At 36.9% G+C, this 288,358-nt stretch overlaps 2 protein-coding genes across 3 annotated transcripts; one reads left to right on the top strand and one right to left on the bottom strand.

The window, feature by feature from the left end:
* Nucleotides 1–63,718: 63,718 nt before the first annotated feature.
* Nucleotides 63,719–190,818, bottom strand: GPATCH2 (G-patch domain containing 2). 2 transcript variants are annotated; one of them, XM_087776946.1, is made up of 11 exons: nt 190,567–190,764; nt 181,712–182,425; nt 176,364–176,425; nt 168,129–168,311; nt 167,614–167,640; nt 166,928–167,007; nt 103,203–103,267; nt 100,408–100,447; nt 97,323–97,393; nt 80,092–80,174; nt 63,719–67,487 (listed from the first exon to the last, which is right to left on the bottom strand). In XM_087776946.1, exons 1-11 carry the CDS (start codon nt 190,620–190,622, stop codon nt 67,318–67,320), a joined length of 1,551 nt encoding a protein of 516 aa, XP_087633072.1. In that variant the 5' UTR covers nt 190,623–190,764; the 3' UTR covers nt 63,719–67,317. The 2 variants fall into 2 exon arrangements, with proteins under 2 accessions (XP_087633072.1, XP_009471216.1); XM_009472941.2 differs by lacking the exon at nt 167,614–167,640 and having other exon boundaries at nt 190,567–190,818.
* A 254-nt stretch (nt 190,819–191,072) lies between these two features.
* SPATA17 (spermatogenesis associated 17) lies at nt 191,073–284,232 on the top strand. The gene is made up of 10 exons (XM_087776136.1): nt 191,073–191,146; nt 197,709–197,798; nt 199,876–199,957; nt 205,947–205,997; nt 211,539–211,642; nt 230,426–230,549; nt 249,341–249,544; nt 254,474–254,625; nt 263,471–263,606; nt 283,951–284,232. Exons 1-10 carry the CDS (start codon nt 191,079–191,081, stop codon nt 284,029–284,031), a joined length of 1,092 nt encoding a protein of 363 aa, XP_087632262.1. The 5' UTR covers nt 191,073–191,078; the 3' UTR covers nt 284,032–284,232.
* The last annotated feature ends 4,126 nt before the right edge of the window (nt 284,233–288,358 follow it).

Raw genomic sequence — 288,358 nt, 5'->3', positions numbered from 1 at the left:
GTTACCATTCTTTTCCACGCTGGAAGAATGCTTTATGCACAAATATGTGTAAAGTCTACTGCAATCTGCTGAACTTGTCATTTTTAGCAATTACATTTCTCATTTTATAGTTGTGAAGACAATTTAAAGAGCATGCGATTGTTTTAGAAACTTCTTTCTCAGAGTTGTAGACCCTCGCCCCAATGCGAATGTCAAGGAACATATGATTTGGTGAAAGCAACCATCTGAAACAGCCCCGACCTAAAAAAAAAATCTGGAGTTTGAGATAAGGAGGAAGGTCTTACTTCTTTCTACAGCTTTGGAAGATAAAATTCAGAATCTTAGATAAAAGGTCAAATTAATCTTTTACTCATATGCCTGTCAAAACCATAATTCAGTATCAACAAAGCCAGATTCAACTTTTCTATGAAGTCTTATTACAAGTAAGTGGATGTTATTTTCAACACAAATATTTTTGCACAATCCAAAGAACATTGTAACTATTGCAGACCTGATTTTGAGGTCACACGGAGGCAATTAATCATTTATTCCACTGGACTTCTTAGAATTACAGTGAGACAAATGGGCTCATCAGAATTTACAGCCCCTTAGCTGCAATAAATAAAAGATATATTCAAATCTGCGAGCACTTCCCTATTACTTAATCTTTCATTTTCATTTCCCCCAAAACTTTACCCAAATAGAAATTAAAGCACTGTGGCTGAAACTGAGAGGTTCATGAGTCCATAAAAAGCGCAAGACTAATGTTCTCTACGTGATGGCAAATTACACTTCTTTGTGCGCATTACAATACTTTTACAAGAGTTGCTATGTAAAAAGAAAATACTGATGATCATTTAACACAGTAAGAATTCACTTAAATGAACTGCCAGAAGAACAGAACTCTTAAAATAATTGATTTTTCCCCACATCAGATGAAAAATGCATAACACTGTACAATGAAGTCCGTTTGAGGTAAAGTCATTTTCTGTCCATTAAAAGAAACATAAAATACATTGGGGTACTTAATTAAAAGTCTTAGAAGAACTGATTTGCACACCATAAATTTACAAAACACACACAAATTTAAGTAAAATACCTTAATTAATGCTTTTGCCAAATCTATGGGGCCTCCCAAATATTTTATGTGTTACATACATAAATGTTAAAATGTAAACGCATGTAAAATACATGTGTTATGTATTACACTTAGAAGAATACCACCGTCTCTAAAAAATAAATTCATAACAGTTGCTGCCTCAGTGTTTCTGCCAGCATGCTGATGCCTTACATTTGCTGAATGTATGGAGTGATTTGAAAATGACAGCTATCTCATGACAGGCAATACCAGCAGACAGCCTTTGAAAAAAATCTATACTGACCTCACCTCCATCCAACACCTATTGACAGTTGTCACTCAAACTGTGATATCACATAAACACTTTCCGATCTGCGGCTTAAGTTTCCATAGAAGGGCAAAATCCTGTTAACTTCTGACCCACCTCTCAGACATCCTTTCTGTTGTATTCATGTTTGCAAACCGCTGACAGGTTTTTCGAGGCAGAGCATGTACAGCTTGTGCAACACCCACACTTCCTGCCCTCTAAGTTTCTCTTAAACCCTAGTCAGAAACCTGTTGCTAATTGAAGGTAAAGAAATTTGCACCTGAAAAAGACACAGAGCAATCTAGAGAAAAACCTAGAATATTGTTTGAATGTATTCTATGAAAGACCCATGGCATTTTTTCTATGTGGTCTCTTCCACCTTCTGTTATAGGTGGATCGGTTTTCCCTGTTACCTGTGTCCTTTTATTTCAATACTGTGGATACTCCAAAATCCTGTGATGAAATAATGATGAACCACAAACCCACATTGTGGATATCACCCAGATTATAAAGAGAGATGAGAAAGCATAAAATCATCTATGATTAGGAAACTTAGGACCTCCATATGAAGGCAGCAGGGAATGAAGCGTTCTCAATGTTATGAAAAGAATGATTTATAGCTGCAGCAAAGAAAAAAATGTCCAGATATCATAGCTGTTGGTATAATATTGTAATGAGAGGTTTCAGAGACACGGAGTATGGATGCATGTTTATAACCACATCTATCTGCCCCTATGCAAAACTTTTGGCCATTTATAACAACTAAGGAAAGGCGTACTTCAGTCTCTGTCAAACCTTTAAAGGAAATAGTATCAGTTTCTCTCTCCAGCACTTCAGTAACAACTGCTTAAGGCTCAATATTTCAACAAATCTACTGATAATGCGGACAGGGTTATACTCAAAGACTATAATGCCTTAATCTAGCCTTTCTTATATACCTTCTCCACCCTAAAAGAATACATCTTACTTGAACTGAAAGAGATGGATCTCTTGGGCTGCATACAAAGTATACCTCTGGATGGTCATTTCTTTGACATTGCTCCCCAGCATAAGTTGTGGATATATTTTCACATTTTGCATTCTGAGACTAAATACAAAATACAGAGGAACAACAAGGAACTTCAGCCAGGTTTCTGAAGTAAACAGAAACTTAGCTTTGTAGCTGAACTTTTGTAACGCTTGTAATTCACAGGAACTGAGAAATAAGATCTGGTCATTGTGAAACTGCAGTAGATATGGATCTAGAATGAAAGGCTGTCCTATAAAATTAGACAGAGTTTGGAGATATGGATTTATTCTTAAGGATATATTCCTTCCTGGATGTCAGGTGCCATTTGTCACACCCTGGATTTTGCTGTCCATCAGGATATAGGTGAAAAAAAAATTTAAACTGCTTCATAGCTCAAGGAATTTAGTCAAGAGACATTTTTATACAATAGAGAAAGAAGTCACTATCCATTAGCAAAGAATAAAAAAGCCAGGCAAATCTATATTAGTGTGCATATGTACAGTGGCAGGATGCACAACACCACATTTCTTGAAGAAGCACTGTTGCAGGGTATGCTGCATCACCACTAAAAATATCCCATACTTTTGGCCTGCCTAGTTTGATGCAAGGATGCAGAAATGCTTTTTGATTGCAATGGGGCTAGAGAAAGACATAATAGCAACTTCTGAATCTTTATGTACGTTTAGTTCATTAATTCAATTAGTTTGCTCTACTTTCAGGTTTGAAATTGTATCAAAGATGTAAAACAATCTCTTTCCAGGCTCTGGTCCTGAAATTGATATCACATGGCCAGACTGCTGTGTCCGCACTGAGCCCCGTGGACTTCGCCATGGCTCCAGGCAGAGCCTCGTCAGTTTGCTTACAGGCTGCCGACCACAAGATCAGAGCTCAAGTTCACTGCCATTACGGAGAGGTGCCATTAAAGAAAACACACACAAGTTTTTCTCCCCTTTGCTCCTAGAATAGCTTAGAAAGAGGGAGAACAGCTGCACGATGAGCCTGTCATAACATCCACTGACCCCTTACTGAGGATCACACCTGACCTTGGGCCACCACCTGCTGCTGGCTCCAGAAAGACACATTTCTTTCTTCTCCTTCCACCCAGAGGGCCTCCCACAGCTAGAAGTGAGAAACTGGTGCCAGTGCACTGCTGTTTTATTGCAAGTATTCATGTGCGCTGGGGGACCAAGATCATCTGAACTCATTTCATCTGTGAACTTTTGCATCCATCATGTCAGGCTGGTTTGCACTCCCCTAAATTCAGCCAGTCTGAGATGCAAGTATTTGTGTGACTGGAAACACGAACCCGTGGAAGTGCAATGGCCCTTAAAGTTTAACAAGAAAAATAATCTTGCCATTTATCTATTTTAAGGATACTCTGGAGCCCTGTGCTGGTTGATTAGTACAACCTTCCTGAAATGTTGACGCTGAGCCACTAAAAAAAAAAAAAAAAACACAACCCAAAAAACTGATGGCTGTAATGACAAACCTGCTTCATAAGCTATCTGTTGGCCCAACAGTAGCAACTCTGGATTCTCTGGGTTGATGGTTACTACCACACGGCACGTCCCAAAAATGTGCAGAGAAAGCAGGGATATAACCGAGGTTGTCTAGTGCCATTTGGTGTAAAGGGAGGTCTCTTACCAGTGTGTGCATATTGTCTTCTGACACAGAATTGTGTTTTTCCCACTCATAAGAGTCACACACATAAGAGTGTGTCTCACACATAAGAGTCATGAACTACAGGCAGTAATGTACTGATGCTTAAAGATTAATTTCTAATTTCCTTTATACATGCACAAACTTTTATTTTATATATACATAAATAAGAAAAACACACACACTTATATAAATATACATAAAAACTATATAAAATATGGGACTTTTTCCAGGAAGTCACCACATTCTGAGTGATTAGTTACAAGAAAGTAGACATAGAACATATCCTATTCCTATTTTCCCTTCCCACCCAGTCTGGTCCTGTTAATTTAACTTAATTCAGTGATGATTATGGATGCAAATCTGACAGTGTATAAAAATCAAAATTAGGAAGCAAATAGTAATGGTTGGGTTGGTACCAACATCAGATGGTGCCTTTAGCATCACATCCAATTCGCGATCCGAGAGGACTACCTCTGCTGGGAGAGGCATTCATGGTCATCTTTGAAAATAGGATGATGATTCTCACTATCAGGGAATTTATCTGCTAAAAGTATACTAAGAACTGAAGTAGCTCCTTCCTCTGTATTGCAGGAGCCAGACATGAAATTAGGAGGATGTGGTGATGTTAGGCCAGGTGCTGCATGACTCCACAAACTTCTTACTCAGTTTTATACAGCAGGGACACACTTTGTGGGAATTAAAGATCTTGGTACGTCTAGTGGAAAGAGAGTGAGGGTGTACATGAGTGATGTTTCCTAACACATCATTGTTAGTAGACACCAGGGAGACAAAAAGAGTTACTTAAGCTGGAGGACAGTGTTCATATATTAAGAAATTGGTGTTGGGCTAAAAATAAATTTAGTCTGGAAACTGGAACTAAGTTTCTGAGACTCAGAGATCTAGGAGTCCTGAGCTTTCTTCCAGTAACAGGGCAAGCAATCCAGTTTTCTTTTCACCTCAGAGTGGGGTTACATTATATTTTTAAACAGAACAATATGAAATAAGTGCCTGCAATAGTACAGGCATTGCTTCAAAAGCCAAGAGCTTTCTTCTAACCCTATATCCCTATAAAGGGAGAAGAAGGAAGAGTGTAAAATAGTGCACAGGTATGAGTTACCACAAGGAAACATGATTCTTGTTAAATGACTTGACAAGAATATTGTGGTTTGGGAGACAGAAGGGCAGCAAGGGGAAGGGTTGTTGAGGGTCACATTGCTTTGCAGTCCAGGGCATGTGGTGCCCTCAAGCTTTATGAACACTTACTACCACAGGGTCTATTATCTGCCAGGCACCACTGAAGCCTGAATTATTGTATTTCAATAAAAATTGCAGCTTTGGTACTTAACCCAATAACTAGATTGTTGCATTGCCTTCTCACATTGAATTGGCATCAGCAAAGAAATGGAAAGCAAGATGACTACCTCCATCCTCCCCCCTCGGTAGAGACGCGTATATGGCAGCTCTGTGCTCAGACAGGCCAGAGACAGACTAAGTTCAACTGATGATGAACGCTGCCTAAGAACGTAAAACCACAAACCACAGAAATCTCCATGCTACACACAAAGTATAAAACGCAGCCTGATTGTAGCTATAGTGAAGACATAATATCAGGGGGAAGGGAGAGAAGAGTTAATGAGCCCCCAGAAATTAAAAAAAAAACACCTCTGTAAAGTAACAACATGTTGTAAAATCCTAGGAAAAAAAGGGAAAAAAAAAGCCTAAACCATGCCGCTTACAAATGCCTCTATGAATGTAAACTCATTACTCATTTATATATGAAGTGAAAAATATTAAGATAAATGATGCTATTTACTGGCATGATGCACCTAACATCAAAACAGATGTGTATTTTTAATGTTGGGTGCATTAAACACATTATCCGACTTTCAAAATACAATAAGTGATTTATGTTAGAGGTTGAATATGCCCAAGCAGCAACTAAAAACGTAACAGAAAAAAAAAATCAGAGCAGATCAGCACAACTAAGAGTCAAAGTCAGTAAGAAAGCTCAGAATTAACCAGAAAACTGGAAGCTATAGCTTGAATAAATCCTTGCTTTTGGATATCTTACGCAAAATCAATTTTTGTTTGTAATTGTTAGCAATGTTTTCCAGGATTTAATCTGTGGTCCTGCTATGCAGAGACGCAAACATCTTTGCTAACCAAGAAAAAAAAATGTTTACAGTGTTTGTACTTTGTCAGAGCATCCAGCACAAGAGTATATTTCCTGAACAATGCATTAGCCAAGACCTCTGGAACTAAGCAGAGAGTTTTGTAACCTAAGATTTTCCATATGAAAACCAAAGCAAAATAACCATCCCCTCACAACATGTCCCAAAGAGGATGTGCATTTCTCCCATGAACGGGAGCAAAGACGACAACCAGGCTTTTTAAAAAGGCTTCCTCAAATTCGACTACAAGAAAAAGAGAAAAAAAAAAATCTCCAGCCATTCTACTTACCTTAATAATCTTGTGAAAATAAAGGCTTGTCATGACTCAATTAAGACGGCCTAGGCACAAGGGGTTATCTTTGGTGTGATGGCTCACTGAAGAGACTAGAAGAGTGCTTTGATTAGAAACTCACCTGCCTGCTGCAGGGCAGCTCCACCCTGGATGTCTCAATTTGATCAGAAGGTCCTTCCTTGCTTGTTAAACAGCACAAACTTACATTTAACGTGCAGCACCTGATCAGGATAAAGAAAGCAGATTGAAGTTTTCATATGCTTATCTCCCAATCAATGTTGAAGAATCTCAAGTGATTTCATTGGCACAACCCTAATTTAGAGCCACCTGACAGCCAGACCAGTTAGCTGGTACGCACACTGTATGCTAAAAATACAGATGGCCAGGGCCTGCATTTAATGTATGGGCAGAGAGTACCCTTAAGGGTGAGCTCCCTCCCCCTGCGAGGAGCAGGCTGGGAGCGGAGCGGTGGGTCTGCTGAGCTCTGCCGCAGGGTTATGCTGGTTGTTATGGGGATAATGGCTGCAGGGTGGGAGGTCTCCACGCCTGCCTTCTGAGAACTGGGTAGGGAAAGGAATTAGCTTGGAAAGGGCTTAGCCACTGTTTGTATACCCTGTTAGGGGCATTTAGATAAAAAGGGATGGGTTTTAAAACAAACTAGGGGACTCTGGTGTACTGTGGGGATTTAGGGAAAGCTCATCGTGACATATAGTAATAGAACCATCATCTTCCACACACAAGAGTGGTCCTGAGTTTACAAACTCTGGGCTCAGTGATATTAAAAATCTGGGTTTGTTTTTAAGATGTAAAGCCATAAGGCTGCCAATATTCAGGAAACAGTTCCAAGAGCAATTTGCTTCATTAGCCATGGATCTGAGGCCCCCTCTGAGAACATATCATCACCTCAGGAGTAAGGAGAGGCAGGCTGGGTGAAAGCATAGGAATGCTCACCAGCTGGACCACCAAAACACGCAGCAGGTGGCTGGGAAGTAGCTTGCTGAAGGTACAGCTGCTTGGCTCTGCCAAATGTGAAGAGCTGGCCCCAGGAAGGCATGCTGGAAAAAGGCCCCTGCAGGAGGGCAGCGCTCTGTGAGGGAGAGCTTATAAGCACTAGCCAGTCCTCGGCAGCTAGGGTAGGTGTTAGGCTCTTCCTGGAGCAGCTGAGGGTCCATGAGGTAACCCAGGAGCGCACTGCCTACCAGGCACGTGTTTTTGGAGAAATGCCTCCTCTTCTTGCTTCAGGTGGGGAGTAAATAAATTACTTCAGCCCCATATGATGCAATATACTTCCTACTAAGTATTCAATCCCTCACACCTGTTAGGAGGTAGGGTATGAGCTAGCTTCCCCTCGTGCTCTCCTTTTGCCTCGATTGAAGGAGAGTGCCTGTGAGCGGAGCTGTGGTTTGTGCAGCACTGCCTGGTGCTCGAGGACTGTTTCCTTTGTGCAGCTGAAGCAGGTCTTAAAAAGTTGCATTTCTTTTGTGGTGTGTTACAGTGCTGCACTCTCTGGTCCCAGAGACTGCAGGAGGTGTGAGAATTTGGATAACCTCGAGATGCAAGTGACCTCTCTCTGGCCTGGCTCAGGTGCTGATACTCACAGGTATTTGTCTCCCACTGCTCCTTCGCAGCAGAAATCCTTCTTTTCATCACAGTATGCCTAACACTGAAGGCATGGCAGGGAGCACGAGTGAGCACACAAACCTTTGCTGTCCCATAGAATAGGAAACAGATTCAGTTTTATTTCAGTTCTTCTGGGAATCATAGAAGCAGTTGTGAACCGGGAAGACTTGCTGCTCCTGAGGCTGCTTTTAGCTGAAAGGAAACAGTGTCTCAGTCGCTGCTTTCATAAACCCACTGACCAGTGTAGGATCTGGAATTAGAGCCAGACTGGTGAAACACTGGTCAATAAGGTTAAGCACAACTTTTGTACAACTCAGAAAAAAAGACGTCTGATTGTGTCCTCGTGAGCATGTTTATGCATGCTCCCAACTGTCCCTTTCAGCTCAATTCTCACACAAAACCATGAGGGGACAAACCAAAACAAAATTATTCTAGCTACTCTCCCTTCAGATTTTGAAAGGTGATTTTATGAGTGTCCTTTCTAATTATAAACACCTGGAGGGCAATCAGATGTGGGAGTGTTGGAGACCACATGAAATCTTTGGTGGTTCCACAGGATCAAGAAAGTCTGCGATAAACTTACAGGAGACAAGACTAGGTAGCGTTATTCGTCGATGTGGCTGCTCAGTGTCAGTTGAATAGAATCACAGAAACATTTAGGTTGGAAAAGACCTTTAAGAGCATCGTGTCCAACCGTAAACCTAACACTGCCAAGTCCATCATTAAACCATATCTGTAAGCGCCACATTTACACATCTTTTAAATACCTCCAGGGATGGTGACTCAACCACTTCCCTGGGCAGCCTGTGCCAGTGCTTGATAATCCTTTCAGCGAAGAAATTTTTCCTATAGGTGTAGAAGAACTTAGTCCATCTTTATGGCCAGCTTTTAATAGCTGCCATTCACTCTGCTGGGGTCAGCAAAGATGATGTGTTGTTAAAATGTGTTAACATCCAGCTTAATCTTTTCTATCCAAATATGTATAAAAACCATTTTTCTTGTAACATTCTAAACTCATTGTTTTCTCTTAAAGATCAGGCTGCGAGTTATATTGCTATAGGCAGACCTTGGGGTAGGCAGAGGCATTGTTAGCAGGGTATTCTGAAATTCTGTTGATGGGGGGAAAAAACACCCCAACAAACCCTTAAAATTACTTGACAGCATTCAGACATCATTGTAAGATGCACCTCTTTAAGCAGACCTTTGAAAACCTGTCTATTATCCCTTAATATTTGGGCCAGGCCTTGCAGAGCAGGTGAAGCCCTGAAAAATTCACTTTCCATGCAGGAAGATTTGTCAGACTTCTAAGTCAAATACTTTACATTGCCAAGCATAGTGAGCCAGGTCATGCAGAAATATGTAATGGATGAGCTAGATGTAACATACATTTTACAGAATTTTGTGTACAACTGGCTTTTGATTTGCTCTGTGTTAAGAAGTTTCATTCTCCTGCAATTTTACAACTGACATGAATACAATTTTTAAACTGATTCATTCTCCCATCCTTCCCCATAACATTCATGAACAATGTTTTCCTCATTTCAGATTTCACCTCCTATTTCACCCTCAGTCCTACAAAAAAGTCTGTAGGCACTAGACTTTCAGGACACATTATATATGCCAGAGAAGAGAATGAAACTACACATGTATCTGCATAAATGTTGTAAGGATCACAAATATTCACTAAAAACATAAAATGCAAAGGACAAATTAGTGCTAACCTTGAATTCTTTGAATTTCTTACTACAATTGAAATGTTGACTGTTGTAAACTTTTGTTACTCTTATTCAGAGTATTTATTTCTATTAAAGTCTTTCTGTGTGTGCTATGGAATAAAACCCACCCCTAACCTTAACAACATTTAAATAGCCTTAGCTGGGTGTGCAGATTCACATCTCAGTGGGGAACAGGGTGAAACATGGAAAATTTCCATTTTTGCAGCTGCTACTAGCTGACATGGCAGTAAGGCAGATTGCTATGAGGACAGTGGTACATCTGCTTCCCTGTTTATGGCAATGAACCAGACTCGCTCCATAGTTCCAGCTTCCTTGTGCTGCTCACATAGTGCAAAGGGATGCTAATAAGTCCACAAGTACCTCATAAAGAATTAACGTTTTGGAGGGAAAAAAAAACCCCAACACTCACCTAAGCATGCCAGACTGGAGTTCCCTTCCTGTGGCTCCTTCTCTTATTCATATTACACGATGAAGGGTAAATTTTGTGAATGGTGGTGCACTGCTACAACAATCCACTAATGGCCTACTCCAAAATTACAGTTTAGCACAACTTGGTAATTACTGTTATCCACAGGAGGGAGTGAAATGCCTTTAAAACGGCTCCTGAGAATATACTGAAGGGAGCCCTTGTGCAGGAAAGAATTTAACCCCAAAGCTTTGAAAATGAAAAAGACAAAACCTTTGATCTTGATCATTTGCTACGGCCTGAGCTTACAGCTCAGGGCAGAAACATTGGCCTCTGATGTCTTCAGAGCCTGGGATGGCTGCATGCCAAGCAAGACCTCTGCAGTCCAAGCATAAGGACGGCTCTAAATAACACCGGCTACCAACAACCCACAGGGCAGGAGGGCAAGAACTAAGAATGAAGTGGGGCAAGCAGTACCATTGCTATGAGTCTTATTTTGGCAGCAAAGAGAGATGCTGATTTTGTGAATGCCATCTCTAAGTTGTCTCTCAAACTAATGTAATCCTCTTGTTTCCTGCTGCACCAGTTTTAAGGTCGCTTTGTCTTCTGGGGAAGTATAAAGCTGCTGTAGTTCCATAGGGGAAAATATTGGCTATTCCTCTTAGAGAAAAGCTTGACTGTCTGAGATGCTGTAGAAAGGAACATGAATCTCAGTAACCCTCTGAAAGTGCAGTATACACAAATAATCTTTGTGCCTGCAATTCTCTCCTGGCCTGGATGCTAAGGCAATTTTTAATGAGGATTTGGCTCTGAGTGTGTGCTTCCATGAAACGCTTACAATCTTCTTTTCCAGCCCCACAATAATACTTACGTGCACGCAAATAATAAAGTCCTGTGTACAAATATGCAGAGCCACATGCCAATTCTTCAGCTTTCCAGCCCTTCGAAGGGCTCCAGCAGCACGGCATTAGAGAGGGGGCAGGAGGGGAGCTAAGACGCTGACACCCAGAGCAAGGAGCAGAGAAGAGCATATTGCACTGCTTTGTCAGGTCGGATCTTTACTCTGGCACTGAAGCGAGAGCTATAGACTGACAGAAAGTGTTTATTACCCGGACAGCAAGAAGACAACAGTGAAAGGATCAAGGCCAGTTAAAGCAGGATACAGCTGTCCCCAGAGAACTTGATCCCGGCCAATGGGCTTTGGTAAGGAACAGTTCACATGCGATAGCTGTGTTTCGCCGTGGACGACTGCCTAAATCCCAGCTTAAAGTAGTTAAGTGCTCCACTCCCCCTCACATGCTGATATGTCAGGAGAGGGGAATGTAAAAATAACTAAAAATTAGGTTTTATCTGTTTCTTTTAAAGGTTTCTCCTTACGAGAAGAAATATATGGAGGAATGGATGAACATCACGTCTTTGCTTCCTTAAGGTTTGAACAAGATTTTGGGAGATGGTGGGAGGAGAAAAAGGCATGCTGGAATGAGGAAGAGAGGGAAACTACAACATGTAGATCTTTCATTCTAAAATTAAGATGTCTAATAATAAGAGGAGTACCAAGAGATCATGCAACATTTCAATAAATAAATGTCATTCACTGACTTCTCAAAAATTGGCATTATCCTTAAGAAGAAATGTGTAATAACAAATAATTAAGGTAACACTACAAGCTTTTTCTCTACTTACAAGAAAAATAAAATGATAGAATGCTTCTATGCAGGAAAATACAACCTTGAAAAATGAGTGTTTGTCTCTTGAGGAGTTGCAAAATGTGAATGAAGAGGATCTGGAAGTGGAAGTGTCCATCCACACCAACAGAACGGACCATCACGGGGATAAAGCTACCTTGAAGGGTCCAAAAGGCAACTGACTGTGTGCAGCTCAGTCATTCATTGGTGCAAAGTCTTTGTGACCAGAAAGCCCTTTGACATTAGCAATTCTACTGGGCAGTGACAGTGACATCAAGTGGATACATTAGTGAATTAAACAACTGAGTTACTCTGATAGAGGAGATACTGTATTTTAATAATGATTCATCTGAAAAGTGCTTATACCATAAGACAGATTGAAAAGTTACCTGCCCTTTGAGAGACGTTTTGTGTTCATGTGTACAGCATCCTCTCCCTGCCTCTTCATATGGAGAGTAACTCCCACTTCATTTATCTGAACAGGGGAATGTGGAAATTTTCCAAGGAGGTTGAGGAACGAGTAAAAAAAAACCTAGAAGCTTCATCTTTCCAGATACAAATAGCAACAGTTAATGAATGCAGAATTAGTTTGGGAAAACTCAGATGCATAAAATAAGGCTGCCCCAGGCTGTTTTAACTTCTTCACAACAATGCTGTAGTAGCTATTTAGTTATCCAGTAATGCCAAGCAACTGCTGACGACTTTATTATCCACAAAGTATGCATGCACGCACCCCAAATGAGTCCACGGCAAATGTACTCGCATCATTAAATTTAGAGTAAGGCACCAAAGCATTTTTAAAACACATTGGAACTCTTTAGTGAAAAGGCTTTTTTCTTCCCTATGTGGGTAAAAATATTCAAATGCAAAACCTTCGGCATAGCTTTATTCTAAGAAAAAAACATGCCATTTTCACCATGAAAGTGGTGGCAGGGTCTCTTTCATCTTCATCTGCCAACACCCCTGTTCCAACCACATACTCCCCTGTGGCAATACTCCCATTTCAGCGTAAGTGCCTGCCACTCACTGGGACTTTTCTTTATTAGGACGTTTTATTAGAGGATTTGTAGTGCTTAATCAGCACTGCTGGAGTAGCGTCTTGCAAGTAAAATCCACAGCGATGGTCAAGTATGTAGTGGACTTTGTGGAACACCCACAGTCTCTTTTGGGAGTTAAAAACAGGCTTGCATTTTGTCTTGACTTTTCATCACTGTAAGCTCTCTCACTATGAGGGAAAACTAGCTGTTTTAAACCTAGATTAGCTGGTGACACAAGTGTTGATGACATGGCCCAAGAAAAGCTAGTCCAGATGTCAGTAAAACTTCTTTTCGAACCACCTACAGGTTGCCCCGTGTAACTAGGGCGGTTCCCAACTTTGCTCATCCGAAAAATTTTGGATGAGAGCACACAGAAAAGGAGATGAGAGGATCAAAGAAGGCAGGCCCTTATCTCTTGTTTTGTTCAGGGCCATGAAGGCTCTCTCCCTCAGCTTTCATCCTTGGAAACAGCATTCCCTCAGACTGCACTTTTGCTGTGAAAGAACAAATGTCTGTCTTTGCCCATCTCTATACGAGCACCTCAGTGTATATCGCCTGTCTCCTCAGAGGCCTGGCTTGCTCACTGAAGAGGTGCCCAGCCTTTGCTGAAGCAAACAGGCTATACTGAAAATCAGTAGTAGAGCTAAACATAGTAATACCCTCTCTGTGCTTCAGCTTCCAAGACCAATCATCTTCTGCTCTCCAATAAATGCCAAGAGAAAATTATAAATATATTTTTAAAAAACACCTTTATAACTTATTGCCAGTGTAACTTTGCTGTAGATGCGTAAGTGAAAGTGGGAGTTAATTTCCTTCATCAGTTCAGAATAAACTTCAGAGGAGCTTACAGTAGCTCTTATCTTACTGTTGACCAGTACTTTGTAAGGGAATTATTTTAGAAAGGGTATGGAGAAAAATAGAATACAAATACTGCTGTAAGTAAATCTGAGATTGCTTGCCTTCGAAACACTTTAGGTTTCGGGGGGGGGGGGGAGAAAAAAAGAGGAGAAACTCTCTATTTTCAATTGTAAAACTGTAAACCACTTACTCGAATGCTTTAAAGACCACTGCTAAATTTTCCCCTAATCAAATCTAGATGAACAAGCTTTCTTCCCTACAAAACCACTGTAATGTACTCAGGCAAGTAAAATGTTGAAAAGACAAAACATTTGTATAGTTTCAGTATAACTGAAGAATAATTAGTATGTAGGTAAATACTAATTCCAAAGAGTGTGCTAATGCAATGCAAACTTGCATGATATCTGCATTTTGTAGTACAGATTTCATGTCAATGTCAAAGAAAGAATAATGCCTAACAATTAGAGTTTGTGATGCTGTCACTAGGAGGAAAGGATTTCATTGCATGTCTACAGGGATTGTCTTATGAGGCCATTTGGATGCAAGATTGTGATGGCAAAACTATTCCACTGTATGTCTAGACCCTATGACTATTGCATTACAATGCTGTTGGGTTGCTGGGGCATAAAGATTTTACTATAATCATTCTGAAGCTAATATGTCCAAATAGGATGATCTCAGTGTAGCTTGTTTTCCCAATAAATTTAAAGAAAAAAAAAAAGATTAAAAGAATTGAAAATCCAGAACCAATATTGAAGATTGTTAAGGTTTGAGAAGAGCACTCCACTTTAGTAAGTGCATAAGCTCAGACTCTTCCATATTATTATAGCACCAAGTGGTTCATGAGACTATAGGATGTGATGCATACAGTTGGAGTGGAGTATCCTAATTTGTGAGCTATTCTAAATCTTCCATTTTGAGATGTTTTGGCATTTGAACTTAGGTAGCTCTACTATTTCCAGAGCTCCTGGAGGGAATACCATACATATTCTTGAAATTCTTCTCAGATGTCAAATGTTTAATCATTTCTGTTAGCTGCTTTAATGCTCTATTCATATAGGGTTAAAGTTGACTGATGGGGTTGCATACCCTTTCAGCATATCCAATAAATCTGTATTTACATTTTTAAAGATAAAAAATGTGAAGTTAAAGTACGTATCATCCCTGCCTTAAAGCCTTAACTCTGCCCCTAGACTTCAGAGCAGTACAGCTAATGGGAATGTGTATGTACGCTGCAGCCACGGCATGTGTCTGACATACCATCCCCTTGGCAACCCCTTGTCTCATTTATCTTCTTGAATGCTCAGCTAACCTTCTCTATGTTATAGGCAGCTGCTCTGATTGGCACAGATGTTAATTAAACTAGGTAGTAACAGTAGACACACTGAAAAGGCAGCCCTTGGAGCTAAAAGAGATCCTAGTCTCCCCCACCACCCCACTGCCATGCTCAGTTTTGCGCGTTGTGCAAGGAGTGAAGCAAGATAATCTTACCCATGTTGCTGAGATTTGTAACAGTCTATAACATACCTGATGATGGCAGAAGTAGGGACAGGGCAGGCATCAACTGGTGGCAACAGATAGCAAATGGAGGGTACCGTAGAGTGGGAGACGCAGATGAAACATTGTTAATCTGATGGTCACTCATCCTGACCTAAATTCAATTTCTGTTTTCCCTGCCCATGGTTAGCAATTTTCTTTTTCCTCATTTGTGCACTGCATCCTGTGATGTTCCATGTTGTCAAGTTGGTTGAGTATTTTTCAGGGTGAAATATGATATGAAGATAAAGACAGCATTAAAAATGCAAGAAATAGGCTAATACATACTTCAACTCTATTTGCTTTTGTTAAATTTTGCAACTGATATACTGAAAGGGTTTAAAGCATTTCTTTCCTTAAACTTTTCACGGTGGCTTTCCTTGTTACTCAAGAAAATCACAGCTACAAGGTGGTCGTAACTGCAAGAAGGTCGAATCAGGAAGTTTTGTTTGAAAATCCCATTGCCATTCTGCTATAACGCTCATTCACAGAATGCTGCAAAGGGCAGGACAAACTCCCAGGACTGTGCTGATACTTGAGTCTAGTTGGACAGTACTTTTTTAAGCCATACACTTACTTCAACATCAATAGGTCCCTGTCCAATGCTCTGATCTGTAGTAGAGCACCAGTCTTCCTGCATGTATCCAAATGGGTGCCTCTGCTGGGCCACCTTGCATCCAGCTGTGTTGCAGATAGCACCTGAAGCTTGAATTCTGAAAATTCTGGCTGCCTCAGAAAGCCAATGAAGATTAGGTACTGGATAAGAGTGAACAAAACCAGGTATGTCAGTTTAGGATTCCATCCATCACTGAATTTCAAACATTCATGGCAAAGAGAAAAGAAAGAATAATTATTGGGTGTCACCTATCTCTTTGAAGATGCCATGAGAATTCCTTCCTCAAATGGTTCAGAACACCATTTTTACTTCAGATCTGAATAAGCACAAAGTTTTTCAGAACTGAGAAAATTTGTGGATTGTGCATTTCATTAAAAATGGTTTGATATGAGAGAGGGAATGTATTTGATGTAATTTTCACTAACTGCTTTAGATTCACTGGGTTCCAGATAAGGTTAAAAGTAAGATCAGAAATTGGCCTGTTGTTGATGTTTAAACAGATAGTCCAAGTTTGAGAGTGTCCAGACCAGACCTGTCTGCAACCAAAGCTGTATACTGCTTTGTGAGCAATGAACAAAGATTCTCTGTACTCGTAGGTAAGAAATTACCTGCTGGTGACTCTGCAGCCGCTGTTCAGCCTTCCTTCTCATCAGTCCTCTCACACTGTTCTGTGGGGCACCAGAGCTCCAGAAGTGCTCTCTTTCCTATGATGTGCAACCTGAATATTTAAGGCTGTTAAATAGGCTCAGAGGATGTTACCAGGCTCAAGTCATTACCCCTCTCCCCAGCCAACATGCTGCTTAAGAACTTTATGCTCTGTTTGCCTTAATCCTCCTTGCTGGTGCAGTTAGATGTGGTGTGCTTCCCCTTTCCTTCTCACACCAGTCGTAATTTCAAACACATCAGAATATGACCCAGTTTTATTGTAACGGTGCACTGTTTGCTGCACACAGAGGAGGTAGGAAGCTCCGTTAAGCTTCCCATCTTTTTGAATCATAGGAATCATATGGTTAGTCTCACACATCATGTGCCAAGCTCATATGAACTGCACTTCTGTCAAAGTAGAGAAACACTAGCGCCATTACAGTTTTTAAAGTAAAATCTTGGGCTTTGTCTGCCATTGGAGAGCCTGCTCCTGAAGTACAAACATTATATGGGTAGAACTGAATATCACATTCTTCTATTTCCAAAAATTAACAAAAATCTTTCTATCCACCTGAAACACTGCTTTGCCAAGACATTTCTGACGAATAGCCATGCTCCTATACTATTAACTCTGTTTAGTGCTATCACCATACACTTTCTATAGCTGGTAAAACTGTTCAGTTTAATCTCATGGTTTCACATTCTGCAAACAGAATGCAGAAGAAAAAAGGAAGACATTGTCTAGGAGGTGAAGTAAACACCGAAGCCCAGGCAGTACATATCAGAACTTCATCATTAATAAGGTTTCAGCTCCATTTGTAAAGAGCTTAGATCACTTACCCCTATTCAGTTGCCAGAGTACCTCAATGTTCTTGTATTAAATATAATATATGTACAGATATATATTATTTTATTTTCCTGAGTGGGTTCCAAAACCAGACCATCAACTCTGACTAAGAAGTACTTGTTAATACCCCCATCATATGACAGCTTTTGGTTGAAATATTTGCATGCCATATGGTTCAGAGTGCCTTCTTTTTTCCAGGCAACAGCTAAAAATTTTACTACATTATTAAGAAATTTTAATCATTGTTAAAAGGTTCCCTAATGACTATAATAAAGGACAATATTTTATTGATGTCAGCAACTAGCAGTTGACTTATACAGTACTAATTTTAATCTTCTGGTTTGCTGCGTTCTTCTTATATAGCTTTGCTTGAATTCTTAGAGCAAAATCTTCTGATGCATCTCAGCTGTGACATAATAGGTTTACTAATCGTGTTAAAGAAGTTAGTGCTGAAGTTAGTTAATGAAGTAAGTGCTGCCTCTCTAGTGCATGTTCAATTTTTCATGCTCTTTTCATGGTCATCTTCATTTATGTTGGGATGGCTGTCTATGAAGCTGTCCAAAAGCTCCCCTAGGCTGGAAACCCAAAGTCTCATTGTTCATGCCACAGTTGTTTTTCCAAATCATCAGCAGAAGGCCCAAAATCTGATTCACAGGTAAAGACGACATTCCAGGCTTAGATGCCCAGTCTGTCTGATCATCATCTACTTTGGTAACAGAAATTCAAGCATCACTTTGTTACCATCTGATGCTCTTGCCTTAATATCTGTAGAAGTGCCCATGATGATGTATCAGGACATCCTGGAAGGTTACAAGGAGAAAGACAGACAGTCTTTGAAAAACTGCAAAAAGGTAGAATGAAGTAAACTATTTGCTCCTGAATACGCCCACACCATACAGAAATGTGATGTGGCTGGGGTTCTGATGTATTTACATTTCTGATTTACTGTATGACCTTGGGCAAGTCACTCATCCTTTTTGTGCCTTTGTTTCTGTATCTGCATTACAGAAATAATAATTACATTTTCTGCTTCACATGGTTCTTCTCAGGCTTATTTAGTGTTATCAATACACTATGCTTCACAAAATAGTGGAATTATAACAAATATGGCAATCTAGAATGACCATTGAGAATAACAAATTCAGAACCAGTTCTTATAGGAGTTCTTATTTCTGCCCCCATGATCCCAGACATCTATCTGATAGAAAAAACTCTTAAAGAGTTGTATTATCAGTGAAAGGCAGTACTATCAAAGCCCCAGGGCTGCTCTGGCCTCTAAATGCTATTGCAAGAACATAAAGGTGAAACAGATGCATGGCTGGAGCAACCCTCATTAACTGCGCAAGAGGGAATTAACAGTTAGGGAGAAAGCCTAATGCATTCACTGGCTCCCGTGGCTGGGCTGGTTGTTGCACAGCAGAGCTCAGCCCATTTAAAATTACACTGCCCTCTCACATTACTTCTTGCAGAATGCTGAAATCCCGTTAGTTTTGATTACTTCGTTGCTTTCCCTGGTCGAAACCATGTTTGGAGCCATGTCTTGCACATGGAAAGTGAAAGACGGAAAGGACTTAGGCATGAAGATTTCTTTCACAGAAGTCCAGCAGTTTCTTGCAGCTTATTAGCAGACCTCCCAGGTCCTTGCAGAGACTAGGAGACCGCAAATTAACAGGAGCAATTAATTCATTGCACACAAGCTGCTGGACTCAATCTGGGGGGACAGAGAGGATGACAATCCACGAGGTCAGAATTGAGCCTTGATGAACCTTTCTGGCCTGAAACCCAGTGACTATTCAATTAGGCATGAGACCTTGTGTGCCAAAAGGCCTTTTGCCACAGCCTCCGGTGCCGAAGCTCGGCGTTGCTCCGTGCAGCACTTTGTGCCAAGCCAGACCTTTCCCTGGAAGTCTGGACCTTCATTAAATGCCGGGCAGTTGGGCTGCTCTGGATCTCAGCCCTGAAATGAGGGCAAGCAAGTGACAGCCCAGCACAACTGCAGCCGCTCTTCACTTCAGTCTTGCCTTTAAGGGCATTTTGGTTTGTCGTCTTAAATTACAATAAAATTGCAGTCGGCTGGGTAAATCCAAAGGCCTGCGCTGTTCTTCGCTGGCTTCTGCCATTCACAGAGTTTTCTCTCATTGAATCTCATACACACCCATGGTTATTAAAAATGCTTAAACGCTATATTGTTTGACTGAAGGGGGAGGGAATTTTGTGGGTTTTTTTAAAAAAAAGCTAATTTTTTATATCCATGAGCTCTTTAACCTGCCTCCCAAATCTCCTTCAAAATGATCCCTTTTTAAGTCATTAATTTTCCATGAGAAGATGCTAACACCAGGACAGTGCAAAAATAAATATCAGAAAAGAGCAAGCAAAAGGGAATGTGTCACATACTGACTACAGGGAAACAGTGCAAAACATCTAATCACAGCAGTGCCAGGAAACTTGAACCTGTCCAAAAGGATCCAGTGCTCTCAATGTTTAATTGCTGTTGATGGCTGCTGGTCACTCATGCATGACAATGTGTGTGTCACGCTGCTTCCTGCCTATGTTCATTCCTGTCAGCCTTCACTCCAGGTGATGAGTACTGCTTCTCTGACCAGGGGAGAGAGAGACAGAGAGAGGAATAAAAAGAGCCCTCACAGGCACAAAGCAACATGTACCCAAATAACCCAAGCCACAGGAACAGAGCACCAAAAATGGACAGCAAAGGCCAGCTTTTATCAACCTCTCTACCCCTCTTCATTTACGCTAAAAAAAAAGCGTAGCATCTGCGACCGACAGTATTCCAACTGGCAAGACTCAAGTCTCCTGTTTGCTTGATTATATGTTTGAACACATGCTTGGGGCTGCACGGAGCAATTTGAATTACAATTGGGTAGCAATGAACATTATTGGTTTTGGTGAACTGGAGCTTTAAAAACCTCCTCCTTGAGCTAATAAGAAAGAGATAGTGGGAAAAGTAAGAGATATGACTTAAAAGGTCTAGAAATTGTATAACAGCTTTCCAACATTTTCTTAAAGTGACTGTTTAATGGTTTATGTATCTGGGCCCAGATTCAGCAAAGCACTTAAGCATGCATTTAACTTTAAGTACGTGAATGATCTCATCCTTATTCAGCAAAACCCTTAAATAAATGCTTAATTTTAAGCCTATGCTTAGCTGCTTTGCTGTAGTGGGGCCTCATCACACACTTCTGCATCCTGTTATGTCTGTAATAGGAGTGCTCCTCTTTTACCTCCCCCATCATTGTCTTCTTTTCAAAATAAAGATCATTATTCCACGATTGTTTAACTTCATTCTGCTTTGGGCAAAACTGTTGACTGAGAGTCAATACATTTCTTAAACATCCAGGACGTATCTGGTCATTCACATTCCACTTCAGATCCATCTGCCCTCAAAGTCAAGGGGAGTCCTGCCACTGTCTTCAGTGGGAGCCAGGTCGGCCTCTTGGTCGATACCGTGCCCTGAATCTGTTGCAGTAATACATGAATTGAGTTGTGTAAGAATGGGAAAGCCAGTGTCGTGGGGAGATTTTTCTGCAACAAAAGCACAGTAACAAGGCTTTAGCTGTTTTAAAATTGATCCGACTTCAGCTGCAGTCAGGATGCTTTGAGGAAGGAACTAAAGCATCATTTCTGGACCACCACATTTTAAGTAATTAGGAGATAGAATATTACATTATTTTTGATGATGTAATTGTTATATGTCCATTTTGTTATTCTGTCTGTGTACTGCCTTCATTCATCTCTCCAATAAGTTGGAAATGAAGGTAGAATACAAAGCAGGGAAAAGAGGCTGTTTCTCACAACATTTCAGGCTCATTTGAAGATGTTCTTATTGCAATTACCACCCTTTCCCCTCTCCATATACAGACACACCCCAGTGAGAGTCAGGAAGGCAGTTCAATTTCATTGATGTTAAGGATGATGATGAGAATCATGTTTAAGTGATAGTACACAGATACACATTGAGAAATGTCGTCTGGGGGCTCAGGCCACTTCATCTTTCCTGAATCAGGTTTTGCTAGCTTTAATATTTGGAACAGCTTGACTTCCTCTTACATCACTGAGGAGAGTCTATGGGATTTTAAATTATTATTATTTTTAAATTATTACTATTTTTAAATTATTATTATTTTTTTTAATTATTATTATTTTTAAATTATTATCACTACTACTACTGCTACTACTACTACTAGATATGGACTAAGAGAGTAATAGGTGCACAAGGAAGAATAACTGTACTCCATTTATGTTATTTAACATATGTGCTCATTCTTTTTTACCATAGATTGAAAAATAGTAGCAAAATAACTCTGTAAAGAAGTCCTGAGGTACATTCAAGTGTCACATTATCTGTGTTCAAAAGTGCCATGGAAGGAAAATAAAAACATAAATAAGTAGTTTTGCAAGAACAGAACTAATGAAGCCCTGGTTCCTACTGCTTTGTGTCTCATAATTAATTGTGAACTACAGTTGAAGCTTTTCCCATGGGTGGGGCACATATGGTCTATCTCTCACACTCTCTGAGAAATACATAGATAGATATACTGTGTGGATTCTTTATGGTTAATAATGCATGAACTCACTCTGCAGTCTTGTCGTTAGGCAGTGTCCTTATCAGGTGTCTCTTCTTCACCATCCTCCTCCATCCATCTATCTATCCATCCTTCCAACAAAAAGTAGTGTTTGGTTTTTTTTTTTAATCTTAAAGATTTCTGTTTTGTCAAATTTGTCTGAAATCATCAAATAGATTAAAACTTGATTAGTTTAAAATACATACATGCATATACACAAACATGCAAACTGTGTGACTGAATAAGCCCTACATCTTTACAAAAGATGGCTCCAAACTGTATGCAATGCCTGTAAGCATTTCTTTTCATAACATTGAAAGGCAAAGGGAAAATACTACCATGTAATACTAATAATAAAATAATTTTTAGGCATCTACTGGTATAAAAAAGAAGTCACAAAAAAGAAGTCACCAAAACTCATGAGAACTCCAATTTAGATAAGCCAAATGCCCTCACAAGGGGCTGACAAGCTCACTGCCAGTGTGGGAATATATCATGGAAGTTTCGTCTATGAAGTTCAGGTTTTGAATGCATTATGGATTCTGAAGAAAAGCTCAGCCCACAGTAGTGGACATGCTAGCACTGAAGAACTTTGTCATACATCCGTCCTTTTCTTTCTCGTCCACAAGGATACTAATGATTTAAAGCATTATAATGCATTGTTCCTAGTTATGGTGATTTTTAGAAAACGGGGACTGTGAAAACAGGATTATCGAAGCATTGGAAACTTAGAACCAGTTTTGAAGTTCAGGCTATGTAATGACTGTGTGTAGAGAAGGACGCAGCAAATCGCTTGGAACTTGGCCCCGAATAAGATAGCCAGAAAAGCTCATGTAAAATTAATAAGCAGCCTTTCTTTTAATTTTAAATGCAGCCAAAGCCCAAATGTTGGAATAAATACGTTCGGTATACAGACAAAATTTTCATAAATCAGCCATGCTTATCCATAGCCTTTGTACTTTGTAACCATTAGCCATACACCCTATTGAACATAATGTTTCCTAAGATCCCTGGTGGCTTCAGTATAAATCTGAATTCTGTGATTCTACTGTCAAGTTTAAATTACAGATCTGACCACAAACTCATTAGAAAATGTACTGCTCTATTCTGTGCTTTGCCTTTCTTGACTTCAGATTTTTACAAAAAAATTGCTGTTTGCTCTTGCAAAAGAGTGGTCTCTATGATGTGGCAACGTGCCAAATTTATTTTAGGAAGTGTCGAAAAAAAGGAAATATCTTAATCTAATCCATAACTCTAACGTAAATTGAATGTTTGATGTTATATATTTATAACAATTACACCCCTCATTTATTTATATATATTTTATGTAAAGGATGAAAGCTTAATTCTCTTAAATACCTGGGGCAAGTATAATCTGTTCAGAGGAAAGCGTAGTATGGCCAGACAAAATGATAGCTCTCTCACACTGCTCTGTCATTGCAACTAAGACCTGACATGAAAGCCTTAAGGGTGTGGTAAAAAGGACTGCCCTCCAGTGTGCTGAAAGGAAACTTCAGCATCCTTGCTCATTCGGTTTTTGTATAAAAACTGACAGATGTGTCAAAGGTGTGATAGTTTTGTGAATAAGTAATAAGTCCTGACAAGTTGGACCTTATCATTCCCTTCAGCCTAAGGTGAGGAAGGAGCCTGGGGTAATAGCGGGGGCAACTGAAAAGCCCAGGATGGGACTTGCGGGATGGCTCGCCTCGTTCGTCTGTGCTCCTGCTGGTACAAAATGGATTTCAACGACAAATCTGATCAAATTCATCCCCGGTGTAATTTCAGAGAGGTCAGTGGTGTTACACCAGGGAAAGCATTGGTCCCTGGTGTTTATTTAGGGAAGACAACAGAGGCTTTGGAATAAGAGCAGTGCACTGAGCCATAAGCTTTCTTACCCTCAGCAGAGCGGTATGGATACTTTACAAGAAAGGCAGTGGTTATCAGGATAACGTATAAGGACTTTGTCAAAACCTGTGTTTCAGCATGGCTCACAGAGGCAGGAAGGTGCAATTAGCGCACTCAGCCACTGTGCCCCTTAGATGCCTTGCCCAACGCTGCCAGATCTACCTGAAATCTCTTTCCAAACAAAACCAAAAAACCAAACCAAGATTCTTCTCTTTGCAAAGGGATATTGGGATCATATTACAAGAGATTTACATTCAAGTGGAAGAAAAAAAAAATGTAATATATTTATGGGTGAAGCGAAAGGTTTGCCTTTCTGCAGGGATAGCAAAGCTTAAATTTAAAATACATACACTTGCAAAGATCACCAGTGCAATATGAAACATGCATGAGAGATTTTTGAAAGCAGGAATTCCACACGGAAGGGAGCATATCCAACTGGGAACGCAGAAATATTTTTACTTTTGTACCAACAAATAATATGCCCTCAGTATATGATTTTCATAAAAAGTTTTCATCAGAAGGAAATAAAACAATATGGAAATGACAACATCTGAGATACTTAAGTAACATGATTATCTCTCAGACTTGAAAAAAACATGTTTGGGAAATTATAATGCTACTTAGTAGGTTCACTTATCTATATATTTTTCCACTCAGATATGCAATAAATCAGGAAAATCTAATGTAATATTCCAGATAATGGGAAAAAGAAAAAAAGAAGATCGTGTTAACATATTGTTATTATACATGCAACCTGTGTAGGCCATATAGACAAAGGGTGAGAGAAAAGGATAGGGCATAAGCCATGTGCTGGGCAACGGCAGGCAGATGGCACTGAATTTGCAGGTGATGGATAGAAGGAAGACACACAGCCTCAGGGACAGAGGAAAATGGGGATATGTGGAAAGCAAAAAAATGCAGAAGCATGAGGGGGGACTGCAGGAATGGCATGGCAGTGAAGGACATCCGTGACAGAAGTCAGGAGAAGGTCAGAAGCAAGATCCAGACATCACAGGGAAAAATGTAGAGCCCGTTTTCCTGAATGCAGAGCAGCTGGAAATGGGGCCTGGCGAGGGGGTGGGGGTACAGAAGAGACGTGATGGGGCACAGAGATCTGAAATACCCCTCAACGAGGCCAGATGAATGCCGGCACACAGGTTTGGGCTGGGGGTAACAGCCTGTTCCACATTTCCCAGACTTGCTCTAACTACTGGACCCCCCCATCTTTATTTTTTAAATTGCTTCAGTGCTGTCTTCTCTTGTTTTTTTCTCCTAAGGCCTGAAATGTGATGCCTGCTATGAACACTCTCTTCTTTTGACATTTTCACTCCCTGATAATGCTGCAAGCTAGCCTTGAATTTTAAAGAGTGGCATGCCTGCACACACTCAAGCACTCCCACTCTGAGGCTGTCATTCTCATCAAACATCTGGAAGTCTGTTTGCCAAAGTGCTGCCGCCAAATGCTACTGCCTCATCCAGGCAGAACTGTGCTTCCCCTACAGGGTAAGCAAGAAGAGCTCGAGAGCAGATTTACAGCTGTTGATGTGGCAGCACTGAAGTCTTGCCCTGCTGCTCAGAGCTCCTTATTTATGGTTTTAGCCCTCAGAGGAGTTTGGTTAGAGAATGGATTGGATATGGACATCCAAAGCCTTCTTGCAGCCTGAAGAATCGTTCCTTTTCCTTTTATTTCTAACTTCTTTACTATCCAGACCTTCATAACTCTGGCCAAACACAGATGGCTGTAATTCCCTCAGACTCTGAAGACAGCATCAGTCTTGGTACTGAGACTTTGCTATGTGAAGTGCCACAAGATTTCATCTTTTCAGCCCAGCGGAAGAAGAGATGGAGGATCAGACTTCAAGGCATCTAAGTGCCTAAATCCCATCCCCACTCTAAAAAACTCCCTGCCCTGAAGGAAATCCTGTGTATTTCAGGCAGGACATATGAAACACTTACTAAATACTGTCTTGTCTTAGTTCAGGTCATAAGAATAAGTGATTATTCTGTCCTGTTCCCCTGCCCTTCTCCCACCAAAAAATTCACTAGGGAAATGGAGGGTGGGTGAGGAGGAGGAGACATTAAGGCTCTGAGGTAAAAGAGTGAGGAAAGATCTGTGTGGAAAAGAGAGAGAAATGGAATTTATTCAGTCCAAAAAGACATTTCTATTCAGTTCCAGATAGTGAGTGGAAAAGCAGAGGAAGAGCAACGGGAAATGAACAGAACCAAGGCAAGATAACGACAAGCCACCTGCAGAGGCAAAGAACAGTAAATGGAAAGAAAAAAGCCTTTCATGAACTTCCCATATCATCAGGGTCACCATCCAGGGATCCCAATGCAAAACCCAGTCACAGCTGTTACCCTCCTAGCCGAAATAACTTAATAGCAAATTTACATCCTGGCTAAGATATTCAGCATGTTGGTGTACAAATCAGAAATACCTCATTTCTAAAGGATTTTCCCCCAAAGGAGTAAAGCTTGCACACCAGGACGCAGGGAGGCATTTGATCGCACAGTGTGGAAGAGGGAACTGACTATTCTGTCCCTATTAGGACAGCTGGAAGTTACAGTAAATGGGCTATTGAGAACAATGTGTTGGAGCCAATGGAAAGGCAACTTCCAAACGCTTCAATTTAAAGGTCTCTCAGCTATGGAAAATTATTGCCATGGGGCTTTGTTTTAGGTCAGGGCACTAGGGAAAGAGCATTTAGAAAGCATGACAGTCCATTTAGCAAGCATCCCTCAGCCACAGGCACAGATTCCTTCAACAAATGCTCGGTTGTGTGTGCGTGTAATCTTCATCCAACTTGTAGAAAAAACACTACCAAAAGGTGAGGACTTTTTCAGTGATGTTTGAATGGAAAAGCTCCACACAGGCATCTTCTGGTAGGAAAAAAGGTTCAGAATAAGAAGGAGCTATTGGCGACTGCTGTGCTGTTTTATGGCTCGTAGGTCAGCCTTTCTGAACACACTATTGAGAACTAGAGTGCCTTTAGTCTTGATGATGGTAAAAATGAAACACGGTACATTAACAGTATTATCTCAATTGCTGAACAGGTAGAATAAAATGAAGGCATTTAGACCTTTTTCCTACAAACCTTTATAAATTGCTTTAGTACTCCAGTTATGCTTTTCTCTTTAAGAAAAAGCATGAACAAAACCAGCCACCCAAATGACCCTAAAGAAGTTGAAAAAGCAGAGAATGCATCAATATCTTGTTTGAATTTGGACAGTCGCATGGTCTGCCTTAAGCATCAACATCTAAACAGAAGGAGGCTAAAGCTATAATTTTTTGTAAGGTCCAAGAAGAAACGCAGCCCTGACTACTGTTCACTATGGTTCACGTGAATGGAGGCATCATTTCAAGGAAGGCTGAATAACTCATTGCAGGCGTAGAGAACCACTGGCACGGAGAAAGGGTACCCCTGTACTTGTGACATAATTAATGCATTTGAAAGGGTCAAAAGTAAAACTCAAGAAAAAAGAGGTGAAGGGAAACATTGTTACATTTTGCTTTTTCAACCTTGTCTATCACTGCTTATTTATGCCCTTGCAAAGAGAAGGAGGAGTGAAGTCAAAAATTAGTGAGTAAATTGGCTGATTTAGCACTCGCTGAGTTTACGTTTGTTGTCCTGCATCATCCTGCATTTTACATCTTGCTTTCTAATATCACACACATCCCATCACATATGTCCTGCCTCAAATTTCACATGTGTGTCTGTGTCTGGAGATTCAGGGTAGCGTCCCAGGTGTCAAAATGCCATCTCCTTTTAAGCTCTAGAATGAATCACTTTGGATGCTTGATTACCCAAGAGCAGAGAGACTTATATGGGAATTAGTTGCCCTCAGCAGATGATCGGCTTATTCTACAAGTCTTATAATTTTATCTTGCTTAGGAAGAATAGGATTTAGGGAGAGTCTGAGTCATTCTAACAGAACACATAATCATGCCTGTTTTATAATTGTGAGAGTAGGCTTGTTATATTCATTAGCTATCTCAGTTGGCAGGAACACTGTTTATAAAGAAGTCTGAAGACTACCTGAGGCAGCTTAGGCTTTTGAACACAAAAGAACAGCAGTTTTGAGGTACTAAAGAATTAATGGTTTATTTCCCAGTCTTCTTCCCACGTGTCAAATGTATTCTATTGTAGTGTGTGAATGTAGCATGTATGAAGTATAGCTCTCCTGGGAAGAGAAGCAATGAAGACTTACCAGCACACTGGTTCTGAGGTACAGCAGCCAGGGATGTAGAAGAAAGTTTGGTCAAGCGTAATAAATCAAATCTGCAAATATATGAAATAGTCAACAGAGGTTTTAAGCAAAAAATATCATTTATGTCCCCAAATTAGTCTTTACAGAGTAAATAAAATAGGGTGATGAACGGCTTCATTCCCAAAATGAAATGGATATGCATTAACCCACCTTTTAGACATTCTTTATAAGCAGAGATCTAGTGGATACAAAGACATGAGTAGCAGGTTAGAAAGATCTTTATTTGCATCTTGCAGTGGTTCAGTTGTTTCTCTGTTACCTGGAGAACATAAAAGTCTCATTCATTCCTTATGAAAAAGATTTCACACAGTCTACAGACAATGGTGATTTGGGTCTATTGCAGCTTGCATGGAGGGCTATCTGCTACCTTTTGTTTAGGGATCCTCTCGTGTAATCATAAACTGATTCATGTGCCAAAACTTAATCTGCATTAGGACCAGGGTGCAGATTCACCACTTGCAGGTTAGAATCCTCTGTCCCTCTTCTCTTTTATGATTTTTTTTCCTAGAATGACGTTTTAAGAGGATTCCACCATTTGTCATCGCTACTTTTTTCCAGACTAGCTAGCCTCTTTATTTTTATGTGCTTATGTGTTAAGGTGGTGAGAGCAGATCTGGTTTTTATTATATTTGCTTTTTTTCTGCTGCACACCTGTCCTGGTTTCAGCTGGGATAGAGTTAATTTTCTTCCTAATAGCTGGTATAGTGCTGTGTTTTGGATTTAGGATGAGAATAATGTTGGTAACACACTGATGTTTTAGTTGTTGCTAGGTAGTGTTTACACTAGACAAGAACTTTTCAGCTTCCCATGCTCTGCCAGGTGCACAAGAAGCTGGGAGAGGGCACAGCCAAGATAGTGGATCCAAACTGGCCAAAGGGCTATTCCATACCATAGGAGGTCATTCTCAATATATAAACTGGGGGCAGCTGGTCGGGGGGCAGTGATTGCTTCTCAGGGACAGGCTAGGCATTGGTTGGTGGGTGGTGAGTGGTTGCATCACGTGTTTTTTCCTGGGTTTTGTTCCTCTCTTTTTTTTTTTTTTTTTTCTTCCTTTCTACTACTACTACTACTACTACTACTAATTTTTATTTATTTATTTATTTAGTATTGTTCGTTCTTTTGCCCTTCCGATTCTCTCCCCCATCCCACTGCGGAGGGGAGGGTGAGCGAGTGGCTGTGTGGTGCTTAGTTCCCGGCTGGGGTTAAACCACGACAACACCCTTTGCCTACTTTGACAGAAGTAAGACGTCAAGGAAAAAAAAATCAAAATAGTAACAAAAAGGAAGAAAAGATTGAATGCAACAAAATTATACTTTTAATCAGCTTTGTTCTAATTTCAGCTTGCCCGACAGTTTTTGATATGCAAAAGAGTATCCTTCATATTGATTTAATGAAAATGGCCATTTTGCTGAGAGTGTGTGTATATATCATCCAGTCAAGATCTGAATATGCCCAACTGAGGTTTTTTGAGCTCAGTATGCCCTCTGGTTTGTTTCCCACTGTTTTTAAAATTATAGCAACTAAATCTGTTACTTTTGCCAATTCAAACATCATCCATTTTTTCTCATAGCCAAGTCATTTGTTTCAGCTTTAAGTTACTTCTCTTAAGGCATTTCTCTGAAGGTATTTCTTTTGCTCTCTCTTCAGCCTGTACCCACACATATTCATCCAATATATCATACAAACTGGTCTGCTTTGAACCTCCCCTTTTGTCAGCCACAACACTGTGGAAGGCAGTGATTTGTGGGCTTGGAGCAGCAGAGACAATACATGCCTGGGTCACTAGTAATTAAGGAATGTCAGTGGTCAAGAAGGAGAAAATTCAGCTCAAGCCAAACTGAAGCATTCAGATATTTTACTGCTGCATCCTTTTAGGCCTCTCTCAGCTTATAAATATTAATTTAAAGACTACCAACAAGGACAGTAAACGGATTTAGGCATAAAACTTCCTGTCAGCAATGATTTGTGCCCAATAAAAGGAGAGCCGGATAGAGAAAGCCTGCTTCACTAAGTTTATGATAGACAGTGAAAGACTGCCATCAAAATAAAAAGGCTTTCACTATGTAGTCTGCTGTATTGTGATCTTTTATCCTAACGAGCATCATACGGGTAGTGCATTGTTTTCTTCCCTAAGCACATTTGACTCACTAAGGGAAAGGTCTGGGGCAGGACCAACACCGGCAGTGGGTTCTGTACAGTCAGCTTCATGGGAAGGGAACTTCTACATTGGTGGCGCCTTGTACTGAACTTTAGGATGGAAGAAGTTGACGAAAGGTCATCTGTTTCTCCCTCAATGCCCAACCTGAAAGCAGAAAAGAAGTCAGTAAGCTCTGCATAGTCTATAAGAGCGTGTCTTTAAAAGGTGACTACATTAATGACCTTCTCCTGGTATCCTTTCTGTAACAGTGCAGGATACATTCACTCTAAACTATAACCTGTTTCATCCTTCGATAGAAAATAGCATAAATTTTGTTTCTTTTCTTCATTTCTCTGAAAAGCCTAGTTTCTTTTTCTTTGATGGGTAAGCAATGCTGTTGCTGACTGACATGATCATGAAAAGCTGAATACCAGATAAATATAAATGAAACATAAAATTTTAAATTAATTCAACTGAACACTTTATCCATACTTAAGTAATCAAGCTCAGATACAGCAGTTCAAGCTTTCTGCAAGTTTAGCCTTGGTCTCTGCGATAGACACTTGGCTCATGTTCTGTCTCTGTAGCTGGATCTGCGAGCGGACAGGCACCGCACATCTGACAGCTGTATATAATGTTTGGCCAATTTATTTACCCCCACACTCCATTTACGGCTAGAACTGCATTGGACATTGTTACATGGTGGCAGTAGCTGTATCTTTCTAGTTTGCCTTGTTCATCTCAGGTTTGCGGCTCTAATGTTTTAGGAAGGCCAATTAAAGGATATCAATTTCTCCATAAATATGTAAATCTCTAGTGGTCTCAGTAAGTCATGATGATTATTTGTTTGCCTGGAGACTGTGGGGAGAAGTCGTGCACAAAATGGCTGGCCCCATTTTGGAAAAAAGGTCTTTCTGTGAAGGGCCTTCCTCCTACAGGAGCCGATATCTGCGGCTCTTCAGTAGGCAGTCAAGGCTTGACCCATGGAGGATCACTGGAGAGAAAGCACCGTTTGTGAAAACCTTCTGAGTGGAGGGCAGTGGGAGAAGGAAAAGGAAACATATATGTGGGGAAATACCCTTACGAAAAAATGCTGAAAGACAGATCTATGCTTTGTCAATGGAATTAACATGAAGCAGGGGCCCTTAGAGAGGATCATTCTGAAAAGAAATGAAAAATACATAAAACTTCGTTTAATTTATGGAATTTATAGGCTGCTGACCAGTAAGTATAAAGTTCTGTTCCCCTGGTCCTCACTATCACTCATGTATTACTTGTCAGTAAATGTGGTGCACTCAGAACATAACAGCTACGGTAATATTTCTGTTCCCACTGCAGCTTTACTACACCCATGAAACTCTGTAATCTTTAAATTCCCTCACTGTTAACATCTGCTGAAACATTATTGGTCCCAGCATAGCCAAGCTGCTCTGAAATTACATTTAGCAGAGTAGTTAATGCTAACAGTATAATTCTAGAAGCAACCATGTTTTAAAAAGGCTTTATAACTGGCGCCGTGGCTGTGCTTCCCTTTGCTTTCACTCCTTCCCCACTTCTCTGCTTTTTTGTCATTATCTCATCTGCAGGCCAGAATTCATGTTTAAAGAGCATTTTGTTTTCTGTTTAGAATAAAACGTTGTAATTTTGTTTCTTGGCCCAGACTGCCAAAACAAACTTCTGAAAACACTTTTTATTGTCCTGGGAAAAAATGTAGTTACATCAAATTTTAAGAGTCCAAGGGGTTGAAGTTGGAAATTGATAAAGCTTTAATAAAATTAGTATCTTCTATCGCCCATATAGGATGCTTTTCATGACTTAACATATAAGCAAAAATAAACTGGCTGCCATTATTAATGACGATACCTCAATATATTCATTTGCAGCTCATAAAGAGCTCATGTGTTCAGAGCTTTGCTTTTATAAGGGAATGTTGGACAGAGGGCCTTTAACTTAATCACTGAATGTTGTAAACATGTAAATATTACTCCAAAAATTAAAATGCAAACACAGTAGAGTTTTTAGAGTATTTGCAATTCTGCTATGGGTTTTTTAAAATTCCATATAATATAGTATATTTTAAAATATCTATGTATGGCCACATAATGCCATATATGAAGCTTTATTCACAGACACTCAGCAAAATAACCACATTTCTTAGAAAAAATAATTTATATGTGTTTTTCTAAAAAAATACACTGAAAACTTCCACTTTTATTCCAGTGAATGAAAAAAGCCCCACCATTCAGCAGTTAACCCTTCAGCTAGCAATCCTGCTAGCTCTCTTTCAAAAAGCAGCCTTGAAACACACACATTCTAGAGCTGAAAGCTTACTATTGTTAAATGTTTATGTTGCTATTAGATTCTGTAAGAGTTGTGTATTTAGAATATTACCCTAAATCTAAAAACTATGCTAATTAAAAAAAAAAGTATCAAGAATTTCTGTTCACAAAATACTGAACCGTATAGTTTGCAACTTTGAAGAATAATTATTGTATTATCTAGCATTGCACAAGGAGAGATGGACTGCTAAATACGTTAAATTTAACTGGTTCCTGATTCATGAGCAGCAGTAAATGACATCTGTGCCAGATGGCAGTCAGCATTTGTGCATCAATACTCTGATTTTCTCTTCTCACGTCCCATCTAGTCTCCGTTAGTATTTGCTGCTTAAGTGGCAGTGTCCGTCGGGAGATCATTTAATGTAGGTTAAAGCCATGCCAGTGAAGGAGTTTCCTAGGAACACCTTGCAAGTTTTTAATGCTGTTCCAGGAACAACAGTGCTATATTCAAGACAATTTATTGAATATTCCCCAGTCTGGTTTTGTACTTCCTCCCACACGTCTCTTCTAGAGACACATTTTCAAGAGAGATCATTTTTGTTATTGTCTTCTTGTTTTAAATGTGATAGCGCGTCCTTTCAGCAAATGAGTAAACTAATGATTTCTTCATGACTATTAAAGCAAGTATAATGCAGTATGATGCTATTTGAAGCAACATGAAATAATTTCTTTTGAAACTTTGCAATGAAGTGGTGTCCAGGGCAATCTTGTTTGAGGTGTGGGTCACTTCCTTTCCATCTGCCAGGCCCATGTCTGAACTGGCTGCTACTACTACCACTTGCCAGGAGAGACTCCAAATGAGATGAACAATACGGTTTTCCCTGTAAGAGGGAGTTGCAGAGCCTTTGAAAGAAAAAGTTAGGAGCTGTTTTATGCACCATTATCATCACGCATCAGTCTCAGAGTACATCATGGGGCAGTATTTTAGAAACTTTTTAATGTGGCTCTTTGGAATCAGAATTTGAATGCATTTTTCCCCCCTCTCTTCCCCTGTCATTACAGAAGCTGACACAAAACTGGGTAGAAAAAGCCGTTTTAATACAACCATTTGGAAATTTCCACCTCCTTCATCTGGAAACCTGTAAAAGCTGCAGAATTTTTGAAAAGCACCAGTGCTAGCTAATTAACTTTTAACATTCTTGCTTTAATTAAAACAGAACCTGGGGCCAAGCCATTTTGGCTGGCAAGTTGCTTTTGGAAAACTAAAATTCAGATGACAATTATTTCTTTGGTCAATGCCAGCTCTGGGTAGGAATCTGAATTTTGCTATTTCTGAATTGCACTCGCGTAACAAAGTATGATTTTGAACAATACCGTATTTTAAATCTTACTACTTTTGTCAAAAATACATTATTGGAATACTTGCCTCAGTCTCAAAACTGAGGCACAACTAGTCTGGGATCTTTTTAGAAGAAGCCATACAGCTCGTAGGTCAAATTCCAGCTGAGTCTGTAGCATGGTATCAATAAAGGTGGTGATATCTTCTGTGTTGTACTATATAATAGGTGTCTCTTTCCTGACATGCTTAAAAAACCCTACAAAAGTAATTCTGAAACAGCTCTAGAGATAATTGGCACTTGCTGAGGGATGTCATACCTGCATCATTTATCATAATACTAAAACTGGTACTTAGCTGTACAGAGCACTTTCATGCTTGCTTTTTTTCAAAGTGCTGTACAAATATTTGTTAATTCCATTACTTACTGATTATAATAATTATGACCTGACTTTAATGATCAACACATGCACAATGTTCTTCTCATTTATTTTCTGTATAACTGAATATCTTAAGAGCCAACATTGCCATGAGCTGCCTTTCAGAAAGGGAACAGCAGTTTCCTTAGGTCCTAGAAGTCACCCAGCCTTTGGCCACCTTCCCCACCAGAGAGACGACTTCAGGTGTGTCGTCTTTCTTGTTGCACTGCTCCATCACCGCATGGCCTGGGCAGGGGGGAGGCAGTTCACCAGCTCACAATTATGATCGTCTAGACTGCCTAGGGCCCGAGCTAAATCTAACTGGCTTATATATTGGAAGCAGCGTAACAGTGCTAGTTATGGTAAAACCACGCTGTATCTACTTTTCAGGCTGTAAGGACTGAATTAAGGTTGTATAAGCTATAAATCACAGATGGATCTTGGAGTCCTGACTATAAATAGTAATGGCCCTCTTTTAAGCAATGCATGAGACTAAAATAATAATAGAATATAAAAGAATACAATAAATACACAATCCAATATACAATAAATATATAATACAGAATATATAAAACATATAAAAATATAAAATAAAAGATAAAAATCCAGGCCCTTATGGGCAGAGGAGGAGAGCATGCAGTACTGGACTTATACTTCTGTATGCTTCCCCAAGCTTGACTGTCTCAGCCTCTTCCCCTACAGACTGTCCTTTTCCCTATCCTGCTCTTCTCTGCTTTTGATTCTTTCTCTCAGTCCCATTCTCCTCACATCATCAGGTCCAGCATTACATCCTAGTTTTTGCTTCACACCCCTGAAGAGCCCTGAAGCAAATGTGTCATAAATTCAGAGACAGCCCTTTGCTTACTGATTAGATTTACTGGATTTCCCACTCCATGCTCTCACTTTTTGGATAACACTTTTGGAGCATATGACTTTTTACCTAAACTGTAGAGGAAGATGAGATGTTCATGCTGAATTAGATTAAATTCTGGCAGCCACGGTCTTAAAAGTTAAACACTGCAATGCCAAACTAGCACTGTTTCTAGTTCCTCGTCCAAACCATATGTTTTCCTCTAATTGGATTAAATTATTTTTAGTCATTTGGAGATTGTATGTATATATAATTTCAACCTCAAAGAAAATATGTAGCATGGTTCATTTCAGCACATATGTAATTTTGAGGGATTTCTTTACAACTGGAAAATCTAATTACAAGGAAGGCTACAAGCTCATCCTGGAAGGCACTAGTCAACAACACTGCCATATCTACTGAACAACACTACAAGATAGCACTGAGACTATCAGCCTTGATAAACCCTAAGTCATCATCACTGGGTTTTGAATTTACAGGCTACGTTCACGAGTAGGGATATTAATAATAGCTTCCTTTCTTTGCACTTGCAGACATAGGAACTTAGCACTGAATCCAGTTAAATCCCTCTACCCCCTCAAAACCCAAACCCAAATGCCCCCTAATCTCTTCTTCCTCCTTTCAAAAAAGCTTCTTAAAAAACTCCTCACAGTCGAAATCAGCGTGGGGAAGGAAGAACAGGAAAAAAGCTCTTGAATCCAGCCAGTTATTATAGTGCTCATACTATTCCCGTCAGTCAGATCTTCCTACTCTGAGGCTAATAAGGACCATAGCTCTCATACAAAGACGTCAGGAAAAGAAGAGTCCCAGATCCACACCATGTCCCACCAGTGATTCAGCCACATATCCTTCCGGACCTTCTGCCCATGCGCTGATCGGCACTGAGGATTTACAGCTGATGAGCTGATGCTCTGAGGTGGTGATGCTGCAGTTAAACCTGGCATTATTCTGATGCTCCTCCTCCCACACTGCGAATGAAAAGTGTAGCTCAAGCAGCGCTGGTATTTACAAATTACAGCTCACTGTACTTATACACTTCAGAGGAGGAGTAATAAGTAATAACAGTGTAATGCTATTATGATGATAATGGTGATTAATACACAGCCCTAAGCGATGCTAGCCTAAATCTTGAGCTCCACTGCAACTTTTTCTGTCAGAAAACTAATTCAGAAAGAGGCAAAGAATTTCCTTAAATAGTTGTTAGAAAGAAACATGGTAAAACAATGCTTTTATACCTAATTACAATCTTTTTTGAACAACGTGTTGCAATGCTCCATTTCAAAATGACTGCTGGCTTCAGCTACATGCAATGGCATGCAGTAATAAACAGATAAATAAATAAAGGCAAAATCCAAATGCAATTTTTAAATTGACCTGAGACAATATTTTATTTTGTGGCAGATGGTAAATTTTTTGAAGGGTGGCCTATGACCTTCTTTCAAAGCACTATCATTAAAGAAATCTCTAGCCAGGCTCAAGTACTACCAAGCTCTTTATGCTGCTCCTGACTTTTAAACAAGAGGGTGACATGGGAGGATAAGGTTTGTTCCACAGCTTGCAGTATCTGCTCGCACAGGATTTGGTATGAAATCATGGATGATTGTTTGCTGTACTAGCATAATAAAAATATCAATTTCTGTATTATTGGTATACAACAGTAATAAAATGATGGTACTGAATAATAACATTAGTTTACAGAGTTAATTAAATTGAGATTTAGCTGTAAAACTGATGTGGTCAGTGACATTTTACTGAAGGTATGAACAGTCCGACCACCTGAGACAGACTCAGTTTCTCCTTCCCTAGTTTTAGCTTTCTACCACAAAACTTATTTGGCAAACTGCTTAGATTTCTAGTTTTCCTTCTTCAACAAAAGTCCAAAGCTGCTTAAAAGTCTTACTCACCTAGAAACCTAGAAATGTCTACTGAAATTAGCAACCAAGCTAAGTAGTCTGGGCGGGTGATTTACATTTATGGCACTTTAAGACTCCTTTACACTTCCTGAGCAGTGGAAAGGTAGGTCAGCAAAAATGAAAATCAGGCCTTAGGACTATGCTATTTATAAAACAATATAAAATCAATAGAGAATGTATTAAAATGGTAGAAAAAATGATGTTTATATCCGTGTCCTGCTGTCTTCTTATTCTTATGTCACAAAAGTCCTTTCTTTTCTGAATAGGAGAGGTATCACAGGATAGTAAAAATTGTATTTTTGAAAAGAATTGTTTTATACAAAAGTTGAATTAAAATTTGCAGAGCCATACTGTAATAGCATTAAGACACTCCTGGGCATGTTTTAATGGTCCATTAATACACGCCTCAGGTGGCTGAATGCATGAGGTTGCACATCTACAGCATGTATTAATGGACCTCTGTAACATGCCCTGTCATGTGTTAATATTATATTACCATGGTGCACTACCTGGGAAGCCTCAGAAGTAACTTCCAAAAAACCAGAAGAATGTTTTTGACCTTTGGAAAATATGATTAGTTGCCTGTGTCTATTGTATTGTTCAGATATTCAATAAATACCAAAACAGTATTAAAGCAATAAACTCTGTAACACCCATAGAAAATGATCTGTTATTAAATATTAAAATGCACCCCGAAACACATTAGGCCTCTTGTATACATGCAGAATGAGGAATCCTTACCTTAAAGAGCTTATAGGTAAATATGGTAAAGCTTAAGAAAGGTTATAAATGAAGAAGTTCAATAAGAGATGCCTACATATTTCTGCTCTGCTATTTTCCTCCCCCATTTTTATCTTTCACTCTAACCTGTGCTTATTTTATCTAATGTAACCCTTTTTTATTCCTTCATAATAAGCATTTTAAAAGATGAGATGTCATGAGTCTTGATTACCTTCAGCAGAATGCTATAGATCCTCATTAGAAAGAATTTCAGGTATTTTTAACTCAGAAGGGCCTTTCAAGAAGTCTTATGCATAGGTAAGCCTCTTGAGAAAAATACTTCAGCATATACTAAAATTTCCACTCAGCAAAGCATTAAAGTTTCTCCATGAGCTTAAATTCCATTGAGCTCAAGTAGAAGTCACGGATACCTAAAGGCAAGCACGCATCTAAGGTCTTTGCTGGAAGGAGAGGCACTGATGATGCAGAGCCAGAGCTGTCTGGAAAGCTGCCTTTTACATGGCGCCACATAACACTACGCATTAAAGTGCTGGGAAAACCAATTTGGTCACAATTAAGGAAGGAAGAGGTTGTTAAAATATAGTTTGCTAACCTTAATAGGAGAAAAGATAGGAGTATTTGATATGCTTAGAAGTTGTTTCTTCATTTGGTGTATCTTGTTGTTTTGACAACATATATAATATAATATAATTGAGGAGAAAATGAACAATTACTGTACAGATTTATGTTCCTCCTCTCCTGCCTTTTGTGACTATGGTATTTTATTTCACTGAGAAGCCTCTTAAATAAGAGGTATTAAACAACTGGATTGAATTCATTGCTCATTAAAAAATAAATAAAATATACCTTGTAAGAGATATGAGTAACTACTTACCAGGCAGACTTCTTTTTTAGTCCTTTACTGGCAGCGTGACAGTGAATTGTCACCGAGTGGAGGTCTTTACATTTCTTCTGGAGTTGTCCTACTCCAGTTCTGTGTGGCTGGCTGAAAAGTACCTGAAAGGTTTAAATGTTAAAGAAAATGAGACAAATCAAGATTGGGTAACTTTGGGAAGCGCAATTTACTCAAATCGAGCTCACCACAGAGATGCAGGGGAAATGTAAAGTTGTGTGATATCCAGAAAGTCTAATACTGCCTCCTGGCAACGAGTCGACTTCCTGGTTAGTAAGCAATATCCTTTTCTTCCAATTCAGCACAGGCATGGGCTGTGGTGCTTTGCTACTAACCATGCTCATGCCATTTGATAGACGTCTGCCTGCCGCTTTTTGTAGTGTTGGAATTGCCCAACAGATGAGGAGGAGCCCAGTCTGTCTTCAGATATTCAGCAGGCTGGACCCTGAAACATTTTGTGTCAAACCCGTACAGTAAATATGTCTCTTCTCAGTGCTACTTGGAAAATCACTATGTCTGTTGGGGTTTCAGATGCTCTGGGAGAGATGATTTTCCAAGCACAATTAATAGCCTGCAAATACGGATTCCACCTAGACTCCAAATGTTAAGGAAAACGAGGTAGACAAAATTTCCAGGATCCACGTTCTGGCATTTCTCACACAGTTAATTAGACATACTGAAACCCAGACAGAATTTTAATTTTTCAAGCACTCCGATATGTCACAATCTGGACTGCATTTCCCTATTCGCCATGCCCGGGAGATGCAGGTCTATATTCACAAGGACCACAGCAGAAAGCCTCTACCTTTCCTGCCAGTGGTTTCATGGAAAGGCTCCAACTCACAAGCAAATTCCTCAGCCCCATGAAATGGCCCTCAGCTCTTTGTTGTGATCCCAATTTGTAAGCGGGTGTACATGTGAACATCCATTAGCTGAAGTGCAGGAGTGCTGGTAGCCTCTCTGATCTCCTCTGTGGGTGGGTGCATGCTAGGTGTGATATAGCTCTTTCAGAATGGGTCCGCAGATTTGTGCTGCTGATTCAGGCGAATTTCCATTTCTCCTTGACTATAAAATGCTCTCAATCTTCAGGTAAATTGCTCATTTCTGTATTGGAGGCCTTCACTCATTTGCCACCTTCTAGAAAACCTCTCTCCTTTGTTTTTAGGCCTCTCTTACTTGTAAGACAGTTTTGTTCTCCGTTATTTTTTCTCTGTCTGCTTGTAATTTTTCTCTTTGGAAGCACTTTCCTGTTTCTGAAACCAGTGCTGGCCCCTTACCAAAAATAGCAGATGTCAGGGTCTCGTGATTTGGTTACCCGATAAAATAAAAGAACAGTGATATGAAGTCTGGTGATATGATAAGCTCTCTTGCTGTAAATAGGATGCAAACATTGAGGAAACTTTACCTATAAATTAAACTATAAGCCAAGAATGAAAAACAAATGTGTAGTTGGAATTTTTACTGCAGAGTTATGAACTGGTGATACAGAACCATGATACAGATACCTTCCGAGAAGAAAATTCAAAGCAACATAAGTAATTATAGGGATATCCCAAAGACCAATAAGAAGAAATACAGATAGAAAAAATTAAAGTTGCCAGAAAAAACTTCCTGACATTGAAATGCACTAAGCTTTCAGCCCATCTCTCAGGGGAACAGAAAGGCCCATCACTTGAAATGTTTAACACTAGACTGGAGGAATCGCTAGAAAAATACACTACAGGGAACAACTTGTTATTGGCAGAAAGATGGACTGAATGCTGTAAAAGGGATTTTCTATCTCTAATGTTTACTTTTTATGATAGTCATTTATGTTTTTCCTTCATTACAGGTAGAGAAAAATCTATAAAAGTTATTGGCTCTGGCGCAACATATTTAATTTCTATAGAGCAATGGTTTTGGTGCACTCTAGCAAGCTTTAACTCTACTTCTTGCTTTTCCTTATGCATTTTTCCACATACATTGTGAGGCTCTTTTTACTAAAAATGTAAAATCTTCACAGCCCTAAATGAATATTCTCTTCTCTGAAGTCTTCTTAGCATGTATGAAAACCACCAAGGAAAAACCCATCTAAGCACCTCAGATTTGGATTTACTTTAGGGGAGGGAGAAAATGATGTCAGAGGTTTAAAGGGAGAACTAAAGCAGCAGAAGCATAAATGAAACATTCAGGATGTGAGAAAGGGAAGGGAGAAGATGTTTAGATTTGGGAAAGCAGGAATTGCACGCATCCACGATGGGAGATGGCTTGCAGCTCTTTGGAAATCACCTAGAGCCAAGCAGGCTGGGAGGTGTTGCTGCGCGGCATTGGGCAACGTGAATCTCTGCCTTGGCAATTCCAACTTTTAAGGACATTATTTCCCATATCCCTAAGTGATGAGCTGCATTCGGGATGTGAACATTATTGTTATGAGCACAGGAAGAAGCAAAAATACAAGAAGTGAGGGTAAAACTATACCTGGTGATGGCTCCTTCTTGCCGTAGCGTAGTGTGGCTGGTGGGGGTTAAAAGGATGGGTGTTATCAAATGAAAGCAAACAAAAAAATCCTTCTATTTTAGTACGTAAAACCCAGGCCCATTCATTACACCCAAACTCTTTCCCCTAGAGCAGCAAAGTCAAATTACCAACTTCAAATTTTAAATAAAATAACGGCACTGAATATGCTAAAGGCTATTTTTCCCCGTCACCCCCTGCCCCCTCACTCTCCTCACTGCAGACACCAGGAGCCCGGGCTGGCTTTAGTGTAGCAGTGCTACCAGAGGGATGCGGGGAGGACAGAGGTGGTGCTGTGTTACCCCTCCGGGGACACTGTGACAATCCAGCCAAAAGGCATCTATTTTACCATGGAGAGAAGCGGGACGAGGAACGGCTTCCAAAGACACAGGCCTCTCGTTTTTGCCAAGCAGCTTGAGTCTCCCTGCCTGGCTGCTGAGCAAAGGGTATGATTAATGAAAAGATGTCAGAATGATAATCCTTACTATCAGGAAATAGTAGACAGGATTTTTTTTTGCCTTGGCAAATTGTGGAGGTGGTGGGAAGAGCAAGAAGAGAATAAGAAAGCAAAAAGGAAACAAGGAAAAGGGAGAGGTTTTGAAGAGAGAAAATTAATTATATATATATATATATATATATATAAAATATAACCTCTCCTCTGCCCACCCTCTTTAATGTTTCTCTGGTGGAGTAATAAGATACCTTCAGCGTTATAAATAGCAGCACAGATGTTGACAGAAAAATGCTCCCTTAATTACCATACAAACTGCTTTACTTGAGTGAACCGTTTAAAGCGGCCTCCAAAGGAAGTTCACTCAAGCAATTCCACAGATTACAGCTAATGAACAATATTTCCTCGCTCCTATTTAGTGCTCATTAAAATGTAAAAGCCTTTCATTTTCAACAGGCACACAATAAATAATTCCTCTCTCCCTCTCCCTGCTGCCTGGGAGCAGCCAGGATGGGAGCGGGGAGGGGAAGAGACCGGCAGAGGCGGGGGGGCTCCAGGAGGCAAATGAGTGGGTTGGAGAACAGCGGCCAATTCATTAAAATCCCTGGAAGCGGCGGCGGCTCGTTGTGAAAGGCGATGTCTGTGTTTGGAGCTCGGCCGGCAGGTTGGGAGTCGAGCAGACAGCTCGTACCCGCCCCGACCCAGCAGCACGCCGCCGCGCTCCTCCGAGACGGCCCCAGCAGCCCCACTGCCGGGGCGAGAGGAGGCACAAATAACACCTACGCTAGCATGAAAGCAACATGGATAACTGGGTGAGGACAAAAGATGAAAATGCTGCGACAAGAACCAGCAGTCCAGCTCGGGCTGAGGTTTGTTTGGACCCTGCTTAAAATTTCTTGCTGGCCTCAACCTTGCAACTACCCATTGCACAGCATCCCTTTTGTGCTCGTTTGTAGTCCTACCAAGTCGAACAGGATACTTGCAGTGTCGGAGGTTTGCTTCATTCTTTAGCTACCGAGATGGAGCATCGTACAGGGCCAGCCACACAAACGGTACCTTGCTGAACAAACAAGGTGCTGGGAGGCTGAAGACTAGAGGCGTCTGCATACATTCAGGTGCCACGAGATGAGAGCGCCCATGATTATCTATTCCCTTATCCCCAACCTAGTAAGATTTTAGCTTAATTTACAAAATAAAAATTTTACAGGTCAGTCAAATCATGAACCAAAGCCTTCGCAAGAAAAAAAATAAAAAAATCAAAGTCCACAAATCTGAAATTATTTTAAGTAGAATTCCAGTTAAGCGGATGAACGGGAAATGCAGAGGTACCAGCTGGATTCAAGTTAGTCCCTGCACCTGTCTGCTCACAGATACACGGCACATAGAAACAACCTTCATCAGTTTACATGGGGATTGTTGAAGAAGCAAAAGATCAGAAACAAAAAGTTAGCAATCCCCTGAGACAGTATGCAGATACCTGTTTGAAAACTGCAGGAAAGCAAGCCTAATCCGTCCTCTTTTAAGATGAATGGGTAAACCAGCACCTTAATGAAACACAGCACTGACGTTAAGCTGCGGTACACAGCAGAACATAGCTGAAAGGATACAGATACAGACTTTAACAGGCTGTAATTATAGATGGAAACATGACTCTTGCTTCCCTCCTCTGCCAAAAAAACCTGCAGTACCCTTCCCACTGCTTTGGCTCACTGCTGCGGTATTTTTTAATTTACTTTTGATTTTTTTTTTTTACTCTGTGTGCTCCACACTTGTAAGCCGCAGAGGGGCTTCACGATCCCTTCCCACAGCCTGTCCCCTTCCTACCCCCGCTGCTGGAACCGTGATCCCCTCTGCCCCCGCGAGCCGAGCCACCCCCTCCGCAGCCCTGCACAGGAAAGTGAATTAGCAGCAGAGGCAGTTGTTCTATCAAAGTCGATGTATTCCTGGGGGGGTTGTGTATCTCAACCTTGGCAGGGACTGCCCGAACAAAATCCCTGATATTAGCCTCCCTGAATGGAGGCAACAATCTGAGTAGGATAAAAAACATCAGAGCTTTCTCCTGTCTTTAATTTCAAGGCTTAAAAAATTGACAAGTGTATTTCCTGCGGTGATGCTGGTATACCCTATACCTGAGCCATAAATAAGACTGTAGTGGTATTCAATCATCAGAAAAGAAAAAAAGAAAGTGGAGAACTAAGATCTTATATTGACCTAAGCCTCAGACTTAGATAAACTTGTCAGGAATATCACTTTGTGGTGACTTTATCTTTGTTAAACTTGCGCGTGGGGAAGAGGTATTCTCGCAGCTCGCAGGGGCCGCTGTGACCAGAGGAAACCCACTTGCTGCATTGCCTCTTGCAGTGAAATAAAACCTTGGCTCATGGATGCAATGAAATTTCTATGTCAGGATAATAACTGCAATAACGTGTTTCCTTTGAGAAAAATATTTGCAATTAATAATTGCAAACGGAGTGCAAAGGAACTATAAACCAGATCCCAGTCCTGCCCATGTACCGAGTACTTTCAGAAGAGGTGATGCCCCGCTCTTACTGCAGTAACGCGTTCGGGTTTGTGCAGTTGTGAACGGTGCGACTTAATATCTTACCCTCACGTGCTTGCTGTAAGCAGGCAGCTCTAGAAAAGAACTAAGTTTACTAGCAGTGCGATATTATTGATGCTTTCACCACTCTGTACTTGGCTTTTAACTAAGGTCATTTGAAAATGGTCTTCAACACCCATCTCATTTGCTTTTTTATGCTTGCCAGTTTAGTGTTGTATTCACAGTGATTAATTAGTTTGTGGTGAAGGTTTATTAGGTAATCTTTCTGTCAATCAAAAATCACTGATGTTTCAGAGCAAAGAACACCCAGAGATTTTATAGAGATAAGGAACTGATATTGTTACCTTTGTGTAGGAGAAGTAGGAGCTCAGCCTCGACATGTGACCATGTATAAAAGACTTTAAAGCGTGTTTTTTATTCATGTTCAACCACATAAGCAGTTCAATTCCCTCAGATTTCATTTATATTTTTAACAAGAATTTAGAAATCCCTTTACCTTCTATGTCTCCAGCCCACATTTACTGCCTGACGAACTTGTAGGGCTACTTTAAAAGACCAAGCACTAGACTTCAACAAAGAAAAAACAGCTGTAGCTCATCATTTGGGAAATTTGCTATGTAGTTCACTCATCTCAATATGACCCAAAGTGAGATAATATTAGTTCATGAATTTAAAAGCATTTTCACCTGGAAATTCTTTCAAGTGTTCATATTTGGGAACACAATTTTTATAAAAAACCAACCCCATAAACAATTATATAAAGAGATTTCTATTTTTATCCCTTTCTTATGTGTGGAAAGATAACTAAAATTCCTTTTAGGGAGGGATGAAAGATTACATCAAATTAACTCGTTCTAAAAATGAAGAATCAGCAGCATATTGCGTAAGAAACATAGATAGCTATCATCCACCTGCCTTCTTTACGCATGTTTTTACCGACCTTTTATATTGTTCCCAGCATTGTATGGAAATTTACTGCAAGCTGTACTGCACTATTTTCTATTTACGAGCTTTCTTATTGATCGATATACCTCAAAAAAACCCCAAAACCCAAACCCAAACCAAAAAAGGCAGAAAAATGCAAGATTCTTCTTTTCCTTTTAATCGGTAACTTAACTAATCTACATGAACTCGGTGTTTTCCAGAGATCTTGGAACTTACTTTGAAAAATATAGTGAAGGTAAATGGCTTTCTTGACCAGAAAACGTATTATATTGAAGAGGTTGGGAAAAGGGCTTGAAGATATTAGCTAATTAAATTACACACTACGTAAATGTATGTTGCATTATGATTTTTACAGTATTAAGGTAACATGTAAAAAGATATAGATTAATAGTAAGAATTTGACTAGCTTACCACTTTTCAGAGCCGTTACTGTTTTAAATTACACCGGTGTCGATCTAAAAATGTAAAATGGTATACACCACTGTGAGAATAAGTAGCAAGTTAACTGGACTCCTTCCTCTGTCACCTCCTTGAGAAAGCTGTGGGTTATTTCTATCACTCAGAGGTGATGAACAGGCAGCAGCAAAATCAGATGACAAATTCAGATGAAATTATACAGATGTACCATTTCCCCCCCCCCGGCTAAATTCAGGAGTTCTTTTTGTGGGCTTTGGGATTATAGATCGGGAGCTGGAACAGGCGAAGATAAAGGGCATACAGGGCCGCAAATTGGATAACTGTGACATAAGGACAGATAATATAAAACTATAATCTGTTGAATATATAATCAGAGTATTTAAAAGCAGCTTTTCCAAATTAAAAAAAAGAAATAGGCAAGTATTTGTCTGTGATAAAATAATTACAGCACATGTTCTACAGCTTTGATAAACCCCCCCTCCCCACACCCACTCTGATATACAAACCCAATAGAGATTGAGTCCAACTGATTAACATGAATAGAGACAGGCAGGTTTGAGCTGAGAGTTCACCCATAGACTGAGCTTGACTATGCGAATGAAATAGTTCTGGAGTGTATTACTTTAGTGTTACAAATCCAGCGGCTGTATGAAAATATGTTCAAAATTATTCTGGAAGCCAGAAGAATGTAATTTCAGTATATCTTTATTAATCATCATTTTTGATTTTATTATTTCTATTTTAGTTAGACTGCATTTTATTGAATTGGCTTTTGAAAAAGCTTTCATGGCTTTATCAAAAGTGGGAAGGCTCCATTCAGAGGTTTCCTTTCATGCCTGAGACATGAAATTGGAGTAACCCACAATTTGCACGCATAATTCCAGCATAACAAACGAGGGAACAAAGAGAGAGGCAAAAACTGAATCTGCTGCCTTCCTGGTCTTATTGCAGGAGACCACTGCAAAAAAAAATAAAAAAAGCAAATTAGCTGTTTTCTTGAGATTCCCCCGGAAAGCTGTATCACCAGCATTTCGTCTATGGGTATGCAGGAGACGCTGGTACGCCTCGCATGCCTGTGGTAGATGGATGATACTGATGGCAATCTAACTGGAACATCCTGCCTGAATATGAACAACAGATTTGTCAGTGTGTGACAGGCTGACAGCCCAGCTCCCAGCTGCTTGTCCACTGTTGTTAAATCAGTACCTTGTCTAAGTGTTCAGCAAAGAGGCAATCTGCTTCCTCCATTCGTACAGGCAGGTTGCCAGTTAAAAAACAAGTATTGGCTTTAGGCTGCAGTGCCATAATGCATTGAAAAGATGCAATCTAAACCTTTGTATACTCCTTAGGCAACAAAGAGCAGGACTTGGAAGTACAGGCTCAGACTCAAGACTATCCTTTTCAAAACAACAAGGATAACTCCACAGGGGAATCATGAAAGAAATGCATGAGGGTTTGAAAGCCGTGGATGACTTAATAGAACTTATTTAAGGAGGAAAATATGGTTTATTTTGGTATCAGGGAAGGAAGTTTGTGCTGCTGTGCTCAAGAATGTGCCAGAATTTCCTATATAACCCTATCTTTAAGCAGTTTGTAATTCACCAACAGTAAAAATTAGCTCTAGGCTGAAATTTCATATGCAAAGATGCAATCCAGAAGCACTTTAGGGGGGGGAAAAAAAAAAAAAGACAAAAACATGAAAGAAAAAAACTCCACTATAATGTATACAGCAACACTAAGTTACAGAACACAAAGAAACAGCTGGTTTCAGGAGCTTTTTTTTTTCTGTGACAAAAAGTCTCCAGATGGTTTCTGTTCTTTAATTTGGTTCCTATTGGTTGACCATATAAAAGAGAGGTTTAAACACTGCGATGATAATGAAACGGCCTAAGGAAGTCACAAATCCTAGCATTAATACTAACATTTTCAGCTTTTGGGTGTGGTGTGCAAGTCAGGCAGCCTCCGAGGTGATGCTCAGTTACCCAAGAACTGAGACGGATTTACACCGCCAGCTGCGACATCTTTTTTGAGGCAGTTTCGGTCTGTCAAGTCATTCACGAGGTATATTTAAGAGTCCCTAAATACAGATCTATACATCAGACATCTACAGGCTGAGAAACAGCCATTATAGTCTATTGGATCAATAATCATCATAGTCTCATTCATGTTCCCTGCATAAGTGAGGCTTCCCTGCGGTGTCACCGGGCACTATTGTCCTAGGTCAACGTGCAGTCAAGGAGGTCTTACCAAGGCTCACGTTTTGCTCCCGTTCTTGGCGGGGAGCCTTGCCCAGCCCTTCCAACCACTGCTGCTCCCTCAGGCAGAAATTTCACCTGTTTTTTCCTGCACCACGGGGAGCCAGCTGCCCCTTCCCGCCACAGTTTAGATGCTGCTTACCTTGGGCCAATAAATAATACTCAAGTCCTAAGTATGCAACCGCATAAACATATAAGGTTCTTTATGTGCCTGTGTCTTCTTAAGCATCTTTTCCACCTGGTCCTAGGCCAGGTGAGTATTCCTGTTCAAAACAATATTTATAAGCATACATTTCACCTGAAGTCACCGAGATTTAAACTTGCACTTGTTACTGCCTTTCCCAATGACAGACCATCTCCATTTAAAAATTTCTCTAAAAACAAGAATAAGAAGAATTATATGCACGTACACATTTACATATATTCTTGAAAATTACCCATTCCAAAGTAATCATACAGACTTCTAAAATACATTAGTTATCAATTTATCTCCTTTGAAACCCACAATATGGCCTTTAGAAAAAAAGGCAAACTGGAGGATGAAGAGACATGTAAAAAAAAGCCACTGCAACAGAATAATTTGCTTGCAGAATAATATTTTGCAACCTGTGTGGCCTACGTGGAATACATAATGGTTCAGAAAAAAAGACATAGTTGGCAGGTTTAAGTCTGAATTCTCCCCTTAGTAAGAAAACCATGTCTAATGAATGCTGGAAGAAACTTTAGGTCACATCACACCACCAAGCATGCTGATAGCTAATAAAGAGCTACATCTTATGAATAAAAGGAGAAAAAATTAAGCTAATATTCTATTATTGTGTTCTTCTGCAATTCCCTTATAATTACCAAGTGTCCAATCAGTTTGTATTATGATGTTTCTCCTTTAGCAGATTTGTAAGATTAAGCTTAAAGGTAAGGTACTCAAACTACAAGGTTTAAAATGAGAGCACAATCAATTTGTGGTTTCCAAGTGTACTGTAGCTGAAGTCATTTTTACTGTTTGCTGCAATCTAGAAGGGAAAGGGGGCAAAATATTTATGTAAGAAATGCCTGCTCTGCACCTCATGTCACTGTTGTTAGGATGTGTCATAAAATTCAAACATAATTCTGTGACAATTAGCTTCATAATAATATATTCAGAAAAACAGTGCTGAATCCTATGCCAGAAACTATTTTCTGCTTCAGTGTTTTACTATGGCTGTACTTTTTAAAGGAGCCAACTATTTTAAATCAAAGCTGCTTTATTTTTTTTTCCCCATGGAAAAACAGGACATCAATGTACTCACTTGCCACCCAGTAGTGTTTTCCCATTTGTGGAAAAAACGTTGTATTACAACTTGTAATACAAAAGTACAGCTTTGTATTACAAGAAAGAATCACCAAAGCACTGCTAAAAAGTTCAGGCTCTTCATACGCTTCATGTTAAGACATTTATAAAATAATATACTTGTTTGTTTTACCAGCCTTTTTGATGACTATCTTTAATTAAATCTGTAATTTAATTCTCTTTTTTTCTCATTTTGACCATCTTTGTAACCTGGCAGCGAACATCTAAATTGCACCTTTATTTACAGCTACTTTCATGGTTTTTTTCTCAAGGATAATGAAATCAAGTGCCTTCAGCAGCTCCGCTCGCACAAGAAGTTTTAAAGCAGCTGTGTAAAAATGATAATTAATATGATAATTAATATGGAGGCATTATCTTACTTCTTTATCATGATGCTGATGCTAATGAAAAAGTTACTGAAATGCTACTTGCTTGGCCAAAAAATAATAAAGGCAAAAAATTTTTGAGTGAATATGAACCTGATGCAACGTTTACACAAATTGGTGGAAAATTTCTCTTGACTCCAGTGGGCTTTAGCTGCATTTTAGGTAGCATAATGTTAAGAACAAAAAAAATACTTGCATTATTTTATGTATTTTTTTCTTCAATTGCTAATCACACACTAAAGTATTAATTTCAACAGCCTGAGACCTGGGGAAAGGGAGAAGTAGTCAGTGGGTCAGATCTGTATCTGGGGTAAACCTGGGGCTCTGACCCTGGAGCTTCCTCTCTGCACTACGTACATCATCACGAACAGCAAGGTACAGCCAGAGGAAACATTCTGCCCTTCCCTCCTCTTTAAATTCAGGGAGAAGAGGGCTTTGTATGTGATAACTATTTTTGCCTTCATATTCCCCATTTCAAGATGATTTTCAGTCAGCATATTATGAATCCTATTTAACTATGCTTAAGATCTCTCATTTAGAGTTAAGTGGAAGAAGAAAAGGCAAAATTGTCTTTGCAGATGTTAAGAAGAAATTCATTGCAAGCAATCATCATTTAATATCCAGTGCTGACTTTTTGAACAAGGGCTTTCTCTAAATAATAAATCAAATGAGTTGGCACTAACAATAATACCTTCGAATATGAATGAGGAAAACAAGAATATTAAAACAATAGAAACATTAACATACAAACCCCTGCTATTTACGGGAGGGAATGGCAGAAGACTGTGAAAAATAGCTGTTGCTTTTATTCAGTTTTGTTGTGATCTGTCACCGGCAGCGATGACTGCTGTTATGGAAAGAGAACTAGGTCCTTCCAGCCACCAGGTACCCAGTCCCTTAAATCTGAGCCTGTGGCATTTATTCTTTAAGGAGCCAGTGATGATGCTGAACAACGCATCAGACTGGGCTGTTTTCCCCATCCTGTCTCCAGCAGGGAGTGCTCACTCAGGTGGCTGGGTGGGCTGACAGGACACCCCTCACCAGAGGCACCCTCTTTCCCTTTGCCCCGGGAATCTCACCCTGAGCTCTGCCAGCGCTTCCCAGGAGGACATCCCTCCGGCTGCACGGCAGCGGAGATAAAAATCTGCAACCTGCAACAGATCCGTGAGTGCATATGGACCCCAGGAGTGTTGTATGTTATTTTGTCACTAACACACGCCGATGAGATCACCTGGCAAATATTGGGACCTCTGAAGGTTTATTTTATCTTTGCCTTCTGTTGCTGAAGGGCATTAGATCTCATACTAAACAGTAGGTTACCCTATTAACCAAAAGGTGCTACATAAGAAACAAGAGTCAGATGCAGGTTTAGCAAACTACTTCAGGTTATGGATGTGAAGTCCATACCCGGGGAGAAAAAAATAGCTGTCTCCTCTCTATTCAAAGCTGAGGATGGTACTTTTCAGATGTCTGCATGTTGGTACAAGGTAAGTAGGACTTGGGAACTAGGCAGCACTTTGATCTCAGTGTATTTTAACCGCACTGCTATTTCTTTGGTCCATTTTGAATTTAACATACACATTTTATATATTACATTCTGGATTAACCACATAATTTATGAAAATGGCTTTGCCTTAATAACTCTGCCATACTGACTAGCCACATAAATAAAATATCATAGGAAATGAAGAGTGAATTGGCAGGTTGAAGACACAAGTTCCAAACAAAATGAGCAGCAACTTCCAGATCAGCCATCAACCATTTAACTGGTTGAACTGTTATGATCAGTGTAGCCAATTACTTTAGACCACCACGCTCCTGCTGTGTGCCTTGACTTTCACAAAGATACCTGTTACATCTTTTAAGCATCCGGATGCCAACAAATGTAAAGAAAAAATATTAAGGGGAGAATGGTAATCAGGATTGACCTAAACTCATTGACTGCTCTTGTGTTTTGGGCTGAATTGATGTTACACCTTGAAGCTGTCACAGAAAACGAAACACAAAGGGATGTGCAGACAATTAACGCATAGGAATAATCTGGGTTTTCTCTGGGAGAACGGTGTCACAGAGAGACTAAATGACTTTACTCAGGTCCCAGTGAAAGCCTGGTGTCACCTCTAACTAAATCTCCAAAGCAGTCACTTAAACACCATGCCATCCATGCAAAAATGTGGTGGCTCTGAGAATAGGAATGAAAACCCTTATATACTGTGAACTTGGCTACTCCTTGGCCGTTAAGAAGTGAGAAACTATTCTGCAGATAAGTGCCATTTACCTGTACATACTGACATATTGCTGACGTGCTCCAGGCATGCTGCTGCAGGAGAAGGGCTGGAGGGCACGCTGGCAGCCCTGTCCCGCTGCAGAGGCTAAGGAGCAGCAGCGTCAGTGCTTCCCAGCGCTGGGGACTGTGCCAGCCCTGTGCTTCTTTCTGACTGCCCCAGACCTCTCGCTACTGGAGCTGGCACAGGTGGGAAAGCTGACTACTACCTATTCTATTATTGACATGAACATGGCATAGTTTTAATTCCTGTTGTTGAGCTCTGTTTTAGTGACCTTATAGCAGTTCCCAGTATAAGAGCATTTTTTTTTTTAATCAACAAGTGATTACCCTTGAGATAACTCCATTTCATCCTAATTATAGATGAAGTACATCCACATCCTTGCTATGCTTTCAGCTTTATTGGAATTTGCTGTGGCTTTCTCCTTGCCTTCTTGGGGTGTTGCCTACACAATCCCACCTATTATGGATATGTCTAAAATATAAAAAATTAGGGCTTTTGAGTAAACTGCAACATCCTACATTTGTTCAGCATCAGACAGTAAGAGAAGATGCTGTGGCAGCACATTCCTACAGGCTAATGTTCCAGACCCTACAATCAAATGTGAGGCTGTATTTGGAAGCAATTGTACCAGATGGCTGCATATTATGGAAGGTTCAGTGCCACTAAGAAATTCAGGATGATAATAATAATAATTGAAGGAGGACTTCTTCATAATTTCGCTCATGGCAAAACTATGGTCTTTTTAAAGGTGATGACCAAGTATTATCCAGATTTCAACAGCCACTTTGGATGCTTGTTTAAAGTCATGTTACAGCAGCATGTAAGCTACATCTAACATTCCGCTTAGTGTGTGTAAAGCAGCAGGAAATCTTCAGTCTGGATGGGAGGGGGGAAAAACAAGGCAGTGATTCACCAAAGCTGAAATCTTCTCTTTGTTGTATATGCACACTCAGAAGAAGAATAGTATATCATCATACTGAGTTACTGCTGAAGGCTGAAATGAAAAACTCTTCTAAACGGCATTCAAGTTAAAATGTTGCTTTTTCCATATGTGCACATGCACACACATGACAGAGAAAATATAGCAAGTCCATTTTTGGAACACTTCCCAAATCATTTCAAGACAACTGGGATAACAACAGTTTTGTTGCTGAGTCACATTGGCAAGCCTGTTAAGAAGGGACACAGCAGCCCTGCCACAACGAACAGCGAGAGGAGGGGTCCCTTCTCGTAGGGCAGATGTTGCTGTAGTCACAGAGGTGGACACGAGCGAGCGTACAGAGGAGAGGGTGGTGGGGGAAGAATATGTCATCACGCAAGGCTGCGGGCATGCTTTGCACTCTGGGAAACAGGAGGCACCAGCACTGTGATTTCCAAATCCTGCTGTGTACCTATGAGGGTGAATACATTTCGTCGAAGTCTTTGAATACTTGCAAAGGGGACAGATTTCAGACTGCAGGTAGTTCCTTCAGTGGCAGAGGAACAAGTGTTACTAGTCTCTGCTGTTCACAAGCACTGTGTCACAATCTTCAGAAGGGATTTAGAAGGTAAATTAACAAAAAATAGCACATACTTAATGCTCTGAGATTGAACCGAGCGTTCAAAACTGTAGCAAATGCACTTACTGTATCTGAACATCTTCAGCCAACTGCAGCAATTTATCTTACAGATACGTCTCCCAGGATATGCTTCTTGTAGCCGTTTTGCATATTTGCCACTACTTTACCCTGAAGCACATGAAAAAACCTTTTAGGAGAAAAGTTAGTCAATGCTAAAGTGATAAGAAAACTCAGCTAAGGTCAGAGAATTCTGAAAGTGACATCATGACAATAACACGGAAAGGGTATTTTAGGCTCTTTTCCAACACACCTGCTGTAAAACCACAGAAGAATATCGTTCAGATCCTGTCATCCAGTTCCCCCTGAAATCATGAACAACAGCTCCTCCATCCATCACCACACTTGGAGCACAACCCACTGACCACCTCCATGCAGAGATCCCTAATAAACTGGAAGTCCATCTTCAAAAGTCCGAAGTAACAGAGAATCTATCCCTGCCTCCCAGAGATTAGCCTTTTTACATATTCCCTTCTCCTACTGCCAGAAAGTCTGACCCACAATAAAGTTGCCTTTTTGAAGTCTTTCATTGGCACCGTCTTGTCAATAGCTATATGTAGATCCAGGACTTGCCAAAGAAGGAGAAAGGTTAAATTATTATAAATACAGTGTAGGGTTGAAGAGAACAATACAAGTCATTTATGCAATATTTACCTGCAATACCATCAGGCTTATTGGAGCCATAAACTGAACTGTAATAACTGACCCCAAACTGTAAACCTTTAAATGATTACATGGTGGACAAGTGCTGGCAGACGCAACTTAATAATTTGAGACCAGATCCAGCTGAGGGCTGGGTACTCAGATTGCTGGCACCTACTCACATTTATGATGCCTTTGAATAAACACAGTTGAAAAAAAATTAAGCTAGACTTTGCTGCAGATAAATGTTTAGTAGGAGCCTAATTGTATTGCTTTGTGAGAGAATTTCAATTAACCATCTTCACTAACTCTCTGCTCCAGAACATCATGTTTAACATGAAGGCTGGCCTAGCATTGTGTGGCACCATACTTAGACATACCCAAAGCTTTTGCCACCGAAGTTTTCAAATCTTTCTTCCCTCGGAAGCACGTGCAATCTGTAGGTGGCCATTTCTGCAATCAAGCTCACTTAATGCATTCCAGACAGCCTGTGCTGTGTCTGGCAGGGCTCTGTGAGTTTGGCTCCCTTCAGGGACAGAGGCGTCTGCTCATGGGGAGGGGGATGAGAGGGAACTCGATGAAAGCTTCCCGGGTGCTCCCTTCTCTGCCACCCCTACTCTTCTTGAAGCAATGGCAAACCCTCCCTAAGGTTGAGAAGACATCATCTCGGGAAGATAACTTGGACACCACGGGTCTATGAAGCAGACAGCTTTACAAAGCAATTTCTTTTCACCTCTGTAATGATCAGGAATCAATTGCACAGCTTTCTGCTAATATATGCGTGTATTTTCACACCACTCCTTTCCTTGTACCTTCCCATTGAGGAAAATGGAGCTTCCCATATTTTAGACAATGATTCAGCCGTGAAAGCTATTGCCACCATTGCAGCTACCTGGGGTTTTGTCAGAACTTGCTTCTTAAATTCATCATTTGCCCTGAAACTTTCTTTAAAACCATTAAGAAGATGTAACAGTTGCAATTCACAGTATATGTGCAATACTGGCTATCTTTTGTTTTGTTGCACTAGATATCCCATAAGCAAAGCTTCTATTTATCATAAATGTATAGCTTGCAATCGGGTATTGCTGCGAGATATCTTTCTCAGCAATATTGATGGGTTGATGTCTTTTTACAAACGAGTACTTCAGAAAAGACTTAGCTGAATAGTCCTAAATGATTATATTTAAAATATAGAAATTATTGAGCTATATTTACTTCATATATTTTTATGGAAAACCTGTTTATTTAAATACCCTGCACACACTGAATTTCCTGGTTATGAAAAAAGTGAAGAAAAATACTATTTGCTTTTAGGTAATCGGATTCTGGGGGATCTAATCCTATATCCTATTTATGGCTGTGCTAGCTATTCAAAATTAAAATGAACCTTTCATCCGTGTGTATCATAAATGGGCATTTATCAGGATTATATGATTTTGCAATCCATCTGAATATGTAACCAGAATTTGTTTTCTTTCCGTTTCACTATGTAATTACCATGCAACAATAACAAAAGTGACATGTTTGAAGAACAGATAAAATGCTGTAAATTGGCCAGTAATGGTGATATTTCCTCATCTTCTGAAAAACCCATTTATTCTCTCTCTCAACAAATCAAGGCATTGTCAGCCCATACTCATCTTGTGGCCAGAGGGGCCCTACCAATTTCTAGATGTAAGCGAATACTGGAATGCAGATGAGGGCTACTAACTAAGGCTTTCAACCCAGGCAGCTGGTCTTAGCTTGCCTCAATTTCTAAATCATCCATAATGGGGCCAAGACCTCCGAAGCACTAAAAAGAGCGAGCTGACATGCTGGACAAACTGTTAATTTTTTCCTGAAGAAGCTGCTATATTGCACATCTGTCACTGCTGTGCAGACAATTACTCACGGAGTGGAAAAAAATCTGCTGCTTGTTTCTAGCGTAGTTGTTAACGGGTGTAATGGAGAAACACAAGAGCGTGAGAGCCACGACAAAGCGGCTTCTCAGCCTTCTCCCTCCTTTTGTAAAGTTGTATTTAGAAATTAAAACATTTGAAAGCATCCGTGCTCTGCAGCCTGCAAAGTCTGAACTGCTACAATTAAACCCATACCTTCGGTCATTTGATAATTCTATAGCTATGTTAGAGGTGCAAGTTGCAAAAATTTTTGTACTTCAACTACCAGCTGCCCTGAATATTGGCCTCTCTAAACTGTTGTGTTGCTCTGTAACACACACGGGTAAGATTTTCGGACACCATCATTGCAAGATGATAAACACAACATGCAAGACAGATGAGAATAAACCTGCTGAAAGTGGTATTTTTCATGCCACATTTCTTAAATATCTATTAAAATTAACATGAAAAAATGCTTAATTGTAAAACATCCACAAATTTCAGCCGGAGAGGTGCTTAAACTATCATTAATAATTGTTCTGAGCCAAGCAGGGAAAATGATTGCCAGGGGTCCAAAGCAGGGGCAGCCAGCCAGCCTGCGCTCGGTCCTGGAGAGCACGGGGAGCAGAGCATGGGACCACTCAATGGATATGAAAAACACCCAGGTAGGGCCTCCTAATAATATTCATTAAAGTTGGCAAAGGAATCCATAAAAATCACAACCTTCAACCACGATAGCCACACTCGTTATTAGACATTTAGTGTAAATTTGTATAAAATACTGACCAAAGACAGGCTGACCTATGGAATGGGTTTAATATTTTAATGATTAAATCAGCATACAGAATGATGAAAACATCAGCAAGCGCTGTTCCAAGCCCTCCTGATGGCAGGATAACCTTGGCACAGTAACGTGCTGCTGGTCTACAAGCTTTTTCCCCCTGGTTTAAGAGGTTACGTGACTCACGTGCTGACCGAAGAACACACCTGATTCCAGGCCCAATTCTGCCAACCCCAAACTTTCAGAAGTCTTGACCCAGAATTCCACTTCCATCAATTAATAATTTCAAGTTAAAATAATTAAAAGAATTAAGAAAATAAAATATTACCTTCAAGGTTCTTTTTCCTTTCCTCTGGCACAGGAACACTGGACAGAAATGGGTGATGTTTTCCAGGTAAGACTTTGCAAGATAATACACAAACAGAAGTGGTGGCTTTCAGCAAAACATACGGTATTACGAGAGACTCCCAGAAGATTATATAGGACATGATCACAAGGCCTCACCTGAGGTCGAAACCAACATAAAAATTCAAATCCATTTCTAAGGAAGATGGGTTGATAGCAGTTTGCAGACCACCACTTCATCAGTAAAAAAGCAGCGGTGGACAGTCCTGAAGGAAAGGTCTGTAGTGGGGGAGAACAGGCAGCCAAGAGTGGGATGATAGCAAATACCCCATGTTCTGCAGGAAAATTTAAGAACCATCAAGGCATGCTCTTCTGCAGCAAAGCAGAAGATGTCTGCAAACCAGAGGATGATTTATGCTGTTTGACAACTCAAAGGCAGAAGACAACTCTAATGTATAGAGAAAAGCAAAAGTGGCAAGAGCAGATCATACCCTTGGCAGCTAGTGGCACTGTCTTGCTGGAGAGAAACCAGGATCTACTGAAAACATCAGGTGTGTAACATAATGTGTCTGTGCTTAGTAGAACACCAGCAGGAGCCTCTGCGATTCACTTGCCAGTTGATTGCATATTATCATAAACCTGCTAAATAAAATAGTATTTATTGCCAGTCAACTCAAAAAGTACCCCAGCAAAAAACGAACACTTTCAGGAAAACTTTTGATAAAAATAAAATTTTTGTCACATTAAACTGACATCTTAAAATACAATCAAGATTACGAAGTTAGGTTAAAAATCAAAACAGAGTAAAAGCATGTTTCATTTACCAAAGTTAACAGTGACGAGGAAGTGACAGCTTGTGTCACTGTAGAACAGATTTTAATATTTACTTGGACTGGTTGTGAAAAATGGGTGAAGAATGCCACAGAGCGGAACAAAACTTCCACCTGCGCCTGCAGCGACTCCTGCCTGATGAGCAGGCGATGCCCATGGCATCAGGCTGGCCACCTGAAAGGACACCACCATGTTAATGCTTCCCCTGAAAGCTCCCGCTTCAAGTAACATCCAAAGTGACAAAATCTGGAAAGAAAAAAAACGATGTCTTGATTTCCGGGGGACTGTGACCTCACATGCCTCACACCGCCACACAAGGTCAGGCTCACTTTTCCTTTTTCTTTCTGGGTGGTTTAACTGGATTCATTTACCATATATGACCTAAAAATACATTTTGTGAATTTTGTGTTCACTTGCTGTTAGCATCTTCTCGCATGAAGGATCCAAATGATCTCAGCCCGCTGGGGCTGCATTTATAACTACAGTAACCGAAGAGAAGAATGGCTGACTTGGAGCGGCCAGGAAATTTTGGCCAAGATCCCACATAATTTCCCCTTTCACCTACCTTCGTGACCCTTACTTTTTCCTTCTCTTCGTCAGTATTTATCGTGAGAAATAGCTGCTGAATGCGCCCCCACACGAACAAAAGGAGAGCTCTCATTCATTGTGCGCTTCAGAAACTGCCTTTTATCCAGGGAAATGTCTTCAGATTATTTCCCTCTAAAGGTATTTTTCAGAAACAATTAGGATCACAAAGGTAGTATATAAAGTGTCACAGAATTTTTCTATGGCTTGAAAAATAATTATCAGCTTATTTGCATTGTTAAACGTTAATTAGCTATGAATGGTAATTTTTTTTTAACACCGCAATACTTCAATTTCTCATTACAAAATAATTTCAGCTCTATTAATTAGTTCTAACAGTAACTCATAGTAATGGATGACACCTTAAGTGAGCTATTAAATGCACTTTACCACTGATTAGGAAGAAGACAACTAAAAAAACCTGGCTAGGTTTACATAGACAGAATATGAAACAATACATTGCAGATTTATTGACTTTCATAGAAGCAACTCACCCCTTTGCAGTAATGTGGGCTTAGCAGAACCGAAGGCTTTGTCACACTTCTGTGAGGTATGTCAGGTGACAATTTAATAAATGGCCTAACGTTTAACTATTGTTTTCATAATTTTATGTATTACGCCATTCTCTGCAGAGATCTACATCTATATGCATCTTTTTGTGTTTGCTTGTATAAACACACACAGGCAAATAACTTCATTTTCTCAACTACACAGGTTTTTGTTTGGGTTTGTTTTGGGTTTTTTTGTTTTGTTTTTTGTTTTGCCTTTTTGATTCACCAGGTCCAAAGGCAGAGCAGGAATATGGTTCTGGCCAAAATTCTTCAGCCAGCCACTATCCTGGATAGTGACAAAAATCACTGCAGGGTATTTCCCTCGCCATGACAGTTTAACCTTTTTCGTCATGGCCCAGTACGATTAGTCTTGTAGCGGTTCATTTGGAATGATCCCCATCTCAAACCACTGCCTAAAAATCTGTAACCGATCCCGCATGCCAATGTATGAACGCCACAGATGAAGCAGATGCTCTGTTCCATAGCAAAATGGTAGCCCGTGCCAGGAACAAAAACCTGTGCTATTGGCTATCAAACTCCATGATCAGCATTTTTGACCCTTCTGGGGCGTCCGAGCCTGCACTTACCAGGATGCTATTTGTAACATCTCTCAGAAACTGGTGCTGGCCCTTCCCCATGCTCACTTTTAAACCTGAAGTGATTAGCCCATAGGAGTCAACCTGCCACTGGTCTGTGGGGTGAGTGGTCACAGACCATGCTGCAAAACAGCAGCTGCTGGGGCTGCGGTGATCATGAAGAACGGCAACCCAAACTTCTCATGGCAAAGACAACTGAGATTTTTAACTTGCAGTAACAGGCAACATGGTTCTTAGTGGGGACAGTGGAAGTTGCCTTAGATGCTGCCCTTCATAGGACATTTCAACAATTCCAAAAGAAGTTTTGGAGCAAGAATGTGTTTTTCAAAACGTATTTTGTTGAGCTGGTGCTCCAAGACCTTGCTGTATACCTGGTCTCTCTAGACCTGCCCAGGTTGCAGCTCCCTGGCAGGAAGGTTGGGTGGTCCTGCCTCCTCAGCCTCCTGACACAGGTCCTCCTGAACTGGAAGCATGGAAACTGCTGCCAGGGCAGCCTCCAATGATTGAGCTGTAGCAGAACTAAAAAAGCCACCAGGTGATTTCAGGTTTTCCAGTTCTTTGCTCTGTGATGCGGAACATGCAAGTTTGGAGAGACTTTGTGAGATCTCCTTGCTGTGGGGCCTGAAGCCAGGTTTAATATTCTGTAAGAAAACAGCCAAGTTTGTGCAAGGGAGAAATCAATGGGAGTATGGTGAACAGCAGTAAGGGTCTTCAAAGAAATCAAGGATGTAAATGCAGAAACATTTTATGGGAGAAAGAACCAAAACCATTAGTCTTGATTCTTCAAAGCATCTCTTTGCACCACTTAAATCTACCTTATTGGATAATATGTTGAAACCATGTTATAGGCAATTTCCAAGGCATTTGAATGAAAAAAAAAAAAATCACAGTTCATTAAAGCAGAAAACAAAACTCATGGAAACGGACAAGCGGGGAGCGATCAGAGATCCAGCACAAACAAGACGAGATGCTTGTGAAGAAGATGGAGGAAGTTTGAAGGTGGACAAGTGTAGAATAAGCTGACTCACTGAAAAAGTTTGAAGGATTCAAAGTGGTAGATGCATGAGAAGTTTAACTTACCTCAGGTACTAGAACTGCCAGTATCCTTCAAAGGTGCGTCAAAACATTGAGTCTGTTTTGCCAAACGCTCTGATTCAATATCTTGTGGCACTGAGTTTCCTGTATCGTGTGTGTCTTAATTGCTCATAATAGTAGTTTAAAAGAAAATTAAAATTACTTATTTCTTGTTGTTCTTGTCTTGTATGAAACTTTTTTTTTTTGTAAATAGGAGAAAATATTAGTTGGGACATTTACATTTCCCTCTGCATGCTTCTGATGCATGTTATCCCTTGCTCATCTGCCCCCAAATTTAAGAGTATTTCAGTTTTCTTATTGTATCACAGCCTCAGAAGTGATTTTGATCCCTTCCATTACCTACAATTCTTACTTTTCTGCTATATCCTTTTTGAATTGCAAACATTTTTTTTTCTTCCCCCTTTCCTTGCTACTTTGCTGGAATGAAAGACTACATAACACATACAGAATCAACTACTCGGTACTAGACTGCCTGCCTGATGGTGTCAACTCTGTCCCAAACAACCTGGCGTAAGTGGTTCATTGTGCGTTATTTCGAGCTGTGCAAAATGGAGAGATTCCAGGTTGAAATGGCACCCTGAATCCCTGCACTGCTGGGATGTACTGCATTTGATACCGAACGGATAGATAGACTGACATTAACCACAAGCCAACCTGCACATTATAGCAGCCAAACAGGTGCTCCAAAGAATCTCAAGGTGGAAGGTGGGCCAGCACGATGCAGCAAAGGGGCAGCTGACGCCAGGGGTCTGCGGGAACTCTGATGCCATGGAAAATTTAGGACCTGTATCTTTTACAGGGAAGGAAGTTAAGGTCCCAATCTGCAAACACTTGCATGCATGCTTATTTTTAGACCCATGTAGTACTTCACATCTCGAAGTCACTGAAGATATTTATGTGCAGAAAGCATTACATATCTTCCAGTCTTCATCAGCTTGGGGCCACAGGAAAGAGAGGAGCCAACACAACAGCCTGACCAGGCTAAAGAAATTCCAAGTTTTCAGTGGCAAAAACTCTTAAAACAACTGATGAAGGCAACAGTAGGCCATTCAGAAAACTGGCCTAGGGAGGTACTGAAAAACAACTTCACCAGAGTAGTAGAAATGATAGAAAATCTTGAGTGGCATCACTTAGCACATACATGCGATTACACTTTAAGAGAGAAAACATTGGGTATAATCACTTAAAAGATATATAGGGTTACACTTTTTCAAAAAAATGGACAAATATTAAGGATGAAAGACAACACTAAGGACAAGGCACAATTAAACTGAGCATATCTATTACCAAATATTCTGAAAGATAATATCATTTTAATAAGCTCACATATTTAATCAGTGTAAATATATTACAACAAAACATATATTCCTCAGAGACTAACAACTTATATTCACAGTTTCCCAAGTCAGACTCTCCAATACTTAAATTCATCATAGCAATGCTATAAGCAGTCAGGCCAAAATCATAACTTGCTATTCGTGGAATTCCTCATATTAGCTCAAACCACTTTTCATAGCTGTTAATAACCACAGTTCTCATAGATGCAGGAGATCAAGTTTACAGAATCTCAGTGATTTTCAGCCTTTTACTTTAAGATTGAATATTCAAATACAAGCAATATACCATCATGGTTAAAATACCTCCAACATCTGTTTTGTTGTAGGACAGGAGAAGAGAATCATAAAAATCCCAAACATTTCCACTAGAGTAACCTACTACATCGATCATGAAACTTTCATTGCTTTTGTAAAGTTTTCCACAATAACTTAAAGCACACTTACATTAAAAAGTTTGTTGACAGTTTTACTGGACAAACTCTCTTGTAGCTTAGTAGATAGTAGATACAGCTTATATCAATCTATGCTGGTAAAGTTTTTACACAGTTTTTTTAGCACATACCCCACCCCCCGCCTTGAGACAATTAGAACATCCATGCTGAAATTGCTGCACCTACTCCAAGCCTTTTTCTGGTATAAAGAGGTCATTAAAAATAAAAATCCCAATCTTAAATACTGTACCTGTTAAAAAAAAAAAAAACCAAACAAACCACACTTGACCACAATAAAACCTTTTCCAGGGAGAATTCAAAGCAAAAACATATAAAAGTCTTTAAAAATGCCATTTTCTCTTTTAACATTTTACATTAGCTTTACAGCCGGACTACAGGTTGATAAAGAAATAATTCTGTGTTTCTTCAGACTGAACACACACACTGCCCTTAGGTATGGGACTCTATTGTGGGTAACTTGGGTATGCAATTGCTGTGTGCTAACTATGCCACTGCTCCTGAAAACTCTGCTAGGGATGAAAGTCTAAAAAGTCTCTTGACTTTAGAGTAAGAGGGAAGGGAACCCCATTTCTGATATGCCTTTACTGAAACTGCCCTGGGAGCGTGGGGAGAGGGAAGGGGAAACAAAGGTTGTGTGAGTTCTCCTTGGAGGAACAGCTTTGGAGAACTGTTTGGAGAGAAAGCACAAAGTCCTGTCACAATTATCAAAGTATACACACACTTAGAGAGTGAAGAGAACTTGTATTTAAACGTCTTAGAAGAATATGATAACAGAAGTACTGCAAACATCTTAAACAAGGCATTTCCTGATGTCGTGGTGTAACCTTTTCAGCTGATAATAACAACCTAGAAAAGAAGTACTAATAAAAAGGTACCTATAGGTTAACGGTTGGACTCGATGATCTTAAGGGGCTTTTCCAACCTTAATGATTCTATGATTCTATAATACTATATGTAATATAATAGCTTTAGCATAATATGCATCTGCTTGCTACAAGATATTAGCAACCTTAATTACGTTTTCAGAAACAGCATGTTTTTGTACTCACCTGTGTAATAATAACGCTATTGAAAAGGGCAGTTTAAAGAAAAGAACATACAAAACCCATGAAGAACAGAGTCTATTTATTTTATTTCATCTTGCATTTGTGTTATTAAAGCAAAGCATTCTATACATATTATTTAGCTATTTACGGCCATTCTACACCCATTATTGACCTAATTGCAGAAAGACAAATGCAGGAACAAACTTGTTAAAATAAGCATATTGATAATGCTTCTCTGACTTTGACAAATATTTATTTAAAAATAAGATACTGCTCATGGGTTTCTTTTATTAACAGTTAATGGCGCAATTCACAGAACTTGGAGACACTGTGGAACATGTAGCAAAACGCAATGCTGAAAATACATAATGTCTCTTCTCTTCACTAAACACTCTGCATGGGCAGAATATTATGGTAATAGCTGAGCTACTGATTAATCAAACACCTAGATGGAAAGAATCTGGTGAGTGATGGAAGGTAGCTTTTAGATACAAGATGATCCCATATTTATTTATGTAGGCAAAAAACCTTCAGTGTCACAGCCAGTAGGAATTACTATCTGAAAATAATTGTCTATGTATTTTAAAATAATGTGAGCCAGCTTTATAGCAGGTATCACAGTACGATTGCAATTTAGGTATGGGAAAGACCTGAAGAAAAAAAAAGAAACAAACCCAAGTACTCTGACTTGTTTCAAAGCCATCTAACATTGCAATGGCTTAAGAAAGAAAAAAAAAGTACAATGCATTTTTGTTTTGTTTCTTAACGCTAGTTTTAACTGTGCAAAATCACACTACTGGAATATCTTTAAAACCACTCCTGTCAGATTTGGAAAAAACAGAAATGAAATTATAGTTTAAGTCAGAATGGGAATTTTACTGCAACATAAAAATATCTCAAAACACTACATCAAAATATTTTAACAAATCACTTTGTTCTACAGCTTCTAACCGATAAAGTTGACTGTCAGCTGTGGCATCTATGAGAATACCTGCTGAAAAACAGACAGGGTGTATCTATCTCTATATCAAAATCAATTTCACTAGTCTTAATGTCTAACAGTTTCTCACTAATAGACTGATTTACAACAAAAAGTTGTAAGATTTCCAATCAGACTAAATAGTTCTTCCATTATGGTTGTTTACTAGGTTGGCTGCTTCACTGTATCTGTATGAATGGATGAATAAAGAGTTGAATGGGCTAAAGAGGTTTTCTCTCAATATGTACCCATTATTTCCCTCTGATCTTTTTAAAACAGGAAACATTTTCAAGTACTTTTGGAGCTGCAGACTGATTTCTTGAGGAACTACTGCTATGGTAAATTGCACAGAAATACTTCAAACCAGTGTTATGTGCGCCATACTCAGAATTTCCAGCCCAAGATACGTGGGTGTTGTAGCCAAAGCACAACAATGCAACTTTAACAGAGAATGAATATTCCTTCACAGTTTTGCAAATAGAGCTAGAACAACCAGAACTTAAAAGAATCACTTTCACAATTCACATATTGAAAGTTATTTTAAGGAATTTTTGATTGTGGTGTACAATACAGAGAGGTCTTTAGAATTCACTTGCTCTCAGTAGCACATTGCATTGAAAGAATGGGGGAGCATGCCACAAAAATTCATTATTGTAAATAACACTTATACAAGTGGGCACCTCTACTAGCTGCAGAATTCCAGGGTTTCAGCCCTTTGCAATTATGTGGCCCTGAAATTCTGTGGATATGGAATGTATTCAATTCAGTTTAGTTGTGCAAGAGATATTTGAAGTAGCAAGCTCACATTATGCTATGCTGCAAAACCTTCCAATAAAAAGTATGTGTGTTGATTATAAATCCCAAGTCTGTTTAAAATTTCTTACAATTTCAAAAAGCAAAACCACACGATCATATCATGTATTTAAACAGCAATAAATAGTCCTCCTCAAACTCAGAGAACATGTGCATTCAGCTATCATTAAAAACAATAATATCAGGTACTAACCTTTCACTCTACACTATGTGTATGGTGAAACAATGTTCCCAAACCGACAGCACTCACAGTGGAAAGCATGAACATTTCTTTAAGCAAATTCAATGCTATAATGCTGCTGCTACTTCTTTTCCTAGTATTATTTTTCTGGAAAAATGGGTGAGAAAAATAAAAGTAATAAAAACACTTCTTAAAATTCATGACTATTTCACAGTCACATGAAGGAAGCTGTGCTCTTTTTATTCTAAGGAAATATCTTTGCAAGCATCTGGAAGTAAGTATTTCTCTCTGCAGTTTGGGTGCAGAGGAAGGGGGAGATCCTCCTCTTGAAGAAAAAAAGACTGGAGAATCAAATCCTGTTCCCTCTGCGTCAGGGTAAATATTGCCAGCTACTACGGGGGGGCAGGATTTTCTCCTTAGTCCATCTGAACAACAGTTTCCTTCAGCCCTATCATTTAATTTTAAAGTGGAATTTGTTTTATACTGCAGACCAATAAGTACCCTAGGAGCTTGATTGGTTGGTGCTTAATGAAATTGCTTCTGCTGACATTAGATACATTAGGATACTGATTAAAACACTTAATGATCCCTCTTGATTTTAAATTGCTAGCTTAGATTTGCGAGATGCCATCAAAGTATCTTTTTCCTTCCTTTCCTCCACCCTAATCCTGCTTCTCCTTGCCCTTTTTCTGTTCATGATCCTTAAAGGTTGTGGCTCATTGGCACCAGCACGATCACAAACCAAATGATAACACGATGTTGAACACTGCATTGTTTCACATATGCCAAAACCCAGAATATAAACACTGAAAGACAGTCATCTCTAAAATACAATTTCCTGGTTCAAAGCTCAAACTATTCTTAAATGTGGAAACACTGAGGATTATTAATATAAAGGGAAATCCAAAGTCAGAATAAACTTCAACTTTTTGAAATGTTTGCTGAAAAAAGATAATCCTGTAAATGTAAAAACAAGTATAAAAGCTTTACTTTTGAGCTTGAATGTGGAAGACAGTGATAATGGTGTTGGAACGGCATTCCTATGACAACAAAGCCATTTTTCATGCTCTTATACAAAATTGCATATCATATCACCTTCCAGTGGGAAACGTGTATATCTTATGGACAAAATGACAGCTTATCCTCAAATATTGTTAAACACTAGAAATACCAGGTTTGGAAACTTTGCCTGAAAAGGGGGAAAACACAACAGCTGTAAAAAGTTCAATTTTCCTTGACAAATCTTATCAAGACTCTCGAGATGAAATTATAGTTACAAAAAAAAATTTCCTTATATACTAAAACCTGCTGTGTCAGAAGCTTTTATGAAAAAAAGCGAATATACTGAATTTTATGCTTAATACAAACTTTAAGACCACAGAAAATAAAAAAAAGTAGAAGTTTTTGTACACTTTAGCACCATTATAAAGTTAGACTCGAATGCCGATTCTGTCACTGTGGCTGTACCTTGCAGCTGGTGTAGCTAATGTGAAGCACATTGACTTCAGTGATCTTTGAGAGAAGAATAACTGGATTTGCTGATCATAACGAATAATATGTTTGCCTTTTTTTTCTTTTTTTTTGGTCTTTTAAAATTGATTTTGAGCTTTCTTTTCAATCGGGCAGCCAGAGTGCCTTTCTGTCAGCTAAATCCAAGTCCGAGTCCTTTTGGTCTCTGGATGGCTCGTATTGGCTCTGCTATCCCTTTGCCGTCTGGTCCAAGGCCCGTGCCAGGGGTCCAGCCCATACTCTGAAGCATTCTGTTTCCAATGTTGTTTTCTGGGATTGGTTGGGTGTTTTCACCTACAAACCCTGAGATTAAAGAAACACACAGCATTAATCAGCACTGCCTGCCATGTGGAGAAGAGCAGGATAATCTCCCTTAAAGCTTTAAACCTTCTTATTCTCCTAATTCATCTAATATGTTGCTAGAACAGGCTGTCTTTGCACATGTTGACCTCCTGATTGCATATGATTCTAAATAATACAGTCTTACGCTTTGCTTTATTTTTTTATGTTTCTAAAGACTCACTCAATTTTAACGGATGAGAAATATTGTCACAGATCTTTTACATTCCAATACAGTGGATTTTATATCAGTCTCGAAGAACATGCATCACCTGCACAAGTCAACCAATACATCGGCAAGATTACCTGAATTTCTTGTCCTATACAGTTACTAAGCTGAGGTACATCATAGTACCACAACCATCTTTCCATTCTTAGCAATATTTATCAATGCTCAAGATCTCTTTCAACAAAACACAATAAATCATTTCTGATTAAACAATTACAGCTGCTACAGAAACAGTACAGACAAGGGGTCTACTAGTCTGAAATTCAGCTCTATCTTTACTCAGTTTCTCTTCTACTGAATGTTGTAAGAGAGATTTGATACATCCAAGTTTAGTTTTGGTATTTTCAATACCATTAAGTGTTGTTTGCACTTTTCTCTCCATACCATCGAGATCTCTGAGAAAAGCTGCACACATACTGCAGAAAAGATCATCAGGATTGCAAGTGTTAATATAACCTTTTTTTTTCTACCATGAATGCATCATAAAAAAGAAAAGATTGCTAAGTAACAAAGCTGGTTTTTTCCCCTCATCAACCAAACTCTTCAAGCTACAGTTTGGAGATGATGCATAGATAAGCCTTCCCATATATAACTGTCTTGCATGAGGGATACAAATGATATTTATTTCAAGAATCTGCAGTAAAACTTATCAAGTTACACCATATGAGCAATTTTAAAAAAAGCTGAAGTTTCTGAACACAAGCAGTTGCATGTAGGCAGCTGGATTTTGTTTTCAGCTTTGTTCAACATCTCCCTCCCCCTGACAACAGCACAGCCCCCCCCGCCACGTGCCCAGCTTCAAATATTATCTGTTTAACTCTCTACCTATTTATTCTGGCCTGCTACTTTTTGACAAATACCATAGAAGGAGACTATGGTTTTGTGTTTTTGGAGACTATAAAGTCTTCGATCAAGAATTTACAATTGACAAGAAGCTGGCTCGTCATTATATTAACTTACTAAACAAGAACACAAGAAAAGTTGAATATGCACTTCTGAAAAGCCTCATTTAACACACACACACACAAAAGGCAAAGCAGTGGAAACCGCATACACAGACCGAAGTTCAAAACGAGAGGTGCACATTAAAAACCTCATGGTGATTGTGATGATGAATTCACAGTACTCTGGCATTATCCACTATAGATCTGTTCATATTCAGTAAAATGCTGGCTACATAAAAGGTAGACAGCTTCCTAGTATCTCAGTTTCCAAGTCAAAGAAAAAGGGAAACGCATTGAGAGAAGGCATCCTTTAATACTGGTTTGAAGCTATGCTTAATACTAGGCTTAAAATAAAGGCTTTTAAGTCAGCAGCCTCCAGTCCCCAAGAGGGTTCCTCTTGAACTGACCAGCACAAAATTCAACGTCCAAGACTTCCTTTCATTTCAAGCCCCCACAGGCAGAGGCAATTTTCATACAGACGAGTCCCTGACACTGCCTGGCATACACAACACAGGCTTTGCAACCTTCTTAGTTATACTTTCTAGCTCAAAAAAAGGCAAAGAAAAAAGGCCACTGTTCACCAAAAGTTCCAGTAAACCTCACAGGTAAAATCCTGGAAGTATGTTTTGGTCCACTTCTCACAACAAGCGATGGTAAGAAATGGAGCATCGTTCCAATGACCGTCTGGTGGAACAATTAAGGGGGGAAACTTAAAAGGGAGGAAAGATCCAACAGATCTGCCAAGCAGGAAAGAGCAAGGGTAAGAGTATATTTGATGACATCTAAGAATTGGAAAATACTAAACCATTCATAATGCTGCTTGGGCAAAGACAGCAATGCTGCTGGAATGGTACGCAAGGCATAGCCTGAGACAACGTAAACAGCTTTTTTGTTAGTCTACTTGAGGGAAAAACCCACAGACCTTTTCCTGTAACAGATGTACCTTTCTATATGAATTTCAATTCCCAAGACAACCAGAGGAACCTCACAAAAAGGATATATAGAAGATTTGTACCCTGACGTGTTATTTAATAAACTGATGTTTCTACTTTTAATATTTTTTGAGGTAGCTCAATGTTTTTCTTCTGGGATTGACATGATAATTGGAATACTTTTTGTTTTTAAAGACATACAAGTACTTCTAGAATGTATACTATAACTATTTTTCCTTCCACTGTACATACTTTTCTATCTCCTGTTAGAAGACTGAAACATCCCCTGAAGATTTCTGTTTTCTTCTTAAAAGTCACCAGATTAAAAAAAAAAAAAAAAAAAGCAGAAACCACCATAAATTTGGCTTCACAACCCACTTTTGGGCAAACAATCAAACAACATACACTGTCCAAAGGATAATGTGTTTGGAGGCTTTGTATTGCAGCAAGAATAAGGCAAAACCAAAAACCCACCCAACTGGCCTATATTACTAATTGACTAATTACTCCTTCTTGCAAAGGAGGTGAATATGGATAGCTTTTATTTTAATTGTGAAAAATATTTAATATATGTAGGCCACTCTCTTGCAGTACAGACAGTTTTTACATAAATACTGTCTTTAATATTCCTGCAATTTTCACCCATCATTTGAAAAATTTATCTGTACTGCAACATATTTTACTTGACTCAGAAGAACATGGATAGAGGTATTGCCCTCTTCCTCCATTCCACGACCAATCAGCAATTGGAAAAAAAAAATTTGCATTGCTGATTGACTGCATGACAGGAGAGAGCTCGTAAAAATCATGCTACACTGTGTGCTATTCCCCTGACCCCCATTGTGGTGCTTTGGGCTTTTATTTTCTAATTAAAAGCAGTAATTGTCCTTGCAATATTCATCTTCAAGTTCAGTTTTTAATTCATGCCTATGGCACTTCTTGGACTAGCCAGTAGGGCCTGTTAGAGAGAAGGGTCCAAGCACATTGGCCTTGCAAACGACTGTGCTACCTCTGGGACATGTTCAGTCTCGACCCACCCAAGAGCAAGAGCAAAAGCAACCCATTGCACCCTCCCACAAAAAATAACTATGCAATATCAGATTAAGAAGAAAAAACGGGGATACATTTTTCTAATTTTATTGCTGTATGAGGCTTTGTGGAGTTCCAGGAGTTACGAGGAAGTCTCTGTACTAATAATTTGTAGGAAACTCCTGTGCAGAGCCTTTTCTTTCTAAAGACTGAAAATGTTTTTAGCAACCGTAACAACTGGGTTCCTGATCTACCAGAGGAGTAGTCTGCATGTAGAAGTGGCTGCCATTACACAAGTGAGAAGAAAACACTGAGGAACAGTAATGTGCTTGAAAAGACAGCACTGTAAGATCGCCTCAGTTATGTTCCTTCTCTTCGCAACACTGCCAACTGAAATAAAAAAAAAAAAAAACACAGATCAAGCCTCAAACCTTTGTGTATATGAATAGACACACTTCAAGGTCTACACGTATTATACATGTGACCTTACATACACAGAATATGGAACCTACGAGTAGAAAGAGGCAAAGCTGGGAAGGGAAAAACAAAAAACTCATCACATTTGTTTAATTTTGGTATGATATTTATGATGGCATTAAAGGCAGGTTTCAATGAAAAATAAAGGTATGTAATTTTTCTTAACAGATGTTGAAACAGGTATGTCCTGGTTAAACAGTACACTAGCATTCAGTGCCATACCCTTGATTTTACAGTGATTGCCATGAATTAATTTAATTCCATCTGTAAGCTAAAATCAGATCAGAGGTCTAATGCTGCTGCAGGCTCCACATCTGTTTAATCATTTTTGGATACAACAGCTTGCAAAAGTTCAGGTTTTAAATTTGCTTCATATTTAAAAAACAATGTTACACCAGTGTACAACATCTTCAAGCAGGAAATGAATGAGCCTATGCACAGTTTCGATCTGACAGATCCATTTTATTTACAAAATGGTTCTGAAAAAATTAAAAGCTCACCAATTAAGTTATTTATTATGGAATAATAAAGGAACTGTGACCCCATAAACCACTACTGTTACAATATTTATTTGTATGGTCCAATTGCTGGATAAGATTAACATCAAGCATGTCTGGTTTATATTGGGGTGAATAAAATCAGAATACAGCTAGGTTCAATCTCTTAAATAACCCTTATTTAAGAAAATGTTCGTGGTTTGTCCCCCCCTCCCCCCAGGTTGTAAGAAACAAATGAAGGCATACTGAAGCAATTTCATCTCTGGCCACCGAACTATTTTTGATGTGAAGAAAACTGGTTTTTAAACAGTTCTGAGAAAATGACACTGTACATAAATATAGTCTTGGCCTTTCATCTTTCTTTTATATGATTAAGACTTGTGAGCAGAACAGCGATGCCTTTGCAGAGCATACCACAACTATTATTTCCTCTTCTATCGCTCCCAGCAGCCTTAAATCCTTTAAATCCTTTCCTAGAAGGATCTCTTTTTGCTTGGGTAATTTTTGCAATACATGGCCTGCTAACCCTTACCCCCTACCCTGGATCTCACTTATGTCTATCACAGCAGAGTCAGTCTTTCTACCTCAAATCTTCCAAGGAGCATTGTGGATGGTAATTCACTTGCGTAATTGGCTCAAGAGATGAAAATCTTGTATCTGCCTCTCTTAGCCACTAATCTATCCAGCTGACTGCAAGCCTAATTGGCAGCTTGTTTAGTAATTTGGCTCCTAAAGTGTTGTATTGATATTGGATAAACAGCCAATGGAAGGAGAAACGATACATGCTGCTTCACTTTAAAAGCTAGTGCACTTTCCCCCTCATTTTCTGAAAGCATTTAATATTCCATCTATTCTTTTTCTTTTCTGACTCCTCACTAGACAGACGCTCAGAACAGCAGGGACTGATCCTGATACACAAGACAATTTTACAAGGAATTTAATCAGAATAATACATTGCTGTAGCATATCTTTTTATGCCAGCTCTCCCTAACTAGCAAAATGGGAATCAGACTGCCTAGATGTTTATATTCTTAGAACTGTTTTGGATAATTGCACAGTCAGCATCATGAGCATAGCCAACAGCCATACTGTGATTTTTAAAATCAGTACCTGCAGTGGTTTTCAAAATTCTGTATACTATGGCTGTATATCTTAAAAAAACCAGTTATGAAAATGCCGTATTATTTAGGTAAATATTTGAGATTGCATTTTTATACCAGACTTTTATACATCCATCACAGGGAGCTATCTAAGCCTGGGTCTAAAGAATAACCTTAGAATGATTATAGTTCAGGTGAGTCTGCTAGCAGTGTTGGTTTATTCTAGCTAGCAGAGAAATAAAAATAGCAGAGAGGACTGAGCCATAACTTCAGTAGGTGTTGGAAACCTCCATATTTACCGAGCCTCCACAGCAGAGTTTGGTTAATGCCTGCACTGCCATAGTTTCATTCCTGCTGCCCCATTGCAAGGGGTATTCAAGGAATTGTCACATAATTGCAGCATGGGTAAATGCATTCTTTCTTGCAGCATAGACCCTAAAGTTAAATCCATTTTCAACCCTCCTGAATACATAAACATAAATCCACACACTGATGAAAACTGAGACACTGAACTTCAGGTTCAACTGGTCATCCAGTATCATAGATCACTTGGAACTGGATTTGCAGGTGCCCTTCTCCTTCCATGCTTTATAGGACTACACTGTGTGTAAAGTGTAACTTCTCGCCCGTTCAGTCTTTACTACTACTAAAATTGGTTGGGAAGAGTTTGAATTATTAGATTCCCCCCTCTGTAAGGGGAATCTCTTTGAATACCCAAGACTGTCTTTTCACTTGGGTCCAAAGGGGGTCAGTTTTATGCCTTGTCTATGCTGACAGAAAGACTGTCCCTGGACAGCATTTTGGAAGAAGCGTTCTCACTGGAGGCCATTCCAAAGTTCTGCTCAAACCCATTGAAAAGCAGCAAAATTGCTCCCTTCTGATAAGCATTCCCCGACTTTTACAAAAAGACTTGTAACCTTACACTGAAACCCACAGGGAAAGGATTTAAATCACAGTAATGCTCTCAAAACAGACAGTGCGGTTATTGTTAATTTCAGCAGAAAGACTGAGGATTAATGTGGTATTAGGACTATGCACATTACAGTAGCTCTGTCTGACCCTAACCCAAGTTGGGATGGATTGCCAGGATACTGGAGGTGAAGTTCCACTTCTATTGCCTATTCTGTGCCTATGTGGTTGGAGTACAACCTTCTGTCAAATTATTTTAATTTAAAAATGAAGATTAATTCATTAAGACTAGGCAAATACATCTACATATTGTTTACTATGGGCTAAATAACCATTTTCCTATTTATGTACGCAAACAATGCTCACTGAGATCCCTCTATCAGTAATGAAGGCATCAGTAAATCTTAGTTATTACATTGGCATTGGCAGTCTCAAAATATAGGTTGAAAGGTAAACTTTACTTACAAAAAAAATAATCAAAATTTCCTCTCATTGTAGTGGCAATCAAAAGCAAAAATTTTCTTTATGAAATCCAGAGCATAACAGGTATCTGTGACAGCTTTTATCAGAAACTTTTGCACCCATCGCAAAGACTTTATAGAAAGACAGAAAACAGAAATCCAAACTTGCCTGCACTAGAAACCTGATCAATGAATTTTATATTCTCACCATATGAAAATATTTTTTTATATCTTAAACAGTTATTTTTATTCCTCTGAAGTGGCAAACATCTTCTGCATAAAGCTATCCAGTTTATGCACAAGGCTCCTTCCTTATTCAAAAAGTAAATTACATGCTAACAAACCTTTAAGAAAAGTGATTTTTGCATAATCTATGGCAGGGCCTATTTGCAGCAGCACTCCCTATTTCCTTGGGAGAAAGAAAAACTAGTCACCATCAACTGAGAGGTTGTTGTGGAGAGATGGGATAAGAAGTTATGTTGACTGGGGGAAAACTACATGTATTTCCTCCTTGCACGTTTTAACGCCCAAAGCGTCTCTGGTTAACAAAAGTCCTTTGGTATTACCAGCATAAAGCAGACTGTCAGAAATTTCAGGTACTGCTTTTATTGGTTGAGTTCTAGGAAAACTGCACGATGTACATCAGCCCATCTGAAAAAGGTGATGGTTCTAACAAACTGCATCTAAAATGGAGGTGGCTCCTCTCCGTGGGGAACCACTTTATTATGGTACCTGGTTGAGAATGAGCAGAACTTGCAGAGCACATAACTGACCTGGAGGAATGAGTCTCCCTGCTGACACCTTTCAGTTTCATGGAAAGCTATTCCTCAAGCATACAACTGTCTAATGAGACATACCTTTGGAACTTGAAAAAAAAGCCTGGCTTAGCCTTTTTTGAGCAGAAATTACTTATATTTTAAGGATGCTCTCATTGGTGATACTCTCTGTTAAACTGGTTTATGATTCTTGAAAGTGAAGTCCAAAAAATCCATAAAATCATAGAATATCTCAAGTTGGAAGGGACCCATAAGGATCATCGAGTCCAACTCCCAATGGAGGCAAATTGAATGCTTTTCACAACCAGAAAGAAACAGCTACCTTAGGAAAGACTCCTAGAGTAATTTGGGAAATTATTTTTGTACCTTCTACATTTCAGAAGATGACAGCATTAGAAAAGACAGGTACAGCCTTCTTCTATCAACCTGAAGGTTTCTTATTGACTTTATATTGGTTGTATGTACAGCCTGAAGAATATTGTCTTCTCTCTGGATCACAAGAAATCCATCAGGGAATTCTCAGTATAAGCTTGGTTCTTGTTGCATCATGGATCTTTTCTTCTGAAGTTTGTTACTGAACTCTCCTCGTTACTCTGGTGTTTATATGTAAGGGGCCTTGCCTGAACCAATGACCTCAAGCTCAACATCAAAAGTCTTTTGCTCTGAAGCAGTTCCCAATACTGGATGGCACTCTGATCTTTTAATTTTTGAACTGATTTAGAAAGACGATATGGTAGGAGAAAAAAAAAAAAACACCAACAGAAAGGAGTCCCTAAAATTTAATCTGCTGCAGAAAGCAACCAAAGAAAAAAAAGAGTATCCGTAGGCCAGACAATCAAGCAGATATGCTGTATACGCCAGAAAGGACATTGGTAGACTAAGGATAAGAAATGGCACAACACAGTAAGGGAAAGTGCTCACAACACATGCCAATGTTGCATTGTCCCGTGCAAAGGGATTTCTGTCTATGGAGTTTGTACATTTAGCAGATAGAAAAGCAGTGAATGAAGCTAAAAAGAAAGTAGGCATATAGTAGTTTGTCTAGAGTTTTGGAAATTTATTGCCAGTTCATCCAAGTATACAAAAGTCTACCCTTTCTCTGCAACTATCTCACTAAGTTGACCTTCACCACAAACTTAGCCTCAGCCACCTCTGTTATCACAGTGTAATCACAATCTTTTTCAAATCATCATTTTGGTACTGCAGATATTCAGGTCTGATTTTTAATCACTGACATATTAAGCATCAGCAAAATAGTTTGCTTAGCTGTTCCGTTGGCAATTTTTAAAAAGGAATGAAAACATGTACCTTTTGATTACCTTGTTAAAGTGAGTCATGATGGCATTATAGCAGTGCTCAGTATTTCTGCTGTAATTAAGAATCTGTCATATTTTTCATTAAAACACATTCTTTAAAATGAGACTTTTAACTTGGTCATTTCAATCAGTACCAGCCTGCAGTGTAGCATGCAATGTGCCAACTAGATAAAGAAAATGACACCTCAAATTTGCTTTTGCAAAATGTAAGTATTAAAGTGCCCATAACATCCACAATAATTTATATGTTTTATATGCACATACTCTGTATTTTAACTACAAACTCTTTTTAAAATTAGTTTTTGCAGGTTTTCACCACCGCTCCAAACTGTAAACCATAGTACATAAACATCAGAGCAAAAAGACTGTTTTCAAATAGAAATAAATGGCTAGTTACAAGGCACAAAAGTAAAACTTAAGTTTTTTGTTCTGAATCAAACTTTCTACATTCTGTAAATTAAGTTATTAACATCCTGCAGATGTGAAGCAGAATACGATGTTTTCCAACATTTAAGATTTAGAGGTTTCTTATTAAAAAAAAAAAAGAAAGAATCTAAAAGGTCTTGGGGATTTAACAGGAGCTGAGTGAGAAAAAAGCTTGTACAGAAGAAGACAGTCAACAGGAAAGGAATTGGGGTAAATGCATATTCAGTGTATGACATGGTGTCTAAAATTCTATAGCATCTACTGGTTTGATATGAGACTTAAAATAGGTAATCTAAGACTGAAATTACTGTAAACATTCCCAGTGCATGTGTTTGAAGTAGTAACAATACTGTGCAGAGAATGTCCTTTCTCTTACATACAAATTCTTTTTCCTTTTTTTCTTTGTTGCTGTTTTGTTATTATTTTCATTAATACTGGACCCAGTTTTGGTAGGGCTATTTCCATGATAACGTATTACTTCGTCTAAGAGGCTTTTAATCAAACTTGAGGGCTAAAATGAAATATGTCAGGGTGTCGTATGAAATAGCTCTACCACTCAGGTAGTCAGGGAGGGCATGAAGTCATTGAGAATGACCTGGTCCCAAATCTGACTAGAATCACTTAAATACTAGTTTCATGGAAGAAGCTGGGCAAAAAAGTAGATACTTATAATGTATCACACCTAATTCTTAAAAGAAATCATAGGAAGTAAACAATTTTTACTAGATTTTTTTTTTAGTTGATAAACTAATTGATAAACTAATTAACTATGTAGGTTCAGTAACACACAGATGGGGCTATATCAAGCATCCACAAACCAGAAAATTTATCTTTGTAAAAAATGCAGAACAGGACACTCCTGTCAGCTCCTAACAATCCATACCTATATTATCTCCCATTTTCTTCATTGCTTTTCAACACAGCTTTTCTTCACCTTTACAAATGACATTTTTGAAACTATAAAATGCTCCATGCTGCTCAAACTTTCTTGCTTCAATAGTTTCTCATTGCTGTACAAGTAAATCTACATCCTTTGTTACTAATATACACAAACCTATTGGTATGTGACTTTGACTCCAGGCTGAGAACAGGCTATAAATTTAGAAATCAATATCTAACTCTATCAATATTCATTTTACTTTTTCAATACAAAATACAAAGGTGAAAGAGCAGTAAATAAGCTGGAGTACTGAAATAAATTCGGTGTTCTTGTCACAATTAATAAATGTTTAACCAATAACACTGCTTGCTACAGAAGTCTATGGCTTCGTAAAGTGCCTGAAAGTAGCAGGTGCTACCCTTGTGAGACTTGAAACCAGAGAACGTATTTTGATACTTCATTAGGATCCCCAGTCATTCTCTCCAGTACTACTGAACCTAAACATATAAATGACCATTTTCAACACTGTGCAGAGTGCTACAAGAATTAATTTACCAATGCAATTTATTAAAAAAATGCAGATGAGAATTTCAAAAATACTGTTTTCAATGGATTCACTTGTATTAGCGAAACTTTGCTAAGTTGCAGCTCAAGAAAATGTTTGCAGTTAATGACTCATTTACAGACAGCCTTTCAGATTTTACTATGATGTTAAATATGGATGATTATTAGCAGAATGCTTCTTTTCATTTCCAACTTTTCTTCATGTAAATATACAACTTTTGTCCTTTCTTTCAAGAAGAAAGTTTAAAAATTCTTCTACTGAAAATCTAGCCCTTCCGTTCCTGTGTCTTAGCTAACTAAAACTATTGAAAGGAGAATAATCAAATAGTGATCTTTCATTTTAATCCATATTTCCAAATGTATTTCCATTTTAAAAGGAATCTCTGTTTTTTCATAAAATGGTACGAGATACTGAGAAACAAAAAAGGCCTGTGATGGATAAGCAATAATTTAGCTGTGGGAAGGTTAGCCTTTGAGAAAACTGTAATAATTTATAAAATTTTATACATTATCTACACATATGTACAAGTTTACTCAGTTTACCAAAGTTTCTATTTGCTTAAAAATTCACAATGATGAAATGCAGAAAAAAACCTTTTATAAGACCACAGAAAAAATTCTCAATCCTCCTGCCGAGAACGAAATTGAAAAGATTACCTTGAACTTGAAGAGAAAAAAACCACACATTAGTTAAAAGGTACCTCATATGATACCTTTATCCACCATTATTCTCTGTCGCTCTCCATGCAAAGGCAAATTCTGGGGGCAAAACAATCTCTAAAATTGTGAATATATAGATATGTAACACTGAATGATCACATAATATATTTGCTTTAGTATCAAAATATTGGCTTTGCAAAGTTATGCAGAGGAGCTGGCTTGTAAAATAAAATACTGAACGCTGAAAGCCCAAGGTAAAATGAATAATAAAATGAATTTCATGATATTTCATACCCTCTCAGTACAAAATGACATCCTCTAGTACTTGAAAGTTGTGAAGTGAAAATCACCTTGTAGAAATAATTATATTATTCTCTCTTCAGCCATTAAGTATTTTTCTTTCTCACTTCACATATGTTCAGAGTCTTAGAAGCTGACCTATACATTCTCTTTTTCCATACTGCTGCCACTAAGGTGCTTTAATAACATTTTCAATATTATTCTTGGTCTGTTTCTGCCACTGAGGTTTGAAACAAAGAAGTTTCAGGAGGGGGAATTCAGCTGGAATACAAATATTAGGCTTCTCTACAGACACCTATTTAGAATATATTTGAAGAACTCTTGTGTGTTGCATATGTTGCTATAGTAATTGATATATGACTAGGACATGCAATCGAGATTTCTGTATTAGCAATACATAAAAAGCCTCACACAGGCACACACACAATCTAATCCTTCCAGTATGCACATATATAATTAATACAACAAACTGATGAGAGTCCTATAAATCACTGCTAACTACTGAAAAAGTTATTTCACAGCTGTGACATCAGCAAAATGCATCCAATGGCTGTGACCTCGCATCTGTAAAATCTTTCAGAAATGTGCTTTCAAGTGCTTCCTATTTAATCTACAGCACTAATTTTAAAGCTGTGTTTCACAGCCTTATTGTCACATTTTCAATTGTTTACCCAAGAATTCACATTGTATCTTTATTTTTCAGGATATTTATAGTATTCATATGCATTCCTCACAAAAAAAGATACCTCAAGTCTTCTACCTTGTAATGCTTGAACAGACATAAGCAGTAATCTTTACTGTCTATGATTCTCAGTATATGAAAAAAAATTTATCCTCTTTAAAGAAGTGCCATGCTACAAAGGACTAGAAATTGGAAATGTTTGAGGGAGAATTAAGAGAGCCTATTTATTTCTTAATCTCTATTAATAAATAAGGATAGCACATATCTGAAGTCATATAGAAAGTTACTAAATTTATCAAGCATTTCCCCAGGTCACTGACCTACTGCTTTATATTTAGAGATTTAACATCTTGTGTTCTGTGTTCTGTCCCAGGGAAATTGGTTACCTGTGGGTCCTGGCAGGGGAGCAGCTTTCCTTCTCCGTTTGATGTCTCCCATGCACAATGATCCTAAATGTACACTGGTTTGCCTGCAAGTAATTATAGAAGAAAACTATTAACAAAGGAAGAAAACCACCACATAAATGCACAGCTTGTATAATCTGAACCTATATCAAAACATTCTCAACCAAGATGAAGCTGCACAGTCAAGCCACCAATCTTGTTTATATCGAAGCATAATTATGTTTGTTGACAAGCGCTCAGTTATCTAAATACAGCATCATAAATTGTTACTGGAATGAATAATATAAAGGGAATGCTTTTTAATTTTCAAAACTGGCAATCTTTCTAGTTCAACATAAAACAAAAACACTGTTGCTCCTGACAGGAAAATAGCTAAGATTAATTATCTAAAGAGATCACAATACTGTTGGTAGGTTATCAATTGGCTAGTAACGCCTGACTGTCAGAACAACATTTATTACATGAAAAGTACTATCAATTTTTTTTTTAAGGTAAGATGAAGAATGAATGAGAAAACATGAAACAGTAAACTCTTGAAAGGTACATGAAATAAACTTGTAGCACACCAATTTGTCCTCTTCTAATTCACTGGCAAGTTGGGAGAATGATAACACAGAAGCACAGTATCTGGTATACTCATTAAACAATTATGAGCTTACACTTGGAGACTGGAAAATTGGTGGAGCTGCAGAGGATGGCAAACAAGCAAATCTTATTGCATTAAAGCCAGCTATTAGAAGCCAGATACCACAGAAAAGGGTGAATTTGGAATTTCCAAATATTGAATTTTGGAATATAATCTTAAAGGACAATTATAGCTATTAGTTTTCCTAAAGTAATGTACAGTGCCTGTAGAATGGAATATATGTAGCCGGGATTTTTTTGGAATGAACTACAACAGAAGGGGAGGAAAAAGCAGTAATTTCTCAACTCCACAATTTTAATACGTCTCCATAAATGTTACTGAGAACTGTGATTCTTACCACAGTAGTGTAGTGAATTTTGCCAAAATTACAAGCTGAGAATTGCTTCTGATAGTCTACTGTAGCATAGTAACACTGTCACTCACAGGATCTGGTTTCAGTGTGGATATATGACTTATCCTTTACTGCATTTATAAACTTTTTAAAGCTGTGCTGCTTCTAAATGAATAACAAATGGTCATATAATGTTGAGAGACCTCAGATCTGCTCAATAATGTAAAAGAGTGACAACAACGCTTTGATGAAAAAGATGACAATGTACAATCCTCTACACACTTCTTTTAAAAAGATACAGTAAATTAACAAGTACTACAGTGCTTTAACTTAAATAGTAAAATATTCTAAGAAATTCAAGTTTCACACTGAAGTGAACTCTAGCTTCACCTAGTGCACCCCTATTTCAACACTAATTTAATTCTCTTTGCTTTAAAACAGATGTTTTCCTTGTAATTCTTCTAAGTTGAAATTGCATCCTATTTTAACATCCAGAAACCGAACACAGTTGAAGTAGTATATTAACAGGGTGATAAATTTCAGTTCTAAATTTAGAAAGACATCAAGAAGTGTAACCCTTTCATAACTGATTGCACAATTATTAGAGACAAAATATTGAAGAGATGTATATAACATTGATATTAAACACGCAGAATAAGTAGTGTGGTAAATTATATGTTAAACAGTGTGTAACTCTCAGTTTTCTCTTCTGAATGAAAAAGCGAGAAAGTCACCAGGAATATAAGTAGGATGAAAGATAAAAATTAATAAAGTCAGGCAATTGAACCTGAAGACCTGAGCCACAGCAGTAACAGCTGGCAGCGTTTGAGTTATTTTACCCAGAATTGATTATCTGTTACACTACATTGAGATATCTAGATTATTGATCTGTAAGATTATGGTACTGGGGTCTCCCCACTTTTCCTCCAGGCACACCGAATGGAGTTGCAACAAATAACACTAAGTAAGGACTACTTTGTTATTGTTGTCACCCTTCATGTAGAACATAGCAGTTACTTTTTAATTTAAAATCAATGAACGTCTGAAAGGCAGCCTTGTTCCTTCAGCATAAATGAATCATTCGCCTTTGCCGAGCACAACAACCTGACCACCAGCCAAGGTGAGAGTGGGTATTTCTTTGTTGTCGTTGAAAATTCTGTATACCACAAATAAACAGCAATATGCTAGAGCACCAATTAAGCTTTGTCAAACCCAGTTTTATGGCCACTAACATCAAACATTAAGCTAACTCGCGATTCTAAAGCAGCATTTACTTTTGCCAGGTCTTAACATTTGATACGCATTGTCAATGTAGATCACAGCAAAACAAAAAGCCTTTTTTTTTTTTTTTTCCTTCTTTTTTTAAGGGAAACAGCCAAGAACTATCACTGCTCTGGCAGGTTAGAGACAAAATAAAGTATTATTCTGAAGCTGCACAGTACATTTTGAAATGCTTGTAATGGGGGTATTATAAAGTGGGGAGAACTCTGACCCTCAATCAGGCTAAGTTCAGCATTATGTTTCTTAGCATTAAATCAGAAAAGTGCAGATTACAGAAGGGAAGAAAGCTATTTGCCTGACTTCTCTCTACTTACCCCTAGCTTGCTTCCAGCTATCATTTATAAATAGTGCTCTGGAGGGAAGCTAGGCATTTTATTAGGGAAAAAATAAAACTTGTTAAGACCACCTTGCCTGAAAACTTGGCTTTTGACGTGCTGGTGACAGGGACTGGAGCAAGCAGTGTCAAATGGAATAATTTTTAAGGAAAGACAACAGGAACTTGTCGCCTCATTGTATGCATTTACAAATAGAGGCTTTTCAGAGTATTAGGCCTAGTTAAAGCTGCCCTCTGGATAAAAAGTGTTCCCGAGCAGCCTCAGACAAGCTTGGGAGACAAACAGATGTGACTATGGTCCCTGGCGTTTGGCAAGAACACTCACTGTCAATAAGAAAAATATGAGCATGGACAGGGCATCAGCTGCACCACGGCCGAGCAGGCCTGCAAGTGTCATAGCAGCGGCAAAGTTGTGGCAGAGGGAAATAAGAGGGCTGCAAAAGCCAGGCTGGTGTGAACTTACACTAGCATGCCAAGATTTTTTTTTTGTTGTTGTTGTGTCATGCCTCAATGTATTAAACAAAAACACTGGAAAAGCCACTGTCAATTTTTATTCATTTTTCATCTCGCTTACTGCGCTTAGATTCTCCATTCTATGTGGTAAATAAAAGCCTCAAAAATGAAGAGAGACCGGGAAAGGCAGAACCACAAAAAAGCTATTGAAATAATAAATAAACACAATAAAAAGTACTTTTGATACAGAAAATACTTTTATAGAAGCAGTGACACGTAAAGCAATTCACAAGCATCTATGCATTCTGGTGACAAACATTCACTCAGAAATTTTGTTATCTCCTCCTTAAAATAGCTGCAGTCTCCCCACCATTTCCTTCTTCAAGGTAATTGCCCTTACTACGGTAGTATGCCTAGAATTGTCTCTTTCAATTCCCCAAACGTTTCTATCCATGCCTACACAACACAACCTCTTTTTCTGTAATTTTCATAGCTCAATACACAAGTATTTTTGATAAGTACCTTTTCTGCAGTTACACACATTCACCTCTCCAAGACACAGGCTATGTCAGATTTTTATCTACCCTGACCTTTGTGGTCAATGGATCATTTGGTTACATTCCCCAAATAAACGTTTCTTCTGTAGGGGAACCTACAGCTGCACTACTTTAATTGCAATCCACTCTCTGAGCAACGGAGCACCCAAAGTGGTTCATAACTCTTTCACTAGTAGTTACCACCTTTGCTGCTACTGAAGCTAGAAGTTCGCTGGTCAAAGTCACTGAGAAGGATAACACAATATAAACTGGGTGTAGGACACCAGATAGTCCCGAACACGAGTTCCACCTCTCTGGTTTATTACATGATTCTCTAATCATTATCATATCAAGTGTAAAAAAAAAAAAAACCAACAACCCAAAAAAACGCAATCCACCCCCCCAACCAAAATGCAAAACAAGCCCTCTCCCCAGAATTAGAAAACTCTCTTCAAATTCAGTAATTGTTCCAGTCCCTTCAGAAAGACACGATGAAGACAGTGTTATATAGCAGGTACCTTCACACGCATTAGTACAATGGCCTAAACTAGCAAGACTGTCATCTCATGTGGGGCAACTCTGGGTACTAGTTTATTAAATACAAAATGTTTGCGTGTTTATTTTATGTTTCATTGTAACAACACATCTGTTGATCACTTTACTCTGTCTGGCTGCTGTTAGCAGCTGTCACTTTCTGTGCAAGCTGCAGTGCTTTATTTGATATCAGCGCAGTTGCTTTTGTTGGTGCACTGTAATTGTGACGATGGTTACAACATCATTGAAGGCAAACTTCATTTTGTCCCTTAGTGTATTTACTGTCAAACCATTTACCAGACAATGACATTGCTAAGATTACTTGTAAGTAACGGAGGTGATGGTTTTATGTTCTGCTTGTGTCAAAAATGAATAAAAGTACTGATTAGTAACAAAGGCAGATGTGGTAGATTGTATTTTTTGTTTAACAGTATTTAAGAAAAATATCTGTACTCTAACTTGGAAAAATCCTATGCTGCATACTATTACGATGCAATAACGTTTTCAAGAAGCCTGATTTCTAGATCACAATTAGATGAATCGGTAATGATCAATACTTGCCTACCCATTATATTCCAATTAACATCTTTCTCACCTGAGCAACAAATCCACAGTAAATAGTGGCACACCGTTCTGCCACAGTATCAATGCATTCCTGCAGATGGCTGTAGAACTCTGCAAGTTTATCACCACCGAATGCTTCAGCTAATGTAGAGGCTTGATGAAAGTTTGTAAGTGAACTTCTTTCACAGGAGATTACAATAAGCAAGAGTTGACTGGCGTGCATTTAGAAGGGACTTGAGAGAATTATTTTGAAGGGGAAATCTAATTGATACTGTCAGTCCTCAGTCTTAAAATATAGGTACAAAATAGATATGAATATGGATATGTTTGAAGAGAGAATGCAGTGAGGACCACGACTCACTTTAAGTTTGAAATGACTGGACAATTTCTCATAGACTGAAATTGAGTTAGAAGTGTGTGAAGCAATGTTCACAGCAGCAGTTAAAAATGAAAAAAACCAGAACTCACGATTGCATAACAGAGAAGCAAGCCAATAAAATGATTAAAAAAATGGGATGTGTGGAACAGCTCAATTTTATAAAATCAAAGAATAATCTGAGCAAACCTCCCATTATTTAAGTACCTTTTAAACAAAAGTATCACCGAAATGGTTCTCATGTCCTTACACAGAATGGACCTTTAGTAGAGATTATCTCACTTCCTGCGTGGCTTAAAATGCAGACACTTCTGTATCTGGGGGACAATGGAAGTGCATCCATTAGTGCTGCTTAAATCAACTTCAGCTCTTACTGTGCCTTTCTAAAACTCCACAAATAGCAGACAATGGCTTCAAGAGCATCCGAGTCCATGGAACAGTTTATGATCAGTTTAGAGGTAAGCACCATTAAAAACCTGTTATGTATGTACTTCTAAACGTCCAATGACACTATTAGCTAATTAGACAAGATGAACACAGAAATCTACACTTCCATTTGACTGAGTCTCCAAAAGCATGGACTTAATCAAAAGGTGTCACGTCCAATACGTGTACTAGGTAATTGGTGCTGTAAATTCGGGAAGACTATTCTGTATTATCTGGGTATAAGCAATACTTCTAATACTTGCCTCCGGTATGTATCTCAATATAACCACGGAAAAGATGCATGATGATTTCATAATATTACACTGAAATATGCAAGGCGCATTTGTTTTTGAGGAAAAATATATGAAAACCAATGCTAAGGAATTTTATAAGGAAAGATTTCCTCTTCCCCTTGTAGCACACAGCTTGGCCAAAACATGGACACAGCCTCTGGTCTCCGTCTGAATGCCCAGAAAAGAGTAACATATGCAGTAATGTATGTGCCCCGTGGACAATTAGAGAGGATGGCTCCTCGTCGATTCTGAAGAAGGTAGCTACCTTCTTTCGCTCTCTAAAATATGCATAGTACATGTGCACTTCAGTAGACGCACAGGACACTACTCTGAGGTCAGCGTTTCTGGGGTGAAGACAGGTAAGAGTGAACAAAACAGTTGCTTTAAAATGAAGATTTGGACTCCACATCTTAGTATTATGGTACAGGGCAATCTTGAAACACAATTCAGTAATGTTTTCTTAAGAACATTTGAGATAAACCTCACTCAGTAAAAATGTACCTGACTTTAGGTCAAATCAATGTCTGAAATCTATTTTGTTATTTGTCACAGAAACATGTCCCATGCATGTGTGCCTGGTGGCAATCTAGGCAATCAGCGTACTAAATGTCTCAGCATTCACCACAATCTACACCAAAGCTACTGTGACAGCTGCATTCCTGGTGGCCAGTTCCTCACCTGAGCCTTTTTCCCAGAAAAAAGCACTTTCGATAATGGGACACAGATTGTATGCTCAGGCCGTACTTATGTACAGGTCTACCTCTACTTCCATCAAACCCTCTCAGTGAATTAGAAGAATTTCACAGCTTTTGTAGAACCTGCAAAAGCAGCATTGATGATAGGCAGTATCATGAGACAGATTCCTGGAAATCAGAACCTTAAAAATCTTGGTTTATAGTTTGCTGCATTTAGTTTTTAATATGTGAAATAAATCACAAATTCATACAGATTCTCTCATGCTAACTTTCTGGAGGCTGTAGAAAGAACCACCCCCACCTTTCCCAACACCAGAGTGTTGACAGTGTTGAAAGGGTTTCTCTCTTGACTAGGAGTGGTAGACCAGTACTGCTGCAAATTAGTCCTGTCTACGAAATACATTAAAAGTCTTTCCAGAAACTTTTCTTTCAGTGCTGAAGAAATGGCAATATAATAATGAAACACAATGCATATGCAGCATATATATTAATTTTTAATGCCTATGAAAAAGAATATATATTTCTTCTTGGTATCGCTTTTCTCAGATACCATTCAGGTGAAATCAGTTCCACACTTGATTCCTCCACATCCTTTACAAACAGCAAAGCTTTTCTTCAGACTTGTCTAAAGAATGACATCATCTATACAACAGATTGCTTCATCTGCCTCCACAAGTGCAAAAACCTATTACATTAACCACAAGCGCTATGCACTTTATTTTCCTTTTATTAAATCTTAAACAGATGCGACAAACCCATGCAATTCTATCAAACTCCTTTCATACTATGCCAATCTGTTCACAACATAACTTTAAATATAAGGGTGACATACCTGCATTATTGAAAGTCCTAGTGCAATCCTATTATGAGAAGAATACAATCTTCCCCTGGTCTCATCAGATTATCTCATCACCTAATACTATATCCCAATAGGTTCCTTTCTGTTATTTTTTTCTGCACTTTTAAGTGCCATTCAGACACAGTAGTAGTCCAAAATTTACCTGAACTCTACAAATGTACAGACTCCACACTGACATAATTTTAGCAAACACAATGGAAAATAAGAACTTTATCACTACATATGTTTTGACACCCAATCTCAAGTCATTTATGTACTTTGTGAATTGAGTCTCTCAAAAAAATTGTGTAGTAGAGGCCTACTGCCCTCAGAAAGGATAATGCATTGTTTTTTCTTGTTTCTAATTAGTAATTTAAGCATATGTTCAGCATTTAACTCTAAATGTTTGCCTTTTCCCCAAGCTCTAAGACAGCTGTCCAATATGTGAATGCCAGAAAACATTTAAATATCAACATCTGTTGAATTATGTTAATTTAGTGTAATATAAATGGGCATGAGTTGGAATTGATCAAAAGTATATGAATTACACAAAGGCAAATCCAAACTAGTATCTTGGTGTACAAACAAGCCACCAAGGAACACTGAGGGAATAAAACAAAGAAATCCACTTCTGTTAAAAATTAAATAGCTAAAACCTACAGTTTTCTTCAACAAATGCCATGATTTCACATTTTCAAGAAAGGAAATTAATATTTATACTCATTCAGAATATAAATTTTGTATTCATTCATTCAGAATATTTCTAAATATTTTTGACAGTAAGTTCCATTATATTTTTGTCAAGCAACACCTGATAAAAATGAATAATGCTCATGTGTCTAATGGTGAAATGTAGTTAGAAAATAGGTTGCAATAATGGAATACCATCTTGTTGCAGAACAATATTGTTTCAAAAATTCTAAAGCAAGCGTTCTTTTGTTTCTTCATCTTGCAATAACATTGTCAATATCCAAAACATATGGGCCCTGATCCAGCTCTGAAGTGATTTGGAAAATATCTTTATGACTTGAGCAATAACTATGGGCTTGAACAGATACTTCCACAGAAGGACTTGATAGCTTACTCAGCTACGCTATTTCTTCCAGTTATTTCTGGACATATATTTGTTTACTAAGTATGATATTCACTAAATAAAGTCAGTGCAGGACAAATCTACTTTGTTGAAAAGACTTTAAAAATACATCCTACATATATAGTTCTGGATTACACTCATATAGAGTTAGGTTAAATTACTTCAAACATTAGCACCATATTCAAAACCCTTTACTTTTAGAACAGGTACACAGGAAGAAAGAACACTACAAAAATCCACAAATATCTCACATAGTAGCTTAGAAATGGGACAAGGAAAATGTCTTATCAGGTTAGAAGCACTCAACCTTTATATCAATTTCTTTCTTTACCTCCATGCTGGGAAGGTGAGCAAGCATGGCCAACTGGAATGAATTTGGTCCACTATAAGAGACCGATAATTCAATTAATGTAGGTGAACGGCCAGCACAACATAATGATTTTTAATCAGTCATTCAGACCTAGATCTGGACCAGTGATCCAGAAGCTTTTTGTCATATTACAAACACTACAGTTAGTCCTTAAGCTACTGCCTTCCAATCAGTTCCAAGAAAATAACAGCTCTGCAGCTGGACCCCAGCATCGTTCTCCTCCTTAGTCCCTCCTGCTTCCCTATTTTTAATATTATGCTTGAGAAACACCTCTTCAAACAATCTAATTGTCTGGCCAAGACAGTACAGTTATAATGCAGTCGATCTGATAAACAAAGATATAATTGTGTGCCAGGTGGGACTGGGGAGGGGGGGGGGGGGAATCACAAAAGCTAACTGAACATTAAGCAGATTACGCTTCCTCACACTCTGCGCCCGTTCCCCTCAGTAACTGTCATGCAACTCCATTGAGTACAAGGGGTCTGCAGGTGCAGGAGTGAATGTGAATGGAAAATTCGACTTTCTAATAACAAAGGAGAGCACATAAGAGAAAGTTAAAGAAACATTGACTTTTTTTTTGTCCTTTCTAGTTTCAAAATTCTTTAATAGCAAAAACTTCCCTTATGTCCTCCTGCTCTATATTATTAGTGATATTAAAACTTCTAAAAATATAAAGTAACAGAAGCCTTGGCAAAACAAATTTCCAAATCCAAAAACAAGGAGGCTGAACAGTGTCCTCTTCTTCCATTTGGCTAGGACAGTTACTGAACATTAGTTTCCAGATAGGCTGAAATGTATTGTTACAATAAATGACCACAACTTCAAAATATCAACAAAGAAAGTAAACATGAAAATTCTACATAATTTGTAACAAACTACTCAAATTTTCTTCTAAACTCTTCCTCTCCTTACACAAAACCACAGTCTAGATAGAAGTCGGAGTGCCTATGCCTCAGTTTTAGTGAATGTGTGTCAGTGGATGCTGTTCTGTGTATATGAGGTTCAGGGATCCCTCCAAGCTTAGTAGGAACTCAATGTAAAAATTGCACAAACAGTTTAATTTACAATAAGCACAGAAAAACAAAATGCAATATGACCTCTTTTGATTGCAATGTTGGTTAACAACAGGTTAAACAGTTTGTGCAACTACAGTGCAAGTTACTGCGCATAGCTCCTGCTCAGACCTTAAAACAGCAGGAATGGTCTTCACACCTCGGAAGCCCAAATTAACTTTATCCTTATGCCGTTAGCATTTTAACAGGTAAGCTGAGACAAGCAAAGCTTGAGCTTTGGAGAACAAACACAAGCGGAGGGCAGGGGGAGAGAGGGGGGGAGAGAGAGAGAGAAAGTCTAATACAGTTGAGTGTGAGAAACAAGCATACCATGTGCTAAATTTCAGGTACTTGAAAGTGAAAAATTCACTAGCAATTCATTCAGGGGAAAATTCAATCCAGGTGGTACATCAGGAGGATCCAGAAGTACACAATTTCTAGGGGTTATCCGAGTTTTTATTATATATATTTTTTAAAAATCAGGACTAATTGACTTTCTGTTAGTTAACGTACTAATGTGTAACTGGAATTCAATTTTAAATGACAAATTTCCTGTATCATTTAGCACTTCATTCATGTACAATATTATAAAGTATATTAGATTTTAGTGCAATAACAACAGAATTCTATTTGTGGTTTTGTACTCAATTAGTTTTGCATTAAAGGTGCAACAAAACTACTCAGATCACATGGAAAAATGTATTTTCAAAACTCCATGGTCTCTTCAAAATTTCTGCTACTTTTGCAAATGTTCTCATGAAAGTTGAGTTAAAATACGATACTTAAGACACTTAGTGACTAATGTTCATTTAAGCAATGGATACTTCAAATCTATCCATAAACCAATACTGAGGCTTCAAGATTTCCATAAAATTAAAGCATTGCATACTGGCTACATTTTTAAATAGCAATCAAACTGTCATCATGCCATCCCCTTCCCCCAAAATGAAAATCTTTTTGGCACCTTAAAAATAAGGCCACAGTATAGAAAACTCAGTCAGGAATTGCCCTCTTCCAAAATGGCACCATCTTTTATTCTTCACAGAGAAGAAAAATACCAAACTGATGGAATAATATTGTCCCCAAGGGTGACGGCAAGGGAGGAAAGCAAAATGTCCTCAAACATTCACATAATTTAATCTGGAACTGCAAATATTATTAAGCACCAATCATAACAGTACAGTTACTGCTTCATGGCACTCCAAAGAGGAGATAAAACTGCTTAGTTGTTAATTTCTAATGATGTAAACACATTTGGATTTCAATGTTATATCTGAATCTCCTGCATTATTAGCTCTGGTGTTACAAGATATTAACTTACTACCTTTAATAATTTTACACTTAAATTAAAAGCTGTGTTTAAATATTACTTTATTTTAAAGTATTTTTGTTGGGAATATGTGTTCATGTGATGGCAGAAGTGAATCACCTAGTAAAACCATTATGCATTCCCTAGGTTTACTGTGCACGTTTTCATGTCATTTTCAAAAACTGGCTGAATTTACCTCCTCTGGTATTGTAATTTCATTCCGCAAAAGCCACATTAAACAATTACAGTTCTTGTAATTAACCAGTAGTCTAATGTACAGTTTTCTTATCCCAATCCATTAACAGCTGCTCAAAAAATGTAGTAATTAATGGTTTCATTTATTTTTGGCAAACCTGCAACTCGACAAATAGTTTTGTATCTGCTGCAAATTAGGACTCTTTCCCAAACAACAGATGACACGGTGGGAAAGAGGGAGCGGGCAGAATCCTTGCACATCTTTGTCTCTTTAGAAGATCAAATAAAGAGCAACTGTAATGCTATTTGTCACATCTGTGTAAAAAAGTACCATGACCCGTATCATCAGATGAAAATGAGTAAGTGCTCTACAAATGTACAAACGGGAGTTTCCGTTCCAAACTGGGAAAGGCAGAAAGTTGTATTTGTAACCAAAGCAATAACATACTTTTGAAAAGCTTTCATCAGGTTTGGTGTCATTTTTCTCTTAGGAGCTTTCTTTAAATACTAATTCATAGAGAATACTGTTAGTCATAAAAAGTAAAAATACTTGAGACACATCCTCTTGTACCAACATACTTGAGACACATCCTCTTGTACCAACACAATGCACATATTTAAACCGGACTGAGAATACTAGGGCAAGGAGGGAGAGTTGACAGAGAGACTGTTGCCGAAAACATGTTATGACTAATGTTCTAGGTTTCTATTTGCACATCACCATTTAGTAGCAGCTGACATATTCCCTTTACGTAACAATTCTTGTACTACACTTCCAGGGTGTGCTTTCCTGAAGGTCTCCTTCAGGAGTGCAAAGGCCTGTATTTCTGTCTATGCCGTTCACCACTGTCAGCAGGACAAGACTTCAAAGACTTCTTGCCAGCTCAAAATAGAGCAGCAACAGGTGATCATTGGATGACTGGCACACAGTCCTCCTTTCACATTATAGTAATGGCTGAGTAGGTGGCTCCTGCTGATTTTTAAAGAAATATCAAGGTATCGCCTCTACCTCAAGCTATAGTTTACTGCAGCCACAACAAGTGGCAAACTACTTCATGCTATGCTGCTGCTACATTGACTATATTGTTAACTCAGCATCGGTTACCTAGTTTAAACTTAACTTGTATAATTCTACTCCACCTTGAAATCACTTTTGTGAACTTGGCTCAGCCAGGACTGAGCTGCATAAGACTACAAAACAATTTTTTTTTTTCCCTTTTAAAGATCCCTGGGGGAGTGTTTCAGCCAACACAGAATTACCAAGGTATGACCAAAAAAACCTGGCAAGTGGCAGAACTTCTGGCACTGTTTTCTTTTCAGTTTCTCAATGCATGCATGTGTCAAATTCTACTTACAGTACAGAAAGAAAAAAATAAATATGTAGAAAAAATAATTCTGTTGTTTCTAGATTACAGCATAAATTAACTAGTTATTGCATCGCCTGTATGACCAAAGGCAAAATATTAAGGTGTCTAAGTATTCTGGTCATTCTGTCAAATGAGGATAAAAGTGCTTCCTAACTTCATACAGGTATTGTGAGGATAAATACAGGCAGACAGTTGTGTGATGGAGGTCCTCCATATATTTAACAATATAATCACATGTTCAAAATCATGTTATAGTAGTTCAGCAAAATACCGTTCAACGCTGTCTCCGTAGCTGACCAAATGAATCCCTTAGCCCTGGGGAATCTTCTTTAGGCAGAACTCATTTTTAAAAAAATTTTACAAAGGTGACTTAAGAAAATGTGCTTTACCTCATGATGGGAGCAGGCAAACAAGGGGCACATGATCAGCTATGGCAGTTCAGCTGCCGAGCAACAACTTGTTAACTCGCCATAACTCAATCACATTCAATTGTTTGCCCACAGCCTCAGGCTACAGACAGACATTTGGTCTGCTAACAACTGCGCCAGATGAAGACATTACTATCCCAAGCTATTTGTTATCACACATCTGCTGAAGATTATCATCTCCACAGCTCTGCCGGAGGAAGAAATCATGTGAGCACTCCCTAATATGGTTTGTACAAAACCAGCCAATTTAATTTAAATAGGCGAGTTGAGCTAACCAGGCTGGTTTTGCCCAAAGCATATTAAAAAATGCAGACAAAAAACTTCTCTACTGGCAAAAGAGTAGTGGATGGAAACAAGCAGCTGGAAGAATTAACACCTTCCAGCAGTGTAGCTGGGTTGAGGAGGACTGTTCCTGTCCTAACACAGAGAGATAATGGAAACAGAGAACTTTTTCAAGGCTATACAGGAGAAATAAAGGCAGCTTCTACATAAACAATACTAAGTAATACTGGTTTAATGTAAGTAATTAATGGGAAAGCTACATATTTGTAGATTAAAGCTTATCTGTAAAGGTGGCATAAATAGACATATATATGTATTTAAATATGTCAAATAGAGACGACCACATGTGTTGAACTGCATCAGCATAATACAATCTATCCACATTCTAAGTTTTGCGGTGCAGGACTGTCCCCCTCCTTAACACCTGGTTCATCAGTAGCCATATCATCAGTTCTCAACAATCTAATTATCTTGCCAGTAGTAAAAGTTGGTGCTAGTTCATATAGGATTGGCTCATCATTATTAATTTTGACAGAAGAAACCTAATACAAGCAACCCAGGACAGTAAAGCTCACCCAGAACGTATCAGTATTATTCCACCACGAAGAGACAGCTGCAGATCACTGCCATGCTTAGAGCTCCACACCCTTCTGATGTATTTACAGAGCAAATTATTCCACAAGTCACTGATCTAATGTAATATGGGTATTTACATATTGTCTACATGCTGAGACAAGGACTGTGTTCAGTCATCCAAAAGGGGTAAGAAAAGTCAAGGCAAGCATAGAAAAACATGAGTGTATATACATATCTCATATACATACAAAAAACAGAAAAAAGGTCTTCCAGAACAGCAACAAAAAAGATACAGTCCCACAACAAGAAATACAGTTGTGTGAAAACTATGCAAAGACAGACCAGGAGAAATTCAGTCTTGCAATAAAAGCAGATTAAACTGTATTCTGGATAAGTACAATAATTTTATAGAATTTCCAATACTTACCCACTGCTGCTGTTCTATCAGCGCATTTAGCAACAAACAGTAAGACAATATAAGGTCACAACGATTACTTTTTGTATGCCTCTTTTTAAGGACGTTACTCATCTGAATTACCTTGACATGTCAACTGTAATAGTTTAACACATGAAGAACTAATTTAGAATCAATTTCAGAAAGCTTCAGACTTTCAAGTGTGAGTAAACACTTGCATTCAACAGAAGATTTAACTGCATATGCATGTAGCTCACTGAAATAATGAAAGATTTACTACAATGTCACTTAATTCTGTAACTTAACCTTGTGACATTTGATTGGTATCATTGTAGCTTAGTGGTTTTTAAAGTATTTGGGCACATGCAAAAATCTAAATGACAGATTTCCATTTTAAGACTTCATACACAGTAATGAAAATGCACATTTGCAACTAAGGTGATATTCACCATTTTATTAACTCTGTGAAAAATACTTGCTACTAAAACAATAATTTCTATAGGTACACCTTGTTAAGCAGAAACATTTTCCTTCTCTGTATTGTCTGGTGAAACTAAGATTAACCCTTTTGGTAGAAGTGATAAATTAAAATCAAGTCATAACAAAACCAGCCTTCAATATTAACCACAGATAAATCTGACATATGTCATTAGGCACCACGAATTTGATTTGTAAGGGACAAAATACCAAATACTCTTGAATCAAATGAGGATAGGTACTATGAACATATGAGGAGATGAACTATGTATTTGTCATGTATTGTTCCTATATATCTGAAACTCAATCTCTATTTTGGTTGTAACAGCTGTTGATAAAAAGCAAAATATTAGGTTATACAACACTTAAACTGTAGGAAGAAAGCAGTCACCAGACATGTCACTGGCCTGAGAGAAAAAAAAAATATTTGCACATCATGCAAATTGAATTCTTATTTTCAGCAGCTAAACTGTAGCAAGAATGTTAAAATTTGTTCAATACACGTCTTGTAAATAAGACATATATGACTTGATATTCTAAGACAGCAGATGGCCTGTTAAAAATATCATTATCATAGAAGTTTGAGAACTTCTCTTCAAGTCACTTTAAAGAATTGACAGTAAAGTTTCTGTGGTAGGCAGAGAAAACGGTGGTTTTCTGAAAAAGCACAAATAACTACTTTGAAATAACCTGACTCCATCTGGAGAAAAAAAAGCCTTTGAAAACAGAAATGATGGTACCAGATGTTAGCAGGTGACCTTGCTGCTTTTAAAGTTATTACAGTATGATAATATACCGTGGCCTTATGTACGTCATAATAATGGTTTATGTAAGTCTTACTTTAATATTACAGATACTTTATGGAAAATGTCAGTCTTCAGTCTTGGATTTGCCACGAATTGCTTCTACACAACCCTGCCAGCTGTTTATTGGGATAACAGTCTACTAACGTACCGCTGATTGGACATGAAGAGAGGCTGAAGATCACTTCAGGTATTTAATGCCATTTAAAAAATATTTTAACTGCTTGTGTAGGCAGCAATCACTTCACAAGAGCTTCACTGGTCAGAATAACAAACAAGGAAGTTATGATTCTGAATTCCTCAGACATCTTTTTACGTTGCTACAGCATGAAAAAGATCTAAATATAACTTGTTTCTTACCGCTCACTTTATATCCACTTTATACTCTCAGTTTCATGCAAGCAGCCTGATAGTAAGAGTGCATTTATGGTGAAAATTCATATCTAAAGTGAACTCATTCTAAAATTCTGAGCAAAAATATGATTTAACAAGTGCCCTTGCCAGAAAACATGCAGAAATTTTCAAATTTTTTGGGGCTTAATATAAAAGGTTTAATAGACAAAGATAACCACAATTTCTGAAGATGAATGACCAACACTTGCATAACCAACGTTTTAGAGCGTGTAATCAGAACTTGTATACACTGAAATAGATTTATATTTCATATGCATATTTTTGAAAGTAGTATTGGTCTCCCTTTCCAGGTATTCATCACAGCAAGTATTTAACAATATAAAAAACTTATTTCAGGATGACCATATATATACTAAAAGACAAGTGCCTGAAAGAGAACTGTCTCACTTAAAACCATAGTATTACATGATGATATAAATCTATTATAATATTTTGAAAAAAGTCATTTGATAGCACATTGTCATTTTTACAGAACAACATGAAAATTGTGTAAGGTGTTGCGCATAGCAAGGGAAACATTTCTGTAGTTTCTCATTTTAAAAACTACTAGAATTAAAATAATTATTTAGCAGAATAGATTCAGCAGGTAACATACATAAAAAACCCTCTAGGAACAGACTTCTAGACCAGTGCCCATCAGTGTTGATTTTTTTTGTCTTTTTTAGGGGGAGGAAAGAAGCTGGAGGATAGAACAAGATTTGTTTTTAATAGGTCTTCACAATGAAATTTTTATTGTCAAAATATAAGAACAATTTAAGTGTTACAGTATTTATCTGCTTGATTTCAAAAGCATGTATGCATACTGGTAATTTTACACATTTTCAGTACTTAAGTTACATGCCAGAAGCACAAACCTTACTTTGGCATCCATTTAATTCCGATGTTTACTGAAGATTACTTTTAGTAAGTGTAGTTGGATATAGTCACCAATAAAGTCTAATACCTATATTTTAGGCAAAGATTGTGCCATATAAAAGAAATTCTTGAAAGTAAATCACAAAAAAACCCCAGAAGACCTCTGAAAATATCCCAAAAGAATGGTGTCATTTCTTATATGAAAATTTGAGAGTTAAGAAATCAACAAATTCATAAATAGTATTAATGACAGCTGCAGCATTAACTTACCTGCTAGCTGTTTTTACAGAGCTGTTCTTCTTGTGTCCTCTCTCCGATCGGTTGTCGCGCAAGAGTTGAAGCTATTACAGAAAAAAAAAATAATGTTCAGAACAGTCTCACAAGCAATGCCTTTATTTGCTTTTTAGAAATGTTATCCTGACAATACCATTCTTTCCTGTCTTCAGTAATCTTTCAATACTTTTCACCCAAGACTCTAGAAGAGATGGACATCTAATAGAATTTTACAATAACAGCTAATATTTCAAGATATAGCTACCAATTTAAAATTCCTAAATAATTGAAAATTTTAAAATTAAAGCATTCTCAAAGCATATTATATAAAGCCATGCAATGCACAATTTCACAATTAGCTTATCTGTAAAATATTAAAATTTTCACAATTTCAATTTAAATTTTCAAAATTGTATAATAAAAAGTGTTGGAAAACACTTAAATTATGAAAAACTATTCAGGTTGGCACTTGTACCTAACCTGTTATGAAACAGTTATAAACTCTTCTAAGCCCCAGGAGCTTTTGTAATTTGAAAGTTGCAGAATCAACAAAAACATGGTATTAAAGCTTCCCGTAATAGTGGGGAAGTAGGAATAATGAAGGGTTCATTTAACTGAAACAGTGACTCAGCTTCTGGAACAAGCTCCAATTTACTCTATTTTTAGACAAATAAAGGAAGACTTTCCATTCAGACTATCTCCAATTCTCAGAAGTCTGTTTCCAGCATTATGATATTTGTCAGGATGAGTAAAGTGGCAGTAACAGTAAAAAAAACCCAAACTGTCAAAAAGTTACACTAAAGAAATTAAAACTAGAGAGTATAAAAAATACAAATGTTTCTTGAAACTAGTCCTTTCCTGAAGAAAGTATAGAATGAAAGACTATTTAGAAATAGTCTACAGGTAAATGGATCTAATATTCACAGCAAAACACAGTTAAAAGTCCACTGGAAATTATGAAATGATGAACTTTATGACTTGGCCAACCACAGCTTAATGCTGTACATGAGCATGGACTCCAAAAAATTACACCTATCTGAAAAATTACACTTGATTAATTTTTCCCCAACTCTTTACAGCTTGCTTCTTGTTTAAGGAATGCTCCTCATCATTTCAACTATCTAGCTCTTAGATGCAGTAACAATAGCACAGTCTGGTTTTAAAGGGCAATCTGAAGGATACGTAAAGGTAAGGCACCTTATTCTGGTAAAATAATTTTTTATTTTCTTATCGTCAACAAATCAGAGCACTTACAATTCATATTTAAATGTAGCCACAATTTTTACGAGCATGACATTTGTACAATGTGTATCTATTTCATGATCAAGCTAAGGAGAACAGTCTTACTGTTATCAATGTTCTCAGGCTGATAAGTAAATTGTAGTTATAGCACGTACAAATACAGATCACCTGCCAGACTTTAAATTTGACTAGTTAATCACTTGTGTTCTAACATAACAACTTCAACTCCAGAGATTAATTAAAAGAAAAAGTAGTAAACCCATGCAACCAACAGTTACGCACTATAGATCTTCACAAATTTAGTGAGAATTTTATAGGCTGTCAAAATTGTCATAATTACATTGCACCATCATTCTAATGTCTTTTACTTGTCTAAAAAAAATAACCCACTATGTGCCAGTAGCACCTATATTATTTGATGACATCAGCTTTACTTCACAAGTCATTAGTAACCTGTAAGTTACACATACAGTGAACTTCAGATAAGCTCTGGAAACACAGCTGTTAGAAAACATGAAATAAACACATAAAATTTAAAATTCATTCAAATCTACTATTATCTGAAAAAATATGAATTAATTTGTCATTATATACCAGCTAAGCAGACATTTTTGCACACTCTATGCTGAATAGATTTTGCCAGCATGTATGATGTAGGTTAACGTATTTCTCAGGATGGAAGTTTCCATAATGTTTTAAGCTTAGAATCTTTTAAAGAAGTAAAGAGTACATCATCAGTTAACTACTCTGTTATGTGAGACAATCAATATATTAAAAAAATCCAATTAAAAAGAAATCACTCAAACTCTTTCTAATCCAGGAAATTTGACTACTTATAGCATCAAAATTTCAGGAATAAGATAAAGATTAACCCAAGAGAACTTTTTATCATGATTAAGACAAAGCACGCTCATATTTAAAATGCTCTTTTTAATGTGTTTCTTCTACTAGGAAATGTGTTACAAAATAATGAGAGTAAAATGTGAATCATATAAAGCCATCTGTTTAGATGTTAAGTGTCAGTCAGCTTACTGTAACATGTCAGAAGGTCACGATTTACCGCTATAACTGTACTATGTTTTATCCACTCTGGCAGTTTTGGGCAAGTAATATAACTTTTAGGGATTCAGCTTTGAGTTCCAAAGAAGGGGGAGGGGACAGGAAAGAGTATATGCTGATTTAAACTATGACTTACTGGAGCTACAAGTGTTCGTGATGAATCACCCTAAGATGAACCCTCCAAAGATTCTATAGATCTTATTTCCTTTTGAAGTTTCAAATCTATTTAAATTTGTAAATGTACTAGCAAACTGGCACGAATCTAATGAAATCAACTGTGTTATATCAATTTTTACCAACTTAAAAAATTTACTACGGAACTTTAGTCTTAAATATCAATGCCTTGCTGTTGTGGTCATTTTAACCAATGAAATGCAGAAAAATGGAACTGAAGATCTTCCTGTAGAAGCCTGCCCACTCTTGTCACTGTTCTGTATTTCTTGATTTTGAGTCATATGTTTTGCTTTCCAGCATTTTGAGAAACGCAGCATTTGGAGATACTACGATTAACAAAATCATTAAAAAAAAAATCAGACTTCTCATTTAACCTTTTAAAACTCAAAGATACTTAACTGAAATTACGTGACTAATTAAAGATTTTTAATTAAGGGACTTTTTGAAATGCACTGCGGTTAATATGTTTCCTTACAAGAAGATATGAAATCATACCTGCGCTTTGTTTATAATTTCTTAAAATGTTAGGCTACTACCTCTGGAGTAGAGGTAGTTAAATTCCTTTATACATCTCAAGTAAACTGTTCTTGATCAAAGCAGTTCTTACCTGGCTATGTTCCTTCCTAGCCCCAGGGCTAAACCAGTGGCTGTGGGAGAAAAAGAAAAGACAGGTTTAACAATATAACTAACAAAGCACATGCTGTCATATGACCAGTCTGTGCGTGCTTTTGGGTATTTTATTGTCTGCCAGGAAAATACAGCCTTTGGCTATGCTTTATTTTAATGGGATATTTTTATTGAACTCTCTAAGTGTGTAACAGTTTTGAATGAATGCACCACAAATTTCACTTCTGAGTAGCTATTGGCTTTATAGGTAATTATATTTTGTCAAACAAGCTAAAATAATATATAAATGATAGTTTTTTAATATACTATAATGTATGTGCTATAAATAAAAGGGATTCCGTATTTAGTGCCGAAGTGTTATTTATTAATGATTATAGCTGAAAAGATTTTTAAGTACTGTGGACTACCTGGTAGTTGTTAATGTATTATTTCACAAACTGAGTTTTGAGTCTAAAGTGAAATTCAAAGTCTGTAAATTCAGTGGCTTCATATCTCCATACAATTGCACAATTTTGACTACTGGCAGCCTCACTCATAGAGGCGAAAACTTGGACTAAGACGTTGACATGCAGGGACAAGAACTGACATGACTTTTCCCTCAGTAGCAGTAAAAGCATATTAATACTGGTTCACATACACACTGTGATCACATAGAACTGAATTAACATGTGAATGTAGCCGTAGTAAGCATTACACAAACCTGGGGCAAATCTTGACACTTGCAAAATGAAAAGAAGGAAAAAACAATTAAAACAAGGGGGATCTGAAATTACATACAGTACCTACATATTACTCATGTAAGCAAGCAATACGTTTTGGGCAAAGGATAAAATAATTCCATCCATTATAATATTGCACAAAAAGTTCATCACATTATCTGCTATTATTCTTGTAAGTTCCTCTAGAAGTGTAACCATAGACTATAAGCTTAACCTAGTCACACTTTTTCTGAAGTAGTTAAATTCAATACAATTTACTCATTTTCTCCCCACAGCAGCCACATGACACTAAAATTTTTACTTTGATTACTATACTGAGAAGAAGCAGATTCCATAGAACTGTCTGGTCTAAATTACTCTCTTATTTTTTTAAATTGATTTTTTTTTTATCTGAAAGTTTTGTGGCTTTTTGTCACTCACTTTTTGTGAGTTTGCTGATAAGCAGTTAACCTTCTCATTCTTGTATACAAGACCAGCTGTCACCGAAACCTGCATACCACTAACTCCCTTTTTCTACGTTCAAGGTGATTATGGAAAAGAAGTTGGAAATGACAAAAGAATGACAGCAATAAAATTAAAAGTATATTTGAGACAAAAATTAGTAGGCATTTATGTATTTTGGACATGAAGCGTTCATCAACTGCACTGAATAGTTAAAAATCTTGAGGGAAACAGGGAGATTTCATGCACACACAACTTTGATGTTGGCAGTGGATAAAACAAACCAAACCAAACCACATCACATTTGCGAGTGACCCAGCAGATAAGGTCACAAACATCCAGAAGCTGATGAAGATAAGAAATATAACAGGTTAGGTCTAAATTCCACATAGATGAGTGTCTTGTCTCTGACCAGTGTCAACAGCAAATGCTCAAGGAGGAGCAGCAAACTGGGGTATTCTCCTCCACATAAACTCTGCTGGCTTGTGGCAAATCAGTGGATTACAGACTAGATTATTAGTAAAATGTATTTCTATTGAGAAAATATATCAAACTAATTTGAATGTGTCTCATATTTAGACATTAAAAAAACTCTTCATAAAGAATAAGACCTTTTGTAATGAGAATGATATTCACGTCACGCTGTTTTTTATAATTTTGTCCATTCACTTAATTACAATATTATTTGTTTGCTTGTTTGTTTTAATAAAACAAACAAAAGTAAAAACCACAAAGTATCAGTTGAATTAATTTAGGGTAGAAATAACTTGTGAAATCACAACCTCTTTAGTGAACACACACATTAGCAAGTTAGCAAGTACAACAGAAGTGAATTAGTAGCATAAACCAGCTGGTACTGAGGACCTGATGTTTTTAGTATACGTGCTTTGGCAAGTTTTGTTTTAAACTGTGGATGCTGTATCTAGTAACAGTTAGAACATATAAACGTATCCCCAAATATATTATTTCCTAATCATCTGTGTCTGTGCTTTAGATTTCTGATTTGGAAAATATAGGAAAATGTAATCTTCTTATTGTAACAATTCGAGATAACCAAGAAATAATGCTGCTAATGTTGTCAGCTGAACAGAATAAGAGTTTACAGTAATGGCACACTGGAGTAACTAAACGAACTGAATCACATTCCCTATTTACATGTGTCCAAAAAATTCATTCAATGTCTTTTTGTGGAATTCATGATAACCTTCTTCCTCACATGATATATCATGTTTAAGACTCAATGATGTGATGCCTGTTTATTTTCATATATTCAAGCTTGGCGTTTCTGAATTTCCCTTTGGAGAAAAATAAAGCAGGTCTTTTTAAACAATCCATATTTGACATCTAGCCTTAAGAAGAGTTGCATTTTAGGAAAGCATATACTTAGCAAGTTAATAAAAGCACATTTACAAAGCACTGAACGTCACATTTCATTAAGAAACAAAATGAATTACAGAGGATTATAAATAATATTATTAAATAAAGATCATTATGTAACTGAGCTGAGGTTCTCTTATCACATGTTTGTACAGCTGTAAAATGTGGCTTTGGGACAGAGGTACTACCGTAAAGCAAACAATAATAAAAAGTTATAACTCCCATCACTAATACTCACTCATGGTGAAGAGAATCCTGGGACAAGTGAACTGTTTTCCTGCTACCACCTGGTCCTGGAGTTATCTAACGGAAAAAAGTAGGGAAAAAAAAGTCTTTGAATAATGGGGCAGTGCACACACAGTGATTGTTTATTAAGAAAACATACCACAACTACTAAATCAAAAAAAGAGACAGTACACTAGATACAGTAAATAAAAATTGCAGATATTGCTAATTGTAAGTAAAGTCTGAGTGCAGGAAGTGCTATACAAGATTTACCAAAATCCTTTATGTGTCATTCTGATTGGATGTCACACGTCAGACATTTACAGATGTCAGAAGCCTAAGTTACTTTAAAAAGTCCGTGAAGCACTTTCTCTCCGAAAAATGAAAGTTAGATGTTTTGAAAATCATATTTGATATACTATCCTTATTTATGGATAATACAGCACTAAATTTATTAAAAAATACTCCCAACCTTTGTATCCCAACACAAAGCTTTTGAAATTCAAGTTGAAGTGGGATAGAAAGCAAAGATAAAAGTTTTTACCACACTGTACTACAGTCCTTGTCTAGTCGAAACAAAAAAATACATAATATGCTCAATTTAAGACTGATCTTAAGAATGCATGATAGCACATGCAGACCTTTGCAGGTGATTATACTCTGGTATTGCTCAAGAATGCATTCAAACAGCTTTATTTTTATTCTTATTTTTAGAATCTGCTTAATTTGCCTGCATGTTTAGGTAAAATTAATTTGTCTGCATGTTTAGGTAAAAGCAGAAGAATAAGAGACCACCTGATGAAACTCATGCTTGAACAACTAGAGCAGAAGGCAAACTATTCCTGTTGGAAAGAATGCAGGAACAAATTTTCAGTTCCTTGGAGATAGTTTTACAGACAGTAGATGAACAGAAGTGGGAATGAAGTCAGATGTTAGGCCAGTCTTGAAAGGAGACCACAAAAACTCAATGATCATACATTTATATGGCTCAGGCCTGCCAAAAGTACATAAGCATAAGATTCACAGATAAAAGCAGCCTACTCTTTATTGAAAGAACATTGCTCTCAACTTTTAAAGTCTAATATCCCTACTCATCTGGTCTCATGCTGGAGAGAAGCCAGGGCAGTCAGAGCTCCAAGTCTGGAAAACTTTCAAAGAACACTCACTGAATAATTTGAAAGCTCCACGCAGTTAACGTATTTGACCAAAATCTGTTTCTTTGACCTGAAAAATGATGTCGCTTGGGGCTGAACTGAGAAACCCTGAAGTGTTGTCACTTTTCAGGCTGATGGTAATTGAAAAGAGTTGGTAATACCTTACCTCATAAAAATCTACGCAAATACACAAATCCCTAGTAGAGGAAATCATGGCAGCTACATGGGAGAACAGCACCTACTGCTTTACCCCCATTTGGAATTTACTGTTTTACTAGACTTATTGAGGCCTTACATAGCCACATGATAATAACAAAATAGTGACCAAACGTTACTTTTGCAACGTCATAGTTCACCTAATAAGAGCAAGAAATGTCAGTTCACAAAGACAGACCTAGAAATATGAAGAAGTATTTTAATAGGTAATTTCCAAATTTTAAGATTAATAACTGAACTATTACTTTAACACTATAGGTAAACATGTAGCTCAGCTCTCAAGAGTTACATCCTGCATTAATCTCAAAATGAGGTTTTCATGCTATTCCAGTGGGTACCCCTGGAATATAGTAATCCATTTTCTACACCGTAGCTATAAGAAGAGCCGACTGTGCCTATGTCATGCTTTGTTAGAGGTTCATGATCACATTATCTCATGGTGGACCTGACACTTTTATTCAGTTTACAGTATGTTCTGTGTACAGGCAACTTATTTCCTTTGCCAGGGCTGCTGACAACCTTTTCCACACTATATTAATCTTGTTTACAGACTTTATCTTGGTACAAATATCAGAAAACTGAACTTTTTATCTCAGGGAGAAAATAAACAACATGTTGACAGAAGCAAAAGCTATTTTCTGGACTAAAATTGGTTGTTTACCTGCAGCCATGCTTACGGAAACAAGTTTAAGTTTCCAGCTTACTCAAAATACATAATCTGAAATTTAATAGGCATGGAAATTTCAAGAAAAATCACTTGATAAATTGCCAGTTTTAAAGTAATATATAAGCCACAGAAGTATGTTTTTCCACTAATTTATATGAGAATATGAACTTGCTTGGAATACAGTTACAACTGATCACAAAGTACACTGCTGAGGTTTCTCTTGCACACCCTAGATAGCTTCAGTTACCAAGCAGCCACAGATTATTTATAAAACTAAATTCATAATGCATACATATAGATCTTTACATAAAACTGAATGCTTATTATGGTAAGATTCACAACACATTAATGCAAATGAATTCATTTTTGGAAAAACTGTTATCTAGGGTGTAAAAAACCAAAACAAAACCTATTGCCCGTCTTCATCTGCTAACTTACTATTAGAAAAATCTACTGCAAACTTCTGCTGAATCTCCACAGAAGAGAGAGTCAATCACTCCAGAAAGTGGCAGCAGATTGCAGGACACTAAAATCAAAACAAATACCCTCTCAACTGTTCAGATTCTTTATTAATACAAAAAATATGCATAGTTATCTAGAATTGGTTTAGGTGATGAAGTCCCCGTGCAGAAGAAGAAATCAGGGGTTAAAGTAAGTACTAGCTTTCTCTTGGGATACTAAGAACAAGCAACGCTGAAAATTTGCACAACCAAGATGATTTTTAATTGAATGTGTGTGAGTGTGCATGCCTGAGTGCATACATGTGTATCAGGGAACTGGAATTACTGTGATGGGAATGTTTAGAAGACTGACAGATCAGGCCTGTTTTAAACTTTAAACTAAGTTCATTCATTAACAACACACCTCTTGCTAAGAGTCAATTCTTACACACTATTAAACATGCTCCTTATATACAGAAGAGTGTTAACTTTTAACACTCGTGTGCTAATTAGCTGTAAGTACACAATATCATAGAGCTGATGCTGTATAGTTGGCACTGATGGCTATGGTCCTTGATGGCTCTTAGCCACAGGGTCAAGGTGACCAGGATAAAGACATCTGAGAAAAGATATTGGAACTGAAGTGGACTTGTCTTCCTTATCATCAAACTCTCCTTGCTTATGCCTGATGTCTTTATGTTACTGTTCCCTCCGAAAAAGTGGGGGAGGGGGTGCCTTCTCTTTTTTTGTAGCAAACACATGAGCCATGGGCAAGTTGAGTGCAATCTGAAAAAGCACACTATCAATGTCCAACAAGTGCTGTAGACTACTATTGCCACATGCTTTACATGAAAAAAAATGCAGCAGTTTTTTTTTTTTCTAATAATATATAGAGAGAGTAATATTTTTCAAATCTTTTGATGGATAAACTTTTGGAAAAAATGCCATGGCATACTTAAGTTCTTACACAACGTGTACAGAATTCTGGCTTCAAAAATTCCTTCCTATGAGACATTAAAATGCCTCGGAAATGCCCAATAACCTCTTTCAAGCTTTTTAGCAGTATATTTAATAGTCTGTGTTTCCAGAAGTCACACTACCCCATAACTGAACATAATCACACTCATACTGGAACTTGGTAACTGCAACTAATATAAAAAGTGGAAGTATTTCTAACTATTTCCTCTAATTAAGAATAGCAGCTTTTAAAAAACCTACTAGATGTAGCAAATGACTAGGAATGATGTCTTAGAGGATAAGGAACAATATCGACCTTCAAAAAGTACAAAAGAAATATCACGGGTCTTCACACAGCCCAACTGTTTTGCAATCTGTACTATGGCTTAGTTGCATAAAGCAGGAAAATAAGTAGGAGTGTAAAGGGAAACTTTACACTTTAACCTTTGAGCCTCCTTGCTTTTCATCTTCCTCCTGTGCAAAGTCTCTCCAGCAACACATTGCACAAGAGATTCTGTAATCTACAGTTGGTATAACTGTTTTAATATGAATAAAGTTTAGGGTCACCTTTGGAACTCTTACTTTCTCATGGCTACAAGTCCTTTTACCATTGGTTGAATAAGACGACAAGGTGGTGGCTGCATACTGTTTACAGAGTCTCTGAAACACAGGTACTCCGACTCAGAGACAAAGTACTCCTCCTGCTTTGCAAAGATTGCTTTGCCTGAGAAATTATGACCTACACTGACAGATACAGTAAAATGGAAAAGTATTCAAGACTAAGGAGTTTTGCCTCAAAATACACAACATTGTACACTGCTGCCTGAGGTATTACGTATGACAAGTTTAAGAAGTGATATATAGAAAGACGGTGGGATTAAACAGAAGAAGAAGGGCAAGAAAGATAGAGGATTTCACTCTGCAGAAGTAATGTCGAGCACAGCAACTGTTATTTTTAAATGTTAACAACAGAATAATTTCAGTTGGAAGGGACCTACAATGATCACCTAGTCCAACTGCCTGACCAGTTCAGGGCTGACCAAAATTTAAAGCATATTATTAAGGGCATTGTCCAAATGGCTCTTAAACACTGACAGGCTTGGGGCATCGACCACCTCTCTAGGAAACCTGCTCCGGTGTTTGACCACCCTCTCGGTAAAGAAATGCTTCCTAATGGCCAGTCAAAAGCTCCCCTGGTGCAGCTTTGAACCATTCCCATGCATCCTATCCCCAGACACCAGGGAGAAGAGCTCAGCACCTCCCTCTCCCCTTCCTCAGGAAGCTGCAGAGAGCAATGGGGTCGCCCCTCAGCCTCCTTTTCTCCAAACTAGGTAAGCCCAAAGTCCTCAGCCACTCCCCACAGGACATTCCATCCAGCCCTTTCACCAGTTTTGTTGCTCTCCTCTGGACATGCTCAAGGACCTTCACATCCTTCTTAAATTGTGGGGCCCAGAACTGCACCGAGTGCTCAGGGTGAGCCCGCACCAACAGTGAATACAGTGGGATAATCACCTCTTTTGACCGGCTGGTCATACCGCTGAGTGAGAGGGAGCAAAATGTCTACAGTACAGTCACAGATTGCTTGAACACTACTGTATACTTTATATGAATAGGGTAAGAGCTGTCCGAGACTGCAGTTGACATGGAACATTACTTAAAACCAATCAATCTAGTGGATCAATTTATGCCTCTTAATAAAAAGAATATTATAGTGTTATTTTAATTTACATGTGCTGTAGTTTAAAGAAAAGGTACTATCACGTGCCAACAAAAAATACAATAAATTAACACAAAACAAAAATGCGTTACATTGTTACTTAACAATTCTGTTTACTTCTCATTTGAAGTATATTTTAATGTTTAGTTACTGAATAGCCCATGGGAAATCATTAATTATTTTTAAAGACGCCTATAATACAGAGCTCCCAAGTACGGATGTGTTCCATACACAGTATGTTCTTAATACCTAAAATAATATAAACTACCTTAAAAAGCATACTCAACCATACCTCTTCTCCCTTATTTTTTCCCGTGCTATCACACGATCAAGTGAGCAAGTACACTTCCTCTTTGTAATTTATGTTTAGCTTAGGAAATACATTCTTTTAAAAAATACAGACTATGTCCTATTCACAATTGTACCTCAGATATGTTTTCCATTACTGAAAAAATAAATTTCTTAAAAATTAAGTAATTTTTAAATACTGAAAGTGATATTTTTGTATTTTAAATTGGATTTTACGCCAAACGGTCCATAGCACATGCAAAGACATTACCAAGCTTGTTTTTCACCAGATGTTATTTCCTTGCTATGATTTGGTGGACTCAGCAGTGTTAGGGTTATGGTTGTACTCGATGATCTTACAGGTCTTTTCCAATCTAAATGATTCTATGATACGTTTAAAGAATCCACATAAATAATTGTGGAAGTATTTGAATGCTTAACTTAGCCATCACAGTGTCTCGCAATCATAGTATGCAAATCCAGTAAAATTTCAGCAAAATTTTGCTGAACACTAATTACACAAATGAGCTAACCACTTTTCTAAATGAAAGAATAGGTCCCTTTTTCCACTCTATAAATTAGCTGCTATGATCGACTACAGATTAACACTTGTAAAAATTATATTAACCAAATAAAAAAGAGATACTTTTTTCTGGGTTCACATATTTATAGTATCTTTCCCTAAAAACGCTATATTGATGAATACACTTTGAAAAGTTCAGTAGCAAATTCAATTTTCTCAGGCAGGAGTTTCTGCAAAACAAGTTGTTGTCCAAAACAAAATGCAACTAAAATCAGATCCTGGATAACAGGATTTTGCAGTGGAAATTACAGCATCACAATAGCACTTCCATAATTCACAGATCTGTAATTGCCGATTTATAGGAAATTAAATCAAACTATATCAGGGTAAGAAATAGAGAAAATCTGTTCTCTACATTTTATTGCACTGATTAAGAGCAATTTCTTATTATTTTCAGTATCAATTTATTATCACTCATTTTATACCCCTTCTTCATTAGAAGCATTGGAAAGCACCTATAATAAACAAAGCTCTGGATTTGAAATACATCTTTAAAAAAGAGAGATACAAATTCTTTGACTTGGAGCAATATAGAAAACTAAGAAAATAAAAACAGCTTTCACAGTATACACTAGTGAATCATTGCCACAACCCTAGCTTGACAATACCATTACATTTTTATTTCCTCTACAAGCACACTCTAGCTGAAGGGCCCAAACTGACCATTCCAGAGAAGCATCTCTAATGTACAGATTACCTTTAAGTGATACTCAAACTCTACAAAATCTTCATCAAGACATGGCTCACTGGAAGAATAGTTCTATGCCAGTTTCTTGCCTCCCTAGTTATAATTCTTTAAAATTGACCTCTTACTAACACAGTGTTGCAAAAATCGATGGATCATTGCCATTCTGCTTGCAAAACATATGCAAGTGCTAAGGAAGGAGAAAAACCTCAAGAAAAATAGGTCAAAAGACATGGACTTTAATCCTAAAGCAAACACACATCTCCTTGTACATGTTTTATCATTTTCTCTTAATTAAAAAAAAAAAAAAAATCAGAGAGCTACGCACCCTAGATAAAATGCGAAACATTAAGTTTCTTGGAGGTAAAGAATATGCCCCGGCTTCCCAGTCTCTCTAGTGATTTCACACACTGTTAGAGTTTTCTCTACATTTCTTTTCACACAACTGATCAAAATACCGCTATCTTTTCATATATGGTTTTCAATTGAATGATTAACAGATGGAAAGATGCTGCTTTTAAGATAAAACCTGAATTTGAAATTAAATAGTTATAAATTTAAAACAGAAAAGACTTTTGAAAAGAGACTGGCCTGGGGGTAAGGTATTTTGTTTGTTTTAAATAGTAACACTAGCAGAAAATACCACAGCCCATGTTTTGTCCTAAATCTTTGTCAAAGGGGAAAGCTTTTATATACTATAGAATAGGCAACAGAGTAAGTTTAATGATGCATTGTAATGATATACATTAGTGCATACATGCTGCCTTTAGGTATATGATATGGTAACACTGGAGGAGCTACTAAAGCAGAGAAAGTAAGTACTAGTGTATAATGTAAAAAAAATTATTTGGTGTCTAGAGAAAGCATCAGGTAAAGTGAAAAGTGCAAGTGTCCTGTCTGCAAGGAAGTCAGTAGGAGAGTTTCTTTTGAGATTCCTAATATTTAATATGAAACAGTACTATGTGGCACTGTTGCTCCAACAACAGCTCACAGCACTGCAAGGCAAACGTAAGATCCTCAGGACTGCATAAACACACCACACAGCACCACTATTTCAATTTTTTATATTCGGAAAGGGAAAATCTTCACGGCAGCTGTCTGAATTGTATTAGACATAGCAACAAAACAATGGCCAAAATTTTGCTACTTCATTACTTTGTAAATAGCTAATATTTAACAAATTTTATTTAAATGAAACCAAATTTCCCTTAGTAAAAAGAGCTACTAATTAAATGCTGCAGTAATATGCTACATATAAGGAAGTCTTCATTATGGTATTTTAGCTGTCTCTTTAGATATAAACTTATTCTAGGCTGAAATCTTAGCTTCACTAAGTCAACAGGATTTTGACTTCAGTAGTGCTTGGACCGTATCCTTATTAGTTAAGAATGATCTAAAATGCTGAAATAATGTTTTTACTTGTAAAATTATCATCAATAAGTGAAGTTACCCACACTGTATTATAGGCAAGAGGAAGGAGCAGAGCAGCAATTAGATACTAGCCTTGACCTGGGAGATGCAGGTTCAATTCCTTGCTCAGCTGCAGGCTTGCTGTTTTGACTTTTAGTAAGTTGTTTTCTGCAGCTCAGTTCCTCATTTGGGAAAAACAAGAAAAACATACAAACAAAACCCTCCTTTCCCCCCCAGAAAGTAATGTGTAATAGTTTTTCCTTACTTCATTAAAGTACCATAACATAATGACAGTAAAGGTTGTACCAACAACAAAGGAAGTCAAATCATTTACTTTAAGACTACTTGAAGTATACTACTGAAGGTGATTTTTATTCCTACTGCCACAGGACTTATAGGAAACAGAAAAACATCAATATTAAATGCATTTACATATATCAGCAGAATTACTCGTAACAGAACTCTTTGCAGGTACAAGTCATGCTATGACAGCTCATGCAGCATAAACTTACTCGGAGTGGATTAGCACACAACAAAACCCCCATTTTCAAATCACCGCCCAGCTTCAGTAGCAAGCTATGAGTGGCCTCTACTGGCTGACCAAAGGCTACAGAAGTCACTAAGCTTTTGCTGAGAGTTATAACTGTGGTTATCAAGTGTGTGAAGAAATGCTAATAGAAAGAATATGCTCAGTGCTAGATAATTCACTTAACACGATGGCTAAAAATAAAAGGCAAACACAAAATGATACAAAAGTGATAAAATAGACAGTGGGAAAAAAATACCTTTAACACCAGTGCTCCTAAGATTCGTCAAAATACATACTGTAAATATATACATGCAAAAGTCCATTTTCCAAAAGCTGATAATGGAATTCAGCCGGATATACCGTGCTAGCTCTACAGATGGAAACAAACCCAAAACTCAAGAAGTTTATAATTTGTTTATAAGTTATGTATTTTGTATGAATAATTATTCTTTTCATAAATGTGCAACAAATTTGGCCTTTTCCTTATTTATAAAATTAAAGCCAGTTAAATACAGAATAATAAAAAATGAAAAAATCTGAAGTATGAAAGTGCATCTGTTGCCACAAAGATGATCTACAATTTCCTCAAAGTACATAAAAATTACATTTTTATTAAGAAAAAAAGAGAAACAAAAAAATTAATTATGGTTTAAAGAACACAATAATTGTGGACAGCACAACTTGAAGAGAGTAAAAGCCGTCCAAAACATGGCAAAAAATGCTTATTAGATTATCGTGCAATATCCATATTCAAATTAAAAAAATGATTAGATAAAAAAATAAAAAGATAGCACCACTAGCAATTAATTTTTTACTTCACCTTTCTTTTCTATAGGAATATGTACCCGATTTGCCATTCTCCCACGTTTTAATTGCACCCAATCAAGAAGGATTATTGTCAGACATAAGCGACTACCGATGCTAAAAGGTGACTGCCTTCACAAGCAGCCGTATGGTGCTCACACACGACACTGTACTCTGTGATATTTCCAGCTCCCGTTCTGAATTCTGCCCCATTTCAGAGTTCTACCTCATTTCAGAATTCAGTCCCATTATCTCCACTGCTCAAAATTGTTCACAGGGTTATCTAGCTGACATATAAGATAACCCTCCATCTCACTAGACACCACTGGGATATGACATGCTGACCCACGGTAAGCCATGATTATTAGCTTGAAACATACACCGTATAAATAGAACTTGGAGCCAAATAATTTGTTTTAAAGTCTTTTCATTTTACTTATATATTAAAACTCATTTTAAATATGCTGACATCAGTTCCATTAATCTATACAGCCATGAACATATTTAGACACATTAATGGTAGATTGTGACTATTATCAGAAAACAGACGAAAAATTCTATGATTAGAATACAGACTGCAAGTAATGCCTTTTTATTTTCAAAAGAGAAAGGGATTTTAGTTTAATAAGTTATAACTAAATGAAAAACAAATGGCCAGCCACTGCAATTAAACAGAATGCCCCACTGCCTGCATTGCACTGAAGCCCACAGTCTTCTCTCACTGAAAAAAGGCTTGTAGCAGACAGAAGTACAGTGAGTTCCCATTCCTTCTGTCCTATCTTTTTCATACTACTACACTTCCAGTGACTGGGAAAGCGGTTAGGATTAGCACCGTCCAACAGAGGTGGGCAGAACTGATCTGCTAGGATAACTCTCCCTCTCAGCCACAGAATGGATTCCTATCTAGAATCCACGCTTCTGCACAGTCTTAAAGTCTTGAACCAGTCAAGTTTCATTTGCATGAAAACCTCGTTACCTTTTGTTTTTGAAAGGGCCACCCAGTCAGCTATCTTACAGCCTGGACAACAAAAACCAGACAGTACCCTAAGCTATTTTCAGGAAAATGAGCCATTAGGAAGATTGGGCACAAGAGAATGCTGATAGCAGCATACCTAAGAATTTCCCACATGAAGAAAATAATTCAGGTATCGGAAAATTTTGGGTTAAAAGGTTACACTTTGGTAAGATTTGGAATAAAATACCTTTCAAAATTTATACAGTTTGATCAGTAACAGACCTGATGAAATTTACACAGTTGAACTGCTAAAATAAAAGCATGACCTTTTGCCCTTTAGGTTAGATAACAGTTAAATAATTAGTGCCCACAAAACAGTCTGTCTTCATTTCAAGTGAAATTCCCACCGGAAGGGCTCACACCAGTAGTGAAATATCAGGAAAAAAGCTTTAGGGGAGTTCCAGGTACAAACTTGGCCAGTTTCACTGTTGACAGCATTGTACGCAGATGACACTAAATTATTCCGAGCTTGCCTGTACATAAGTGTTCTACCCTGCAAGCTTATGTGACTGGTAGATTTTAGAAATCCTTCTGTATTTGCCAGTTTCTCTACCATCTGAACTTCTAAGGTATAACTATAACCATTGTTTCAAATTCTAAATGCCAGGAGAAGCAAGCAGGAAGCTCAGAAATCAGCTTTTCATTGGGCACTTTTAAGGTCAAGCTAAATTCAGGCTTAAGATATCTTTTTTATTTTTCTCCCTAAGCAAAATGACATAGAAATAAAACATGCTTTAAAATATATTACAATAAATATAATTTTTCTTAGCAAGACATTCTCAAGCTTTTCCATCATCTTGTCTTCAAATATCAAATGTAAATAATTCATGACTTCTATTATAGAAGAAATGGAAACAAGTAGGTTCTAATAGGAAGAAAAAAAAAAATCAAAAGTGGGAATTCCACTCATACATTTTAAAAGAGACTGTCAAGCTTATTAGGTTTAATAGCAGTCCCACATTGGGATTTTAACACTTGGATAAGGTAGCATTGCATTTCAAAATTTCTAACAAAATGCAGATAGCAAAGATGTAGCCTACCAAAAGCTCATGAATGGATTGTGCAAAGTCACTGTTAACTTTGATTTGAAGACTAAACTGTACTATCTTACTCTGAAATCCCTCCTTACCAGTAAGAGTGCTCCGAGGTTCTCTTTGTATGATATCAAGCTCTACATAATGGAAAACATCACAGTACGCTCTTAAGAGAGAGCCTATAGTTCCTTACAGTAATTTAAACTTGTAATGCATTAAAATGATAGCTACCCAAAATGTTAATTCATAAAGGAAGGTGAAGCCTGTGTTCCAGGAGCAGAACGCTGCTTGTATCTGCTATCCACTCCTCCAGCAAGATGAAATATCGTTGCTGTGTTTTTTCCTATGTTTTTCATGGCACACAACATACATTTACTTGCTCGTTTTATGCTACTTTGCTAAAACAGTGGATGTTTCTGGAATTGTGTAAAAGTAAGTTTAACTTGACAGCAAACTGTTTTTGTCAGAAAGCTGTTTAGCATGTGAAAAACTTTTGCTCTTTTTAAATTTAAGACTATGTACAGGAAAGAGTTTAACCATTGGCTAGACAAGTTTGTGTGTGACAAGGCAGGGAAAGGTGTCTGAATCAGTGTCTGCCCCTGCTGCAAGACAAATCTGTGCACTGTTCTCATTTACCGGCTCTTCTGTTCCTGGGATTAACATGGGGGAAAGACAGTTCACTTCCCCTAATGTCTCTGGTGGCATCTATTTTACTTTTCTGGCCAGACTCATGAGATTATGTTTTGGTCCCTATGCAACACATTAGCTGCCTTGGGCTTCTGAAATTCCTGATAAAACCACATACAGGCAACTTTTGGTTACCAAAAGCACATCCTCTACTTAAGCATCACTGTAGAAATAAGGACAAGAGGAGTAACTGGTTTGTTGGGTCCTGACTACACAGAGGGTCAAGTAAAGAACATTTTTCTCTGTTGCAAGTGTTTAATGTGTTGGAGGGCACAGACAGCAACATTATTTTTCAGACACGAAGCTGTAAAGCACATTTTGCCAGGTCCTGGAGAAGGCTGACTTTCCACCCACCTTAGGGTGGAGACCATACATCACAGAATTATGGCCTGTGGCTATCAGCAACTCTTTGCAAAACGCCAAGGGAAGTCTAAATTGCCCTTGGGTAGTGAGAACGTTATCTTCCCTGTTATTAAGGGAGGAAGAAAATTCAGGAGAAACCAAAGAGAGGGTCTTTGTCACAGAGAAGATCTTGAACGAAATACCAACATTTTCCATTTATATGGGTATGTTATTCTGGAAACACCTAGAGCTAACTTAGTCCCTAATAAAGACAAATTGCCCTAAAAGCTTACAACTTGTATAAGAGCATAACGTGACTCACCAAGACAATGTCCAAGACAACGAGATGGAAGGAGAAGAGTACTGACATGCAAATACATTGCATCCAGCTATTTATGAGTGACAGCCTCAGTACTAAAATTTCTAGATGTCCAGAAGTTTTCAGAGACTATTTGTGATACAATCTGACTATTGCCAAGATGCAAACTTCACTTTCAGTCAAGGGAATTATTTTCACTACCAGTACAAGTAGTAAGCATTCTCCTATTGGATGCTGGAATACATATTCGATTTTAGTTTGGGAATGAAGAGGAAAACAAGCCAGAATGAAAGCAGAAGGTACTGTGTGTAAAGTTTACCATAAAAAAAGAAAAAGAGTATTTGAAAAAGCACACCTTTGCAGAACTCTACAGTAAGAAAAACTGTTGAAGCATAATAGTGACTAATCCCTTTAAAAAATGGTGCTTGGGGAATTCTTTGAATCTCTCTGCTTTGTTCAAGGCTCAAAGACATCAGGTTAATATAACCTCATTCATCTTCTCTCCCATCCCCAAGATGGCTGAGTAAATACCACCAAAACAAAGCCTTGCTGAACCCACTATTTGCCATTCAAGTTGCTTGTGGTATGATCCCGGGCACAGTTTATAAAGTGAGTTAAGTTTGCAGTTCATTTGCTGCCAATGCTTATCTGTGATGTTTGCTTACTAAATGCAAGTTTCAGGATCAGTACCTTTTATTTAGCTACTGAAGCAATACCATGCTGATGGGCTACTCCATTTCCAACCAAATACCTAAAGACTTTACACAGTACCGGAATGGATGCTGAATTGAGGGCACTCAGCACATTATTAGGCCTGGTTTGGTTTGCAGGCAGGTTTAATGCTAGAAAACATAGTAGGCTCTCAACTGTTGTTAAAATGCTCAGATTTCTCCTAGAAAAATGAAAATTGCTGGTCAAGAGAAAGTTCATTTATGTAGTTATTAACAGGACACCAACAGGGTAAATATCACATTCCACAAAGTTAACAGGAAACTGTGAGTTTAAGAAGAGTTATAGCAAATAAACAGCTCAAGTAATTGGAAAACAAAATATAAACAGGCACATCTGTAACTTTGGCTGCAGCTCTTACAAAACTGAATGATAGCAGCATTCAAGAAACTGTATATATTGGCAGAAAGCACTGTTGTACCTACATATCATACCCCCGATAGTGTTAAATTGTGCAAGTGGCCAAGAAGAAAAATATATGGAAACAACCATTTCAATTTGACATTATGACCCACAGATATTAAAGTAGCACAAAACAAAATACATTGAGGTTTTTTTTATTATTTCTAAAATCATATAATGAGATATTAATTAGGAGGAATGTTGTTGGCAAGAGATAGGTGTTCACTGAAAAGGTGCCATAAATGCCATGAAATATTTGGGAATATTTTCAAGTTCTTCCTGCATATAAGCATGTGCTGAGGAAAACAATCAATTGAACAAAGAAAACTTACTGAAAAATCTGGAATGTTATCAAAGCAGTTGATATTCAAAAGGAACAATTTAGCTGACTATTAAATCAGAGGGTCATCTGTCCAAAACTGGATCAAAAGATGGTATCTACTGAGGGAATGCCTGTTCCTTGAGGTGGGGAGAAAAAAAATGGTACTAGTTACATGGTTCAAGATACCTTCTTGGAAAAGCAACAGATACAACAGTCTTCAGGAAAAGAAGTCTTTGCAACTCTGAAATTGAGTGATGCAGGCATACTTGCCCTACTCCAGCTTTGCCTAGCTCATCCTTAACCTCAACTAAACCAGTTCAAACAATATGAAGTGTCCTGAACCTTGAAAATTTCATATTCATCTAACTTGACACACAAAGAAATGCTCTAGTTTTGTTGGGTTTTTTTTGTTTGGTTTTTTTTTTAAAAAAAAAAAACATTAAAAAATTTACCTCAACTCCTTCCACAGCTAAATAGTTTAGCTGACTCTCTGGTGTCAGGGTAAAAGCAGCGAGTAAATTCCTATTCCCATGAAACCTTTTCAGAAATATCTTTGACTTCAGTCCACTACAGGAATTCATTTTTATTTCCTACTTTTCCTTCCAGACCTGCGAGATCAGCTTTGGAAGCTTCTGCTCTAACCAAAGTCCTACTTAATTCTATCATAAGATTTGGGGAAAGAATTACGGTTTTCATTCAAAGTGAAAGCCTATCAGGTTCAGAAGTTTTCATATCAAATTACTTAAGACAGATTTTGTGGCTAAAATTAACAACAGTGTATTTTCTATTTGTACCTTAGCTTAAAGTTTCTGAAGTTATTTCCTATAATTTTGTATGACCCCACCATTATAGCACCATTTCACCCTGATGAACGATTCCTCTTGTGGGACTTCTCCATAACCCGTGAATTCTTTGAATGGACTTCATTCATCTTTAGATAAGATCTTAGTTTGCCATGTGCAAAAACATTGCTCCTGAACAGCTACAGAAGCAAACACAATACAGTGCTCTGGATTGATTGAAGAAAAAAGTAACATTGTATTTTGTTAAACCAAAATATTTGTGCAATTTCTGCCATTTAAAAATATTTAAGGAGAATACTATCTCCAAGGTTTAGTTTTACAAGTCAAACGGTAAAAATACGAGCAGGGAATACCAGGGGAAAAATCCTTGATACCTGAAAACAGAGATATGACATGCTTCCAAGATCATCCTTAGGCAATTAGAGTACGTTTTATTCATCATACCGCCAGGCTTAATGTTTTAAAATTTACAAGACCTAGGTAGGGGAAAAAGGGGTGGGAGGACCAAAGGATTCTGTTTTGACTCTGTAGGTATATCTGTAGTAACAAAGTTTTTCAAAATATATTATGCTTTGAAATTACCGTAGTTTAAATAAAGGAGCTACTTTTCAAATCCAAGCATTTCAGTGTCTGTTCTCCTTCCATCTGACATCAGAGTCAACCAACGAATGCCTTCATGCCAAAAGAATATACACAACATCTCTGTATAAATAATGTTTTCTTCCCAATGTGCTTTAGGATTCTGATCTACATAGAAGTAATCACCCTTTTTTTGCATCCTCACAAAAGGCTATTTATGCTTTTGGTTTCTATTAAAAGATCGTTATTTTTTTAAACCAGGTACAATACTGAGAGATCTATGGCAGGGTTTCAAAATTACTACTGATGAAACTCAGTAAAATATTACAAATATGGGACCTCAGTAAAGAAACTGGAGATTTAGGGTCGATGTTAGTTCCCCATCGCCCCCCAGTTTAATACAATTCTGGAAAAGCAGTTCCTAAAAGTTTAACTTTTCACAGTTCCTCAGGAGTCCTCATTAAGTAAACAACTAATAACTTTTGAGCTGAAAATCTTACCCCTAACACAGCAGAGCTTTTTCCTTCCAAGCTTAGAATACATTTCTTCACATAGCAAACACATAAACCTGCAGATAACAAAATGTGTGGTAGACTAAAAAGACCTAGCGAAACCAACCAAACAAAAACCCCACTAATTCCCCCAAAGCTGCAGCCATTCATTTTAATGGAGCACTTAGGTTCTCACTAGATGTCTAAAAAGGGAATAAACACCGGAGATGAGACAATACTCTTCACCACTGTATTGAAAGTTTGCTGACTTCAGAACCCCTAAAACTTTAGGCTGTTAGGACAGGACGTACCTACCACCCTTTGCACGCATTAAAACACTCCTCATCTATTACTGAATCATCACCCGCATAGAAGTGAAGAGCTAGGGTTCAAAACATGAAGTTTTAAAGATGCCACACAGTAGCAGAATAGGATGAGTAATCTTTAAGATGTTTGAAAATGGAAAGCCCTAGGAACCTTAAACAGCAATGTGATTTTCACTCGATATATGATATACACATCTTAAAAGCTGGATTTTTCTTAATACACACAAAAAAAAAAATCTATTCCCACTAAAAGTGTTTCATTTCTCAGCCATATGACTCAGAGACAGATAAAAATGTCTCCACTGAACAGTAAGCTCCCGAATCAAACTTTATTAGGTGCCTTAAACGTATCTGTATGTACTTCTTTAGGGGTGGAGAAAATATTAACTTTATTTTCTGAAACCTGCCCTTCCTGCTGGCTGCCTGGAGTGACTTTAGTCCAAAATCTTGCAACCCACGTGTCAAGACAAGCTGCTTTTCGGACCAGGAATGGTATTTCATCTCCACTTTTATCTTCTTTTCATTGACTCATTTGGGGACATAGTGGTGATCTCAACATATTCCCAATATACCAAAGTTTCAACCAAAGCATTTTTGTATGAAATAATTCAATATAATAAATATTTTCCTTAAGAGGAAACTAAAAATGAAATAAAGCATTAACAAATGTACTGGGTGCATCATCACCATAGCTTCTCTGTGTTTACCAAGCTAAGACTAAGAATGCATGCATTTAAAGAACAAATGTCTTGTTTTACATACAGCTTTATGTATCACGGTGCACTATTTGTAGACCTGTTGTCACTACGTGATGAACAGATAAGGACTTGCATTCTATCTGAATTTAATTACTTTTAGTTTACACTAAATATAACATTTATTCCAAACCAGAGTGGAAATACCTTTAAATAGTATATTACATGTCTCACACACTGACACCTCAGCCTAAGCCCACAAAACTGCCAATTCCAACATTTTAAAGTGCATGTTGCACTTATTTGACAAAGCCCCCGCTTTTAGCATTTCAGTAGAAAGTGAACACTACCACAAAGAACTCTGTACGTACACATTACTTCCAGTTCTATTAGTTCCAATTTCTTTTACCCTTATTTACTTTATTTACATTTATTTAATTTATTTACATTAAATGAGCTACAATTAATTAATTGATAAAGCTACCATCCTTGTACTAGGTGAGGAGCCAGTTCTAAAATGTACACTCAAATATTTATGTTTCCAGGACAGTAAACTTCAAATAGACTTGAAAAAGGAAATGTTAAGATCCAGAATACCGCATGTTCTCTTCCACATTGCTAGACTGTAACATTTGTATTTAACAGTTAATTATCTCACGGTGAGAAAAGGCTCATTGGCTTCCATTTTCCAAGCAGTTATATTCAAACTATAAATATCTTTTGGCTCTTCAGCAAGAAGAGACTAGACTGCTAGATATTCCAAAAGGGCAGCTGCCACGTTGTTCCCTGGGTGCAACACAATGGCAGGTCAAACTTTTGTTCCTCTTGTCCTACAAACAATTTTCAAGCCCACGCTCAATAAATAAATTTGGTCTCAGCACTCCCAATCAGGGCTGCACAATCCCCTCAGTAGCAGACCTATGATAAATGGACTTATTTTCCCAAATCAAACACTTGAATTTAAATTCAGATGAGTTAATGCAAAGGTCAACATTGTAATCAGTTCTTTTGATCTTTATAGAATTTCTAGAGTAATACATAATAAATCTGAAACAAGGCAATTTGCAGCTCTGTATGTGTGGCTGGTAATAAAAATCTTAACGATTAGAGCCTTTATGTACTTAGGGAACGTTTTATAGTAATAGCTATAGTGAGAGCCTCAATGCATGGGGAATGATGGCAATAGATAATACTGAAAGACATGATTGCTTGATTCTTTGTATAGTTTATACAGTATGTATAGATTATACATTATAAATTAAAGAACAATGTTTCTGAAGAGTCTTCCAATGTTTTTCTAATATTCTATTTTGGATTTGTATCCTCCACAAAATATGGCCTTGATAAAAACTTGTGAATTTAACAGAAGATCTCATATATTGAGAATTTTATTGTTTCACATCCTAGTATGTTACTTCAGCTAACTGTAAAGAAAAGAGGAAATTAAAATGTTTGTGCACAAAGTGTGTACATGTGTCTTGGTGTCTTTTTTAAAAAGGAAGGCTCCTTTTTCTGAAAGCATGTATTTAGAAGTACAGTATGTCACATCTCTTATGAAGAAAAAAATCTTCTTAGACAAAAGGTATTCCAGTTGAAAACTGGAACATACAATCCTAGAAGTAGACTAAAATATCAGCAGTCATATGAGGATATTCTTAAGATCAAAAGGGTAAAAGCTGAATTTTTTTTTTTTAATAAACCCAAAATTAAGGGTTAAACTTTTCTTGATAACAATCAGATAACTACCCAACCACTAAAAGCTGTAAAAACATTATCTTTTTCCAATGTTCACAAAATAAATGAGACTAAACTGGTGTCAGAGAACACCTTCCATAAACATACAATTATGTAGTAGAGCAAATATAGGCTATAGTTTAGGAACTGCAGAAAGAATACTTTTTGAAGAAAGCTAAGACTAAGCAACTGTCAGCAATGACTGCACAGGACAGACCAAGAGTTCATCCATGGAAATAGCGACTGAGGATCCCACCATCAGGGCAGATCAGTTGTCTGCATCTATTCAGTTTTGTTGACAGACAAATAGAATTGATTACTTCTTTACATTCCCTACTCAAAAGTCTCCTGTTCTCACAGAACACATACACATCTCTGGCAAAAATAAAACTCTTCTTTATCTCCAAATTCACTTTGGTGTTAATTATACAAACGAAGTAAACACACCATCACACAGCAGCATTACTGATATTGAATGGTGTTTGTGAAAAATAAGTAAGGCTTATTGCTTGGCTTTGGTGCAAGACACCATCTCTTCCATAATAAATGGAGTACATGACAGTGATCCTCTCGGCATGCTTGGAAGAACGTCTTAAGTCTCATCAACTGAGATAACGCAACTGTTTTAAGGTGAATACACTTGCTGCATTATATAGGGGTTATGAAGTACATCAAAGTCTAAAGAATTCTCTAAAGAATCTGACTTGATACTGCATGACAGGTCTATTAAAAGTTATCATTAGTCAAAAATCAATACACCACCTAGTATATATATAATGGATTAAAATCACAGCTGATCATCTTCAGAAATAATTATACACGAGGAATCTTCTTCCAATAGACATACTCCTAGTGGCACTCCACAGGAGTCTGATAAAGATACTGGACAGCAAAAAGATAAGAATGCAAAACTGGAAAATAAAACCAAACAGTAAGTCACAGCAGCTAACATGCAGGCAATGTAAAAGTTGTTATCGTGGCAAGTACAGACAAATCAGTTTTCACAGCTCTCAAGCTGTCCCTTTGAAAGAGGCTGCTGGTTTTTGGTGATTCTGAGTTATTTCCTTAAATTCTCATTGTCCCTCCTCAGAAAATACTGGTTTATCAAAACTGTGTTCAAGGGGATGGACTGACATTTGTAAAACTGTCACACAGTGAGGGCTTTCTCCAGTCTTACACTAACATTTCTTATAAAAAGCAGAGGAAGCTGCTTGCTACAAAACACCTGATAATCCCATGAAGAGGCCACCTTCTGGGAACACACCAATAGAAGAGCACTGATAGGACTTCGGTTCCTCACATCCTAACTCACTTACACACCACACTGCTGGCTTAGTGTGAAGAAGATAGAGGGAAAGCATGACATACAGGGCTTCAAAGACAGTAAGTCACTATAAAGAAAAGCATATAAATTGTCATCTATGATAATTAGAGTAATAAACTCAAGATTGCAAGAAGGTAGATTTAGATTAAAGAAGAGAAAAACAACTTTCCTAGGGTAAGATCATGGACCACTGGAGCAAAATGCATGGGGAGGCCCAAAGGATGGAGAAGAATCTTCAGCTTTATGGAAAAAACACTCAAGAACTGACTTTGTGGTTTTGAAAGACAAGGTAAGTGACAATACAAGCAAGTAAGTACGACTGAAGACCACATCATCATATTGGAGGAACAGTTTTACTTTTGGTGTTAAGGTGACAGTTTGACTGCATTCATATTAGGGGTACTTGAAGAAACAAAAGGCAGCAAGATGAAATTATAATCTTAGTACCTTGTTCGCAGAGCTACAGGGCTCAAGAAAAAAAACAAAAACAACAAAACCACACCACATATAAATTCCCCAAAAGCAAGGTGCGAATCTTAAACCACATTTTTAACTCAGGTACCTTGCCGTACTGGATTGTTGGCTACAAAAACAAGTCTGGAAGGATCCTAAGAGGAAGAAGAGCACCTTAAGTTTGAAAAAAAATGGGAAAGGGAAGGCAGTGGAAGGATGATACTGCAAAGACGTTCAGCTAAGAAAACAATCTTTGTAACCACATTCTAAATGGATATAAACAGGCAAGAATGATTTTGTCAAGGCTAGACAAGAAACTAACTGAAAATACAGAAAAATGGGAGCCTGAGCAAAAGATTAAAACTGCGTAGAAAGACAGAAAAAGAAAGGCTGTTTCTTAGCAAGACAGCCAAATAACACGGTTTAGAAAGAAAGCTAAGGCAAAGCTGACACACACTATTGACTGATATGACAAAGGCTGGGAGCATTCTCCACAGTGATTAAATAAGGGAGTGCCACATACTAAAAAAAAAAAAAAAGATAGCCCAGACAGGATACTGGAATATTAGAGGTGAGAGTGAAGGAAGGACTGTGCGACGTGGGGATAAGGACTAGTTATGGATAATATCTTGTTATAAAAACTGTTTTTATTCATGCTTAGCTATAACAATTAATACTAAATTCTTCCTACTATTCCATCTGCTGGTATATCCCTATGCTGTCTTCAGCTATATCATCATGAATATTTCTCTCAGACAACCATTTTGTTGTTTCTGTTCAAACTGAGACCACTACAGTAGTATACCATCATTTTTATGTTAAATATATTTATTTTAAACAAAACTATGTTTGTAGGCTGCTAGCTACAAACTTGCTTTCAGCTGGCAGATTAAAGCCCCCCCCCCCCCGCAACTATAATTTAGTAATTAAACATTTTGGTAGTATAATTAGTGCAAATACATATAACTTGCTAAGTAAGAAATGTAATAATTAAGATGTGCAATTATACAATTATCATGTGTAATTACACAGGCTTTCTAAAAACTTTGCTTGACATGATGAAAGACCATTTTAAGAGATTCCAGAGTCTTTCTCAATTTATCTTGTGGATTATATCCAAATAACCAGTTCATATCACAGATTTAAGTGACGGGATGTTTTTCCTCTAGAATAAACTGTCTGCAAATGCAAACAGTAGAAATGACAGAGCAGCCATGTAATTAAAAATATAAGTAATGATATCTGAGTTAAGAGTGAGCTTTATAATGAAACTAGTTTAGATTTTCAAGACAGCTCCTGGTGTAGAGATGCTCATATTATAAAAGGTGCTTTTGCTCTACCATATCAAAGAAAAACTAAGTTGAGCTGCAATACAAAACGGGCCAAACAAGGTACTATCATAACTGTTTCCATCTATTCTTTGGTTAGAATTATTTGCTTTTTAAATATAAGCACTACTGGAACAAAAACAAACAAAGCAGGAGTACATCTGTTTGAAGATTCTTGGGTTGGCATGATGGTTATCATGTTTCAAAACGCTGAGCAATTTTTTTTATGGTACAAAGATCAACCAGGGAACAGTTGAAAAAAAGAAATGGAAATAATTGTTGCAAGTTTGAAAGTGTTTAAGGTACTAAATTAAAATGTATCTTGTACCACTGAGAACAGACTAAAAAGACTCTTGCCACAAACTGCTTCCATTGTAATTTTTGTTAAACAATAGGTTTCTATGAACAAAATTATGAACTCATGTGGTTTTCTTGTACTGATTCTTTACACGCTAGAAAATCTGCTGTGTAAAAAAAAAAACAGGGAACTATAGCTGTGGAAGAGAGAAAAACAAGAGATGATAAACACATTAGTATAGCAATCAGTATTGGGCTGATTGTGAGAATACTGACACTTTACACACAAGTTTTCAGAATCCATCACTGCAGTACCTCGATTCCACCATACTAACAAGAAAACTTCATCACAAACTAAGCGCATTCTCTGATTCAATTAATAAACAGTACTATAGTTCACATTTCTGATGCCAAATTAGTTAGAGTATTATTGGACCTTTTCCTGTCTGTGGTTTTTGTTTGTTTGTTTGTTTTTAAAAAAGAGAAAACCTAGCCAGATAACCAAACTGAAGAAGGTGCAGGATTATCAAAGCACTAGCTATAGGAAAGCTTGAAACTCCTTTAAAGGTATTAATCCAGACTACTTTCCTTTCTCAAATTAGATGTGAAGTATGCTCAAAGTTTAGTTGGAAAAGAACTTGGGAATTTCTTCCTGTCACAAAGTGTCACACCCCCAGGACCCTAAGCCAGCTCTTTTGCAGCTACACAGTTACTTTCTAACTTTTGAATTAGTGCGCAAAACTGCAATATTTATGAAAAAAATATTTTTTTTACTGAAGAATAAATCAAAGTATGTATAAACAATCTTATGTGTAGATTCACACATTATAACAGACAGTCATTGGAGAAACCCCAAAAATAATTTCGGGAGAACGGAAATCTAGGAGTTTGAACAACAGTCTGCGCTCTTGCTTGCTTTGCTTCTTGCCCAGAAGTCCTACTTTCCATTCTGCTCAGTGACACAACATCAACAGCAAGAGAGAACAGTGCCTGCACACAGCACTATAAGCTGGTCCTTACAGAGACTGTCGGGAGAGATGCAAGATGTGGGTTAAAGAGCTTTGCTAGCAGAGATGGGCAATGAACCTAGAGCTTGCACTTACCCTGTTCAGGACTACAAATGGTAAGGGGTTACACAAAGACCAGATGATGCTTCTGCCACCACCACCGGCATTGTTTCCCAGGACGCCTATGCAGCTTTAGGTACCCCTCTCATGAGAAGGCTCTGAAATCTAAATTTTATGTCAGGAAAGGAACTTGCCTACAATCCTGCCTCAAATGCCTAAGCTCTGCAAGGAAAACCAGGTTGCAGTCATATCTCTACATTTGCTAATTTTGTGCATTTCTGTGTGAGACTTTTTTGGCCTGATGTTGAAATGCCCAATGACCTATACATGCACTGAATATGACACTAGAGAATGGAACAAATTATTTTTTAAAAATTATTATTTCTATTTTTCTCTAGCAACCAGAAACCAACAAAATATTTATTGAAGAGTAGTTTGCAGGTGTTTACATCTCTTGAGTCTTGCTATCCTCTTACTAGTAAATGAGTCAGTCATTAGTCAACAGAAAAATAAAGTCACCTTTTGGAGACATACTGCTGATAAAAAAAATCATACATCATGTGAGATAACCTTTTTTGCTTCCTGCTTCCACTGTTCCAGGTATTTAAAATTGTAAACCTCGATTTTACTTTTACTTTCTATTTCTGTATTGTCCATCCCAATGAGATCTTGAAGGTTTAGGGTCTCATGATGCTCATGCTCATCAGTAATTAGTTTATTTGCTAAAAAAATCCAAATTTAATTGACAATTTGCAGATAGAATACACACAAGAAATATCTTACTACTGTTAAAAAGAAAAAGCACAAAACAACCCTGACACCATGCTAGACACACTGATGAATTCAGCTTACACAAAACTAAATAGTATTGTAAAATACCTGCCTTGGGAGCTTGTGTATGGGGGTAGCATCCATGTCCAACAGAGGATTTCAGCTGGACAATGATGAAAAGTCCATATGTTACAGTGCCACCATAAATTATGTTAGAACGTATGGTCAGGCCACAGAGGGGCTCCAAAAATAGGTTAGAAACAGCTCTCTGACTGAAAACAAATTGCCTAAATTCCAATATGAGAAAACAGTGTTCTTGACATATATTTTCACGTGGCTACTGCTGTTTTGAGCTAAGTCTATAGAGATGGTATACAATATGCCGCTACTTTAAATTTGGAAGTTGTTATTCCATCAAGACACTAAAATGCAGAGAAATCTGCATGGGTCTGATGCCTCCAGGCTTCAAGATTTATTATGAAATAAAGAAAAAATGAATGATGGTATGTCAGTTGGCCTGGACATCAGCTATTGAAGCTGCATTATGGAAGGAAGGAAATCTCAAAAGACTTTTAATCATCATAGACATTAAAATATTTGTAAAACAACTGTTATCACACAGCTGAGGCACGTATAAAATGTAACACTTGAAATATAAACAAAAGAACATACAAGCTAGAATAATATTCTCCCATTGCACTTAATACTCTCAAAATTAAAAGAACACCTGACTCTACATATCTATAATGCATCACTTCACAACTCTGAATCTTTTAAAGCCAGGATTAAGCTTTGTAAGAACCCACCCTGAATGCAAAATAAGACAGCTTTACAGAAGAAACTGCTGTTAAGCAGCTTGCAATCTAGATACTATAAAATGCTAACCTCTAATAAAATCACCTTCATTTTAAAATGATGACATCTGATGGGATTTTTTTCTTGCAACTAAGTATCTTAAAAGACAAGTACAAAACAAATTTGCAAAGTGCAATTATATTGACTTCATAAATTAATATTCAATAAACTCAATTGTCTTCTGTTGAAGAAGTGCTACACCTCTAAGGGGGAGGGGAATCAATCTGGGATTCGCTGATTAACATGTTATGTTGATTAATCCTATGATCTCATTGAAAAGTCTAAAGATCAAACGAATATTAGATAAGCTGCCATGTTAAACTAAGCAGTGTTCAGTTTTCACATTTTATTTCTGGTGTACAACATTTTTTTGAATAATCCTTCATGCTTGTCTGATAAATACATTTTAAAGCTACACATGTGATGTAAACCCAGCAGAGAGGTACTTAAGCAGAGAAAAGTATCAATTTAAGATGCATTAAGACAATTAGGATTTATAGTAATTACAAGAAACTTGCCAGGGGCTAAGCAACCCTGCTACTTCTGTAGTAGCATTTATGATGTTTTTGCATTTTCACCAATTTCTGTGTTCTATTTTGATATTTTCAGGTAGTCTAAAGCATGCTACTGGGAAAACACAGACAAAAAACTCCATTGTGCATGTATTTCTAAATCTTTTTGCATTACCACCTTAAAGTTTTCAGTAACTTGGCATTGACTGGTCTAACTTGACTTCCTGACTCGAAGAAATAAAAAGCTCCGTTAACGTAAAGATCACTTCTTAGGATCACCTTTGGCTAAGGTAAAACAGAAGCTTGAAATAAATGAAAAATTTAGTTATTTTAATTGCCATTGCTGTACCAAACAGCACAAAGCCATATTGTCCCACAGCATGAAGTGATCAGATATCTGCCCAAAATGATGGACAGCTCTGGCCCAGTGAACAGGCAAAAAAAATCCCATTTACTCTCTGCCAGATGGGACCTACTGGACGCTTCAGCGCAAACAACTCATCCTTCTTCAGACCTTCTTGTCCGACTCTTGAGCTAGCTCCAGCTGATAATGATGGATATCAAAGCTACAGTAAAGTGGGTGACAACAGCAGCCTTGTTATAACTGCCAGTCTTTCAGTCTTGTCATTATTACACATTGAAGATTTATTTGAGTTTATTGTTGTGCACCGGGTCTAGCCATTTACAATTCATCACCTACTACAGAAGGTTCAAGATAGTGGCCATAGCTATAATTGCCACCTCCACCTGCTTCTGGAAATTATGAGGTCACCAGCTAGGGCAGCCCAACATCCACAGAGCTCCGTAAGTCCCCACGAGCACCTGGAGCGAATACCACCGATGTTACTCCTGGTATGTTTGGAACCATTATCTTGGACATTTTGGAATGCCAGATTTTGTTTGTAGTTACAGCATACACATGCTTTAGAGCATCCCTGAAGTTCCAATTCTTTAACAACATAATAAAACTTTACACCTGCTTCAGAATCCATTGAGTCAGTGTCGTAACTTCTGTATTTGTAAACTAATATTTGTTTTATGTACCTGTAAAGAATTAATGTTATCTTAAGTAAAATGGCAGTGTACTTTTCAGACAGGCTTTCTTAAGACTACAAAACAACATGATGTGCAATGTGCTAAAGTTAAACAAATCAAAAATAAATAGCTTAAGAAAATAATTCCATGCAAAGAATCATGTACTTTTACCATGGGTTTCTTACTGCATAAATATTTTAAAAGTGGAAATTGGTTACTCACTGCTGAAGTTTTCCTCAGTATTGGTAAATATTCAAGTAGACAAATGCTGTCCTGAGAGAACAATACTGGTTCCTCATCAGCTCCTCCACTCCCACTACTTACTGAAATATTTTCTGGTTTTATTATAATACTTTCAATACTCACTTTTTTTATTATTAGAACAATCACTGTTATCTAAAGTGAAAATCTTGTGAAGCATGGATTTATGTTCTATTAGCAATTGAGGATATATTATTGAGAAAACCTTCTATCATCTCTAATATCCACAATATTCTAAACCCCCTAAAACTCAACATATGGAAACCAAGAGTAATGCTTCTGCTGTTCCTTACAGGCAGTCATTTAAGGCAGGAGGGAACAAGTCAAGGTTTGAGTTAAGTGGCTTGATGAAGGAAAAAAACTAAATAAGCTGGGCTGAGGGTCATCAGTAAAGAGGGCTAACTAGAACCTCACATTTCGTAAGTAAACACAGCAGACATGCTTCTACCTAGAAGTCATTCAAAAGGTGCAGCTTTTGAAAAATAAAAATAAAACATAGGTCTGATGTGGTTAACGGTTACATATGCTGCTTAAACCCAAGAAAAAAAAGTTAAGTTTTCTAGTATTGTTACATCAGCAGTATCCTTCCCGTTCCTATGTTAGCTATATTGCATGAGGGAGAGCTGTGTTATATTTATGAAGAATTTAATAAGTATAAACTTACTATACACTTTCAGATTTATAGAACTATCACATGAACATCGAGGTTATTAAAAAAATAGTTCAGGATTCAAGTCAGTCATTAAAAAGGTATTTTCCAACAAAGTCTCATATAGAAGTGCAAACATACACCGAATGATTAAATTATTCAGAACTCAACATGACCCAGCATTATTAAAATATCACTGATGGATTTGCACATTTCACTTTCAAGTAACTCCTTTCATCCAGGAGAAGCTCTTTTTTTTTTTTCCCCCCCTTCCCCTGATGTCAGACAAGCAAGAGACAGAGAATTGTCTTGGAGTAATTTCTTTTTTTAAGCAGCATAATTTAATTTCCAAACGCAGAACTATCTAATAAAGTAAAATGATTTAAGGTCTCAATCATGAGGTTTCCAATAAAGAGGAGTATCTTTCCTACACTACAAGATACAGTCTAGAAAAGCACGTCAGTATTGCCCTGAAGCACCTTTCGGGTTTTTCGTCTCAAAGCAAAGCTTTTTTCTGTTATTGACTAGTATAAAGTAAAATAGGAAACTGTTTATTTAGACAGTCTTGCATCATTATTTCACTCGTTTAAAAGCTAAGTCAGGGCTGAACTTCTTCATGTCTGATGAAGAAGTAAATCTACTTAAAAATATAAAAATATATATTTAAGTTTAATAGAAGACCTGGGAATGAAAGTGTATTTGATTTGAACCCTGAATAAGTATAGGGGTTTAGCAAAGAAGAGGGTCTCATGTTATTAAAATTCAATCACTTAAGTTATGTTTTATTTTTGAAATGTATTTAATGCAACATGTAGTCTATTTTTTCATTTTACAATTTAAAATATTTTCCTATTTTAAATTTGTTATAAAATACCATTTAGACTACAATCAACCCCCTGATAAGAGTCTGAGTACTCTGAAACACAAGACAGTCACTACAAGGCTATCAAGCTTTCCAGGTTCCACCTAAGTACAAGTTGTATCTGCAAGGGAAAAGCGTAGTCAATATACTAAGATGATTTCACACTAGATTCTTTGTCACATATATTGCATACACTTTATGAACAGTATTCCCAAATAACATAAGAAATTTATGAAGAGTTGTGAAAACTGTTGTTGTGTCGTTCCCGTCCCCCCGCCTCGATTAGTGCCAGATTTTAAAAGTTCTCTTTTTCTAAGCATGTTCTTAAGGCTCATCTCACATGTTGCTTCTGTAGCTCAGCACTTTTGGGCAGGAACATGGAAATCCAGGTTGTTCCTTTACATTAGTGGAATATAAAGTGAACTGTTGGTATTTTAGCTTTTGTGAATGTAGCTAGAGTCAAAAAACTTAGAGATCTTGCAGAGAGACTGTACTGCATCTATGGGTAAAGCAGAGACTGAGCAGACCAAGAAAAAGCATCAGGCCAAATAGCGTTAACCTTTAGTTCTGCATTGACAAAGTGAAGTGGCCCCTTGGTATTCATGAAGCCAACAGGTAAAGAGAGGTAATGGTGCTTTTATTTGACACAGCATCCTTGGGCTTCTTTGGACATAAGGAAAAGCTTTAAATCTAGGTATCTGTTAAATCAGATATTTATTAACAAAAATTATTTGGCAGCATTTCCAATAAACAAGAAACCCAACAGAAAAGTGAAAGAAAACTAATATGTTTGGGATCATAAGTGCCCTTTCACTCAATGATTAAGAGGCATGAAAAACTGACTAGTACATGTGTCTGTGCTTTAAAGGGGTGGCAAGTAGATGGATGTCAAGAATCTTACAGGAAGAATTAACTGATGTTGAAAAATATAAATAAAATGGTGACAGAAATGCAATGCTACAAATTACTAAAATAGCTTTAAAAAGTTTTTTTAATGCCTTAATTTGACATGTGATAAAAATCATCACTTAAAAAAGATAACATTATTTGCAAATTGAGCAAGAGGACCTGATGATAGCCATATATAATCAGTTGTCACCTTGCAGCTCAATTAGCCCTCATGTAAAAATGAGGCATGTAAGGAGAAATGAGGTTTTGACATTATCTCTGCCAGCAAGATAATTACACAGCCTTCATTTAACAGTAGGGCAACACTACTGTAGCAACAAATTAACTCAGCTCCATTTGCAATTCATGGTGTGTTTTCTCATTTAATACCATTTGTCTTACCCCAAGTGAATGTTTCCATTAGTTTTCTCCAGCACAGCAAAATACTCTTTGACTTCATACATTACATCACCAACTACTTTCGTTCCAGTAACTTTCAGAAAGCTGTAAAAATTTGATTAAATGATTTCCTCCCTTCCCCCCAGTTTTAACTAAACCATTCTTTTTTTGGTTTACAGCCAAATAATAATACAGCAGGTGCTTTTGGATTTAATGAGCAAGGAACTGATTCCATTCCACATTCATTTCATTCCTGTAGTTGACAGAAAAAGCCCCAATTTCCTTCGTTTTATGAAAAATATATGAATACACATGTATCTGTTGTAAGTCCAAATGAAACTTCACCAGCATTGGTAACTAAAATGATAAACATTGCTGAATGGAAACATTATCAAATAGAACAAGTTTGCGCATAAAACTGAGACCCAAAGACTTAAACCCAGATTGTCACGCTTGCCTTTTGTTAACAGTCAGAAAACGTGCACACACATGATTTTTTTTATGCATGCAACTTCTGAAACGATACGAAGCAAGGGACTGTGGGCCAGAACTAACTTCCCACAAACTTGGATGTATGCTAACTGAAAACTTCTAGTCTTACCTTAATGCTTGCCAGCTCATAGGAAGAGTTAATGTTTGAATAGAGCTCTGAAAAGCTCCTTAGTGCGCGTCCTAAAGATTCATGTACAAAACCTAAGAATACCCTTCCTGGCAGTAATCAGCTAGCTCTACATGTAGTTTTCCTGAGTTTGAAGAATAATCAACAGTCACCTGCTGGTGGCTTCACTGCCAACTAAGCAGAAGGTAGCATAAACATCTGAAAATTACCACGCTTTGTGGTCTAGGAAAGTGCTTACACACTATTACATTGTTTTGTAAATATTTTAATTCCTAGTCATCTTTACAATGTACACAATAGCTAAACCCTTTTCTGAAAGCAACTTCAGTAGTTTAAAGTCTTTTCTAAATCTTTAAAAATCCCTGTCTTCTAAAGCAAGGTCCAATCTGCATCGGAATTTCAATTATGCTGGAACTAGAAAATGCACAAGGACTGTCTGTCCTATGGTATTCAGCAGGAAATGAAGAAATTAATTACTGATTTCCAAAGCTGATTTCTCAGTATCTTCGTTTCCTTCCTCATAGCCACTCCTTCGTTGTAAGAAAAGCTTTTTTATTAGTTATGCAAAACTCCACGATGATTTATAACTTCTTGATCTTCCCAGAAGTTCTTACTATAGAAGCCTAAAAACTACGACAACTTCTACTGTACTGGCAAATACAGAGGGGAGGTAGTAGGAGATCGTCCATCACCGTGACAATCCATCACAAAAATAACCCAGCCAGAACATGTAGGCCTAAAAACTTAAAATGGTCACTGCAGGTAGTACCAATTGTGGCAGCTTAGAATGGCCAGGTTTCTCAAAATAAGTTCCCTCTTTATCCGCTTAGAAATGCAAGGCTATTCCCCTCTGCATCAATAAACAAATTTTGAAAAGAAGATGTGCATTGGTTTTAATCACATACTGCAAAAGATTAGCTGGTTTTTGCACCAGTTGTAGGTCTGTTATCATTCCCATCACATTGAAAGCTTATCCAACAGATGCCCTCCTCTTACCCTCCAGTGGTTCTTTGTGTGATCAAGATTAACACGCTAACACAATGTTTTTCTGTATTAACCAGCGCGAGATATTTGGAGGAGTCTTTGTTGCCATAAAATAAGGAAAGTTGCATTGAAGGCATTCAAATTGTGTTCACTTGCAAGGAACAAGAGCAAAATACGATGCCAGCACTTTGTGTAAGGTATTCCATGCAAAAACTAATTAAAGGGTTTGAAAAACAGTATTATAGGTACTCTTTTGAAACTTTACTTCATTTAAAATTGGCTACCAATGATGTGCTGAATGTCACCCTTTTCTAGTAAGAATGAACCACCTCTCTGATAATAATCTAAACCACTTCAAAAAGCATAACCAGTTTTTTTTTTTTTAAAGTATTTAACAAACATGAACTCTGTGCTTGTCAAAGGTAAGCAACAACTATTTTCCAAATTAATTAAATAGAATAACAGATAGAACTGATGCACAGATGATTTATCTAACTAAAGTTCACAAGATATATTTAGCCTATAGTAAAAGAAAGGGTGTCAGTTTTTGTTACATGATTCCAAGGTGACTGCTTATATTTTGAACTGCTAGGCTAATTCTAGCCTGAGCACAAATCTGTCTTTTATTTCATAATTAATTCTCAGTGTCAAAACCAGTAGATGTCTTTTTTTGTATCAACGTACTCTGTCTGTTAATTATACCACCATAAAAATCAGGCTTGAAAACAGAATAATGTTGTGACAGTATGAGAGCACAGAAAGAAATTTCTGAAGCAAATACAGAATTCAGGCTCAAGCAAGCAAATAAGTAAAGTGAGCTCCTTAACTCACTTGATAGAAGACTCAACTTCACAGAAACTTAGGTTTCTTTTAATAGAATAACTGAGAAAAAGTATATTCAAAACGAAACTGGTTTAGTCATGCTGGTATCTTAATACCAGCAAGGGTAAAATGCAAGGTTTGTATTTTATATCATTACTGAAAATACTTGTATGCAGAATGTGGAACCTCTACCAACAGAGATAGGTCAGAATTATCTCTAAACAGTTTCAGCTAATTTCTGTTGCAGCAGAATCATATGGAGGGTGTCCTCCAACTACTCAAAGCATCTGCTGGGTTTACACCAAGTGAGGTCCACACTCTAGAGAATGTTTAGCTCTGCAACCTGAAAAACTGAGACGTAGCTGAGGTTCTGCAGCACAGAACATCCATGTTGATGGTTCTCAATATATCCATCTTCCATTTGTTAGCTTTCATCTAACCCAGATCCCAACTCCTTTCCCGAAAACACACCCAGACATCTCAGGGTCAGTTTAACACTAATATAATTCTAAAAGAAGAAAACAAAACCCAAACCACCTGTTCCTTGTTCCTATTTCCAAAACCTTTTAACAACCCTACAAAACTGTGACCAGCAGTGATACTGATGTCTCAGTCTTCCTCTTTGCCTGCTATTCTTATCTTAGGCAAAAGTTCAGGTTTCAGACTCAAAGATTACAGGATTATTTGAATTCCACCACCAATATCACAAAATCTAATTCAAGCCTTCCATCATTTTTCATGCCCCACACACATTTTCCCCTGTTTTCTTTCATGCCACCTCCTTCTCCCTTGTCAGAGACCAGATTCTACAATTCTTATTTTTTTAACACTCCTAGCATTAGCAGTTCTTTGACTTCTTCCTGTCTCTTCTGCACAGAAGATTTTTCATGAACTCGTCTGTACAGCTTTCACCCTTCCTCCAGTTAATTCCCTTTGGAAGACCCTCATCTGCCATGCTGCCCATGGGAAAAACAGCTGATTTATACTGACAAGTTAATTAAAAAAAAAATCAGCTTATTCTTATTTACCAGCCAACAGTCAAATACCCTGCTATACTATTTCCCTCAATCTTCTTTTCATGCATGTTTTTATCTCCTTGTGGCAGGGACAGTGGTTTTTTTTTTACATTTGGGAAGTACCTATTACTTTGTGAGAACAACAAAAAACAAGTACAAGTATGTGACACTCAAGTCCACAAGGAACAAAAATCCCAAGTTGTAAACATGTTAGAAGTGACTGATGAACTCCAATTAAAATAGTAAAAGTTAAATCTGCCAATGTTTTTGCTTGATTTCTTTCAATATTTATCCTTTCTAGACTAGGCTAGGTCTAGCCTTCCTCTGGAATTTTTTACTTTTTTTTTTAAGCAAACTGCTTAAGTCAGCTTAACATCATACTGCAACTAGAGAGGGGAAATGGTGTTATTAATCCATCCTTTCCTATGTTCCTCTTACACTGCTTGGCACCTTCCACCAGCTATGACATTTATTGGATTTAGTGAGCTGATTCGACCCACTGAAATGCTGAGGGGTGGGAAGGTGCAAGCAAGTGGACAAATTCAAATAGAGTAATTTCAGTGAAATACTGAACTATTCCACCATGTGGAAAGGAGCAGGATCAACCCAGAACATGCATCCTTCTCTTACCCTCTCCTCCTTTAGGGACTGCAAGCTGTTAAGCCAGTTCAGCTGTTCCATTTAACTTCTCCTTAAGATACTGAATAAACTGTTGACCTTCAGGGTGTTGATAGGGGAAGATTACAATAGAAGATTGTTTTGAGTTTTTTACTGAAACAAAGGCCATACTGCTGACTTAACCTATTCTGCCTTGAACAAGAAAGATGAAAATAGAATCCAAAAGTCAACAAGCTCCACCACAAGAAAATCTAAGAAAACATTTCCCTAAAGAATGATATTAGTAAATAAGTTCAGATGAATCATCATAGTGAAAGTTTTTGATTTGTTTACACTATTGACATTAAGTCAAAAAGCCTTTTAACTAATTTCATAATTTAAAACAATATTTCATAACAACTTAATGTTCATTTTCTAATAAAACAAACGCTAACCTTTAAAAATATTTATTCATTTCTTGACTTTCTTGTAATGAGGAAACACATATATATATATATAAAAAACATTTTTGGTCACTTCCTTGGATCCCCAGTTACATTCTCTTCTCCATGTGACAACTGGCTGGATAAAATTCATTTAACAAGGGAGCTGAATGTATATTAAAAAGAAAACATAGAGAGCTATGATGTGGTACTTCCCAATATGATAGGATCATAGGATGGGATCACTGGCTGGAATCAATCAGTAATTCAGGTGGGAAGAGACATCAGGAGGTCTCTAGTCTTATGCCCTGCTCCACAGATCTGAGGTTAAACCAGGTTACTCAAGGCTTTATTCAGCTGAGTCTTGAAAACTGTCAAAAACGGAGACTGCACACCCTTCTGGGCAACCTCTTCCATTGCTCAGCTGTCCTCATGGTGAAGTGAAATAAGACATTACCTCAAATCTGAATTCTCAGCTAGATAACCACAATGTATTTCAGTCTTCTAGATAAAACAACTAATGAGAGGAAAAATATGAGACTAAAATGAGACTGGTATGCTGATGGCGAAAGAAGGTAATAAACCATTTTTTAATTAAAACTGTACCACAGTCGCATCCAGATTTTTGTTCTTTGGAAAAGATTGTTTTGAGTTTCAGGTTAATAATAAAAGTAATATCAAAGTACTTTTTTTTATCATTAGTTGCCATATTCATATCCCAGTCTGATCAACAGCTAGATTGCCAAACATTATCAATGCAGAGAACAGTAACATTGAAGGATACATGCAAGTTTAAGAAAAAAAATATTTCAACTAAAATATTTCAAATTCTTCCTTAAACAGGGTAACTGAGTTCAGCTACTCCCTCCAAACCAGTAGATAATATACTCACTGTACACAAAAAGATGCACGTAATAACATTATTATTATACAGTGTTTGTGCATGTCTACAGTAGAAAGGCAGCATGTTTTCTTGAGGCAGCAATGGTCTATTAAAGCTAAAGTTACAATGGTTACAAGAATTACCTTGCTGAGTGAACGAACATGATTATGTCTCTTATTGCATAGACAAAAAAAATTTTGAAGTTCCACTTGTTTATACATTAAGTATTAATTGTTATTACACATACAACATTATCAAATGAAAATATTTCAATATAAGAATTTAGCATAACATATTATTACCATTCTTGGGAGTTTAGATATTTAGGCAGCCCATGTTTCTAAAAATGCACATTAACACCAAAACTACTGTTTCTTGCTTCAGTTACAGAACAGGGGAAAACTTAAAACGTGTAGATGTGTGTAGATTCCTATTTTTATGCTTTCTGGGCTTCTCTTTCCAGAAGCAGCAAATCAATATAATCAAGATTTCAATAAACAGTATGCATGTTTAGTTACAGTAAAGCAGTTTGTTGTGTGGGTTTTTTTTTTTTTTTTTTTTTAGCGTAGAAGAATGTTTCCATAAGCACATTGCAGATATTGGGCCAGATTCTCAGAAAGCTTAATAATTTTGAGACCTACCTGTACTTTAAAGTGGAAGTCAAAGACCTACATGGCTTGGCAGCAAGATAAGTAATATTGAAGATAACTTTCCTGCTAAACAGCAAATGCTCTGTTTTGGGGGGTTTTCTTCTCATCCGTGCCCCTTTCTGCTTTCTACCTATCACTTATGCAGAAATATTAAGAGGACAAGCTAATACATTAGACAGAGAAGTGTTAATGGGTCAACAGCTTCATGAAGTGAAGGTTTTGGACAGAGAATAAAAAGAGGGAGTTTTGATAAGGCAGTCAGCCAGGTTGTAGAATCTGGCTGGTTAACATTCCTTGCTGATTTAACAGTGGCAATTCCCAAGATAGGCATTGCTTCTGATGTAGGACTACCAAAGCACTTGAATTTAAATGTTTCCCTGTAAAATTTAAGCACTTGGTCAAGTGCATAAATCTCTATCAAGAGACTGCATGCACCCTTTCAATATTGAGTACTATTCAGTTAGCCAAAAGACTAAGCGAGATTAAGTCTCTGCCAAAACTAGTTCTTAACCACTCAATTAAATCTGACATGCTTTAAGAGACAAAAGGTGTTTAATCAGTTGTTATGGGTTTTTCTGACAGCTTGAGCATATGTAGTCTACTCTGCTCTGACTCAAGTCAATACCAAAAACTTCTGCAATGTTGCCTCAAGTCCATGAAAGGCAACAAGGCATATTTCCCATTTCCAGGCTGGATACACACATGTGCCGAAAATAAATATGAAGCTTCAGATAACAGAAAAGACAAAGTAAGTTGTACGGGGATGAGAAAGACTATCATTAGCCCATCAAACCTAGGCAGGTTTCCAAACAACTTCATAGATCCTTATTTCTCAATTTTAACTTATATAACCAAAAACTAAAGGTAAAATCCCACCAGGAAACAGTCTGTCTTAAATGACTCACTACTGCTAAAAGGGGCTGTCCCGCATCCCCCTTTCCATCCCGCTGTCAGCTTCACATTCCTGTCAGAGTTGATGTTTCTGACCTCCAGATGACTCCCAGTTCACTAAAAAGATCAGAAAGCTAACCTCAAAAGAAAACTCTGGGTTTTTTTTTCCCATTTTGGTGAACTGAGGCAGCTCAGAAATGGGTCTTATAATTCAGAGCTGTGGCAAGATGTAGGGGAAGAACGACACGGCCTGGAACAGGTGGGAGATGGGGTTAAGAGGTAGGATGGAGTTAAAGAACGAAACAAGGAAGCAAGCCTTTCCTTTCAGTGGCAGGAAACTACTGGATCAACTCAGCCACCCCAGAGACCTCAGATATCAAATTTTCAGACATGTTTTCCTTAAATATTAGAAACCTGAAATATCCTTTTCTATTCTCATTAACTGAAAGACTGAAATAACTTTGGAAATCTTAGCAAACATGCAGTATTTTGTTTCCTTCAAGCTCCCGACATAATTCAGATAATGCATCACACCTGGAAAGAGGCTTACTGAATTTGTACGTGGCCAACTACAATTCAGTAAACAATTCACATGCAGAACTGCCTCCCTTTGCATCAAGCGAATTGCGTTATAATGGAATGAGTGGGATACTTGAAAGAATTGCTTACAATTGCACATGCAAGAGAAAAAGATAGCTAAGTCTAAATTAAGATGTTGGCTATGAAGTTTCCAATAGGACCTTGACATGACTGTTGACCTACTCATGACATGATCACACCAGTAAGGATTTGGAATTCTATTAGTATTACCAGAGGAAAAAAGTCAAGGAGTCATCAGGAAAACAAATCTATATCTGCTACTCCATCAGCCAATTACTGTTGTTAAAGTGGAATTAGATGGGTATTGACAATGCGAAGGGGATAAGGATTAAGCAGATGACAGAGTATACAGCTAGCGTTGCTGTTCCATTTTTTTTTTCCCCTACAGAAAGCCTGAAAAAAATCTCAGATGGGAAAGGAATATACTATACAGAATACAGTATTATAACTCCAGTTGTGCCCTGAAGTAGCAGTTATACACGTTAGCCTTCCAGCCAATCACAAAACCAGGCCAAAAACTAAACACAATATTGAAGTGGTGACCACTAAGGCAAGAGTATGATGTGACATTAACTTGACAACTCACTTCAGCCTCAATTATCTAAATGCCATGATGTAATGCATTTAAATTATGTTAGACGTTATTTTTGTTTAGTTCTTGAGAACTATTTTTGTGTAATAAATGAAACCATAAAAATTTCTGTTAAATGTAGCGGTCCTCATGAAGTCAGTGGACTTTCGACATTTAAGAAGTTAACTTCATAGCTTATTTGTAAATCTTTTTAAATACTACAGGTAATGTAAAAAAGGGCAGACCTGGAATTCTTACTCATTACTTATTTTGACTGATAACAGCTATCAGGCTGCAACCTGGCTTTATCACTGGCTACCATCATCATTAACTTCTTTTTAAACACAGACTCAACATGTAAAGAGTGTATTTCCACATGGAACAACAATATACAAAAACTTAACAAACAATTTCCTCCTATGGTCTAGATTCAAAGGCGTACAACTTCCTTAGTATAAGATAAGGGTCATAAGTCAATCAGTGTAAATGAAGCTAATAATGAAGTTGTGATGAAGTAATATAAATTTTAATTGTTTGTATTTCTTACTAAGGAAGATAACACTACTGATGAATATGGCAAATCTGCTGGACAGATTGTGTCAAATTCTCTTTTGAATCACACACTTATAATCTCCTCAATGCCATTATTTTTAAATAATGAAGAGCATTTGTTTCCAGCAAAAGTATTAAATTCCTGCAGAATTACACAGCTATAACATGGGTTTTTCCTCCAAGATCAGCAATAATGAACCATGAACTCCATCTCCATGCAAATAAAAGGAAGAAACATATTCAAGCAACTTAGTAGCATTTTATTATTCAGTTTGCTTATTTGGTCCAAATAAACATCAAGGACGGCAGGTGAAATAATACAATGTAAGAGGAAATTAGAAGGAATGAAATTGCTGAATTTCCAGAAATTAAAATCCCAAATGAGGGATGAAAAAAAGATAGTAAGAGGATGCATGTGCAATAATTATTTCATTTTATTTAATACTTATAATTGCTGATAGATGTAAATGTGCTTCATATACAGTTCAAATTCAAAGAATTAGTATACTACCTTTTCTGCTCCATGCTTCACTTGACTAAATCTAGCAGAGACCCAGTTCTTATTCTGGGCTACCAGAATGCACGTCTGCTTTATCCTTGACCCATCATTCTTGGAACACAAGGGACCTGATCTTCTTGAAAATTTGCCAAGAATTTTCTTGGCATTCTTTTATCAGTACCTTAGGGAAATTTAACCTTAGACACTAATAAAATAGGAAAACACAACATTTTTAGAATATTCAGACAAAAGTTAAAGTAAGACTTAAAGGTCACTACAGCCATAGATCTAGCCACATTAAAAAAAAAAAATCAGTATGGCTTCTATTGGTAAAAAAGCTTCAGGTATAAAGAACTGAAATATAAATAACAGTGTCTAAAATAATTGAGGATAATAGAGGATAATAATTACTAAACATAATGAACTGGCCAGCAAATCAATAAAATCAGTGCTTCTGAAGTTTCTATTCTAACTGTCTCTACCTGTTCATCATGCATTCTGGATAGAGATAAAGGAAACTGGAAACAAAACAAGCAACTCCACCTGGCTTCTTACGGCTTTATACCTGACATTTAACTGACTTTGAGGTCTAACGAAGGCACAAACACTGATCAAATGTTGAAGCATTTATAAGGTTACTCCTACATGGGTTTGCTCTCATGCTAATAACTGAGTTTATGCTGCAAGCCTTTCCTCAAGGGAGTTAATAAATTTAGGTCTGTCATCTCAGCCTGGCTACTTCTTTTCAAGAAACTTAAGGTATTTAATAATCATTTACATCTGAATGACTGTCAAATTTAAGTAGATTGTCAAATTAACTAGGAATTTCTGAAAATATTGGAATGAAGCAGGAAGGAAGAAAGAGGAAAACTGATGATAGCTCACCGCACTTCCACAGAAAACCCAGTTTAAAAAAGCAAGAAAAAATTGGCTTTCCACTAGAGAATGACAATGGATAACACACCCGTCTCACTAACAAAACAGATTTATTATACTGGAAAAAAGAGAGGTACCAACACCATAGAATATACCTTTACAAAAGAGGTTATACAATTCTAGTTGTGCATTTAAATTCATTATCATAAAAAAGTCTAAGATAAGATACCTAAAAGTTCAAATTAATGTGATTTGGAGAGACAAAGAAAGCTGTTGAATTTTTCTTCTAAGTTATATTGTCTCTACAGATATGAAGCAGCTCTGGTATAAATAATTTTTCATGCCTGTGTACAGAGCAAATACCACAGACCTCACAGCACGCTTAGATGTTCCACTGCTATGAGGCTCTGGCAATCACTAACAACTTATCCCTGAACACAATAACTACATACCCAATTTCCAGAAGTTTCTCCAAAGCTCTGCTGACAAATTTCACTCAAATGAAGATTTTCAACAGCCCATGAAAACGTTTCTACAATTTTCCTTTTCTTCCTTCTTGTAATACACTATTTCCATTAAAACAAAGTAGCTGCTATCACAATCTGTTCAACTTGCTGCAAGTACTCAGATTAAAAATCAGTACAGTATTAAAATAGATATTTGCTTTTAAATCTTAAGTAACATGCATGTTTAATACCAATAGACACAAACTAGCCAAACCACATTAAGAGAAAATTTTGAATTTTTAAGAGTGAAAAGGAAATGACTGCCAGTTTCTTTTTTAGGGTGGAAAAAACCCCCTACCTGTATCCATCACTACCAAAGAGAATCTCTTAGTGACTCTCCAGAGTTTAAGCAACTGGAATGACAGTATTTAAAAACAAAAAACACCACCACAGTTTTTAGGGAACCAGTCAGTCCCCAGGTGAAGCTAACCTGGCATTTGGAAAGATTTATAAGAACTTACTAAGCATGATCTGAGTCTACATTTACGGACAAAAAAAGACTCAAATCCACAATATTTTCTTGATCTGCACCAGACTAATGTTCCACTAAGTAAATGTTATGCCCAGTTTTACACCTCAGCTGCTCTTCAGATCAGCAATCAGCAGAATAGGCTGAGCTGATAGAGATATGAACAAATACAAAAGTTTCAAAAGAGTAAGTTAGAGGATGCCCTTGTAGTCCATGAACTACTACACACTTGTTCATTCGCTTACTTAGGACAGATGAAGTAGTTTAACCTTCAGGTGCAAGAGAACAGAAAAGACAGAAGCAGTAAGAGTATTTGCATTGGTAACTCTTGTACACATATTCTAAAAACAAGTGACTATTGCACAAGCAGCTGGCTGATAACAATAAGTGGACAAAAGAGATAATTATATTACTACCTCAAAAAAAAAAGATAGAACTGTAACATTACTCAAGAGCATTTACAGTAAAAGCAGTCATTTTGAGAATTCATTACTATTACAACTACCATTAATCTTAAGAGCTCTGAAGCCCATTTTAAGATTTTTTTTAGGTATTAAAAAAACCCCCTAACCTAAGTAGAATTTTTATATTGAAGCACTTGTTAGGAGTTCAAAACTCAAAGAAAACTTAAGAAGGGTCAGATTTGAATGACTAACTTTGTATGAATTCACAGCACAACTGGCTGCATCTTTTCTCAGTTTGGGGACATTACAAATACCTATAACAGTGATGGAGAATAAAGGGCAAAAGAGCAAGAACACACAAACAAGTAACATGCAGAAATATAAACTTAAACCAAGCCACTAAATGTAACCTGTCTTGCCAGATCTTTTTTAACTTATTGGAAAAGTTGCTCTACTTAATATTGACAGAGAGATGTGTAAATCAATACATTTGGAACAAGCGATATATTTTAATTTAAAAATGTTCAAACTGCAGCAGTAAATCTATGCACTTAGCACGTACAAATCATCAGAGGGGTTTGCTTGTTGGGTATTTTTGACAAGATAAGGCAAGATGGTATGCAAAGCTCAGATACAAGTAATGCATAACAAAAATAAAGTTTTTGAAAAATATGCTAGCTAAAAATAGGAACATGTTGAAATGAACTCTATTACCATTGGCTTGAATTTACTTCATTAAGTCAAGGAAAGGACAGTCTGGAAAAATTATCAAAACTCTCAGTTTGTCTGTTTTGCAATCTACTCCACCTACTTGCTACTGTTACAAAGTTCAGACCCAGGCAGTTTTCAGTAAAATTAATGTCAGAAGGAGAAAAGGAAGAGAGGAAAAAAGCAGCTCAAAGTCTCAAGTGTAAGTAAAGACTCCTCATTTCTTTGTTATGGTATAATACTGCCCCCACACATTATCCCCATGCCACTTCAAAACTACCTTGCTACCTTTCCTAGTTTCATAGTCTTAGATGTACTAAGTTTAATAAACATTCAGTAAAAATACACCGATCTAAAATCCATTATCTCAATTTCATATTTTAACATGGACTAAAGTATGCCATACAGAGAAAAAAACATCAGTTTTTTTTAATTAAAAAAACATAGTATAGTAAAATTAAAGACTTAAGTCAGCGACATATACTCTTAGCAAATTCAAAAATAAAAGCTTGGTAGGAAATCATTAATAAAAGAGGATGAGGGAGGAATCTATTAACTATTTATCGAAAGAATAATTATTTGAAGAGAAGGAGCAGGCAAGCTGGGACAGTCTTAAAAGGTTCCTGAGTTAAAGAAGTGCTAATTAATATATTCCATAATAGTTATTTGTAATTCTCATTTTGTGTTCTTTATCACTGAAGGGTAATTGTGATAAAGGGAGATAAAATCTGTGGAGATTATTTCAGCAATGAAATTTAGTCTTAAATTTATAAAGTTATAATTGTTTATTTTAGAAACAATGATGTCACCTTCATTACATACCACTTGTATAGACTAAAATTTTTCTTGGCAGCGCCAGTGCTCTTCTTTGTGTTTGCCCTATTTGCTATACCCTAGCATATAAGTTTCTGCTGTTTCTGCAAATGAATTCATCAAGTTCACAGCAATTTGAAATTGGACTACAACTTTGATCATAACAAATTAGTGCTAATAAGGCCAACTGTTCATTCACCATGATGCTATGCTAAATTTGTGATGAATGCTAAAAGACTGATTATTATCTTACTTGTAAGTACAGTAAGAGAACATTAGAACCAAAAGCCAGTGCTAAATCTTTCAAAATGGATTTCAGCAATTGGGATCTTATAAAGAGTGAGAAAAATGTTCCTCTCTTCTCTTCCTCTCCATTTCCTGTAAACATTGACCAGTAATACGTTCATTTCTAATAGCTAACCCCTATCTGAAGCTAAAACCTAAACACAAACTCAAAAACAGCTCCTGGGAAATGGTTGTGGATAATAAAATAAAAAGGTGTTTTTAAGAATTGCCTCTAAACATCACTGGAATGTGCAACCCCCAAAATACACTATTATAGTTGTCAAGTCACAGCATTGCAGATTGCTGTAACTGCCCAGCAAGCTGACCTGGTATTCTTTAACGTGACAGTGCAAAGTGTATTTAATATATCACAATTGTTCTTTAAAAAGGTTTCTTATGTGACATTTTAGGTTGAATAGAGGATTAAATAATTAAGAAAGAAGATCTATCATATTCTTGCCACTAAAAGTGAAAAATGCAAAATATCAAAAGTATGTTGAAAGCAACTGCACCATCTCCCTGATTATTTGGGTTCTGTCTTCAAAACCAGCTTTCTCTCTCAGCCTACACATCCATACCGTAACAAAATTTTTGCTGTACTTTGTGTAGTGGGAAAAAAAATCTGACCTCTCCTGGTAAGCTGCCAAGGTTTTTTTTATCAAGTCGTAAGAACATTCCACTTTGAATGGAAGAGGGTTGCTGGTTACAATACTCCATCCCTTGCAATCCATGTAAATTCCTTCTGCTGGGATGACAGTCTTGAATCAGTCTCTGGAAGCCCAGAGCGTGTAACGTTCCTAAGCAGCTATGGCATTGTGTTCAGTGGGTGCAGACCGATGCATTGCCAAGCAAGGTCTGTTGCTGCTTTTCAGTCTCTGCTGTTACCACTCTGTAATGGCATCATGTACTCAGCTTTGCATTAGGCTTGCTGTGATAAATAGATTTATTGAAATTACTACCAAAACCAGCACAAACAATGCTGGTAAGGAAGGAAATGATGATTGTAAAGACTACTGACAAAAAGACCCAAAGAGAAAATGCCATGAAAATGCTGAAGAAAAAAAAGACACGAAGAGAAAATGCCATGAAGCATTTGTGGGAAATGAGAGTCCAGGAACCAATACATATGACAACACGGCAGGCGGCCTTCCCTCTGTTTCTTCTTCCAGACCTGCCTCTGCAGTGATACTAAGTGGTAGTCCAATGCAGGACTGATGCAAGACAGAAGGGAGTTTCTCATTTATTTTTTGTCTTAAGACAACTAAGCAACACATTTTTAGCTCATATTTGGACAACACAGAACTCAACGTTCTGACCAAATACACGCAGCTTAATGGTCTGGGGTCATGTAATGTGTGCCTTCTTGAAACGGGTTATGGAAAATAGAGCATGATGGAGGCGGCTGCCAGAGAGCTGGTACTTTATGCAGTGCCTCTCCGAACACTTGCCTCTGCTAACATGCATATGTCCACTGAGTCCTAAGGAACACTACACAGATTTTCTGTGGTTTCTGGAACTCATACATCTAAACCAGGTAGAGAGAGGCATAACTGGCCAAGTCTGACAATTCAGACAGAATGCCAGGGATGGGAAGAAAGCACGGCACCTTGCTAGAAACACAGGAGATACAGACAGCACAGCACAAAGCATCAGACTCCTAGAAATGAAAGCCTCAAGCACTAAGATTTGACAAGGCTGTTCTTCACTGTTTTACAAGAGAAGTATTTCATTATTTTAATTGTTTTTAGTAAAGCTAAATAATACTTATTTAATAAAATACTTAAGCACAGAGAAACACTTTGCATTTGTTTTTGGCAACACAGACTATTATCTGAGGAACACATCAGCAAGAACAACCTTTTGTTTTACCATACTCCCATTTTAAAATTCCTTTATTTAATAAATATGCATCTTTCTGCTACATGCTCTACATCAAAGATCTTCCCTTGCTCTTCTCAAAGCCCATGCACTATAAACCCTATTCTGCGTCACCGATTTTAAATTTAATCTATAAAAGTCATTTTACATATACTACAAATAACAATACATGCCCTAGTTTGAATATTAAAGTTGTAATTCAATTTCAAGGTTCTTCTGACAGTATTCCAGCATCACCCTTTTTTCCAAGACGCTACTTGAATCCTTTTCAGTAAATTCACAAACCACCACAAATCAATAGCTTAAAAGCAGATATATTGCATCAATAACTTCACTACCGCTTATTGCTATCCATTCAAACATTACTGAGAAGTTGGTCCTATAGTATAATAATAGAAATTAACAAAAATAAATAGTAAAAATTAATAAAGTTACATGATTCCATGTTCATAATCCATACCCTACGCACATTCTTTACAACTTGCTATGTATTTTCTTCCTCCATTCCTATCAAATGGAAGGGAGGGTATTACTAGCTATTGGACAGAGATAAGAAAACCCGGACATTTAAATCCAGATTTACGGAGTGTAAACTCCACCCAAGTCTCTCTTCCTCAGCTTTTATTAGCTTTAATTGCTCAGAGAAACCCAACTAATAGACAATACTAGCCTTGGACTGGATGAAATTTAGCCTCTATGAATCTGGATTACAGTCTCAAAAGAGACTTACTCTTTACTCTGTAAAGCATGAGATTGCATCAATATAGTCAATGCTGGAAAATTATAATATACAATCACATGAAGTATAGTGAGCATATTTACTAAAACTATAGAGTTTTCTACACTTAAGAGAAGTCATAGCTTTTTGAAAAGCTAACCACTGCACCTGGAAATTTATTGACTTTCTCCTTGTTATGAAGCCAGCTGGTACCATAGAAGTAATTTGCATTGCTTTCTTAAAGGATGATTAGTATTAGTAAGCTACGTACATTACATATCAGTGTTATCCAGGCACATGAGAGGTTTTGTGCCAGGTATGTACTCAGTTTTCAGTTCTAAGTTTACCTTCTCCAAGGCATTTTATTGAAGCAAATAGTTTGTGTAAGTAACGTTAGCAATAGACAAATGAAAAAAAGTCAAACACTTTTGAACATAACTCTTTCCCCTCCTCTCCGCGTTCTCAAGTTTCTCTTTGTACTGCTGTAAGCACCTACATATACAAAACCAAATGAAGGCTATCTACCCTGTATTGGGCACAGCTGGCAGGGTTTTGGCAGCTGGAGCGGGGGCTGCAGGAGTGACCTGTGTAGACAGAGGTCAGGGATTGCTCCGTGCCTGTCACAGTTGGTACCAGTTGGCTCCGTGATGGACAAAACAGACCCACCGTGCACCAAAATGGAACCAGGAGTCCCTGGTGCCTACGCAAAAGAGTATGTAGGAATGGGAGATAAATACCAGGAGACGACACACAGAGGAGGACACCAAAGGGAGACGCCAGAGAAGGACAAATGCTAAAGCGAGGAGATACAAGAGCTGACACTGGGACAGGAGAGATGCATGAATAGGCACAAGCGAGGAAGACGACAGACTAGCAGAACAGACAGTACAGCAGGATAACTGCTGAAGCAAATGAACCACCCAAACAAGGGCTGGACACAAGACTGAGGAGGAGGTACGATCCCAAAGGGACTGCAGCTGATGGGGCAACCCATGCCAGAGCAATTTGGTAAGAAGCAAGGAGCAGCGAAAGAAAAGGAACTGCAACACACTGACTCCCATCTCCCCCACCTTCCATCATCCCACCGAAGGGACTAAGTGTAATGTGCAGCAAGGAGACTGTAGACCAAAAAGTGGGGAGGAGATGTGTCTGGAGGGAAGGCGAGGTGGGCTTGTCTGGTTTTTTGTTCAACACCAGGATCAGTAATTGAAAAGTTGTTAAATGGCAATAAATTTACTGATTGACATTCCTTGATTTGAAGCTCTGTTTTGGCCCATGATACACCCCTAAGCAGGAAAGCTGCCAGCCTTAAAAACAGATGGGTAAGTTGGTAAGTTTATCCTGGGACTGTAGTACTTCGACAAATATACGCATATACTTAATACTATATCCTTTATGCTAATCCAGAGCTTTATTCCTGTAAAGACAGTTTACTATTATATTGTTTGTTCCATAAAAGTAATTGTTCTACTCGTGCTTTCACAAAAATCATTTTTTTAGCTTGGTTTTCTGAGAAAAAGGAGACCTCTATAATTATCTGCAACTTTTGACCTCCTACCACTCCCTCACTAACTTTTAAGCCCATTAGCAAATTTCAGCTGGCTCTAAGAGGAGAGCTGTCTTAAAAGTAAGTTTGCATTTGTGACACTGAATGGGCAGAGACACCCAAATCAGTGTCCTTGTTCTGTGGAGAAATCAGCATGAACTCAGCCAGCTCACACGTGGAGCCTGGAACAATTCACATCACATGCTGACCCTTTCCAAATTGGCAGTTAGGAGTTATGAGGATTGTATACACATATGCAGGTTTAAAGAGATATGAAAAAGGGAACTGTCGGTATCATTGGGAACAGAGAAAAGACTGAAGTCAGAAAAAAAGGGAAGGGGGGTCTAAGGTTACTGCGGCTAAGGGATTTTGTAAAGTGGCAGTAGAAAGAAGTCCTTAAGAAAGAGTTCTTTGTGATGGTCAAGAAGAATTTTATTTGCTAACTGCATTTTATATATTGTCAACATGCAAACAGGCATTTTGTTAAACCTTCAACCTGTTGAAAATGGATGTTCATAGTCTGCTATGTGAAATCTAACACAGTAAAACATACAGACTTCAGTTTCTGAAAGCCTTAGAAGTAGCACGCATACCAAAACCAAGTCAGTGCTTCTCAATGTAAACAAAAGTACATATGGAATTCAGAGACATCCACAGCCAGGAGAGCACACCAATTGATTAATACCCGGCCAGAACATCACTTGGCAAGAGAAAAAACCCTCAAAGATCACAAGCAAAGGACAGGTATAATTTGCAGTTCTTAGGTCAACCTGCTTCACTTGGAAGAGGTTAAACAAATTAAAACAAAGCACACAGCAAAACACTGGGACAATCTCAATGGGGTTCTCCACAATCTCAGCTTTCTACAACCTACCATCATGCTGGATATGACAAAAAACTCACGGTTACACCTGCCAAAAGAAAACTGCCTAACCTCATTTGTTTGACATCTTTCAAATCAGCCATCGCTGCACAGTAGGTGAGACCCTGCCAAACTCTCAGGAGATCCTTGGCCAGGTGGAACTGGTACTGAGAGAATTAATGAGGATTCCAGGTCTGGATTATCACTTTTGTGAGAGAAGGCTTAAAGCGCCTGGGATTTGCCAGCCTTCCCCAAATTGTTCTTCAGAGACAAGTTCTTAAGTGTATAGGAGCTGCTGCTCAAACAACAATAACCAATACTTGTCTATCAGGCCACACAACATCTGGATGATACTCAACAACATTGGCCATGCGGATCAAAAGGCCTGATCTATACAAAGCACACAACCTTGTAAACTTTAAGAAGAATGATGTACAAACCTAGACAAGAACCACTAGCTTCCTCAGAACACTCAGAGTCAGAAGATGTGTGTTAAGGAAAGCACACAAAGCTTTAAAAAGTCTGCTCAGAGAATTTGTGCCAGGCATTTTGCCAAAGGATAGATCATTAACAGTTTCAATGATCTCCCCTTGGAGAGGGGGCTGCCAAGACAAATCCTCTTAGTTATACCAGAAAGGTTAAGTGAGGTCAAAAAGTCCCACCTCTCCCCAGCTGTGGGCACTTCACCATTTTGATAATTTTGATAAAGAAATAAATGAATGCTTTAGGTGTTTACGTTTAATTAGTCTGATGCCAGCAGAGTTTCTAATAATCAGTATTATACTTGAGTTTGTGTCTGCTTTGATTAGCTCTCTTAACAGCCAACCAGCTCTGTCACCCTACTGGAATAATCTGTTTTGCGCAAGTCAAGGCCATTTGAGACCTCTGGGCTATGTGTACACTGACAGCATGGCTGGCCACTTTCAGCTCCTCCAGCAAGACAGTAAAATAAAAGGGGACACCAGATGTACCTGAATCTCCAGGCAGTTTTCTGTCTCCCTTCAGGTTAAGGTAGACAAGAAAGTCTGTTTATTTTCTTCTGAAGGCGTAAGAAATAGTTGTGCTTGGTAACACACTTTGAAAGCCACAGACAGCATAGTGGACAATACCTCAAGGATATTATTTACCTTCCAAAGCAAAGTGTCTAAACACTCACCTGTTCCCTAAACATTTCTATGCACAGGAGGCAAGAATTAATCTCCTTTCAAGAATAATATTTCTACAGTTGATCTTCATGGCAGCAAAGGCATAATGGAAAATTGAATGGTATCATTATAACATTTAGTATCCTATCAAAATAGTTCGCCACAATGAGTATTAAGCACTATTGATTCAAAACACATTCTTCACAGTGCAATGTTCCCATTTCAATTATTTTGAGATTAAGTTTCTTTGCTTTACTAATTTAATGGAAGAACTGTAGAAGAAACATATCTAAAAAAATCCAGAATTTATGAACATAACCCAAAACAACAACTGAAAGGTCACCATTTTCTCTCAAAGATCCAGTAACAAACAGTACATCAATAGTCTGCAACAACCTTGGATAATTCTGCTAGCATTTTAGTGAAAATTTGAAATTAAAATATTTTCCACTCTCATCATCACTACATGGTAAACTGGCAGACTACAGATATAATGGATGCAATTTAATACAATATAGTAGTTTCATATTATTAACCTAGCATTAAAAGAACACTAAATGATTAAGGACCTAATTCTCCAAGGTCCCACAACCTCTCAATACATCACCACAACTAAAAGCAGGTAGTCATATTGAAGCTTTCCACGTTCATGAGGGATTTTGGGTCTGCTGCACTCTAAGACTGCTCAACAGCTCTGACCATACCACCCTCAGTAGTAACTCCCCTGAAATAAGCAAAGCACGTACAAATCTCCCTCTACAGACAAAAGGCAAAAATAATCCCCCTGACCAAAACCTTGAAAAAACACCCAAGCAGATTGCTTTTTAGAGAGCACCTTTCTCCACCCCGTAACATCTAAAAGAAAGAGAAGACTATAATGGAACATCTGGACAACCACTGGAGTTTGCTATTAATGGGTTATATTGACTCTACTTATGTTTTGTCATTTTGTATTGCTTTACTGTATACACATCTCAACTTTTTTCTGTAGAAATTGTGCTCACTATAGGACAGTCTTCTGATTTTGAAGAAAACACATTTGCACTGAAAAGATATGAGAATTCTTTTCAATGCAACATATGCACTTTCTGAAATAAAGTATGTCAAACAGTAAAGTCTGAGAAAGGACAGTATCATGAAGTACTGCGAAAACTATGTTTTGAAATTAGAAAGTTTTTACACAAAGTTAAAATGATCAACTTTTTCTAATATGCCAATTGTAACTTCTCCAAGTTCATTTACAGCCTTGCATCAGTTTACTCCATTAAATATTCATTATACCAACTACGCTTATTGATGCTTTGCTAGCTTCTTTCCTCTTATGCACTTCTTCCAAGCATGGAAGAATGTGGTAAAAACAGAGTTACTCTTTCTACAGATCATGCATCCTCAGGCTGTTGGTTGCAAACGCTCCTTTCAAAGGTAATTTCTTTCTGGATCTTGCCAATTATTAGTATAGTTAGGTGATCACCACTGCCTCATAGCAGTGACAAATACATATTTGAAGAAATTAAAAACAGACAACATATTTATAACAATTTGGTAAAGGACAAAATGAACATACACAATACCTCTGTTAGTTCTTGCTCTAACTCTATGGTAGCTTACTCTGCCTTTATGTAGGCTGTAGTCCTACAGAGTACATACCTCAGAATAAGAGTCCTAAGGGGACTCTAGACACATTTATATAATTGCTGGAAACTCAGCTTTGTTGCAAGTGTTTCTGACTATTTCTGTAACACACACTATTATAATTGAAAACAGAGTAGTACTGGGTAGTACTGATTTTGACATTTTAAAGCGTCAATCTTTACCCAACTTACTCTTGAAGAATTTTCTAAATACATGCATTATGACATATGTACCTGCTGAGTATTAGATTTGTATTTGTACACAATTAGAGTAAGGCTTAACAAATGTATAAGAATCATACTTCCATATAAAAATAAGAAACTCACTTTGAGAGAGAGCGATGAACATATTGACACTATTTTTAGACGAGCAGGTAAGACCTGTAATTAAAATCTGATCTTTGCCTAAGAAAACATCTGTTTTCTTCACTGTGTAATTAGTAAAATTAATGAATTCCAATCCATCCACACAAATGATTTTTTTAACTCTGAAATCAATCACTTTAAAACCCAAGATGCTTTCAGCTACACAAATTTACCAATAAGTGATACTGTAGATCAGGTTCAAATTATGAATGTAATTTTCTTCATAGTTATGTTTGAAACGTTTTCTAACCCTGTCCCTCTATTCTGCCAACATTGACATTTGTAATATAAACAAAACAGATTTGCGCGTTAAAAAATTTGACATGGCTACATACTAGATTAAGCTTCTCATACATAATTCTTGTCAGAAAACTGACTAAAAGATCACATTACTTAACTGGATCAGAACAGGAAATATGCTTATTGGTAGACATTTTAAAAATTAAGACTATCCCTCTCTGACACATTTTATTATATACAGAGCAGGAAACTGCTGAACAGTGAACACAATTTCACAACGCAGATTAGCAGATCAATCATTAGAGAAAGTGATGAAAAATTTCTTTTAAAATATTTTCTTCTTAAAAAAGTGTTGCTTTTAAGAATCTGAAATGGCAGATGATGACACTTGAAAAGTTTGCATTGGATAATTACAGACACAACAAATGACGGGAAACATACAGTATGCTTTAGTGATCTCCAGTAGTACCGTCTTGCTACTATAAAGGGACAACAAAAGGAGCCTTCTTTCATACCCTGTATGGGCACAGCTGGATTCTAATTCAAAAGGGCAATTCTGATTGTCCGTACTAAAAATCTTCAGCAAAAACCTGTGTATCTGTTCATTTGCTATAATTGTTTCAATCTTCCTCTCTGAATCGGGGAGATGTGCAGGAGAAAACCAGCTAACAATCTCACAAGTACTTGTTTTATGAATCTGGCCCTCAGTCAAGAAGTTGCAGTGAAAAATCTTTTAATCGTCTTCTGATCAGAATTTACTGGATTGTATCTAAGTTCAAGGGTATTAAAATGTGCAAAGGAGACTATGAAAAAATGGCTAGGTTATAGATTTTAACTTCTTAACTAGAAAATTGACTCAAAATAGATTTTCTAATTTACAATGAATCAAAAGAAAAAACATTAGACCATAGCAAAAGTGGCACAAATGTATCAAAAAGCAAATGAATAAACATTTGAAAAGATTTATTATTAGAAATTGTAATAAATTTTGCAAAGATGAATCGATTTTAGTTAAAAGGTATAACTGACAATTTATTGGGCGGGAAGATGCATTATTTTCCAATTGTTATCCACCTACAGTAAAACTGATTTGTGTCCTATTGTATTTTATGGAAAAGGAGAGAGCAACTTTCAGTGATTTAGATTAAATGTATTAATCATAACCAGGCACTGTGAACTATATATCTACTATTAAAGAAGATTTTTGACATTTAATTCTGTAGCAATATTTTGGCTCTGTACCACTCTTCCTAAATCCAATTCCTGCTACAGTTGGCAGATTTCTCCCTTTTAATTTTATGGGGCTTAAAGTAGCATTTAACCACCCATGCGGTAAATAATGCAGGATTAGAAATATTTAGTGTTTTGTTTCCCTTTGAAGCGTACTAATCCATCAACCCCCAAATATTTTTAAAACATTTTCCACATTCTAGCAATATTTAATATAAGATTCAGTAAAACATCCTATGTAAATGAAGTTGTTTTCCTGAAACAAAAAAAAATACCACATTAAACCCTAAAGAAAATAAGCATATACAACACTGATACAGGGGGATTCATTTTATAAAGATACCAGTTTGTGTATAAAGAAAACTTTACTAAATCCTTCAGAGTTTTATAATATTTAAATTAATAGTCACATCGTATATTCTCAATAATCTGACAAAATACAGTTAAGTGTTCTGTTCTCCCAAACAAGGGAGAACAATCTATTTTGAAATACTTATGCCCAACTTAACACTGAAATGCTAGCTTCTATTTATGCATAAAAAGCCCTTGTTTTTATGCAGTCATTTCCTATCTTTACCTTAAGTGCTATATTTTGCTGCATGGGAAACCTGCCTTATGGTAGCTTCTAACAGGCAGTGTTCTTAAAGTTATCCTAGGTACTGCAAATTGTCTTAAATTGCCTTAGATCTACATCAATGATTAGATTCCAGATTTTTAAAAAACTCAAAAGAACAAAAAAGAGAAAGCAGTACAGCAACAAAATCTCAATCGCCATATGCATGCTTTCTTTTTCAAAGCATAACATGACATAAAACAGGAAAAAGGTTTCTCTTTCTCCAGTCTGACTACATTCTATAGAGAATAAAAATGCAATCTACTGTAAACCTACTGTATCTATCTGTTTAGGTCTTTAAAATAAGTCTTTTAGAACTAAGCAATCCAATGGGAGGGGGTCAGGGAGAAGGGGAAATGGGGCACATTTTATCTAATGCTCTTTAGAGTGAATTTTACAAGTGTTTAAAAAAAATAAATCTATAGCAGGACGGTTGCAACAGAGTTTGCTCATCAGCTAGCAGTAAGAAAATAGACAATTTTGAACTGAGGATAAGTTTCTTCCTTGACCTTTAAAATCACAATCTGCAGGAGTGCTAAGTCAAGGCTGAGAAGCAACAGAATAATAAAGTTATTCTCATACTTGTGTATGCAGGTTTTAAAATCACCTGTCAAATGAGTTAATAACAAGAAAAGGAGAAACAAACCACAACAAAAATCAGATCATCAGAAGCAAGAGTTTGCTGAATCAAATTGCAAGGGGCTGAGTGAACAGATTTTGAGCAGTTATCAAAACTGTTGGACTGAAAGGGTTCATGGGATCAGTTGCAACTGTTTAAACTTCACTTAGAAAAGAAACTAGAAAAGCAGCTAATGTGTCCTAACTGAAGGGACAGCAACTAAAAAGCAAGGACCAAGTCTCCTGAACCACTCCAATTCAGCTGGAAGTGCTGATGTCAACAAACCTTTTGTTGTCCTGTTTATTCCAACACATGATACATAATTCAGTAACTAGACAAATGGTTTAAGTACACACAAAACAAAGATCACTATGCTTTTGAAAAGATCATACCAACATTATGTGTAAGGTTTTCCACAATATCAAGAGACCACTTGTCCTGGTTTCAGCTGGGAGAGAGTTAATTTTCTTCTTAGTAGCTGGCATAGTGCTGTGTTTTGGGTTTAGGATGAGAATAACATTGATACACTGATGTTTTGGTTCTTGCTAAGTAGTGCTAAGCTGTTGCTACATAGTGCTCACACTGGTCAAGGACTTTTCAGCTTCCCATGCTCTGCCCGGTGCACGGGGCAGGGGGGCTGGGAGGGGGCACAGCCAGGACGGCTGACCCAGACTGGCCCAAGGGCTGTTCCATACCATACGACATCATGCTTAGTATATAAGCTGGAGGAAGAAGAAGGAATGGGGGGACATTCAGCATGATGATGTTTGTCTTCCCAAGTAACCGTGACATATGATGGAGCCCTGCTTTCTTAGGAATGGCCGAACACCTGCCTGCCCATGGGAAGCAGCAAATTAATTCCTTGTTTTGCTTTGTTTGCGTGCGCAGCTTTTACTTTACCTATTAATCTGTGCTATTTTATTGTACTTCAATTATTAAACTGTTCTTAACCCATGAGTTTTCTCCCTTTTACCCTTCCAATTCTCTCCCCCATCCCACCAGGGGGGAGTGAGTGAGCAGCTGCATGGTGCTTAGTTGCTGACTGGGGTTAAACCACAACACCACTAAACACAGCAGCTTTGAATTTTCCTGTGACACACCTCACATCCCACAGCATTATTAATTTACTGATTACCTTCAGGAAATGACCTTTCCATTCTAGGATTGCTTATTACGATTTATTTAAAGTTAGGATTGCAGTCTCTGATATTGGATAAACACATTTAAGAAAGTATTCACTTCTGCAAGTTATTCAATTTGAAGATATCTCAGAAACACATTAAACAAAGCCTACAGTTCTGTAAAGAAAAGGGTCTTTTCTGTGTTTAGTTACATGTTTACTTGCTGTAAATACCATAGCATAATTATCAGAAGAGGCATCCCCTAACAAATTTTGAGTACTTTCTTCCCTCCTCAAAACTACGCTCTCCACATGTACATTTGATTTTCTTACTTCAAGAAACAAAATGGTAGCAAACGTTGTTTTCCAGTTAAGTCCCAGGTAAGTTAAGCTACAACAACTGTGGTTTGCTCCACTTCTTAATGGTTATTTTTAACAGGTTGTCTTTACATCTGACTAACTAAAGTCACAGTAATCGAACACAATGGCGGAGGAGTACCTCTTCATTCCTGTATTATCTCTCATATTACAAAATTAGCAGAATAATTTTCTTGGGCTATTCAGTTTCAACACAATGCATCATGTGTGTTTGCTACTTTATTTTCTCTGCTGCCTTTTGCAGTTATTTGATATATGCATCTCCATGACAAATTGCTGGATAGGACACTAAAGATCCAGTTTAATTCACAATTTTTACAGCTGCCTCTTATTCTGGGTACAAACCATAAGAACCCAGACTGTACATAGAAAAAAAAAACCCAACATTTTAATGCAGTTTGCATTTTCACTTTTAAATGAAACAAGATTATAACATTTTAATTCCCAGTCTTTGCCTTGCAGTCTTATAGTAACGATTTGAAAGATGAGCTGCAAGTGATATTAATCACTCTTCAGATAAGACTTTTTTTTTAATATGTATTACAAAGTAAAGCTAGAACAGAGCTAGAGAACAAAACAGAAATGAGCGCATCTGAGTATAAATTGTGTATCTCAGTACAAATCTAGAAGGCCACTATTAAGAGGCTTGATCTAGACTTCTACAGAAGCAGAGTATTATTAGATACTAGAGTACTATTAGGTATCTAAAGTGCCATTATGAAAGTTTTCCCTGTGGATGGCCACCATATGAAATGCAACTGAAATAATAGCTGGACTATTTTCAAGTTGTTCCATCTATTGGTAGCCCTCATTCTCCCACACCACCTCTTCTAGGCAAAAAGACAAAGTATCCTACAGAGTGGAAAACCTACTCATGTGAATAAGTTATTATGGTTTGAATTTGCAAGAAACTTTCAGCGGTTTAGGAGTTGTATCCGATCTTGTACATGCTTTCAGTTAAAAAATGCTAAACAATGTGTTAGCTGAAATCACTGTCATGATTTACTTGACATTTATGATGTTAGTACAACATAAATGAGATGTTGCTCATCAGCTAAGCCACACTGTCTGTGCATGTGTTCCTGGCCTATTACACATAAGATTTTCTGTCTGTTCTCAGCATTAAATAATCAACTCCCCCATCAACATCAATACAAGGAAATACAACACATAACTTGATGCTGGGTACAAGATGTTGTTGTTTTACCATTAATTCTTCAAAATGTTGCTATTGAGGAATTAAGAAGTTTCTAGAAGAGACACGACTTAGCAAATTTTTTGCAGAAAAGATACTAAAACCAATTACATTTAAAGACAAATTCTTTCCATTGGTGTTTTAAGTTTTAGTGCAATTCTAAAGAACCAATACAGGCTGAGGAAGTCAAAACAAACACATTCCAAATGTCTGCAGAAGAACCATTTCATGCAGCCAGTCACCAGAAAGAAGGGTTTCTTTGTGGTAAGCAGAAGACGACAAGAGGAATAATTATGCTGCCTCATATTTTTAAGTCAGAGGTTTTTAAAATCATTATTATCTGTAAGAAGTGCTGTAAAACCACATTAAATGTGTTTTCAAGACAGTCACTAACTGAAGAATAAAAGGGATATCATTATGCTATTTGCCCTGGTTTAAAAGTAAACTTAAGTGTAATTGTAGATGACTATCATTTGAGTGGTTGGGTTAAGGTGAATTACAAGGAATACTGCTCAGACTAACAGTTCATAGCACTTGTCACCACGAATAAACCACAAGATGTATTTAAAAAATAAGCAGCACATTTGGCATTTCCGAGACTAATGCTGGAGGGCAACTATTTTGCTGAAGTAGGATGCTGTTTTTGACACTATACTTGAAGTAAGAGTCCAAGAAAAGAGACAAAGTCACCACATTCACTTTAGCTTGACAGAAGTTAATCTTTGATATTTTAAAGGTATGCCTTGGTCATCACCGCAGGTGAAATACCAAGAAAAACCATTGCTAGCTCTGCTGTACAGAATATCTGTTTCAGTGGTTATACCTACGAGATATCTTCATTTTGTTGACAAAGTACAATTGTTACCTCTACAAGCTATTAACCGCCTGATGCATTTAAACTATTTTTTTTATTATTGATAGGCATACGTTTTGTAAGAGTGAAACTAGGACACAATTCGAGACTACTCTAATTTACAATATAAGTGATATAGAAGAAAAGAATAAAACAATCACATGCTCACCTTCACCAGTTAGTGCCCTTACAACTACTACAAACCAGCTGAGGATTTCTCTAACTATTTTAATTATGGCAGAGGGGCTTCACACTTAGGTAAAAAAACTAATAATAAAACTGACCGACCTTAGATTTGTTGAAATCTAAACTTTTGGTACTTGAGTTACCTGTAACTCCTTTTTGGGTAATGCACTGCAGCTTCAAATGAGACAGAAATGCTGTGGTATCATTTGTGCCTGTTTACTGGTTTGATGACACCAAGATGATCATAGATTTTCATTAGACGATTACAAGTGACACAAAAATCACTGTTGGTTAAAACAAACGCAGGTTGTAAGACAGACTTTATTAGAACACTCAGATCCCATAAAGGATAAATAGTATTCAAAATACTTTGTAACAATGACAACTATATGACAGAACTGGTCTACTAATTCTAGTGTTCTGCCTTGAACGATAACAATATTTAACTGTGCCTTAAGTACGGGTACCACCATTGGTACTACCAGTGATGGGAATAACTTGGAAAAACACTGACCTACTATGAAACATGGTACAGCTGCAATTATGGATTCTTTTGATGAGTAAGTATGCCAAGCTATTACTAAAGTCACTAAAAAGGTTTTACTCTTCCATCAGGTGCTTACTATGGCAGGTAGAACAAATTATATTAAGCTTGCGTCAGTATAAGTGAAAGCTTTAGCAAAAATGCACTTGAAAATTAATTTGTGGAAAAAAGAACCTCTTACTATGCAAAATACATAGCAGGTGTAAGAACAGTAAGCAGTTCTCCAAAAAATATTAGATACATGAAGTTAAGAACATCACAAGTAAGTCAACATCATCCCCAATATTTACATCCCATTTTTGAAACCTACATTGTTTATAATGGGGTTTTGAAATGTGACAGAAGCTATTTTCCTTTTGTTTTCTCATAAAATAAAGCCATTTTAACCTAAGCTCTGAAGTCTAGAAGAGTGCCATTTGACTCATTCCTTAGGAACATTGTAGCATTTTTGCCAATAGTGACCGAACACTGGAAGAATCAAAGGCGGGACCTGAACTGCTGTCACAGCAGCCCCTCCTCTGCTAACAACCTGAATTTTTCTGTCTGAAAAATCACATATGTAGGAAGCACATGAGTGCAGGAAAACACCCAATCCTCAAGGAAGTTTGTCCTTCTACTCTATGTTGTAAAACTAAGGTACTGAGTTAACTAAAGTGAGGATTAAAAGAGCATGACTTACTACATTTTGCATAAGCAGATATAAATTAGAACAATTACAAACAAGAAAAAAATTTTAAAGATAAAAGGAAAAGCATGGCAAGAAATGCTTTAAATAGCTAAAAATATATTTGATGACAGGAAATCTTACTGAAACCCCCATTACAAAAAACCAAAAGCTCCTACCCATTTAAAAGAAAATTCATTCGCAGCTTTAGCAGCTTAAGGTTTCAAAGTGTCATCCTTGGACACAGAGGCCTAATATTCCTGATTTTGAATGAGTGAAAGTCTGGAAACCAACAAGAGTTCAGTTTTGTTAGCAGACATCATCTGATACCACTCACATCTCCCTAGATGACAAAAGTCATTAACTGAAGAAAATAATTAAAATTTATAGATAAGTTATTTCATGCACCTAACTGAAACTGAATTGTGTTCTGACTATATGCCACACATCCAGTGTAAAAGAATTCTCCACAACACCAAATCAACTTTAACTTGAGAAGTAATGTTTTTCTAAAAGTTGCAGAGCATCCACAAAGAGGCTTCTGACCAGTACTGCAAAAACAATACCCAACTTACTCTTTAAGAAAACATTCCTTCGATCTGTAACAAGGTTTCTTATTAAATACCATTTCACTCAATTTCCAAAATATTTTGACAAGAAAAATTCCTGAAAACACCTGGCTGTTTCTTCAGTTAGAAAGAACTTAGAAGCAGAAATGTTTAATTTGATTTTACATTTTGAAAGCAATTCACAAAAAGCATGAGTGCTCAATACATCTTTTCTCCTCACATCAATAGACTAGCAGTTATCTGACAACAATTTTTTGAGAAAAGTTCTTTTATTTTGGAACTTTTGAACAAGAGTCACAGGATTTGACAGAAATACCCAGACACCTTCAGATAACAGGTCTCCGAAATGTAGCTTTCATTCTTTAAGTCCTTTTTGAATAATTACAACTATGTACAGTCAAGCTCAATAGTACAACTGTGCAAAAAGAAAAATCAGTCCTAGGTGTGCAAGACTTAAAATAGGCTGTCTTTAATACTATGAAATCAAAACCCATGACATAAAGGTGATGAATGGAAAAATTGGCAGAGTCACAAGAAAGCACCACTTTTATTGGTCATGTTTTTTGCACTTTAGCCCAGTGAAATCACTTGCCAGCTTCCAGCCCTGACAGACAATCCAGGCAGGAAGAGACAACACATAAGAGTCCTTAAACAAAACCCTACAATGTCTCTCCCTGTCTCAGGGAAGGAACTGTATCTAGAACCACACAGGGAACAACTAAGACAGCAGCACTGATTTTTACAACATTCGCTTATTTGTATGGAGTTGTGAATAAAAGTGAAATTTTTCAGTCATTGAATACTAAGTTAGGCAACACGTTTTGAAAGAAACAAAAAAGTAGTCAGGTTCTATTTTCACTACCTGTAATTATTAACTCTTATTTTCTTTAATTAGGTCTTCTGTGATCTCCCCAGGAATCCATCTGAGAAAAGTATGGCAGTCTTAATCATTGAAGGTAAAGAGTTCATCTAGTATTCTACATCATAGACATGAACCTTCACATTTCCAATGCATTTAAAATGTTAGATTTCTGATTTTATTCTGCTAAATACCAAAGTTTCATGTCTAATTTGTTGGAAAGGACAGAGATATAGTACTAGATAAATGACGTGCAAGTCTATAAACACATACAGAGAAAAGACTGGACAAAGAAAGCTTTCCTTCTAAGAAATCAGCATTTCATTCCTAGAACACTACTTCTAAGTTGTAGAACTTTTGCCTAACAGAAGAATGTGGGGGTTGGGAATAGTTAATCATGTATAACTGCAGAATTCAACCAAGCACAATAAGATTTCATGCAATATACCTTATTAAAAGAGTACATTAAATACTGGTATGGTATGAAAGTACATATATCATGTTTCTGATTAGAATTACAAAGTTCTACAAGCAACTTGAAACAGGCGGGATCGAAAGCATAGCGTATTAGAAAAGCCACATGTTTTTCTATTTCTTTCCAAATAAAGTTCTGTTACAAATGATGCTGCCACAAAACAAGGCAATGAAGACATGAAATGCCAGCATTATAACTGTATGCCAAAATATATGCCTGACAAACCATTTAATTATGGATTCCATAACAAATGTGCCTATCTTAAGTAAATTGGACAATCCAAAGGATATAATCCATTCTGATGAATTTTTTTTTCTTTTTCTTGCTCAGCTTTTCCAGTTGTCATCTGCTGTATGACAACTCATTCAACTTGCACATTGGATTAGGTGAAGATTTTCATAGTATTTGCATGAGAGGTTTTTACTTCTCTCTTGCTTGTCCAGTGTTGTACAATCATTAGAAAAGTGTTTTGACCCAAAGGCAGTATGCTTGATGACAGAAAGACCCATAAGTTTGTTCAAATTAAACAACTCATCAATGAAATGCAGGAAGAGCATCTGGACAGAATCTGAGTGCCAGCTGTGGCTACTTCAAATTAAAGCTCACTAACTGGTCCATAAAGAGCAGCATTCTTCCTCTGATTCTCAGCTCCCACTGCTTCTAGAAACCGTGGTGTGAAAATGACTTAAGCTAGCAGTTTCCTTGGTATATAGCAAGTAACAATCACACTCCTAGCCTGATGTGTGTCTTACAAGAAAACACCCAAACAGTTGGGCGTTAAACACTTTTTGACAGAGGATGATGATATATCGAGGTACTAACATAGCCACTCATTCTGCCTTCCCTAAACCAGTAATCTCTTCAAGGCTTTGCTAGCTGCTATAATTGTGAGCCTTCAACTAAACCTTTCCAAAAAAGTTTAAACATACATTGACTGTATGCAAAGGGCTAAATATATGTTCATATTCCCTAGATACAAACCGCACATCCTTAGACTGATTACAGTATATAGTGTGTGTCTTTTAGGTAATGTATCTCAGTAGGAAACTCGATTTTTTACTTTGTCTCCCTTTAAAGTCTGTGTAAAAGCAGTGATACAGACACCAGACTCCTCGCTGTTAAAAAGAAAGAATTAAGTCACACCACAACTCTGTTTAATGAGTTGAGTCTGCAGTGTTCTTTCCCCAGGATATTAATCTTTCTAAAAGCATTCTTGCTATTCTTCACTGTTACCATCTAATAGCAGTAATTACTTCTTGTTCTGCGTTATCAGATGTCACAGGTATTAAATGACTTTTTTTGTCATTGGATTGGAGTATCTAAAAAAGGTTTTCTTTAAGAAGCAATCACTGACAAAAGGAAGCACATGAGCTCTGGCTTATACAGCTACATTTGCAAAGATGGATGCAGCAGATGTGCCCACACACATAAATAGTCATTAAGAAGGTCAGAAAACACTGCATCTGAAGAGCCAACTGCACATCCATTCTATATATGCACTCCTGCCTAAACATAGTGGCTTAGAAGGTACGTTCAGATGTCAACCTTGTTTCACAACACTATGTAAATGATATATTTAATAACTGGAGGTAACTGAATTACCAGTCTTTAGTAGATCGGCTTGCATTTTTGTTATAAAGGGAACTACAATATCAACTTTATATATGAGATATCTTGACTGGAAGACAAAATGGGCTCCTAAGGACAATCCAGAAAGCATAACAGAAAATAAACATTAAGATTTTTTATTATATATATGCAATCACAGTATATCTTCATCAATTGAAATTTAATCACCTTTTTACAATTTAGAGGAAAAGGCAGTTTTTAGGGTAGTTAAGCCATGTATCATCAATACCATGAAGCTAACCTATCAGTTATAATAGCTCCTATAAAATACCAGGGTGAAATTGCAATAAGCCTAGAAAATGGGCTACAAATCCCAGATATGCTCAAGCAAGCACTGAACCAAAAATAAAAATAGGTAGACAGGAAACCAAGAACTAGATAGCATTCATCTAATTCACAACCACGAACAGCAAAGATCACAGGCCAAGGTTTTAAAGCATCTCATTCAGCTCCAAATGGCAATTATTGGACAGGGACTTCAATTATAAAAACCTTCCCTCTTCAAAACGAGTTAAAATTCTAACAGTTCCTTTCTATTCTCTCCACATATAATAGCTCTTACATTTCTCAGAAGGACATTATTTTGTTTAGGCAAATTAAAATTTGAAAACATTTAATGTTCTGAAATAACAACATCAATGTTACAGTATTTATAGTGCTGGGATATATTTATTACACACGGACAAAGAGTCTCCCACATTCTCCTTCTCTTCCAAACACTATTCTGATAAGAAAGGAATAGACTGCACTACAATGAATACATTGTAACATTTTAAATTAAAAGTCAAGTCTCTCTGCTCCTCATGCCCTCCTCCAAAGAACAAATTCTTAAAAATTCATTAGAATCTTACTTTAGAAAAAAGCTATGGGAAAATCCAATCATTAGACTGTACAAAAATGCGAGGACAGCTGGATTTTTTCTTTCCTTCACTTGTAAACATTACTCCTAAAGCTGAAGGTACTAAAAAACCTCAAACATCTCTCATTTGTAGTCACAGCCTTAGAACAGACTCAATCCAAAGGAACGCATGATGTCTATGACAAGTGCATTGCTACCTTGCTTTAAATATTTTGTATATACCCTTTCCCCTGACCACACAGAAGTCAACTAAACAAAAGAGAATAAGGATAGATTTTTTCAAAGCAGACTTTTGGGGGGTGGGGAATCAAAATCAGAATTGTACCACAATCCATCCTAGAATGCTTTCAGTATCAGAAAAACTTCAAATAACTTTGGTTTGATTTTCATTGTAGAGAAACATGTTTTTGTACACACAAGATATATACTGAAAATGTTAAATAATGCCCCCCCAACTTCTTCCTTCACTCAGTTCGAAATAAGTACTGAGAAACAGTCTCAGACTGTTTCTGCCATTCAAATACGGACAAATACACACAAATATTCCATTACAATAGAATTGTAGTGGGAAGAGTCTAACTATTAAAAAAGCAAACAAAAAATATCAGGCAGCAGTGGCGCTGTAGTCTTACCATTCCATTATCTATCTACAGCATTAGGAAATAAGCATGAGAGTAGTATCCTTTTTTAAAAACAACTCTAAGAACAGTGCACATTAGCTTCCAACAATAAAAGCACCTACCAATGCATTCTGGTTTCCTGAAGCCTTTTTTATGTTTCTTGCTGGCACTCCATGAAGATGACTAAATCTACCCTGGAAACCTACAAGAAAGGAGTACGAATCACTTTAAGAATATTTCCTATACCATACAACCAATAAAATTCACCATTGCATACCAATCTATTAATCTGATTTCAGTTAAACAAAAACATCTTAATATAGTGTCAAACATTGTACTGGTGGAAACAAAATGCACAGAATGGGAAAGTGAGAGAAAGGCTAAGTTGTCATGAAAATGAACATTACTGTAGATTTTCTTACTGCCATCCTGGTTCTATGCACAGCTGGCTGCCTAAGCAGAGCATACTGAACTACAGTAGGAAAGTGATTTTTGCATCACTTACAACTTCATTAATACTAGAAAATGTTAAATCTGGTGAACATGCAGAGACCAAGTCCTCAGAAACAAATCCAAGCATGTGGAAAATAAGCCTCACAAAAGAATTCAATGCATTCAGTGTGCAGAGTAGTTTAAAAGTGATTTGACCACTGCTCACATAAAAGATCTGTATTTGAATGTGAAAGGAGATCCTTGGGGCAGAAGGAAGGTACAACAAAATTCTTTGTCAGCAAGCTGAGGTCTGACAACTTCAATCTTAAGAGTGGGTTCCTAGCTATAAATGCAGTCAAACACTAGTACAACTTACCATTGGATACACTGGATCCACAGTTGTCTAAAGTATTTTAAAGAAAAAAAAAAAAAAAAAAAGGATATTTTCTAAGTTACAATCTCAGTCCTTGCTCTAAAGGAACCCTTCCCTCTTCTCTACAAACAATATGGCCCAACCATAAAGCAAAGCAGATGGTCACACTAGTCTTTCCAGCCTTTGAATTAATGAACTTCTATAGAATTCTAAGTGTTATCACAGAACCTAGGAACAAAATGGAATATAAAGATTCACTTTAAATAACGCTTAATAATTCTCAATGCAAACATCGAGACAACAAATAAAAGAGTAGGCTATCAAAATGAGCCAAGTTTTACACTTTGATTTTTCTAATCATTGACTTTTTAATTATTTCTCTCTAATATCTTAAAAATGAAATAGTTCAAGGAAACAAACTGGTAACTCCAAGATCTTGTCAAAATTTTACATATTTTGTATAGTGCACAGACACCTTTCTACTGTACTGAGTTTGCCTTTGCTTGATTGCTACTTACCTCTCCTCCCTGAACGGGACATAAGAGGGAAAGTACCAGTTAAGATACTTTCAAAGACTGGATCAGGCAATTCTCTCTCCAGCTCTGTAGAGTCTTCTTGTTCCCACCATGGAATGACTCCTGTAATTCCACATGCTCCACCAGATTCATTTTCATGAAACCAATCACTCTGCTCATCATCACCTGTATGAGGGCAGTATCCCCACAAGCATCCCAAAAAAGAGGGAGGAGCAGAGAAGATAAAAATCAGATGTTACCATCAATAAACACTGACAGGACAATTATTTCTTTTACTTTATAGCTGTATAACAATTACTTGTATATAGCAGTTCTATTTGGAAAATGTTTCTCAATAGCATGACAAGCTTTGCCATCAATGAAACCACATAAAATGTAATGTTTTAAAACCAATTTCAATAGTGAAAAACAATAATAAACTAGTTAATCCTTTGGCAATAACTGCAGGGAAATCCATTTAAGTTACTGCACTTTACATATTAACAAAAACCAAGCCTTAATCTCCTGCAGGGAATTAAAAGGTATAAAACTGTGAAACTAGTTCTTTGCAGCTGATAATGGTATATAATTAGCTTAATTTCATGATTTGTATGTCTAGTAAAAGGGGAAAACAATCATGAACAGATGTGACTAAATGAAGTTAGTCTGATTAAGTTCATTTAGAAATAAGTTTTGAAAAAGTTGATTTTAAATGAAAACTGACAGTGTCATGTGATTGAGAATTATACAGCATTATACCACAAAGCTGGTCATATTTACTGACAATATTTATAGATGTAGTATTTAAATATATGGATTTAAAGTCAAAAGTAAGACAAAACTGAAAATCTGATCTTAAACTTAGCTCATAAACACACTGGCAACTAAAAATAAATTGCTATGTTTGTTTTAAAACATGTTCTTTTACACAAACCAGGCAGTTTACAGAAGATAGAAAATATCTTCATAAGACATGGCAAGTTTCCTTTCTTGCACCCAAAAATTAGATTTCAAAGAATGTGCTGTATCTTTTAATTCTACTTCAAAGTAGCCAAACCATGCCTCACTGTTTCTGCATATAAATTATTTTTTGACATTTCAATTTTTAATTAGGCAGGACTAAGCAAGACACAAATGCAAGATTTATTAGACACAATTTTCAAGAACAAAAAGCATTCATGTAAAATTTCATTGCCACTCAACCTCGCAATGGGAAAATATAAGTAATGAAAAGCCAAGCTAAAATCTAAGGAAAAATAAAATTCAACACACTTTCTCCAAATAAATTGTTTCAATGAAAACAATACTTCAAGACCAAGCACAAGTGAAAACGGCTGTAAACCTTCATTAGGACAACTAATTAGAAAAATATAGAATAATTAAGGCCCCCCACTGGTCACTTGCAGGTGAAATGTGATCCTTACATCTTTAATGATCACTACTATCAGCAAAATTAGCAGAGGCTAGAGAACAGAAACTTTTAGATGGAGGAAGCGGAAAACAGGTAGAAAGAGATATATAGGTCCAAATAAGATGTAAGTTTCTTTGTGTTCCTGGTGCATTTCAGATTACTCTCTGTATTTATTCTAAACCTCGTTTATAGCTATGACATTTCACAAAGGCGTTCACCATTAATTCTATCTTCATTTTGTTACAGCCAGGTATGGTTGCTTTGAAGGATGTCTAAGAGTACCGAACAGAGACTTTCCAAACTCTTATGTAGATAAACCTTGTCTGAATATTTTGTCGTGAGAGCTCTAGATAACTCGACTAAGAAGAAATACTATTAGGAGCTCAAAAGAAGTCTTGTTACACATAATTCAGCTATGAAATTAAGTAGGGAGTTCTGAAATCGGGTTTCATAATCAGCTCAAGGACAAAAGTCTGTAAGAGGTATGCAATGCAGTCTTGGAAGAAAGACCTAGGATTAAAGACTGTGTTGGTGGACTGCAGGACATGGCAAACAGTGGTTATGAAAGGAAACTGGTATCTTCACTATATGCCCAACAACAGTTCTTTGGGAAAAAATACAAAATTACTTTTCTTTTTTGTGCAATATGAATATTAATATGTTAAGCAACTATCTGTTAAGAAATCTTACCTGTTATGCTATTATATACTTCCCTAAGCACTTATGTTGCTTACTGCCAAAGGCATAATAAAGGACTTCAGATCTGAACTTCATAGGCTTTTCCCACATGACAGTAGAATCCAGGTATACCTGGTTTTTAGCTTCCTTGTCCGTACATTCTAAACAACTCTGAATCCTTTGACCATATTCAATCTTACTATCCCCTTGAGGTGGGCATAACCCTATTACTACTATTTTCATGCAGGTGAGAGCACCCACAGGCATTTTGTTTACCAGCTGCTCCACCCTGAAGGGATGACATTTTCAAAAGGAGTCAGGGAAGACCACTGCATTTCATCAATTCCCAACCTCATATGTATAGACAATATAACATAGAGGCCTCCTCGCTCAAGAGTTTGGTAACCAAATACTTGGGTTTTATCCTACTTAATCTGCAGCTCTCAACAGGCAATGCAGTATCCATAGCAAACATGAACTTCGAGAAATAAAAATTCAAAGAAGCATTTTTGACTTCAAAATACTGCAGAAGATTCACTACACTGTCCTTTCCTCTTAGGGCTGCTGAACCTCTATTCAGCACAAGACCACAGCAAATTACTGGAAAGCTACAGGAAAGGTAAAACCACATCCAGATGCCCAAAAACTGATCTCTGAGCCCATGCATTCTCCTAGCCACATATTTAAAATGCAACAAACTTATTTCTGGGTAATGCTAATGCTTCAAGGAATTACTTCCAAGCAATTTACATTCAATTATAACTGTACTAATCAGTTTAAAAAAAAAAAAAAAAATCAATTGAAGGCTCAGAAATGTCAACTTCAATTCTAAATTTTCAAGGCACTTCAGTTCCTGGCTTGCTTTATTTATTTATAATCCTTCCCCTCCCTCCAATTACTCTTACCCTAATTTTCACTACTGTATTACTGAGTCTACATATTTATCTAATTACCACTCCTTCATGTTAAACGACTTGCCTTCCCCTTTAAGAAGTCTAGAAAATTATTTATATGGGCTTCTTATGGTTTCTCTATGAACACAGACCCTATTTGCATCACTATCAGTTTCATGTTCAGAACAGCAGAATAGCTTCACCTGAATCTTATTTTAGCTAAAGCAGTGCAGGATTATAACAAACAGACTTTCCACTGCACACAGTTTTCCTCCTCATCCTAGTTTTATTTCAAAATGGCCAGACCACCCTCCATAGCAGTCACATATGGTGTACGTGTGCTTGCCACAACCTACTTTGAGAGGCTCCCATGAAAAGAATTCAGCATCACTGTCCTATAAACACCACTTGATACTGTGCTGCTCCACTATCCATCACCTTGCACACAGAGAGCAATAGCACATGGACTAGGATGCCAGCCTCATTTCCATGACCAGTATACCTCTTTCTAGGCAAAAAACCAAAAAAACCAAACAACACTGCTAACGGCTATAATAATCATTTGGAGATATCAGAAGATTAACTATAACACATAGGATTTTCAGGAAAGCAGAAGCTTAAGTTACCCATCCACAGAGGCACGTTGCATCTTGCTCTTTGTGCTCCATGGAGCCACCCTGGCAAAATGGATAGCAGGACACCATTCAATTTAAGCAGCTAGTTCTTCTGATTCAAGCTTGAAAACTTCACATGAAGGCCTCCTCCCACCCCTCCCATCCAATGCAATATCATACCCTGCTCTTCAGTAAGAGGACAGTACAGGTGTGCTGTTAATAAATTGGACCAAGGATATCACATGATCTCAGCTTTATGTTCACATCTACCACTGTGATCCACATACAATATTTAGGATTTCAACTATTCAGGTCATATACAACAACTCCATGTTATTTCTTTTTCACCTGCAGAGACTATAAACTAATTAGCCACAACAGTTCAAAACCAGTGTGATTACACCTGGCATTGCACTTTCCATTTCTTTTATACATGGAGAATGACACCCTGACACCTGCAGCTACTGAGATGCTATACAAGGTCCAAATTAGCTTCTCACTACAGAAGACAAAAGGATGGAACTCTCATATACTGAATCAGTAGTGGGTCATCTTCATAAAGGACACAGTAATGAATATATGTTTAACCATAAAATAATGAACAGCTATCTTTAAAAGCTCAGCCACATCCACAGCAGAACTCTGACATTCCCTGACCTTCTCCAATTTTAACTGTTTAACACTTTATTAATATAATTTTCCTTCCTACTTGCTTAGATCTTAAAGGACATTTCAAGTGCTGCATGTCATGATTTAAGAGGTCTTAAGTCAAACTTTGAATTTCCCCAAGTGTACCAGCAGGTGTAGATGGACTAGGAATGCAGAATATAATGTTTTATTTGCCATACCCACACTATAAAATTCATTAAAGAATATATTTGCAATTTGACTTTTTTTTCCCAAAACAGCAATAACATCAACTAGTGTTTGAATAATGTTACAGCTTTGTTAACATTGTGTCGAAAGCTTAACTTATAAAGTGCCTTTGTAAAGTGCACCTGTAAAGAGCCTTGAAACTGCAGGTGATCCTACTAGCTAGGCTTATAATAGAGTTGTATTATATGTTGCAATGTAAGATTAGACTTTTTGTTTTGAAACACTTCTTGCAAAAGTTTTCTACACCGGGCATAACACTGCTTAATATAAAAATTTTTAATAATTGCCAAACAGCCATTTATGAAAATGCTATTAGGAACAAGGAAAGAGTAGAAAGAAAAAGGAAAGTCACAAGGATTTCTGATGCATAAGCTCTAGCCACTGTTCAGTTCCTTCACTTTGTTGGCAGGCTCTCCCACCTCCGTACTCAAGGGCTTGATATTTGCATAGGATTTGGGGTTTTTGTTAACTATATTAAATCTTACCCCAAAGTTGGCCAATTTACAAACCTCTGAACAAATACAACCCGTAAGAATTCACTTGAGGTTTGTTAATGGTTAGCAGTTAATAGGTAGCCACTATTTTTCTCATTGACTGCACCTGCACTGAGCATTTTCTGTGATCTTTAAGCTTTTGCTGGCTAACTGTACAGGGTACGCAGTGTTTCACAGAAGAAAAACGTTTGCCACAATGGGACTGCAAAACATTGAGTACCAATTACTTCTGCCAGAAGGTAACACGATAGCAGAATAGAGCACAGCAAGAGACCTGCTTTTGCCCTCTCACATGACCTAACGTAAGCACCTGGATAACTTGGAAAAGGAGGACAAGCATGGCTAGGCTCAGATGAGGACTCCATAGGAACAAAACAAATCAAACAAACAAAAAAGCTATGAGACTGGAACAGAGGCAGGCTGGAAAGGAAGAGGTTATAAAGGTTTTTAAAAAATGTTAGATGGCACGCCACATAGCAGAAGGTGAATACAGGATTTTCAAGTCGCAGCAATTTTTTTTATCATACCAATTGATGGCAATTAAAATATATCTATCAATTAAACCACTACTACCCCCAATTATGCTACGCCTGGTTTTCTTGAATCAAATTATGAAAGTTGAAACTCTGTGCACAGAAGAGTACAGTTATTGTGGTGGAATTTATTTCCGTTCGCTTTCTGAAACAATTTTGGAAAATATTGTAAGTTGCAAGGTCAGGCACTCCAAAGCTCAGAACTACATACTCAACTATTTAAGTGACTGGCCAACTGCTTGAAGAAATTGCTGCTTTAGATCACTTTCTTTTGTAGGATATCTGTCCCATAGGATGAATATGCTTTGGAAATTAATTAGGGTTTTATAAAGAGTATTTGTCTGCAATAAATGAGATGATTCTTAATCTCAGAGACACAAAATGAACAAATCTTGCCCTGGAGAACCGGATCCTCTTGTCCTCTGCTACCCAAACTTCTGAATGATGGCAGGCACATCATTTATACCAAGTATTTCACCATGCTGTATTAATCAATCTCTGGTTCTCCACTTGACTTAGCAGAAACCTGAAGTCAGAAGTGCAGAAAATTTGAACTACAAATGAGGTCAAGATGCTGATATTCTGAACATATATCCTGGAGGAGGGACACTGGGAAGACAAGAATCAGTCTAGCTTTTAAAAACTGACCGCAAAATCAGCCAGTTCTTCCCTTAACACATTTTCATCCTGTCCTCTTTCAGCTTCATTTCTCTCACCTAGGCTTTTCCTTTACTTTTATCAGATTTATTTCCCGCTTCCTTCACTCTTTTCAATTTTATGTGTCTCAGCTCACCTATAAATTAATTTACAGAGATAAAATAACCTCATCTTACTTCATAAGAGTACAAAGATAAGAATTATTAGCATTTTCGGGGGGGGGGAATAAGTATTATTAGAAAATAAACAATTTTAGTTTTGCAGTAGGATCTCTGATAATAACTTCATGGAAAAGTCTTCACAAAACCAAAGGTGTAATGCAGATCTAAGAACGTCTGAAAACCAGTGTGAAGCTAATGGTCTTCTGATCATACCCACAAAATAACTAGTTCAAAGTAGAGACTAAAAAAATTAATATTTTGTCCTGACAATATCCTTCTGAAGTTTATTGCTGTTCTTTTTATTTATATTTCAGAATACTATTTCAGGTCTAATGTTTTATGCTTGAAAATTACAATCAAACTGAATCAAGGTTCAAAAAATCAAACAGGTGAAAATAAGAATTAGAGCTTTATAGTATATAACAAACACTAAAAAAGGTAACTTCACACCAGTGAAAGAACACTGCTGTTCACCAGTCCCTCCCCTTTTCTCCTCCCACAAAATATGTAAGAAAAACAAAAAGTAACTGAAGTATTTTCAACCATATTATTCAAAGATTTAAATTATTTAGTTCAGGATTTAAGGACAAACATATTGATACAAATATATCAGAAGGGTACTTCAAAAATGTATGTAATTATGAAATGCAGTAGGTCATGTTACATACAAATATAGAGGACAAATTCTAAAAATTGCAAGTCAAAAGAGAAATTAATATAGGGAAGTAAAAGCAAATCTTTTTGATGTGTCTCATTGAAATACTTCTCATCTGAAGTTAAAAGATCAATCGAACCTTTCAAAGAGAGCCTAAATTCTTCAAAAAAGCTATGTGTTAGCACAACTAAACACAGATACTCAGTCTGGGAGGTACGCTTTATGTAGCACAAGTTGCTGTTGAGCAAGGAAGGTAACACCTCTGTTCTAAGTCTGAAAAATCATCTCCCTACTGTAACATGAAAATAGAAAATAAAAAAGCTAGAAGAGACTGAATTATACGTTAGAGAAAGAAAAAACCCATCCCTTTAACCTATATCTGTGGAATGGGACAGGATTTGTTTTCTTGCACACACTCAAGTAGTCTGTGGCAAACTGCATAAGAAAATAATCTCCATTACCATTAACTTGGAATCACCAACAGAAAAGCAAGTCTTAATCACCTGAGAGACTATTTTTGCCTCATTTTTGTATACTGTCAAAGAGAGCAATTTCCTAGTCCATGAGCTGGGTACTAAGATGCTAGCATAATACAGGTAAATGTGTTGCACTTAAACACAGCAATAAACACTAAAGCTGAAAAAAAAAAATCTTATAGTTCCATCCTCAATAGTTTTATCACATAAGAACACAAGAATATTATGCATACTAAAGAAAAACTTTGAATCTTCACTGTATTTTAAAGAAAAAAATTTTTAAGAAGGGAGAGATTTTAAACAGCACGCATTTTCTAATCTCAATATTAGACTGCTGCAGAAGTAGTTTCTTTGAAACTACTCTTCAAACAAACCACTGAATGAAAAAGAACTATAAAATCCTGCCATATCAATTTGGAAGCAAAGAAAGAAAAAAGACACCTCAAAAATAGTTTGAGAAGCAGTACTATGATCAGAGAGTCCTGTCCAAAAATTGGAGCAAAAAAAGAATTAAAACTTAGTATAGACAATCTTTTGGAGATGCTCAAATTGTAAGTAAATTTATTATATTACAGAGACTGCTTCTCAAGACAGCTTTTGACTAAGTCATGGGTTCAGGACACCCTCTGGTAACATTTCAAGAAACCCAGACAGCAAGCTATACTTCAACTCATTAAAATAGTAAGAGCAACTGAAATATAGTAATTAACCTGTGGAGTAACTTGTAACGCTTACAGAATTTCAACTGATGTGGTTTGAGGGGTGGAGAAGGGAAAGATTGTTTCAATACCTTGTCTTCCCTCATCATTGGTAAACAAACCAGCATCACTGCTGCTCAGACTGCTGGATTCACTGTAATAAGAGAAAGAAAGAAACAGATCAAAAGAACAATTGATCTTTCAGTCGTAAAATTTTAAGGAGACAAGGCTGTGCTCAAATTGAACTTAAGCCCAACAAAGATCGGAAAGAAAATAGGATGATTTTTTTTTTTTTAATCAAACTGCAAATATCCTAGTTCCATTAACTACAAAGCATATTATTTTTGGCACATAAAACCACGGGAATCTAATGGTACCCTGACAGTAAGCCAGATGTGACTGCAACGAGGTGCTGACACAATTGATGCATTTTATTATCTGCTTCCATCAAATGCTCACTGCTTCCTTCTTATGTTGTGCAATTCAGCTTGATCCTGGAACACCACCGCTCAATAAAATAGGAAAAGTCTCAATCAAAAGCAGCCTAAGCCATCCTTCAGCACATGAAATATAAGAGTCTGAAAATCGAATTACCTTTCTAAACATCATTCGCAACTATTCTGGAAAAGACACGGTTTAAGGTTTCACAGTATACTATTTGGGAAGAAAGAAAAAGTTTATAACAAAGGTAGCCAATTAAATCAAAATAAAGGTCACCCTGAAGAAAGTAAGTATGATCAATGATCATAACATCAACAAAAAAAGCAAGATACAGTTTACTTTTCTGTGACTTCCATCATGGCCTTAAAATGCATGTATACAACATGTACACACTTCTCTCTAAATTCAAAGACATCAATAGGTAAAGTATTTTGTTCTTTGTTGTATACACATTGTTACAAACAATATTCCACGTGTCTCTAAATAGTAAAACAGAATTGTCTTTTAATAACACAGATCACAATTTGGTGAATTTCACACAAAAGGATTTTTTGTAAACCATTTATTTCATTTTTTGTCAATAGAGCAGCTCTGCTAAGGCAGTAATATTCTCACCAAAATGTAATCACATTTTACTTACAGCGAGGTGTAGAACAATTTGAAAAAAAATCACTTCAGTTAACCACACAAATTCAAGTACAAGTTATAAATACTATGGCTACTCTCAATGTTCCATACAAGCTATTTATAAAGACTTGAGGTCTGTTTGCGTTTCTACACTTATTCATATTAAAACATAGATACAGTCCTATACTTGAATTCAACTGGTTTCAATTATCTTTAGTTACTTTCTAATAATAAATTAGTTTTATTTTTGTTTCTAAATAACTAGTACACTTTGGAAATTTTTTTCCTTTTAAATGTTAATCTCTCACAAAAATAAGACTCTTTTTTAAAGTTTGTAATATGAATTATATACTTAAACACAAAATATACTAATTTTATAAGTACATATTTGGGTTTTGTCTCTTCTTTTGGGAGGACTTGAAACACAATACGGTATCAGGAAACACAAACCAGTGATTTTTTTTTTAAAAAATATATCTACAGCTCTGTGTTTAAAAATTAAGTTTCCTTAATCTTTGCTGTATCTTCTGCTTATCCATATTCTTACTGTATAAGCAACTTATACCATCTTTTATACATAATATAATCAGAACTGACTTAAGCACTTGCACAATTGCCCTAAGCAGAAGAAAGATGACAGGCATGCAATGAGAACAGAACCGTCTTTCATGATGGAGACCAAAATTTGAACTTCCTAGTTTTGCAAAACCTAATAACTTCTTTCTAGCAAGCATCCCATCCTCACTTTACTTACAACATAGATGGCTTTACTATCTTCACATTCCACTGTGCACAATTTTACATCATACATCTCAAAGAGAAACCATCCCCTTTTCATAAATTTTTCCTATCCATTTATTGTTGAATTGTACTTTTTAAAATGAAAGTTAGGAAATCCTTTCAACCCTAGTATTTCAGCCACTTTCCCCTCCAAAATTTCCAATTTTGAGAACAGTCTCCTTCCTTTTTTCTTTTTTTTTTCTTTAAAGATATTTTAATTGTGCAATAATTCTTACCAAAGGACTATCCAGTTCATGAAAACATAACCACTTGAAATTTTCAAAATTACATGTACTTTTTTTTTTTTTAAAAATCAAACCATAATACTAGTATATCCATGGCAGCCACAGTGTTCATTCTCCTCAGGCCACAGTCAAACAGGGCAGGGATTACAGCTGAGATAATTGCTACATGGCAGTCATTTCACTGAATAAATTCAAAACCCCTGGAATTAATACATTAATACTAAAGTACGTGAAAGCTGTTATGATGGCATTTATTTCCAGTTTTAATATAATTTTGCACTGTATATTACTAATTCCTTGGCTTTGTAATGACAATACCACTCCCAGCAAGACTTCCAGGAAAAAGAAAAAAGCCAGATTCCTTTTAGTCCTATAAAATAGGGTATGCAAGCAAAAACTTGGAAGGAGAAGCTCTGCTACCCAAAAAGCTTTCACAGCTTTATTTATACATCTGTGGAAGCAAAGAAGAAATAAGTTTTATTGTTAGTTACTACTACTAGCAAACTGTCCCATACCTTGGTTTCATAGGAGACTGGTGAGCTTCGTTCACTAACCAAGCCTGATCCCAAGAACTGACCAGCCACTCTACTCGCACTGACTGGCAGGCTGGTGGGCAGGCATCTGGCATTATTAAGCTCCGAGTTTCACTGCCGCTCTCTTTCAAAAGGGGCAACTGAGACTTCTCCTCTATTTAGTCACTTAAAATGCAAACACTTGCCAAAGCTTGCAGGAATTAAATATCATCCAGAACTCCATGCATTGGCAAATTTGGCTGAAACTGGCCAAGGAGCTAAGCATTGAGGATAAGGGAGAAGGAGCAAACAACAGGCTCTGATCACAAAAATCTCATTTCCAGTGCTCAAAACCAACCTCAGAGGAATTAATCTTTGGGATCATTTAGATGCTGACATTTTAAGAGCTTGAAGACTCCTACTACTACTCCTGAACCCTGCACTTAAAGGGTTATTGCTGTGTTTGGTGTTTGAACACAGATAAAAGACTGCAAAAGAAGTGTCACTTAGCATTTTTAAAGTGCACTTCAAATATATGTTATGTTAAAGTAATTTCATGTATACACTGAAAATTTCGCCGCCCCAGTTTTATATCCAAGAAATTTAACTCTCATTAAAAATTGGCTTTGTTTTGTTTTTAAAACCTGAACTTCTAAAAAATTAATCCTTTTTTGAATAATTATTAAACTGTATGCACATAAATGTACAAAATTAGAGAAGCTTTGTATACTTTTTATTTTTCCTCTTCCAACAACTGTTGCTGAAGCATGAGTCTTATCCAAGATGCTTTGTTATCTCTTTATATCTTGTGCAATCTTACAAAACTCATGTTCCCTTTTAAAAATCTCAGCTTTTACTTATAGAACATATTCTTAGGAACAGAGTTTGCTTGTTGTTTCTGATTCTTCTGGCTAAATGATCTCAAACAATAGAGGCACTATTGCATTTAAGAAAAGCTAGTTTAAAACCAATTAAAATTATTCAAATGTAAAATATTCAGATACAGTATGCACCTGAGAGGCTTCATTATGGTGGATTTCTAATCACCTTATGGAATGCAAATTTTCTAATCCAGTGGTTTCCAAACCTTTTGGTACAGATGACCATTGCAAGAAATTTGGTAGAATGACAGACCATCACTCAACCATGTGCATGAGCAGAAAATACTATGAAGATGAGAATGGTTTTAAAGGCCATTTATTGGGGCCAGAGACAAACATTTGAAGTACGATTTGAAAAATGACAGCATTCGGTGTAGCAAAACATTAAGCATTTTGAAGAGGAAGATGAATTTTTAAATCAATAATGTTTCTTTGTGAAAAAATAAAAATATATTCAGATTGACCTGGAGGTAGCACAGTTTTGGCAATTTACAAGAGGATTTTTGCATTCATCACTCTCCACCCAAAAATTATCTACAGAACTTTTGAGTTGGAGAACTGTTACCCTTGTAGCATAACAGAAAATCTTTTCTAAATAAAAAAGTGACAAGAATATGGACATATGATAAAATATGCAATGCTTCCTAGCTCCAAGGAAATTTTTAACAATCTGTCTTTAAGTACCAAACTTGGGGGAACAGATTCCCAGTATCATCAAAGAAGCAAGTTTTCTAAAGGCTTCCTGACAACACACACTCCTGTTTTGTATGTCAAAGTGAGATGTCTGAAGTTAAACTGGCTGCCCTGAAGGATTGTTTCTGCTCTAGTAATTAAGACATTAGTAACGACCTTTAAGGCTCATGACTCATATTGCTCTTTCCGCTGCTTATTGTCTGCAGGTGAGGGACAAAACTAGCATATTATAAAAAGACTTAGAAGAATTTATCCAGCAATAACTGGAGTTAGTCGCTTACCAATACTGCTGCTATTAGAGTAACTGATCTGTCTGCTCTGGTCAAAACCCCTGGGTACTCTCTGCATCTAAATTCTACCTCTCCAGCAAGGAAAAGGCTTAACAGTTTATAGATAAAATGCCTACAAAAAAACCAGGGACACTAGTGCTGTCAAGCAACTGACCAAAATTATGTGTTTTAATACGAGTCTTTCCTGTTGACAGTTTTGCATTCAGAACCAGGCACATGGGATAAACATAATCAAGCTTACCAGGCCCTGCAGGTAACATCCCTTGTGTATGGTGGAAAAATGACTTACACCTTACTGTGTTGTCAAAATAGTACTTTGGAAACAATTACCATTGTAGTATGACTGCTGTCTGGAATGGATGGATGAGGTATACTGCCAAAGGGTCATCATTCCCCCATTTTTCTAATGGTAAGCTCAGGTGTTTCTGAACTGTAAATTGGTTTTTGCATTTCGTAAATGATGTATATCCTTGGCAACCTGCAGACTTTTTATGCCCAGGACACATAAGAACATACTGTCTAAATGGTGACTCTAAACACTGACAACCTTTCTGATGAGTAGAAATAACAATCAAAGCACCAGTCTAGAAATTGGAAAAACACTTAATTTTTTGTCTGAGAACTCTCACCAGTTGAAATACCCAGAAAAAAACATATTGATCATTTGTATATTCTGTCATTCTTAATCCTGAAACAATTACAACGTATTATTTCAAGAAACTGTTTTCTTGGCTATTCCTCTGCTACATGACTCTCTATTTTATGCTGAATTCCTTAACCTGAGCAACTCATATATTAAAAATAGTAGACGCTAAAAAAAAAGATAATGAAGAGTAACTTGTTAAAACAGATACTATTGATGCTAGCATTTTAACTCTGGAATTAAAGAAAAATCTGAAGATACAAGCAACAGTAATAAAAGCAAACAAATATTATCCAAAGTTTCTGTAAAAAGGAAGAGAAAGAATAACCTGTCACTCATGTTCTCATCTGAGCCTTTTTGCTCCTCATACTCCATTTTGTCCTTATTTGTTTGGTTCACTTCTTCATTTTCTATAACTACCCCTTCATCCAAGATTTCCGGTCCTTGTCGAGCTGCAGCTACTTTTCTTTTTTTCACTTTGCTCTTAGAAAACTCTTGGTGTTGGTATGATTTATTGTCATTGTCCATTTCTTGATCTCTGCTGTTATCCTGCTGTTGAGTTATTGTCAGTGCATTAGAGACTTCTGATGGCAGATCTATTGCCATCCGTTTTACCTTTCTTCTCCTGCGCAAAGTTCTGTTTCCCAAACTGTCAACAGCCAAATCTGGTTCATGCCACAGAGGTCTTTTGCCTCTAATGTTATTTAAGTTTGAGGAAGGCCTACGTTTAGCAACCAACAACTGGTCATCGGAGTCACTGTGGTCTTTCTTATTGGCATGATTCTCCCTGTAGTCTTTGTTTGATTCTTCTAAACTGGAATCAGAACCTTCACTTAAGCAGTGACCAGTCTCCCAGGGATGATGGCTGGTAAATGAACGTCTTTTTCGTCCCCTCCTTTTCCTTGCCTGTCGCTTTAGAAGACAAGACACACTTCGAGAATGATCTCCAGTATCAGCAAAACCTCCTCTGGCTTGCTCTGAACTTTCTTCCAGTGCTGAGACTAGATCGTGAACCAGCTCCTCCATAGTCCTACTGAAATGCCTATATATTACAAGAAAAAAAACACACAAGAAAACAACATATGAATCTGAAGTGTTAAAACGTAAACTCTATAACAATTTTACCTGCCAAAATCATTTTACTTACTTTAGGCAAGGTAGTCTTAATGCCTATCTTATAAAGATTATTTTATTTCTGCTGAGAGATAAAGCCTTGCCAACTAGTCCTACGCAATCTGCAACATATCAGCACACATTCCTTTTAAAGGGTATCTTCCCAAATTTCTGTCTTGGAAAGAAGAGCGGGTTGGGTTTTTTTTTCCCCCATTTGTTTTTGACCTCACTATTAACTCACCTCATCACATTTTTATGATTTTCAGGGATTCCACACGGCAAGAGCATCAACAAAGACCATTCACTGTAACTGCAGGTAGGGAGCACATTTTAAATTCATGAATGGGAAATGGAATACATAATATTCCTCTTTGATAGTATATTAGGGAGTTCTGTTTAAAGAGTGGTCATTATGATAAAATGTTTTTGAGGATAATTATCTCTTGATGCTGCCTAAATGCCAAAATGAAGTTAAGACAGTAATTCTTTGATAATATAACTTTTTTTTTTTAAAAGCAACTAATTTTGTCTTTCTAAATGGCTGATATCTATTTGATTTTTTTTTTTAAATATTGGTTCAGTAGAGTGATATTAAGTTGAGAGAATACCCTGCTACAAGTAATTCTAGAGTATCAAATGCAAAGTTTCGCACCACATGTAGGCACCCACATCCACAGAATCACACGCTTGTGTAAGGAAAAATATCCTTAAAACACACACAGTGTCTGATTAAGGCCTTATCCTTTTAAATGTTTTGCTTCTTCCTCCTCAAATTTCACTAGCATTTAGCATGTCTTTAACTCAGTATGCTTCGGTAAGTTCACCCGTATTCACGCAAACATAATTATGAAAAGAAAAGAAAACGTTAAATGATTGCTGCTGAACTCTAATCCTTCTCGGAAGGCTGTGAACCTTCTCTGTAAATACAGCAATCAGATTCTTACAGCAAAGCATCAGAAGACTCCTTTCATTGAGGTAAAGCAGAGAATAATGTTCACGCTCTTTACTGCATTACACCAACTGATAAATATGGAAGACACTCAGTAAATTATGTAGGGAATGTTTAAAAGCAAGACTCTTCACTTTGTTTTCCAATATAAATTGATGGAAGAATGAACAACTGGTTTTCTACCCATACTGGCAGAGTTGTAGATGTGGAGAAAATATAGACACATAGCACACAGGTTCCCTCTCTGACTTACAGCAAACTCCAGTGCTAAAAGTACTTAATGGTGATGGCTGAATGGACAGTCATGACCATAAAGTCCACAAGTTTTAAATATTAATGAGGGAAATGAAGAGCATGTTTAAGAAGAAATCCAAGCTGGTCATGAAATATCTTACCTAAAGAAATTATATATTCTCCTTTTAAACCATTTTCAGAAACACTTATTTTAAACATTCAATTGCATGATCACCAAAAGCACAGAGAGTGGTAGAAACTTAAGCTCATTTTGAATTCCTGAAACTACTGTGTCACTTGCATTTATTTCTCATACCTTTTTTTCTATCCTGCTGTAATCTCTAGTCCTGCTACTCCCTCTTAACCTAACATTTTCTTTGGCTCTTAGTAGAGCAGAATCATCATATCACCTTGTAGGGGTGAGACGGCTCTGGAAGAATGCTACATTTCTTAATCCATTTGGTTCACAAGAATCAAAACCTCCAAAATCACACAAAAATACTTCTCAGAAGCAAGAGAAGCAAGACAGTAGGAAAAGCATTTAAATGAAGCAATGATTTTCTGAAAATTCAGAGAGAAAGAGAAAAGTGGAAGCCAATTAACCTAGAAATTAGTTCTAGAGACATGTGGCATCAAAATGATTTAAAACTGATTCTTACTTCAAGTTTTCAAAGTTTAAATTACTGTGGAGGGTTTCTGGTGTGTGTGGGGGGGTTGTTTGTTTTTTGCCTGGGTTCTTTGCTTGTGTAGTAGGAATTTCAACCACCAGTAGAGGCAAGTCCAGGTATATTTGTACAAGGTTTCGACACTCAAATATGTTTCTCAATAGCTGTAACTGCACAATGGGGAGCGTCCTAGCCCCTTTAGCCTTATTGTTAAACACCCATGAAGATGGCTATCCTCGCAGGTGTGCATACCAGAAATGAGATGCCCTTGAGATTTAAGGAGCTTTCTAATACTTCTGTGCTAATATAACAGGAACTATAAGAGTCAAACAGACAAATTCCAGTACACTTATTTGGGTGAATTTGAGACATCAATTCCCACAGCTGCCTGCCCAGCCCTTCTGCCACAGGCCTTCACGTTTATAGTGAACGAGTAAAAGCAGAGGTGCACCAAAACCTGAACTAGTAGGCTTAAACCTATATTCAACTCAAAACAAACAGGTTTCTGCTAACATGCCTGAATATGAAACTAGCATATATACCCTCTTACAGCCTGTTCTGCTACTGCCCCTGCAGCACAAAGTAAAAGGGAAAAGAAAGACAGGGACACTAATGTCTTATACCACCATTCATAATTAATTCCATTAATTCAGTACCCCTAATCCATATGGATAATTGCATCACTAAAATCAATGTAGCTCCTAGAGTGGACATACCAATCTACTCCAGATAATGGCATAAGTATGGTGGTAAAGTTGCCTCAGTTCTATGAAATACTTCAAGATCAAACACAATATATCCAGCTTGGATTTATACATCTGATCTAAACTTGCCTTGAATTCCCCCCAAAATACTCTCAATACAGACAGTGCCAGATCAAAAGATGAAACTCAAGAGGAGTGAACACCCTTAAGTGTTTCTGAAGTAAAGGGATAACATGATTCTTAAAAGGCCCTGAGCAGTGAGGCACTTACTTTCCATCAGACTATAACTTTGAATTTTAAGCACTCCTGCAATTAATCTTTTCTACTGAATATCAGGTCTCTTCATTGCAACTCCTGAACCAAGATCCATATAGGGCAGCTACCTTGTTTACCCTAAAAATTACAGCCATGGTCTTATGTATAATACAACTGTATCCTAACTGCATTACCTCTTGGATAGATCAGACAAATTAATATTATAATTACTTCAAGATGTTTCCTTAGGATGATTATGAGAAATAACGTGATCTATTTGGGACACTGGAAGCTCCTTTGTAATAGATTGAGAATACAATACACATATTACTTCAGCTTTTTATTCACATTGCACTTTCAACATGCCAGTGGTCCACATTAAAACTCCTTCTCCTGAAAACCCAAGAAATCGCTTTTGATTAATTTTAGTGGACCTCTCATTTCTCTTGCTATCATTGAAGAAAAAAAAAATGGCAACAGGAACTAGATAGAACAGTTAATCTGAAACCTGTCTTCAAAATTCAAGAGCGTATTTCTATAACGGCATTATTTATCAGACAAACTCAGTTTTGCAACGTTCTCCATTGTTCACAACCAGCTGTCAAGCTTGTATTCCAAACCTATGAAGTAATTTTAATCATCACCACAGATGTTACTGTAACAAAAATATTTGCATTTGCAATAGGTTGAAAAATAACTACAAGAAGTATTGAAGACATTACCAGTGAGTATCAATTGCATTCAGTAAGATGAGAAATTTCAAAGGCTGTAATAAGGAATGTAGAACAACATATTGAGGTACATAAAATATTACGTTGAGCCATAGTTTAGTACAACTCACATAAGGCTATAAAAATGCTGTTAACAGCAACAGCCCACAGCTAGCAATAAACTGTAATGTCTTCACTAGGAGAAGATTCTACTTTACTATAAGAAAATCTAGTTTGCCTACACTGACCTTTACGTTTATCTGAAGCAATTTTAGTGTAGTTCACCAAAGACTCACCCATTTCCTCGCTGACCCTCACCAGAACAGACCATAAAAGTACTGTTGCAGGAAACAGCGTAACTGCTTTCACCTACTCCAAAACAGTCCACACAGCTTGTGTTCAGCATTACTATTCATATTGAAACTCTTAATGGAAGTAATAGGCACTTGCTTTTTCAGTGAAAAATCAAGTATAATTTTTGTTCACTTCCCACCTAAAGCATATAATAATGTAGAGCTCTGACTGCTCACAAAATATTTAACACACACTTACACACTGACAGGAAAGCTAATTTAGTTGCACAACTTGTAAGGAAAGGCTGTATCTTTTACTAAACCGACAGCTGCATTTATATTTACTTTCTAGTTCTAGACCTTTTCCTGTTAAATAGATATAGGGTTTCTTGCAGCTAAAGTTACACTGCATCTGTGTCTCATCAATTCTGAAAAGAACCATGATTTCTGCTGCCTTCACAACCCACCTAGATCACAGGCTAAGAGCACAAGAAAAAAATCAAGTAGTTCCTTGAGCACGGGGATTATAAAACCTGGCTTTCTATAATCTTTTTCCATACGGATTCTCTGATGTCTCATAACACAGCTGTACTCACGGTGTACCTTTATCCTCAGACAGGTACTAATTTGAAACCGATTTCTCCACCTCAGAAGTTATTTTCAAAGCCTTAGAAACATTAGTTTTGAGATCTCTGCTTTATTGATGAATGTGACTGACATTTGGATTTAACAGGTGCAAGTATTTGCGAGGGAGTAGCTAATGATAAACCTCACCACCTTGCCTAAAGAATTTACAGATTCAAAATAAGAGAACTACTATGGTTCTTGGGATACACAAAGGGGAAAGCAAAACGGAGCAACACAATTTAGTTAAAAGTACTAAATAGCTAGCAAGAGACTACGGTAGATGAGGAAATAACTAATAAGCCTATGTTACGTAGAAGCTTATAGTATACATCAGAAACAGAAATTGTGCCTAGATTATTTAAACTTGGCTGTCATCAAATGGCCATCACCAAGAGGAGGACATCCAGTTTCATGTCCACACCCATTTATGTCCTTAGGCATTGTCTGCTGGAAAACCAGGTACACAAAGCTACACAACCACCAATACCCCATAGCAACAATCGCTGGGGGGTATAACAGCTAACTATCGATCTACAGAGAATCCCCATACTCCTCCACTTCTGAGGACCCTGCCCAGTGCTTCCTATAAAGACTAAAAGCCAACGCCCTGGCAACACATTCAGAGTAAGTCTGACACGCAGACAAAAGAAACTTAATACAAATGTAATTTTCATATTATAAAATTTAAAAACGTGACAGTGTCAGAACAGAAACCTACAGAAATTAAATGTCAGAAAACATAACTATTTTGAGTTTCGTATAAGATAGTGTGAACAGTTACAAGAATTGAGAACTCTTGACACAAGTCAGGATACTATGGTAGAGCACATCTATATCTGAAAAGGGAAAAACAAGCCCAAAATCCCAGGCTATTTGTCATCTTCAAGGTGTGTCAACTCTCCTTTTTTGCAGTCAGTTATATGTGTATATAAATCAGTTTCACAAAACAATAGAAGTATAGGGGGAGTTTTAAAAAAAGAAAATTTACAAAAGTCATTGTTCTACAATTAAAGACATAATTACTACACTTGCTGGAAACTTCTTTCGACAAGTTTTGGAATTTCCTTACACTTGTCCTATACAATAAAAAGTTACTAGCATTTGAGGAATGACAGCATTTTATTAGCTGATTATGTCGCTGATCCCCTTAAAAATTAGGGCCAGTCAAACTTGCAATAAGTACATCTGACTTTTCTACAACTGCTGCTTATCTAAGAAGGCACAACAAATACTATCAATTCTACTCATATTTAACAGTGAGAAAGTATTCAGTATAGAGTAACGGTATACAGTCAGAAAGATGCTGACATGAACTGCATTTAATAAGGCTCTAACACAAATGAATTGGTCAGCCAGAAATGAGATTTGGAGCAATTTATCATGAGAGGTAGCAATTCTTGGAATCCCATTGCTGCCATTCACTGATATGCTTACCCTTTTCGGAAGTATGACTTCATTAATTGTCAAGGTGGAGAATCACATGAACTGTCATATGATGGCAATATGCTATAGCACCAAAGTCATCATCAAAAGAATCAGAGTGCCTAGTAAGTACCCAAAATGCAAACTATTCCTAAATTGTCGCATGTATTCACAATATAAATGAAAAACATTCCACTTCAGAGGAGCTTTACTTCCCAAAATGAACACTTTTACTCTGTGGCTGTTAAGAATCTACTCATTTCTTTAGGGTCTTAACATTTTTAGAAAGCAGTTGTTCTTGATTTTCTACATCAAGTATTAGACATCAAAAAAAAACCATTTTCCTGCATTTCATTCAAATGTGTTTCCTTTAACGGACAGCTTCTGAAATAACTTATGTATAAGGATAACAAAAGGGAGTGGCTCTGAGGAATAGGCAGATTTTTAACAGATCTTCCTTCAGAAATGCTAAACTTGCTAGTTAGTCCTATAGATAAGATTTCAATAATTCTCTCTGTACTGAATTCCTCTGGGTAGTGTATTTGCACAAGCAAAATCATTACTGTCTGATGACAACTACAGAAGAATATGCAAATTCCCACACCTCGTGCTGCTGAACACTATTTTTAAAGCCTCTGGAACTAAATTAGTTTATGTGGACACAAAATAGTAAAATTTAAAGACAAATGACAGGTTAAGTATATAATGAAAACTTTCTCGGAGTACAGATACAAGTTTGGAATGTCTTAGGCAATGTTTCTACTGCATGCAGCATTAGTACTGAAATAAAAATACCTCTGCCACTAGAGCACACCTCATTCTCTGAAGTGTTCTGAATTACACCAACAAAAGCAAAGTTACATTTACACCAGGCAAATTCACATGCCTAGCAATACCAGCAAACTTCTGCTAGCAAATATACATCATCTGGGCAAATAAAATCCCTCTTTGAAAGTTTTCTCATTCAGAAAAATGCAAAGAAGCCATGAAAACACCCACAGGAAAAAAGTGGTGGCATCAGCAGAAGTGGAGAAGGAATGGAGTTTCCTATGTAAGAAAATTCAGTGCTAAGCCTTTCTCTTCCTCTTCTTCCCCATACCCAGAAAAGAAACAAAGAAAAACATAAAAGAAAATCTATCTCAGATCTAGGAACTCTGTCGGCAGGTATCTGTATACATAACATAGCCTCAAGGCCTCAAATTATCAACATTCAAGAAAAAAAACACAAACAAAACCGCACCACGCTCCTCTCCACTTCCATTACTAAAAGTGAAATGAACTAGAAGTTAATACACATTGGTTCATACCTAACATATCACAGGATACTTAACATTTCATGAAGGAAATGAAAGGCTTCCCAGATGGTTGGTTGGGATGTCTCACTTCCATCGAGTCTCTCCACTACCACTCTTTATATCTCCATGGCCTATTAACAAAGTTCACTTTTCCCTTTTCCTATTCTGTTACTCAGTTTCCCCTCTATCACAGTTCTACAATAAAAACAAGATGGTCTTTGGGGTCACTATGCTAGTATATGGAATTATATAGAACAGTAAATCTGTGAACTATCTTGCAGTAGAACTACCCATACTTTCCTTGCTCATTGGCTATAGCTGCACTTGTTGATTCTTGGTTTGCAAGAAAAAAAGCTTCAGAGCAGCAACCACACCAACTGGTTGTTTCTGTAGCACACACTGCAAAGGGTTTAAGCCTTAGGGGGTCTACGACAAGTAGACAAACCCAAACATACACAAAAAACTTAATAACCTTTTGACTAAAGTTTTGTCTTATCATTTGCTTGCTGTCCTTTTTTAGCAACGAGAAGTTTCTTCCTCCAGCCCACCGCTTGCTTACAAGCGCGGCGAGCCATTGGGACGTGCCAGTGGCACCTGCCAGGCCTCCAACCCCTTTCCCCCGAAGGCCTTGAGCGCAGAGGAAAGCACCGATCTCTCTCCCCCCACATAAGCGGCCCCCCCAGGCCGGCAAAGGCCTGGCAGCCCGCCGGGCAGCAGGCAGGGCCGGCCGGAGCGGGGGCAGCACTTGCCCCCACGCTTCCAAGCCCCCCACACGGCGCGGAGATGGTGTTTCCGATCCTCTCCCCCAAATACCGGCACCGGCCAAGCGAAAGGGCAGGGGGCGACGGAGGCGGCCCTGCCGAGGGGCCTCGGCGCCCCCCGGTCCCCCCACCGCGCCCCCCAGGCCTGGGCTTACCAGCTCTTTCTCGCCGCCTGAGCTCGGGTCGGGGTAGGCTCAGCGACCCGGAACATGAACCCGGCGCCTCCCCCGGCCGCTCCCCGGGGAGGCTGGCGCCACTTCGCAGAGACTGGGCCAAGGGGGGACGGGGCGGGGGACGGCGGCAGCGCCGGGGGCCGCGGGCGAGGGCCGGGAGGTGAGGACGCGGGCGGCCAGCGCTGCTCCTCAGTCCCCCATGATGAGAGCCCGGAAGCAGCTGCGGCACCGGGAGGAAGCCAGGCGCGACCATCTCTCCTCTTCCCCTCCCTCTTCGGACCGCTGCCCAGGGGCGCCGCATCCCCTTCTGCACACCCCGCCTTGGCCCTTCTTCTGCCCCGATCCCTCTCCGCGGGGCTCCCGCTGCCGGCGGAGCCCCGCGGTTCCCTGCCGGCAGGGCTGCGGTGGGGAGTGCCACCCCCGCGGCTCTGCGGAGTGGTACGGCCCCGTTGCCATGGTGGCGGCGTCGGGAGGGCGGGAAGGAGGGAGGGAGCATGGCCGCCCTGGCCCGGCTTCAGGCGAGGCTATCGGGACTGCGGGAGGAGTATTTCCATAGGAACAGGTAACCGCGTCGTGCCGGTGGTGTGGCGGGACGCATCTCCTCATGCTGGGCTGGGGCTCGCGGGGCGGGCAGCCCCCGGTCTCCCCCCGCAACGAGATGGCGGCACTCCCGCTGAAACCGGTTTAGCTTTAAAAGCCCTCCCGAGAGCACCCCCTTCCCCCGCAAACATCGCCGGAGCGATCTGAGGAGACCTGATAGCAGCAGCACGGTTTCTTTAAGGTGTCCGTTTATGCCCTGAAAGTAGTCAGTGTCCCGCTCTTCCCCCGCCCCCTGCTAATTTTGAGGGAAAAGGAGCCTCTGGAAACTCCTGGGAGGCGCTGAGCTTCGCGAGCTCGGCCCCGTCCCCGCCCCAGGAGCCGGCCCCCCGCTCCCACCCCAGGAGCCGGCCTCCTCCCGCCTGAGGAGGCGGCCTCCCGGTCCCGGCGCAGCTCTTCCCAGGGGCTCACTCCTGCTGAGGTCCGCGGCGGGGCACGCAAGCCGTGAGCCCCTCCTCTCGTCCCTCCAATCTGTAACTTTTAGTGGGCGTCTAGTTCACCCTGTTGAAAGGCTCCACTTTTTTTCTTTCAGTTAATTGACAGAGAACCCCCCAGCTTCTGAGCGAGTTGACGTTTATTATCCACGCTGTTTAAAATTGAGCTTCGTTTCTAAATTAGATTATGCAGCTTCAGTTTCTAGCATCTGGGACGTGTTTTGTCTTTTTCGACTAACTTAAGGAGATGTTTATTCTACCAAAGATTCAAAACGTCCCAGGTAGAGAGCGGCGGGCTGATCGACCAGATCGCCTGCTGCCCTTCTCTTCACCGGGTGGGACAGTTCGTGCTGCTGAGTTTTCTGACTGCTGAGATGGTGGTGGCCAACTTTTGCCAGCTCAGATTTTAGGAAATAAAATGTTTTAAGACCTATTTTCATATTGCATTGATTTGTCCTGTAAACCCCTTTATTCAACCGTATTGCTGCTGCTGCTGTACATGTAATGCTAATACTCAAACAGGAAAAAAACTGCATATTTAGCATAGTTGTAGGGGGTTTTTGTCTTTACTAATTAATGAATCATTTGTTTTAGAATCCAATTACAACATCATTAGCATGAATAACAAAGCTCCTGAACATCGCTAAAACTTACACCGAGTTCAAGTCCTGCCTGCATATAAAGTGTTGTGTTTTCCTGTTCTTTCCCTGAACTTTAGCTCGTACTCTTGTGGCTGTACACACAGCAGTTCACTAAACGAGCATCAGTTACAGAAGACTATGCTTGTATATCACATATTTCAGGTTCGAAAGAGCAGGCTGAGCCAGACATGGAAAACCATTGGAGGGCAGCATGCTTGATGTTTGGGGATTTGTTTTTTGGCAGAGCTTTCAAAAAATGAATTGTTTCCCTTTTAAGAATAGGCTATAATCCATTAGCTTCTTGAAATTCAGATTTTCAGCTGAGAATTTAAATGAGAGGCTTCAAATAGTCCAGCTCAGCAACTGAAGGGCTGATCAGTAATCTGATATTTGTTCTTTAGGGTGAAAATCTTGAACTACTTCAACACAGCTGTCAGTAAAATCTTGAAACAAATCAGAATATCTTGTTTAGAGATTTTGGTAGATCCTTATTTAAATTTTAAACTTAAAAGGTAAGTTTGGGGCATTAAAGTGTATCAAATTTGCAGTGGTCTTTGAAGTATTTCTGAAGCATTTGTATTTTGAAGTCAGACAACGGCTTTAATTTCCCTTCCAGAACTATACTTTATCTACATAATGTAATAGATCTGTTAAAATTGCCAAATCTGGGATGCTGTGAGCACATGAGTCAGTGTAATCTGTGCAGTCACTCATCATCCACAAATAACTTGAGGGCATTCAGATAAAAATACATGATAGTGTAAAAAAAAGTGGTTACTTACTCTATAAAGTCAGTATTCTGCCGTGAAATACCAGATTCTCCAAAAGATTTGAGTTGATCTGAAGTATCAGAAAGTGCAGAAGAGTTTAGATTACCAAGTATTTACCTTTTTTTGCATGAGTTGCCCTGTTTGCAAATACCTCCAAGGGTAAGACCTGAAGGATTTAGTTCCATGTGTGTCAAGCACTTTTTAAGACAAAATAAAAATATTTCTTTCTTCACCTATCTATCAAGACCTAAAAGCAGAATTCTGTAGAACTTCTAGAACACACAGACCCTCCAGAGCAGCTTGACTTAAAGCAACCCTGGTGAAAACTAAGTACTTGTGGTAGGTTGACCCTGGCTGGATGCCAGGTGCCCACCAAAGCCGGTCTATCACTCCCCCTCCTCAGCTGGACAGGCGAGAGAAAATATACTGAAAAGCTTGTGGGTCGAGATAAGGACAGGGAGAGATCACTCACCAATTACCATCCTGGGCAAAACAGACTCGACTTGGGGAAAATTAATTTAATTTATTGCCAATCAAATCAGAGCAGGTTGATGAGAAATAAAAATGAAATCCTAAAACACCTTCCCCTCACGCCTCCCTTCTTCCTGGGTTTAACTTTACTCTGGATTTCTCTACCTCCTTCCCCCCAGTGGTGCACGGGGACAGGGAATGGGGGTTGCGGTCAGTTCATCACACGTTATCTCTGCTGCTCCTTCCTCCTCAGGGGGAGGACTCCTCACACTCTTCCCCTGCTCCAGCGTGGGGTCCCTCCCATGGGAGACAGTCCTCCATGAACTTCTCCAATGTGAGTGCTTCCCATGGGCTGCAGTTTTTCAAAATCTGTGCCAGCGTGGGTCCCTTCCATGGGGTGCAGTCCTTCAGGAACAGACTGCTCCAGCGTGGGTCCCCCGCGGGGTCACAAGTTCTGCCAGCAGACCTGCTCCAACGCGGGCTCCTCTCTCCACGGGTCCACAGGCCCTGCCAGAAGCCCTCTCCAGCACGGGCTTCCCATGGGGTCACAGCCTCCTTTGGGCATCCACCTGCTCTGGTGTGGGGTCCTCCACAGGCTGCAGCTGGATATTTGCTCCACTGTGGACCTCCATGGGCTGCAGGGGGACAGCCTGCCTCACCATGGTCTTCACCGGGCGCTGCAGGGGAATCTCTGCTCTGGCGCTTGGAGCACCTCCTCCCCTCCTTCTTCACCAACCTTGGTGTCTGCAGAGTTGTTCCTTTCACATATTCTCACTCCTCTCTTCTGAGTGCTGCTAGTGTTGTGCAGTTTTTTTCCCCCCTTCTTAAACATGTTATCACAGAGGCGCTACCACTGTCACTGATGGGCTCAGCCTTGGCCAGCAGCGGGTCCGTCTTGGAGCGAGCTGACATTGGCTCCATCAGACATAGGGGAAGCTTTCAGCAGCTTTTCACAGAAGCCACCGCTGTAGCTCCCCCGCTACGAAAACCTTGCCATGCAAACCCAATACGGTACTCTTGCTAGCAGTTACTGCTGCAGGAGGAATAGAGTAATTGAAGTGCCTTAAAGTAAATCCCCAAATTAGAAAACTTTCTTTATCTTTCAAAATGCACTTGCTATTTAAGGACTTTACACCTGTTCCATTAAAAATTAGGGGAGGCTGATGATTGTAGTATCTTGCCTGTTGGTTGTGGTTAGACAGGTTTACCTGATCTTAATAACATTTTTCTGATCTTAATAATGTTCCTGTCATGCTTTATGCAGAACTCTGTTTATGTCAGAGGTATGAGGTCTTCTAAACTGACTGTGTCTTTTTAGGGAAAGCACCTTTCTAGGGAAGGACTTGCCCAATGATGGCACAATGCAAAAAAGCCATAAGCCTGCACCTTGAGAAATACCCTGTCAGGATAAGCATTAGAATATACAGGATCTGTTAGTGCATTCTCTTATTTTAAGTGTTAAACAATTTTATCACTTACTCATTCCAGAACCTAATTTTATTTGGTGTAACATCTGTATGTCAGATGCTGACCTTGAGTATGACTTGTTAACATTCAGTAAAGTCTTTGAGAAGTATCTGTGACTCTAAAAGCTTAATTCAAACAGTGTGACAACTGTGCACTCTGATCAGAAGGGCAGACACAAGCAACTTATACCCCAAACCACTTCTTCTGCTGGCAAAGCCAGTTGAAAGTGTTTGTGGAACTATACTGTAAGAAAAACAAGTCTGTTGTTAGTCTGCTTCAATAAACTTTACAAAGACTTCTAAACTGACTCAGCCAGGCAAGACAGAATGCCAACTAAAAAACCTAACAAGGAGTAATAGAGGAGAAGGCTGCTGCTCTTCTAGAAGCAGATTATTGCTGTTGCCAAGTGGGTAGGACTGGTTTTGGAGCTGTCGCCTCTGTCACGACCAGTCCCACATCCCCTTCATTTCCAGGCTGTAATCGTGGCTGCCTGTCCAGGGCCAAATCGCTCATACCCTTTTAATCAAAATCATTTACCTCTAGGTAAAAGTATTCTGGAGGTGTCTGCTTCCTATGAAGTCTAGGAAGCTGCACAAGAAAGGAACAAGGAAACTCTCTAGCATAAATGCCAACTTCGATGTCGACTTATTTTGTGGTCTTAGATAAAAAAGTCTGTTTTCCACAGTTTCCAGGTACTGGACAGGTCTAATGCATGTCAGATGACGATTAAAATGCATGCCCACTTAATGTGATTTGAGAACACATGCTGCACCAGATGACATAAAATGAATGGAGCTAATGCTTCTTGATCTCTGGTAGCAAATCTGTGTTTCATTTTTCAAGAAATATAATAAGGATAATCCTAATTTATCAGATAAAATTTAATCTTGTTGGTGTTTACCGAGGCAATTAATATTGACACAACACTTTGTTAGGAGAGCTAGCTAATATCAACTAGTTAAGAAAAGTAACCGGTAGTAACCTAATCATTCTTTTGTGGCAGGTGTAACAAATTTAACTATTTGGTAAATATATTCCTAATAAAAATGGGATAGCAAAAAATCCATGAAAACATAATTTTAAGTTCAAAGACTTGACAGTTATGGACATTTTGAAACAAACAGAAAAGTAAATAAAAGCCAGAAGTGATCTCATAGCTGGGTTCTACCCCTCAGCGTTGAAACTCATCATAGTAATGATTTCTTCCTGAATTCTTCGAAAAGTCTCTTCCAGATTCATATATTTCTTTAATCTCTTTTAGATTCATGGTTTTCCTTACATGACTTTTTGTTTTGACACAAACACTATTCTCCTAATAGACAGTCACAGAAAGAAGGCAAGCAAGGACTATCTCTTGGAATTATTTTCTGACTTTCTGATGAGGTTCTTTTACTTGTGCTTCTTTCCTACTTGTGCACATGCCTTTTCCTTGTACTATGTCATCTGACACAAAGCTTTGACAGCTAATAGCTCTTGAAAATCTCCTTGAAGTCATCAATTCTCCACCTACATCTGTCTTGCATCTTCAGCTGCCTTACCAGTATCTCTTTCTAGATAACATTTCTTCTCATGTAACTTAAAAACAAATTCTTCATCTTTCACTGTATCCTCCCTTTTTCATTAGTTCCTCTAGCATCTATATTAATCAGTGCTGCAACCCTAGCATATTTTCTAATTCTTTTGTTTCCTTTTGTTCCCTCCTTGCCTCTCTGCAGCACATGCCAATATGCTGCCAGTTTAATTTCTACATTATCTCCAAAATCCATGTCTTCAAATTCCCATTGTGCAAAGTTTTGTCAAGGCTCAATAAGCTGTTGCATTGACTGCTAAAGATGTAAAAGATTCCCATGGTCATCCCTTTCGAATCTATCCAGATTGCTAACACCATTCGTTTCCAATTCCTGACTTCCTTTTAAGCAACAGTAAGACTTCGGATCCTGACATTCCAGGCCTTCTAAAATTTGGAAATTTCCACATCTAGTTTCTTTCCTGTGATTTCATTGTTCTAACTCATAATAGTTTTAACTTACATTTGTATCTCACTTCCCTTCAGTCACCTCTTCTGCTTTTTCGTATTTCTCCTCTTTAAATTCCTTCCTAAGAAATTAGCTAAAAAGTCTAAATCCTCTAATTTCACCCTGTAAGATCAGTTCGTATTTATTAAAAAATCTACAGACAAAGAGTGTATCTGTCACCGTTATTGATGCTATCACTGTTCAGGTAATAAACAAATAAAATATTTTGTATCAGTCATAAAACAATGTATTTGAACCAGATCTCACCCTTAATATATGCTTATTAATTCAATTGATATTTATCATGATAACATTGACCACAGTTAATGTATTTAATATTCATGCAGATATACAATTTTATACACAGCTACAGATTTTTGTTATAATTCTGGCCTAATTATCATTAAAGCATTATCCATATATTTCACCTACAATGGAAGAAGTCCTGACATGTTGACATAGATATTCAGTATTGTATGGGAATAAGAAGCACACTCTCCCAAACCTTACATCACCTACAAGTTGCGATACGCTTTATCTTTGTTATCTTCATCATATGCAACTAGATTATATTGTTCTTCACTATGACTGAATTATGTAGAATTAAAAAGTGAAAAACCTGGTAAAAAAGATCATTAACTGCAACAGTTAAGATATATTTAGAAGACACTTTCTGCTTTGCTACTAAATTACCATGCTGACAAGTATTACTGCTTTTTATATTTTCAGATCTGTAGATGAAGACAGAAAAATAGAGTACAAAGCTGCTGTCAAACTCCAGAGCTGGTTTAGAGGATGCAGAGTCCGAGCCTATCTGAGGTAGTATATTAAGCCTATTTTAATCTGTATTTCAATCTTGATTTTTTTCCCCAAAATTTCTCATGGTATTACTTGATTTTAATAAAATGGGAGCATTTGGAAAAAAAATAACCATTATTCTGCTTTTAAATAGAATTAAATATATGCCATGCCACTGTAAGAAATAGTAATCTTTTATTTTCAGAACTGCATAAAATTAAAATGGCAGGATGCTAATAAGTAGCATGGAAATAATCCATCTTCAGAACAGTTACACAGTATTGTTTAAGAAATCTTGGCATGACTGGAGAAAAAAAAGATGTCCCTCAGATATGCTGTTTGCAGACTTTTCTTATCTTTGTTGTTGTGGATGTTACAGAAAAATTGGCTAGTGAGTATATGGTAACTGAACTCTTATTGTAGAAAATTAAATTCTACTGCTGGATTTGACCAGGTCAAGATTTAAAAAAATCTTTCTTTACATAATTTTCTTCATTTATAAAACAGAGATCATGTACAATTACTTTGTTCTGTAAAATGACATACCAACATTGATACATTTTTTTTGGAAACACTATGGTTGGTCCCTTCTCCCAGGAGACCCTCCTCCTTTTTTTATGATCATAAGCCAAGTTGGTCAAACTCATATGCTTGAATTTCTGTATCTGCATAAAAATTAAGGCTCTGAGGGATAGGGATTGTTACATCTTCTAGGTTGACCTCTTGCCTGTAGCAAATCATTTTCTATCATCCAGACATACTGTATCAAGCCTAAAGAATTATTAGGTTAAATAACATTAATCACTTAATGGCCAATATTTTCCTTATAAAAAGATAGGCTACAGCCATTGTGTGCACTTGTTAAAAACTGGTAATCTGTCTTCCATTGCTGGTTCAAGTGTGTTGTCACAAGACGCAGCCATCACATGCAAGTGTTCAGTAGGAAAACGTGGTATTTCAGCCCTCCAAGGAATATCAGCTATGTCATCAATGTCAAAAGCCCCTACAGACTGAGGATTTGTTAGTGCCCCTCTGTTTCCAGCACATGAGTAACAACAGCATGCTGCAGAAGAAAGTGAAAACCCAAGCATCTTTGCCAATCTATTCTGTAGGAAAATGCTCTTCCAAATGCATGTTTGTATTTAGTAATGACCAATATAAGAACAATGTAATTGTAATAAGTGTGTAAGAAGAACTAAATCAGCTAAGTGTAGAAGAGGATTTTCTCTGCAACTGTATACGGAATGATCCTGCTCAGTGTCCTCTTTCCAAAGATGGATGTGGTGTCTGACTTAGGAGCACAAGCTCAATATAGCCAGTTGTCAGTGTTCTGAATTACCCTCTCATTTAGATCCTTTGAATTACTTGCTGGAAAAGACTGCCTTCACTGAGTGACGCTAGCTGTACTGCAAGGCTTCTAAATTTGATGTCCATAGTTAGGTGACATGAATGCTCCCCTATATAGCTTTTTCTAGGCCGTCCCAAAGTAATGATTACAGTATTTTCTGCAAAATTAATGTGAGACATCAGTTAAGGAATTTTTAGTAGAATAATAATGTATATATAGTAAAGACAGAGTAAAGATTTACTAACAATTAAGCTAGGTGTAATTTTATAAAACCGAAAAACTAGCCTAAAAATTCCAGATATCTGTGGGTTTTGTCAAATACTTAAAAACTGCAAAGCTGTGAAAATGCTGCATGTGACTGAAAAAATTCTGAACTAGTCATATATGTTGGTTAAAACCATTCATGAAAATACAATCATCTGTCATGCAAATTACATTTGAAAGGCTATTTCATTAAACTTTTGTAATGATAACTGAAATAGTATATAGATAAGTTCACAGTACCCCTTTTTTTCCAAAAGCAAAGTATATGTGTATCTATAAATATAGGTATATATTGGTTTATAAGTGTGTATGTGTGTGCATACGTATATATGCATACATATATATGTATAAAGTATGTTTGCAGTGGCCATCTGTTTGGAATAAGTATGGATAATATGCTATACATTATTTTTAATATTAGGAAAAAATAAAGTTATATTGTAATGTCTCAAATAATCATTAGTTTGTTAATATATTTCATTTTAGATATCTGAACAAAATGGTGATTTTTATACAGAAGTGGTGGAGAGGTTATCAAAGCAGAAGATACTTCAGAAGAATGGTGGAGGTAGAAAACGAATTTTAAAAATTCTGTTTGGTTATTTATAGAATACATCTGAAGTAATTAATTCACTCATCTTGAAACGAAAAAGCTGAAACTTGATCCTTTATACACACAGACACGTACTTAACTTTACTATCATGAAAAGCACCATTAATTTCAGTAAGCCTACTCATAATGGTCAAGTTAAGTCAGTGTTTAAGTGTTTGCAGCTCTGGAGTATTAGTCCCCAGATCAGCAATGAGATCTGCTCATGCAGAAGCCTGCCTGCATGATGCTAATTGCAGGATTGGAGCTTTTCAAGATGCTTTTTTTGCTTGCAGAACTTTTAATTCTGAAAATAAAATAAGCCAATGTATCTACGCATTGCTGTTCTATGTTTTAGTGGTTTAAATTTCTTACTTAATGAACCTTGAAGTATTTGAGGTTTTGCCTTAAGGCACACAGCTGATCACAGTCAATCTAATTCCCTTGATGGACTTGAAGATAGCAAAAGTGTATGATAGCACACAAGCTAAAACCTCTGTTAACAGGTTTAGGAGATTAAGAAGAAACTAATTTGCCTTTAACATAAAACAATCAAGTCTTTAATATGTAGTTTACTTCATTAATTTATCAATTTATGTTAATACTTTACAATAGTTTTAAACTTGTTAGTCGTTTATTCTTGAATAATTTTGTTAAATTGTTGTGTTTCAGTCAAAACAGACAAGTCAAGCAAAAGCAAAAAAACCGAACCATAGTAACTCATATATTACAGGCTAAAGTCCATACCTCCTACTAAACTATATTTTCAAGTAACAGGACTTGTGTGCCTGAAAGCTTGTCTATTTTTCCCCAAAGTCTATCAGTAATCTAATTAAAGATTTTATCTCTTCCAACTTTCCTGGCTTAACTAATAAATTATGAGTCATCCTTTCAGGCTATGGCTTTCAGTCTACCTTCTAAAACACTGATTTTTAAATACAGGGAAGATAGCTGCAAGGAGCCATCTTTTGGCCACTCCATGTTCAAATGCTAATTTCTTCATTGATAGTAATCAGTTTCCTATTTTTAACAGAATGATGTCTCTTCAGAGACTTATTTTTATATATAAGGTTGTAAAAACAGTGGTGCCCAGATAAGATACAAAATGAACACATCACCACCATGCCTACTGTCCATTGCACTGTTCTGAGCGGTTCCCTGTAGGTGAGATGGCAAGATAATTCTTCCCAGAGGGCCAGCCTGCAACGGCATTTGGAATTGGTGCCCAGTGACAGGATGAGAGGCAGTGGGCACAAACTGAAATACAGGAAATTCCACTCAAAGATAAGAAAGAACTTTTTTTACTGTGGGGGTGATCAAATACTAGAATGGGTTGCCCAGAGAGTGCAAGCTGTGCTTGTGGAGTCTCCATCCTTGGAGGCAGTCAAAACCGAACTGAATGAGGCTCTGCACAACTTGCTTTTATTGACCCTGCTTTGAGCAATGGTTTGGAGCTCCAGAGGTCCGTGCCAACCTCAATTGTTCCATGCATCTATGAAATTGGAGGTCTTTTACCTCCTCTCCTTATTACTTCTTTTTTCTTTTGCCCTCTCTTCTTAAAAAATACTGACAGTTACATTTTCAGATAAAGTCTTTAAAATTAGCCCAAATTTCCTGTAATAACCAAGGTGACATAGTTAGCATCATAAACTCCCCTCAGCTTTCCATTCTTGAAATATATTTCTGAAAATAAAAATAATTAAAAAAAGACTTTAACCAATAAAGCCTGGTTCATATGTTGTTCTTCAAGCAGCATAAATGACAATCCCTTGCCAAGTCTGAAGCCTGTGGAATAACGTAGGACAAAAAATTGTGCAAGCCCACATTTAATACACACATTCTAAATCAGACCATGAATTCAGGATACCAGTACTTATCCAATATTAGCCAGGGCTCTAGGAGAAACAGAATCTCATCAGCAAGCTTACAAATTGTAGAGCAATCAGCATAGAAAGCCATCTTTTTCCCTCAAATGCTTCATTTTGCGCTTGCCATCTCTTTGATTGGAGAGGACTAAATAGCCTGATTGAAAGCCAGCCTGAAAGCCATGGAAGTAGCAGGTAAAAAGGCACCTCTTTCTCCCTTTAGACTGCTATATTCAGTATTGTATGTTTTGGGGTGGACTTAAATATAAAGTTCATGTTCATTCCCTATATTCATTGTTATACTATCTTTACTTGATCAATGGCTGAATTTGGAATATTTTAAAAATCTTCTCAGCAGTTTACCGCAACTTTTAATTTAAAGGATCAGTTAATGTTTGCATTGAACTCTTGTTAATAACTGTTGTAATTACTCTTCATTATGAAACACAATGATACATTTGACATGATAGTTCCTTAAATACAAAAAAAATTGGTCACTTTAAAATTTGTCCGCTGACAATGATTGGATTGGTATCTGCTGCCAGCAAACAAGGCAAAGCATATGCACAAAATACCCATGATTACTTGACAATAAATCATTTTAATGATTATATTCAAAATTGTGAAATGTGAGTGGTACTGATGCGGAAAATAACAAAGGCTGAGGCTCATCAGATTGGCTGTCCATATGTGCATCACTACTACTATTTCATTTGTTACTCTTCTAGTGCCTCTTCCTTTGATACATTAAGTTAAAAAAAGATATTGATGGTATTTACATGACTAAAGTTACATGCTGTTCTATATTCCAAATATAGATGCTTTGGTATAAAGCTTTGTTTCCTAATGTTAATCTCAAGCTAAAATTAAGAGCGGTGCTCCTATGGTTTTCTTAATAACTTAGTTACGCTGGTTGTACTGGACTCTGAAAGTCTTGCATGACTTGCAGGAAAGTATGAATTTTAAAACCAGACAAACAGCAGAACATGAATCAAACTGTACATTAATGTTTCTTTTTACAATATTTCTTGAAGCCAAGAAATCACTTGTTAAGGACAAATGGAATTGTAAAATTTCATTGTTATATGAAGTCAGCATGCATGATGGCCATATTTTCAGCTCACTTTGGAAAGAGATGCAATTGAAAAAAGTGAATATTTCATGTGATGTAGTTTGACACTACCCTAAATAGTTTAGCTTCAACTCAGTAACCAGTTTTATATAATCCCGGTCTAATAGGAATTAGGCAAATGCCTATTTGCTCTATAACAACAACAACAAAAAAAAAGCCTGTTCCCAACTTAGACCATGTATTGGTTCCTTCTCTCAATCTGCTGTCAATCAAATTTCTGGTTCTCCTTTGAATTTGTCACTTTGTATTAACTGTTTAAAGAAAAAGAAAACACCAATCAGGATCAGATCACGTTTGCAGGTGATTCCCAAACATGTTTTTAAACAGAAAAGGAGAAAGTAGTACAAGAGTTTATACAAAAAAGGCTTCAAATATATTTTGGAATCATAGATTTAAAGTAAACTAGTAGGGAGACTGGTATATTAACATCAGAGACAGATACAAAAAATTCATCGTTCAGAAGTGGAGGTGGTTCATGTCGGTGAGATGGCAAGAAAATTCTTCCCAAAGAGTCAAACTTACAGTGTCACCTTGGAATTGGCACCCAGTGAAAGGATGAGCAGCAATGCAATGGGCACAAGCTGAAATGCAGGAAAGTCTACTTAAGCATAAGAAAGGAGTCTTCTGGACAAGAAGGCCCCAGTTCAGGAAAGAATCTTTTGTTTACTAGGAAAGCACATAAATATACACTGGGGTTGAAGCACTGAATTATGGCTATGCTTTTGTGAATAGGGATGAACACTTTCTCCATCACTTGTAATAGCAGAACTAGTACATATTATTCTAATCAGGATTAGAAAACAGAGGGCAAATCCATTTGCAAAAGAACCTAGATGGTGATACAGGCTTCGGCTTTTGGTGCAAGGATAAGGTTGTAAGACAATTATATGAGCAATTCTGCATTTGGCTGACTTGTGATTTAGAACAACATTGAATAAAAGCAGGAATGTGTAATTTCCTTTTATTTGTGTATGACCTTATTAAGTAGTGGTAGGTAAGGCCTGGATTTGTCACACCTAAGTGAGGTATGCGAGTTAGGACCCTAGTTGCCATTGACTGTCTCTGTAAATAGTAGACAGAGATGCGATTGCAGAGCTCTTCAATATTTTGCCAAGCTCAGAGAGAAAGTGGTCCCACTGTCGTTCAGTATTGATGATATAAAGAGCATAATGATGTTAGGTCTCCAATTTAGGTTCTTCAGTGAAATAGGATGGATTCAGACCTAAGTGCTCACAGCCTTCAAGTATGAGAAGAATAAACAGAAAGGTGTGAGATTGCTTAATTTAATCATTGACCTGACCTGATGATCATTTTTAAGCTTAGGAATTTCCTTAAAAAATGTACTTTATCTATTTGGTGGTGCAGTAGCTCTTACACTCCCTTCCAAAGAAAGAAGAGATAAGCTGCAAAACAAAGTTGTATCAATTTAATCAAACAGTTTAGGAATATACTTAGACCTGGCAACCATTATTTCATTCCAATATTAGCTATCTACAGTTAGTATAATTCAGAAAACATTTATGGAGACAAAAGGGGAGATAGAGTTCACTGTTTATCCTAATTCATACCTTTGGGACAGAGTTTCCCTCAAATATGTATATGTATACATGTGTGTGTGTGTGTATACATCTACACATATACGTGAAACTTTTTTGAAATTTAGCAGTCCTGCATTTTTCTTTCATATAAGAAATATCTTTTATACTGTTTCCATTATTAGTAGATTGGCATGATATTAAAGTGAGCATTTAAAATGCACCTTAATTAAACGGCAGGAATTATGCCTTGCTTAATGTAATGAAGAAAGAGAATTTAAAATGAAGTAGCATCATTGTGTTCATTTGTAAATAACATATTGCAGCCAACTGTTTCTTAATTGCCCAGACTGTTGATAAATAATCCAGTCCTGCTGCTCTCCACAGACAATTTGCTTTGGATCAGACTAGGCAATTCAAATAACACTAATTACAGTGAAACCCTTTTATAGAGAATTCCTGTTTGCCATGGGGGAGAAAATCACTATATCAGGGGAAAGCACTTTTGCCTTTGATTTGTGTCTAAAACATGAGAAACACATAAAAGCTGCATGTTGTGCTAAATAAAGGACATACTCTTGCATTCAAAGTACTTATATTTTACTTTTTATGATACAATTGTGAATTATGTTCATTTTGCATTTGTAATTAGAGGGCGGAACAGATGTGAAAGCTTAGTTTAAAGTGATGTATCCATTAAAATAACCTATGCTGCCAAGTGATTGCTTAGTATAATAGGGGATTCGTTCACTATGAGAGGAATTCTACTTTATTGGAAGGAAACCAGGACTTCAGGAAATGTTTTCTATATCAGGGGATTCACTGTAACATGGTATCATTGTAGTTATGATTTTATGATGTTAAAATGAATATTAAATGAAACAAAATTCCCAAGGATTACTCGGGAGGCAGCTAAGTACATAACATTTAGTACAGATGGTTGGAAGGCACAATTTTGCTCCATCACTGCATCCGTATCCTTGAACGATTTCGACTGAAGACAGCATTTCTTTGAATTTTTCATTAAACCAGACGTCTTGAAATATGAATTCCTTTTATGTTTCTGTGAGTTTTGGCTAAAAGAACCCCAGTGAATAAATCATACAATACTACGTGTCACCAGCACTTGTGAATATTTCTGCTTTGTTATTCTACTCTCAGTAGAGCACCATTGATTATCAAACTCAGCGGAGAGCATTTTATGATCATATATCTCCATTAGCTCCTAGTTTGACTACCATAGATTTTTCTGGTTAAGCCTGCATTATGTATTAGGAAGCCTATCTCTTCAATACAAAGTTTGATTTTATTCTCTCTAAGCCTAGAACTCTTATTATGTATTATGTATAAAGATTCTTATCTTTTATATGTAAAAATAGGAGCACTGTCTTTGTGTAACTGAAATATATGCCATCTTTTTTTTCCTTGATTCACAGACAGCATATTTTATTATGAAGATGAATTTCTACAATGAAATGGCTGTCAGGGTAAATATTTCTTCACTTGTTAAACAAATGAAAAGTCAATTGTGCTCCGAATTTGCTTTTGATAAAATGAGCAAACCAGAATAATATACACTTGATTGATATGCTGATGGCAACAGCGGGAAATAGTACATAGTTAAAAATTAAAGTTACACTCAGTAGTCGGGGTTGTATTTGAAAACCGTAGCTGAATTTAAGGCATCTGCATGTGTCTTGCCCTATTTAAATGTTCATTGTACCTTACCATATACGATACTGATAAAAACCCCAAACATTCTATCTGCAAGTATTCTTACAAATGTAGACATATACTTACAGTTCTGAAAAACTATAGGACTTTTATGTTCGAGGATGTGGCTGTGCTTTTTTTTTTTTTGTTAGTACATGGTATTTGATGTATTGGATCTCAAAAGAGTTACTGAGAGAGCACAGGACAATTTCGTTGCTTAAATGTAGAGGTGGAACTGCACTCATCTCGTTGATGATACTATGAGTGAGTTTTGCTAGATGAAGAAGAGTATAAACAGTCCTTGAACTTTAATAAATATACAGCAGATGAAGTTTGTTATGGGGAAAACTGCAAAATATATTTAACTAGAAATTAGCATTTCTCCTGAACTTTGGAACTGCACTTAAACAAATATGTAAAACAAACATGGGAAGGACATGAGATAATTCTTGGGATTAAATCTTTTTATCTTACTTAATTATTTTATTTTGAGGAATAAAACTGCTTTACTTTAGAGGCCTATATCTTTTTAGGCAAGGCATCTTACCTTTTGAATTCTACCAAATGTAGGAATGTGGTGGGGATGGAGATTAACCCAAGGAAACTCCTGTAAAGTAGGAAGATTCCCAAAATGCCTTTTAATTTTGTGGCCTTTCTGGCTCCAAAATAACTCAGACTCAAGAGATGTGTTCCCATCAGGTTTTTGACTTGGTGGTGGTTCTTGGAAAGGCACAAAATAGAATCTTGCATTTGATGCATGTTACGGAGCTGAAGGTATTTAACAGCAATCTAATCGCTCAGAAATGCACTTCTTTTTTTTTTTTTTTTTTTTCCTTAGTTAGCTAGTTTGAAAGTATTCCACAGTGGATAAATGCTGTATACTCATGCAGCTGAAATAAGTGAGAAAACACAAGATGCAAGCCAGTTCTTAAAAGTTGGCTGTGTACTTTTAGAAGGCATTTGAAGACCAAATTTCAGGGGTAATTATGTATTCTAGTCAAATGCAGTTTTGCATTTGGTCTTTCATTTTTAAAAGAAATTGAATGTGTTGCCATTCATTTGTAATGGAAATATAATGTTGAATCATTAGGTGATATAAATCTTCACAGTGCTATTTTTTCAGTCATGTCCTTTTCTTTAATGGAAATTTGAATCAGTAGAAAACAATAGAACAGATCTTTATTTATTTGCAAATGTCAGAATCCCATTCTCCTTTGTCTAAATCTCATGCAGCCATATCTACAGAGCAGATTTCAAATGCTACCATTCTGAAACACCAATTTTTTTTTTATATTTTTTTTTTTTGCTGTCATCTGTTTTTTGAAGAACTAACCAAGGCCCAGGACAATAGAGAACAAGGCCTGTTGGGTTTCTGCACAGCAGGTGTGTGGCCAGACTTTAGGCTTCCTAAGCAAACAGTGCCTCATATTCATACATTGTGAGCTTGGTTCATGATTTATATACTTCAGTGTTGTGAAAATGTAACAATAACTGTGTCTGTTTTTCTGTTTAACCACTTTGTTTTGCCTCATAGTATTATTAAAATATTTATTTCAGTTTATAGTCACTGATTAGAAAGGCACTTTCAGTTTTGGCAATTGAAGTATCATTGAAGGCATACACATGCTCATAGTTTTGAAGTCAGTCTACACTCTGTCTCCCTGGACTGCATCTAGTTGTAACCAGAACTATCAGTTTCACCTTTTTAAATTAAATCAGAGAACTTGTTTTAATCAATTTCAGTTTTGATTAGTAGGTCAGAATATGATTCTCTCTCTTAAAAGATTTAAGGTTGCTATAAATTTTCAGCAACAAAAGTAATCCTATGGAAAAAAAATATTTCCATGAGCAGATGGCTTTTGATATATCAAGGTTTTGCCATTTGTTTTAGTGCTTAAAATAAACATTATTTATAAGACCACTTACATTTTGATGTTACTTAATGAGGAATATGCATCATTGATTTGACTAGCTTAAGAGGTCATTTAGAACTTGCCCGTTAACAAGCTGTAATCTGCTGAGCACACAATGACTTTGTTTAAAATTATCTGTTCAGTGCTGATCAATGACAATAATTGTTTTGTACCAATCACTGTTGAAACTTGCTAATTACTTTGAAGGGCATACACACTTGTCTCTTTTTTTTTCAAGAATTTTTTGAACATTCACCTTGGAATTAAAAAGAAATATAGTCGTAACACATTATACTTCCTTATAGAAGCAAATATTGAGAACTTTCACACTGAAAATATGAACATCAGCAGAAGCTTTGTGTAAATTGTTCTCTTCCAAAGAGATTAGTTGTCAGTTTTGTGATCTCTGACATACAGTATTAGGGAAACAGAAATGTAGCATAAAATAATTTGAGACATAATAGAGTTTTTCTTACTTATGTTTCATTCAGTTGAAATCAGTGAGGTCATTCTGAACAGAAAGTGGTGTAAATAAAGGTAGAATGCAGCATTTAATTGGTACACTGAGCCCACTGGAGATAATTATAGCTTTATACAATTTGAGTCTTTTGTCTTTCAGTTTGAGTTTTGATCCTTTAACCCACAAATATCCAGTTCTGCATTTATAGCTGTGAGGTGAACACTGTCAGAAGGAGTTTCAAAGGGACCATAATCCTGCATTAATGAGCACACAGCTATATGGGAGCCAAGTTTTCTCTTGTTGAGAAATTTTGAAGCCAAACAGAAAAACAAAGCTAAGATCCTTATTCACATGCAAAGGATTTTGTTTCATCCCAGATCTCTGAAGACATACTCATTCTTTGCTCTTTCTCTATCCCTTTTTAACCCAATAAGCTTGTGTATGAGAAGGTGGAGTTGCAAAGAGTATGAAATTTATTATCATCTAGTGCAAAGAAGCATGTCTAGTGCTTAACCTTTCTTGTTCCCATGTTCAGCTGTTCACATAACTATTATTTATTCGTATTATAATAGTGTCTCGAGGTCCAAACCCTTTTTATTCAAAAAACCCCAAACAAACAACACCACATAGGTAAAAGAAAATACCAACTTTTAAAATTAGTTCTGAGTCTTACTTGGGAAGAGAGGAAAATACGTGGTGATGCACAAAGGGGAAATAGAAGAGTGTACTAACAATAAAAATGAATATCCTCTTATTCCTAATAGCTTTAGTGCATCATTTTATTTTCTTGGTGAAACATCACTCAAAGACTTACTGAAAGCTTCCCTGTGATACTTATTCTCTTGCTAAATATAATTACAACTGTACCACAAGGTGCCACTGGTTGAGACTGAATGCTAGTTTTTACTTTAAAGAATAGTGTTTTGGCTTTTGTGATTGCAAAGCGGTACCAAAGACAAAGTATGAAAATATGCAATGCTGCCTTAGTCTGCTTATAGATGACTCCAGTGTGTTACTGTTTTCAGCTCAGGAAATGGCAGGAGATGGGAAATCGCAATAAATTTTGTCAGTTATCACAGTGGTCCAGAATTGAACTGCAATGGAACTGGAAGGAGAAGAGAGAAATTTTCCTGTTACTGAAAGCACTCCCAAGACTTGATGATACAGACTCTGAAGTCACTGAGTGCAAAGGCTGATTGATAGTGTGGGCAACAGGCAGATTTTTTTTCCTTGCCTTCTTCCTGAATCAAACACAACAAAACATGACACTATTTTTTCCTTTTTTTACATGCTGTGTTGGAGTAAGAGATAGGGTGAGAAAAAAAAAAAACCACCACAAACACAGGGATTGCACTCCACTACCAAGTCATACCCTGGTTCTGTAAAGAGAAGGGTTGGTGTAAAGGAAAAAAAGAAAAACACTCCCTGTAGATACACTGAAGAGTTTAAGTAAGTTCTTGAAAAGTCTAGTAGCCAGAGGCCCACTGGAAAAGGAGAGCTCTTGGCAAATCACAGCATTCTTCTCTTCAATGCACTTAGTGAAGGTGAGTAGCTTCTCACCTTGAAGTCGATTCTGGATGTAAGACCTAGATTTTTTTGCTTCTTTAATGTAGATTCTGCCTTTCAGCTGTTATGTCTCTTAAGATTTCAAAGCTGTAAAGGTCAAAGAGATGGAAGTTGGAGCAGGAGTGAAGGTAATGCAGACTAGAAAATAGAAATTGGGAGATTAATTTAGAAATGTATTGAGAAAAAAAGGAGACAAAATGCAAGGAAGGAAGTAAAGAACACTTTGCAGGAAGATAAATAAGTTCAAGGATGGAAGAATGTAAAGAGAGAGGAACTAGACACTGAGAACAGAGGAAAAGATCATTAAACTATTTTTCAGATGTGTTGATCTAGAATACACTGACCTCTTATGGGAAGGAAAATGAGGAGTGAGAGCAGCCCTCCGCATGACTGAATAGAGCGAGTTACGTCTTCTGCCTGTACATGTCATGGCATAGGGATAAATGCAACGAACCAAATGGCAGTACTGATAATTTTTTACCTAATATTTACTTTCCCTTCCCACAAAACAGATAGCCAGTAAACCTGTAATCATTTCAGAAACATCATGATTAGAGTTTTTAAGTATCAGAGAAGGTTTAAACTCTTTTGTTGAAATAAATTCTTGGGGAAAGTCAGGCTAGACTAAGCCTTTTTTTTTTTCCCTTTTTTTTTTTTAACTGATGCTTTTTAAAATGCGCCAAAATATGAATCCTTTCTGGTGGAGGATACTACCTAATTTCAATTCTTAATACAACTTTAGGACTAGCTACAGATAAATAGGTTTCCTTTTCCAGTTTAAGCTTTGCCTGTTATGCAGGAGGAATAGTATTTAGTGAGAAGAGTATAATTAATGTGCAAAAAATAGACATGCATCATCTTACATTGGAGATGAAAGAACTGCAGTTTGTAAATGATGTTTCCAGAAAGCCTGATTCACTGAGTTACTGGGAAGACTTCTATTCAGTTTAGATCATATTCAGAGCACAAAGGTGAGAGTGTAGCAGAAGATATTGGTGAGGTGGTGACTCAGTAGGGAATGCATGTTGTACCTGAGAAAAGACACCACTTCTATTGTCTGTTTTTTACCATTCTTACAGAGAGCGATGCCACTGGCAGTAGCAGTCACTTCTTTTCATTGCCACACCCCAATATAAAGAGTGGTTTAAAACTTTTAAAAAAAAATTTTTTTACATTGGCATTTAATGGTAAATTCATATCACCATTTAACTACAATATGCTACATCCTACCCTCATTTTCTTCATTGAAACGTATTGATGCTTCTACTTGATAGCACTTTTAAGGAAACAATATTATTTGGGAAATACAACAGATATTTGATATGCATACAAACTTTTGATTTGAAATATACTAAGCAAATATTTATTTCCTCTAGATTCAGAAAAGATGGCGAGGCTATTATGTTCGGAAATATATCCATAATTATTATGCACTGAAGAAATACCTGGAAGCCATTTCTGTGAATAACGAGATTGTCAGGTAAAGATAAAAATTCCATGTGGTAAAGCATTCATTTCCTGTTCTTTCATTTGTAAAAAGTTTATGGCAGTAATTAAACTATTTATTTGAGTGTAGGATCCCTTCCACTATCAAATATATATATATATATCTATCAGTCAACATTCTCTTTATCCTAAGCCTATGCATGTTGTGCCACATTCTGTTCTCATTTACACTGTTATGAATCCAGAATAATTTCTTTGAATTAATTAGAGGTACTTCGGGTTTATACCAGCTTAATAAAACTGAATTTGGCTCTTCACCTATGCTCAGAACTCATAGCTGCCCTAAATATGGTTTGTTGAACTAGATTATTTTTTCCCTAGTATACACAAGCTAAAAGAATTTTTCTTTCACAATTTGTTTTGAAAATTGATTATTGACAATGAATGAAAGTGCAGATTTGAATCTAAGTTACATGCATGAGCCGTACTATGAATATTAATGAAAGATACTGTTGTGGACATCGTGAAGCAGTCTCTTTTCATAGTTACAGAAGAGATTCATTCACCTATTAGACTTCTGACTAGAACTGTTGTTGCTATGTGTTCCTACCCTATTTCTCCTATCCGTCCCCTGTCTTTCCCTGTACTTAAGTTGAAAGCTCTCTAAAATAGAGGCAATTATTTCCCTCTAGCACATTTGATGTCCTGAATCATGACTATTTTTTCAGATAACAGCAGAAACAAAGAGGCAAAATACTGGGTGACCATGATCATTACTTTCTCATTTTAAGTGAAGGGATGTTGGACAAAATGCATCAATTTTTTTTCTGTTCAGAAAGACTGAGGCAAATCTTTGCTTTCTGAAGTGTAGAAATACAAGGGAGTCTAGTGAAAAAGTATTTCTGGAAGTCTCATCTAGATCACATGGCAAAGACAATTCAGCCAGAAGACAGTTACAGAAAACAGCATATGCAAGTTATATATGAAAAAAAGAATTATCCAACTATTTTGGATGCTGCTTATTAATTTATATTCTTTTTCCACAATTAAGGCTGATGCTACAGCCTCTTTGTCATAGCATTATACCTTGTGCATTACACTGTTACATGTAATTAAGCATGCTGATAGCCGCCTATCTCTAAGCTCTCATTACTATTCGTTTAAATGTATTCTAGGCAGAAAGTTAGATCATAACTCAGCAAAACCAGTCTTAAAAAATTTGTCATCTCTTCAACCGCACCTTCTTGTGCTGAAATCCTTGAAATATGTTCTCTTCTTGAAAAGGTAGAATCCAGGAAGACTAGACCAAATCTTGGAAAGTAAATGAAGCCATAACTTTTGGTCTAAAATGAATATAACCGGATGAAGTGCAGAGACACAACCTGCTTCTCTGTCCTTAATATTTCTACCGCTCCTCTCTATTCCCTCCCTAAACCTGGAAGAAGGCTCATAATGTGTCAGTTAGTTAGATTGACCTTTGATGTGTGTGAACAAAACAAGATAGCAGGTGGTATTCGTGCTGTACTGAACACAGATTGATGGGAGCTTTGTATTTTATTTCCCCACACCCACAATAGATCTCTGCTGGGTACATCTAACTTTGGAGGGCTACAAAAATATTTGTCTCTCAGTACTTTGACATGTTCAACAAATTTCCTAGTATTTCTTCCAGGTCATTAAAAAACATAAAGCCTATGTATTGGGTAGGTATTTTAATCAAGAAATACTTTTGTGCTGTTTTTCTTTAACAAGTAAGGTGAGCAGTATGACTTCAGGTACACCAAAATGTGTCGAAGTTGCCATAGGTGAGCAGTATGACTTCAGGTACACCAAAATGTGTCGAAGTTGCCATGGGTGAGCTCTTCTCTGGCAACTAATATACTGATATTCTGCTAATTTGAGTTCTGTCTTCCAGAGTTCACAGTAATATATGTCTTTCAGGTTAAAAAATCCGTCTTTCAGATTTAAAAAAAGTTAAAAATGGATTTTTGAGCAAATTTGGTCAAATGGATCATATAATTTCAGTTTTAAAAATTCATCAGTTCTCAAGCGCAATCAAGAATCACTGCAGTAATCTCTTTACTGGGGTTTACTTGAAAACTGATATGTATATTATCTTCAACATTCTTCTTATGAAATCTAACAGATGTTTAGTGAAGATCAGGTGTAGGCCCTCAGCCAAACAGATTTTTCCTGTCATTGGGCTAAGTTGCTGCCAACTACTTTGGCCCCAAGGTGGCCCACTGTGTTTCTTATGAGGAATACTGAACAAGGTGGAAGAGAGATTCTCCGCATAATTTCATCAGCCATCACATCAAATGTGGAAGAGTATAACCTCATTGTTCATAAACATTTTGTGTATATAAAATTATTGCAATTGTTCATTGTAAGAAACACCAGGAATTGTCTGAAATTGAAGGAGTGCATATATGAAATGGCTGGGTTTTATTCCAGCATCAGCATTACGGAAATTTACATGTTGGTGGACAGAGCCACTAATACACTTGGGCACTAAGATTAGGCTGGCTTTGAGTGTTTCACATCTCTAGAACACCACAAAACAACACAACATGATACATGAAGTAATGCATTTTTTGTTATTTGTCTTATAGCTGTATTCATCAGCATATATGCATTAGTGCAGTGTCAGTGCTAGTAAAAATCCAAGTTTCTCCACAAATAGTAATAGAACCACAGTAAAACAGAGTCTGATTTTAAGAACTCCAGAGTGGTATAACCCCCTCTCCCCCACAAAAAAACCTCCCGAAAACCCAACAAAATACACACTAGAAGTTTATAATTTCAAGTTTGTTTAAACTGTATTCTTTCTGGAATTGTGATGTAATTCTAAACTGAACTACAAAATATTGTTCTCAGTCCTATCTTCTAGAATAATACTGACAGAATTTTTATTTATCAAGAACTACCTGAAATCACATTGCAAGTCCTTCTGAGATATGTTTTTACCTCTTAGTTGCCAGAACCAGGGGTTGTGATTAATTTTCTCCTCTTTCATTAATGAGGAGCCTGTATCAAGTTGCCACTCACTTGTTTCTAAGAGAAACTTCAGAGGAAGTTGCCATGAAACTTTGGACATTCTGTTAGTTTCCTGTAAGACTATTTTATAAGAGTTACTGAACAAAGTTCGTTTGCTTCTTTCTCTTCCTTTGCCCTCTTTTTTTTAAAATACAAGGCACTTTCCTTATTAAGGGGTTTTCTCAACCAGTAGCCACATCTTTACCTTTCAGCTTTAATACAAGCCGTCCTTATTTAATAGCTGCCCTCATTTAGTAGCCAGGCCTTTATCATTTGTCTTTACTGTGAAAACCCCAGGAGAAAGTAAACTTAATAGAAGCTGCCCCAGTTTAAAGCCATAGAGGGATGTAATTAAGTTTAACAGAAATTGATTTAACAGAAATTGACCTAAAATATAATTAAATAATAATAGTCATATTATGTGTGAGTTTGCACTCACTTAACAGACTGCTTATCCTAACTTAAGGCACTGTTTTTGTATGAACTGAAGATAGCTGTCGGCTTTAGCTCCCCAACTGGCTGAAGAGCGGGTGGGTTTTCCTCCTGCATTCCCATTACTTCCCACTGCTGCAGAAACAATAGCTGTGATGGCTGCTGGTGTCCCCAGTAGAGTCCCTGCTAGTTGAGAAGCGATATGACAAATCCCTTGACAGATGGCAAAAGAACGAATTTGAGCCCTGAATGCTGTCTACATAAGGACATACTCAGATTTTTCCTGACATTTGTACAGTTTAGCTTCAGTGTAATGGTGAAATGGGTTCGTTAGTCCCGAATTCTGTTTTTCCTACAAGATTTAGGAAGTCCTAAATTAACCAAGTAGGAAACATATTCTTAAATATTTATTTTACAAAATTTTGCTATGCAGATTTTAGTAATAAATCTTCATCTATAACATCCATTTGTATTTAAATAAATAACAATGCATACGGTATTCTATCTGAATATGGATTAGTTGGGTAGTTGCATATATCATAGAATCATAGAATCGTCAAGGTTGGAAAAGACCCTTAAGATCATCAAGTCCAACCATTAACCTAGCACTGCCAAGTCCATCTATACCATGTCTTCAAGCACTGTATCTATCCGTTCTTTAAATACCTCCAGGGATGGAGACTCAACCACTTCCCTGGGCAGCCTGTTCCAATGCTTGACCACCCTCTCGGTGAAAAAGTTTTTCCTAATGTCTAACCTAAACCTCCCCTGGTGCAGCTTGAGGCCGTTTCCTCTCGTCCTATTACTTGTTACTAGGGAGAACAGGCTGACCCCCACATCGCTACAACCTCCTTTCAGGTAGTTATAGAGAGCAATAAGGTCTCCCCTCAGCCTCCTCTTCTCCAGGCTAAACAACCCCAGTTCCCTCAGCCGCTCCTCATAAGACTTGTGCTCCAGACCCTTCACCAACTTCGTTGCCCTCATCTGGACACGGTCCAGCACCTCGATGTCCTTCTTGTAGGGAGGGGCCCAAAACTGAACACAGTACTCGAGGTGCAGCCTCACCAGTGCCGAGTACAGGGGCACTATCACCTCCCTGGTCCTGCTGGCCACACTATTCTTGATACAGGCCAGGATGCCATTGGCCCTCTTGGCCACCTGAGCACACTGCTGGCTCATGTTCAGGTGGCTGTCAACCAATACCCCCAGGTCCTTTTCCGCCAGGCAGCTCTCCAGCCACTCCTCCCCCAGCCTGTAGCATTGCATGGGGTGGTTGTGACCCAAGTGCAGGACCCGGCACTGAGCCTTGTTGAATCTTATGCAGTTGGCCCTGGCCCATCGGTCCAGCCTGTCCAGGTCCCTTTGTAGGGCCTTCCTACCCTCCAGCAGATTGACACTTCCACCCCACTTGGGTGTCATCTACAAACTTACTGAGGGTGCACTCAATATAAATGCATGCATTAAAATAAATTCCATTACTTCTCAGTGAAGTTAGCGTACTTAATTTTAAGGGAAAGTACCTTGTTTTGAAGCATTCTTAAAGCCGCATTTAACTTCTCTAAGAGCTGGCAAAATGGTTACAAGGGGAAATATGCCAAAAGCAATTAGCATAGACTATAACTCCATATGATGCATTAGAATTTTGTTTTATGTGAAACAGTTTCCAATCCATGATAAGCAAATGGACATCACTTCACATAAATTAGCATGCTGGTGCCATTATATCAGAAGAATTTATGTTTGATGTCAGTTGCCCAACTGTGTGATTAACTTGCAGTTCTTTGACTAAGGTTATCTACACATTGGCCTTTAAACTACAGTAAAGCAACTTTGCTATGTCAGGTGTGCAACTAGAGATAAGATTTTGGGATGTAGTGCTCAATTTACTGATCAATGGCACCATTTAAATTTTTCCCTAGGCACAGAACTCAGTGAGATAGCAGTATCAGAAAGCTAACAAAGCAGTGGCAAAGTACTGGCATTGGAGTTCTTGTGCAATCAAGGCAGGTAGTTTAGCTTTCTTGGCTATTGAATAAACATTGACTTAAAGGTAGCGAAGTAAGACTTGAGTCTAGCTTTAACAAGCACCATAGTGTACATAAACACTGTTATGATTATAAATTGTGAATTTCACATACTTAGAGGATTAACACCAAATTCTCCTTTTCGTTGTTGTGGGCTTTAGTAGTGAAAAAGCCTTGAGAGTGGCCCTGAAGAGTGTGACTTTCATCCAAGTTCGACTAGCTGTTCTATCAGCAGATTTAGTATCACAGTCATTATTAAAGCTTTTTGGTCTTCAAGAAATGTCAGGGAAATAGATAATGCAAAGTGATAAAAATCACTTCCTTGGCAATATGTATATTCACAAATCCTTTGTGCAGTCTAATTTTCTATAATCTTAATGAACAGTGAAATACAATACTGTTACATGTTGCTGGTGATCTAATCCAGTGTTTAGCTGTTTTGCAAATATGCCTGAGCATGTAGTACTGAAAAAAGTAAAAGTATCTAGTTTATTCTTCATTACTAGAGCATTACTGAGGTCTATTTACTTTTAACATGGCAAGCACTTTGCTTCTTAAAACTTTTGAGGTATTGCTATTTTCCATGAAGTGGGCTTGAAATAAATCATCTGTTGTCATAGTAATATGAGGAGAACTTGCTCAGCCTCCATCTGTCTGTTCCTTTCTGATAAAGATAAGTCCAGGTGCTGGCCATTCTCTCAAGTGTCAAAGTGTTTTGAAGAATGTATATATTGTCTTATAATTCAATTAAAATGTTCCTCCTCATTGACTGCAGAAGCAATTGATTCTGTAGTCTATTTTCAATTAGTGCCGAAGCCTTTCAGACAGCTCCTTGGAATTCTTGCAACAATAAAAAACTCATTTTTGTAATGTTGTCTTTCACTTGATGTTTAATTAACTAATTTATCTTCAACCCATCTTCTTTTCCTTGTCTTCAAAAATATCTAGAGGAAATACATTATGCTTTTTAACTTCTTTACCCATAATTAGAATTTTCTGAATGTAAACTTATCCTGGCAGCTTTCTTTGGGAGCCATAGAAATAGCCACAAGTGCCAAATATGCTTTCTTTTATTTAAATATTAGTTTTGAGTGGTAGGGCACATAATTTGAGACATCTGTGCCTTTTCCAGAGGATTGTAGGTATAACTGCTGGATCCTGTAGGAAACTTAGAACTGTAACCCACTGAGGATCTCAGAGTACTTCCATAGCTATAAACCTGATGTTGTTAGGATGAGTAAGATACAGAAAATGAGTTATTTGATTCTTTGTGATTTGACCTAGTTTCCATTGAACGATATTAAGACGCTGGTATTAACTTAAGTAGGAGTTAGACCATAGAAAAGCTTTAAAATAATAAATTTTAAAGAGACTCACATGTGGTTAAAATATTCTCTACAGTCATGTATTCTGTGATGGTTGTTCCTTCCTAAACACATTGTCCATAAATCCAGCTTTCTTCACATATTCAGAGCATAAAACACCTCTTTGACAAGTCAGTCCATTTTTAGGTCTTCTCTTTGCCTACCTTTATGCATATTAACATGGTTTCATTTACATATATGCTTTTATACCACATATATGCTTATATACCTGTAGGCTTTTAATAATGCATTTTGCAAAACTAGACATTTTAGATGTACTTTTTGTCTTTTTAGTTTGACCATGAAATTGAAATGAACTGGTTAAAGCTATAGAGCAGGCAATACCCTGTTTTAACTCCATAGGAAAGCACTTTCTGAATGCAGTGAGGTTAAGGTAGGAATCATTATGATTACACAGTAAGCTGAATTTCCAATGCAGATTCAGCTGGACATACCTCATGGGCCTTATTCTATTCATGTCTCTCTTGAGCAAGGGGTGAAAGCAGTCTTACCATGTTTTTAGCTAGTCCTGTGTAATATAGATCAAGTTTTTCAGATAAACATGAATAACATAAGTAACATAAGTAACTGGTTAGATCGTAGTCTGTAAAAATATAAAGGCTATGTATTTTTGCATAGCACTATGTACACCATTAGAAGTAACAGATTAAACATTAAGCTTTATTTCACTTGTATACAAAGGAAAATTTTTAATCTGAGAATGCAGAAAGAAATTTGAGATCCTTGCGTTCACTCGTTGGACCAAATGGTCTGTGGTGTAGCTGTTTAATTTTGGTGTAGGTAGAATAAAACAGGTGTGGCAACATAGTATTGTAGAATAACAATAGTTTTATACCCGTGAGCTTTGAATGCACTGTAGTGTCTGGATAGATTTTTTATTTTGAAATAGGTCTGTTAGAATTACTGACATCTCATAAAACATTTTCTGCAGACAAAGACCGACTAATCTTAGCATTTTGTATTGTCTTATATAGACAGACTTCAGTGTCTTATATTTTGTCTGAAGAAGGATCTTCACTGTAAAATAAGTAGAAAAGGGGAAGAGGTGCAGTTTCATTAAGCTCTAACATATCATTGACTGTCAGGTAGGTCTTGTTATGCTGTCCATCCTCATTTAACTATCCCACAAGATCTCTTAATGAAGTTAAGCCCCAAGTTCACTCCAGTAATTCTGTGGCAAGAGTTTGTGCAATGTAACAATTCATCACTTGTCAGGAAGGCACTTTTAGTTTATACATTTAATAAGGGCATCCTCTAGCTTGGTTAATTAGAAGTGAACAGTTTGCATATTTACTAAATGCGGAGTGTCATTGCCACCACGGCCTATTGCCTACATGAATTATTTCTCTATCTGCAATAAACAGCTGGGTAATTATTACTGCCATAATCAGATAAATTCCCTCTGTAAGGCTTTTCTTACATGGCAATTCTTTGAACTCATCCAAAGCTGAACAAAATTTATGAACTCCAGCAGCTAGGCCACTTTTTCATAGTGTAGTGTCCCTGTTCCCTATTTCAAGGACATGTAGAGTATCATAAATATTGTGTAAATTAGGAGGATAAATATGATTACCTAAAGATTACATATTAATAAACTTGATTTTCAAAATATAATTTTCAGGTTGTAACTGATTAAATTATAGCAGTTCTGGTTTTATCTAATTGTAGAGACATGACAGGCCATCTATATACAGGCTATACTAGGTTATCAGGGAAGAGCTCTACCACTTGAAGACTCATGAAAAATTATATAAATATTTTTCATGTGCCTTTTGGAGAACTAGTCATTTCAGCTGTTTAGGTCATTAGAAGTATGACAAATTTTATGTGCCATTTACTCAACTCACTTAAAGCAGTTCTTTTGTTATTAAAATAAGGTGATGGTTCCTTTTGGTGTGCAATTTTCAGTTTAATAATAAAGCATAAAATTTAAATGCATGAATTTATGTGTTACATTATACAATTAGATATTTCTTTTATTTGTAGAAGCAATTTGTATACAGATGATTATGTAACTAAGCTTGCTTTATGCTATCCAAATATTCCAGCTCATATGTGAGTGTATCTACAGATACATCAGTGACTACTTAATTTACACATACAGCTTTTCCAGAACATGCTGGAATGGAGCTTATTTTTGAGTTCTTCAAAGAAAAAAAAGAAAATCAAAAGACATAATTAATGCACAACAGTCCATTTGATTTAACAACACAAGTTTTTTTTTTATCATAATGTCAGATACTGTGTCTGAGTGCAACTAGAAAGTTGCCATTAGCTGCTCAGGTACTTCATAACTCCTTATTAAATAAGTAGTATACCTCACAATTTAGCAAAATCCTCAGAGACAGCAGGAATATTAAGGAAGACCAAACTAAGTAAGGTGTTCTTTGGCACTACCTTACCCAATAGAAGGCTTTTGAAGCTAGACTGCTTTTCTCATTTCCCATTTACATGGGAGAAATAGACTACAGTGGTGAAGACCTTTAAAAAGAGCCACACCACAGCTGTGTTTTGTTATTAGAATTGTAGTATCTATGCATTGCATTTTTGCAAGTTCATGATCTGATTTTTGACTGAGCATGTGAAAGCTTATTGAACGAACTTTGACATTTCAGATTTTTTTGTGGTGGAAAATTACGGACCTTCCCTTTACATTGGTATATCCTGTAGTATCCCATGAAGTATTATAGAACTGCATGAGATGCAAAGCAGTATACAGTCTCTCATAATCACTTTTTTTGTTGTTTTAAAAGAAAAATGTCTGAAATGAAAAAAAAGGGGATAAAAAAAGAATTAATAATCTCGGTTAATTATTTTTGGATTTTCTAGATCATTATAAATAGACTCTTCTGTTATCTAAGAAGAGTTAGTTCTCCTAAGTTCTCACTCAGAGAATAAAATGGAAAAACTAATTCTCTTTTATTTTTACAGTCTAGAACAGTAATGAGGAATAACAAAAAAGTGGGTTTTTTTTTGTTCTAGTGGTGCTCAAAATACTGTTATTCTGAATCAGATGGTCTAGTCTGACTTCAGATCTATCACCAGTATCACATCTATCAATAACAAATTTCTAGCAATATCTATAAAAAACCCATTAAGCTTTGGCTTAACAATCTAGTCTTGCTTTAAGAACATTAAAAGATAGAAAACACCCTTTTTATTCTACTCCAGGAGTTAATTACCTTTGGTGTTCAAAGTATGTCCCATATTTCCCCATTGAAATAGTTTCATTTTATCTTTGAACCATTACTTCTTGTTATACCCTCCTCTACTAGACTGAAAACTCCTTTAATATCCAGAATCTGTACACGAATCTAGCCACCTTTTAGTATTCTTTGTGCTAAGCATAAACAATAGAAGTCACTGCAAGATGTTGTCTCTCTGCTTAAAATAATTTTTGTGACCATTTTGGACAGGCTTTCAAACATCCTTTAAAATACTATCAGCATCAGAACTCAGCACAGTTATGGTGCATAAGAAATTAAAAAAACAATAATTTTTTTTTCCTTCTGATGTATTGTCAGCTTATGCATTGATTTATATACCTTTTCATCACAGTATGATAAAAGAGCTTCTTCATCTCTATGAATGCTACTCAGAATACCCCCTTTAAAAGCCATAGTTCTTCATACTGTGAGCATGATTTTTTTTAAGCTGGGCAAAACTTTTACTTATTTTTATCTCCTTTTCAAATTCTTCAGACTCTTCACCTTGTAAGGATAATTACATGAATCCATTAAGTTGTTTATCCTTGACAGTGAAGCTAAATCCCAATGTTTTACCATGAACTTCATAGTTCCTACTGCCTTCAAACCAAATCCACATGGCAAAATATTTCAAAAAAGCAACATTTTCCACCTCTTTTCTCCAAGTAGGCTATTCTTTTCTCGTCCAATTAACTAGCTGATTGCAAAATGTTTACAGCCTCATCTAACAAACTAATTTGATCTTTCATCTGCATGGCACCCAAAATGATGCAGCACTCATTAGCCTACTTGTACTTCGTGGCAGGAGGCCTCACCACCATCTAGCATTGTGCTTAGCTACTCAAGAAGGGATCTAGTACTCAGATCAGAAAATTATGTGCTTAGGTATAGACAACAGAACCTAATGTTGGCTGTACTCTAGGCATGAATAATTGGATGCCTAAATATGTAATTAAATGTAGTCTGGTTTATATGGTAGAACCCAAATTTCAGAGAATAGACTTTAATTCTGAGTGTAATTTCTGGCATGCCATACTAAAGAATGCCTGAGTTTTTGGGGTGTTGATTACTTCAGGGTTTTCAAGACAATAAGAGGTACTTCTGAAAATTGGGATCTAGTTGATAATTTCAGTTTGGTAATTAGCTACTACTGTGAAATCACATATTTACTTACAAATAGCACTGCAATATTTAAAAATGCATCAGATGTCTCCCAAAATAATTGCATTTGCTATATAAAAAATATACTCATTTGCTGTGTCTTTCACAATGTTTTATGCTTCATTAAAAATGACATCATAGATGCTCAAGTGGTAACACTGTTCCATGAATATGGAATTTGAGAAAACCATCAGGTACCGTGACAATGACTGTGAAGTTGTGAGATTTGGCGTCACTGCTCTGCAATACGTAATGGGTCAATACTTAAAAGCTCTCCCTGCCTTGCCATCATAAAACCTGTTTAATGTGAAAAAAGCGTACCATTTTATTTGCAAACATATGCAGACTTTTATATGAAAGTAAGTGAAAAATGTGAGTCAGGCAGTAGACCTCAGTCAAATTCTTTCATAATACCCCGAGAAGGAAAATCAACTTAGCTGATGACCTTTAGAAGTTATAACATCATGTTTGCTTTCTAAATCACATAATGTTGAATATTGTAAATGTTGCCAAGTACCATATATTAAAGTAAAAGGAATACAGATATGTCTACATTGTCCTGCACTGCAGCAGAGAGATAACAGTCAGCTTAAATGAGTTCATTCTAGTAATGGGAACCGCTTCACTGTAGCAAAACATAGCAGTGTGCTTTCCTCTAGTTATTACTGAGTGGGTGGTAGCATACACAGTCTTCTGGGAATTGCAGTACCAAAAGATAACAGGTACTTTCACCTGACATTCGCTAGAAAACTTGCAATGGCATTTGGCTGTGGTTAGACATCGTCTTTTATACGTTGCTGGAAAAATTAAGAACATGACTGCTCTCTTAGCAGCTTAGCTCTGACACTGTGCTAGAGATGACCACTGCTGCTAAACTGCTATCAGAGTAATTCGTGTTAGGGCTCTGTTATCCATTCTTGGCCAGGTCAGCTTTGTTACCCCCAAATACTAATTTCATTGTTTAAGCTAATCAGTCAGGCTGATTTTCCATGAAGGGGTCAATAGCAAACAGACGTGGAGTGAAAATATTTTTCCTGTTACGGTTAGCATTATTAGTATAGACCTGAGTGTAAATAAAGTTGAACCAGTATACTTGGATCCAGTTCCTCAGCCAGCAGCAACTTCAGTGTTGTGCTTGCTCTTCTGCCACATCTGCAATGGGTGGGTTTTACAGTTTAATTAAATCAAAATAGTTAAGCTAACAAAACACCATCATTTAAATCAGACCTTTTACAAAAATTATTTTTAACTTCACAGCATTTTGTGCTGCCAATGAGTACGAAGTAAACTCAGCTTAAGGATTTATACACACAAGGGAAAAACATTTGGACCAATAAGTTTGCATGTTTCCAGAAAATGCAATAATTTGAAAAGATTATATGTTACTAAAAAAGTAGGTTTTAAATAGGTGTGAGGAAAAATTCTATATGAGTTGTTATTGAAACCTTAATTAGAAGATTCTGTATAATAGATTAAGGAAAATACTCCCTTTTTAGTTATAAACTGGCTCTGCAATCAGTATTTTGAAAAGCTGTTGCACACTCTTGAGTAACTGTGCAGCAGTGGAAATTGGAAGGATAAGAAGGATACATCAGTCTGTTCTTTCCTATCGTCTGGTACATGCTGTGTCCTGATCTCCTGATCTGCAGAAGGTATTCATTCACTGTATGCCCTTCACTTCTGTGTTCATCACATTTCCTACGTAGTATATTGATCACGTTGTGGACCTTGACAGTTGAACTGGTATGTCGCTTAATTCCACTGGCAGTGTACACTATGTGATTAAGGAAGGATGGGCAGGGGATGTTCTACTATGCACAAATTATAATGGGACTTTAAGGTGTTATGAATTTCTTTCTGTAAAATTAATAATAATAGAAACTATAGGGTGTTTTTTGCATGCCTACACATTAGCTTTATTTGTTTTATTTTTTTTCATCCCATGGAGTCATATTAGTTTCCTGTTCACTGCAGTGCAATGACAGAGCAGTACCATTCCTCCAGATTTTGAAGAGAGTGTCATGATTAAGTTGTTGAATAGATTGATGTAAACATTCATATTTAAAATTAGTAAGAATTTTGGACACCCATTTGTGGTAGGTCTCCTAGGCAGTGAGATACCTTGTACCACAAATAATTGTCTGCCTCTTTGAGCGTCTGTTTCACTGCAACTTGAGATCAAACATTTTGGTCAAGGGATTCTGTCAGGATACACGCAGGAGTATACATCATAGTAGAGAGGAGTAAGGGGATTACAGAGCTGCTCTATTCTGCTCAGTAAATCTGAACAAGTTCATTCAAAAAATCAGAAAAAGTTTGAGGATGATCAAGCTGTCTGATGGTACATAGCTAACATACGTATGTAGTACTTGTGTTCTGTTAAAACTTTGCCTTTAAAGTACAGAGCTTTCTAAACTATTTTTACATCCTCAGCTAGTCTATACGTATATTTCATTTTTTCACAAATATAATAGATGAAGTCAAATGATATTATCATGGCAGGTCATATTCCCTTCTCACCTACACAAATGTAATGTGAAATCAAGTGGCATGCAGTGGTATACCAGAAGTATTGTCCCACTAATTTCATTTTCACTTCCATATTCTCTATTTGAACAGGGAGGATGATATATAGTCAGGAAGGTAAAATCAATTTAGGTATCTCCTTTTATGCTAAGGTTGCCTGCTGCCTATGTTGCAGGAATTTTATGATTTGGGGTCTGAACTGTTTAAAATCCCAATAACTTCATACTCTTTCTGGGTACTCTAGGCAACTATACTAATTATTGATTTTCTCAGATGCCCTTTACATTAGTTAATATTATAATGTTATGGAAGGACCACAGAATGCCAGTGAAAATGCAAACAGAACGCAATAGTTTGATAAAGTTCAATAAATGTAGGTCAGTGTGAATTTGCAAAATGATGCAGTTCTATGCAGAATTATGAAAATCTGTATATTGCTGAAATCATCACTTGAAGACCTTTCCAAAAGTGCCAGGAACAATATTATATGTGTATTTTTAACCTTTATACAGACAGCAGGAGCACTGTCAACCAAATTTGCATCTCATAGCTGGAACCAACACCACTGCCTACTGCATAATGAAGTATCAGAATAACATTAAGTTACATTGTCAGATGAAAATGTTTTCTTTTCAAACTATATAAAACAAATAATTTTATAATTAACAAATCAATAGCTACTTCACAGATTTGTTACACAAGATCATTTTTAATTGTGGGCTTTGAGCACGTACATTGATAATGCTATGCCTATTTTCAACTACACAAAACATTCCCTATGACAAGAAAAACACACTGTGTTACCCAGTATATTCACTTTCTTAACAAAAGAATGCATCCTAAACTTTTGCTAATAAACATTGATATTCTTCTGATTTGTTGAACAATTTTCAGATCATGATAAGACACCCCATTTGTCAAAACTTACACATATTTCCTCTACAAAGATATTCCATAGAAATCTGTGTGGGAGAAAGTCTGATTGGATTAAGCTTATATGGGGAGCCAGGTTTGTAGGAAGATGCAGTAGATGCTGTTAATATACTGAGGTAACCTTTAAGATAATGAAAAGATTATGTGCTAAAAAAATTACCCACTTTTTCAGTTATAACAGTTTAGTAAGCAGTACTATTCCAACTATGAGGCATGCAACAGACAGATCATTTATAAAAATAGAACAAGATTATTAATTAACCTAAAACATGTTTTGTGTTTACAGAACTCTTTTCCTCCCCAAAAATTTGGTGAAGCTTTAAAAACACAGACCAAACAATTTTCCCATATTTAATTCTCCCATTTCACACTGAATCATGAAAGGTTCATCCTGAAGCAAATTTGGTCTGGAGTCCACAGAGTATCATGCATCATAGCTAGTATTCATAATGTCATATTGTCCCAAGAAAAGATAGATTGCTTACTATTGCTCAATGAACCTAAGATATGTACGAGCAAAAGAAGGTTGGCAGTAAGTGTAAGGGTTTAATCTAAAGATCATTTAATTTCAACAAATTTTCAATGGACTTTAATGGAATTTGGATTTATTTTCTCTGGGAAGGCATACATGTAGAAGGTCATGAGCATGAAACTTCTCAATAAACACATTTACATGTAAGCTATCTGGAAGTCTAACTCTGTTTGGAAGTCTAAGTTTATGTCTTTAGTATCACGTATGCTTATACACATTTTTCTGTATGGTAACAGTGAAACCCCCTGCACAGTGCATAACGTGTTAGTATTAATGTGTGAAATAATATATTCATATCCAACTACTTTTAGATTCTCTGCTTTTGTTGCTCCTATTCAAATTCTTGAAAGTATGGTAAAAGAGATGAAAGTTTCAGGCTCAAATAGCTTTAGAATAAATCTATATTTATGCTGAAGCATCTATGCTTTCCAGTCAAGCAATGTTTGGACTACCACATAACCCTTATTTTCTACTGCCTCTCAGGAGAGAATCATCTTGGGAGCTATTATCCCCGAGATAGAATTGTCTGCATGTTCTGTACAACTGTACAGAGCAGTATAATGCATGATAGAAATATTTTAGCACAACTGACAAAATGTGTAGGCTGCAGAAGGATGTTGAAAATTATTTGTAACTGCTTAAAAAACCTCAGACTTTTAAATGGATTATGGTACAGCATTAATGAGGATGTGTGATAATCAGGAAGGATCATGATGATTTGGATGATAGTACTGTCTAAAAAGATCATGAATTGCATTGAACTTCAACAAGTATGTTAGACTTCATTTAATTTCAGCAAATAATGATTATTAATCATTCATTCAAAGTAATCTGGTAAATTCAGATTAATGACAATGGGAAATATTTTGCATCCCATTATCATTAAATCTGTAAAACAAATTTATATTGTTATCATTATTTGGGGGTTTTCATCACCAGTTGTGTTCTAAATAACAAAGCTTCCATATCCACTGTTGGGAAGAAGTACATGAGTATATCAGAACATGAATAAACTGTAGTAATATGTTGAGAGACATTTCATCAGATATAGGTAGCAGTACTAAAGCAGAATAGAGGACTCTGTAATCAAAAAGGAACAAGAAATAGCATTAAATATGTAAAACATGGATCATGCACTCTGATATTGAAGGTAAAGTGGCATAAAATAAAAGAACAAAGTTGATACTATATGCATAATCTATTTATTAATTTGTTTATGATTGATTGATCTAGAACAAAGAGTTTCCAAGTAAAAATGCTTATGTACCTACATGCAGTGACTCTGAAATCTTTACCTTAAGGACAAAGAAAGGTCGCCAATCTCTCCAACTCCTAGTTCTTTGTCAAAAATGGACACAGTTAATGAGGTTTGTTTGGTACAGCACAAATTCTCAGACACAGATAGAGATCCTTTCAATGGAAACAAATTTGTTTGGCTTTACCAGGTTACTTAGCGATTAATAATAGCCTTGAGATGCAGGTCAGAAAGGTCATCGTTCCCGTTTGCCAACACAATCTAAAATGTGCAGCTAGTCCGGCTCTGCAGGCTTTGAGGCCCCGAAATGCTATACATAAAGTAAAACAGGCTATTTTCCAACTTCTTTTTTCATATTAATAAGCAATTTTCAAGAGAAGGGTGGCAAAATGGGGGCCATGCCACTCTAAGTAATTCATTTATTTTGCAATTTAATCTTATGTTGGAAAAAAATTACACTGCTGCAAAAGCATAGCATGGTGATTTTTAAACGTCAGTGTGCTTCATAAGTAACCTTGTATGAAATATTGTATTAGCAGCCTTTAACAGTAAACTGCAACAAAAAATATTTCCAGAGATTGAAACAGACCTATACATCTTTTCCAATCTTTAATTTGTTTCCTTTTCATTCTATTTTTTCTTTTACATTTGAAATAAAACATGTTTAATTACTTAATATTTTACTTATTTTAGTTGATAAAAACTTGAAAGATAGCATGAAACAAATACAAATTCTACATTGCAACTTGTATTTAAGAATGTGATTTCATAGTGTTCATATTTATAAAGAAATTATTGCTGTTTCACATATTTTGATGAACTAATTTAACATTATGGTGATTAAAATATTAAGAATAAGTCTGTCACAATCTTAAAAACACTTTCAGGAGCAATATGACTTTCCCATGGGATTATTCATATCAGCAAACTTATTTATGTGCATATTTTGACTGGATTTGACCCTTGTCCTAGAGTGTCTTATTTGGTACTCATTGAAACAACTGAGACCATTAATGTGGGCCTCTCTAAATAATTTGTTTTGCTGGAATATTTGAATTATCCAGATATGTGAATAGTATATTTTTCTTTGCTTTTTATTTTATCGTATACACACATGCTTGAAAAAAATAAAGACTAGCATTTACTCACTTAATTAACTTTTAAACAATCTAAATGCTTGACTGAATATGCTTGGTGTCTTTGCCACACAGGTTAATTTGAACTAGCCATTTCTTAATAACAAAAATAACAAATGTTAATCAAACTAACCTTTTTAACTGGGTCAAAAAAATTCCATACGCGTGCACTGTGCACAATAGCACAGAATTTTGTTTCTTATAGAACATTAATTCACTCCACTGTTTGCATAATTTATGGGAAGCCTGGCTCTATGAAAAAAAACCATTGAGAAGGAAATCTACACCCATTTTCTGTTAAAGTTTTCCTCTAAATATTCAGTTAAAATCATGAGTGTTCTCCGTTCTTCGAGAGCTGGTATTAGGTACAGTTTCTTATTTCTCTTACCATGAAAGAATTTTCTACGACCTCTTGAATACATAGACCCACCCATTTAGATGACACTATGTGTTTGCAGACCTCGGTCATGCAGTGACTCATGCGGCAGTTACATTCTTGGTTCTTGTGGTAGCCTGTACCATTGCTATCAGACCAGAGTAGGAAGTGACCTGTGCAAGAAGCCTAATGCTATGGAAACTCCTCTTATGGGCACTGCACGCATAAAAGGTTTACATCCGGTTCTTCAAACCTTCATTCTGAAACCTTCAAAAGGCTCAAGGATCTAGGGGTGAATGTCAACTCTTATCCTGTGTTTACTATCCTCTCTCATTCCATAACGTCTCCCCTGTTTGCAGATCAGAAGGAAGTGTTGCAAGGCACTAGCTGAAACATAGGTGAACAACTTTTATTTTGAAACAATTTGAAGGAAAATCACTAAATTGTAATAACTTCTGCTTAGAGAAATTCAAACTAAAATGACTCTTAAAGACAAAAAAAGGACATCTATGAATGCTATTTTTTCAAGCTATAAAAATACGTAGGCTGACATATTCTTCAAGAGAGTAAGCAACGTGAACTAATATACTGTTCATAGTTTTTATCATTTTAATCCTATTTCTTCAAAGTTATATCCATGTAGAATCCTGCTGCTGTAGAACTGAATGAACTGTAATTTTGCATTCCAGTGGTGTCAGTATACTGCTAATACATAATAGCAGAACACTGTGAAGCTATAAAAGGGTTAAAGTAAAATAAAACATTAGCACGTCTTTTATTGTTGTAATATAATTAGCAGACTTATTATATTACAGGAAAGAACTCCAAGAGTATGCAGAAATGAAGGAAAATGAAGAGAAAAGGAAAGACCTAGAAAAGAAAGAAAAGGAAAAGGAATACCAAGCCCGAAAGATGCATTACCTCCTTAGCACTGAGCAGGTTGGTATACCTGTCCCTGACAGCTCATGCAAACCACTTGGGCCCCCAGCCTGACAGAGATAAACTAGCAGGCTGAATGGGACATGACTTGTTGAAAAGATATCACAAAGACACTACTTCGAGTTCAATTTAGTGCTTTTCTATAGGCAAGAGCAGGTACCATGACTATTCTGTGACAGCAGCTTCATAGAGGCAGCATCAGCACTGCTGGCAGAAAGAGTCCAAGTCAGCAGTTTGATCTGCCACTGTGATAACACAACACGAAGGGCATAACCTCGCTTTAAAAACTCATTTTGACTGGCTTATTGTTGTGTTGTTGCACTTGTCAAGAACTAACAAGTTATTAAGCTGAGAAGGGAATTCATTTTTTTTCCTTTTTTTAATTGAGCTAATGCTTGGATTGATGCTGTGTTCTGCTTGTTTTTAGGATAGATTGTAAATGCAGGTTTTCAGCTAAAGCTTTTCCTAGAACTGCCTGAATCAGCTTATTTAGCGTGATTGTTTTCACATAGAAATGCCTCATAAATTTTAAATATTTACTGATTAATTTGTTTTGTATTGATAAAAGTGGTATATTTTTGCAGGCTTTCTTATGTAAGCTGCTTTACAGACAGGTGAATATGGCAGTAGATGTATCTTATACCAAATTGATATGATTGATAAAGCTTGTGGGTTTGCCTTTTTTAGTCTCCTTTTGTCAACTTTTGTAAAAAAAAAAAATTTTGTGTCCATAAATGTTTGGTGACTGGTTATTCTTCGTATGAATAAGCAATTAACATGCAATCAGGGTATGCTAGTGTGAACTAAGTCCTTCCTTTTCATAGGTTGTTAATTATAATCTGTGTGTAAGAACAGTTAATCCTAAAGAACACAGGAAAAATGCCATGACACTTAGCGACAGAATATTTAATCTTTCCCTCTGTTTACAAATCATTTATGATCTAGCCAATAAATAGAAATATAGTTTAATTCACTGGATATCAGTTATGAAAACTCAATTTGTAAATAAAATTTAAGTAATTTTATTTGAAAAAAAAATAGCATAGTAAAATATTAGTAAAAAATAGCATTAAAAGTTTTCTGAGTGGCTTTTAGACAGAGGAGCTAGTTAATAACTGAAATTAGCTCACAATAGTCTGTCTAGATTTAGATTTAGAATATTAAGAATAATCTGCACAGTGTTTTTATATTGTTTCAAACTGTAGAAAATTGGGAATTCTTGTTTTGAACAGAACAATTTATGTAAACAAATGCATAAACATTTATATATTTACCTGGAGTACAAAAATTGTCTGGTTAGAGCCATTGAGTGACCCACGGTCTAAAAAGATTTTAGTAAACTTAGTTCACTTCTGATGATACTGGCTTAGCAAACTGTAACACATTTTAAGGAATGGCAAGTAGTGCTGTATTTCAGCCATCCACCTGGAGGACTGCTGGTAGAGGGCAAGCAGGAACTATTACATTCTGATGAATATGGGTTTCTGATTTTACAGAATTAGAATTTAGCTACCAGTGTTTTGCAGAACAAAAATATGCTTGGTGTTGCTTGCTGAGGTAGTTTGTGAATACTGGGACTCAGAGCTCACAGAATTTTTCCTTTATCACAGAACTGTGCTCCAAAACCCATCTTCTTTTGTAGGTAGTATTTTGAAACATGAATGAGTGTAAATCAATGCAACACCTACAGACAACCTGAAAACCAACAAAGGTATATGTGAAGTAAACTACTTATTGTAATCAAAGTCTGTATTCCACAACTGCACATAGTTATAGAATTTGATATCTTGCTAAGATTCAAGGCAAATTATTTCAGTGCAGAATTTACTGGTTTGATGCTCTGTGTCTGACGTTTTACTCTCTATATGCCTGGTCTTCTGACCTGACTACAGTTTTGTCTTGCTGTCTTCAAAGGATAGTTAATTGGATTAGTGAGCAAGATGCCTTCATGTCTCAGTAGAACCAGGCAGCAAAAGTCAACACTTTTGAGTAAGTTAAGGAAAAAATATAATTTGTAAGCAGGGGGCATAGAAAATGAAAAGAGGAGGTTGATGAGCTGGACTTATTGTAGAGTCATGTATTAACTAAAGCCTGATGAGTTCTAGAGATGATCTGCTAAAGTTTGCTACGATCTCCTCCCCTTCCTGCCATGCATAACGAGGTGCAGTGATGGAGCTAAGCCACCTCATGCATCAAGGCTGTAGATGTTCAGGCAGATTATATAGACAGCATTGCAAAATCTGTATTTGCAATAATTGTTTCAAATATATCCTATAGTTTTGAATCTCTTTGTTTTACTACAGGCAAAAAGGGTGAGAAAATGGTGTTTACTTATTGATCAAAAGGAATTAAGGAGTTGCTGCTCTTCAACTTTAGTAAAGAAAGGCATGTCAAGTTCCATTTTCCACTCCCTACAAGCTGAAGCCCAGAAACCCATCTCAGAAGTGTGTTACAGGTTAAACAGGGAGATGATCAAACATCATAGCATGGCACAATGTAGAAAATGATACGGTGGTCCTTTCTGGCCTTAAAGTCTATGAATCGTTTACTGGTTGCAGGATTTGCTTTTCTTATTCCACAGATTATATATACATATATACATACATGTATGTATGTATGTATGTATGTATAAGGCTGTGCCCATTCCTAATTGCTAGCATTATTTTACATTTCAAAAAGTAAAACTTAAATATGCTAGTGTTATGAATGTACAGGGGTGTCTAATATGTCGATAATAGCATGGCCTGTGATGAAGTCAACGCTTTGTCTTTTTCATGAATTAACTTGCTATTCAAGCATTTATTTCTTCCATAAACTGTTACCTTTATAAAGGAAAAAAAAAAAAAAGAGGAATAAATGGATATCGAACTCTGAATTAGTATGCATTATTTGTTGTTACTCGTACCAGGTATATACACATAGTCTTATCTAGACAGATGTGAGCTTGCTTTGATTACTTTCCAAGCCAATCTGGAGCTATAACATGGGGCTGAACCCAAACTAATTAGCCCTGTTGAGAGCCACAGTGTATTAGCTCAAGAATTAATGCAGTTACACAGCTTCTGGTCAGCTCAAAATATGGGCAGAATAAGTGTGTTCATGCTTTAAACTCAGGAACAAGAAGTTTGATCTGCCTACAAAGTATTATATAGGCATACCTACATTTAGGTTGTTTTATCTGCAGTTCCCCACTTTCTGGGGAGGGACGTGTGTGTATTGAGTACCATTGCTATGAAACTGATGTTCAGGGAAATCACTGGATGATAAAAAATGTATGGTATTACAGTATACTTTAAAATTTTCCTATATTTTTTGCAAACAGTTGATGGAGTGTATTTTACCATAGAAACTTATCCAAATTGCTACTTGTAGAAATACATTACATTTACACAAACATTTTAATCCACATCAGAACTAAGCAGTTAATTTGAACAAAAGAATGTCAGTATTTTAGCAAAGAAGTGTAAAGAAAAGGAAGTTAAACAAGTTAGGATGTTTGCATAATCAATGATTACTAACAGTAGTAATGTTAATTTGCTGTTATTAATAATATGTATTAATAATTTATATTAATAATATAATTATTGACTGTCTTTCTGTGAAAGTACAATGTTATGCATCCTGCCAACTTCAAAACAGTTTTTTGCTTTACTAAAAAACAGCTACATATTTTTTTTCTGTAGTACCAGTAGTATCCACGCAACACAAATATAACCCTATTTGTAGAGTTAAGAGTGGGCTTGTAAACAGAAAGTAAATTTTTATTTGATTTAAATTAAGTTAGTTGCCAAATAGCGTCTGGAAAAATAAAGCATGAGCTCTAAAACGTCATGAAATATTGAGCTTTTAATCAACTTGCTATATATGTCAGTAGTATCAATAACTAGTCAAGTAACATCTTACACACATGAGCTTCTTTTGTTTGGAGATTTCTCCTACATGATTTCCTAATTATGAAAAAAAACCCAACAGTCAAGTCCATGGCCTTCTTATCACGCGATAAGTGATGTTGCCTGCTCCACCTACTGGTTGCTTGTTGCAAGAGATCCCAGTGTAAAATACAGGAAGAAAGAAAGCTGTGAGGTGGCAACTGTGGGGCTTCCAAACGAAATTCCATTTAAAAAATAAGATTCTCTATATTTCAGATTTTAAAATTTTTATATATATAACAATGTTTTCCTTGTCTGTTTTTACCTTAACAGTCTGATAAATTCTGACTTCATGATGAACGTGATAAAAATCGCAGTACATATTTAACAAACCTTTGCGTTTCTTAAGAGTATTTCGTGTCATTTCTTATTGGTAACACAATAGAAATAACAGTGCAGATGTCTTTTTTTCATTGTTTTTATCTGTTTTATCATAAACTGCATTGAATTTCTTATTGAGACATGAAACTTATAATAACTAAGTTTTTCTTATTAGTCCATAATCACAGTATGCTCTTTCCACTACGGTGGTAATGATCTTTTTTTAAGTTGTCATTAATAAATGAACTACTTATTAAATGTGGTTTTCTATTATAAACATGTTTACCTATGTAGATTATCCTTCTATATCCCTGTAGTTCCCCTTTCTGTATTAACAAAATTTACTAAAATTGAATAGGTTCTTACTTCTGCTCTTTGTCATATTCCCAAGGCTGACATTCATTGAAAGGGCCATCCTTTGCAAAGTGCTGACAAACCACCTTTAAAGTCAATGAAAGACAGAATCACTGCGTACATTGATGGCACTTTGTAGAAGTGGATATGAAGAGCCCACATTTGTTGGAACATGTGGTTGCGTGATTCCTGTCATTGGTATTTCCAACCTCCCAAGAAATTTTGCAGCTGGTCTTTGTCTTACAATGATGTTTAGAATTACGTATATAACAGACTAAATCCAAAGATCTGGTGTTAAGCTAGAATACAGACCTGTATTGTTTAAGTATCTGCTGACAGAGCAAGCAGCAATGCTGAGGTGAGTCTGTGAGTGGGATCAAGTTTGTCAGCTGCTGCTAGCCCTACTGTTGCTACCCAGGTAGAGGACCTGCAAGCCCACAGTGTGGTATGGAGCAGAAGGCAGTGGTAACTGAAAGGAGCCAGAGCAGGAGAAGTGGTGGAAGGAGCAGACTGGTGTGTGTCTTCTAAAGTCATTGAGATCAGGAAAAGATTCCTATGGAAACAGTCTTCAGAGTGCCACAGCTGAAAAGCCTTTTGCTATTACAGTTTCTCCTGTCGCTGAGAAAAGGACTGCAGAATCAGCAGAGCAACAGATCTTTCCCTTTACTCTATAGTTTTTTCCCATGTAGCCAACAGTACTGGGTGAGGTAAAAGAGAATTTTAATTCTCTTTTCTCCAACTTTCCTCTGTTTCTAAACAGGTAAACCACATTTATCTTTTTGTCAGAGAAAATGAATGTAAAACTAGTCCAGAAAGCCAAAGTTCTTTGTGATATAATGTCTACAAAAGCTTTGTCACATAATTACAAAACGTATTTTGACATTATTGAGAATGTGATGTTATACATGCATCACTTAAGCTTATCATTGCTCTGGCTGGTGGACTGAGTCCCAGCCTCATTTCCAAACCTGGACTTCCTGCTCTGTGATAAATCACACTGAGATTAGATGAGCTAATACTAGCCCTCTGTTCAGTGGGATCTTCTGTTCTATCTACCTGAATGCTTTAACTATTGAGACCTTGAGAAAAATTAATCATGCAGTTGTGTGTGTATGCCTACTCTTGATTTATCTACTGAATCTTCTTTCTGTTGGGCCCTTATCAATTAGAAGATCTAACTCAGTCAGACTGAAGGCTCCTCTGGCCCAGCATCCTATCTTTCACAGTGGCCAACAGCATGTACCTAGGGAAGAGCAATAGAACGGGGCAATGGGGCAATATAACGACATGCCAAGAATACTCTCCCAGTTTCCAGCAATCATTAGTTGAAGGACTTGTAGTATTTTGTTGTAGAGCTTTGCATTTTTAGATTATTAAGGTGTTCACTTTTTGCCTCTGTGTTCCTCCAATTCCTGCCTCTCTTCATACTCAGTAAAGGAATAACCTAAACAGAGTGTGATAAGAGATCTAGGTCCACAACACTAACTAGCTCTCTCTCTGTTGAGTCAAGGCTAATGTGTTTAGACATGTGGCTGGTATTTGCCCATATTTATTCCCATTGAATTAATGCATTGGAAAGGATTACTTGTAGGGACATAATAGCTGGTGCTATAAAATAAGGAAGTATTTTTAATGGAACTAGTCTTGATTGAGATAACCCTTTCCAGGAAGACATAAAGATGTGAGGCAATAACTCTTTAATAGTTTAGCACTGTAGAAAACAAGTTAAAAAAAAAGAAACGTAAGAATAATGTTCTGTGAGGAGGAAGGAAATGTTAGCATCAAGTGAGTAACAGTGAAAAGTTCTCATTTCAGCAATGAGAACTGAGTTTTTCCATTCTTACTCTCTCTGTGTGACACCCATACTGCATAAGCAATTCCACTTTAGGGAAACGGGAGTCATTTAGCAAACTTTTGTGGACTCTGGATTAGGGCCTTTGTATATAAAAGTAGCAAAAACAAGCCCGAAGGTTACTTTTCAGCTTTTGTTTTTCAGACCAGTTTTGTTTTGATTTTCTGTAGTTATTGTAGAACTCAAAATTATATCACTTTTATCAATTGTATCAATCATTATTTCATGTTTGTCAGTTCATAGAGTAAAATATTTTAAATTCAAATTCTATTCAATGCTAAGATATTTGTTATTACATTTTTCCTGTCAACAGAGATGGCAATTCATAAACATTACACTGACTGTGTGTGTCCCCTTTTTACACTACTGGAAATCAGGAGTTAATTCTATTGAAGTTACTGCATTTATATCAGGTGTAAATGTTCTAAGTGAGGAAGAAAAAAAGCCACAAAATCCTTCCTGGAGCAGGCTAATGAATATTCAGAAGACACAACTGCTTAATATGCTTCTAACCTAATGTGCTGTCCTGTAAGAACTTGAAAAACAATTGGTCTAAAATGACACTGTTTGACACCCACTCTGTCTCTGGACACCTGGCAGTTTTATTCTTATAAAGGTGAGGACTCAGTGGATAAAGCTCTGGCCTTTGATCTTCAGATCCACAGTTTAAGAGACAAGGCTGCAAGTTTGGTCATTTGAGCTTAGTCCCGAGTGAACAGTCCACATCACAAAATGATTATACATAATTTGTTACTATTGGCAGTGTCTGTTCAGGAAAGGCCAAGGACTGAGCTAGCATGAAGAATGAATTAGCTCTTACCTTTTACATTTTATTTCCTCCCTCTTTACTGTTGTAATTTTATTATCCTGTCTCTAAAACATTCAGGGGATGAAATTATCATTCATTATAAGTACTAATCCTTCCTGAAGATGAACTAAAATGGTTAATTTTTTTTTAATGTAGGTGCCCCAATCACTGAACATCCCTACCTATCTATCCATGGGTGTTTAATATCCTCTCATCACTTCTCTGCCAAGAAGTCAGACATTTCTGAGTACTTTCCAAAGCTTGTACCATAAAAAATCCCATTTAAATTAAAGAGGAAAGAGTGAGCTTTCCTAGCTCTCAGGCAGGCTTGCAGCTACATTTAAATAGCATTAGTATATAAAGCACTTCATGCTACAGTGTTCTGTTTTTATAAAATATTATTTCCAAAGGATTCTCAATTTACATTAAATCCTTCTTACAGTACTTGTGACAGGTATGTTTGATCTTCCACATTGGAAGCCAGATGTATCAGTCTATTCAGAGGTATTCACTATAGGAAAATCATTCAACTCTAGTGCCTCATGGGGCACTATATACACAATCTCAGTTCACTTGAAAGGAATCTCAGTTAATGTTGCTTAATGTTTCTGTCAAAAAGAAGGACAAAGTAAGGTAAACTGAAAGCAGCCAGTAACTGAGCTGTTTGTGATTCTGGAAGACATTGTACCTGAACAAAGAAAAATGTTTATGTCTAGAAGGTTTGTTCCACTAAGTCTGAATTGCAAAAATGACCTTTAAATGATTTGCACACACAATCAAAAATCTTTAATTCTCTTAGAATTTGAGTCCAGCTCTTGCCCTTTGGGGTTACTCATCTTGGGAACACTCAGGACTGTAATTCTGCTACTCAACACAATATCATGGTGATGTAAAAACAAGGCAAGTGCTGGAAACCAACATATACCTCCAGAATCTATCTGGTGCACACTCTGACAAAATAATTTAGTGACAAAGTTTACAGCTTCCATAGATTGTCCAGTTTTGCTCATATACTTTTCAATCAGCCTTTCTTTTTCTCTAAGAAGGGGTGGTTGTCTCCCTAGAAAGGGCAAGTACAATCAAAGCCAAAACTAAGATGGCAAGCGTGGTGATCTTCATGCCCAGAAAAAGGTAGCTCCGTAGGTTAGGGAGGAATGGGAAGAGGATGGGAAAGTGCTGTCTGCTGCCACCATAACCTACCTCCTATGAGAAATACATGGCTATGCACCATTTCAGATGTATTTCTCCCCAGTGTCAGTGAAAAGTACTTTCTTCCCATTCACTCCTCTCATAAGTCTCATTCTAGCACAAGTGGTAAGTGAAAGTGCTTCCAACAGAAATCAATAATTTCTCCCTTTGCCATACTTCCCAGAAAACAAGATAGTCACATCCTATTTTTTAAAGACAGTGAGTGAATGAACTTGAAAATAGAACAAATCTAATAATTTTAAGCATGTTCTGTGACAGCATTGCAAACTCTGTTTTTCCTAAAGGCTGCTTTTTATAAAATCATTTCAGTTTGTTTGATAACTGGATAATTGTGGAAAGAAATCAGAAAGAATTTACACCGAAATATCATCTGTCATTGGAAAGAGCTTAAGACACAATAGGATGTAAAGTTTGAGTGCTGTTTTGTGGTTGATCTTATGCAAGCTCGGTTGTTTAAAGGCATATCAATGTAGACATGGCAATATTTCTCAGAGCTTCTTCTAAATGGCTTGTTAACAGCCATGCCACATACTAAGCATATGTTATTACAGCATAGTGGCATCTCTGTATCTACCATGTATTACAGCATTTAGCATGTCTGCATCTAGCATCAGTCGTTTAAAAATCCACTAGCTAGAAGGTCCCTGTACCTAAACTGTCTTTTTCAGCATCTGAATTGCATAATCTCTATTTGTATGGATTTTTTCTAGACAACAAACTTCTTGCTCAAATCCTGTGGGTAGGATTAATGGCAGAGTTTAAAGGACAAGCTGTGTGATCTATCAAAAGTGTACATGCTGAGATCTTAGGAAAACATGACCACATTTTGTGTATTGCTGTCAACTGGGGTGGCAAAAGGGTTGGATTGCTGCAGGGTCAGAAAGCTTGTAAGAGTAAGTTATATATTGAATGTTGGCTTTGTGTATGATGTGGTGCACACATTTAAGAAAGAATCTCTATTGCAAGGAAATTACAATGTAGTGCAAATATCATCTAAATAGCTCACACGCAGAGCAACATTCACACACATTTGCACAGAGTGGAACTCCACTGACATTCCTGAAATTGTTACTGGGATAAATTTGGTTGATGTATAGTAGTCCATTTGGTGTTTATACAAGTTTGATGTGATTTACGATTTTGCTTAGGTAATTTTTGAAACTATTATATCAGAAGAAGTACATGCTAAATAAGAGATAAGTGCATAAGAAGAGGGAGGTTAGGAATGGCATGGGAGAACTCATGAAGATAAAATGCTGTACATTTCTCAACAGCAAACCTCTCCTGTTGATTAAGAAGTGGCACTGATGGTATCCTTGCTTTAATGAGACTTCAAGATGAGTGATGTACACACCAGTTCTTTTGTTTTTCAGCTCTTAGGCAAGTGAATAGTATAATGGTAAAGTTCTTTCATTAACTTCCACAGTTTATTCAATATTCAGTGCTTTTGTTTAGTATCTAATATATACTGTTAATTTGGGAATTGTGTCTGTCCTGCAATGGACATGATGAAAACTGTATATCTTTCCCCATCTATTGTTTTCTTTACCTTTATTTTGCATGTTTTCTTTGCTTCTATTTTTTCTATTTCAACAGTCTTTTAATAAAATCTTCGTATTTTCATTTTTTCTTATTATATCACTCTTTTCTACTAATTTCTGACTACCTTTACTAACCTAACTAACATGGCTCTGCTCCCCCTTCTTTATTCTTTCCTGTATACAATACTATGACCATTCATTAAACCTTCACCTCATTGTTTATTGGTCTCATTGAAGACTGCTTTGTTAAACATACTGCCACTTTTGGAGTTTTTAGTCATTGTCTAATCCTACAGGTTTACTACAGAAAATTGTTTAATAAATCTTTCAGAATATACGTCTGTGAGAGAAGGTTCACATGTAAGCACAATGCAACAGACATAAGGAACAATGAAAGCAATGAAATGTTACATTGTTTAACTGCATATATGTATTTTTGGGGAAAATGAATTCTGTATTTAGTAATTATTTCATTAACAAAGGAAATTTCTGTATGATTTCCATCTCTATCTGTTAAGAAAAGCTTCTCCTGTCTTCTGATATATTGTTGTAGGTGACTCCTGGTGTTTCAAATTCAAAGAAACTAAATGGCATAATTACAAGGATTTTTCTCAATCCAGTGAGAAAGGAGTGAATTTTGAGTTGTTTTTTTCTTACAAAGCTAATATTTTCCATTTTGATGACAGTAGATGAAACTTTAATTTTAAAGATGTAAATAATAAATATCACACATTTAAATAAGTGTTTTAAGGCTCTGAAAACTTCTCACAAGCATACATAATTTTAGCCTCAAAATAACCCTGTGAAGTAAGGGCATAGTGTCTGTGTTTTCACAGGCTGTTATTGAGACATGGAAGAATAAAATCACCTTCAGAGATTATTCTTCAGACTAAGCTCTTTAATTCCCATTTATACAGAGTGGTTGTAGAAACAGGCTGCTTTTCAGAGATTCCTAGAATTTGTACACAATCCCATACTCACCCCAGCATTTCTTAAAGAAAAAGTGATAACAGTAATGGAATTTCCTATTCCTATTTTTAAAATAAAGTCATTAAGCAAGTTAAAATGTATTTTTCTGCTTGTTCTGAAATCAGTTAAAAGTCAAATGAGAAGCCAGTAAGAGAACTTTGAATGCTCTGTCTCTGTTTTGTGTCTTCATCATAAGAGTATTGTTTCCCATGCCATCACTCTCTCATTCAAGTTATTATCCCTGATCTAGTCAAGTCATCAAAAGCCTGCGTAAGAATTAGATTTGACAGAGTAAGCCTCAGTCAGAGAGAGAATCAATGAAAGGTGGATGCATTTTTGGGATGCCTCTGCATTTGCTGGGCTGCTGTGTTTTGGATATTGTGCCATGATGATTCATGCATGAAACTAAGAGTTTGTTTCTCTTTTGTCTTGTTGCCTAAATACCCAAGCAGTTGGTACCTGTTTGGAGACTCAATTACAGTTTATTTTCCTGCAATTGAACTTAGTGCCTGTGCAGGTTTAGAGGTTGATTTTATGGTCTGTGGCTGGGATACTGGACTTGAATGTTTCCGTAACACCTCATTGTATACTCCATAAAATTGCAGCCTGGTTTACTTATAAATGTGCATTTAAAACATGATTGCACTATTATTTTGATATCAAGCAAACATTTCACAGATGAAAAGGACTGAACCAAGCTTTAAAATCTGAAGGCAGAACAGCAATAATTAATGCTTCTATTACTCTGTTTAAACAGAATATATATTAAGCAGAAGACAGGTAATTAATCCCACTTGAAAGAATATATGCTACTCATCACTCATTTATGAATTGTTCAGTCTCTGCATAAAAGCAGTATCTCAAACAAAGCTAAAATATCTTAGGCACAATAACAGGCTAGGTCCTCCAATTCTTATTTAGGTGAAATTCTTGAGAGTATATTTTTATAAGGATTACGGTATCAGGCCTAAAGAGTAGCATTAGCTCAGTGAGAACTGAACCTACATTTATAAAGCTGGGTGACATTTTTCCTGTTGTCAGCCAGGGTAAGGAAATTTTATCTCAAATTGGAATGTTGAACCACACCATGGTATTTTTCCAATATCTGAATAAAGTTTACACTATATTTCTTAATTGTTAATATAAAAATGTGTTCATATTAGTTAAAAAATCACAGATTATTCTTAGTAGAATGCATTCTAATGTGACTTAAATATTTTGATGTTTCAAATTTGATTTCATGGACATAGTTTTATTATACTTGTTGCTAGAACAGTATTTACAGAATTTTTATAGATGGCTCTTTCCCCAGTAAATTTCATATTAAATATATTATCTTTTTATTTTCACTACATATGGAATATTCTGACAGCCTGTAATAAACTAGTTATTTAGAAGTTTTAAATTCCTTTTATTTTACAGGCATGGTTGCAGTATCATACAAACACCTTTTTTCCTTTTGAATCATTAATATTTTAAGATATTTCTTTTACCTCCTAGAGAAACTATATCTGGGGATTAACAAGATTATTCACTGGAATTCATGTGGAAGCATAACTGCAGTGGCTGAGAAATGATCATGTTTCCTTTTAGTTCTCAGCAAGAGTAATTGAATGTTGAATATCTTACTAAACGCTGGACTGTGACAGTGTGTTAACACTCCGACTATCTCCTAACAGCAGGGCAATTATTTGCTGAGTGGGATTTTTATAAATCCCCTGGCAGTAGTATGTCCTGATAATTATGATGAAGTGCACTGGTCAGTGTTGATTCAGCAATCCCATCTCTAGCAAATATTTCATTCACAGCTCTCCTTCATGCTTTTACTTTTATGGCTTTTAAAGATCTCTTACCTCTCCTCTCAGCTTGCTCAGTTTTTTTACAAATTACAATGGAGCAAAAAAGAACTTTCAAGTTAAGTCCGTATTTTGTTGAAGTCTTTTCCTTCTCGTTTAACTCCTTACTAAAAGACCAGAGTGAGAAAGTAGGACTTTATTTAGGTTCTTACTGTGACAATCATTTGCGAAGGCTTCCTCTCTCAAAGCCATTTTTTTCAAACTTAGATGACTCTTAAAGGAAACATTTATATTCACAATATATGTTGATTATTTCAGACTTTCAGAGTTGATATGGAAAAGTAATTAAAACAGATCATACCTTTATTATAGTTCAGTTAAATTACAGTAAAAAATATTTTAAAGTTATGAGGATACAGTTTCTATTGACTTCATGCTTATATTTTATCTTCAGCTCAACTTCATCAATTTTTAATTTTGCACGCATGTAATTATTTGTAGTGCAGTAGTTACACTGTATCTATTAGGACATATTCTGTTTGGAATTTTATATGTAGGCTTTAAAGGCTCAGTCAAGAAATAAGAAAGAAGAATAAGAAATCATTCATTCATAAATAAAAATTTCAGTATCTAAAATTGTTCACGTTTTATTATACCACTTGGAATCACCAATCTTCTCTGAGGAACTACCCAGCATAATCAACAGAGCCTTGTCTTTCCCTTTCTACCTGCACCTTTTTCTTTCCTTTATTGCTTCCTTCTTTCTATTTCTTTTGCTGCTCCCTACCTTCATAGTTTAGCTTTCAAGGCAAGCTCCTTAATAATTTCTTTGTTGTATTCTGGGAAAAATCAGTTAAGTCTTTCTCTCCGTATAGAAATGATAAACAGGAAGAGAAAAAAACGGATATTCTACAGCATAGACTAAACATAGGATTAGAGTTGAAAGCAGTACAGAATATAAAACCAACCCCAACAAATATTTTCTTTGCTAATGTTCATTAAATTAATATTTCCTTTCTTATGATTTTTTTTTCTTATATGCCACCATTAATTATAAAGATAAGGAAATGATTGGGTGGAAACTAAATGATAGAGTGTTAGAAATGCAAAATGATTCAAAATATTAGTGTAATGCTAAGGATGACTGGATAACAAATGGTACATTTGCCAGTATGCTTGACCTGACACAATTAATATTCCAGGTCATGCTTGGGTTTCCATGATGGAAGGTCTGAGGCAGAGAATTCTAGGGGAAAAATATATCTATTGTATAACTCATTTCTCTCTCTTTTTTTTTTTTTTATTTTCCCTGACGAGTCAGAACCATAGTCTTAAAAAAAATATCTGTGCTTTCACACCTCATTTGCCATATTCACCACTGGGCCACCATTCACCAGAAGGGCCTGATGCAAGGAGGTCAGTAAGAAGCTATTAGCAGAGTCCCCTCCTGAGATTTCTTTGGTCTTATTGAGGTGAAAGTTAGCATGACAGTACTGCAAATAACTTAGTTGTAGGTTTTTTAACAGTTAGCACAGATTTCCCCATAGTGTTTGTCACTTTAGAAAATTGTTCCTGCGAATGAAGTCCCAGAAATCTGGCTTTGACAGAGGCACTTCTTAGTTGTGAAGAACACGGGTACAGAAAAATTTGTCATTCTCCCTGCAGACAAGAACTGCTTTTCGTAACCTGTCATAGTATTTTGGAGGGTAGCATATTTTCTTATGGACTAAAGGTGGAGAAAATACTGAAATCAAAGTATAAGGTAATACCTCAAGACAGATACTTTTCTACCATTGAAAAAGCAGTATTAACTACAATGGTTTTGTAGTTGAGAGAATATTGTATTAAAGTAGTGAAAAGATGAAGTAATGCTTTTAAGACATTGTACTGGTCTCAAGAAGATATGCAAATTTATTAAGTACCAAAGGCTTTGATCCTCCAGATTCTCAGATTTCTGCAGACTGCCAGCTCCCTGCAGAGGACAGAGTGAATAGGGCATCCATCAGCACACAGCAGATGTGCAAGAAATTACAAAAATAAGACTCTGATTTGCAGACATGTTTAAAAATTAAGGGAAGCAATTTTTCCAGAGATTGGTCTGAACTGGAAAGTAGAATCAAACTCATCCCCTTGTCTCTCCTACCAAACTTTGCCAATTTTAAATCTAGGCCTAAAACCTTGCCACAAACCTTGGGGAATTTAGACTAAATTAGTAATAATTTTATCTATCTAGATACTAACTCTGCTGATTGCTCTGCTATCTGTCTGTTTGAATACTTGAACATATATAATTAAAATGTAAAGTAATTAACAAGGATTGCTTGAAAAATTATTATTTAAAAATGCACTTTATAATCAATTTTGACCCAGATCTCATAGTTTTAACTGTAGAAGAAGCAATAACTTTTAAAGTGTCCAACTGGCTTCACTAAAACTCCAAATCCGTTTTCATAGTTGGTACACTATGTGTATGTGTTTAGCCTGGAAGTATGTAAAGAAAGAACAACAAAAGATGGCTCTTTGTTAAGACACCTTTTCAGTGATAATAATTCAAAAGACACTGAATCAATGGATTCCCACACCTATTACGGCTAATTTCGGTGTCATTGAAAGTGCTAAAAACCAATCCTATTTGTGCACCTTGAGATATTCAGCAGCATTTCACAGTGTTTGAACCCTTTATGAACTATAGGTGTTTTTACTGCCAAACATTTAAACAAAGAAACGTCAAGTAGAATATACATAGTATCTCAATATAGATTGCAAAATGTAGTTTCAGAAAGCCGTGTACTCATGGAGCCATTTATACTTGCTCTAAGTATGGCTGACAGAAGCAGCGCCATTTCTTACAGCCCAGACAGCACATGACTTTAAAGGTATTCTTGCCTGTAATTCTTTAGAGGAAAAATGTTTAAATTATTCAAGATATTGTATCATATTATATATATTATTATATATATTATATATAGTATTATATTATATATATTATTATAGATGTGGTAAACAAAACCAACAAAAACAAAACTGTGCTATGTAGATTAAAATAATATGATTTTTTTTTTTTTGGTTAAAATTTCCTACCCAATTTGCTTTTCAGCTTTTTCTTTATTTTCTTTTTTAAGGAAAAGGCTTAAAAAGGGGTGTAAGTTTTGGGCAGATGCAGCCCTGATCGGGATTTGCTACTGATAAACAAATCCATGCCTGCCAACTTCAGAGAGTCGTTATTATGCCATAGTGGGTTATTCCAGACCATCCTGATTCTCAGTGGTGCACATGGAGATGTTTTTCTTCTGGAAAATGTTTACATTTTCAGTGATGTTGTAGTTTTGTATAAAATATATGTTTCACAGATGTACCGTGAGAGAGCAGTATCTCTCCCACTAGCTACGGACCTCTGCAGACACATGGCATGGCTAGAACGCAGTCTCCACGTTAGGTAGGGTACAACAGCTGAACATAGATGGTGTAGGAATGGGTGGAAAGATAAAGTAACAATACAATGAGCAGTTCAGTGAAATGTGAAAAAAAGGCAGTCACATGCAATCACTTTTCTATTTTACTGTTATCAATAGAGTGAAGGCAAAAATTAATTGATCAGAACGTAGGCAGATCCGATGGCCATGGTAGGACTAATGGGTGAAGAGCCATAATGACCACAGCATAGAGTTGTTTTGTATATCTCCGGCATGGAATCTAATTTATATAGAAGATCTTGACTGTGGCATTTTATATTTGAGAGAACTGGTGCAACAAGTATATAGTGTAAATGCATTCAGTAATTGTGGAACAGTGCAATAAAGCACAAGACAAGATATGGAACTTATGTTTATGTAGTGCTCACAGGTCACCAAGTGTTTACAAGCAAAAATGTACTGGGCTGATAAGAAAATTGCAATAGGACAATGTATGAAATACTTCAAAAATAATAGCAGCATTAGGAAAATCTGTAATTTTATGAGATGTTTATGTGAGTAAGAGCCAGACTTGTAGAACCAAACTTTTAAGATGCAGCTGGATTTTACAAATCATACAGATGGACCTGCAATTTCACATTCACTCCAGTGATTCTGCTTGCCTGCTATTTGAAGCATGGATCCCTGCCATTTATAGTTTGGCACCCTGAAGAGCGGAAGGAACAACCAGCGGTTCTTTGGCATCCATGTTTCTACCACTTATCTCTATTCATGTCCTCTTTCCCATTACACATTTAGACTGACAGTGTAGTGGAACAGTTTATAGGGTTTGCACTAAGAGGGGAACATATAACAGAAGGCCAAAATAAATTGTGATTAGGGATAGATCACTTACAGAGTTGAAGAATATAGCCCATAAAATCTTGAATAGCCCAACAATATTTGGAATAAGCTAGCATCTCTGAATACTTTTGTGCATTAAACAGTAAGTTTTATATGGGCCTTATTTAACTGTTTTGACACAAGAAATTGGAACTTCCCAGTAGGGTATGTTAATGAAAACTGCATTAGAGCTAATTGGGGAGTGTTCACTCCTCTCAGCCCCAAGAGATTAATACTTTATGAAGAGACTGATGCTCTACTTAGTTTTCTCATGGGTCCTCAGTAGTGTTCCAAAGGAGAAATGCAAGATTTTAAACATTTACTCTTTTCCTTACCTTTCCCCACATCATGAAACTGATTGCTTTTCCTACTATTTTTTTTCAATACTTCTTGGCAATTAAAATTATGGTAAAAGCAAAGGACAGTGTATTTTAACTGAGCAAATCTACTTTAAAAGTCTTAAGAATACTCTGAGTATACTGTTGTAGAAAATATGATTATTCTTCAAGCAACTCAGGATCTTTAAATTAATTTTTGCCAAGTGTATTTTAAGCATATATCATCTGTTTTGTAGGAGATTTAGTGAGTTTGTGCAATATGGTACAGGTATTCTCATGTTTAACAGTTCATAATTAATTCAGTAAAATCACATATGTCTTTTTGAGAATTGTTTATATACAGCTGATAAAATCCCTGCATTTATAGGAATGATTTGGGAACAGTCTGTCACATAATTTTGACTTGCCAGATATTCACAGATTGTTAATGATGTAGATTACTGGTTCAGAATTTGAAATGTATGCTTTATATTAGTAATTGTTATATTAGATCACACAAGTAATGCAATTAATGATGAATCCTGAAAAAATGAAATATCAAATTCAGTGAAGAATGAATCTTTCAGTTTAATTCACAATTCAGAAATTTTTATTCTAGATTTTTTTCCATAAGTTTTATACTATTAAAACTAAATATATTTTAATAGTTAAAGGAATTTAATGTGAACATTTTGTTGGAAAAAAGCAATTACTGGTCTTTGGTATTCCATAAATTTTCTTGTATTTCCCCTTAACTAATCACTCAGTTTTACTTTTAAAAATGCTGCAGTTGCCACTTAGTCCACATTGTAAGTCAGCTAGCACAGAGTTTAAAAGGACAAGAGTTATGTCCCCTTGCATAAGCATTTATTTTACTCTTTAAGTATGTGTTTGGAAATAATAGGTAATATATTTTTGTTCCTACTGTGTATAGGAACTTAAATTGGAATCTAGTTAAACTTCAAATTTCAAAACAACTATAATAGTTTGCCTTTAAAACTAGGTGCACATTTGTACACTTTCAATAATTATTTTTTAAGGGAAAACTGGCATGTTCCTCTGACTACTGCTGTGGAAGGTGGAAGATTGAATGTGACTGAAAGAAAACATGGGTTTGAGATACAGGAAGCTCTTCCTTCCATAAAATGAAAGTTACCCCCATCTGAAGGCCTGAAACCTAGATTATACATTACATTATCCTACTTAAACCCTTTTGTAACTGTAATGCAATGCCCAGAGATGCATTTAAACTATAGATCTATCCCATGTCAGTGGTCACCAGAAACTTTGTGTAGAACTGTTTATTATCTAGGTTTTTTTAATTGGTTTGATTTACAGAATAAATGCAAGAATGAGTTCTAAGTTACTTGAAGTCAAAGAAAACCCCATCTTCTGCTCAGATTGCAGGCATCTACAATTCCCCATTCAGAAAATCCCCGGATCCAATGGAACTGCTGCTACGGAAGTCAAAGCCATTGAGCCACAGACGGCAGCAAATGAAGAGTCCCTTTGCCTCTGAGCTTTATGACTGGCCAACTTGTAAAAGGCCTCCCGCTTTCTCCGCAGCACAGCCTCTGCCACCTATTGGCAGACAGAAACCTCAGGTAACATTTTTCAGTGTCTCTGAGGCAGCTTTTGGTCATATCTTTTATCATAGATTGTCATAGAATATCTCGAGTTGGATCATCGAGTCCAAAAATCCCTTCTGTGGATTTGTTTTTTATGTATAGATCTAGTGCTTTCACTCAGGATATAGTCTTTGAAACAGATTTGTCTTAAAGAAAAAGAAACCTAGGTGGCATGTGAAAACAGGGAAATATGATTCTTTAGACTTTACTTTCATTCTTTGGGGAAAAAAAATTCATTTCCGATATTTCAAAGGGAAGACCTGATATAATTGGTTATCAATATTATGATTCATTAGAGGTAGAATTCTTAATTTCCAATTTTAAATCAATAAAAAAACCAGGAGAAATGAAAAGTAATAGGACAAATTAACCAGTTGTTATAACTTTTTCCTCTTTTTGCAATGGTTTTCCATATGAAGGCCAAGAGACATCCTCTCAGTATAGAATAGTTCCTGCTCTTTTGTGTCCACTAGCTGTGTGCCAGCTTTAATTACAAAAGTTTCTACATTTTGTTCTGCATCACAGCCAAGTTGTCCAGCTCCCATTCTTAGCTGTCATGGCCTCAATTTTAATTTCAGTTAATGTCAACATATGTTGCAGACAGCTTTTTTTTCTCTTCTATAAGGTAATGGAGACCTCTGAGATAATGCATCAGAGTGAATGTCCCACAAGATGGCAAAACAGCTTTTGCCACCTTAGTATCAAAGCCTGCTGGGAATATGCCCAATATACACAGCAGATAGACTTTTGAGGCTTTTATGTTCCTCACTTGATGACAGTACAATGACATATAGCTTTTGCCACTAAATGCCTGATACAGGTGCTTTTGGGATAGAAGTATTCTGTCTTTCCCTCTATTCTAAAGAATTTTTCAGTTTGACCAATCTACTGAACCTTCTACTTACCTCGCACATACACTTTCAGTGCCGGTTTGACTTTGAATGACCACAGTATCTTCAGAACCTCTTACACTTTTTCTTTTTTTGTACTCTGTCCTATATTTAAATTTTCTCTTCCGTATTTTGCTTAGAAAGACAATGCTTCTAAATGAGTCCTTCTCAGTAACTTTCACTGAAGCTATCATTTAGCTACAGAAATGAAACAACAATAATGAGCAATAAGCAATGTATAATATATCTTTATTGGTATTTTACTCTGCCGAATAAATATGGTTATTCTCACTATATTATCACAGCCCTTGGTAGAGGTGACCTGAACACAGTCTTAAGTTCGAACTACTGCTGGGTTCAAACTATGTGTACGCATGCCATCTGCCACAATTTACCTGTGGTTTATTGGTTGCATCCACGTCGTTCTTCAGTGGGGACAGCTGTGGGCGTACTGGCTAACCCACACAGAAGAGGCTTTTCTCATCTTTATGTCATGAGTGACTTGTCCGTAGCAGGACGAGTCTGTGTCGGTGGCGGGACATGAAGGCAAAGGCAATTGGGTTAAAGCATGAGGAGAAGATGCAGGCCTGCCGGAATACCTCTGGAGAAGTAGAGGTGAGCCACACAGAGATCCACACTGCTTATAACAGTAAGGATCAACTTAGGGCAATTCTACACCTTTGTTCTTCCCTCCTTATGTTCTCCCTACCTTAACTGCTTGAGCTTCCTCGTTGAATGAACTCATCAACTCACATTAGAATTGACACGAAGTGTAAGCCGACAGTTTGGGTGATCAGGGAGTTTGGAGCTGAGATAAATATGATGTTATGGCTTTACCTTCTGGGACCAAAGGGGCTATGATGGTCCTTCAGTGGGATGTGACTGAATGCACTGTCTCTCAGAATACAGGGGAAGATTTTGCGTAATGGACATGGTACAGGAATTATGCTTTTAAATAAAGAGGGAACTCAGAGGTTTCCCATTGTTAAGTTCCTCTTGCAAAACTACTTTACTGTATACAAAGTATCTTACAAGCTTTTGTTTGGATTTCTAATATTTTATAGGCCTTTCTAAGTTCAGATGCACGCACAGCAGTCATGCACAGATAGTCTTTTAGAACAAACCAGAAGAGTTCTGTTTATTTTCTGCACCTCAAAGAGGGAATTTACTATATAATACTTTAATCCTTTCAGCACCCTGGGATGTACACTGTGGGGTAAATTTTCAAAGCACAGCGCGTGGATTTAGCTGCGCGACTCTTATTGATGTTAATGGGAGTCACACGGCTAAATCCCTGCACAACACTTTTGACAATTTAGGGTTGTATGTCTAAGAAAAGGACACTGGTTTGAGCTGATGAAACAGCTGGAAATGAAAACCCATCAGAACACATCATCCTGCAAGTTGTCTGGTGTGACAATAAGGAATTTAATTACTAGATATACTTGTGTCCTAGTTGTCTGTGGTAACACTTTTTGGCACCAAGCTACTTTTTCTAATATCTATCAGGTCCACTGTGAGTCACTTGTTACTTCACTGTTCTTTCAGGTATCTAAAATTTGTATTGGCCATAGGGTTGGACATTTTATATGAGAATGTCAATTATATATGTTTTTAAAAGAACAAAAATTAGCTATCTATCAGCTTTCTCTTAGGGAAATGGATATTTAGCATTTTATAGGTAAGCTCTGTCTGTGTAAGTGTACTTAAAAGAAAAGTTTTAATGATGCTTATACATCAGTTAGATCTATCATTTTTATTACTGAGTTAACTAGAATTAAAGTTTGGTGGAAACACAGATAATGCTAAAATTAGTGATTTGTTCATTAAAAGGCATTAATAACAGAAAACACATTGCCATTTTTAGGGGATGTTTTGCATGCCGTTAGCTCCGCTGGAATTGGGGCAGTGAAGAATGTATCATTTCAAGTAGATCACAGTTTTTATAATGAGTTTCTGCTTTTATGGTAAAGTAGTAAGAATGCCGATCTGCTAACCTTTATTTGGCAGACCAGTTGGTAGTGAGAAGATTTATGCTACTCAGTACAAATTCCAAACATAGAACATAGAGTTGTGTGAGTTGCTTTCAGGGTGAAAACTGTTGGTTGACTCTGTCCCTTCCTTTCCTAGCCTGACCTCCCCAGGAAGATTTCTGTTTTGAAGCAGGATGCCTGAAATGCTTGCAGGCACTGCCAATTTGAAAACATTTGTAAGCACCATTCTACCACGGGTTCCACAAACCTTAAAGTTAATCCTTGCTTGGATATCTCATTTGGCCCTTACCCAGATGGAATATGAGTCAATATTTTACAATGAAGAAGAAATACAATATTCTGAAAGACTGTTTTCTAAAAACAAACACATTTATCTTGATATTATTTGACAATAGTACATTTCTTTCTTCTTTGCTCCATATATCCACTTCATGCAAACATCTTGCAATACAGAGTACTCATTTTTTATTATAAATGTTAAACTTTTTTTTTATAACTTGATCATCAGACCATATATTACTAGAACATTGCTTACTAGTTTTAATGACCTGTTCTAGTATTGATTATTCTCTCCCAGGCGATAACGTTTTTCATTCTGTTTTTAAAGACTTATTGTGGTCATGTTAAATGAATGTATTTTTTTATGCAGACTTAAAAAGTAGAAGCAAGAAAATACCTGCAAGAAGTGTAAATACTATGCTCACTTGCTTACTAGGACCTTTAAAAAGATCTCCAAATCATGGTGCTGTGCCTTTAAAAAGTAAAGTTCCAATAAAAATCCATTAACTACTTTCAAATATAGCAATCCTCCTGTCCAGCTGTGAAAAGTACTAGATGATACTTATTTGCCATTTGTGTTATTTACGGTCCATGACTTTTATGGTAACTGGTTCCTATTATTGGTTTCTATTAATGTAAAACATAAGTGAACATAAATGAGGCGTGAATCATTTCTTTTTATTAGCCCCACAGTCTTCACTCAGCGCTTGCAGTAACTCCAGCTGTGACTTGTTAGTGATAACCTATTTAAAGAAGGATATCTTTAAGAATAAAGGGTATGATTAGGATTCTTTGTCTGTTCATAGTTTCAGAAGGTTTCACTAGTTCATTGCAGGATCAACGGTGATGAAAATAAAACAAAAATTAATTAGCAACACTTCTAAATCCAGAGTTACCACTAAACTGTCCTGAGCGTAACACAGCACTAATTATACTCCGGGTAAGTTCTTACTGGTTAGTACTAAAAGCAAGACATAGGATACGTCACTTTGACTGCACAGGAAAGGACTTCCTGCTGCTATTTATCTGTGTTGTTAAATGGTAGATGCTCATATGATCAGTTATTAAACAACATACTCTGGAAAAGAGACATATATGTGTATATGGAGAGAGACTTGTGAAAGAATTACGAGCTTTCTTTTTTTTAAGAATAATGAAATTAATGTGGAATTAGACTTTTCAAAAATGGGCTATGCACCTATATTTTTGAAGTCATTAGTTTGAAGTGTATTAGAAGAATTATATCTTAAGCCATGTATTAAGCTCCCTCCAGGTAACTTTATAGTTAAATTGAAAAGAGCATGTTCTTTAAGGCAAAAGATTATTTATCCTATAAAAGGAAAAAACTTAAGCTTTCAGCTTAAGGAGAATCTAGGTAACAGTTAATACTTGTGTGTGAAATTTTATTTCATCAATATTTTTTTCTAAGGAAAAACTAAGTTTTCCTAATCAGTTCTAATAATGTATTGTTTTTCAATACTAAATATTTATTAGTAGTTAAATAAATCTGGAGTGCACATTTCTCATTTTCTCTTTGGAGCTTTAAAGAACATTATCAACTTTTGTGTTATCTGTAACTCTCTGTCAAAATGAACTGCTTTAATTATTTTGGAAGAAAAGTCTTGCTACACTTCCCAGATATTCTGTGTCCTCTTTCATGAGTGAAGTGTTATGAATAAAAGAAGGAAAGAAAAGAACTGTAACCCCACAACAGAACACTTACATTATCCTATACCTTTCAGGGGCCTTTCCGCGATACTGCTGAAGTGTTGCAGCAGCGCTACAAGCCTTTGGAACCAACCTTGCGAGTGGCAGCATCAATCAATTCACCACTAGAGAAGGCCAGAGAGGAAATGAAAAGGGAGGAATGGAGAAACCGTATACATGACAATGAGTAAGTTCTTTGTTTTTTCTTGTGTAGTTATAAGAATGCTTTCTTTATTCCGTTGCTTTCAGAAACCCTTCATGCCTGACAAAATGAAATGTCAAACCTGACAGCTTACTAGCAAACGTTCTATGTGCATACTTCTAAATTCTGTCCTTAGATTATAAACTGTTCAGGGCAGAGGCCCTATCTTGTAATTGTGTGACATGTGCCACCCATACGTATGAATCTATAGAAGAACTTGTAATAATGATAATGTGTGATGCAACAGATGGGTTTAATGGGAAACAAGAAAACAAATGCAAATTCTGTTTTGCCACATGCACCTTGCCAAGGAAAAAGTACTGTTTCAGTCTTCGTATTCAGGGAGCTTAGAGACTATGGGAGGAAAAAATGGTGTTGCATGTCAATGAGACTTGCTTTCTCTCCCAGTAGACTACCAAAGCTCACTTGGAAAGGAAGCGAGCATATGTTGCACCTGTTAGAACATGATGCAAAAACTGTAATCATCTTTGAAGCAGTTTGGTTTCCTAAGCCATAGCATCTGTAATAGTGTCAGACAGGCCAGTTTTTTTCCATACAATCCCAAATACAGACATAATCCATCCCAAAAGATTTAATGCTTCTGTCCCGAAAGATTTAAGGCTATTGCCAAAATATTTCCAATTCTTTTCTTGTCATGATGGAACTCTTTTGTCCAATTGTAATAAAAACCTGTTAAGTCACCTGCTCTGGCTTTGTAGTTATCTAGAAAAAAATTGATGTTTTCTCAACTTTTCCCTTGAATTCGCTGCTCTTGGCAATCCTTTGACACTTTAATACCAGAATTCAGGACAGAAAGGAATCGGTTTTCCTCATGAGCAGCCTGTGATCCACTGATTCACTGGGACACGATGCTTTGCTATCTTTGATCTGTTTCAAGGTTTTCTATCAGCTCCATGTTGCCATGTGTCACCTTCAGGACTGGGACTAAAGAATGCTGGAATCAATTGCATTTGTGTGGTTTGGCTTTTATGTTTTTATTGTTAGATCGTTTTCCTCACATTTTCCCCTATTTAGTATTAACAGTGACTTTAAATGGAAATTCTACTCAAAAACTGTTTTGAAAGAAAAAAAAATCTTAGTTCAGCTACTTTTCCACTTTTAGGCATTGTTATTTTTAATATTTGGTGCCAAAAATGAGATATAGTGCTTTTTATTCCTTTCATTCCAAAACTATAACTGAGTTAAGTTACAAGTAAAAATGTACTTCAGTTTTCTATTCATCTCTGTAGTCTTTCATTTATTGGGGTGAGGGGGAAGCAGCTTAACTCTCACATCTCTTAAATCTGGGCCATTTTTTTTTTATTTTTGTTTCTAGCTTCTGCCAGTGAAATTAAAAAAAAAACAAAACTAGGTGATAAATGTTCTGCCTCTCATTTAAAGTGTTCTTTTCACTGAATAAGTTTTAACTGATGCATTCCAAGTGAGGATGGATGATATCCCTCATTTATAGGCATGACTGTATTGCCCAGTCTTTATTTGATGAGGTTTATCCCAGACATCACTGTGGCAACAGTTTCAGAAGGTCAGATCTTGTAATAAATATTTCACTGACTCTCTTCAGTGAGTGAATTGTGAAGCTTTGGTCTTGTACAGTTTAAATTTGGAGTCTCCAACTTTGACAGATATTAATTGATCAGGGATCTTTCTTTACCTTATGGGTAAAGAAGCATTTAGTGCCATCCTTAATGCACAGAAGCAATGTCCTAACACCAATGATTCTCAGCTTCATGCATGCTAAATGCATAGTGTATTATACATTTTCAGGCTGTGATCATTCCGTTTGTGCTTCATATTCAACCAACCATGCAAGGGTCACATCTGTAACCTTGAAAAGGTGATGACAGAGTTGCAGGTCATCATCAGGACTAACGCTCACTGGTAATGCTGCAGCTGCTGTGTGGGATGCCAGTCTCCAGGGAGGAGTCAGCAAAGGGTTACTCGGTTTTTCTCAGCAGTGTCTATTATGAATTGACAAATTTCTGTCTCTTTCTATGTAATTGTGTACTTTGGGACTGTATTTCTTCCTGGTAGTGCTTCCTATGCTGATTATTCTTCTATTTTAGAAAATAAGGAGAGAATGAACAGTGAAAGTGTGTGGCGTTTGTTGAGAAAGCTTGTGTTTGCATAAAATGACAAACTCAGTCCTTGATCTGTATATTTGCAGGCTGAGTATTGTGTGATATCTCTTAAGATAGAAAAATTGTCGGTGTGTACCTGCAATTTCCGACATCATTCAGAATTCCCACTCACCTCTCATTATCAGGGTTCTTTAAAGTGGTAATATGTTTTCTCTAAGTGTTTCAAGCTCCGAGAAAGTTTTTTGCTTCTGATAAAATGCAGAAATAATTGAAAAAGCTGCGGGAGAGTTTGAGGCAGGTGGAAGCAGTACAAATGAAAGCAAGTGAAATTTTGTGCTTGCTTAAAGCAACTGCTGGAATTTCCTGTTTTGTAATGAAAGAGCAACTGGGTAACCTAGCCTAATAAGAATGATTCCTTTTTCTCATGTAATTGAAGCTGCTATTGCTTTATTGTGCTATTTTTCATACAAATGAAGTGATTTCCCCCTCCGCTTGGATAGGAATGACAATTGGACTCCTTCAGGATGGCCGCTTTATAAGCGAGTGTCTAGTTGGAGACACCAACTACTGGATCCAGCAGATTTAGATCGCTAAGCATGAAAAGTTCTTTACTCAGTTGCATGCAGGTGCATGCTGGCCTAATTTTCCAGAGAACAAAAATGTAAATTTTTTTCATTAACTTTACTGAAATCTGTCTCATGTAACATGCCTCATGCTTCAAAGTATGCTATTAAACATCTTTATAAAAGTCAACATACATCAGAATGAGTTGCAATGTGGTGACAGAGTAGGGATAAACCAACAATAGTGTAAGGCTGAGGTTTCCTGATTGATTGTAGTCTTCTGGTGTGGCATCAGGCTAGTCATCTCACTTCTGGCTATGTCCATGCTCAGTGCTGTACTGGAGATAGCCAAAGCTAGTCCTGAACACACTGGTTCAGTTGTGTGCAGCAGAGTGCAACGTTTGCACACCCTGCCTCTCGCACACTGTGTGAACATCGCAGCACCAAGCTCCTCATGGGCTTATTCTCAGCAAGATAATGATTTCCTTTAGAACCAGCTTAGGTGCTACACAGTGCTGTGCACGAAAGGTACGCTTACAGAGAAGTTAATGATCTAAATAAGCTCTATACTTGAGAGCATCAGTGTTATGAACTGCCTCGTATTAATGGTAATAAAATTTAAAAAGCCAGTCACTTTAAGATTTAAGTTTTTTTAAAAAAATCTTTTAATTTTGACATTTATAAGACATTTTACTGTATTTCTGACTTAGCTGCAGCGAAAATGGCTACTACGTTTTATGTCATACAAATATGGAACATCTGAAAACTTTTTTCAAATTATACTTAGTTTTTCATATGCTTTGCAACTTCAGCAATTTGCATATTTTCCGGACTGTTATTGTATTATGATAAACAGGGATTATCATATATTTTCAGATAATGTTTTCTTTAACAATTCAACTTCTATTTGTAACTCTTCCATTTATTTTAATTACTAGCACAGTGTGCAACATTTATTAATCAGCAGAGCCTTTTTAAGTTAAAATACTAAATTAGCTAACCCCATTAACACAGAATACTCCAAACAAGCAGTAATAGGAGAGGTAGTTACTGTGCAAATCGTATTATACATGCGGGTGCTCTAGGGCACAGTTAAGCATGATTACCCTCTTTTGATCCAGTATTCCTCTGCTTCTTCCAGCTAATTTCCACTGGAAATTTACAAAGTAGCGCCTTCATTTTTCCATCTTAATTTTTCTAATGAAGTTCTGGTACTTTATAACACTGGGGATGCAGATAATAAGTCTGTGTATAATTAAGAGGTTCCGGAATTTGCTGCAGAAGAGATCTCTTTTACTTCCTGCAAGAACTAGACTGTGCTTTGCTTTGCCACTTTACATTGTTGCAGACAGGGATTAAACAGAAACAGTCAAAGGATTCTTAGATTTACTGACATTAGGATAAAAGTGATTGATAGTTGATTGAAAAAGTACGTATTTAGTGTATTACTGTAGACAGTATGTGTAATAATGCACCCAAAATAAGTTTCTTATGGAAAAAATACTGTGCTAAAGGTAATCTGACTAGATATATTAAGTAAAATAGTCTGTCTTTATTTTTGTAAATAACATTTTGATTTTAATTTACACTCATTATGAACTAAATAATGGCTGTCCTGCTGCAGTTGTTTTGCTATGGAAAACCACTGTGCTTCTTCCTTTGTTCCCCAAGTGAAAAGATAGACATTTTTGGATTTGATGAAGAAATTACTTCAGGTGTAACCCAAATTTGAAAGCTTAAAATTGATTTCGTGTTTTATTTAAGGGGGGAAAAAAAAAAAAAGATTGAAGATTCACAGCTTCCCAATAGAGAGGCACAGTTTTAGAGCTGATAGTTCATAGACCTCTTCAAAGTGCGATAAAATTGTTTTTATTTAAATTACATCAAGACAACAAGGAATTGAATTGCTATTGCATAGAACCACTTTAGATAAAAATTTAACAACACTATCACACATCTAGGGTTAAGATTTTGGTAGTATTTTCACTACTAAATGACAAAAATGTACAGTACATACAAATATTACGAAAGTTTCAAAAAACACGTAAGCAGAATATTCCTTTTAGTTCTCTGGTTTTAGTGTTTCTTATATGCCCTGGTAGTGCAGCATGTACGGCAGTCTGGCAGTAGATCTGCTGCCAGTTCTTTCTCAGAAGCCTGGGTAAAGTTTGAAGCATTTCTGTTATCAGGATTATATGCTTGCACTACTAGACCGCTGGGATTTTGCCTCTTGGGCAGATCCAGAGAATGTGCTGAAAGACCACTCTGGTTTTTTTTACTGCCATTTAAATTCAAGAAAAAGTGAATGCCTCTGAACTGTGTCCTTTTGGTAGGTGCCATATAGCATTGGGATGCTGCCACCCAGCAGTGAATGATGGACCTGACAAATCCTCCTTCCTGTTTGTGCTGCTACTCTATCCTCTCACATTGCCATAGACACCAGGGCCCAGTACCTACTGCTGCTTCTATCATCTCGGTTGATCCAACTGGAAAGCCTTCAGTGTCTAAAAGGCCTCTTCCATCTCCTGTCACAATAATGAGATATTACAATGCAGGAAGAGTGATCATGAAGGGGTAAAAATGTGGGGAAAAGAAGGATTGGAAAGATAAAATTAATAGTAGCAGTGAGGGGCAGGATAGCATGAATGAAGGGAGAGAGAAACAATGTTAATTTTTGTTAACAACAAATATCCAGGTTATCTCTCAAAATTTAAATACACACCACTAGCAGTTGTCAGGTCCAGGATTAGCTACTAAGTCGAGGCTTCTAGGTCTTTTTACACTAATTATGTTCAACATAGCACGGTCCTGGCAACAGCGCAGCTGGCCTTCATTACCAGTGACACTGCCAGCTTTGGTCCTGGTCCTCCCTCAGGTTGTGTATGTGTAATACTGCTATTTGTAGAACCTGAGATAGTTTCCCATTTTTGGTTCCAAGTCTTTCCCCCTGTCTTCAATGTATTTTCTTTGGCATATCTCTCATTCAAGCTTTTGTGGTGGGTGAAATGAAAAAAAATTTCATTTTAAAATTGATTTCTTTAGGGAAAGTTCACCTTCCATTAAATCATCAACTTTTGAAAAGGCTCAGCTTATAAGAACTATGTTTTATGGCACGATGTAACATCTATATGGAATTTAATTCTTCTTTGATCCTACTACTTCTGTCTCTGTCATATTTACTGAAAATCTTTAAGAATTTCTGAATTTACACTTAAATCACAAGGAAAAGCTGAAACCTAGATGTAAGAATCCTGTGAGTGAGATTTTTGTGGAAAAAACCTATTGAGGTCTAAACTTGTGCAGTTGATAATGGCATCATACCATTGTCTCGATTTAATTTTCCTCTCCTTCCATCACTCTCTTCTGTCACATGCAGAGCACATACTGCCATTAATTTGGGGAAAAGCTGTGTCAGGTGTATATATAGAGCTACAGAACACAACACCGTTACTGGAGAGTTTTGCAGTGCTATTGCTTTTTACTATGATTATTGGTTGTGGGGATATAATGACTTCTGTATGACTCCCATTAATTTGGTTACCCTACTTAACACAAAAAATTGTTTTAATGTTCTTTTTAATTACTTATTCACATAGAGTAATGAAAATACTTACTTGCTTTAAACAGACATTGAATTTGCAAGCATATGATTTTTTGGTTGTAGTTAGATCATTATTGCTGTCAGGATCTGCCCACCTGGCTCTGACAGCAGAACTATAGACAGAAGGAAAAAAAGAAAGTTACTACTTTATACCATTATACCCTATTATATTTTTAATGTTCTTTCAATTTTAATATTTTTTTATTGTTCAATGTTCTTCCTCAAAAATTCATAGTTGCTTTAATTTTTTTTTACTCAGCCATAAACATACATTCCAGGCTGTATGGCACATACTCCAGTTAATGTTCTTAGCGGAGATATGCAGCAGAATGCAGAAGATCACATTTGTGCTGAACTACATGTAGAACATACTGTTAGTTGTGTCTTAAAGTGTTACAATATATGTATTTTTTTGTTTGGAATCATGGTAGAACATGGATTACTCTGAGTATTTGAGTATTTGTTTGCCAAAAAGACAAAGATTAACTGATCCACAGTAAAATCAAAACATCTATGTAGGAAATTTTATAGGGAAAACTATAATAATTTACTTTGCCTTCTACTTTCCTCAAGAATTTTTTTTCCATTTGTGTACAAATTTTACAGACATAGTATTCATATTAAATAATGAATGCTATGGCTCAACTAAATTCTGTGCATATATGGGCAAATCCCTAAACTGCTAGCCTTTTCTTCTCAGCTATCCAGTCCCCTGAGAAAGCCAATTTTCCTTCATGTCTGAACAAAAGAAAAATGTACTATTAAAATGCAATTCAGAAGTGATAAAAACTGCAAGTGGAGCAGCCGGCTCACAGCACCTTCGATGTATTCTCTGGGAGACTGGGGCCACATTAATTTTTGTGTGTGTGTGATGTCCATCCCATGTGCAAATTAGCATTACAAGTACCATAATCTGTCTTATGTGAGAGTGTCCTTTCCCATGAGTATACACATGCTACGACAGCTTTGTATAATTTAAAAGTCTGCTAACTCAGTGTTTTTCTCTAACTTTACATGGCATTTGTTTATGGTACTTGATAGAATAAATTGATATAGCTGGCAAGATTCTAAAATAGTTTCTTTTTATGAAGTGAAAAGAAAGAAATGTAATTTAAGAAAACAAACACTTAAACAATTGCTGATGGATCAGTTAGTCTAAATAAATAATTTTCTGAGTCTGTATCAGCTGAGAGACAACGAAAGGTATTTTAATCCCCATCTTTATCAAAAACTTGTTTGACTGTCTAACTTTTATAGGGACTCTGGATTCTGAAAAGCTTTCAACTAGGAAAAGATTTTAATTAACTACACCTGTTGTCATGGCAGTTAAAGTGATGTTTTAAACTTCTGAAGCATATATTTCTAATTTTACTGGATAATAATTTTCCTGCACTTGTAGAATAAAGAATGCGTGTTGCATTTTCAGAATACCAGCAATGATAAGCTTAATTCACAAGATTTTACTTTATATTAAAATGTACTTGTTCGTTCTCACAACTCTTGCAAACCGAAATAGATGGAACTAAGACATCTTTGTAGGGTGTCTTGCAGATCCTTTATATATAAGATGTTTTTCACCTTCCTCCATACAGTTTGCTGTGGAACCTATCCAAAAACCCTGTAGTTGTCAATGAGAGTTAGGGACATCCATCTGAAAGCCTCCTCCATGCCCAAAGCAGGTAGATGGAGCTTCACTGTTCAGTGGCACTGTGTAAGCAGGGAGTCCACCATCAGTATGACTAAAGGTGAAAGGATCAGGCTCCAAAAGGTTGCTAATTAGGACATAATTATAACTTGAGAGTAAAGTACACAATTTGTGAATTCAGAAGAAATAATTTCTTTGCTTTGTGGTCTTCCAATATGTGAAAGTCAACAGTACCATTTGTATAAGTTTCTATTCTGCTAAGTGAGAGTACGGTTTATTTAGCTTTGATTAACAGATATCAAAGGATGCATACCTAGTTTAAGGTACAGGGAGGATTCTTTATGGTGAAAATTTGCCTTGATTTATGCTTATACTGCTGGCATGCTTGAAACATTCCTGTCCTGATGGAACGATCAGGTTGAGGTTATGTGTTGGGGGCCTACATGACTTGTAAAGTGGACGTGAAGTTCTCAGAAATGAGCTCTATACTTGTGCATGGTGCGTGCCTGCCACCGACAGCTGGCACAGACTGCGCTGCCTGCTAAGACTTGAGATGTCAACATGCAGATCCCAGCAAATTGAACCCTGCCCATTCTTCACATCACACCAGTTGGTGACGCAGATACAGCCAAAGTAATAATCTATAATGCATGTGAACCCAGTTATATCTTCATACAGAAAGTCTTCATTGTATCCTGTTGAAACTCTATATCTCTTTGCTCCATATTTAATTTAAAAGCAGCTATAGGAGAAATTGCAGTAATCCTCTCGCAATACTGAGGGGGAACATTGAGAAGGTAGTGGAAAATAGCAGGAACATGTGTCCATGTCACCTCCTGTAGCATTGGTATCTATGATTTACATCAATACTGTGGCATCTAGAGTAGAGCATAACCAATTTTTAAATATTCTTGAATTTCAGATTTCTGCCATTTTCTTCGTATAATAAAAATGAGAAGTATGACCCATCAATTCATAGGTCAGGCAAATATGGCCAAGAAACTTATGGAATTAAACACTTCCGAGAAGTACAGCCTAAGAAGCGGGTAGCAGACAAGGTAAGTCACTGCAAAAATTAAAGAATGTTTTACTTTTTTAGATTGTTATCGTATTAGAACTCGGTGAATTTGGGCCTGATCCAGAGATCATGGAATCCAATGGGAATCTTTCTAGCATGTTATAAAACCACATAGTTAGAGCTGATGCGGTGAGATGTCACGTTTCCTCGACTCTTTCTGGTAAGTTCAGTTTCAGGAAATTCAACACCTGTCCCACCTATAAAATAAGGATTTAAAAGCTTGATTATGTACAGCTTTGGTTATATAAGTTCTGTAAAGTTTTGTTCTATCTGTATTGCCTTTTCTGAGAGATTAAAAGAGATTGCATATTTACTCTTGCATATTAAGATAAACCTTCAGAAAATTATGGCAAAACCTGATTAAAACCAACAAAATATTTTACTGCTTACACTCTTTGGAAAATTCTAAAAATTAGTGAATAGCCATTTTTATTTTAAGATAGTCTTATTAAACTGCCTGCTTTCTCAGGAGCATCTCATATTTCTGGTTTTGTAGTACAAACAAGGGGTAATTTTCCTCACAAGATGTTCTAACATGAGTTTGTGTAATGTTTGCATTACTTCTATTTGTATTAGGTATGATAATCGCATTAAAACTTCCTAGTACAAGAAAGCTAATGGACTTGTTAGAGTGCAGCACAGAGCCATAAAGATAGTTAAGGGACCGGAGCATTTTTTGTAGGAGAGGCTGAGAGCGCTTCAGTCTGGAGAAGAGAAGGCTTGGGGGAGACCTTATCAATGTGTATAAACAGCTGATAGAGGGAATGAAGAGGGAGCCAAATTCCTCTCAGACTCAGTAGTGTCCAGTGACAGGACAAGAGGCAATGGACACAAACTAAAATGCATGAAACAATTTTTTATTTTTTTTTTTACTGTGAGGGTGACAGAGCACAGAGGGTGACAGGTTGCCCAAAGAGATTGTGGAGTCTCCATCCTTGAGGGTATTCAAAACCCAACTGGACACAGTCCTGGGCAACCTGCTGTAGCTGAGGAGAGGGGTGGACTAGATGATCTCAAGGGGTCTCTTCCAACCTAGACAATTCCGGGATTTTGAAAGATATGATTACTTACTTCCCTGAAAGTAACTTAACCTTTGTAAATACATAACAAGTTCCAAGGAATCTTAGTTTGAGAAGTAATATTTTTTAAAAGAATTCTTTCTTAAAACTTTAAGCTTTAAAAATGAGCTCAGAGTAAAATTTTGGTATTTTAACATACATTAATTAAATCTCACTGCAAATAAAGGCACAAAGATTAAAACATTAAAACATTAAAAAAAAAAAATCTGAATTTGTCTTTCAAAAGCAATGAGTGGAGGATATGACTGGCTGAAGTCCCACAGCATAAGTATGATCTATAAAAAAGATCTAAAAGTCTTATTGGTGGTACTCATCTTGTCCTGTAAAGAGTCTTCCAGTCTTTAGCAGTTCTTTATCAGGGTCAGATGATGATAGTATCAAACAACATAAAGATATTTATATTGTATATCATATCACACATATATAATTATATAAATTATGGGCTTAGCTGAAACAACTAAACTCACTTTACTTGTGATCTTGGATAGATTTCAACCTAAATCTCTGGAGGTGAATAGCTGTATACATTAACCCAACATGACATACAGCCTTCCAACCCCAATTCTAAATCAATATGAAGCTTCAATTAGGAGCCGCTTACCCAAACAGAGAGATAAGAGGAGAAAAGAGCTATTTATGACCTACCTGCTGCTTTAATGGATCATTATTATCAGGAAAAAAAAATAAAAACCCTCCACCTCCTCACTGTATTTTAATGGAAAAGGTCCTATAGGCAGGTGTGAGGTCATACTTTCATAACTGTTAAATTTTAATCTGTCACTTCTTATTTCTAAACTGTATTAAAACTTTGTATGCATCAGTGATATGAACAAAATTATCCTGTTCTAATGAATCACAAAGCTAACGGGCATGTATCAAAATAGTACCAAAAAAACCCCCCAGATTTTTGCGTAACACACTGTCTGCTAAACACAAGCCTCCTCTGAGTTTCCCATGAGGTGATATTTTTGTGGATGCAACTTCTATGGCAACCTGAACATAACCCTGCCATGATGTATATTCAGCTTCTGATAGTATTATACTAGAGAAGTTTCTCTTATCATTGCTGGTAAGACAAACTACTGTCTAGGTTCTTCCAAGGAGTTGCTTCAGTGGTCAGTGGATCAGTGACCCCTCTGAGTTGCTGAGGTATTATTTGATATTAGCTGATATTAGCTGGCTTTTTTTTGAACTACATATAAAAATTTTCCCTGTGTATGTTCATGAGCATGCTCTAGTTGTATTTTCCTGAGGTTTTCATGTGTTTATAAGTATGCATTTTAATTCAAGTCTCAAAAAGATTAGTATGTAAATTATATAATTACTTTAGAGGCAAAATGAACAACAATGAAAAATATTGCCTCGTTATATTTCTTCTGGAAAATGAAAGGGTATTAGCATAGACTTCCTTTAAACATAATAATTATCATATCTATGTGAGAAAAAGTTAATAGTTCTTCTTTTCATCTACTTATAATCTGAAAATTTTTATCTCATTCTCTTTGCATTTCAAAGGAGTTTCTGAGTTAAGGGAAAAACTGTTGTATTCTAATTCTTCGTTAAAAATAAACAAGAAATGGAAATACTACATCTCTAGTGCAACTGAATCTAGTTAGTTTACACAGTTGTAAATCACTAAAAATAAAAATGCTTGTATATTTTCAGTTTAATATCATATGTCTAAATACCTTGGAACTTTGATAGAATTTATGTGAGAAGTATCAATATAAAAAAATTATCAGTCACTATGAATTTAATCTACAACGATAGGTTCCAATGTAGCTGGACAGTCAAGGGATCAAATACACTAACTATAATCTTTCAGTTGTCAAAACACTCCCATATGTTCATATTTACTGAGGCAGAAATGATAGCTTACAGCTTTTAATCGGTATTGGAATTAGTTTGCATATGCATTTTAGAAAACTGACTGTAATGGCAGCATTTAATGTTTTCTTATTTGCAAAATTCAGGAAGTGACATTTTAAGATGTTCCTTCCCAATAGATTCTTTCCTCTGATGCCTTATTATAGGTGAATTACAGTACGACTGCATCACTCTTTCATTATTTGCACAGGCATTTTGGCCCTAAACAGAATTTTATTATCTACAAAGCATAAAAATACCCAGTACTGCAAAGAATTAATTTAGAGAACCTAAGCATATTGCACAGAACATAAAGTTGACCTTTACCGTCTACAGCTTTTGGAATGGAGTGGGATGTGGAACACATCATAGATTTAATGTGGCACAACGCTGTCTGCAGAAACTTGGGTGGGACTGTGACTGCCTGCCCATTGCACCCGATGATTGAATCTGCTGTCACCAGCATCCTGATAATAATGAACATTCAGCTTAACGACCGTGATTATGATTATCATAATTGATGTGCAAGTGCAGTGTGTGGGGATCATTACAGCTGAACTGTACAGCAGAGAAACATGCCTTAGTTATGGATAATTTTACTTTTATGCATTGTTTGGGATAAAATATGCCTTTCAAGTTCAACAGGCCAGCTTGATATAATTTTAGGAAGATTTCTACATGTATGAATTGATGATTATGAGCTTCCTGCAAAACAGTCATTCTAGCTGTTTGTTTTGAATTGTTTCATTCCATTAATAACAGGAAATAATTAAATAATTAGACGTTGTCGAGTGGAAATCACTTAGAGAGTACTGCCAGCATTAATCAAATATCAAGTTCAAATTTTTCTGATTGTCGTGGCCTTGCCTAGGCTAGGAAAAATAGCCCATGTAATTCACCACCAACACAATTCTATTTTTGGTGGAGCAGTAGAAATTGGGCTGTAGTCAACACTACTGGCATTTTCACACTGTATTGTGTAGCCATTAGAGCAGGCAATGGTTGTTCCTTATATAAATTATATCGCTTCCATCTTTGTCACCAGAGGCAGAGAATTACAGGCTTAAATTCAGCCAGTGTAGATAAAGGCACGATCAACAGCTTCAGTAGATTGTTGGACAGTGATTGCCTTCAACTGAGATTATATGAAGTTGCAGAAGTATTTAATTGTCATGACATATATAACAGATAAACACCAGTTGTGTGTATGTATTTTAAGCCAGAGTTTATATAAAGAACGTTACAACATAAGTATAATGCAAAGTATAGACTTTCATTGATTTACACTAGGTGTAAATTTGGCTCTTTGTCCAAGAACTGGCAGAAATTTCCTATCTGGGATAACAGGGATAGCAGACTATGGGTAAAATTCTTGATCTTTGACTTGCTTTCTACCATAAAGAAGATTCTGAGGATCAAATCTCTACGAATGTCTCAACTGCATAATTCCTCTCATATGACTTGACTAAGTTTGGACTTTCTATGACGAAAAAGAGAACCCCCTGTGTGTCCAAGGAATTAATCCTATTTTACATAGTCTGCTGCATCTGAAAGTTCACTAGCCTCTGTGGTTTTCATTGTTGCTCACTTTATGGCCCAAGGGGAATCGCATTATCAGGTAGGGCCCTAATTTCCAGGTATATGGGAAGAGGTCCACAAGGAAAACCTAATATGGCCTGAAAATCTCAGTGCCTTAGAAAGTGAGTGTGACTCTTCTACATGGCTGTGGCCAACCCATTTTCTTCCATATTCTTCTGCAGCAAGTTTATCTTTGTATAGTATTACTGCGATGGGAAAATATGGTGCGGGGTGGGGTGGGTGGGAAGCAATTTGTTCTGTTTGAAAATTAGTTTCATACCTTGTGGGACCAACAACATACTCACAACAATCATGTGTCTAGTGGATGATGTCATTATGTGGCAGAATTATTTGATACACTGTTCATGCTTTTCCATCCCTGACTATACTGAAATTTATTTAAATTTCACCTTAACTCCATTTTTCCTAACCTTGCAGTGATTGGATTTGAGATAGGTATAATGTATGTGTGAAGCTTTAAACTTTTTCTCTCTCAGATTGTGACTTCATGGCAATTTTTCAAGGAATTTACTTCTTTTCTTTTCATTTTAATTAGGAAAAAAAGATTATGCAAGTATATTTTCTAATACAGTGTGATACTAGCTAATGAATGTACATCCATACTATCAGCCTTATTACGTTTTAAAACTTTTAAGGTCATATTTACTAGTATGCTTTGTGACAGAAGTTACTAATATGCAATGAGAAGAGCTAGGACGTATTTTGAATATCAGATTCTTACTTCCTCAATCCAACTGCAATGTGTTTTCCCAGGCAATGCAGAGCTGACATAATGTGGCAGCCAGAAGTGACTCTATTGTAGGGGAATTATTAGATGATCTGTAAGAGTTTGCTTGTTACACTAACGGTTTCCTCATGAGCCATGTCAGGGATAATAAGGGTTGTTGCCAAAGTGTGTTGCACTCCAGCAATCCCTGGCCAATGACATGGCTCCTGTGTGATTATTACTGCTGGCATGACTTGACGTATCTATTCAGATGCTCCAAATGGACCCTTAGTTTGAGTTATCAACTGTCTGTTTCCAAGATAAGGCTGCTTTCTGTCACTTTTCTTCCTATCCCGAGTCCTGCACCAAACCAAATCATTTAAACCCAAGGATCTGGTCCTACAACAATACATCCTATACTATTCATGAGAAGTCTATCTTTTGTACCCTGTAGCATATATTTTCTGTTCTCAGAACATCCATTGTAAGTCAGAACACTGCTGTATCTTCCTGTGAAAATCAACTTGAATAATTCCCTGCCTCCACACAGGGTGATTCCCACAGCAGCATTACTCTTCAGAGCTGTGAGCTCCTTGGAGCTCAGGTGTTTGGCTACCTGGTTAGGTAGTACAAAAAAAGTGCAGCGTTGCCCAATTTAATATCACAGACCAGCTTAATAAGGAATTGGTCTCTGAAACTGGGTAACAAAAAATGGCTTAAAGTCACTTTTGCAACTTCTACTTCTGAATTTTTTGCTTTTTAAAATAAATGTCATAATGTAAGGAAATGTATTTAAAAAGGCAGGAGTAGGTCATATCCAACAGTGGGAACACCAGACATTACCTCTCATTCACAGGACTAGAATGAAATATCTTTTCTTATAAAATGCACCCATTCAGTCTTCCAGGAAAGCAAATGACAAGTTCAATTTTTGACAGCTGACATAATGATTTTTCCAAATTTCTTACTAAATGACTGAGTCATATTTACAGAAATACATTTTGTTATGAAGATCTCTTTCAGAGCTCCCATTGGAAAACTTCTTGAGCTGTAGATTGTTTCCTTTGAGAAAATCCTTAAGGTCACCACTGCTGGGCTGCCTTTGAAAATGCTACTCTTGATATATGTAATGCAAATGATTATTAACTATCAGTGATATTTCAAATTATTTTCTTGGGTGTAGAAGGAAGGTAAACACTGTGAAAATATACAAAATGTATTCCTGGCTATTGTTTAACTAAATGAAGAAAAGAATCTGTGGATAACTGGAAGGCTGAAAAGAAAGACTGGAAAAACTTTCTGGTGAAGGTTGCTGATGAGTTACAAAGTCTGATTTTGAGGGAATACGACAAAGTGGTGACTAAGAAGAGTCAAAACATTCAGTTATTTGCATAAGAAAAGGTATTGTCACCACTCTTCTAATCATATCCACTCTAGTGGTTATTTGTAAGGGTTTGTCGGAAACTAGTTGAATATTTTATAAAACCTGATTTTCAGTCCTGTAATTTCTCAACGGGAAAATGCAGTCCCTTGATGATGATCCAAGGCTTTGAAGAATAAATTGATTCCAAAGAGAAAATTAGATGGTACTTATTATACTGTCTAACTAGCAATCCTGTGTCATTTGTCTGTTGGATGATAAATGTCTTGCTTTGCCTACCTTCCTCATTTAATAATGTAACTTGTATGTTAGTGGCATAAAAGAAAATCTTGCTTTTTAGTAAGAACTAACTTTAACTAATATTTCTTTGAGAGAGAGATATATATGTTTTAACTTCCTAAATAATTCCCATTGTACACATTGCTCAAACATTTTAAAGCCCCTTGTTTAATGAGAAACACTTTAGAACACAGTGTACAACAACACTTAGAGTACATTACAGTAACTTGTGGCAGAGCTTTTAATGCAAAAAAAATAATGAGTTGAGCTGGAAATGGTAGAGTTTGAAGTTACACCTAGTTTATTTTGTTTATATTGTTTTTAGGTATTCACTATTTGGATATTATTTTGTTTGTTGGAATTGAAAATCCTCACACTAAACTAGGGAGTGCTTGGCCTTGCCTCCTGATGACAGTTTTGGATGGGCTGTTCAGCATTCTTGGAATTAAGTAGATTTGTTTATGTATCTGCCAAACATACTGTACTTCAGCTCAATTCCAATTGCCACAATATTGAATTAAAAAGGCTATATTTTGAAGTCACTTAAAATTCTTTATGGAGCATAGCTGCAAAAGCAAGCTACTTATTATTTGATAATACTCACCTAGACCTTGTTTGTGCTGGTTAAATAAAATTGAAATGAAAGTAACAGGAAGCTTTTCACAACCCTCTCGGAATTGCATGGTCCATCTACATGTTGAAAAATGCAGGTATGAGAACTGATCCTTAGCACCTAACATAACTGAGCTATATCAATGGAGCAAGGCTAATTTGCATCAGATAAGGATCTGGCCCATAATTAATATAATCGATATGTAGATAATTGCTATTTAGAAAGAATGTTCTAGGAAAAATGGTGTTACCCATTTTCACAGAAAAATAGACACTGCTCTTTTTATCTCATCTTTAAATTCACGTTGCTGGTGAGTTCGCAATTGAAGTCTAAGACCAGAAGCATGTATTCTGGTGACTTCTTGCAACAGATACACATAGGACTACAGAACACTGCATCTTAAATGATGCCTGAATGACATATATTGCCACACTGACCCATTATGATTGAATAGTTGTATAATTTGTAATGTTATTAATACCTATAGCTGTTCTGGATGGATTCTGAGAGGTTATGCCAGGTATATGCCCAAGGTGAGAGAAAGACTGCAAGTTTTTGTTGTTTTGATGATCTCTCCAGAGAGCAAGAGTAGACTATTCTTAGAGCAGTAGGACTTCAGTGCAGTAAAATGGATTTTAAAGTAATCTACATTCCCTGAATAGGAAAAATCACAGTAAAAGATAGCTTCGTGCAGTTACGTTGGAGTGAATGAGAGACTGTAAGTAATACAGACTGCTTGTTGTCTTAATGGTTTGACATAAGTAGCTACTGCTTCTTTCTTTAAAATTTATATCATGAATCAACTCTGAACTCATTTGCTCCATTTTAAATAGCAATATAATATTCATCTTGGAATACACTTCAGTGTTTATACAATGAAGAGCTGGATTCAACATGCCCTTTGTAAACTCAGGTTAAAAGGATGTTCCACCATGATAGAGATGATAAACTGCGTTCTTTCTTCTCTTGCACTTTTTGTTGATTTCAGCATAAAATACGTAGGGAAAATGAAAGGCATATCCATGTGAGGAGTTATTTATGAGTAGGTGTATTATGATCTGTTAATATTCTAGAATAAGAGTTATGGAATTATTCAGGAATAACCTTTGCACTTCAAATTCAGTCTTCACTTCTATTTAATTATTTACCTTACAAGCTTTAATGAATTAATGTACAGAGGTAATAGCACCTAAAGTACAGGGGGTAAGATATAAAGGCTGTGATGCCCACAGTATCTGTTTCTGTATTGTTTGTTTTCCATAATGAGACTATTTGAGTAGGAATTTACAGTTTGACTGTGATAATAGGAACTAATAATATTCCCAGCAAGTAGCTTTGAGACGTGTTAGGATCTCTCACCTGTAGTTGTATGAAGGAATGACAGCATAAGTGATAAGTGCTTATCATTAGCAACTGAATACCCTGCTCTTTTAAAGTATAACTCGTTAGGTATGAGAGTCTCAAAGTTAGGGGAAATAAAGAAAAAGAGAAACAATAAGAACATTGCATATTAACAGACTCTGTATACTAATACAAAACTGCTTGATTGAGCAGTGTAGTGTCAACCATGTCTTTCTTCTAATGCTAAAAGTAATGCACATAGACAGAGTGACAATCAGAGTACAGCCTTTCATCAGCTGTAATTAATCTTTTAGTTAACAGAGACTAGAAAAGCTTCTCATCAGCCTCTTCTGAAGTCTGAGGCACCCTGTTTTTTGATGTTTGCATTCTGAGTAAAATTGTCCCCACCAGTTCTAACAAATTGAAACACCAGGCTAATTATGGCAGCTAATGAAGTGTGTGGAATGGTCACAGCTTGTCGTGAAACTGTTCCTTCAGCTCAGATTAGAGTTTCATCAATCACTTTTTTAAACTGATCCAGAATTGCTTCTGCCCAGTGCTTGGCATTTTTAATGCTGTTTCTGTAATTGGTTTTTTCCCCAAAGCTTAGGCTATTTTTTGAAATATTACATTCTCAGGATAGGACTTACAAACTCCAGTTTATAAAAAAACATTTCATTATCGCCTCTATCAGCTGATCAAGTGCTAGAAAGCTAATAAAAGAAGCAGAAATATAAAATTTGATATATTGCTTTTAATCCAGCTAAAGGTAGTAATAAAGCATACACACATATATGTATATGAATCATTATTACTGTGGGCTGGATGTATGCTGCAATCTCATGAGACATGGTTTGTGGGCTGGATGGTTCAAATCCCACTGAAGGACCTAAATGAAATGAATGAGTTGATCTTAGCTTATTTCCTAGTGGATTGTGGTCCTACATATATCACTCAAAGAGTTTGGCATGATTTGTAGTTTTTGCAGATGCCCAAGCCTTTGGCAGGAGGAAGACCAAAATGTGTTGCTATTTAAAGAATTTCAACACTTCAGGTCAAATCCAAAGTCCTCAGAGAAGTATGGGAAACTTTACAGTATAACTTATATTGCTACTACACTGTCAATGAATAAATTAGCATATAAAACATTGTAAAAATTCCTAGTTCCTGTTCATTTATAGGATATAATAGTACTCAGCTATACATTGAAAGTTCTGCATAGACATTAAAGACATAGATGTTAAAGAAAGTTTAAGGTTAAATTCTTTCCTCAACATGGACAACAGAGTGTAGAATTTAGTTTGGAAGTTATCCAGCTGGAAAAATGAAATAAACTTTTGCTTATGTACTACCATAGAATATGGTTGCACAAGTTGTTACGTTTAGTATATATAACATGTATTCATATCAGAACTGAGACAGCATGATTTTAGTTTTTGAAGTGTTCAACAATTTATATTTTAAATTTGTGCTATATATGTGTAATCCATTTCATTTTTCTGAACACTGTTGAATCTGAAAAAATGTTTGCCTATAAATACCAACTGTTCCTCTCCCTGAAGTTTCTTAGGCAGCAGCAGTTTGACAGAACTAACTTCATGTCAATGCCAAAACAAATCTGTGGCACCTGAGTGAATAATCAGTGTTGCTGGTGCTGTTCCTGAACTGTATCAAAGAACTGGTGGATTCACACAAGAGAAAAAAGTGCCATTGAAAAATGAAGAAAAACATGACACACAAAGAAGATATGTTATCATATATGAATAAATATAGACAGAAAAAATAACAATAGGTATTAGCCTAAGAGCTATTGTTCCAGTTTTATTGATTAGTGAGAACATTTGTGAACACTAGATAGGAGATGAGTAGTTTTTCTAGTGTTAGCTGGTCTCCAAAGTAAGCTGCCTGCAAAATGAAAAGGCCTTTTCCTGTTTGATCACTTCAATCTCTTCTGAGGGTAGCTTACATTTACAAAACAGGAAAGCTGGTTCTCTCTTTAGCTTTCATCACTGCTAGGGCACATTGCTGACTCGTGTTCAGCTAGTCGCCCACCAGGAGCCCCAGGTCCTCTTCTGCAGAGCTACTACCCAGCCTGTCAGCCTCCAGCCTACTTTGTTTTTGGGGTTAGTCTGTGCTGGGTGCATTTGTCTGTACTGTATTTTGTGAGATTCTCTCAGGCCATCCCTTTAGCCTGTCTACATCACTCTGAATGGTAGCCCTCAAGCATATTGATGGCACCCATTAGTTTGGTGTTGCCCATGAACTTGATAAGAGTGCATTCCATCTCCACCTCCAGGACACCGATGAAGGTATTAAACAAGATAGGTCCCAAGATAGCACCTGAGGAAATACATTTGTACCCAGGTTCCAGTTAGAGTACAAGCCATTCATTGCTACCCTCTGAACCTGATACTCCAGACCATTATTACATCTACTAGTCTGCACATCTAGACTATGATTTACCAACTTGGTTAAAAGGATTCTCTGGGAGATTGTCTTGAAAGCCTTGGTAAAGCTCAGCTAGACAGCATCCACTGTTCTCCTTTAATCTGCATATCGAGTCATTTCATCACAGAATGCAATCAGGTTTGAAAGCATCATCCAGAACAATGTCAAACCAAATGAAATCTAACTAACTGGAGTACTGTTTTCACTGCATATGCCAAATACAGTGCAATCAATGTGCTTTTTTTATTGATTCCAAGTGATTACAACTTTTTTTTCAAACAGATACAACTTCATCTGATAAGATAAAAAAATATTTTCCCCTGAGGATTCAACTCAGAATTTCTCCTCCTTAGCTCCTAGTGGCATGATTTTGGCAAGTTAGAGATAGTTGCAACTTGATCTTGGCAGGTTAAACATTTTCTGGCTTTAGTCCAGCAGGTTAAAAGTGGTTCTGAGTTTGTCTTGGCAGTCAACACTTGGCACTGGCTTATTTTCAGCTGAAAAGAGAATGTTGTGGTTGAACAGATTAGACAATGAAAGGGGCAGCTTATAAATGACATAAGTCAAGATACTTATCCCTAAGTGCATTATTTTCTAATACAAGTCCTGTTGCTAGCAGAGTGTGTGTGATGGACAGGACAAGGAGTTGGTTTAAAAATACAATCACTATGATAAAAATATGTCCTTTAACTTTTTCATGAGATGCTTTTATGACTCTATATTTTTCTGTACACAGGAATGTAGTGTTAGGCATAGTTCCACCTCAGATTTAATAACTTCATAAAAGGGTTATGTATTACTCATCAGTGTGTTTTCATACTTGACAATGTTATTTATATATCTTAAATTAAGATGAACATCTACTCCCCTCTTCAAAAATATTTTGTTAAAATACCCTGCAAGAAGTAGACATTTGCATGACAATAGCAAATAAACACCTCTTGGGATTCTGAATACCTATTGAACTATTTCAACTGCACATTTGTTTTTTAGCCCAGATTCAGTAAAGTTCAAGGGTATCCAAGTATGAAATAGCTTGCAGAGAAATTCACATTGGTTTCTTAATTTAATTTACTTGTAAAAAAAAAGGCTACATTAGTTGAAAAAATAGAATATTATCTTTGGCAATTTTGGTTCAAATACAGACATTCAGAAGAGAATTTGGGTGATGCTGTTTCATAACATTGACTAAAGTATGATACAGCATGCACTGTAACTTTCTGTGTGGCAAACTATACTTTTAATATTGATACTGGCTCTGAATATGTCTAAAAGTACCTGAAAAGTGTCTACATAAAGGCAATTTATTCTTCTTCATTAGATTAGCTTTATACACATAAATAAATTAATTATCTGAACAGTTATTTATAAAGGAGAATATATTTCTTTTTAAAGCATTGCAAAGCTAGTACATGTTTGGGAGGAAGGACCAGACAGTGTCTGGCTTGCAGATCATCAATAAATGGAATAAATGAGCTTAGAGGGTACAGCTGGGAATTCCACCCTTCCTTCCCCTTGGGCAACCACAATGACTGCAGGGTACTAAGTAAATGTAACAAATGCAAATTTGGACCACAAATCTTCATTGCTGGTTATATTACACATGACAAAAACGACAGGCTAGTTTCAGATCCCAGGTTAATTTTAGAGATGCAATACTTATGAGAAAAAGTAATTCACTGGACCAAATCCTTCCCCTTTTTTCCTTTGTCCTTCCTTGCACAAAACTTCCATCACAGCTAAGAGATAATTTGCCTTTGCTTGTGAGAAAGCACTGTAAGGGTTGACACATTTGTAATCCTTAATGAACGCAGCTATTGCAAAATATCTTATTCGTTTAGAAATATTTGTGCTTTCCTTGTACGATGGCTCAAACTATTGCATTCTCAAAAGCATCATTATTTTCTGTCATGTCATAGCTTAGTTTGTGCGCCTATGGAAAGGTACAGTGGGATACACTTTTGTTCCCTTTTCCAAACTACTTCTAACCACGCAGGACCAGAAATAGGTTCTTTTCAAGGCTAGAACACATCCTCTCCTTCCTTGCACAGATGAGGACAAGAAGTTTTAGAGCGTGACTTGTGTTAGCCAGTTATCTCCAGTTATCTCCAAAGCACAAATTAGCACAGCTTAGCTACTCAGCTAAGAAAGTAAACTTCAGTGAGCACAGATTAGAAGCAGAATACTTCCTTCTCAGAATATTAGAGAAAGGGAGGAATAGAGTTATAATTTCCATGTTAGACTGTCACAGAGGAGCACACACTGCTGTGCTGCTTGTACTGGACACATCATGCAGGAAGTATCTAAACCTATGTGATTATCAGATCAGTGTTTTTTCAAATTCATGAACCATAATTAGAAATCTTTCATAATTTCTAAGAAGCACTGTTTGAGTTTGGTTTTCTCATTTATAATTCCAAAAGATGAAATGTGTAAGAGTCAGTGATAGTTATAAATCTCCATGAAAATTTAAGTGTAATAATAATGAAATGTTTGTTGCATAAATTAAATAGCAATTAATGTTTTCTCTTTCTGTTTGGAAGATAGGATATTAAAATAGTGTTGTTAGATTTCCTACTGTGAACATAATTTCCTGATCTTTTTTTACAAGACATTATCATAATGTCAATAGAAGACTAAAACTAACAAGTAGAAAAAACTTGCCTGATGTAAGCATAACAGAAGGTTATAAAGTTGCCTTTTATGATGGCTATACAATATAATTTTATTTTAAGATCTAATAGCAAGTTGATTCAAAGGGTAAGACTTGCACTTACGAAGTCATTAAAGCAAGTAGAAAATTGCCTTCTACCGTAGTCACCCAGTCTTTTTAAATCAAAGAGTTTTATTGTTGTTGATGATGTTTGCACTTGCAGGAGGTAATTAGGGAATGAGTTAGACATCACACTCAGAGCCTCCAAGCTTGTCAAGAAGAGCCATAAACTTCACTTAAAAAAAAAAAAATTAAAAAAAAAAAAAAAGAGCAGGCAGTTTATGAGGGAAATGGGAAATTGCAGCGAATAGAGGGAAACAGAATCATAATATTTTAGGTCAGTTTGACCACCACTGTGTCGATCCACCATATGGAGAAGCTCATAAAGTCTTCATGGAAGCACAGGTTTTTTCATTGCACTTACCCAAAAGAACAAAAATGTAGAGGGTTTAGAATTGGTAGCAGTAGTAGACAGTCAAAGGAGATAGATGACGGCTCCTAGTTCTCTGCATTGCACTGGCAAGCTGAATAGGGAAAGATGTAATTCCACCCTCTTCATCACAGCAGTGGTCACTTGTCCACTGTAGCTCAGGGAACTCCGATTAGGCACGCTTTTCCCTGGAAGTCAATACCTTTGCAGTGACACAATGAGATTCAGTCCCTAAGGCATGATCCAGGCTTTTTTTATTATCTCTTATTTGAAGGGGCTAGTTGACCCAATTGGTTAACACATTAGCTTTTCAATTTTATAGCCTTAAGCTACAGAAGACCTATTCCTCATTTTTGGATATTTCTCCACAGCGGAAAGCAAAATTGGCAATCTGTGCCCACCAGCCACAAAAACAGAGTTATGCCAAACAACTGCATCCTGAACTTTATGGCTAATTAGCTGTTGAAGCTATGCCCAAGAAATAGATTCTGTTGCCCATGGGAAGAAGTGTGTAGCCATTATTAATGTCCCAGCTCATATCTCTCAATAGGTCTTATGAGCAGTGCTGCTTAAAGAGACTAAATGTACAACAGGGAATTAAAAATTATAGTACCCCTTTCACTGACTGAAATATTGTAAACTTGTTTCACTGGGGCCAGGACTGGTGTCAATGTACTTTGTGTGAAAAGTGCAATAGAAGCATTAGTATTTGACAGCCCTGGTTGAAATAAGTGAAATTAATGGAGCTCTTTTCATATACGACAAGGCCATGGCACCCCTTTCATGCTGCTTACAGACAGAGAAAAGTCAATACTTTTTTATTACTTGATGCTGACCTACATTCTGCACTACAAGTGCCAGGCCCACTAATTGGTTTCAGTTGTGAGAAAAGTTTGCCCCAAAGAAACACTGGAGCAGATAAATCAATCTTTTTTAGGGTAGCTTAGTGGGTTTTGAGCACTTGAAATGACATTTGTGTTGTATTGACAGAATGGGTTGTTACACTCATTTTGTCATGTCAGAAGGCCCTGTACTAGTTGGAAGTATTGTTAACCAGTATTGATAAATTTGCTAAGAATAAAAGTTAGCTGGATCAACATTTTACTTCTATAACAGCTTGCCATTTCTGGTTTGCTTCCTTGTTAGAGACCTCCGTGGCTATTAATAGGTCAGGAGGCTTACTATGACAGCTCAATTTAAAACTCTAATTTTACTATTACAGGCATTAGGATCATAGGGAATACTTAAATATGACCACTTAGTATTAAACAGAGGGGATTGTGGACTATGGCTGTATAGTGGCATTTGGTAGTACTGCCTGGTTTTCAAATGAGGTATGCACATAAGCTGTGTCCCAGCCTTGTGGGGAAAGCAAGATTGCTCAGTGGGCTTACCCTACACTAAGGAGGTAACTACTGCATGGACATTTATAGAGAATTTCCCATTGCAACCTCTAAAGTCTTGATGTGTACCTATGGATGTTGGTTTCAAGCTAAAGAAAAGTGAGTTTTGTTCTCTGTTTTTACTCTTCAATAGCATGAAGATAGAATTGGGATACTAGCAGCTGTGCTCACTTTTCAGTTATCCCCTCTGCCACTGATTCTTCTTGATAGACATAATTCCAGCACTACAAAAATTTTTTTCTGAGATCCAAACCTTTCATGGATTCGTTTACCTTTTGCATAGCACATGGTGTCATGGCTGACATCAGGCAATTATACAGTGTCTTCAGTATTGTTAGACTGGCTCAGAAGAGGACTCGGTGCTCTGAATCACCGCTATAGGTAGAATACTTTTCATTAGAGAGGTTATACAATTTATCTTTGAAACATCTTCATATGCTACTTCTCCTAACCTATGAAGGAAATCTGCATTCATACAACCTAATGCAACTTTAAGATCTATTTATGCAACCAAATCTCTATTTATGCAACAAAATGAAATTTTGTCATTACAGAGAAAGGCTATGCAAAACTGTAAATCAGGTATCATAAGTTTATTGTAAGCTTATTGTTCCAAGTTTATCACATGCTTAACAGCTTCATAATTATTATGGACTTGATAGATTTGCTGTAGGAAATTTCCCGAAGTGTGTATGCAGGAGCTATGGTCATAATGGTACTTTCTGGCCTTAAAGTCTGTAAGTAGATATGCTACTGTTGTTTGCCTGTTCTTGCTTTGGTCTGAAGCAGCTAACTTTCTACTTCATTAAATTTCCAAGAAGATACTTAATTGTAATTCCTATCTTATTCCAAAGTGCATTTTTATATTACAGGAAAATGTACAGTACTCTCAAAATTGTATGGAAAGAAACACTGTTAGTGCAAACTTATCACTAGAATATGAGGGAATGCATTTTCAAAGGCCTTCAAGCTGATATGTAGTTCTACAAGGTCTCGTTGGTTTGCCAATGTTATTTGCACATGGTCTGTATTTATGTATGTCTGAATATTCAGATGTAAATTTCTTTAGAATTTGCTTTAATAATAACATTCCAAAGATAAACTATGTGAGCATTTGGCAAGTCTAATCTATTACATCAGAGTGTGCTGATTGAGACAAATCTTTGGTGGCTTCCTGTCACCTTTTTTGACTCCATTGTTTAGAACTGATGAGCACACATGACAGTCAAGTAGTCAAATATATTGAAAGGGTCCATAGGTCTTGTTAAGCTCTGTCAGCTGAACTGGAGTCACTTGCAATTTACTAGAGTGAAAGGAGTCAAAGCTTGACAAGTTTAAAAAGGAAGTGTTATATTAACTTCATTTGGGAATTTAAAAATGGGTCTCGTTCCTGAGAATTACAGGTCTCTGATGCTGAGAATTATATGGCATGATTTAAGAATGCATTGTGGAAAAATTCCATAAGCTCAGCTCCATGCTCCTATGATCCTGAGACTGCAAAACTGTAGGGTCAATCTCACCAATACGTGGGAATTCATATTTGTAAGCTGATTCATTCCAGCTACCAACAATGAGGGACTGACGGTGACAAAAATTTTGAAGAAGCCTGTTTTTCTCCACTCACAACTTCTGTTCTTGCAGCTTCAAAAGGATTACCTGCATAACTTCATACCTTCTATGCTGTGTAGCAATCAGCTTAAATTCAAGATGATCCTGGCATTCTACCAGAATCAAGTGCATTGCAGTGCTTTACTGCACGATTTGAACCTACATTTCACCATGAAATTAGACAGACACGAGAACATGGCTTCCAAGTCCTTTCCCTTCATGCTGCTACAATGATACTGTGGGACAGACTCTCATCAGCCTTGTGAGGTAGATCTTGCAAGGCCAAGTGGTATTTTCAGGCCTTACTTTCGCACACTGTTGAAACCTGATTAAAATCTGTGTCTTCAAATACAGAAATGGCTGGGGTTCTTTTCCTAAAAAGATATTTATATTTTATATGCATACTGTGCAGCATTTATCTAGTATACATTCTCAGTTTCTTTAATTAGTCTAACTGTAAAGCCAGCAACACTTTTATTTATCCATCAGACTGTGTGATGTTTCCTAAATGTGGTCAAACATAACTGTTGTCGTCATAATCGGAGCCAGTTGTTTAAATGCTCAGTTGTGAGTATCTAGTGAAATAGCTTTAAATAACAAGATAAACAGTACAGCTGCCAACCCAAAGTAATCTTACACTGAGGGGGCGTGTGGCACAGAAAATTTCCTCTTTGTCATTTTGATTTGAGTTTGAAGCTGGACCTGGGCTTAGTTCCAGCTCAAAAAACTGTTCACTTCAAAGGCTCCTAAATCGTCCCAAGGAGCTAATTTTGGCAGCCAATTGTTTTTGTTTGGCCAGGCATCCTAATAGCAAAAGCCGTCTGCTTCAGCAAATGAAGACTTCTTCAGTGCTCAGACTTACCATTCCTGATTTTATCCTGATGTGGGGGGTGTACACCTTTGACTGGTTTGCCCATCTCACACCAAGTTCACTGCTTTCTTTGTTAAGCTGTACCTAACTGTCTTGCATGTAAATTAAAAATATACTTCCTATTTTCAAAATAAAGGATACTGTATTCTGCTCTGAATTACTGCTTAATCCTAAATTATAGCTGTATTATCTGTTTGCTTTCTTGGCAACTAGAGCTGGGTTTTTTTCCATTCCCATGAACAATATTAGCCTGGTGAATTTACTGAATTAAATATAACTATCTTCACTTTAGAAGGAAACTATTTGCAGTTATGCTGGAGTTATAATAATATTTATTATAATAATTATATGGACAGTAAGAAGGTACTTGTGATACCAAACACACAATGAAAATTAAAATACTCTGCCATTCTTAAAGTATAATATGAAAATATGCAAATAGGCCATTTCTGTTGGGTGAGAAATTGGGTGGTACCAGGCATAGAGAAACATTAAAAATTAAATCTTGTGAAAAGTTAAGAATGGGGCAGTACTCATTTTCACACCACACAGGGAGTATTTCATTTTGAATGTATATGTCTACCTTGCTATTTTAAGAGCTATGCACCAGAATGTTGGAGGAATCATACCAAACAGCTTTAAGTATGAGATGTAAGAAATTATATGGTCACAGTTTGACAATGCGCAGTGCGGATGAAGCTCAGGTGGGCAATGTCTGTGTTTGCATGAAGCTTACCAGAAGTCGTAGTTGCTCTGTTTATGGAGATTCAGCTGAATTGTGGTCTGTGAAGTAGCTAAATCTAAGTTATCCAGGGAGTGATAATTCTGCTTCCTGTCATTTTTCAGAAAAAAAAAATAGTTTTCATTCTGTTTTTGAGAGAAAACCAAACCTTTCAAATTGTGAAATGTGTTGAAAAGGTAAAAGCTTTAGCTTTCCTTCACTCATGGCCTCAGACATTTTATGAAGATGTTGCATTTCCCTGTACTTTCACAGAGCATCGTGTTGACAATAGAAAAGAGTAGAAAGTGTTTAGACCAACATCTTTCTTAAAAATGAATCATCAGATCCTGGAAAGCTGATAATTCATCTGTGGCATGTTACTTTCAGAAAGGGAAAACTATTTTAATACAAAACAAATATTTCGTATTGCTGATACTATTCCCAGTATTTCAGGGTCAAAGGAAATATTTTTATTAAGAATGCTTTAAAACCTTGATCTTAAACACCATGGACTTGCTAATCATTTACCTCAAGTGTTTATTAGTAAGTAGCTAAATCAAAATACTGTTTAGAATACTTAGCTTATTTTACTTTCTTGTTTGTTGGCTGTATTAAGCTTGCACTCTTAAGGCACAGGTTCACTTGCATTTCTCTTATTCAATTTAAATTTGTAAGCATTTGCATTTTAAAAAATTGAGTGTAATAACCAAGAGCTTTTCCTGGAAAAAACATGTTCAGCAATCATCCTGCTTGTATTTTTTTCCACCAGAACTCCTAATCAATTTGTTGCCACTAATACTTATTTAATATATATTCCTTTTTTTGCCATTTCTCATGGAGCTCATTTAATATCCATGTTTTAATGTTAAACAAGGTAGAAAAGTTAAAATATTGCACGGATATCTTGCTGTCTTTAACTTACCTGGTTGCCAGGGAGGAGAATGTAGTTTTGTATACCATGATTTGCAAAAGACTATAAAATCTAGTTTTTGGAGAAGGAAATTTTTGCAATGCCTATAGTTACTTAGAGTTTGAAATACATATTTGCTTGCAATTAAATCATTCAATTCTTGTGCTCTCCGTCAAAGTAATGTACATATAATATAATAATGTTTCATATACATGATTGTGCATAATTTACATTCCAACTCATATAATGAAATTTAACTAGAAGACAATATTTAGAGCTCTGGAATATCTTAAAAAAAAAAAGGTAAAACCATGAAAGCCAAACTTAACACTTTTTTTTGTCTCTCATTTCTTTAGGACTTTCAAACAGTGTTACCATCGATTGTTCTCTTCGAAAAGTTTGGAAAAACTTATTCCAGAACTGGGCAAATAGTGTAATTGTCCTGTAAACTACACAATATAAGACACCTGATAAGTAATCAATAAACGTATTTCAGCAAATGCACAGCAGTATGTTGACTGAATGTCCCATAAAGTACTCTTTCTGTAAAGTGATGTATACTATGTCTGAAGTAGTGTTAATTGATTTTGCTTGATCTTTAAGCAATGTAGTTTCAACATTAATAAAAAAAAATATTTTTTGCAGTTTTGCCAAAAAAAAAAAAGTATTATCTTAGGAAAATTATTTCTGAAAATGCTATATTTTATTTAATGTAAATCCTTTAAGATACAAAACCAGAGTAATCAAGTAAAAGACTTGGAATCACATTGTATTTATTACAGATTTGTAAGTGAGGTTAACACTAAAAAAAGAAAAGAAGTTTAAAAGTTACATTTGTTGTTTTTTTCTCACAACTATAAATGTATCTGGTTCATCATTGCTGTTCATCATTGTCAGTGTTAGTATACATCCTTTTTGGGTACTGATCCATCTCTTCAGAAGGACAGGATAGGCTATTTACATGGAAGATACTATTTTAAATCCTTTTAGCTCTTCTGTTGGTGATATAATATCAGTGTTGAAAAAATAAAGTTCTAACAACATATACACCTTATTATTAGATCAGTTTTTCTATATCCACTTACTTTTCTTTATCAATAGCTGTGTACTTACTCCTAGTCCTGTGTTAAGCAGACTGATATGTGGGAACATAATCATGTGATGCTTGGCAAAGAACACATGTGATCACACAAAACTGATATTTGTTTGCGTGTCTTCAGAGCCCATTAACTTCAAAAGACTCAAAGAATCCAGCGTCTTGGGAAGACTTCAGCATTTCTTAAGAGCAAATCATAAGCTTTCTTAGAATTATGAGTGAAATTTTACAGGAGTTTTATGCTGAATTCTCTAGGATACCATGCTTACTTTCCATATCATTTGACTATATTTGAATCAAATATATCTGTTTATAATATTCAAATCAGTTACTCAATGGTAGTCTTTTTATTACTGAATTTTGTTATGTGATTCTTTGTCCTCTACAAATGTGCAGAAAATCTCCATCAGATGTCTGTATGAATACTTTCTGAACTAGGAGTCACAAATTTCACTTCCACAGGTTTTCAGCTGTCAGCCTATGTGAAAAAGTTTTACTGCTATCATACACAAGAATAAAAGCACTTTCAATTCCATTACAGTAGGTTACGAGTGCAGGCACCGGGCTGTAGTGTTGTTACTTTTTGGAGTCTGTCATTTTCAAGCTTTGAAAAGTTTATTCTTCTGCATGGCAATGAGAAATTAACTCTGGGAAGTGAGAAGCAGCCACCTCAGTGGCTGAGTCTCCCCGATAAGAGTTAATCCGATCAAATATATCAGAGTGCTTTAGTTGTTCTTGGAAGGGATTGAACATGAGACACTTGTGCAAAACTGTTGATGAATAAAGATGCCACAGTAATTTTTAGAGCTATCTATTTGATTGCTTCAGCTTTAAGGTAGTTCATCACAGTAATTCACCCTGTGTTGCCTTTTTAACTTCATACCACAGTTTCCCATCAGTCCGATTAGAAATGGCAATGCCTTTATCAGATTAATCTTTCTTTCTCTTTCTTCCTTTCGGCATCTCTGACCCCAGGACAAAACAAAGCCTACCACGCAGACCAGCACTGCACTGGCAGTAGTGCTCATAGCTAAGGGTCTGGAGCACAGATGGAGGTTAAAACCAACACTTCTAATTTTAGTTGTTTGATACATACACACTTTTCCTCCTCTTAAGAAAAAAAACTTTTTAATTTCTAAGCAGCTACTTCCCAGAAACCTTCTTAAACAAAAACAGGTCTGTTCATCTTATTAGATAAATAAACATCCACAAAATTAATAAAGTAGCAACAATATTACCTGACAGGTTTGTGTTTCGGGATTCTTTTGCAAATTTTATTTCATAGGGAATCCAATACTTTTCTTTAACTGGAGTTCACATAGAATTTATGATGTCATTCATCAGCATATAATATCCAAACTATTTTGTGTGGCCACACTATAACCCCAGAATCCTTTCATTTCTCATTAAGTACCTTCAGCACTTATTCAGTACGTTCATACAAACCATTGGTAATTATTCTAGTGGGACCTCTACCAATTCTTCCATTATATACAGACTTTTTATTATTTTTATCACTCTCTTAAACTGCATATAAACGCATGCAGAGAGTTAACAGAGGACTAGCTTGAAGATTTTTTTAAATATAAAAGCATATCAATCTATGAAACTTTAGATGGATCCTGACTTTTTCTTTTAGTTTTAACTCCCATTCAGATACTGCACAGTCCAGGAACTTTTGCTAGCATGGGCTAGAGAACCTGCCTCCACATTTTTTTTTTCTACATATGGATGAGGCTGATTGATAGAGAAAACTCCCAATATTAAAAGGAACGGCCAGTAATAATTTAAGAACCCAGTCTTGGGATACTTTCAGCATGTTGGACTCCCTTGATTATAAAAGGAACTCAGAATACATAATATAGTGCAGGGGGCACCAGCAGGTTTTTATTACGTAGAGGAATTGGACATCATGAACGATTGAAAAAATAATGCGGAAGTGAATGCTAGCAACTCTGCACTATATAGGAAAGGAGATAAAAGATAAATTTTAGCCCTGGGGTGGACCTAATTTCTGTGACTCTAGGATAGACTACCACTTCCATTTGGCAACCTTCTGTGGCAAGCAAGTGAATGTGTCTGTCTGGCAAAGAAAGTTTTGCTTTGCTGTCTTAAGTTAAAATGTTTGCATGTCACAAACTTACAGTTTTTATGTAAAGCCAGTTAAAGCTAAAATTTTGATATTTTTATTCACTGCAATAGTATAGTGAACAAGACAGTAAGAATTTTGCTGGCATTATGTAACCAGTCTATCAGAGAGATAGACTAAGAGATTGTGTGATTTTACTTTATTCCTTTTTATCTTTCTTATTGATATAATTTACCATATCACTTTTAATTATCAAATTACTTTTTGTAATATATTTCTGTAATGTATCTCTAATATTTTATTTATTGTAGGATTTCCTTATTAATAGAACTGTTGTTTTATATGATTCCAGTACTGAATGGTGTGTACTTTGGAGAGGATTCTTCTGGTTTATAGGGGATGTTACAAGCTGTTCTGACAGTACAAAATCTTAACAACACAGAATGGGTATAGAAAGAGGCTCTGGAAAAGGAACGCTCTGAAAATTTGAAATGGGCTCATGGATCTTGATGAGTCTGGAACATATGTAGCCTCTTAGAAACGTAGTTGGCTATGGCATTTAGCAAACTACTCACAGCAGTACCAAAAAATCAAAAAGAGTCACTGTGATGCCAGAGAAATAGACAAATATAAGAAGCTGTATATCCATCTTCAGAAAAAAGAAGTGTAATTACTCTAATTGCCCCATTAATGCATTTCAGTCAATTGTATTTGAACAAATGTGAATAGTAAAACATATACAGCCAAACTATACCAAAGCAACCTGGTTGCTGTTTTCTGCAATAACAAAATATGGCCTTCAGCTTGCAGTGAGATGCGCATGATCCTTGCTTTTCAGCCACAGAAACACAAATGTTTTTTGTGATTTGGACTGATTTAGTCCACATGTACAGAGGAAAAAGATTACTGTTGGGCTTTTTCATACTGCGTGACTGAAGAGGCTTATCAAATACCTCTAGGAAGCAGCACTTACTGGGAAGAGCCTGTCATACCAGCTCACCACCAGAATATCTCTGATATGTCACTTAGATATCTTTGTCTAATGCATAAAAAGCCTGGAACTTAATACTTTCATGTCCACTGATACCTGAGCAATTTGTATAGATCATAGATCTTGAGAGAGTCAAATAAAAGTGTTATTTCTTTCTATATCAGATACACTGGCCTCCATGCCAGGTGCTAAGGATTCAAAGCCTCTGTGCTAATGACCAGTGATCTTCGGGTTTAATCACAACCAGGGATCACAGCACTCCTAAAAAGGATGCAGGCAAAGCCATTAAAAAGGAACAGCAATGTGCTAAAAGTTGCTCACACCATCTCACATCATGAGAAGTTTCAGGGATATTAGAAAATGTCTGGTAACATCTTTTCTTACCAAAACTATCTGCTGTTACTCAGTGAATTAAAGATCTTTTAGTGTTGCTGCCCAATAATTTTGTTTGATTCCTACATAGCTGGTGTTGTAAAAACAGAAAATCTCTTAATTTAGGTAATTTAAGAACTGTCTTCTGGGCTGATCCAAGATGTTGTCAACACTTGTCAGAGAAAAGATTTAGCTTGTAATGCCCTCTAGAGGCAG

Source organism: Nipponia nippon, unplaced genomic scaffold, assembly GCF_047370975.1.
Source record: "Nipponia nippon isolate SJK-2023a ecotype South Korea unplaced genomic scaffold, ASM4737097v1 scaffold_4, whole genome shotgun sequence".
NCBI classification, from domain to species: Eukaryota; Metazoa; Chordata; class Aves; order Pelecaniformes; family Threskiornithidae; genus Nipponia; species Nipponia nippon.
This window is presented reverse-complemented; position numbering and strand designations above follow the sequence as displayed.

What these genes read in the sequence shown, in the direction of transcription:
- SPATA17 (XM_087776136.1), top strand. Translation starts at nt 191,079, where the DNA reads ATGGCCGCCCTGGCCCGGCTTCAGGCGAGGCTATCGGGACTGCGGGAG. An exon ending in GTGAATAACGAGATTGTCAG is followed by an intron (nt 211,643 to 230,425) that starts GTAAAGATAAAA and finishes ATTATATTACAG; the next exon opens with GAAAGAACTCCAAGAGTATG. An exon ending in AGAAGCGGGTAGCAGACAAG is followed by an intron (nt 263,607 to 283,950) that starts GTAAGTCACTGC and finishes TCATTTCTTTAG; the next exon opens with GACTTTCAAACAGTGTTACC.
- GPATCH2 (XM_087776946.1), bottom strand. Translation starts at nt 190,622, where the DNA reads ATGTTCCGGGTCGCTGAGCCTACCCCGACCCGAGCTCAGGCGGCGAGA. An exon ending in GTCCCGTTCAGGGAGGAGAG is followed by an intron (nt 167,641 to 168,128) that starts GTAAGTAGCAAT and finishes AAAATACTTTAG; the next exon opens with ACAACTGTGGATCCAGTGTA. An exon ending in CTAGGAAGGAACATAGCCAG is followed by an intron (nt 97,394 to 100,407) that starts GTAAGAACTGCT and finishes TTTCTGTAATAG; the next exon opens with CTTCAACTCTTGCGCGACAA.